At 44.0% G+C, this 288,358-nt stretch overlaps 7 protein-coding genes across 12 annotated transcripts; 3 read left to right on the plus strand and 4 right to left on the minus strand.

Moving 5' to 3' along the window:
- Positions 1-1,153: 1,153 nt before the first annotated feature.
- On the minus strand, positions 1,154-17,522 carry dctn5 (dynactin 5). The gene is made up of 7 exons (XM_078417797.1): positions 17,445-17,522; positions 15,286-15,354; positions 13,029-13,147; positions 10,859-10,970; positions 9,829-9,931; positions 8,158-8,289; positions 1,154-4,532 (listed from the first exon to the last, which is right to left on the minus strand). Exons 1-6 carry the CDS (start codon positions 17,490-17,492, stop codon positions 8,192-8,194), a joined length of 549 nt encoding a protein of 182 aa, XP_078273923.1. The 5' UTR covers positions 17,493-17,522; the 3' UTR covers positions 1,154-4,532; positions 8,158-8,191.
- Positions 17,523-17,866: 344 nt separating this feature from the next.
- On the plus strand, positions 17,867-39,538 carry palb2 (partner and localizer of BRCA2). Of its 3 annotated transcripts, XM_078418490.1 has the most exons (14): positions 17,867-18,015; positions 18,306-18,365; positions 20,740-20,839; positions 21,307-23,043; positions 24,658-25,014; positions 25,700-26,244; positions 27,101-27,193; positions 28,961-29,122; positions 29,805-29,890; positions 33,460-33,618; positions 34,231-34,347; positions 35,820-35,907; positions 36,899-37,056; positions 38,581-39,538. In XM_078418490.1, the coding sequence occupies exons 1-14, from the start codon at positions 17,968-17,970 to the stop codon at positions 38,804-38,806; spliced, it is 3,936 nt and encodes a 1,311-aa protein (XP_078274616.1). In that variant the 5' UTR covers positions 17,867-17,967; the 3' UTR covers positions 38,807-39,538. The 3 variants fall into 3 exon arrangements, 2 of the variants coding, with proteins under 2 accessions (XP_078274616.1, XP_078274618.1); XR_013548704.1 differs by lacking the exons at positions 34,231-34,347; positions 35,820-35,907; positions 36,899-37,056; positions 38,581-39,538 and adding an exon at positions 30,398-30,551 and having other exon boundaries at positions 33,460-33,527; XM_078418492.1 differs by lacking the exons at positions 33,460-33,618; positions 34,231-34,347; positions 35,820-35,907; positions 36,899-37,056; positions 38,581-39,538 and adding an exon at positions 30,398-30,620.
- Positions 39,539-41,262: 1,724 nt separating this feature from the next.
- On the plus strand, positions 41,263-49,242 carry LOC144604258 (acyl carrier protein, mitochondrial-like). Its single transcript, XM_078418493.1, has 5 exons — positions 41,263-41,506; positions 44,078-44,200; positions 46,481-46,568; positions 47,507-47,632; positions 48,573-49,242. The coding sequence occupies exons 1-4, from the start codon at positions 41,297-41,299 to the stop codon at positions 47,596-47,598; spliced, it is 513 nt and encodes a 170-aa protein (XP_078274619.1). The 5' UTR covers positions 41,263-41,296; the 3' UTR covers positions 47,599-47,632; positions 48,573-49,242.
- Positions 49,243-72,159: 22,917 nt separating this feature from the next.
- On the plus strand, positions 72,160-90,242 carry vap (vascular associated protein). The gene is made up of 6 exons (XM_078418385.1): positions 72,160-72,185; positions 73,765-73,917; positions 78,883-79,074; positions 84,477-84,704; positions 87,692-87,842; positions 89,962-90,242. Exons 1-6 carry the CDS (start codon positions 72,160-72,162, stop codon positions 90,034-90,036), a joined length of 825 nt encoding a protein of 274 aa, XP_078274511.1. The 3' UTR covers positions 90,037-90,242.
- Positions 90,243-90,454: 212 nt separating this feature from the next.
- On the minus strand, positions 90,455-185,077 carry LOC144603947 (trinucleotide repeat-containing gene 6A protein-like). Of its 4 annotated transcripts, XM_078417798.1 has the most exons (25): positions 184,950-185,077; positions 184,621-184,668; positions 155,953-156,043; positions 155,191-155,212; positions 138,477-138,800; positions 133,092-133,139; positions 123,383-126,220; positions 121,252-121,458; positions 118,927-119,093; positions 118,356-118,436; positions 117,522-117,570; positions 116,755-116,897; positions 116,025-116,192; positions 112,452-112,589; positions 110,453-110,599; positions 109,272-109,346; positions 107,085-107,523; positions 106,418-106,567; positions 106,045-106,221; positions 102,361-102,501; positions 101,154-101,264; positions 100,184-100,402; positions 96,160-96,230; positions 93,463-93,602; positions 90,455-92,461 (listed from the first exon to the last, which is right to left on the minus strand). In XM_078417798.1, exons 1-25 carry the CDS (start codon positions 184,952-184,954, stop codon positions 92,092-92,094), a joined length of 6,369 nt encoding a protein of 2,122 aa, XP_078273924.1. In that variant the 5' UTR covers positions 184,955-185,077; the 3' UTR covers positions 90,455-92,091. The 4 variants fall into 4 exon arrangements, with proteins under 4 accessions (XP_078273924.1, XP_078273925.1, XP_078273926.1 ...); XM_078417799.1 differs by lacking the exon at positions 133,092-133,139; XM_078417800.1 differs by lacking the exon at positions 116,025-116,192.
- Positions 185,078-218,710: 33,633 nt separating this feature from the next.
- pfas (phosphoribosylformylglycinamidine synthase) lies at positions 218,711-251,764 on the minus strand. The gene is made up of 28 exons (XM_078417802.1): positions 251,622-251,764; positions 250,964-251,099; positions 250,497-250,602; positions 249,991-250,183; positions 249,678-249,783; positions 247,961-248,101; positions 247,180-247,304; positions 246,932-247,060; positions 245,806-245,937; positions 245,018-245,146; positions 242,703-242,776; positions 240,705-240,861; positions 240,154-240,215; positions 237,492-237,653; positions 237,223-237,324; positions 236,297-236,428; positions 235,905-236,135; positions 235,461-235,641; positions 233,852-233,935; positions 232,684-232,839; positions 232,484-232,603; positions 231,383-231,528; positions 229,444-229,654; positions 228,370-228,461; positions 226,912-227,023; positions 225,847-225,999; positions 223,328-223,480; positions 218,711-222,516 (listed from the first exon to the last, which is right to left on the minus strand). Exons 1-28 carry the CDS (start codon positions 251,761-251,763, stop codon positions 222,206-222,208), a joined length of 3,978 nt encoding a protein of 1,325 aa, XP_078273928.1. The 5' UTR covers position 251,764; the 3' UTR covers positions 218,711-222,205.
- Positions 251,765-258,850: 7,086 nt separating this feature from the next.
- Positions 258,851-277,413, minus strand: piga (phosphatidylinositol glycan anchor biosynthesis, class A). Its single transcript, XM_078417803.1, has 5 exons — positions 276,592-277,413; positions 269,879-270,011; positions 267,637-267,769; positions 263,852-264,058; positions 258,851-259,169 (listed from the first exon to the last, which is right to left on the minus strand). The coding sequence occupies exons 1-5, from the start codon at positions 277,313-277,315 to the stop codon at positions 258,852-258,854; spliced, it is 1,515 nt and encodes a 504-aa protein (XP_078273929.1). The 5' UTR covers positions 277,316-277,413; the 3' UTR covers position 258,851.
- Positions 277,414-288,358: the final 10,945 nt, after the last annotated feature.

Below are 288,358 nucleotides of genomic sequence, written 5' to 3' on the forward strand. Positions count from 1 at the left end.
CGGACGTTACACCCCTTTGCGTACTACACTTCAGTATAGGCGATTTTGACGGAGTGGTTCATCTTGGTCCTCTAGCGTCTTTGCTTTTCACTGTACCTGGGTGCAAGTGTCAATAATAAACTAAACCAAAGACCTCTGTTTTCTAGTCCCCCCACCCAACTACAATCAGTCTGAAACATTGCATGTCCATTCCTTCCACGGATGAGGCCTGATCTGCTGAGCATTTTGAGGTTTTCTTCAAAGTTTCAACAGTTGGGAATGGAGGGGTATTGATCATGTGCATGATTGTATATGTTTAGGTTGGCAAGTGGTAAGGCAAGATCGATTCAATGGCATCTTTCAGATTGCAATTATGATATTCTAATGTTTGCCAACTCTTCAACCTCTTGCAGAATGGACCCTGCTGCACACATACTGCCCCCCTCCACAATATGCTCTCTTGAGGTTGACATTTTGCAATAAGCAAACAAAAACAATATAAAATACACATATTTAAGCATTATGTTTTATTGCACTTACACATAAAACTAATCCTGCTTTAACAGATATGACAAAACAAAAGGCCATCCCACCTCTCAACTGTTTTCCCTTGGAGCATTGCAAGCAGGAGTAACAAACTGAAACCTCCGTTTGGGGAATCTGGCAGGAGTAAATGCAAAGCTGAGTGTGCAGCAGTGAATGCAGACTGTGCACCAGAGCTGGGAGTTAGCATACTACCTACAGACTTACTGCAATATCAATGGCAAGTAAGTTAAGTTTCATGTATTGCTGCACCATTACAATAAATCACCTTATTCACAAAATGCTGGAGTAACTCAGCAGGTCAGGCAGCATCTCGGGAGAGAAGGAATGGGTGACGTTTCGGGTCGAGACCCTTCTTCAGACTGCTCGGTCCGCATTAACGCAACTGATCTCCCGGTGGCCCAGCACTTTAACTCCCCCTCCCATTCCCAGTCTGACCTCTCTGTCATGGGCCTCCTCCAGTGCCATAGTGAGGCCCGCCGGAAATTGGAGGAGCAGCACCTCATATTTCGCCTGGGCAGTTTGCAGCCCGGTGGTATGAACGTCGACTTCTCCAACTTCAGATAGCTCCTCTGTCCCTCCCTTCCCCTCCTCCTTCCCAGATCTCCCTCTATCTTCCTGTCTCCACCTATATCCTTCCTTTGTCCCACCCCCGACATCAGTCTGAAGAAGGGTCTCGACCCGAAACGTCACCCATTCCTTCTCTCCCGAGATGCTGCCTGACCTGCTGAGTTACTCCAGCATTTTGTGAATAAATCGATTTGTACCAGCATCTGCAGTTATTTTCTTATACAATAAATCACCTGTTGGCTTTCACTTGTTTTAACAAACCTATTTGACTCCAAATGACAAATGAGAAGTACAGTTGAAATAAGTGTTAGTTCTAAAGTAGGGACAGAGAGGTGGAAAAATTCAAGGTAAAGATATAATGTAGTGCCATCAAACGTCACATTCAATTCATTTATGTTATACAATATATTCAAATTATGGTACAGTTGAATATCGACCAAAGTATGTGATTAAGCTAAAAATGCCCTGGAAATTGCAGCCTCCCATTTTTTCTTAATGCCCATCAGTCACATCACAGGAGCCCTAAAACCACCAAATGCAAGAGATCCCAGGTTCATGAAATATGTCCCACACAACAGATCTACTCAAAAACAGTCTGAAGAAGGGTCTTGACTCGAAACATCACCCATTCCTTCTCTCCTGAGATGCTGCCTGACCCGCTGAGTTACTCCAACATTTTGTGTCTACCTTCGATTTAAACCAGCATCCGTAGTTTTTTTTCCTACTACTCTACTCAAAAACAGTTGGGTCCATGTGCAGGTGTCCATGTTAGTGGCGTTACTGAGCCTCAACTTTCTCAATGCCATTGCATATTACTACCCTCTTCTCAGGAATTAAAGTTTGATTGTTTTTGAGAGAGGCACTTTATTTTCTTTTTTCAGGCCTGACTGAATTTCCAGCCTTTCTGCAGAACATTATTTAAAGGAAGCATGTAGGATGATGATTCAAGACAACAGCAGAAATGAACAAGTTCATAATATTCTGATATTTTTATATTGACTGCAAGATAGATGCACAGTTGCAATAATTTGATATTTTTAATAATTAACTTACAAAAGAAAAGTATTAGTGTTGGCTTAAAAAGTTTAACAACTGGTTATCTGGATAAGAATACCTGGACATCATGGTGTTAGTTTGCTGTATACAAATCCAACAATAAAGCCACAACCCAATAGAAGAAATATGCCTATTTAATCTTCCACAGTTTTCAGTTGATTTTTGGCTTGCTTTTATTCATCCAAAATGCAACACATGGAGTCATAGTCATACAGCAAGGAAACTGGCCATTCAGCACCCGACCCAGATGCCCATCTAAGCTAGTCCCTTTCGCCAAGGTTTGACCCACATGCGTTTAAACTTTTCCCATCCATGTATTTTAGTTTAGTTTAGTTTAGAGATACAGCACGAAAACAGGCCCTTCGGCTCACACATTAACGCCACCCTACACACACTCAGGACCATTTACACTTATACCAAGCCAATTAACCCATGCACCTGTATATTTTTGGAGTGTGGGAGGAAACCGACTTGTTCAAGTGTCTTTCAAATGTTGTTAGTGTACCTTTCTCAACCACATCCTGCAGTGACTCCTCCCATACATGTACCATCCTCTGTGTGGAAAAGGTTTCCTATTCAATTTTGCCACTCTCAACTTAAATCTATGCCCTCTGATTCTTCATTTCCCAACCTTGGGGAAAATAATTATGTGCATTCAACCCATCTCTGACCCTCATGAATTTATACACCACTAATAAGATCACCCCTCAGTCTCCTGCACTCCAAAGAATAAAGTCCCAGCCTGCCCAACCTCTCCCTATCTCAGTCCCACGTCTTGGCACTATCCTTGCACATCTTTTCTGCACACTTTCCAGGCATATTTCCTACTGAACGGTGACCAAATTGAAGACAATCCTCCAAGTGCTGTCTCACTAATGTCTTGTACAACTGCAACATGCCAACTTCTGTATTCAATGCCCTGTCTGATGAAGGCTAGCATTCTGAAGTAAGCTCTAAGATCTGAGATTGTAATAATTGCCAAGACATTGCAGAACAGATGCCTCAACATTACAAAGAAAGTACTGTTTGAAGTAATTCTCTTAAGTGAAACTGAAGGGGAACACATGTTATTGTCATTCCTTTATGACAATTCCCACAATTGCTCTATGACTGATGGGAGGAAGTAGATCTTCTGCACCATATCCAAGCATTGAAAGAGCAGCATTTATCAAGAAGCACTCTTACAAGATCGGTCATAAACAGCAACAAAAATCAAAATCAGTGAAAGCCATCCTCAATGGCAAAACAAAATTCACCTGGCCCCATCTAGATTTCTTGAACAAAATGAAAAACATGTAAAATAGATAACATATAAACAGAAATGCAGCAACCAACCAGGATCTATGCAGTGAATCCAATACTAGGAATACTGAGAAATTACTTCATTAAGGGCCAGAGGTTTTTGTCTATGGACAAGTTCTTCTTGTTTTTTTGTTTTTTATTTTCAGAATTGTGGTGAAATTGCATTGTTTGTATTAGAACCTGCATAAACTACAAAGTCATGTCTATTGTTGTTACTTGATTCAATTAGACAGCCAGCATCATTTAAAAATTATTATTTAGAACACCCTCTATTTGATACAGACAAAATTACTACCCGAGAGCGGTGATTACACTGTTATACTTGGCAAAAGTGCATGTTGATAAATGTGTGATACATTATCTGGATGCTGACGTGAAGAATGATTGGCTGGAAAGGCCATATGGACAGTGAATACAACAACAAAAAAACGACAATGCTGAACAGTGTGTTATTTATAATCTTGTCTGAATGCATTTCAGTTATAGGATGTCAATTCCATGGTGGTTTTGGTAACCTGTTCTGCATTAGCTGCATGTATGTGCAGGGGCAACCTGCAACCCAAGTTACTCACCCGGGATCATCATGGTTCTCACAGGTGATATTTATGATCAGTCAGTCTAGAATTGTGCAAAGGTTGATAGCACTTTACACAAACACTAAAGAAAGGTCAGGGTCATTCTTATGAGAAATAGCACAACTGCTTACACTGAGCCACAATGGAATTTTTTTCCTAATGGGACAGGATTAATGAAACAAACCGAGTGAGAATACACAGGAAGCCTGGTGACTTGACAACTCAGTCCCAAAATAATTTCATAAATAATTACAGTATATATTAAGCTCAATTTGTTTTCTGGCACTGAGCAGAGCCAATAAACATATTAAATTATGAAATGAAGATCGCATACAATCGTCTCAAGTGTAGCGGTGGAGGAGCAGCCAGTCTTCTCTAGGCCTAAAACAGAACTATTTATGACACCAAGGTTTCCCTTTGTCAGAGCCACTTCATGACCTGGGAGTGCCCAGGCAGTGTTCAAACTTTGTCCAGTTATTCACTTTCAGGACCTCAGTAACGTGGATACTGCAACAAGAAAAAAAAGAATGATAGATGAGAGAGTAGGTGTTAAAGAGTTTAAACTCTGTAAGTATGGAGTGGCAGACACTCAGGGGCAGAATTAGAATTACCCAAAGCCCTCAGCCTATCATGAGAAGGTAACTGTTTTTACATTATCCGCTTTAAACAAGATTGTAGTAGTGTGGATTTAATGTAAAGTTAACAGCTGATGCTTAATAATGACATAGAAAAAATTTCGGTTATACCTTTGCACAAGATCCTATGGCAAACATAAAAATTGATTATGTGCTGGAATACAAGAGGAAGAAGCCATTATGAGATTTCACCTGATGTGTTCCTCAAATGCATTTACCCACCGTTGCCAGTCAGTCTCAGTGAAATATGTAATTGACCACTGACAAAGTTTTATAAAATCTTGGATGATTTCTCGGATGAATGACAATTCAAACCCCTAATATATTATTTTCTTCGCTACCACATTGAAAACAAGACTGCTTCAAATATCAGACGAGGCCAATATCCTTGGACTGTGTTACTTGGACCTATTCTGTGCTTTGAAATAAGGTGTAATGATAGCTGAAGAGGAGAGATGGGCTAGGCTTCTATGAAGCATCATCAGGAGCAAGAACCAGATGGCTCAAATTACTTGTTTGTACTGAAACCTCTTTTATATGTTCCACCAAAAATCAGGAAATCAGTGTGGGCAAGACGGCGAATTAAAAAAAATAATTGTGCACATCAGAGCAAGTACAGGAAATCTTTCCAGTGCAAAGACACACAATATAAAATTTTAGTCAATACTTCAATATTACCAGTTACACAATGAATTATCGTGCACTCAATCAATACAAGAACTAAACACAAAATGCTGGAGTAACTCAGCGGGACAGGCAGCATCTCTGGAGAAAAGGAATGGGTGACGTTTCGGGTCGAGACCCTTCTTCAGATTGACGTCAGGGGAGTTGGCGGGACAGAGCCCTTGTTTTCTCTCTCTCTCCATCCCCTGCCTCTTCCCAGTTTTCCTATCAGTCTTACTGTCTCCGACTACATTCTATCTCTGTCCCGCTCACTCCCCTGACATCAGTCTGAAGAAGGGTCTCGACCCAAAACGTCACCCATACCTTCTCTCCAGAGATGCTGCCTATCCCGCAGAGTTACTCCAGCATTTTGTGTCTATCTTCGATATAAACTAGCATCTGCAGTTCTTTCCTGCACATTACAAGAACTGAGTGCTATAACCATTTTGAATAATGCAAGGTCAAAAATCAGTTAATGGTGTGTTGCGCTTCCTAGTTATGGGAAGAACATTAGTCAGGACACAGCATCAAGGCAAGTGGAACATTCCTAATTTAATCTTCAACCACTATCTCAGGATTAAACCTGGTTTTCAGCACTGTTAATATGTGCAAATCCTGGGACCCTCCTGAGCAAATGGGGACAATGCTGCCAAACACCAACCTGATATGTGCTAATCTCTGGAATGGTATATTTGTTCCATCTTTAAATTAGACAATGACCCATCGTTATCTCAGCTGTTTGTCCACGTTGATTTTGCATTCTTCAAGACACATTTATTCATTCCAAAACAAAATCTTTGAGGTTGTTTTGCAGAAATCAGAATTAGCAGACTTGTTGGAAATGCCACAGCGTAGGCCAAATGTAAATATGGCTTCACTGCTCAGAAAATTGGTCATAGAGAAGCTGCAGGTTTGTTGATACTGATAGTGGGTTTGATAATAATAATAATAATAATACATTTTATTTATATAGCGCTTTTCATATACTCAAAGACGCTTTACAGAGATTTTGAGAACATAGGGAAATGAATAAATAGATAAATAAGTAAATAAATAAATGAACAGAGAAAGGAGACAGAAGGTGAGGTGACCTTCAGTGGTTGAAGGCAGTACTGAACAGGTAAGACTTCAGCGATGTTTTGAATGTGGTGAGTGTGGGGGAGTCTCTAACGGTTTGGAGTAGTGAGTTCCATAGGGTGGGAGCAGCGATGGAGAAAGCCCTATCCCCCCAGGATCTGAGTTTAGTCCGGATGTGGGGGGATAGGAGATTGGCAGCGGCAGAGCGGAGGGTGCAGGTGGGAGTGTGCCTGTGGAGGAGGTCGGTCAGGTAGGATGGGGCCAGGTTATGGAGGGCTTTGTAGGTTATGAGGAGGATTTTGTACTGGATTCTCTGGGGGATGGGGAGCCAGTGGAGTTTATAAAGGACGGGGGTGATATGGTCACGGATCGAGGTGTGTGTGAGTAGACGGGCAGCGGAGTTTTGAATGTATTGAAGTTTATTGATGATTTTTGAGGGTGCGCCATAGAGGATGGATTTTGCAAAGCACTGCTGGTAGTCACTTTCTAGTGCCTATGTAAATCTTCATATAGGCCTCATATTGGTGGGGCGGAGGTGGGGAGAGAGCAGGGATTACTGCTGTTGTTCTACAGATAATCAAAGGCTGTGCTGGCACAATAAATGTGATGGTAAATTTCATCACTGAAGAGTGTCTTCAATGAGAGAAGTCTCCTAAGACATTGGAAGTTGCCACATTTTTCTGGGTGTCAAAGTAGACTTCTATTGTTCGATGGTGGTGTTGTACACCAAGGTGGTAAAGGAATGTTTTGCAGATATTGAGCACAAGACTCATTCCCTTGTATGCTTCACTAGGAGTCAATGATAACTTGAACTTCAGCTCTGAGTGTACAAATAAAATTGTCTGCTTACTGTAGGAAAGAACTGCAGATGCTGGTTTAAATCGAAGGTAGACACAAAATGCTGGAGTAACTCAGCGGGGCAGGCAGCATCTCTGGAGAGAAGGAAGGGGTGATGATTCAGGTAGAGACCCATCTTCAGTCAGATGTTTCGGGTCGAGACCCTTCTTCAGACGTTTTGACCCAAAATGTCCCATTCCTTCTCTCCAGAGATGCTGCCTGTCCCGCTGAGTTACACCAGCATTTTGTGTCTGCTTACTGTAGTTTGATGCAGTTGGGAACAGTTCCACTATATTGTGAATTCTGTCACATGAAGAGATTTCCAGGTGAACGAAGGAAAAGATTTAAAGAACCTCCTTGGGAAAAAAAACATTCCCTGAGAATCTCTGGCCCATGGCAAACAATAAAGGAACAGCACTGGATGGCATTGAGAACCCAGAGTCCATGTGTTCAGTGCACATAGAAGCCTTGTGTAAATGATGGAACTGACTTACAAATTAACCAGATAGAGTTCTGCAGGAACGGGTGAAAGGTCACCATAGGTAAACAGAAGTGCAGTGTTGAGTTAACAGGCAGATTAGCCATAATCTTATTAAACGGCAAAGCAGGCCGTTTAAGCCCACTCTGAACTTGTCTATTTGTACGAAGTGGAATCAAGGCAAGTTAAGGCAAATGAAGGGAAATAGATTCACCAGAGACTAAATTTGGAATTTGAAAGCAAAAATCAGTTACATCTTAAATCTATTCCAGTCATAAAGGAAGCTGGAGAGAACCAAGAAAGGCTTTACTAAACTCTGGCAATATACATTAAAAATGTATGGGCTTGCTGACATCATCCAAGTTCTTGTTGTATGAATGCAGAGAGTTCCTCTGCCTCCTCCCCCTCCCACACACACCTAATTTACCCTGCCTTAACATACCTGTCCTCATGGTGCTGTGGAGAAAAGGCCCATCTCAAATCTGAGAAAGCGGCAGAAACTTCTGGTAGTAACTTTTTGTAACATCAATCATGAGCTCCTGCGTGCACTCTGGGAGTTCACCAGTAAAAAGACCTGTCAGAAAATCCAAAAACAAAAACTCAATGTCCCTTCGCCTCCCCCATAAGATGAAATAAAAAGTTAACCACCTCAGAAAATCCCAATACACTAGTACAGATAGTTATAACATTGGAAACAGTTGTCAATTCACAATAAGCAATATAATCAGGGCCAGATAATCAAACAGGGACGATGAATGATGCAGATCTGGTAAGTCTGAAGTTGGATAAGTGAAGGGCCTGGATAGAGTGGATGTGGAGAGGATGTTTCCACTAGCGGGAGAGTCTAGTACCATCGGCCATAGCCTCAAAATAAAAGGACGTACCTTTAGAAAAATGAGGAGGAATTTCTTTAGTCAGAGGGTGGTGAATCTGTGGAATTCATTGCCACACCAGACTGTGTAGACCAAGGCAAAGGTATGTAGGTTAATTGGCTGGGTAAATGTAAAAATTGTCCCTAGTGGGTGTAGGATAGTGTTAATGTACGGGGATCGCTGGGCGGCGCGGATTTGGTGGGCCGAAGGGCCTGTTTCCGCGCTGTATATATATGATATGATATGATATGATATGATATGAAAGGATATTTTTACGCGCAGATTGAGATTCTTGATTAGTATGGGTGTCAGCAGTTTTGGGGAGAAGGCAGGAGAATGGGCGGCGAGGGAAAGAGAGATCAGCCATGATTGAGTAGCGGAGTACACCTGATGGGCCAAACAACCCAATTCTGCTCCTATAACTTATGAACTTCTGAGCACTCCATATAATCTATAATGTTCACATGGCTGCAGTTTAGCACCATATCTAATTGATCATCAGTCCAGCGCGCCCTCCGAACCACATTGGCAACATCGACCTCAATCTTTTGCTCAAATGCCCAACACATCACCCCTGCCATGACTTTTAATGCAGAGCTGCAAATGCCCAGTATGAAACCTTGAAATGAAGAGACTTCAGTTAGCCAGGGGACTATATATTATTTATACTCTTCAGTAACAAGAGAAGAAAAACCCAAGACGAAATGGAACCAGCAAGGTTTAGGTGACTGGCAATATGGAATTCATCACTTTGATGCTCAGCATCAACACAAAGGGTCTCCTGGCTCAGGGTCAACGCAGCAGTTTAAAGCTTTCACTCTCTTTACCCATCCCTCTTCTTTGTTAACTTATTCGAGAATCAAGGATTGCATGTTGGACATCAGAAACAGAATGGACAGAGGCAATCCACCAATGGTATGCCCCAATATCAACAGATCTCTTACTCAGTCAAAGTAAAGCACAAACATTATGAATTTTTTGAAGATTCTGATAACAGCTGATTCAGCTGCAAAAATCAGAACTTGCACAATGCCATGACTATTGGGAGTTATGAACTTCCTGCAACAATACTTGCTTCTGTACCTGCATCTCTGTTCAATGGAACAGTGGGAGTGCAACATGACCAAAACGGTGTAATCATACAATTTAGCTACAGCTGTAGGAGCATAGTTGTCACCCATCTCCCCCTTAACAAATGATAACGTTGGCCTCTGGTGACCATGCTCAGCTCTCACAATTACCTGGGCAGCCAGAGAAGACAGTGAAAGGAGGGACCACAGTTTCTGGAGGGAGGACAGTATTATCCAGAATCTTGCAGCAATCTTTCAGAACACACCTCCGACCCTATAAAGAGATAAACGGCAGAAAAATACACACCCATTTTTCTACATGATGGCTAAAGTCACTTATGATTATTGCGAGCTTTGTTACGAACCCCGATTATTTCTGGATTTGTACTGCAATGTATAGCCAGATAAGGAACTAAATACAAAAAGATCACGTGCAACTGCACAAATGTAAGGACTCCAAAAAATCAACCTAGACCAAAAAAAAGAGCCAGATGGAATCTGATGAATCTTAGGACTTTGCATTGGGCCCACTACTTTTCAGTTTTGTCAGTACATGATAGCAAGACTTCATGGAGAAACAAACAGCCTGTGGTATGATTGGATATGTTGCAAATGAACTTTAATGCTGAGAAATGCAATGGGGATAAATGGGCATAGGTCATTGACAGGGCAAGTAAAAAATATTTCAGTTACTTTCACTCCTGGTAAGAGGTCCAATACAGTGGCAAGAGAGAGCTCCAGTCAAGATGAAATAGTAAACTGAAGTCCAATCTGCCCATGACACTACATAGAACATAAAAATTATCCGTGCTGTCTTGGTCAATATTTGTTCTTCTATTAACTGCCAACTGTGCACTGGTGAAGAAGGGAATAAACATTTAGAACGATAGAAGAGGTACCAATCAAACAGACCACAATGAGTCGGGATGAAACGGCCATTTATGGCACAGCTACTGGAACTGTACACAATACAACTTGCCAATCCCACATATACCCATACAACTCCTTCATTCCCTACAATTCTCTCAAAACAGATAACCCATGCCTCCAATTGTAACACTTTCAGCATGCCATCCTCAACAAACTTTGCGTTTCCAAATCTCAAAAGGTCACTGAACTCCCCATTGAAAGTTCCTGCCTCCTACTTTAAACTACATACAAAGAGGGTGCTGTGAAATTGATTAAGAGGCGCTGTACTTACAATCACACAGTTCATTCCTATGTGAACATAAGATCCAATCTGGGCAGCGTTTACCACGCAGTCTTCCTCAATGAACACGTGGTCACCAATGTGCAGTGGGAAAAAGGCAACTCTGCAATGCAAAGAAGTTACAATTCATTAACAGGTAAGTTAATAAGAAATAAAGAAACACTTTCTTATACCTAATACCCTACACCCCACAAACCATCAGACAACCATCAGACAATAGTCTGCCTCCTCCATCTTAATTAGCACCATCTTAATTAGCTGCAAACTATTTCAATCATCAGATCTTCTCTCAGCCCCGGATCCTTACAATGCTGAAAACAAGGCCCATTCCATCCACTGATGCTGTGAGGACGGTTATTCGAATTTGCACCGGGGTGGAATCTGAGGAGAGAGAAATGCTAAGTATAGAAGATGAGAGGTTCATGTGAAGGGGTATGTAGAAAACAAAGAGAAAAAGAGAGTTAAGAATACTTCAGGGTAATAATACCCACAATGCATTAAGTAGGGGCAGAGCAGCCACACAAAGGAGTGTACCAACAAATGGAGACGGAAAAGAAAAAGGTCTACATCTGATGTATGCAGCATTTTTTACCAAGATAGATCAATTGGCAGCATTAATATAAATAAATGGGCTTTTTCTGGAAGCCATTAAGAGATGTGGTTACAAGGTGACCAAAGCAGGAAGCTGAACTTTCAGGGCATTTGACAATTAGAAAGGACAGAGAAAAAAAGGATTTAGTAGCTATCACAAATGATGAGAAGCTCAAGATGTACAATCAATTTGGGTGGAGATAAGAAAGGCAAGTCACTGATGGAAACGGTATGCAAGCCTAATATAGCTTCACTCTAGTACAGAATAAAAATACAGAAATAATGAGGAATTGTAAGAAAGATACTATAATGTTCAGAGCTAATATTAGTCATCAGCTAGATTGAATAAATCAAATAAGGATAGCCTTGGGGGGAAAAAATCAGAATTATGTCTTGGAGCAATACTTTGCAGAACCTGAGGGCAGGCTATTTTAAATCTGACATTATGCAATGGGAAAGGATCAGTTAATAATGTTGTTGTAAGAAAATCCCCAAAGAAAGAATGGTCACAGCTTGGAAGAATTTCAAATTCAATAAGGCAGAGATATGTAGATCTGAAACTAGTGACCTAACCATAACTGTAGGAGGCGAGAGACGGCAATCTCATGGGTCGATGTGTCCATGGAGTGGGCCGCCGGGGGTCCTGCAGCAGCAGGGGAACCTCTTGGATCAGGTGCTGCTGGAGGTTCCACAGTGGTCAGACAAGCACACCAATTAGATGTGGCCTGCAGCAACACAGATGAAATGGTAGAAGACACCAACAGCATCGCCAGGCCAGGTAAACCTCTGCAATTCCGACCATGCCCGGTCTACTGCACTTTAAGAACTTTGGAACTTGAAGGATACAAGATGGCACTGGAAATGTGACTACTCTTGTATACTGCCTCAGTGTAATCTACTAATGTTTAATTCTTGTACTTGGGTATGATTATGCTTATGCATAGCAAGAGTTTACTGAAATCTATGCAAAGGAAGAATTTCACTGTACCTAGGGATATGTGAGAATAAAGTACTATTGAACCATAAAATTATTTACAATGATACAAGCTCAAAATTGACAAAAGTGGCCTGGGAAACGGCATGAATAGCACAAACAGTAGATCATCAGGGTCTAATATTATTTTGGTAATTGATATGTCTTACTCGTGCTCATTAATATAATTGCAAGGCAAATAATCCCAATATATTAAACTTTATAGCACCTGTCTTTCTACAAACTCAGATGCTACACGGTTCTAACCAAATTATTTTGAATTGTACCACAAACCCTTCTCTGTTATTTGAACTATTAATAGTAAAAATGAAATTACATTATAGCACACTACTCGAAATGTAAAGAGGAGAGAACATCCAATCATTGCTGCTGCTGGTTTGCCAATGACCATAATTATAAAAGCCTGGGTTCATACTCATAACTGATCATACTAGAATCTTTGCAAATATATAATATACAACAGAAACTATGAATTAAAAAAGGCCATCTTCTGCAAAATTCGATTCAGAAATTTATGGACGATGGGGGAAAAGGTGAATAAATTAAGCTCTGGATTGTACAATGCAACAGCCTTACCCTTTGCTGAATTTCTTAAAAGGTGGCCTTATGACACTTCGGCTCTTGATAACACAGTGTCGTCCAACTCTCACATTTGCCAGGTCTCCACGGATTATGCAATCATTCATCACAATGGTCTGTTTCAAAAATTAAAACAACCACATTAAATTCACGATGTGCAACAGCCACAGAATAATGTTTGTAATTTTACTTAATGTTAATTCACAAATGAAGCATATCCAGAACACAAGATATCCAGCGGTCAGCAGCAACTAATACAAGTGACCCTGGGTTTCTAGTTAAGTGTTCTGGTTGGTGTGGCTGTAGCCACAGACTAGAGGGTCACGCATCTGGTCATTAACGAGGGTACTGAATAAGTGAGAAAAGCAGCCCGAATCACTGACGCTCCACAAACCAATACCATCAAATGGAATGGGTGCATCAGTGGATGGGATGGTGTAGTGAGAAGCATAAACAAATGTGCTGAGATGCTCTCCATGTTAGAGAGCACAAAGATGAGACTATAAAAAAATACAAATAATGCTTAGAGGGATCATACTGCATGACCAAGAGAGGCCTTCGGGAAAAAAAGCTAACAAAGAACAGAGGTTTTACTTATAATCCTATGATCTCTGATTATCAAGACTTATTGCAGCTCTGTTAACACTCAGCGTAACACTGCTCACAAAAGAAAACATAAGCATGTCAATCTGCTTAGATTTGGCTGCTTTAGTATTGTAAGATGATGCAAACAAATACAACACTGAGCCACACAAACATAAATTAGAGACAAGGAACTGCAGATGCTGGAATCTTGCGTAGAGCACAAAGTGCTGGAGTAATCAGTAGGTCAGGCATCGTGTGCATAAGCAATATTTTTGGTTGGGTCCATTCTTCAGACTGATTGTAGTAGTGGGGAGAAAGCTAAAAGAGAGGTGGGAGCAGGATAAAGCCTGATAAGAGTTATGGAGATACAAGTGAGGAGGATTTTGATTTGTAGATGGATGGACAAAGGTTAGAGATGAAAAGGAGATGGGTGGCAAAAGAGGACAAAAGCAGACAAGCAGACAAAAGGGTGTCAGGTAACAGGAGGAATGGAAAAGGAATAGGACAGAAGCAGGAATTAGGATTGGTGACCAAAAGCCCAATCAAAGACATGCTTAAAGAACATTTATCAGCCTGAGAAGATACGGTACGGTAAGGCACGGTAGCGCAGCGGTAGAGTTGCTGCTTTACAGCGAATGCAGCGCCGGAGACTCAGGTTCGATCCTGACTACGGGTGCTGTACTGTAAGGAGTTTGTACGTTCTCCCCGTGACCTGCGTGGGTTTTCTCCGAGATCTTCGGTTTCCTCCCACACTCCAAAGACGTACAGGTATGTAGGTTAATTGGCTGGGTAAATGTAAAAATTGTCCCTAGTGGGTGTAGGATAGTGTTAATGTACGGGGATCGTTGGGCGGCACGGACTTGGTGGGCCGAAAAGGCCTGTTTCCGGCTGTATATATATGATATGATATGATATGATATGAAGATGAGTTTAGATCCCAGGCAGCTGATGGTACAACTAGCAGCGGTTTCAGAATGAAATTCTTAGATGTTCAAGATACCAGAATTGGGGAGGGTGCAGATTAAAATGGCAAGGAATCATAGGCAGTTAGAGGAGTAGAGCAAATCATGAAAGAATTTGATTTAAATATAAAGATTTGGATTAATAAAATTATAAAATAGTAACTTGGTTATTATTTGCTGGCGTTTATAAGAATGAGGGGGGATCTCATTGAAACGTATAGAATAGTGAACAACTTGGATTGAGTGGATGTGAAGAGGATGTTTCCACTAGTGGGAGAGTCTGGGACTAGAGGTCATAGCCAAAGAATTAAAGGGCAGTCTTTTAGAAAGGAGATGGGGAGGAATTTCTTTAGTCAGAGGGTGGTGAATCTGTGGAATTCTTTGCCACAGCAGGCTGTGGAGGCAAAGTCAGTGGATATTTTTAAGGCAGAGATAGATTCTTGATTAGTATGGGTGTCAGAGGTTATGGGGTGAAGGCAGGAGAATGGAGTTAGGAGGGAGAGATTAGATCAGCCATGATTAAATGGCAGAGTAGACTTGATGGGCCCAATGGCCTAATTTTACTCCTATCACTTGTGATCTTATGAATATAGGTCAGAAAAGTTATGGGAATTGGACAGAAATGTCAGAACACAGACTACAGAATTGTGAATGTGGCCCAAATACTGCATTCAATTATGCATCTCTGCTACATCGATTCCATTTACCTTTCCATTTAGTACTATGTTCTGGCTCCCACACAACACAGATTGCCTGCTCACCTTGTTACCAGAGGCCTGCAGATAAAACACATAATCTCAGATTAGATTACACAGATTGATATTCCACCACGCCATTAATGCATTCCCCATCTGTCCACCCCACAATAGTTGGGGACTTTACCAAGCATACATCTCCAACTACGGTCTGGAACTCAGAAATCTCCTCCCCTTATCAACACTCAAGTTCCCCATCCCCCTTTCCCATCTCACCCTTCTTACCCCACCCCTTGGCCCCCAGGTTTAGCCACATCCTACCTGGCACAGAGACAATCCTCCATCTTGACACGTTAGCACTTGGGTCACCAGAGTCTCTATCCCACCTCACTCCTCAGACACAAAGTTGTTAGCCTGTCCTACGGCAAATCCTACTGCCCACCCCAATACCGATTCCAATTTTCATACCCCATCCCCCCACCACACCTCAAAACAGCACCACTCCAAAACCACACTAGCCCTGCTCATCTCCAAGCAATCCTGGGACTCATATCCAACCAAGTTTCTGGTCTCAATCCTCTGTTGCTGCGTGCAGCTCAGGACCCTACCTCACCTCCTAATTTGAGGAAGGACATTATTGCTATTGAGGGTGGTGCAGGGTAGGTTCACCAGGTTAATTCCCGGGATGGCGGGACTGACATAAGATGAAAGAATGGGTCGACTGGGCTTGTCTTCACTGGAATTTAGAAGGATGAGAGGGGATCTTATAGAAATATATAAAATTCTTAAAGAATTGGACAGATTAGATGCAGGAAAAATGTTCCCAATGTTGGGGGAGTCCAGAACCAAGGTCACCGTTTAAGAATAAGGGGTAGGCCATTTAGGACTGAGATGAAGAAACATTTCTTCACCCAGAGAGTTGTGAATCTGTGGAATTCTCTGTCACAGAAGGCAGTGAAGGCCAATTCACTGGATGTTTTCAAGAGTTAGATTTAGTTCTTAGGGCTAAAGGAATCAAAGTATATGGGGAGAAAGCAGGAACGGGGTACTGATTTTAGATGATCAGCCATGATCATATTGAATGGCAGTGCTGGCGCGAAGGTCCAAATGGCCTACTCCTGCACCTATGTTTCCATGTTTCTATACTCAATTTGGGATGAGGGGAAAGCAGCAGTACAATCACAACCAATCATGCATCCTCATAATCATCAGGTGCTTCTGTCAAAGGAACACCCATCTATTTCAGGAAACAATCCCCAACCCACACAGGATGCAACCCTCACATACCCAACCACCTAAACACCCCCACCCAACTCTCACTGTATGGATGCAGAGCCCTGCACCGACAGCAAAACAATGCCCCCTCAAGTCACCCCGAACACAACTGTGCCCTATCCACAACCCACTATCCCACCGACGAGACCAGCCCCACCTCCACTCCATCCATATCCCAGTGATGACCCCCTCAACACTAACAGGCCTCACCCCATTCACCACTGACATGATTAATCTTTTCCCACTGATGGGATTTATCTCCCCATCCCACAATAATGGGATTCTTCCCCCGTCCCACAATAATGGGGTTCTTCCCCTCTCCCCCCCATCCCACAATAATGGGATTCGTCCCCCATCCCTCAATAATGGGATTCATCCCCCCATCCTACAATAATGGGATTCTTCCCACATCCTACAATAATTAGATTGCCCTTCTCCTCCATCCTACTCTGACATGCCCCACACAACTGACGTCCCTTCCCACCTCCCCTCTCTCCCCCACTAACGGGTCTCAGTCCCATCCTACAATAATGGGATTCTTCCCACATCCTACAATAATTAGATTGCCCTTCTCCTCCATCCTACTCTGACATCCCCCACACAACTGACATCCCTTCCCACCTCCTCTCTCTCCCCCACTAACGGGTCTCCTCAGTCCCATCCCGATTCTTCAATGACGGGACCCCTCCATCTCCATCCCCATCTCCATCCCCATGGTTATGACCATCCCCATGACCACCATCCATGACCATCCCAACCTCAACCCCATGACCATCCCAACCCCTCCGCCGACGGGTCCACCATCCGAGCCCGGAGCCCTGATTTCCGCTCTCGGTCACTCAGCGACCGAAGAAGAACAAACGCGGTGCCCACGGCGACCGCAATGGCTCGCTCACCGTCTCGATGTACTCCGCCTTGTTGTAGAGGATCTCGCACAGCTCCATGACAGCCTCCTGCCTCCGTCCGTCCGTCCCTCCCTCCCGCCGGAAACAGCCAGCACTTCCGGGGCAAGCAAATCCCACACCAAAATAATTAATCTTTTCAAATTTCTTTTGCAGCACGTTGATGTAAATCAATTAGAGTGACAACATTGGAATAATTAATTTAATTCCAAGGTGAGGGAAGGTCCATGATTGAAGCGCCAGGGCACCAATGACGAAGGCGATCTCCCTGTCCCACCCTCCGATTGGCTGAGAGAGGTGGGCGGGCTCTCCGCTGATTGGTGAGAAATGGCGCGGGACCTGTCGACTGTCATCTTCCTCCCCCCCTCCTCTCCCATCGCTGCTGCTGTTATTGATGATGATCACGCTCACAATCACAATATCAGCAGCACGTTAACTTTCTTTCATTCACCACTGACTAAACAACTTCCCCACACTTCATTGGCACAACTTGCAATCTGAAACCAGCTACCATTTCATGGAGAATAGCGTGAAAAATCCCCTCAGCTGGGAAACGAGGGAACAGGTGAAGTAGTCTCTCCAAACACTCAAAATCATACGCTGCAAAACAGAAAGGGTTCCTAGCTAATAATGGACCCTTTCCTTGATCACCGTTATTTTTTTTTCATATCTTTCATTCATTTGTTCAATGTCTCCATCGAGATCTCTCGTTTCCCTTTGAAGTAAGGTCTCTACCAGAAACCTTTTCACCAGAGATGCTCTGACCCGCTGAGTTACTCCAGCTTTTTGTGTATATCTTGGGCTTCAAATATCTGTCTAAGGGCTCCAAATAACTATTCCCTTTCACCCCCCCAGCTCAAAGAAAAATTGGCTTTGTTGAAGAAAGAATATGCAAAGACGGTGAATAAATTACAGGTAAATTACACTTCTTTTTTGGGAATCGAATTTTACTCCAGTTCTCAGGGTTTTGAGGAGTTGGTGGGATCCTAGGGAAGCAACAGGTTTTGCGCCCAGTGTAATTTTCTAGAACAGCGGGTTTTTGGTCCGACAAGAAAGGAAGCATTTTTGGATCTACTTCTAGGAGATGAAATGTCCAGTGTGCTAATTTCTAGTTGGAGAACATTTAGAAGAAAATGATCATAAGGTTTAGGTTGGTTATCATAATAAATTGGAATCCAAAGAGTTCTTTCGGCATGAGCAGAGTCCATTAAGAACAAAAATGGGAACAGAGAACAGTACAATACAGGAACAGGCCCTTCAGCCCACACTGTCTGTGCTGAATATGATGCCATGACCCTTATCTGAGAGATCAATAGGTTAAACACTAATTGAACCCTGCAATTCCTCATCTGGTCCTCTCCCTGTACCCCAAAACCGTGTGGGTGAGCTAAAGTGGCTTGCATCTACCATCCGGGCACCATAAAACTGGGCATCAATTTACACGTAATCCATATATTGACACATTTATATCCTTGGAGGGTTTGAGGTAACATCTCCCCTAGTTGACCTAAAATTCATATGCCCTTTTGCTTTATAGAACAGTACAGCACAGGAACAGGCCCTTCAGCCCACGATGTCTCTGCTAAACATGATGACATGTACAACACTCATCTGCCTACAAATAATCCAGATCCCCCAATTTTGTGCATAACCATGTTCTTATCTAAAGGTCTCTTAAATGCCACTATTGTATTGGCGTCAATCACCACTCCTGGCAGCACATTCCAGGCACCCATCATCCACAGTGTACAAAAACATGCCCTGCACCTCCTTTAACTTTGCCCCTCTCATCTTAAAGCAATGCCCTCCAATATTGATATTTCCATCCTGAGAAATAGGCTCTGACTGTCTACCTTATAATTTTATATAATTCTACACGGCCTCTCTTAATTTTATATACTTCTATCAGGTGTCCCGCAACCTTCAGCACTCCAGAGAAAGCAATCCAATTCTGCCCAACTACTCCCTGTAGCTAATGCCCTTTAATCCAGGTATCGTTCTGGTAAATCTCCTCTGCCCCATTTCCAATGCCTCCACATTCTTCCTGTATTGGGGCAACCAGAACTGCATGCAATGCTCCAAATGTGGCCTAACCAAAATCCTATTAAGCTGCCACCACCTTACCATCTCCTTTGTCACTTCCTCAAAAACTCGATCAAGATTAATGATCTAGACTGGGGGGTGGGGTGCATTTTGATAGGAAGATTGAACTGAGATGATATAGAATGAACCATACTGTTCTAAAACTAGTGTTGATGCTGCGAAACCCAGGGGTAGATATGCACAAATCATTAAATGTGTCGACAGTTTGAGAAAGCAGTTAATTATGCAAACCCAGGAGTCTGGTGAGAGTGGATATTGGGACGAGGTTTACAATGGCGGAGGGGACTATTGCTAGACCTCGCAGGTATTAAAACTAAAGGGAAAGAGAATTAAGAGTGACATGAAGAAAAACTAATGTGGTTGGAATCTGGAATGAACTGTGCAAATGTGGTGGAGGCAGATTATATTGAAGCCTTCGGGAGGGAACTGGATAAATGAATATTGGAGAAAACTTTGCAAGATGATGTGGAAAGAGTGGTGGCACTGGAGAGTTGTTCTTGTAAAGAGCCAGACATGATGCACTGAATACCCTCCATTGGCACTGTAACTATTCTATGATTCTGTGTGATGGGGATACTGGTGGCTGTTCATGAAGTGTTGAGCTCCTTCCACCACTCGTATTGAGTTTCTTAGTGCCTCTGAGGGATCAGCTTGAGGTTCTCAATATTATCTTAAATTCTAATACTCCACTTTAAGCAGTCACGGACCATGAATTCCCACATGTTTCTGGAGATGATGCACTTTTTCAGAGATTGTCAGAACATCCTTGAATCTCTGTCGGAAAATCCCCAGCCATAATTGAACTCAAGATGGAGGATCTGTTTAGGAGTCTGTTGTTAGGGATGGAAGCGATGTGGTCTGCCCATCATAGCCAAGAGAGTGTTCTTAAGGCCACAATGCTGGGAATGTTGGCCTGGGAAAGGATGCTAATGTTGCTTCACATATCGAGCCAATGGATTTGGAGGAATTTGCTAAGAAAAAAAAGCTTTGACTGCTCCACACATTGAGTGGTTATTTTTTATTAGTGCTTCTGAATCAGATAATTTCTTCATAACTAATTTGATACTTACTGAGTCTGATTGTTGTGGGTTCAAACCCATGACAGGTCTTAAACTCATAACCTCTGCCAAGCTTTCACTGAATTTATGTTGACTATCTGATATTTATCCCTTATTTTCTCCACTAGCGTGCACAAAAAGCTGAGCGAATACAGAACCATGTTAAAAAAAACATTGCACATCATAATCGACTACAGGAAGAGCAGAGCTCAGCCCAGCTGACAACAGGTAGGTTCACAGTAAATTGGTTTGAACTTTAGACTGGATTATGTCTTTAAGTTAACATTTCAATCATAATGGGCCGTGGTGAAGAATTCCTGGTGATTTTTTTGCGTTTCTTAGTTTCCACAAGGAGTGTAAGTCTTAAAGGGACATGTAGGTTGTACAACTGAAAATGGGGAATCCATCTGCTCTTCAGTTCTCCTATGTTTGGTTTTGTGTTCAGTGCCTGGAGGTGCTTGAGACTGAGTTAAGGGTGGGAAGTCTTAAGCAAAGGCTCTGAGGAAAACAGCTTAGCTTTCTGTTCCTTTAAATCTGCCATGATGCTGATTAGTTAACTTGCATTTCCCGTCCGATCCTTTTACAATTTTAAGACCTCCTCAGTATAGTTGTTGTGTCAATATGTTCAATATCCGTCTCTGTTTTTTTGAAGGTTTGGTAATGGGCCTAATGTGTCTTTCTTGAATCTTTTTAAGAAAATGAGGGCTCCCCTACTTTGAGGACAAATTGGTCCAACTCGTCACTTGAGAAGAGTCAAGTCCCAGCAGAAGAAAGCAAGGAAAATAATTCAACTGCGACATTCAACATTGTACCGGAAATCATCGAGTGTCCAAATCAATCTTTAACGAGTAGGTGCAAAAATGTTGATTCTTCGGGCCAACAACACACTCCTTCAGATAAAGAATTGAACCCCATCACAAAGACAGAAAGTGGAGTTCAAAGTCGTTTAAAACTAAGAAAAAGGAAGTCCTGCGAAGTATTGAAAAGAGTGTGTGAATTAACTGGTGAGCCAGGTAAGCCTTTGATTGCTAATGGAGTGCTTTGCAATAGAAAAATGGACGCCCTGGATTCCATCAATAATACAGGCACCAATATTTCCCAGACTCTTGATGGATGTGTTAAAGAGAACAGATGTCAGGAAGCACTCCCTCAAGCTGAAGACAACACAGCATTGGTAAAGAATGGAACACAGGAAGTAGAAGATAATTCTGTGATTTTGCCCATGAGCAGAATTGAAAGTAACTCTCTCTATTACTGTCACGGGGACAAGCCCATGGAAGAGGCAGTGTTCAAAAATGAAGCTCTTCCTTCAAATGAAATGCTGACTGCAGATGGTCAACTGCAGGAAGCAAAGCCAAGTTGCTCTAAGGACATTAATGAAGCTTTTGAGTCCAACGTAAAGAATGTTGCAGTAGAAGCAGGTGAACTGCAATCAGGTACTGCTGTGTGTGAATCTCTAGGAGCTGGCTCACTGAAGTCTTGTACACTTGTTGAAGGACTTATCTTTCCGGTTGAGTACTATGTTCGGACAACTCGGCGCATGACCAGCTCTCAGCGACAGATAGATCTGGATGCAGTTATTCATAGTCAGCTGGGAAAGTCCAGAAATGGTGGCAAAGGAAGACGCAAGAAGCTCACTTATAATCAAAGTAGTCCCATAGAAGGCTCCCCCAAGAATGAAGCAGAGATCTGTAATACTTTATTACTTTTTAATACTCAGGAGGGTGATGGTGGAGACCCTAATGCAACTTCCTTGCAACCTGACTTGCAAGACTCGTGGAACATTGGTGGTAATTCCCAGGGTACGCAATCAAACCGAAGGAAAGGGAGAAAAAGAGGCAGAGGAGAATGTACAAATGTACAGCTCACTGAAGCTCGTCTGAAGTCTGAGGAAAGAAATTTAAATGACCACAGATTTCCAAATGATGTCCCAATTGCTCTGTCTTCTGACGTTCAGAGTGAGAATGAGGGCAAGAAGAATGAAATTAATACTTGCCAACCAATACTTAACTCTAACAAACTATATGCAAAATCTATAAATACCACAAACAGTCATCATTTTTCAGGGAATGTTAACTTTAATATAAAGAGTTCCAGCCTGTCGCAGAACACACCCAAACAACAATTGGAACGAGTGCATGACAATATTCAGACTGACCATGTGTTAAAAAGCCCTTTGAAAGAGGACATGACTGATCTGTTGAGGGCGCAGGGTGAGTCTGCAGTTTGTGTGCCTGAGCCATCCAGTACAAATAGTGATGTGGATAGTCAGGAAATGATCCCAGAAACTCAGCAGGATTCCATTGATGGCATCTCATTGAAGAAGAATTTAAATTACACAAGGCAGTCGTTTCCATTGGGGATTGACTCGGACAAAGAGAAAACAGAGTCGCCAGTCTCTCAGCCCAAGAGGAGGGTGAAGCTCTCGAGAGGTGAGCACTGAATACACCTTTGTTTGTTAGTCCTGAATAGGTTTGATTGCAGTTCTCATGAATGATTTGTTCTGAGCACTGACTTTTTTGTTAATTGTGTGTGAAGCTCATTTCAGAGTTCAAGAGTGTTGATTGTCGTGTGTCCTAAACAGAACAATGAAATCTTTACTTGTTACGGCACAACAGAATATGTAAACATAGTCTGAAGAAGGGTCTCGACCCGAAACATCACCCATTCCTTCTCTCCCGAGATGCTGCCTGACCTGCTGAGTTACTCCAGCGTTTTGTGAATAAAAAGAATATGTAAACATAGCGCTCTGTAAACAATATAATAAACGAAAAGAAGTTCTGTGTGTCTGTGTATGCACACAAGCCAAAAAAAACAATAATAGTGCAAAAAGACAAAACTAATGCCCCCTGAGTCGATGTAGTTCAGAGCTTATTCGGAGAATGTAGTGTTTAATAGACTGGTTGTACGGAAGAAGCTGTTCCTGAACCTGGATGTTACAGTTTTCAGGCTCCTATATCTTCTTCCCGATGGCAGGAATGACCAGGGTCGCATGGCTTTACTGGGAACTGTGTTTACTGGGTTCATCGTTTATGATTAGAAGAAGTTAAGAAAGAACTTACATGTCTAATCTCTGAAAAGCACTTCACACCCATTGGAAACCTTGAAGTATGGTGACAGCTGTTTCTTCAAACTGTATGTTTAAGACCAGAGAGATTTCAATAAACCACAGTTGAGCAGGAATTAAACTGGTTTATGGTGTCATCCAAGGGGTTAACACAAGTCATTTGTGCAGTCTCCCGAATTACGATTGACTGTTTGCTAATTGATTTTAAATTAACGTAATGGTGCTTTTTTTCTGCAATAAATTAGCAAAATGACATTTTAAAGTAAAAACCAAAAATATTGATCTGTATATAACCATTTGTTACAGGCACTGAAACTAATTGGTTAGAAGCTGATGACCTGCACTATTCTTCAAAAGATCTCAGTGCAAGCATTAATACACTCATTCACGACTTTGGATGGATGCAACATGAACATTCCCAGTGATAGTTTAAATGACAGGAAAAGACAAAGTGCTGGAGGAACTCAGTGATCAGCATCTGTGGAGAGAAATGGACAGACAAAGTTTCAGGTCGGGACCCAGCTTAAGACAGACGTCTGAAGAAAGGTCTCGACCTGAAACATCGACTATCCGTTCCCTCTACAGATGCTCCCTGGCCTGCTAAGTTCCTCCAGCACTTTGTTTTTTTAAACCAGTATCTGCAGTCCTTGGGTTCCGTAATTAAATAATATCAGTCTGAAGAAGGGTCTCGACCTGAAACGTCACCCATTCCTTCTCTCCAGAGATGCTGCCTGTCCCGCTGAGTTACTCCAGCATTTTGTGTCTACCTTCGATTTAAACCAGGACCTGAAGCTCTTTCCTACCTATTTTCGGCATGTATATTTGCTTTCCCTATTTAATGGATGCAGGAATCACATTAAGGGTAAACTGTAGTACTGTAAAGGGGAGACTAAATGGCTCAAATGGTCTTTTCCTGCCTGCCAGTTTTTTAATAACTCTTTGGGTTACTGAAGTAATGGGAGTTATTTCTTCCCAATAGGTAACAACTGTCGTAGAACACGTGAAGGCTCCAGGAAGGTCGTTGAGAGATTCCAAGAAGGGGCACTAGTGTGCTCTGAACCATTACTTCGTGTTAAAAAAACTATTTTCACAAGGTTATTTCACAGCCAGGAAGTCCAGGATTTTGACCTTCCGGAGGAGGATTATGGTCAACTTAAGGAGAAACTAAGAGTGGAAGCATTAAAGAAATCGTGCCTTCTTTCCCAGCATCAAGAAGTTAGCTGTAATTTGGAAACCCGGGCAGAAAAGGATAAGTGGGACACAAAACATTCCAAAACTTCGCGTGCATTAGAAATCAAACAGACTACAGAAAATGTTGAGGAAACCCACGCACAAGGTAAGATGGCTGGCTAAGTCATGTCTGAGGCAGGTGGTATCACTATTCTAACAAAAGTATATAGCTGAAATGCCTTGTATTTGCCTTTCTCAGTTTGCCAAGTTAACTGTTTCAATAAATTAATGTACTTAGCAATAATTCAACCAATTCATCATTTTTATTTGAATGAGCTAATTGGGCTGAACATATTACACCCCACACAGCACACTTTGTTTGTATACATTAAATGTGGTCAATTAATCCATGTACTCCGTAATGATAGAAGGATACGTGCCAAAATACAGCTTCAAACTTGGTAATTACATTGGATTACTTAAAGTTGGATTCAATTGATCTCTCATCCTTTAAAGAGTAAAATTTGAGGTTTGCATTTGACCTTAGTTAAACTACATATGGACTTTTAATGATACCAAAATAACAAGCAAAGATATAATTTGAACTTATGTGTGCAATCTACCTTTTGTGGGATCATATGTTCAGTTGCAGTGATAAATGACCCAATCAGATTATTACCACAGTAGTGAAATAATTCGCCCTTTAAAGCTTGCCCAACATTTGTCTATTTGCAAAGGAAATCTGTGAATGTGTGCCCATTAAATATTTGTCAATTATTTTAAGGCTTAGTTAAAAAGGGAACTTAAAGCTTTATGGATGTTATTAATATGTAGCCATATTTTCCACCTAGAGTCTTTGTGCTGCAAGGGACTGAGCAGAACCACGGAAAAACCACCGGATGATATTTGTCCTGTTCAGCAAATTCCAAAAACGACATCTGGCCATAAACTATCTACCAGCATTTTGCTTTCGACCCCGTCCTGTACCCCACAGGCAATGAATGATCATCGGCATGACCAAACTGCTGGTAGCCCTACATTCCCTACGCTTGGCTTCACTCCTGCCCCTGGTTCAACTGAGTGTTCTCCGATATTTTCCCAAAGTAATTACAGAAACCAGAATTCACCTCAAACTGGCACACACATGTTGGAAGGTGTGGGGAATTGTGGACAGAGGTTCCAGGCAGCTGCTGAAGAAGTGTCGCAACCAGATTTATGTCAGCTCACTCCAATTATAAAGGAAGGCAGTCAATGTGTTTTCTCTGGAAAGGAACCTTTGAACAATAAGGATGAGGAGGACCTCAATTACAAATGTGAGAAAATATTCAGCCAGCAAGATATGCCAAATGATTATTATGTTGAGGAATTTTCAGAAATGGACACTACAATTGAAGAGGTAATGTTTTTACCATTATAGCTCATGTAATGCTGTAGCATGGTGGTAATTTTTTTTTACCACGGGGATCTATCCATCATTGCAAACCAGCGATTATTGCCCATTTTAATTGTCCTGGAACATAATGGCTTGTTAAGTCATCTTAGAGGGCATTTTAAGATTCAACTTTTTTTGTGGGTTTAGAGTCACATTTAGACCAGACAAGGTAAAATTGGTTGATTTCCTTCCCTGAAGAGCATTAATAGACAAGATAGCTTTTACAACAAAATAGTACTTTGTGATTATGATTACAATGACTGTGGTTTAACATTCATTTCCAGATTTCTTAATTGCATTGAAATTCCAAAGCTGCCATGGAGGAATATGATCAAGGATTTCTAGATTTTTGGTCCTGTAATTTAATCACTCGTCACCATCTTATTTCTCTGACCCCGAGAGCAAAGTCTTTTTTAGAACTGTTAATGCTTCTCCTAAAAAGAACGTACTTGCTCTTTCACTAATATGTGCCAAATTTGCCACTCTGTATTCTAGTGTTGCTCTTCCTGATTTTTAGTGTTACTCTGAATGTGTTAGGTTGGAGAAAGCATTTACCAGGACCATTGTTGGGTCAATGACCTTTTGAAATGCAAATTAGAGAAGAGTATCTTTGAGATTATATTATATGTATCAGCCTGGTAGATTTCATCTTCAGTTCATTTTGAAACTTGCTTGCTGGTCAGCAAATGCAGTTTTTTTGCTTGCATTAATATTCTGTTACTGTAACTGAAAAGAGGAGTTCTACCATTTGTTCTGAATAGAATAATATTTCATGGATTCTAAATCTTTTCACTAATTTTAGGGTTTCTTATTTTTGTAGCAGAAAGATGATGTCTTGACTCCATCTCTTGCTACTATGCAATTGGAACAAAAGGTGGAAAAGCAGTTATTACAATTAATCTCCAAGATACAGGTTAGTGAATGATCACCACTGAAGTAAAAATTAAAAGATCCAGATTTTGCTGAGTTTGGGGCATTGTTGGAGTACCCAGTCATAGCAGGCATAATTAGTTCAGACGTGCAAGTCTGGGCTTGCTGGTTTAAGACAGTGATGTCCAATGCAGTGTTCAGGTCTTGAATATTTGATTGATCTTGTTCCAAAAAAAAGTACGGATAAGCCTGGCAACTACAAGACAATCAGTTTAACCTTGGCAGTGGAAAACTTTGAAACATTGATCCAGAACAGGATTAATGGTTCCCTGGAAGTAAATTAATTAAGTAAGGCAAACCAGGATAGATTTAAATGCAAGAGAGAACACAAAGTGCTGGAGTAACTCAGTGGGCCAGGCAGCATCTCCGGAGAACATTTTTGGTCAGGACCCTTCTTCATTGTCTTATCCAACTTGATGGAATTTTTTGATGAGGTAACAGATAAGAGTTGATGAGGATAATGCAGATGATGTGAAGTGCATGGATAGCCAGAAGGCTTTTGATAAGATGCTACATTGTAGGGATATCAGCAAAGATGAAGCCCATGGCATAAAAGGAGCATTGATGGCATAGATATGAAGTTGGTTAAATACAAGATAAATGTTTTGATTGAAAGATACATCATGGAAAAAAGCCCTTCGGTCCACCGAGTTCACGCCGACCATTGATTATCCATTCATACTAATTCTATGTTATCCCACTCTCGCATCTGCTCCCTCCCTAGGAGCAATTCACAGAGGCCAATTACTCTTCAAACCCGAGCATCTTGGGGATGTGGGAAGAAAGCAGAGCATCTGGAGGAAACCCACACAGTCAGAGGAAGAAGGTGCAAAGTCATGCGAATTCTAGGGGAATTAGTGGTGGTGCCATTGCTATTTTGAATGTTAGTAATGATCAAGAGTTGAGTTGCGAACCATAATTTTCTAATTTGTAGATGACACTAACCGTGGCAGCAATGTGAACTGCAAAGAGGATAGTGACAGATTGCACTAACACATAAACAGGCATGTGGAATGAGCTGATGAGGTTAAATGCAAAGGCAAGGTTATGAATTTTAGTGGAAAATGAGGAAAGACAATTTTTTAAATAATTGAATATTGTTTTTAACTGTTCTAAAAGGAATGCCAGAAGGGACCCAGAAGTATGTGTCCACTTATCAGTAAAAGTGGTAGGTTGGGAATGTGGTAATAATAAGGCAAATACAATCTTCGTTTTGGTAATAGAGGCACTGAGTACAAAAGAAAGAATGTTGTACTGAAGCATGACAAAACATTGCTCAACCTCAACTAGAGTGCTGTGTTCTATTTTAGTCATTACATTATAGAAAGGATGTGAAGGGGGGTTGTAAAAAATGGCCTGGGATGAGTGACTGCAATCACAAAGATACATTAAAGTGCAAGAACTCTTTCCCTTGGAGAAAAGATGGTTGAGGAATCTTGGTGTGACCCAAGTCCAAGAAATGAACGCATCACAATGGCAGTGAAGCAGTTATTTTCTTTATTTTCAATAAATTATCTTTTAATCACATTAGAGAGGAGATTTGTGTTTGATCTGCTCAAATTTCTGGTTCAAGCACGACTGTTATCATATCTTTTGTTATGGCTAGTCTTGATTTTGCAGAAAGCGTGTTTTGTGGAAGAGACTCTTGTAACAAATACATTTTATAGACCAACGTTCATTGCTGGCATGGTAAATAAATGCAATGATTTGTCAGACAGGAGGATAAATGATTTTATCATTTTATTTATAGAATCCATCCACATCCTGCATTATTGACTTGTGCACAGTATTTTGGATGGTGAAAGAGATCAGAACATTGTGTGTTGCTTGTGCCTGTGAAACAGCAGTGTTGCTATGGGCTCCAGAGCAGGTTAACCAATGGACTAATATCCATACTTGGGCCTTTGATAAGGTAAAGATGTCTGTTCTTTCTTTGTTGCTATAAATTTGTTTAATTCTGATCATCCAACAGGTATTCGATGCTGAATGATGGAGTTAGATTAGTTTGAAATTAAATTAACCCCAAAGCTTTACATTCTCAGAATTCCAGACAATTTGTGAAATTATCTTCTTTAGAGTATTATCATCTTCTTGTGACATCTGTGGAAACCTGCATATGGGTATAACAAAACATTGGAGGATTGTGATTAATAAACACTAGTGTTCCCAACAAGTCTGAAATTTGTTTTAGTTTAGAGATATGGCATGCAAACAGGCCCTTCAGCCTACTGAGTCCATGCCAACCATCACCTAGTTCACACTAGTTCTAAGTTATCTTACTTTCACATCCACTTACATACTAGGGGCAATTTACAGAGGCCAATTAACTAACAAACCTGTATGTCTTTCCTTGTGCTTTCCAATCTAATAGATCATTCTGATTCTATCTTAATTTGATTTTACATTAAGTCAATCTGACCTGGTGCGTCAGTGTCTTAGCCATTTAGATCTGTTCAGAGACAACTTGGCAGGAGTTTAACTCCTTATGTGTACAGGTTTTTCGGTGTTCAAGAATGGGTTGATGAGGAGATGGACTAATTTTTGAAGGTTTTACCATTTCTAACATTGATTTGCTTCTTTCCTCTCTTATTCAGATTCCCATAATTGAACTCATACCCATTCCAGATGTTGTTAACATTCTGTGTGTGGCTTTTGGAAGCCTGGAGATAAGAGAAATAAAGTAAGGCTGGAAAAAATGTCAACAAAACCATAAATATACTGCACTACTGACAGAACTGCACCTACACAACACGACAATTTTTTTATAATCCACAACACATCATAACCAGACTGTTGAAATTGAATTGCTCTTACAGTTCTCTTACCATTCACACGTTGTGACATAGCATGATCATAATAGGTTACAAGCCACTGACCTAAGATTTGAGCAGAGAACAGAAATTAATTGCTTCTTGAGGATGCGATTGTAGAAAGTAGCTGGGAAAATGTCCTGTACCCACTTAAATTCCTCTTGGTAACTGTTTTATAGCATCTCAATATAAAATCTGTATGGCTGTCAATGGGAATTTTATTTTCTCGAAAAATCTCTCACAGTTCAAAATAGGGCAAACTGAAGTAAAATACGTCAGTAGAAGTAGTAGTGAGTTAGGAGCAATTTTGTTTCTAGTTCAAGAAGTTATGGAACATAAGTGCAGAAGATGTTTGGAACCATTATCTTTCATTTCAGACAATGCATTAAAAGGGCGGCACGGTGGCGCAGGAGACTCAGGTTCGATCCTGACTAAGGGTGCTGTCTGTATGGAGTTTGTACGTTCTCCCCGTGACCTGCGTGGATTTTCTCCGAGATCTTTGGTTTCCTCCCACACTCCAAAGACGTACAGGTTTGTAGGCTAATTGGCTGGGCAAATGTAAAAATTGTCCCTAGTGGGTAGTGTTAATGTGCGGGGATCGCTGGGCGGCGCGGACCCGGTGGGCCAAAGGGCCTGTTGCTGTCTGTATCTCTAAAAAAAATAAAAAAAAAAATCATCTTGGCTGGACATTAAAAATCATATTGCAAGTAAAACTTGGGGAACTCTTCCAGGTGATGTGGGCAATGTTTAAACCTCAATCAATATCATTTTTAAAAATACATTACTAATTATCATATTGCTGTTTTGTGCAGGCTTGCTGTATACAAATTGGCTTTTGCGTTTCTTTTGTTACAACAGTGACCACATTTCAAAAGTACTTAAATGGCAGTAGTCCTTTCATGCTTTCCAAAAGGTTGTAAAAATCACCAAGAAATATAATGACAATTTTTAATTGTTTCGTCTTTTGCTGTGTATAGTATTTAGCTCATTCCCAGTCTGTCTCTACTATGTTATTAAAAATTATACTAATATAAACTAATCAATGGCTGACTTTGGTTGGTCTCTCAGACCTCAACTGTTGTTACAAAGCAGAACTGCAGAAGCTTGTTAACTATTGTATGTGAAAGAGGCTGCATGGATTTTGGCTGCTGCTATTCAGATCTGCTCTGCCACTCAATAAAACTGGCTGATCTAATTTTTGGTTTCAACTACAGTTTCTATCTGATGTCCATAGCCTCTGTTTTTCCAGTAGTCCAACAATATATCTATCTCAGCCTTGAATCTACTTAGTAACTCAACATCCACACCCCTTGCACATAGAGAATTATAAGGATTTACAACGTTCTGACAAACAAATTTTATATTCACTCGAACAAGGAGTAGGAATAGCTATTCATGCGTCCTCCATTTGTTAAGATAATGCCTGTTATCTGATTGTAATCTCAGCTCAGCAGGTTGATTTGATTATAATCTCGGGCCATTCCCATCTACCTGTGAAAGTCAGCTCGACTTATCTCTAAAATAAGTACGCAAAACACAAGACTCAGTTAAATCTTTTACTGAAACACCAAGGTGGGAAAAGACATAGAGACCTGAGTGTACTGTTGTTCACTCAAGCACCTGCTTCTGTCCTCTCAAAGAATACCCCGAATACAGGCAATGTTTATACAGCTCAAAGCCGCACAAAAAGCACATCCAGTAATTTTCCACAGTTCAGTAATTTTCCAGTGTTACATGACATCATCTAGTCTTAACAATAACATAGTAGAGTTCCCATAGTATAGTTGCTTTAATTGTGTTAGGGAGTAAAAAAGGAGTACTTTTTACCTCCTTATAAAGAATCCATCTACTGCTGTCTAGAAAATATTAAATGTTCTGCTTCCACCTGTGTCTTAAACGGGCGTTCCTTGGTTCAAACCACCCATAATAGGAAATTAACTCCCTAGATCCACCTTGTCAGCACCCTTCAAAATTTCATGTTTCACTCAAATCTCCTCTCATTCCTCTAAACTCTAGTAGATACAAACGTAGTCTGTCCAATCTTTCATCTTCAGACAATCCGTCCAATCCAGGAATTAATTTAATCATGTGTAGGAAGGAACTGTAGATGCTGGTTTAAACCGAAGACACAAAAAGCTGGAGTAACTCAGTGGGTCAGACAGCATCTCTGGAGAAAAGGAATAGGTGACGTCCAATTAATTTAGTCAGTTCCAACAGCATCCAACATATTAACATTCTTACTTGAAATATTTTTCATCAGTTCCTTATATAACAGGAGCTTAATCTCCATACTTTTATATCTGATTATCCTAGTAATAAACAATAATATTCTGTCAGTTTTTCCAATTATTTGCTATCCTTTTGTGAAATGTGCACTCGGACAATCAGATACCTCTGCATCTCAGGGCTCTGCAAGCTCTTGATATTTTGATAAAATATTTTCTTATTTTTCCTGCAAAAGTAATAGATTTACATTTTCCCATATTTGCCAGATCTGTTCCCCAGGAATCCAATTTTGTCTAATAAAGTCCAGATACCTTTTTCAAGGACATTTGACTTGAAAGAACTAAAATGCTGGAATAACTCAATAGATCAGGCAGCAAATCTGGGGAAAAACATGGATAAGTGACGTGCTGAGTTACTTCAGCCCATACTGTATTTGTCAGTAGTGTTAGCTTAGAAGGAGCTCTACCTCATGCAGGGAGAAATCCATTACTTTTAAAGAATGACACTCTAATTCTAATTATTCACAAAATGCTGGAGTAACTCAGCAGGTCAGGCAGCATCTCGGGAGAGAAGGAATGGGTGACGTTTCGGGTCGAGACCCTTCTTCAGACATGTCGGGGGTGGGACAAAGGAAGGATATAGGTGGAGACAGGAAGATAGAGGGAGATCTGGGAAGGAGGAGGGGAAGGGAGGGACAGAGGAGCTATCTGAAGTTGGAGAAGTCGACGTTCATACCACCGGGCTGCAAACTGCCCAGGCGAAATATGAGGTGCTGCTCCTCCAATTTCCGGCGGGCCTCACTATGGCACTGGAGGAGGCCCATGACAGAGAGGTCAGACTGGGAATGGGAGGGGGAGTTAAAGTGCTGGGCCACCGGGAGATCAGTTGCGTTAATGCGGACCGAGCGCAGGTGTTCAGCGAAGCGATCGCCGAGCCTGCGCTTGGTTTCGCCGATATAAATAAGTTGTCATCTAGAGCAGCGGATGCAATAGATGAGGTTGGAGGAGGTGCAGGTGAACCTCTGTCTCACCTGGAAAGACTGTTTGGGTCCTTTGATGGAGTTGAGGGGGGAGGTAAAGGGACAGGTGTTGCATCTCGTGTGGTTGCAAGGGAAAGTGTCTAATTCTAATAATGGATACATGGGAATTATACAATAATCGCTCAGATGAAAACTTTGTGATAATGATGTTTTTTCCCCCCTGCTTCTTATCAGGGTATTACGTTCTACAGAGAGAGGCTGCTTGGAACATACTCTGCTGCAGGCAGGAGATATAAATGCCGTGCTGGGGCTGCCTGGATGGAGACTAGTCTGCTCTTGTGGCTCGCTCCAGAGTCAAAGCATAGAAATGAACACCCTCTCCAAAGAAGGACGGTCAGAATCTTATATGTATTATTTGCTTTCTCTTTATTTTTTTACATTGGTCAGCAGTTTCTCAGTTAGCAGACCATGCTAGATTCTATATGAACTGAGTATTAAAATGGTGTAGGAGTTTGGAGGGTTCAAGAGAGATAGATGAAACAACAGTGAAGAGAAACTATTATAAGCTTTCAGCTCAGATTTAGGCATGGAAGGCCAATCAAATAAAATGGTTACTAACATGATTTTGCTCTGTAATTCTAAGCAGTTTAGATATAACCAACTAAATATTGTGTTTCTTATCCTACTCTTTGTGTTAAAGATGTCACAAGATAATGCTGACTTCTTGATTATGATAATGTTGACATATAATGATGGACTTGCAAGTAGAGCCACAAATGCATAAAATAAGCTACAAAAAGCCATGGTCATGACTCGTGGCTTAAATGGGATTTTCAGTTCCCAAATCTGGCATGCCCACAAAAATCTCTCCTGTGCCTTAACACAAAAATATAGTGACTTCACAGAGAGCTGGATGAAGATTCAGAAGAAGAGAATAAGAGGAGTGAAAATATGTTCTGCTAATTTGGATGTTGGGTGGATTTACTGACTGAATTTTATGATTAGGACTGAACAATCCATGCAACTTGTCCCCCCCAATGAGATGGTTTTGGCTTTCAGCGAAATTGAAGGTCAAATAGAAGCTTTGATCGGATCGACTATAATGAGCAACATCGTCATTTGGTGAGAACTTTATTCCCATTTGTTTCTTTAATAACGATATCACAATTTCTCTGTAACTGTCACACTCTTTTCTGTAGGTCTGTTTCCTTCCTCTCTTTGCACAACCTGTTTTACGTGTGCATGGTTAGATTGTACTTGTGACTGGTATTATTTGCTTAGTTAGCACGCAAAACAAATTTTTCATTGCTTCTTGGTCCACAAGGCAATAATATGCCAATATCATAGTTCCGCTGGTAGCATGCTGGCCTATGAGTTAGACAGCTGAAATCCATTTCAGCCACCTGAGAAAGCAAACCTGAGTTAATATTGCAGTTCAATGCTGAGTGATGAGTCCTGCAATGTAAGTTTATCTTTCAAACCAAAGCTTTGTTTCACTTCCCAGTACTTATAAGATCCTATGGAGGAGGAGTGGGTGAGTTGTTATTTGTGTCAGAGACAAAAACTTATCCCTCAATCAACATCATTGAAACATCACTTTAAAAAACACTTTATCTCTTTATTAGATTGTTATTTGTAAGATCTTACTGTGTGATAATTGGCTGTCATATTTCCCACACTACATCAGGGATTGTGCTTCAAAGGCTTTTTCAATGGCTTCTGAGCTCCTTGAGGCATCAAGGATGAGGTATAGAGGTATGTAGGTTAATTGGCTGGGCATATGTAAAAATTGTCCCTAGGGTGTAGGATAGTGTTAATTTGCGGGGATCGCTGGGCGGCGCGGACCCGGTGGGCCGAAGGGCCTGTTTCTGCGCTGTATCTCTAAAAAAAATCATAAAAGTGCAGGTCTTCCATCTTTTGATTGTTTATCTGTACATGGTACTCACTTGACCATTTGATCTAATTTCATTTCTTGACTTCCTTTAAATAAATATAAATATTTTTCAAGTAATAAAACTCTCAAATATAGCCAAAAATAGTAAAATACCCGAGACAGTTTCAGCTGCTTCTATCTGCCCAGCAGATCTATTTCTTCTCTAGCTATTGTCCCTTGTTCTCTTTATTGCCATCATATTAACCTGGTTGTGAGTTTCCTTTTTGTTCTCTTTTTAAAAATTGTAAACCTTTGTCCTGGCTGTACCCTACTGTCTTAGAGGTGAGAAATGTGCTACTTGAACATGCCATCATTTCAACAGGTAGAAATTTGTTTCCGTTACTAAAACTTAAGTGAAACATTTTAATTAGGTTTTAATGCATTTTTTAAAAAAGTTGTCAATCGGGCAATGATATACTTATTTTAAAAATATCGAACACCTGCAGGACAGTTCTGGAAGATGCAATATATCATATAAAATTGTTATTAAACAACTGCGAGCATTTTGAAATAATTCTCCCTTCATTCTTCATATTTTCTGTCAGCACAGACTTGTTTATTTTTTGTAATGAATTGTGTCATTGGTTGTTCAGGTGCCACGGAGGGGTGAAGCACTGTTTAAATTTATTTAAAATTTGGATTATTCTTGTTTACCGCCTAGGAACTTGAAGACTGGGCATCTCCTCAAGAGGATCCATTTAAGTGAAAGCTACCCTGGTACTGTCTGCCAGAAGGCCTATTCCCAGTCGGTAAGACGCAGCGAGAAATTATTGTTTTATGGTGGTGGAGACTAAGAACTAGAGAATCCTGCATATAATCCAGAATGCTTTCTGAGAGCCTTTTGTCAGGGACGGACCCATTTCAAACTGAAAGAAGAAAATTAGTAAAAGTTGAAAGGATCTTAACTAAATTTAGTGATTCCTTGTTAATGTGGCACTTGGACTGTATTTATAGTGAATGGCGTATTAATATGAACTTCAGACTATATGCAGAATTGCTAAAGTTGATCACAATAAATAGAAGTGCTGTGTGGGAAGGAAATGGCTACGTATTAGAAGCCAACTTTCCTTTCATTTAATTAATTCAGGGGTGACTGAGAGCAGGAAGTAGAGATAATTTTCATTCAAGACCCTGATGATTTGAGAGTAAACGATTGCCACTAAAAAGATATTCCAAAAGAAAAATGAAATATTTGCTTCTGATAATTCATTTAAAAACCCAGTGGTACAATTCAAATGTGGACCAGCGACATTTAATTTGATTCGCCTTGTTTGATGCTGTACAATCTCTGGACCTACTGCCTGCTTGGCCTCTTGATTAAATAACTTGCAATTAAAACTACAAGTTCTGGTATTTTAGAGCAGGATTAGCATCATCAGCTAGGTTAGAAATAGTGGCAAATAATATTTTGACCAAGAATTGATAGGTAGAATATGCACGTCTTTCTTTCTCCAAACCATCACTCCCCAAAGTAAAGATCTAATACTTTTAACACTTGCAGTTTCATTTTATCCATGCCATTACATTAACTGTCATGATTATGTTCAATATCACCAGTTTATAAATTTCACAAGGTCTGTATATATTGTATACTGGAGAGTTGCTTCCTAGTAAATAAAAAAGCTGCTGAAAAAATCAATTAAATCTTAAATGCAGCTCCTAAATTATCAGTAAAATCTACAAAGTTAAAACAGACTGGAATAACTATTTAGTAATAATTGTTTTATTTCTGGCATTTAGGGAATATTGTTCATTCTCCTCCGTCGTCGATACATTGGCACCTGTGAAGGATTAGTTGGAGAGCAGGTCTGTGTTTTGAGAATGGTGGCTGTTAATCCCATGAATGGGAAAAGTAGACCCATCATGTCATATACAATCCCTGTGGAATGCAGTGGGAGGTAAGGTCCACTTGTATTACCTGATCAGTACCTTCCTGTATAAAAATGCCCTTTGATACTCAATATGTTACTGGACGAGGTGTAGATTGGCCACTTTCAGGCATAATATCAAATTGGGCTTTCCCTGCTAAATCTGTACATTCAAGCTTTTTCTGAGAAAGAGGTTAGCTTCCCTGGCAGGGAAAATGGAAAATAGAGTAGAGTCATAATTTTCTTCAGGGTTGGACGGCTCGTGAAGAGATTAATGTATCCTGTAACATGGTTCTAACATGAATGAAATGTTGCATTTACATTAATCAAAGATGCCTGGGAATCACTTTAACTGGATAAACCCAGAGGAAATTGATGGTATAAATGAATGAATGAATGAGTTTATTGGCCAAGTATGTATCTACAAGGAATGTGCCTTGGTGCTCCGCTCACAAATGACAACACAAACATACAGTTAACAATTAAGAATAAAGCATAACCACATCAAAACAATAAGGATACAACATAAGAAACAGAACTAAACCATTCAGCCTCTCACACCAGATATGTAATTCAGTCACATAATGGCTGATCTTTTACCTCAGTGACATTTGCCTGTACTAACCCCTTAGCCCATGAATTCACAAAAAATCTAGCCATATAACTATTCACAGACAGCCTTCATGACCCTCTTAAGTACTCTCTGCAGGAAGACATTTCTCTCTCTGTCTTGGATGGCCAATCCCTTTTGAGATGTGACATCTTGTTCTTGACATTCTAGCTAAAGGAAACTTCAACCAAATTTACTCAGTCAAGCCCTGTAAGAATCTTGTGTGTTCAACCCATTCTTCTGCACTCAAGAAAGTATCAGCCCAAATCTCACCTCCTACTGACAAACCTGCCATCCCAGGAGTCAGGTTGTGAATTTTGCAATGCTCCCTCAATTGCAAGTATACTCTACCTTTGGTAGGGAGACCTAGATCTGTAGGTGTTTTTGTACCAAAGTCTTATATAGGTAGAGCAATGTGTCTCCCATTTTGTCCTCCTGCAATAAAAGCCATTCGCTTTTCTAATTGTTGTAACAAAGATTTATTTATAAGAATGCCCAGCTTCATCTGGATTTCAATACTTTCAAAGCTCTTGCATTATATTCCATATACCATGTTCTTGTCAAGAGTTAGGCAAAAGAAGAACATAGAAAGAAGGTTATTGACAGAACCATTATTGACACGAGGAAAACTTATGCTACAAAGAGTTTGGGTGTGGAATATATTACGGTGTTAATAGTGGGGGCAGATTAAATTGTAATAGTCAAAAGGGGCCTGGTTACCATCTGAAATAAAAGAACTTTGTTTCTTCGCTGAAAGAAAGCAGGGAGTTGGATCACCTAGATTGTTTTTATACAGAGTTTTTTTGGCACAAAGGGCTCCTTTCACACTAATCATTCCGTGAATCAAGTTAGTCGGATGTGCTCTTTCTTTTAATTAGGTTAACAACACATTTGTATGAGTATTGTTTTTCTCATTTTAACAGTGATTGTATTTCTTTAATCAGATACATTGACGGAGGTGTGAAGGGACAGTCCATTGCAGCAATTGTGACTCCCGGAACCATGGTACTTTGGAATCTACTGTCTGGCCAAATCTCAACCATGCTCCAGCATGACTCTAGTGGGGACTGGTCACTATTTCACTGGACAGAGGAGGACTCGTGTCTTCTAGCCAGAAAGAACGATAGCACTGTGTATATATACAAATGCTTAGGAGCCAAAACAGCATGAATATACTGTTGCTGTGTCAAGATTATGCAGGATAAACTTGCAGCACCTTGGTTCGTGAAACCTGTTCACTTTTTTGGATGAAAATCACCAAAGTCTTCAATGTGAGCGAAGTGTACAATTCTTGTGTACAATGATTTACCGAGCCACTGCACAGTGCTTTTTTTTATTGCAGGGACGTACTATAACTTATTATGGACTATTTCTGTAAAATATTCAGTGCACTTTAATGCATCATTATTTAATATTTATATTGAAATTATTGCAGATTTATTTTGCTTTTAACTGTGGTGACAGGACATTACAGTTCCTTTCCTAATGTACTTGAAGGGCATTCCTGGGTCACTGTATATTGTGATAAACGAGCAGATTATATTTTCCTCTGTACACTGTCGGTTGAAACAACCACTAATGTAACGTTGGAAAATCTGAGTTGTATTCACATCCACTAACAGTAGAGCCAGCTTCAAATTTAGACACAAAATGCTGGATTAACTCAGCATCTCTGGAGAGACGGAATGGGAGACTGAAGAAGGGTCTCAAACCGAAACGTCACCCATTCCTTCTCTCCAGAGATGCTGCCTGACCCACTGAGTTACTCCAGCATTTTGTGTCTCTCTTCAATTTAAACCAATGTTCTTTCCTACACAGCTTCAAATTTACTTCCATTTGGTAGTTAGGTTGTTGCCATTCCCTATTAAGGGGTTGAACTTTGAAAAGTTTCCAAAAATAGAATGACAGTACATGTTTAAAAAGACAAATGAAAGAGGATTATAATGTCACAAATCTGTCTTCAATAAATAAAATCAATTAATCAATCTCTCCTATTCAATGTACATACATAAAATGCATAAAAAGCATTATGCCAAATTGAATTTATTATCATATGCACAAATACGATGAGGTTAAAATCACGTGTGCAGCAGTATCACAAGCCCATAGACTCAGACAACATAAAAACATTTTATACAACACATAAAATATTGTGAAGAAAAATATTGCAAAAACAAGACACATTGAGAAAAGCAATTCCATGGTTGCATCAGGGGTGCTCCATTATGTTATGTTGCTGAGGTAGGATTAGGGGTGTGCAGATCTGTTGAAGAACCTGATCAAAACCCTAATCAAGGGCAGCACAGTGGCAGAGTTGCTGCCATGCAGCGCCAGAGACCCGGGTTCGATCCTAGGGTTTCTCCGGGTCCTCCAACACTTCAAAAATGTACAGGTTTGTAGGTTAATTGGTTTTGGTAAAATTGTAAATTGTCCCGAGTGTGTAGGAGAGAGCTAGTGTGCAGGGATTGCTGATCGTCATGGACTTGGTGGGTCGAAGGGCCTGTTTCTGTGCTGTATCTCTAAAGTCTAAAGTAAAGAATCTGACCAATCGAATGCAGCAAAACCATGCAGCAGAGCTCTCACCATGGCACTTCCAGAACTGCTCTTCCAGCACTAATCAGAACATTTTGACCTAATCTTCTGGCTAACCTCTCTTAATCCTCTTGATTTTCTCTGGTACAGTTGTCAAAGTTACCCTTGCATTTTCAGATATATATTCAGCGATGGATGCCTTCAGTCAAATTAAGGGTGTGGCAGAACATCAGATTTTGGTCAGGCACTAAACTGATGCAGTAGAAATTATCAAAGAATCGGAAGATCAAGATGAAAAAAAGGTCTGTCTGGCTATTTGGATCATGTTTCTCAGTAGCAATTAGCTACTGACAAAAAAGCAATGTGTTGATTCATATCAAAGATAGACACAAAAAGCTGGAGTAACTCAGCAGGTCAGACAGCATCTCTGGAGAAAAGGAACAGGTGACGTTTCGGGTTGAGACTTCAGATTTATATCACCACTTACATGGTATCTTATGAGATCATAAGTGATAGCAGTAGAATTAGGCCATTTGGCCCATCAAGTCTACTTTGAGGATGCTTTTGAATAGGCACATGGATACACACGGATGGAGGATTATGTATCACATACAGACAGGAGATTCATTTAAATTGGCATCGGACATTGTGGGCTGGAGGGTCTGTTCCTGTGCCTATCCATGTTCATGGGCGAACTGTTCGATGGGCAGAAAGGGCCAGTAAATGATGCTGAGGTAGAGGGTTAGGCGTGAACGTTGAATGGTGGTGTAGGTGCGAGGGGTCTAATGTGTGCTCCTGCTTTAGTTTATTCCGCTCCATGGTGGACTCACTTGTAGGTCCATGGACAACCTGCGGCTGTGGGTAGGTTCGAGGGGTCCAATGTGTGCTCCTGCTCCAGTTTATTCTCCAGCATGGAGTCGCCTGCAGGTCGATGGACAACCTGTGGCTGCGGGTAGGTTCGAGGGATGTAATGTGTGTTCCTGCCGCATGGATTCAGATGTAATGTGTGCTCCTGCCGCATGGACTCGTCTGTAGGAGTCCATGGGCAGACAACCTGTGACTGCGGGGTCGCGCTGAGCTCAGCTGCGCCGCCAGTGGCGGGCCGCCGAAGCGCAGCCTGGTTTGCGCATGCACGCCGCGCTGCACGCTGGAATTCCCAGCAAGATGGCGGCCCGTGTGCTCTCTCGGTGCCTGCGCCGGTGGCCGCAACCTTGGAGTGGGTCAAGGACAGGCGTGGGGCTCCGGGCCCAGCTCCAGATCCAGCTCCCGGCCGTAGCCAGCGCAAGCTGCTTCCATGCTTTCAGCAGGCAGGCACCCGGTGCATCGCACCCGGCTCAGGTAAGAAGGCGGCTGGAGGCTGCTGGGTCTGACCTGGAGCTGGGCGGACTTCAGATGCTGCTGCCTGGCTGGAGGCCAGGAGCAGTCATCCCGGGTCCGTACTTCTGTTTAAAATACTTAAATCCAGCGAGAAAATCTCATTTACTTTCTACAATCCAGTCCTTAAAAACGGGCTTTGGACTTGTGGAATCTGCAGCCCCCACTGATATCTTCTGTCATATTGCCAAGCCCAGGACATCATGTGAGAAAAGCATATTCTTCAATGTAGGCAAGAAAATAAGCTTGCATTTATATAGTGCTCAGTCGTGAATTCTGAGCAGAGTATGACAGTAGCTTCCAGAATGGTTAGGTAGGGAAGTAAATTGTGAGTAGGATAATTGGGCAGGCAAAGATATGCCAAGTGGAATATAAGTTATCTACATTGGCAGGAAATGTAAATGGTAAGAGATTGCAGAGAAATCTTTTCTCCCAGTGATTTGCAGAAAGAAGGTATGTAGTAGGTACAGTGTGAGTGATGGGGCAAGCTAGCAATATTGTTGTCTACTGTCTGGTGAATTTCATGAAAAAGTGCTTCATTTCTTTGGAGAATTGGTAAGACAATGCCTGTAGTGTTGCATGTTCCTTATTTAGCAAATGATGTTGATGTGTTTGAAGTTCAATGTTAATGTTCATAGAAGATTTAGTTGGCATGCCTCGATTGGGAGGGTTGTCGCGTGCAGAAAGGTTGGATAGGGATACACATTTGGCCCTTCGAGCCCTACATTGCCATTCAGCAAGTTCAACGCCATTTTCTTGTCCTCTGAGTTTGGTAAGGTGAAAGGTGAAGAGTGACTGAATTAGGAGAGATTCTTTCTACTTGTGGAAAAATCTACAGTTTGGAGTTAATTTTCAATAGTTCAATAATGTTTTACTGTCACGTGCAAAACAGTGAAATTCTTTTAAAAGAATTGCCCATATAATTTAGTTGAATTGATTTTTTTTCGTGATGTGAGGCTTGGAAATGAGTTTCCTCAACGCTGAACGCAGCCTCTGAATATTTCCAAGGAGGTAGAAGGATACTTGATAAGTAAGGAAGTGAAAGATTATCATGATTAGGCAGAAATTAGATCAGCATGGTTATGTTGGAGACACTAGATTTGGGTAATCCCGTGACAAACACCTCAATATGCCCTTCACTGGTTGCAAGGGGAGCCACAAAGGAAGAATTGTAGGTTCTGTTAAGAAAGAATCAGCACTGAGATGGTAGCAGGAGAGTGGATAGGTGGAAGAGTAAATTTGGTTTGGCTCATGATTTGTAGGGAAGAGTGGTACCCTGTGGAGCATGCAAGATGTATGATAAATTTATTACAGCACATATTGAGAAAGTAGTCAAGCTTTCAGCAGTCAAGTTAGTGTGCAGATCTGTTTCCTAGTGTTTTTGATAGAGGGATAATTGCAGGTTCCTTTTGCAGAAAGGTTGGATGTTTACCTCCTGTTCTGGCTCATTTTTATACGGCAGTCAATGTTGGCAGCCCATTCCTTTCAATTTAAAGATCCTTTTTTTTTTTAGATAATCAGATTAGTGCCATGCTCCTTCCCTTGACTCTGGCCCTCCCGCCATCAGAGAAGAAGCTGGTGCAGCGGTAGAGTTGCTGCTTTACAGCGAATGCAGCGCCGGAGACTCAGGTTCGATCCTGACTATGGGTGCTGTACTGTAAGGAGTTTGTACGTTCTCCCCGTGACCTGCGTGGGTTTTCTCCGAGATCTTCGGTTTCCTCCCACACTCCAAAGACGTACAGGTATGTAGGTAAATTGGCTGGGTAAATGTAAAAATTGTCCCTAGTGTGTAGGATAGTGTTAATAGTGTTAGTGTGCGGGGATCGCTGGGCGGCGCGGACTTGGTGGGCCGAAAAGGCCTGTTTCCGCGCTGTATATATATGATATGATGATAAGTGTGCATATATTTTAAGAACCAAGGTCAGTGGTTCAGCTACCAAAAGGTTATAATATAAACCCTAAAGCTGGAACCTCATTTATCAGACAGTACCTTCAGAGAGAGCAAGTTCATATTTTAGATCAACGAACTTCTGTCAGAACTGAAGGGATATGCTCCAACTTTCGTTCGTTACTCCAGTTTGCATCTCTTCCAAATAACTATTAAGAGGTATAAGAAAATAACTGCAGATGCTGGTACAAATCGATTTATTCACAAAATGCTGGAGTAACTCAGCAGGTCAGGCAGCATCTCGGGAGAGAAGGAATGGGTGACGTTTCGGGTCGAGACCCTTCTTCAGACTGAAGAAGGGTCTCGACCCGAAACGTCACCCATTCCTTCTCTCCCGAGATGCTGCCTGACCTGCTGAGTTACTCCAGCATTTTGTGAATAAAACTATTAAGAGGATTGGCTGTATTTTTGTGTGTCCGTAAATTTATTGATTGTAATTGTGCATTTTATAACATTAAAGAGTTTCATCTGTGGAATACATCAGAGCAATGCTGCAATGTATTTTTGCACATATGTATATATTCCTTAGATTAGCTCAGAGGGTGTTATTTACATATTTAAAATCAGCTTGTTTTTCTTATTTGCAGACATGCAGTTTATTCCCACAGACATGTCGCCAGTATGGAGATCTGCCGCCCCTTTCACTGGGCAGTATCAATGATCGAGTACTGTATGTGCTAAAACTGTACGACAAAATTAACCCCAATAAGGTACGGAAATTTTTTTATATGTGGGATGGATACTTTATTTTCCTGTAGAATTATGATGGCAAACATTTTTGTTTTAAAATACAGCGGTTAACAGGAATATATTTAACTTCTATACTTACAAACTCTGATAAATAATACACCACATCAGGGAGAGGGGTGGGGGAGTAACAGCATGTACCTCAGTTAGCTAACTAATGGCTACAAAAGGTCGTATCTCCTTGAATCATTAACTCTCCATAGATGCTGCTTGTTCCATTAAACATTTCTGACATTATGCATTTATGCATTTTCAGCACCAGCCATTTTTGCTTTTGGTCACATGTTATGTCATGAAATGCTTCTGCAAAAGATCGTTTTGTGCTTTTTAACGTTGAGCCAGGGGCTGGCATTGTTTTGAGTTTAGAGGTAAAGCATGGAAACAGGCCTTTTGTCCACAAACCATCAATCACCCGTTCACACTAGTTTTTTGTTATTCCACTTTCTCATCCACTCCCTACACACTAGTGGCAAATTACAGAGGCCTATTAACTTACAAACCTGCACGTCTTTGGGATGTGGGAGGAAACCAGAGCAGCCAAAGGAAACCCACACGGCCACTGGGGAAATGTGCAAACTCCACACGGGCGTTACACAAAGTCAGGATCAAACCCGGGTCTATGGTGCTATGAGGAAGCAGATCTACCAGCTGTGCCACTGTGCTGCCCAAATGGGAAGTATATAAGTACTGGAAAAGATTCAGTTATAGATTGTAAACCTTCAGTGGATTCGATGTAATGTTATTTTTTAAACTAACTAGTTTTATTAGAATTAAAAATTTCGAGATAGACATGTATAAAACCTTAGTTAGACACAAAAAGCTGGAGTAACTCAGCGGGACAGGCAGCATCTCTTGAGAGAAGGAATGGGTGACATTTCGGGTCGAGACCCTAAAACCTTGCTGTCATTGCCTTCTTGGCCTTCGGGTGGTTCAGAGGAGTGTGGGTGACATTACACTGTTAATATCTGGAAGCCAAGAATAATTATCTGGAGACATCGGGTCACATTGCCAACCATGAAACTTGGATTCAACTCATTGATGCTGGAGTAAAGAACTTGTCTTAGCAGTGATAATGATGCAGATGGTTCATATCCTTCAAAGAAGGAAATCAATAAGATATGGTGAAGTATGCATTTCCAGTCCTAGGAGAAGTTTAATGGATGCTGTAGAGTTCAAGATTTTTTGAGAGAAACCAGAGTTCCAACAAACACCAACACCTCAGAGCTATGGAAGAGAAGTTGCATTAGAATTGGGAATGTACACAACAGTGTTCTTGTGATGCATTTACAAACAATGTACCAGTCGGATACTTGACGCAGAAGTCTTGATGGAGAAGGAATTGGTTGCAAATATTCCTTATTAGTTGACTGACTGCACAGTGGATGTTCTCATCCCAATTCTAACAGGAAGCTCAAATGTGAACGAGCTTTGGAAAATCTCCCTCCATTCCATTTCTCTGGGGGAAGGTATCTGTCATTTTCTGTTCTGCAGCACGTTGGAACAATGGGACTGCCGCTAGTAGGAGCTACAAGCTTTGAAGGCAGCTTGAATGTAACATAATACATACAGACACAACTCGGCTTCCCAAATTTTTTGTTCGACGCCTTCTTCAGATAAAAAAAAAATTCTGCATCCTCTCTCCACTCATAAGCATTAATGAAAGGTTTTGATCGAATCTCCACCCTCCCACCATTTAACTTTACTGTGCTCCTTTCTTTTTTGAAAATTGGTTTGTGATCAATGTGTGCCAGTGAGGGTGAACGAGTCCTAGCCCTCTGCCCAGAACCTAACCACGAGTAATGCAAATGATATTATGAGAAAAGAGCAAAGTGGTCTTGTGGGTAGTTCTGCTGTATCTCAGCTAACTGACGGGTTCATTCCTAACCTCTGGTGCTATCAGTGAGGAGCTTGATTGTTCTCCCTGGGAGTTTTTCCCCTGCATATTCTGGCTTCCTCCCACATCACAAACATATGCTGGTTGGTGGATTAATTGGTTACTGTAAATTACCCCGTGTAGGTGATAGACAAATTGGTGGGCATATGGGAGGGAATATTTTAGAAGAAAATAATTGTTCTGAGAGCTGGCACAGACTCAACAGGCTGGTGAAATACAGGAAACATGTTTTGTTTGATGATTCTTGGAGTGATCTTTGGTCAATTAGACTAGAGCTCTCCAGTGATTCCATGTGGGTGATTTTTTTGTGCACACCTTTATATTTACAATGTTTACTCTCTTTTCAAAGCTTATTGTAAGCTCCCATTTTATGAAAGATTTGGGATTGGACAGTTTGGATCAAGTGGAAATCATTATGGCCATGGAAGATGAGTTTGGTAAGATCCTCCTAAAGCATTCTCACTTCCTTTTCCTCTGATTGTAAGCAATCAGTGCTGTTTTTGTGTCCGATAAATTCTGTTCCCTTTCCCTGAATATGGTGATTCACATTATGGTGCACGTACTCTAATGAGGAGCCTTCCAGTGCCACGTTCAAATGGCTTGGTGTCATGTGTGATACTAGTCCCACTCATTGCCTCTAACCCCGGGGGGGGGGGGGACACAGACACTACAGTGCTTTTGGTAACCAGTGCTTTCTGCTTACCAGAGCTCCGTCCCATTACCACTTCAATAAATAACCGAGTAGTTAGTGTCCTCTTGCAGCAAGACTTAGAAGCGACTGTAGCATATAACGTTGTGTTATACCTCCCAGCAATCACTGCCTCTCCCTAACATTCATGTAATATCATTGCCAAGACTGAACCTCCTTCACTTACCTTCCCTCATCAGCACAAAACATAAACCTTCTGACAAGCAGCATCAATGTTTACAATGCCAATTAAAGATTATATTTTGTGGTCGGGTATTCTGAGGGGTTGTAGCTCACCTCTTGACTCCCCAAAGACTTTCCACCGTTTTCAAGGGGCATATTAGGAGTGGAATGGGTCGCCATCCATGTATCTGGTTGGCTGCAGCTGAGAAACTTGTGCAAAGGAGTCTGCTTGATAGCAGTCGATCTACTACTTGAATGTTCACTCCCTCCACCATGCATCGTACAGTATCTTTTTGTGCAGGTGCAGTGGTTTTCCAATGTTTTTTTGGCAGCAGCCCATTACCACATGTATTACCACTTAGATTGGCACAGTCAGCTGTTGACTCCAGGGTACTTGATGGATATCTGGCAGAGCGTGACTCTGTATAGTGTTCGTACAAGCTGGTGAAAAATAACGCTGATAAACCAGTCTCTAGAGCCACTGATCTGTTCTATCTATTGCAGGGTTTGAGATTCCAGATGCAGATGCAGAAAAATTAATGACGCCGGAAGAGATTGTAACTTACATCGCAGACAAAAAAGATGTGTATGAATAAATGTTTTTCTTTGTTCCTGGAGAATCATTGCAGGGTAAGAGCTTTCAGATGTCTAATTAAAGGGGAGGGGCAGTGTGCACAAAGTCACATGAATCTGTCTTCAGTCACATGAGCTGTGAAGGGCAAGGGAAAGATTAATTTGTTCTCTCCCAGAAGTCCGAAATAATGCCATGACATTTGTGGAGTTTTATTACTGAAGAATATCTATTTGAATTGTTATTGTGGGGTGGATGGGGTGCTGAGGGGTTTGGTCAGAAGGATTGCTATGTTTAGAGCCAGTCTTCAGATTGAGAGGAGGTTGGAATGTGACAGCTCCCAATGGTAGGAAAAGCCCTTTGTAGGAATTGTTCAATATGACTCAGCAATTAAGTCATGGCCATGATATGACAATGTACTAGGAAGCCAGTGGAACAATTGCATTGTGAGTTAATAATCTGGAATCACGTTCAAATCCAAATGGAGTAGTTAAGGAATGTAAATTCAGTTCAATAAATAAATCTGGAATACATAGTGAGCATCTGAAATAGAAAGCATAAAACATCAGAGCTATTATGAAAGCATGATTCACTGATTCCCCTTGGAGATGGAAATTGCCATCTTTGAAAAATATGACTGATACATCTCTGCAAAGTGGATGAATGTTAATTGCTTGTTACTACAAGCCACCAATTTCTAAAGTGTGATAAATACAAGTACTGATGATGGCCATGAATGATTTTGTTTTAAAAGAGGATCAAGTAAAATATCTCTTCTGGAGTCTATTGCATTGAGTTAGACACCAATATGTGCAGTGTGTAGGTCAGCTGCATTGTACACTAATAGCCCCTCCCCATCCATGATCAGCTAACTCAACACAGACAAGGGAACAGGCCTGTGTGAAGCAATACTCTATGTAAACTGATCAGTGACACCTTTGGGAAAAATTACAAACTTTTACATTAAATGATTCTGAAACCACTGTTTTGCTTTTGCAGGTACTTGCTGTCGGGAGTATGTGATACACCCAATATGTCGGTAATGCTTGAAGTACAACGTGCTACTGCGGCTTTTTGTTGTTTGTTGAGATACGTTCTTCAACCTTTATTTGATTCCAGAAAAGAATAAATTACTATTGAAGACTTGGGCATGTATTGCTGTTTATTCGTCTGATCAATCTGACACACTGAATCCTAGATCAGTGAGCAACAGTGGTTATTTATTAAAAATGGGAGGAATTAACTACCTTAAATTCTGCCATTCAGTGAGGGTTTAAATCTGCATCCAATCCTATATTTACTATACCTTGGGCTCCTCTTGTGTAAAACTGTGCCAAATTTATACCACTCAGGGTGTTTCCTATTTTCTCTCCTGAATGTGCTGGCTCTTGCTATCTCAGCAGAAAGAACCCCCCCTCTGTTTAGTTCCTCTGCTGTTCTTTTCAAAATCCTAAGTTTTAATGGTTCAATGCATCTTTATTTGTCACATGTACAGTGAAATTCATTTTAGTATACAGTTCAGGATAGCTATCACTATACATAAGCACTTTAATCTAACTTTAAGTTGCCTTCAGTCTATATTCCAAGGAGTGCAAGCCCATTATTGGGCAAAGTTACTTGGGTTTCCAGAGTTAAATTGGTATTAATTTATTATTGTCATACATGCGACATACAGTGAAAAGTTTTTGTTTCTGTGCTATCTTATTAAATCAGATAATAAATTGCTGAAAGAGCAGCTTCAAATTATATTCTTTGTATTCTTCACTTCCCACTGGTCATTAACCAGCTGATGGGAAGAGAAACAAATTAGATAATCATAAACATTTATGGCATGAGGTGAGTGTTTGGCTCATTTGTACACGTGCTGTTATTGGGATAAATCTGTTCCAGCAGTCACTGTAGCCTCAAACATTAAAAATACACAAAGTATTTGCTATGAGATCCAGGTTGTGTTCTGTCACTTTTTCAGGTCCTGCTACTCTGAGTGAAACAATTTTTTCTCCTATCCAATCGATCTCAATGTTTCCTCCCAACTCCTGCCAAAATCTGGGTAAATCCCTTCAAACTTCTCCAGTGTTAACAGTGTAACCAGAACTGTATGCAGAATTTTATCTGTGGCCTAACTAGTGCTAAATGTGGGTTTCGTATGCTCTTACATTCCCGAATAAAAGGGAAGTAGCCTAAAGCTGCCCTCATAATTTCTCTTACACATTTCTCATTGTCTCAAGTTCTGCCTGGATTGTCAATGCGAAAATGAACTTTGCATTGTAACACACCTAAATTTTGTACTGAATTCGCTCTTGGAATTATTATTTATTGGTAATATATGTCGTCCGGGTTGCGTTAGTGGAGTTTGTGATCTTCTTCAAGCGGGACTCTCCGAGAAGCAATTGATGACCCAAGTCATTGAGGTTCTTTCTGGTCCATTGGTGCCGGGAAGCGAGGAGAGGAGAACCTCCCAGTATTCTCCAGTATACATTTCCCCCACTAGGTGGCACGGTGGGACGGGGTGACTTTGCCTGACTTGCCGAGTTACTCCGTCGATTTGGTTTTTGATTTTGCATTATGCCTTCAAATATATCACACTTAAAAATCCTCTGTACGCAACACAAGCCTATTTGTAAATCTATGTCTTCCAATGCATGTTTTATATGTGGTTATCTACCTCGAGTGGAAATAGGATTGCAAGAAGCCAGCACATGCACAGCAGAGTCTGGAGAAGGGTTCTGACCCAAAGAGTCACCTATACCTTTTTCTCCTGAGTTACTCCAGCATTGAGTTACTCCAGCACTTTGAGTTACTCCAAAGTTACTCCAGCACTTTGAATTACTCCAGCATTGAATTACTCCAAAGTTACTCCAGCATTGAGTTACTCCAGCACTTTGAGTTACTCCAGCACTTTGAGTTACTCCAGCACTTTGAGTTACTCCAGCACTTTAAGTTACTCCAGCACTTTGAGTTACTCCAGCACATTGAGTTACTCCAGCATTGAGTTACTCCAGCACTTTGAGTTACTTCAGCATTGAGTTACTCCAGCATTTTGAGTTACTCCAGCATTGAGTTACTCCAGCACTTTGAGTTACTCCAGCATTGAGTTACTCCAGCATTTTGAGTTACTCCACCATTGAGTTACTCCAAAGTTACTCCAGCATTAAGTTACTCCAGCACATTGAGTTACTCCAGCATTTTGAGTACTCCAGCATTTTGAGTTACTCCAGCATTGAGTTACTCCAAAGTTACTCCAGCATTGAGTTACTCCAGACTTCGGTGCAAACCAGCATCTGCTGTTCCTGCCTGCACATGCCGCGGCCACCTGTTAAATCATCCTGTTCCCGTTCCCTGCACTCGCCCGGCAATGCTCCTGTTGGTCTGCTCTATCAGCGACCCTCCCCGGTATCCCCATTCATTCTCTCCTCTCCTCGGGTCTCCCTATCTCTCCCTCCTCGTTGTCCCAGACACGCTCCCATTTCCCTGACTGGGTTTGGGTCGGATATCCTCTCCGGCTGCCGGCCAACCACAAGCGCTATTATATCAGGATCAACGAGCCACCCTCCTCGCCTTTCGTTCCGATCAACGCAGCTCCCGGGTCGGCAGCCGCTCTCTTCCCGCTGGGCTCCTCTGCCACCTCTCGGATGGACCATGTGGACCAGAGCAAGTTGGCTTCTGCTTCTCGCCAACGCAGGTAACCCGAGATTAGATGAGTGAATGGGCTCCAGGAGATGGTGTTTAACTGCAATTCTCTCGCGTTTAATTGAAACCCTGTCGCACATTTTTCAAAATGCAATGTATATTTTTTGAACGAGCCAGTGACGCTCTGATAACTGTTACAAATACCTACTTTTTCGCGGGTGTAACCAGAACGCACAGCGTATGTGCAATAGCACATCAGTATCCTAGAATAGGAATCGGTTTATTATTGTCACGTGTACCGAGATACATTGAAAAAACTTTATTTTGCGTACTATTCGGGCAAACCGTAGCGTACATGAGTACATCAAGTAGTTAAAAAGGAGAAAAGGAACCGGTTGTACATCTACAGGGAAAGTGCAGGTTTAAAAAAGTGAAAGTCCACAATGAGGTAGATTGAGAGATTGGGATCCAACTTCAGCATAAAAGAGGTCCATTCAAGAATCTGAATATAGTGGTGAAGAAGCTATTCTTGAATTTGGTGGTATATGTTATCAGGCTTTTGTATCTTCTGCCCAATGGAGAGGGAAGAAGAGAGAATGACTGAATTGAATATGTTGGCTGCCTTCCCAGGATCCCAGGAATTAGTAGGTTCACATATGATGAACGTTTGATGACACTGGGTCTGTAATCGCCGGAGTTTAGAAGGATGAGGGGGGGCCTCATTGAAACTTCCCAAATAGTTGAAGGCTTGGATAGAGTGAATGTGGAGAGGATGTTTCCAATAGTGGGAGAGTCTAGGACTAGAGGTCATAGCCTCAGAATTAAAGGACGTTTGTTTAGGAAGGAGATGAGGAAGAATTTCTTTAGCCAAAGGGTGGTGAATCTGCCACAGAAGGCTGTAGAGGCCATGTCAATGGATATTTTAAAGCCAGAGATAGATAGATTCTTGATTAGTACAGGTGTCAGGGGTTATGGGAAGAAGGCAGGAGAATGGGGTTAGGAGGGAGAGATAGATCAGCCATGATTGAATGGTAGAGTAGACTTGATGGGCCAAATGGTCTAATTCTGCTCCTATTACTTATGACCTTCCCAAGGTAGCGTGAAATGTAGATGGAGTCAATGGGGCGAGAGAATGCTTTGCACGATTTACTGGATTGCACCCACAACTCTCACCAATTGCTTGCTGTCTTCGACCTAAGATAGACACAAAATGCTAGAGTAACTCAGCAGGTCAGGCAGGGTCTCTGTGGCACGGTGGTGCAGCGGTAGAGTTGTTGCCTTACAATGCCAGAGACCCTTCAGACTGTTGAAAGATCTCAACCCAAAACGTCATCTATTCCTTTTCTCCAGAGATGCTGCCTGACCCACTGAGTTACTCCAGCTTTTTGTGTCTATCGTCGGTTTAAACCAGCATCTGCAGTTCCTTCCTACACAGTTGCCAAACTTAGCTGTGATGCATTCAAATGGGATGCTTTTTATGCTGCATTTGTAGAAATTGGTAAAGGTCACTGCAGACATCAAATTTCCTTAGTCTTCTGAGGCAGGAAAGACATCGGTGTGGTTCCCTGGCCACAGAATTGATTTGGTTGGACAGGTCAAATTGTTGGTGAATTTTACACCGAGGAACTTGAAGCTCTAGACCATTTCCACCAGCACCATTGATGCAGACTGGGGTGTGTACTCGCCCTGATTACTGACGTCAATGACAAGCTCCTTTAGTTTTTTGTCTTGGCACAATGTCACCAAACTCTCTGTCTCCTTCCTATATTCCATCGCATCATCATTTGGAATCTTACCAATGCTGGGTAGATTGTGTCCCATAGAATCCCCTCCAGTAACTCAGCCACCACTCGGGCTCACTGGCCTATAGTTCCCTCGTTTGTCCTTCCAGCCATTCTTAAATATCGGTACAACACAGTGAGTGAATTGAATTGAATACTTTATTGTCACATGTGACAAGTTTGTTTGCATGCCCAAGGTACGTGTGGACAACAGAGTGCATGTCCCAGCACTGATCATGTTGTCGACAGCACCGAGTTTGTCAGAATAGCTGTGTGTACGACAGCACTGACTATCCCAGCACTGACTGTGTGATGGGGACTGTAATCCCAGCATTGCTTGTGTCTGACAAGGCTGTCATCTGAGGCACTGACTGTGTGATGGGGACTGTAATCCCAGCATTGCTTGTGTCTGACAAGGCTGTCATCTGAGGCACTGACTGCGTGTACAACAGCATTGTGTGTAACAACAGCAGTGCTCCGGCACTGACTGTGTGTACAGCAGCACTATGTCCCAACATTGTGTATGACAGGGACTGTAATCCCACCAGTGACTGTGTGAATAACAGCACTGTGTCCCAGCACTGACTGTGTGAGTGCAGTTGTTTCTTTAATCACAATGTGTCCTTCAGGGTTTCTCCTCGGCCCAACCCAGGAGGAGTGTGGCGGTGTTCTGCTTCCCAATGTCACCCAGGGAATCTCGCAGTATTCCCTGCCTGTGACCGACTCTGCCGATGGGATCAAGTGTTCCTGGATTCTGCCAGCACCCAGAGGGGCGGCCGTCGAGTTGGAGGTTGTGTCAAATCAGACGACGTCCCGGTCCGATGCCGGCTGTACTTCTGCCCACTTGACAATCAAACTGGAAGCAACAGAAAAGGAAAGAAAATTCTGTGGCCTCTTCTGGAGTATCCACGAGGCTGGAAAGAAACTTGTGATCCGAGGGCGAGGGCCGGTTGTTATCACTCTTAAAGCATTGGCTTCTGGCTTCAAGCATGGATTTACCTTGCTGTACTTGGGTAAGTTTGGTGGACTGAGCCAGAACGAGACCCCTGCCATTGTAAGAGAGTGGATGCCTGAGACAGAGAGGGTTTTCACCATTATTCTGTGTGTCAGTACTTTGTCTCCATGTGGGTGGGTGGGTGAGTGAGTGAGTGGGTGGGTGGGTGGGTGAGTGAGTGGGTGGGTGGGTGGGTGAGTATGTGGGTGGGTGAGTGGGTGAGTGAGTGGGTGAGTATGTGGGTGGGTGAGTGAGTATGTGGGTGAGTGAGTGGGTGGGTGGGTGGGTGGGTGAATGAGGGAGAATGTGGGTGGATGAGTGAGTGAGTGGGTGAGTGGATGAGTGAGTATGTGGGTGAGTGGGTGGGTGAGTGAGCGAATGAGAGAGATCTCTATAGAGATAGAGATAAATAAATAATAAAGAGGGCGAATGTTTCTTTGTTTCTGTGCATGAATACATAAGGAATCACAAATAATGGTATCGAGCAAAAAACAAAGTGCTTGAGTAACTCGGCGGGTCAGGCGGCATCTGTGGAGGGAATGAATAGGTAACATTTCAGGTCAGGTTCCAGTCTGAAGAAAGGTCCCGACCCGGAATGCCGCCTATCTATTCCCTCCACAGATGCTGCCTGGCCCGCTGAGTTACTCCAGCTTTTTATGTCTATCTTCTGTGTGTTTATATATTTCCTTCTCTGATTCTGTCGCGGATGTCGATACGTTTGACCCCAGTAAACGTGATGTAAACGGAGAGGGGGGACGATCGGGCCCCAGCATTACTAAAACTGCAAACTGAATGCTTGTATACACTGGATAAAGATATAAGATTATTAAGGGGTTGGACACGTTAGAGGCAGGAAACATGTTCCCAATGTTGGGGGAGTCCAGAACCAGGGGCCACAGTTTAAGAATAAGGGGTAGGCCATTTAGAACGGAGATGAGGAAAAACTTTTTCAGTCAGAGAGTTGTAAATCTGGAATTCTCTGCCTCAGAAGGCAGTGGAGGCCAATTCTCTGAATGCATTCAAGAGAGAGCTAGATAGGGCTCTTAAGGATAGCGGAGTCAGGGGGTATGGGGAGAAGACAGGAACGGGGTACTGATTGAGAATGATCAGCCATGATCACATTGAATGGCGGTGCTGGCTCGAGGGGCCGAATGGCTTACTCCATTCAATATTGTCTATTGTCTATAATGCCAGGGTTGTACCGGAGGAATCTCACTCATGCTTTGTTCTCATGTTTGGGACAGGATTCCCCAGCAGAGGAATGGACCCAAATGCCCCGGAGCCACTGATGGCGATTCCAACCCCTTCTCCATCCCGGGGAAAGGGAGCTGGTTTCAAACGCAAAGAGATCTCAATGTCCCCCGCGCCATCCGATCATGCCCCGACCACCAGCGGAGAGGGGCCGGCGAGGAGAGGACCTGCCGGGGTCCACCACCGCTCCCAGGTTGCTGGACGTCCCAATCTTCTAGTCCGCCCCAAGCGGGGAACCCGAGCCCGCCCGGAGTCAGGAAACATCCCGGCGGCAAGGGGTCTCCAGGCGGACCCCCGTGTCTCATCACAGCCCAACTCAGCAAGACCGGAGTCTCCAGGGGAATCTGCTGCTGACTCCCACACCAAACCCAACCTTGGTCCGCAACGCACCAGCGCCGCACAACTCAGTCAACCCAGCGGCGGGGGACCTCGCCCTGTCTCCAGCTCCAGCTCCAGCTCTCCAGGTCGCTTCTCCATCCCTGCACCGTTTGCCCGCACCTTCTCCAGCCCCACTGGAAGCCCCCAGTCCAGCTTCACCAGCGGTCGGAAGCCGTTGTCGTTCCCCGCGCCAACGCTCCCCTCCAGAGCGAATACAGACCCCAGCCCAGCGCTGACACCCAGCCCAGCCCCGAGACCCAGCCCAGCCCCGAGACCCAGCCCAGCCCCGAGACCCAGCCCAGCCCCGAGACCCAGCCCAGCCCTGAGACCCAGCCCAGCCCTGAGACCCAGCCCAGCCCCGAGACCCAGCCCAGCCCCGAGACCCAGCCCAGCCCCGAGACCCAGCCCAGCCCCGAGACCCAGCCCAGCCCTGAGACCCAGCCCAGCCCCGAGACCCAGCCCAGCCCCGAGACCCAGCCCAGCCCCGAGACCCAGCCCAGCCCCGAGACCCAGCCCAGCCCTGAGACCCAGCCCAGCCCCGAGACCCAGCCCAGCCCCGAGACCCAGCCCAGCCCCGAGACCCAGCCCTGCCCTGACACCCAGCCCAGCCCTGAGACCCAGCCCAGCCCTGACACCCAGCCCAGCCCTGACACCCAGCCCAGCCCTGAGACCCAGCCCAGCCCTGAGACCCAGCCCAGCCCCGAGACCCAGCCCTGCCCTGAGACCCAGCCCAGCCCCGAGACCCAGCCCTGCCCTGACACCCAGCCCAGCCCTGAGACCCAGCCCAGCCCCGAGACCCAGCCCTGCCCTGACACCCAGCCCTGGCTCCCTCCTATCCACCCCTGGGAACATCATGCTGGTGGATGGAGGACGGTCACTTCCCCTGACGCTGGATCCCCAGGCGCTGGATCCCCGGGCGCTGGGTCCCCAGCAGGCGGAGCCTCGGCTACAGGACTTGCATGGTGCGGTGAGCCACCAGGAAGGCAAGGCGGGCAGGCGCCGTGTGTGGGGGTCGGGGCAGGAGCCAAGGCTGACCAGGGGTGACCGTGAGACGGGCAGCAGCAGCGATGCTGAAGGCGGTCGGGGTGGGGGTCGGGGTGGGTTTGCAACCGAGCGCCGCCGGTCCCACCCCAACACCCCGCGGCCCCCAACAACAGGGTCCCAGGGGAGAGGAAAGGCCCGGGACCCGGCACCCACCCTGGAACTGGACCCCGGCTCCACTGAGAGACCCCCCGCCTCTCAGTCTTCAACAGACCACTGGGAGGTTGCACTGGGCTCCGAGCGACACAGTGCCCCCTCCCCTCACACCAGCCCCAGCTCACTCCCCAATACAAACGCAGGTGATCTCCGAAGCCACCATCTGCTGACCTCAGCAGAAGTGAGTCAGCTTGGCGACATGCAGAGGAAATTCCAGTTCAAAGCCCTTTCCACCGCCGCTCCAGCAGCCCACAGCCAAGCGGTGACCAAACCGGGGAATGTGTTAGAAAGTTCTGAACTGGCGACACATTCTTCCAAGTTCCCAGTGGGGGCAACTTCCAACGACCAGGAACCCAGTGCTGGAAGTTTGATCTGCGAGCCAGGAGCCAGCGGCAGTGCCCAACTCGCTGGAACCCGTTCAGCTGTTCCTTCTATGAATAATGTGGACACCACACATCACACTGCACCGCCACACTCACTGCGAGTGGGTGGAAGGTACATGACAACGGGACCCATCCACACCACCCCCAGTCCCGGACGTTTCACCGGCCTGGCGAGCCTTTCCACCACCGAAGGGAATGGAGGTGAAATGGGTTCAGATGAATGGATGTGGAACGATGATGGGTGGAAAGCCGGTGGAGACACCACACTGGAGATCCATGAGAATAGCCTCAGACCCGACCAAAGGTTGGTGGTTCCTCCAAGGAATGAGCCTGAGGTGGGATTCCTGGTCACTTCCAGTATACCGGAGACAGTAAAGGTCAGAAACAGATCAGAAACGCCCTCTGTCAGGGCTGTAGCATCAGTGGTGAGCACAGGGCCTTCTTGGGAAGTCCTGTGGTTAGACGGGAGAACCAACTCACTCTTCAACTCCAGACAGGAAAATAGGGCAGAGTCTCTGCCCCCGAGTACTGTTGCACCTGGGACCGGAGACCTACCAACCTTCAACTCTACACCTGAGCTCATCATACCACCGCCTCTAGCAAATAGAAGCCCAGCACCCACTGACGTTGACTTCAGCAATACTCCACCCAGTGAGATGGATCTCCAAACAGCCCAGCCATTCACATGGTTTCCCTGGAGATCGCCAACGCTGCCTAACACAAGACCATCACGTCAAATCACCTTGCCCAGTGCATGGTCTTCAGGAAGAGTGGTCGTGTCACCGGGCAAGTCCTCGGCACAAGACCAGAACCAGGAAGTGACCACCTTCGGAAGGTTGGAGGTCGTTCCAACCACCCCTTCCTTGACGTTTGATTTCTCAGACCCAACCCATTCTGGGGCACAACTCCCACCATCCTCGTCGCTGCCTGTTTCAGTGACCAACTTGGTCAAGTCCCAGCCACCTGAGCTTGGCCTTCTGACAACATCTCAGCCTAATGTTGACCAGTGGGATGGGGTGACTTGGCAAAGGCCTGGCAGCTCCTCTGCAGCCTCAAGTAGGACATCAGCCTTACCGACCAGGGTCAGCTTGAAGGTGAACTCTCCTCCACCACCTTCACCTTCTGCAGAGGGCTCTTTAGTCAGTGAGGAACCTTTCACGTCATGGATGCTGAGTTCAGTGCCCAGAGGTTCTTCAAAGCTTCCTATCGCACATGTTGGCACAGAAGATCAAGCTATGTTGTCAGCACGGCCTTGGTTAACTGAACAATGGCAATGGAAAATGTTGACGATGTTAGCCGATGTCACTGAGCTTGATTCCGTGGTGGTAACAAGCAGTCATGGGGAGATAACTACATCACGTTCGTCAGCTCCTCCCAAAATCACCCCACAACTCTCGTCAACTTTAGTACCAACTGAGTTATTTATAACACAGAGCACTCCAAGCACCTCAACACTCAGCAAGGATACCAGACAGACATGGAGCCCAGACATCAATGGGACACTAATCACAGACGTCAGTCAGACACTAACTACAGACGTCAATCAGACACTGAGCCCAGACATCAGTCAGACAGTGAACACAGACATCAGTCAGAAACTAAAAACGGACATCAGTCGGACAGTGAACACAGACGTCAGTCAGACACTAAACACAGACGTCAGCCAGACACTGAGCCCAGACGTCAGCCAGACACTGAGCCCAGACGTCAGCCAGACACTGAGCCCAGAAGTCAGTCAGACACTAAACACAGATGTCAGTCAGACACTGGGCCCAGAGGTCAGTCGGACACTGAGTGCAGGCAGCAGCTGGACACCGCTAACGGATATCACTCAGACACAGAAAACACACATCAGAAGTACACGGAGTACAGACATCACTTGGACACAGAGCAGAGATGTCAGTCTGATCGAGAGCACAGACATCATTGGGACAGACAGCAAGAACGTCAGTCAGACACTAAACACAGACATCAGTCAGACACAGAGCACAGACATCAGTCAGACACGGAGCACAGACATCAGTCAGACACTGAACCCAGACAGCAGTCAGACACTAAACACAGACATCAGTTGGACACTGGGCCCAGAGGTCAGTCGGACACTGAGTGCAGGCAGCAGCTGGACACTGCTAACGGATATCACTCAGACACAGAGCACACACATCAGCAGAACACGGAGCAGAGCTGTCAGTCTGATTGAGAGCACGGGCATCATTGGGACAGACAGCACGAACGTCAGTCAGACACAGAGCACAGACATGAGTCCGACACAGAGCACAGACATCAGTCAGACACTGAACCCAGACATCAGTCAGACACTGAACCCAGACATCAGTCAGACACCAAACACAGACATCAGTCAGACACAGAGCACAGACATCAGTCAGACACCAAACACAGACATCAGTCAGACACAGAGCACAGACATCAGTCAGACACCAAACACAGACATCAGTCAGACAAAGAGCACGAACGTCAGTCAGACACTGAACCCAGACATCAGTCAGACACTGAACCCAGACATCAGTCAGACACAGAGCACAGACATCAGTCAGACACAGAGCACAGACATCAGTCAGACACTGAACCCAGACATCAGTCAGACACAGAGCACAGACATCAGTCAGACACCAAACACAGACATCAGTCAGACACAGAGCACAGACATCAGTCAGACACAGGGCACAGACATCAGTCAGACACTGAACCCAGACATCAGTCAGACACCAAATACAGACATCAGTCAGACACAGAGCATAGACATCAGTCAGACACAGAGCAGGGACAGTCAGTCACTGAGCGCAGACATTACTCAGTCACTGGGCACAGATGCCAGTCAGACTCTGAGCACAGACGTCAACTGGACAGAAAGCATCGACATCAGCCAGACGGAGAGCATGGCTGTGAGTGAGACAGCGAGTACAAGCAACAGGTGGACATCCAGCACAGATGACAGTCAGACAGAGGGCTCGGATATCAGTCGGACAGAGAGCACAGACATCAGCTGGACATTGGGCACGAATATCAGTCAGACACTGACCATGGATGTTAACGAGACACAAAACCAGGACATCATTAATACACTGACTTCACACATCAGACCTACACTGAGTACAGGTGTCAGTCAGACACAGAACACCGACATTAGTCAGACATTGAGTATGGGCACCAGTCTGACACAGAACACGGGTGTCAGTCGGACACAGAGCACAGACATCAGTCAGACACTGGGCCCAGAGGTCAGTCAGACACAGAGCACAGGCATCAGTCAGACACTGGGCCCAGACATCAGTCAAACACTAAACACAGACATCAGTCAGACACAGAGCACAGGCATCAGTCAGACACTAAACCCAGACATCAGTCAAACACTAAACACAGACATCAGTCAGACACAGAGCACAGGCATCAGTCAGACATTAAAACCAGACATCAGTCAGACACTGGGCCCAGAGGTCAGTCGGACACTGAGTGCAGGCAGCAGCTGGACACGGCTAACGGATATCACTCAGACACAGAGCACACACATCAGAAGTACACGGAGCAGAGATGTCAGTCTGATCGAGAGCACGGGCATCATTGGGACAGACAGCATGAACGTCAGTCAGACACAGAGCACAGACATCAGTCAGACACCAAACACAGACATCAGTCAGACACAGAGCACAGACATCAGTCAGACACAGAGCACAGACATCAGTCAGACACAGGGCACAGACATCAGTAAGACACAGGGCACAGACATCAGTCAGACACCAAACACAGACATCAGTCAGACACCAAACACAGACATCAGTCAGACACAGAGCACAGACATCAGTCAGACACAGGGCACAGACATCAGTCAGACACTGAACCCAGACATCAGTCAGACACCAAATACAGACATCAGTCAGACACAGAGCATAGACATCAGTCAGACACAGAGCAGGGACAGTCAGTCACTGAGCGCAGACATTACTCAGTCACTGGGCACAGATGCCAGTCAGACTCTGAGCACAGACGTCAACTGGACAGAAAGCATCGACATCAGCCGGACGGAGAGCATGGCTGTGAGTGGGACAGCGAGTACAGGCAACAGGTGGACATCCAGCACAGATGACAGTCAGACAGAGGGCTCGGATATCAGTCGGACAGAGAGCACAGACATCAGCTGGACATTGGGCACGAATATCAGTCAGACACTGACCATGGATGTTAACGAGACACAAAACCAGGACATCATTAATACACTGACTTCACACATCAGACCTATACTGAGTACAGGTGTCAGTCAGACACAGAACACCGACATTAGTCAGACATTGAGTATGGGCACCAGTCTGACACAGAACACGGGTGTCAGTCGGACACAGAGCACAGACATCAGTCAGACACTGGGCCCAGAGGTCAGTCAGACACAGAGCACAGGCATCAGTCAGACACTGGGCCCAGAGGTCAATCAGACACAGAGCACAGGCATCAGTCAGACACTAAACCCAGACATCAGTCAGACACAGGGCACAGACATCAGTCAGACACTGGGAACAGACATGAGTCAGACACAGAGCACAGACATGAGTCAGACATTGACCGTGGATGTTCTCCAGACACAGAGCCAGGACATCATTAATACACTGACATCACACATCAGACCTACGCTGAGTACAGGTGTCAGTCAGACACAGAACACTGACATTAGTCAAGCACTGGGTATGGAAGTCAATCAGACACAGAACACGGTTGTCAGTCGGACAGAGAGCACAGGTGTAATTGGGACAAGGGGTGTGGACATCGATCAGACACGGGGCAGGGTTGGCTCTGCTGTAACTTTGCCCGCACCTAACACCGGATCATTTGCATTCCTGCACCCTACGTCCCAGCCAAGCATCAATGCATCAGTCAGGCCAACATGGCGATCTGAGGACACAGAGAGAGTGGGAGCTGTGGGGAGCACCGGGCAGCAGCAACACGCAGCTACCACCTACACCGTTGCAGAATACGTGGTCCCACTGTCCACTCCTCCAGAGAGACACAAGAGGTTTTTAATCGTGGAGGACCAGTTACCACAGGTCAGAGGTACGCCTGAACCGCCTAGTGTGGCTGGGCTGGTTAAGTTTCTGGCAAACGATGACGTCCAAAATGTTGACAAGGGGCGACTGAACCATAATGATGGATGGGAGGAGGGAGAAGAAGAAATGACCGCGGTGGGACAAGACTTTGATTATGTTCGCTGATTTTCCAAGGCAGCGTGAAGTGTAGATGGAGTCAATGGTGGGAAGTCTTGTCTTTTTTAATGCACTGGGCCACATCTACAACGAGTTTGGTGGGATTATGGTGTAGAAGGCAGAGCTGTAGTTGATAAATAGGAATCTGATGTTGGTGTCGAGGTGTTCCAGAGATGGGTTCAGGACCAGGGACATGGTGGCTGGTGTGGGCCCGTTGTGACGGTAAGCAAACTACAGTGGATCAAGGCTGGCTGGGAAGGTGGAGTTAATGTGCTCCGTCACCAGGCTCTCAAAGCACTTCATGGATGTCTTAGCCGTTGAATGGTAATCATTAAGGCATGACACCTTACTTTTCTTCAGCAGCGGAATGATAGTGGTCTTTTTGAGGCAGGTGGCGACCTCAGAATGGTGTAGTGAGAGGTTAAAGATAGAAAATAGGTGCAGGAGGAGGCCATTCGGCCCTTCGAGCCAGCACCACAAGATGTGTCTCGTCTGTGAATATTTCTGCCAGTTGATCTGTTGTGCACAGTTCTGGTGTGGACATTTTCGGTTTAGATTTAGGTTCAGATTTATTATTGTCGGACGTACCAAGAAAAGCTTTGCTTTGCATGGTATCCAAATAGGTCAGATACATAGCTACAATCAGTTCAAACTCGTACAATAGATGGGCAAAGGGGAAGATACAGAGTGCGGAATAACTATTGGCGAATAAATAAGGGCGGCACGGTGGCATAACGGTAGAGCTACTATCTTACAGCGCCAGAGACCCAGGTTCGATCCTGACTACTGGTAACAGAGTTTTTGTCCGTTCTCCCCATGACCTGCGTGGGTTTTCTCCGAGATCTTCGGTTTCCTCCCACACTCCCAAGACGTACAAGTTTGTAGGTTAATTGGCTCGGTTTGAATGTAAAATTGTCCCTAGTGTGTGCAAGATAGTGTTAGTGCGCAGTGATCGCTGGTCGGTACAGACTCGGTGGGACGAAGGGCCTGTTTCCGCGCTGTATCTCTAATCTAAACTAAACTAAACTATTGGATTTAAAGTACTTCAGGATTCTCAAGACTAGGGAAGGTGCCGTAAAAGTCAGTTTCCTTTTATTGCAACCAACAAGTCGAGCAATTCCAATCAGATTCCCTCAGATGCTGACTGCGTTGAACAATAAGAAATGATTCAGAGATCCAGTATTTTCAGACAGAAAATTCCAGCAGTCCTTAGCATTCCTGGAGAGAGGAACAGGATAAATATTTCAGCATGATAACCTTGTACTTTACTCAGGCCTGAGGAATGTTCGCTTCACAATATAATGTTAACTCTTCACTGCTTAGTACATCCAGGATTTTTCTGACTAATTTCCGAGGTCCAGCATCTGCAGTATTTTCCATTTCGGCATCTTCGTGCTTTTTCTAAAATGGTATAAATGCCCTTCTGATTGGAGAGGAGAGTAGATTTTTAGTTGTAAAGACCAGTCAGAAGTGTCTAGTGTCAGAACTAGAATTCTGTGAAGCTCCTGAGGCCGAGGTTAATTCAGGGGCAGAGTTTAAATGCAGAAAGATATATAAAAGCTGTGTGTTTGTTTTAAAACTGTTCACACTTTTAGCTTCATGGACAGACATTTTTCCATTCAGGAAGTGGCTCATTTCCTCCCGGAATACTTTGCATTGTCAACTTTATCTGCAACTCATTGAAGTTAACGTACCATAGTCGCTCCACTCCTTTATATCTCCACCCCAAGGGCAACATTTCTTCGCCCTGGCCACTCCTTATTCTCCCCTCTCCCATCAGGCAAGAGGTATAGAAGTGTGAAAAAGCACACCTCCAGATTTGGGGACAGTTTCTTCCCAGCTGTTATCGGGCAACTGAACCATCCTACCAACAACTATCCAGCTCATTATTCTTTAATCGGATGTTACTGGACTTTATCTTACACTAAACGTTATTCCCATATCATGTATCTGTACCCTGTGATGGCACAATTGTAATCATGTTTTGTCTTTCTGCTGACTGGTTAGCACGCAACAAAGGCTTTTCACTTTACCTCGTACACATGAGGTAGAGTGAAACTAAACTAAACTAAACCTAGTGCCTATCACAATTGCATGCTCAGTTACACTGTGATTCACCTGCATTTACCAGTACACTTTTCCAGTGTTACATATTTACTGAACTGTGCCCAGCAGCGCTATGCCCCAGTGTTATGCAGTGACAGACCTGTCCTCACCTGTACTGTATCCCAGTTATACAGCGATAGACCTCTCCCCACCAGTGCTGTACCCCAGTGTTATACAGTGACAGACCTGTCTCCACCAGTGTTGTACCCCAGTGTTATACAGTGACAGACCTGTCCCCACCAGTACTGTACCCCAGTGTTATACAGTGACAGACCTGTCCCCACCAGTGTTGTACGCCAATGTTACGCAGTGACAGACCTGTCCCCACCAGTGCTGTACCCCAGTGTTATACAGTGACAGACCTGTCCCCACCAGTGTTGTACGCCAGTGTTATACAGTGACAGACCTGTCCCCACCAGTACAGTACCCCAGTTATACATCGATAGATCTGATCAAAAACACTAGTGCATTTCTACAGCATTATGTCAAATGATCTTATTCCTGTGAAGCATTCTTATATGACACGTCAGAATGTAATTTATCTGGAGACAAATAGCTTGGTCAGTGTTGTTGGTTATAATGATGCAATGTTGTGGGAAGGATATTCCGGTGCTTGATTCATGGTCAGTAAAGGCACAGTTGCAATGGTGGAGTGGTTATATTCATGGCAGGAATTGGAGACAGGAATTGAAGGAATGACAATATCTCCGTGTAAGGTTATGGTGTTTGGGAGATGTGGGATAATGGAGGAACTTGGATCAGTAATGATAACCTCAGTGCTCTCTCTTGCAGAGGGCATCACTGTAAAGATTCCAACAAAGCTTATTCTGGACATGAGCTTTAATCACCACCTGGAAGACTCAAAGTCAGACGAATACCAGAACCTGGCCAAGGATTTCACACTCAAAGTAAGACTTTAAAGTCATGATCTGATCAGCAGCTCTCATTTGGGTTGGCTTGTTCTACCGCTGAGAATGGTTTAAGGGAGATTATAGGTTGTTGTTGCTCTGCATCCCTCAGAGAATTAGACAAGCAGTCAGTGCCTCCACATCAGGTACAGGATGTGTGTCATCCTTGTGTCCACGTTAAAACCAATTCAAATGCCATGACACAATTTTGTGCGATCAACCATAAAAACCTGGAGGACATTGTACAACATCTGAAATCCTCCTCCTGCCGCCTTGATATTCTGCCAACAGGCTTTTTCAAAAATGTCTCAAATTATTTGGCCTCAGACCTTCTACAAATTGTAAACACGTCTCTTCTCTCGGGTGTCTTCCCACAGGCCCTGAAAACTGCAGTCATCAAGCCGCTCTTGAAAAAGAACAATCTAGACACGTCACTAATGAGCAATTACAGGCCCATTTCAAACCTTCCATTTTTAAGTAAAATCATTGAAAATTTTGTTTTTCAACAGCTTAACAACTTCTTATCACTAAATGACTGTTTAGCTGTCTTCCAGACAGGGTTTCGACCACACCACAACACTGAGACTGCTCTTGTTAAGGTCTTCAGTGACATCCACTTAAATACAGACAGTGGCAAAATTTCAGTCTTGGTATTACTGGATCTCAGTGCTGCATTTGACACGGTCGACCACACCATATTACTAGACCGATTGGAAAACTGGGTTGGACTTTCTGGCACAGTACTAAACTGGTTTGAATCCTACTTAAAGAACAGGGACTACTTTGTGTCTATAGGTAATTACACATCAGAGCAGGCAAATATGACATGTGGAGTTCCCCAGGGATCCATTCTGGGGCCTCTTCTGTTTAACATCTACATGCTTCCACTGGCTCAGATTATAGAAAACAACAAAATAATTTACCATAATTATGCAGACGACACACATATTTACATAACCATCTCAACAGGGGCCGATGGTCCAATGCAAACACTGAGTAAGTGCATCGAACAAATCAACGATTGGATGTGCCAAAACTTTCTTCAATTAAATGAAGACAAAAGTGAGGTAGTTGTTTTTGGAGCCAAAGAGGAACGATTAAAAATCAGTGCTCAGCTTCAATCGGCATTGTTAAAAACCACAAACAAAGCCAGAAATCTTGGTGTAGTCATGGACTCCGACCTGAATTTCAACAGCCACATTAAGACTATTACAAAGCAAGCCTACTATCACCTTAAGAATATATCAAAGGTTAATGAACTTATGGCTCAGCAGGATTTGGAAAAACTTGCCCATGCATCAGTAGACTTGGCTACTGTAATGCTGTCTTTAGAGGTCTCCCTAAAAAATCAATTAGCGGCAGCTGATTCATAACGATGCTGGACTAGTCCTCACTAAGACCAAGAAAGTGGATCACATCACTCCAGCTCTGAGGTCTTTACACTGGCTTCCAGTTTGTTAATTCATTGATTTCAAAATACTACTGTTGGTTTATAAAGCATTGAATGGTTTAGGGTCAAAATACATTTCTGACCTTCTGCTACATTATGAACCATCCAGACCTCTCAGGCTGTCTGGGACAGGTCTGTTTTCTGTCCCCAGAGTCAGAACAAAATATGGAGAAGCAGCGTTTAGTTTTTATGCACCACACATATGGAACAAACTCCCAGAAAACTGCAACTCTCAGTTCTTTTAAATCGAGGCTGAAGACTTTTCTGTTTGACGCTGCCTTTTATTAAATCAAATAATTATCCATTTATTACACTGCACTGTAACTATTATTCTTGTATTTTATACCTGTTTATACAAGCTATTCTAGCTTGTTTTTATTTTCTATTCTCTTTAATGACTGTTTTTAATTGCTTTTAATTGCTATTTAATGTTTTATGTAAAGCACTTTGAATTGCCTTGTTGCTGAAATGTGAGATATAAATAAACTTGCCTTGCCTTGAGCAAGAATACTCTCCACAATGTGCCAAAGCTCCTGGGTGTCACCATCAGCCTGAGACACCGAGGTTTCTTTACACTATGCCACCCGGGTTTACCAGATACCCCTTGACATTTTCCTTGGACAGTCCCAATTCACCCAGTATTACTTTACTTTAGAGAAACCAGAGGACCCGGAGAAACCCCACGCAGTCACAGAGAGAACGTATAAGCTCTGTACAGACTGCACCCGTAGTCGGGATCGAACCCCGGTGCCAGTGCTGTTAGGCAGCAACTCTACCGCTGCGCCACCGTGCCACCCCAACATGTTCACCTGTTACAGTAATTGCAACTCATTTCACACTGCTGTTGTTGATGGATTCCAGCAAAGGCAGGTAGAGTCAGAGACATAGAAACATAGAAAATAGGTGCAGGAGAAGGCCAATCGGCCCTTCGAGCCTGCACCGCCATTCAATATGATCATGGCTGATCATCCAGCTCAGTAACCTGTACCTGCCTTCTCTCCATACCCCCTGATCCCTTTAGCCACAAGGGCCACATCTAACTCCCTCTTAAATATAGCCAATGAACTGGCCTCAACTACCTTCTGTGGCAGAGAATTCCACAGACTCACTACTCTCTGTGTGAAGAAATGTTTTCTCATCTCGGTCCTAAAAGACTTCCCCCTTATCCTTAAGCTGTGACCCCTGGTTCTGGACTCCCCCAACATCGGGAACAATCTTCCCGCATTTAGCCTCTCCAACCCCTTAAGAATTTTATATGTTTCTATAAGATCCCCCCTCAGTCTTCTAAATTCCAGCGAGTACAAGCCTAGTCTATCCAGTCTTTCTTCATATGAAAGTTCCGCCATCCCAGGGATCAATCTGGTGAACCTTCTCTGTACTACCTCTAAGGCAAGAACGTCTTTCCTCAGATTAGGAGACCAAAACTGCACACAATACTCCAGGTGCGGTCTCACCAATGCCCTGTACAACTGCAGTAGAACCTCCCTGCTCCTAAACTCAAATCCTCTTGCTATGAATGCCAACATACCATTCGCTTTCTTCACTGAGTCATTGGGTTTCCACTTACATTGTTGCCACACTGCTCACACTGACACTGGGAGTTCAATACACACAGTTGCTGTCACTGGGTGTAGCTTCCGGTTATCACAGAATGTGTTGACTCACTCACACTGTCTCCATGTGTGTCCACTCACACCGTCACCATCACATGCCTGGCTCTCGCCTTGCTGGGTTTTGATGCCTCTTTAGGAAGCAGGAACACTGTAACTCCTCTCCTCCTCCTTTCCTGCAGATCGTTCCATTTTATGACAAGGTTCCTGGGTTTCAGCAGCTGCAGATTAAACGCTTCAGGTGATGAAGATTTCACAAACTGTTTCAGTCAGCATGCTGAATATCATTTTTTTTTTGTCCAAAGTAATATTTGAATCTCCCATCCTAAAAAAATGCTCTGGAAATGGTTCTGTGATCCATACCATTGGTGGACGATGTATTGCGGGAATCTCTGGTTTAGGAATCGTGTGAATACTGTGATACTGCATGTGTCTCTCACCTCCCCCTATCTCTAGTTAATTCTGGTCAAGGCTCTACGAATGTCTGTGTCATTTCTGTGTCTGCTCTGTGTGTGAGTCTGGGTCCTCCCTGCACGTTTTCTGTGTGTCTGACCCATGTCCTCAGATGTCTTATGATAATCAGATGGGTGTCTGTGGAAGCTCTGTGTGTGTGTGCATGTATGTCCACGTCGCTTCCTTGTTTAGTCCTTTTTTGAAGATGTTGTGCACCTCACTGACAAGGCAAGTATTCGTTACCCATCTCCAATTGGCCTCAAGAAGGTGTTGGTGAGCTGCTGCAGTCCATCTGGTGGTTTTGTTGGGTAGATGTTCCAAGATTTGGACATAGTGACAATGATCGATCGTCCCAGGTCGGCGTGGTGTGGGGGAGTGTGGAGGTGGTGGTGTCCCACTTCACCGGCTGCCCTCTCCTTGGTAGTAGACATTGCAGATTTGGGAGGTGCTCTTGGAGTTGCCTAGTTTAGTACATCTGGTGCATTTTGTAGACGGTGCAGAGTATTCCAACACTTCTGTCTGGTGAAGAAGCTTTGGAGGGTCAGGAAGTAAGAGACTGGCAGAGGATGTCTTGCCTCCGACCAACTAGAGTAGCAATGATAGACACAAAGTGCTGGAGTAACTCAGCGGGTCAGGCAGCATCTTTAGAGAAAATGGATGGGTGATGTTACGGGTCGGGACCCTTCATCAGACTGATTGTAGGAGGGAGGGGGGTAATGGAAGCCAGCAAAGACCAGGAACTGTGGAACTGTGGACTGATTAATGTCTTTTAGTGGAGGAAAGGGAGCAAGGGAAAATAGCAAGTGGAGGAGGGAGGGGAGTGTTTGTAGAAGTTACTTAAAATGAGAGAATTCTACGTTCATGACGCTGGGTTTCAAGTGACCCAAGCGAAATATGAGGTGCTTTTCCTCCAATCGGCGTGTGGCCTCACTCTGGCAATGAGAGGCCCAGGACAGAATGGTCAGCATGGCAATGGGAAGAGGAGTTACAATGATTGGCAACCGGGAGACCCAGTAGGCCTTGGCGGTCCAGCATAAGTAGGTGTTCAGTGAAATGGTTGCCGAGTCTATGATTTGTCTCGCCAACATCGGAATCACCAGATGCAGTAGATGAGGTTAGAGGAGGTGCACGTGACCCTCTGTCTCACCTGGAAGAACTGTCGGGGTCCCTGGATGGAGTCGAGGGAGGAGGTATTAGGACAGGTGTTACATCTCCTGCGGTCACAGTTTAAGGATAAGGGGGAAGTCTTTTAGGACCGAGATGAGAAAGTTTTTTTTCACACAGAGAGTGGCGAATCTGTGGAATTCTCTGCCACAGAAGGTAGTTGAGGCCAGTTCATTGGCTATATTTAAGAGGGAGTTAGATGTGACCCTTGTGGCTAAAGGGATCAGGGGGTATGGAGAGAAGGCAGGTACGGGATACTGAGTTGGATGATCAGCCATATGAGACGGAGCTTCTTCCCACAGGCCATCAGGACTGTCAACTTTTATAACCCCAGATACTAAGTTTTGTCGACACCAATAGTAACTTATTAACTTTATTTATATGCTGTAACTGTAATTCTTTTTTGTGCACAACCTGCAGGCATTGCCACTTTCATTTCACTGCACAATATGTGTATGTGACAAATACATTTGACTTGACTTGACTTGACTTGACTTGACTTGACTTGACTTGAATGGTGGTGCATGCTCGAAGGGCCGAATGGCCTACTCCTGCACCTATTTTCTATGTTTCTATGGGGGGGTGGTTTGCGTGGGAGGGGATGAGTGAAGCAAGGAGTTGCAGTTGGAGTGGTCTCTGCAGTAGGCAGAAAGGGGTGGAGATGCGAAGATGTGATTCGTGGTGGGATTACGTTGCAGGATGATGTGTTGGATGTAGAGGATGGTGGAGTGAAACGTGAGGACCAGGGGAACTCTGTCCTTGTTGTGTCGGGGGAAGAGGAGGAGTGAGAGCAGAACTACAGGACACACAGACACGTGTGAGGGACCCATCCAAGATAGAAGGGGGGAAACCATACGTTTCCCCTAAAGATTGAGGACATCTCGGAAGCAGCATCTACAGTAGCAATGGTGTTGTAGCTTGTTCAGTCAAGTTTCTAGTGACCCCTATCATGTCAGGAAACTCAGTGATAACAATGATAACAGCTTTGAATGAAGGGTGGACTGTCAGCCATTCATGCCTTGTATGTTTTGTGTGTCTGGTTAATGTCCATGGGCACTGTCATAGTGACTTATGTGTCTGTGTTTGTGCTGATTGTCTATCTGGTTAATATCTTTGGATTATTTCTGTTTTATTGATCTCTGAGGATGCTCTGTAAATATGTCGGATAAACGTCCGTGGATGCTGCATGTCCATGGACACGGTGTGTGTCTGGTTAACGTCTGTGGACTCTCAGTGTGTGGTTAATGTCTGTGGACACAGTGTATGTGTCTGGTTAATGTCTGGACAGTCCGTGTGTGTGTGTCTGGTTAGTGTCAGTGGATGCGGTGTGTGGCTGGTTAATGTCTGTGGACAGTCCGTGTGTGTGTGTCTGGTTGATGTCTGGACACTTGGTGTGGGTCTAGGTAATGTCTGTGGACAGCCTGTGTGTGACTGGTTTATGTCTATGAACACCCAGTTAATGTTGTTCGATGCCGTCTGTGGTTAATTTGGACAATTTGTGTGTTTAGTTACCATCTCTGGATGCTCTCTGTATCTGATTATTATCCATGTCCATGGTTAATGCTTGTGTGTACTCACTGTGTCTGCTTCATGTCTGAGAGGACGCTCTATCTTAATGCATGTGGATGTTCTACATGCTTCAATAATGTGTTTGACTGCTCTCTGTTTCATTAATGTCGATGGACACACGCCATCTGGTGAATGCCTGCAGATGACCTCTGCCTGCCTGCTGTTCCCTGTGGTCTCTATATGTGTCTGGTAATGTCTGCTGGCACATTGTGTCTGCCTCGATAATGACTGTTTATGCGAATGTGGTTGGTATCTGAGCATTTAGCCTTTGAGGGTCTGGTTAATGTTGGTGAAACCGTTATATTTGGGGTTAATATCTGTGGAGATTCTTTCTGTCAGGTTGGCATCTGTGAACACCCCTGGTGCATCTGTTTAATGTCAGTGAATGTCAGTCAGTGTCTGGTTAATGGATTTACATGCTTGTTGTGTGACTTTCATGTTTGGTTCATTTCTGTGGGCACTCTGTGCCTGGTTAATATCTGTGAAAATTCTCCGTGACCAGATGATGTCTGTGGATGTTCATTCTGTCAGGTAATATCTTTGTTTGTGCTCTCTCTCCCTCTCTCTCTCTTTCCTGTATGTGCAAGCTCTGAGTTTGATTTGTTAATGACTGTATATGTGCCATATTTGTTGAAGGACGCAGATGCTCCATGTCTTGTCTGTGGGTGATGGATGCGTGTCTGGTTAATGCCTGGGTACGTCCGCTGTGTGTCTGGTTTGCATTACCTTGTTTAATACCTGTGTGTACTGATTGTGTCTACTTAATACCACCAGATATTCTGTTTATTTGGTGCTCTGGTTAACGTCTCAGTCTGTAGATTCTCTGCTTACTGCCTCCGAATGTAAATATTCTGTGTGCCTGGTTAAAGTCTACCCTGTCAATGATCCGGTATGATCTCTGTGTGTGGTTAATGTATCTTGCTGCTGTGTGTGACTGGATAATGCCTTGCTTATCCCTGGTTCATATCTCCAGGTGCCTTCTCTGTGTTTGCACCCAGTTAGATACAAAGTGCTGGAGTAACTCAGTGGATCAGGCAACATTTCTGGAGAAAAACGATAGGTGACATTTTGGGCTGGGACCATTCTTCAGCCTAGTTATTCCCAGCGGGTGCTTTCTTTGTACGTGTGTGTGAGTAATGTTTGTGGATGCTCGCTCTGCCTGCCTGTCTGTCTGCCTGTCTGTCTGCCTGCCTGCCTGCCTGCCTGCCTGTCTGTCTCTGTCTCTGTCTCTGTCTCTGTCTCTGTCTCTGTCTCTGTCTCTGTCTCTGTCTCTGTCTCTGTCTCTGTCTCTGTCTCTGTCTCTGTCTCTGTCTCTGTCTCTGTCTCTGTCTCTGTCTCTGTCTCTGTCTCTGTCTCTGTCTCTGTCTCTGTCTCTGTCTCTGTCTCTGTCTCTGTCCAAGAATGTTTCTGTGTTTGGTTAACATGTATCTTCATTCCCATGGACAATCCGTGTGTTAATTCCCATGGACAATCTTAATGTCCTGGTAATTGTGTAGACACTCACTGTGTAATTTATATTAGTATTGGTTATTAGTGTCATGTGCACTGAAATGCAGTGAAAATGTTTGTCTTGCATGTAAACCAGGCAGAACTATACCATACACTAGGACAAGAGGTAGTACAAAAAGAGGAAGGAAAGAAAATACAGATTATCGTGTCCAGCTACAGAGAAGGTGCAGATAAAGAAAAGTGTAAGGGCCGCAGTGAGTTAGATGGAAAGAATCCTGAGCATTTGAGAGATCAGTTGGAGAGTCTAATAACAGTGGGGAAGAAGCTATTTGTGAGTCTGGTGGTGCATGCTTTCAGGTTTTTCTATCTTCTGATCTACGGGAGAGAGGAGAAGAGAGAATGACCAGGGTGTGAGTGGTCCTTGATTATGTGGAGTGCTTTCTTGGGGCAGTATGGTGTAGATGGGGTCAATGGGGGGGGGGAGGTTGGTTTGCATCACAGATTAATGTTTGTTTTCAGTCGATACCCTCCAGATGTCTCATTGCTCTGTGTGTGTGTCTGGTCAGCAATTGTGTGCATTCTGTCTGGTTACCAGCTCTCTGGGAACAAGTTGAGGTATTGTTGCTGTCATGTTATTAATTTCACCGTTCTTCACCCACAGTGTGGGCAGTGTGCAGATTGAGTTTGACGCCATCTTCACCTTGAAGGAAATGCAATGGTTTTTGCTGGAACCCAACGTGATCTTCGACGTCAGCGGCCTGCGCCTTGTCATTGCCGCCGGCTTCGAGATCGGTGGCGCTCAAGTGGTGACGGTGTACGTGACAGGTAGCCCTCCACCAATCCACCGAACATTTCGTGTCCTACCTTCTCTGAATACTATCCTGATCATGGAGGAAAGAGGATGATTCCCCTCATCTCCTTGTTGCATAAGGCCCTTGTCATCTCCCAGTGATGGACACAGCATGTTGAAGGAACTCAGCGGGTCAGGCAGCGTCTCTGGAGAAAAGGAATAGGTGATGTTTTGGGTCGAGACCCTTCTTCAGCCCAGACCATTCTTCTGTCACCTCCCCCATTGTGTAATGAGGACTAGGGGGTGACCTCTTCTTCATGGGTCTGGTTTGGAACAAGTGGGTTGAGGTTATTTCCATTACACTATCTCAATAATGGTTCAAATTCAGAATAATTGTCGTCATATACAACAGGGTGCAATGAAATGCTTTGATCACGTTTAAGAAGCATTTAGGCAGGTGCATGGATAGCATAGGTTTAGAGGGACAAATGCAGGCAGGTGGGACTGGTGTAGACGGGACATGTTGGCCGGTGTGGGCAAGTTGGGCCGAAGGGCCTGTTTCCAAGCTATGACTATGATAGATGCAACAATAAATATATTGGCAGGTGCAAATTAACAGAATGGTGCAAGACTTCAATACAAAGTGTGCAAAAATAAATTAATTAAAGGACAATAATGGAATAACAGAATGAGGTAAAGTTAAGATAAGAGTACATGGCAGTTGTGTGGAGTTGTTATTTTCTTCATGGTTAGATTAAGTAATTTTCTCAGAAATTCTATACCCATTAGCATTACACAGCATCTGCCCCATTCAGATCTGACTACAAGCTTTCAGCGTTTCGTGTGGCAACTCAGTGTGGGGTTCCCAGTGGAGGGTTACTTTATATTAGGGGCAGGGCAACCCAGCAATGGATTATAGAATACATCCTAATAAAGAATTGGAGTCTATAGCCACAATTCTAAGAGTCAATTGAAACTATTAGAATTGTGATTGAGAGATTTTTTTTAACGCAAATATATTAAAAATTATGGAATTTAGAGTTTTTTTTACTCTTAATTTATTTGCATTAAAGAGGGCGATTGAAGTTAAATTCAATAATGGACCATCATCAAGGGGCAGGATAGCTTCCACATGACTGGATGTTCCATTGTTCTACTTTAAAGGAGACATTAGTCTGAATTAGCACGTTCAGGAGGAGAGGGGTGAAAACTCCCTTGGTAGTAGTGGATCAATCCCGGTTGCCAAAAATTTGAACTCCCCTTCCCATTTCCATACTGACTTTTCTGTCCTGGGCCTTCTTCACTGTCAGAGAGAGGCCACAAGCAAATTGGAGAAATAGCACTTCATACTTTGCTTGGGCAGCTTACAACCCAGCAGCACGAATATTGATTTCTCTAATTTCAAGCAAAACCCTCTCTCTCTCCATCCCTCCTCACCCTAGTCGTCCTGCTAGTTTCGCTGTTCGTATCCCCTCATTATCACCTCCTCCAAAGCCAACAATGGATCCTTGTGGGCTCTTTGGCCATCGGTGCCAGCCCTGATCTGTTCTGTACTTTGTCCTACCTCTCCTTTCCCCCTCAGTCTGAAGAAGGGTCTCGTCCCAAAACTTCACCTATTTCTTTTCTCCAGAGATACTGCCTGACCCGTTATGTTGCTCCAGCTTTTTGTGTCTATCTTCGGTGTAAACCAGCATCTGCAGTTCCTTCCTACACATGTGTATCAATCACGTTGTCCTACACATTTCTCTCTCTCTCTCTCTCTCTCTCGCTCTCTACAGAAAAGCTAAATGCTCTGTGTGGTGAGGTGCTTTTCTGCCAGAACGGCTTCCAGTGCGTACATAGAAAGTCAGGGAACGTGAGCTGTACCTCCCTCTGCCACACGGCCTACTGCAAGAACAGTGGCATCTGCACTCACAACCGGGGCCAGGGACCCATTTGCCAGTAAGTGACGTGGCGATCCCCATGCACGGGGCAGGTTGCTCAGTGTCTATCATCTTCAGTGTACATACAGTGTGTGGTTGCAGAGGCCAACGGCGTGGCACTAAAATTTGCTCGCTATTGGCAAACAGCTGCGTGATGACACGAATAAATAAATAAATCTTCAGTGTAGACGGGGAACCCTTTGAAGCCAGCTGCTGTTCAACTGACAAATGCCCAGAGCAAGAGTGGTGGTGTCGGAGATCTTCATCCAGCCAAGATGTTACTCTAAGACCCTGCCTCAAGTAACCCCCCTGTAAATAGCAAATCCCAGACCAACGATCCAAAGACTTGAGAGCAAATCCCACCACAGCAGTTTAGTTTAGTTTTGTTTAGAGATACAGCGCGGAAACAGGCCCCTCAGCCCATCAGTGCCTACCAGTGATCCCCGCACATTAACACTATCCTATGCACACTAGGCACACTAATTTATGCACATTAATCTCCGCACATTAACACTATCCTATACACACCCATTTACATTTTTTACTGTACAATTAACATACAAACCTGTACGTCTTTGGAGTGTGGGAGGAAATTGGAGAAAACCCATGCAGGTCATGGGGAGAACGTACAAACTCCGTACAGACAGCACTCATAGCGACACAGCAGTCGCAGATTTAAAGTCCGCCAACAGATCCCAGAGACTTCTGCCATAGTTTCCAGTTTTATTCATCTTCCTCAATATCCCGTACAACTGCACATACATCCCAACTTCTATATTCAATACCCTGACTGATGGTGGCCTTCTTGACTGCCCTGTCTAACTGAGGGTGCCACTTTCAAGGAACTATGTACCTGCCCTCTGAGTTCCCTGCTCAACAACACTCCCCAAAGCGCTGTGTTTAGAAACATGGGGTGCAGATTGCATGGTATGGAGGATGAAACTGACTTTAGGTCCCTAGATTTCACCAATCTTTTAGGAATGTTAATTACTCCTTTGCTATGATACTGTGTACAATCTGCAGGTAGAGCTGCTGCCTGACAGCTCCAGCAACCCAGGCCAAGTGCCATCTCTTCTCCCTGTGATCGTGTGGGTTTCCTCACTAATCCCAATAACATGATTAGTAGATTAATTGGCCACCATAAATTGTGCCTGTGTGCCTGAGTGGTAGAATCTGAGAAGAAACTGAGAGAAATACGCGAGAATAAAATAGATTAAAGTAGGATTCGTGGAAATGGGTGTTTATAGAATCATACAGTGTGGTCATTCAGCCCAACTTGCCCATACTGACCAACATGTCCCATACCGACCAACGTGGCCCATCTACACTAGTCCCACCTGCCTGCTTTTGGCCCATATCCCTCTAAACCTGTCCTGTCCAAGTTGGATTTTGGTGTGAACTCGATGGGCTGAAGGGCCCTTTTACGTGGACTATCTCCCTGCAACGCTTTGCTTCACTCCAAAGCACGAGGAAGGGGTGGCACGGTGGCGCAGCGGCAGAGTTGTTGCCTTACAGTGCCAGAGACCCGGGTTCGATTCTAACTATGGGTGCTGTCTGTACGGAGTTTGTACGTTCTTCCTGTGACCGTGTGGGTTTTTTCCGTTTGCTTCATTTTCCTCCCACATTCTAAAGACGTGCAGGTTAATTGGCTTTGGTAATAAAAAAATGTATTGCCCCTAGTGCGTCGGATGGTGCTAGTGTACGGAGTGATCGCTGGGCTGAAGGGTATAGTTCCATGCTATATCTCTAATGTCTAAAACGTTTAACGTCTGTCTAAAAGGGGTGTGAAGGGAGGGATGTAGAATCAGGAAACTGCAGGTGCTAGTTTACAAAAAGGAAACTCACAAAGTGCTGGAGCCACTCAGTGGGTCTGGCAGCATCCTTGGAGAATATGGGCAGGTGACGTTTCAGGTCTGGGAGTGTCCATGTTGTCCAGAGATGCTGCCTGACCCGTTGAGTTACTCCGGCACTTGGTGTGAAGGGAGGATTAGTGGTACCCGCAAAACTCGCACGGAGGTCAATATCATCCTGGTCAATGTAACCTGTGCTACTGGCCCCACATCCACCACCACCACCATCATTCACTACTGCCACATCATCTGCAGCAACTCAGCAAGGCTTCCTCACACAGTTCTGTCCATGCACCTAGTCCCCACCCCCCGGAAGGAAAAGAGCAGTAGGGCATTGGAGTTGCAGCTTGCCCAACTTCCCAAGACGCACCATCTTTACTTTGAAATCTCCATGCCTTTGTTATTGCTGGGGCCAAGTCCCTGCTCCTGTTCCTGCCACTGCAGCAGACAGGCAGATGTGACCTCATGGCCTTAACCTCAGCCCAAAAATTAATAGCAAGAGGCAATCAACTTAAAATAATTGACAGAGACCAGAACTGGGGTGTGAGCGGACTGCGGGTGCTGTTTGTGCGCGGAGGTCTGTCTTCTGAAAGTTTGTCTGAAAAGGCGAAGATAGATACACAATGCTGGAGTAACTCAGTGGGTCAGGCAGCATCTCTGGAGAAAAGGAATAGGTGACGTTTCGGGTCGAGACCCTTCTTCAGACTGAGAGTCAGGGGAGAGGGAAAACTAGAGGTATGAAAAGTACAGAACCAATCACCGATGGCCAAAGAGCCCACAATGGTCCATTGTTGGCTGTGGTGGAGATGATAACGAGGGGAGATGAACAGTAAAACTAGCAGGAAGACTGGGGTGGGGAGGGACGGAGAGTGAAGGAATGCAAGGGTTACTTGAAATTAGACATCAATATTCATACCACTGGGTTGTTTGTGAGCTGCCCAAGCGAAATATGAGGAGCTGTTGGAGAAAAGGAATAGGTGACGTTTCGGGTCGAGACCCTTGTTCAGATTGAGAGTCAGGGGAGAGGGTAACTAAGGGTAGTAGACTGATTGGGAACTTTAGCTGGGAATGGGGCAAGGGTTTGAAGAGCAGTAGATGAGTTGTTTAGTGGGGCAAAGTTGTCCTGTGTGGCCACAGTATCTCATTAGAACGCATGACGATGGTGCTTTGTGAAACGGACTGTCTCTGAGACCACGGCTCATCGCCTTTCACCGCAGGTGCCCCGTGGGCAGTGATTATTGGTACATGGGGCCCCGGTGCGACCACAGAATGACCCGGCAGAGCCTGATAGCGATCGTGCTCGGCGCGGTGTTTGCTCTGGCTGTGCTGCTCGCCGCCGTGGCCATCGGCGTCCTCCGGAGGTTCAAAGTAGTGCTGATCGAGACCAAAATGGACCAGACACAAAGCAGGTGAGAGAGGGTCCGTGGCAGCGACGCAGAGGGGTGAGAGGGGGGGGGGGGAGTGGAGGGAATTTGGGGAGTGGGGGGGGGGGGGGAGGAGGGAAGGTGGGGTTGGGGAGAAGGTGGGGTTGGGGAGGTGCGGGGAGGGGGCAGGGGGGGGGAGTGGAGGGAATTTGGGGAGTGGGGGGGGGGAGGAGGGAAGGTGGGGTTGGGGAGAAGGTGGAGGGAGAGAAGTTTGGGTTGGGGAGGTGTGGGGAGGGGATAGAGGGGGAAGGGGAGGGAGGGGGAGTTGGTAGAGGGGGAAGGTGGAGGGGATGGAAGGGGGGAGTGAGGGAAGGCGGAGGGGAGGGGGCAGAGGAGGGGGGAGGGGATGGAAGGGGGCAGTGAGGGAAGGCGGAGGGGAGGGGGGAGAGGGGGAAGGTGGAGGGGAGGGGGGAGAGGGGGAAGGTGGAGGGGAGAGGGGGAAGGTGGAGGGGAGGGGGGAGAGGGGGAAGGTGGAGGGGAGGGGGGAGAGGGGGAAGGTGGAGGGGAGGGGGAGAGGGGGAAGGTGGAGGGGAGGGGGAAGGTGGAGGGGAGGGGGAAGGCGGAGGGGAGGGGGGAGAGGGGGAAGGTGGAGGGGAGGGGGAAGGTGGAGGGGAGGGGGAAGGCGGAGGGGAGGGGGGAGAGGGGGAAGGTGGAGGGGAGGGGGAAGGTGGAGGGGAGGGGGAAGGCGGAGGGGAGGGGGAGAGGGGGAAGGTGGAGGGGAGGGGGAAGGTGGAGGGGAGGGGGAAGGCGGAGGGGAGGGGGGAGAGGGGGAAGGTGGAGGGGAGGGGGAAGGTGGAGGGGAGGGGGAAGGCGGAGGGGAGGGGGGAGAGGGGGAAGGTGGAGGGGAGGGGGAAGGTGGAGGGGAGGGGGAAGGTGGAGGGGAGGGGGAAGGTGGAGGGGAGGGGGGAGAGGGGGAAGGTGGAGGGGAGGGGGAAGGTGGAGGGGAGGGGGAAGGCGGAGGGGAGGGGGAGAGGGGGAAGGTGGAGGGGAGGGGGAAGGTGGAGGGGAGGGGGAAGGCGGAGGGGAGGGGGAGAGGGGGAAGGTGGAGGGGAGGGGGAAGGTGGAGGGGAGGGGGAAGGCGGAGGGGAGGGGGGAGAGGGGGAAGGTGGAGGGGAGGGGGAAGGTGGAGGGGAGGGGGAAGGTGGAGGGGAGGGGGCAGGTGGAGGGGAGGGGGCAGGTGGAGGGGAGGGGGAAGGCGGAGGGGAGGGGGGAGAGGGGGAAGGTGGAGGGGAGGGGGAAGGTGGAGGGGAGGGGGAAGGTGGAGGGGAGGGGGAAGGTGGAGGGGAGGGGGGAGAGGGGGAAGGTGGAGGGGAGGGGGGAGAGGGGGAAGGTGGAGGGGAGGGGGAAGGTGGAGGGGAGGGGGAAGGTGGAGGGGAGGGGGCAGGTGGAGGGGAGGGGGAAGGCGGAGGGGAGGGGGGAGAGGGGGAAGGTGGAGGGGAGGGGGAAGGTGGAGGGGAGGGGGAAGGTGGAGGGGAGGGGGAAGGTGGAGGGGAGGGGGCAGCACTGCACTGCACGTCAGACAGAAACAGGAATATCTGACTCCACCTGATAGCTGATCTCAACCGCGCAGCAGTTTAGGGGCGAGGGGAAGCATTGGCCACGAGTTGGGGGGGGGGGGGGGGGTGAAACAGCCAGGATTAACAGCCTGGTTGGAAAGTCATCAACAGAGAGTGACGATGAGGAAGCAGTTGATACGATGGGACACCTGCTCAGCGAAGGACCAGACGTCTTCCTGACTTCCCAGTTACAACCTGCTCCTCCCTCGCCTGTAGTTTCCCTCGGAGCCACCTTGGGCCGAATCCCCCAGAGCAGCAGAACACCATTCCCACCATGTACAGTGTGCTAGCCCGGCCCGCCCCCCACCTGCTTCCTCCCTGCCACTGCACCTTTGTAAACAGGACAGCACAGGAACAGGCCCTTCGGCCCACAATGTCCATGCTAAACATCATGTCAAATTTAGCTAATCCCATCTGCCGGCACATGGTCCATATCCCTCCGTTCCCTGCAATGTCCACTAACCTATGGAAAAGACACTTGGACACCACTATCGTGTCTGCTTCCACCACCACCCCTGGCTCCGTTCAGCAAATTTTCTAACGCGTTGCTACATTTGGGTGTCTCTTCCCCTGTTATTGCTTCCCTATATTGTAAATTTCACAATTGCAATAAATTCAGACCAGGGCTTATATCCTCTTTGAGTTTGAATTGATTTAATATTATTATTATTTGTTCCATTTAAATTACATTGATCTCGTCATTTATCTGATCTTCAACATGCAACATGGCAATAGCAAACTGAATTGATGATTTAATGTTCTTGATGCCTCCCCGTCATTGTCCTTTCACTAATAATGTATGAGGATAGACTGCATAGGTCAGGTTTGTGTAAGGAACTGCAGATGCCTGGTTTACACCGAATATAGCTGATAACTCCAGCATCCAAGTTTATCCAAACTCTCCCTACAGCTGAAACCTTCTAATCCAGGCAGCCTTCTAGTAAACCTCCTCTACACTCTCTCCAAAGCGTCCACATCCTTTCTGTAATGTGCCTACCAGAAATGTACTCGTACTCCAAATGCGGCCTAACCAAATATTTAAAGAGCTACAAACAAGATTTTGGTTAGACCGCATTTGGAGTAGGCCATTTGGAGTATCTGTAAGATATTTTTTACTATTTTATGTTCTTTGAAAATTGTATTTCATAGTTCCCTAAAAATAGTGAGGTTGCAAGATGGATTCAACAATGGCTGAATGGGAGATACCAGAGGGTAACGGTTGACAATTGTATGTCAGGTTGGAGGCCAGTGTCTAGTGGAGTACCCCAAGGATCTGTGTTGGGTCCACTGTTGTTTGTCATTTACATTAATGATCTGGATGATGGTGTGGCAAATTGGATTAGTAAATATGCAGATGATACTAAGATAGGTGGAGTAGTCGATAGTGAGGTAGATTTTCAAAGTCTACAGAGAGACTTGGGCCTTTTGGAAGGGTGGGCTGAAAGATGGCAGATGGAGTTTAATGCTGATAAGTATGAGGTGCTGCATTTTGGTAGGACAAATCAAAATAGGACGTACAGGGTAAATGGTAGGGAATTGAAGAATGCAGTGGAACAGAGGGATCTGGGAATAACTGTGCATTGTTCCCTGAAGGTGGAATCTCATGTGGATAGGGTGGTGAAGAAGGCGTTTGGTATGCTTGCCTTTATAAATCAGAGCATCGAGTATAGAAGTTGGGATGTAATGTTAAAATTGTACAGGGCATTGGTGAGGCCGAATCTGGAGTATGGTGTGCAGTTCTGGTCGCCAAATTATAGGAAGGATGTCGACAAAATGGAGAGGGTACAGAGGAGATTTACTAGAATGTTGCCTGGGTTTCAGCACTTAGGCTACAGAGCGAGGTTGAACAGGTTGGGTCTTTATTCTTTGGAGCGTAGAAGGTTGAGGGGGGACTTGATAGAGGTTTTTAAAATTTTGAGAGGGACGGACAGAGTTGACATGGGTAGGCTTTTCCCTTTGAGAGTGGGGAAGATTCCAACAAGGGGACATAGCTTCAGAATTGAGGGACAAAGGTTTAGGGGTAACATGAGGGGGAACTTCCTTACTCAGAGGGTGGTGGCTGTATGGAATGGGCTTCCGGTGGAAGTGGTGGAGGCTGGCTCGATTTTATTATTTAAGAGTAAATTGGATAGGTATATGGATAGGAGGGGATTAGAGGGTTATGGTCTGAGTGCAGGTAGATGAGACTAGGTTAGGGAGAATGGTCGGCGTGGACTGGTAGGGCCGGACAGGCCTGTTTCCATGCTGTAGTTGTTATATGTTATATATGTTATATTGTTATATATGTTACCTTCCTAATCTCTATCATGCTTTCTGTCATCTATTTACTTGCTGAATATTGCTATCTATTTTATCTTTAAAAATGTTTTTAGTCTCCCAAAATTAGTTTCCTGTATTCTTTATTATCTTAAAATAAAATATTTTATGGTAATTCGTGTACAATATTCCCCTACATGTGCCCATCTCCTCTGGTTTACCCCATAACTACATCCAATAACAGATCTTTGGACTTTTAAAAATAAGGTTGGTTAGAAAGGAGTGCTGTATTTTGTGTACACCACTCTCGTACACCTATTTTCATACTTTCTGCATACAATTAAAATCAGGGTAACTAAAAAATTGCCCATATTTTATGGCAATATTTCCTTAATTTGTCTGCATAATTCTTCTCTTGCTTTTTTTTTTCATTGATAGGTGGAGACCACACTTATATGTGAGACTTTTCCGGTACTGTACTTACTATTTGTGTACTTGTAATAGTTGCGTCACATCTTTCCATTGCAAATATTATTATTCCACCTTCCCTTTTCACCTCTCATTTCTGCAGCGTTTTATTCCTGGTCCTGATTTTTCCACTGTTGTGCCTCAGTAATCTTTCTTCTGCCTTAGTTCCTCCCAATGCATTATTGCATCCAACTTCTTGGCATTATTTATGAGTTTGAACACGGCTGAAAGATAGTTGAACTTACTTTTCAAATAGGATTTCCTTTCATTTAATATAAACCATCTTAATTCTATTTGCTGCCTTGCAGCCAAATTCTTCCCTTACTTTATTCTTTCCTGCTGCTGTTTGTTTATGTTTAACTGTCTCACATTTTTTTGTAGATTTTCAAAACAAAGCTTTTTGCCATCTCTTTACTTATCCTTTCCTGCAGGACATGGATCCCATTTTAGTTCAGGTCAACCCCATTCCACTTGTGAAACTCCTCCTGCCCCTGAAACGGTGTCAATAACTCATAACAAGGAACCCCTCGTCCCCACACTTGACTGTTACGTGTTAATTCTGCTGATGTGTCTGCATCTTTACCAATTTACACATGGTTTGAACAAGAATCCTGAGATTATTATCCTTGAGATCTTGCTTTATAATGTGCAGCCTAACTCCTGATACATCCACACAGCTTCCTAAGTGTAGCTCTATCCACTATGGACCACACCAACTGGATTTACTTCTTCCCCTTCCAAGAGTGTGTTGGCAGTGGCTGGCTCCCTGTCGCTGATCCATGCAGTAGCTGAAACTCCATACATCCTTGAAATCTGTCTTGAACTTGCCATTTTTATTGTTTTGAGTTTCAGTAACAAGGAGGAGGCAGAACAAAACAATGAGCAGCAGCCTGCTATCTGCCCAGGAAATCTTTGGTTCAACACTTCAAAACCTTTCAGGATACAGACCCCAATACAAGTGTGTTCATAAACAAATGCACACATGTACAGGAAAAAAAGATAAAATCTATGACATCTGTTTAAAATGCAATATTCCAGAGTCTCAAAAGTGTGTTCCTATTTGACTGGCCAAACACCCTTAATAATATTATGACTTTCCCTTTCCAGTTATAAGCGTTTCAGTCGCTTTGATGATTTCTCCAATCAATACCAGTCCCAGTCCTGGCTCAACTTCTCTGTGAATTCGTTGGACAATCCCGGCTTCAGTAACTCAGACGAACTGATCCATCTGCATATCTTGGACACCAGTTTCTACTCCTGCCACGAAGAGTCAGAGACTGGCACATACAACAGTCGCAGGGCTGGACGGCGCAGCCAGCCAGCTTTCAGGCACAGGTATAGATAATTCAGGAAAGTGTGGTTAAAACACAATGGTTGAAATGCAATACATGTCAGGGTAAAATATCCTTGCCCTTTCCTCCACACAACCCCTCCCCTCCTCCCCACATAGTCTGCATCTGCATCTCCGGCTATGGTCTAATCCTTAGCGTCCGGGGGATTCGGCCAAAATCGATCGGTCCTACAGGCAGAATCTCGGGTCAGTGTCCATCGTTCTGGCTTCCAGAATCTCCAGCCAACTTGGTAAGTTTCTGGTGCCCAGAAATTCAGGCCAAGATTTGTCTCTCCAGTATCTGAAGTCTCTGGACAATGTCTGTGTCTCCGTGCCCAGAATCTCTGGCCAAAGTCTATCTGTCCTAACACCAGAATATCTTGCAAATGCCTGGACTCTCTCCAAAGAATTACCAGATTTTAATTTCAATTACATGGCTGTGTCCGGGCTCACTGCATATCTTTGGGGTCAAAAACAATCATCTATAAATGGTGGTGGAGTATATGGGTAGAGTTTGTAATTTATATTTTATCAGTCACTTCAGAACTGTCTGACAAGGATTTTTTTGAGGTAACAAGGAGGATCAATGAGGGAGGTGTGGTGGATGTAGTCTACCGGGTGTTTAGCAGAAAGGCCAAACACGCACGAGCCTCTGAGAAGCAAGAGGCAGCTGCTAATTGGATTCAAAATGTGGCTCAGTGGCAGGATGTAGTTGAGGAGTGTTTTTCTGGATTGTGAGGCTGTTACCAGAAAGGTTCCAAGCTTGTCAGTACTCTGGGTTTATTGTACATAGTAGTGGCCTTTGATTAAAACATCTGGGGAATAAGAATTTTACACATGACACAAAAATTGCCCATGAAGACAAATCGGAAAATAGACCAAAGGAGACAGCGTGGTCTGAAACATGATGAATGGAATTTACAGACATGCATTTAGGGAGGTGTAATAAGTGATGCACAATAAAATGTATCGGACTTTGGTTAGGGCGCATTTGGAGCACTACAGGAAGGATTGGAGGCTTTGGGGAGGGTGCAGGTTAACCAGATTGGTGTCTGGATTAGTTGGCCACAGGGCCTGTCCTGTAATATACTTCTCCTGTGTTCTAAATAGGAACATGTAGAATGACCTTGGAATGTGCATCCACATCGTGCCTCAAAGCCAGCAGGGCAGATTAAGTAGGAGGACATAAAGGGTGTTTTTTAATTTATTAGTTGAGGTACACGTTATATAGAGCTGGGAGGTTACTCTGACAGTAATTAGTTAAGCCACACCATGTGTGCTGTATACAGTTCCAGCCGCTACATTGCAGGGAAGATGTCAGTGCGGAAAAACCATCCCAAGGATTCTGGCGAGAATGGGAGAATTGTAGCTTGGAATAGGTAAGCTAAGGTCTTTTTCCTTGAAACAAGAGGTTGAGGGCGATTTAACCATATAAATACAATGGTTAGAGGGCCTAGATAAATAGGAAGAGCCTATTTCTGTTAGCAAAGAGGTCAAAAATCACAGGGAGTGGGATTGGTCTAAGATTAAAGAGACGCGGATTTTCTTCACCCAGGGAATGAGGACAGTTTGGAACTGATGCAGAAGCTCCTCATCACATTTAACCAGTGCCTGGAAATGGAGCGGCCTGCAGGACTAGAGCTGGTGCTGGAGAGAGGGATGAGGCTGCATGCTTTTTCAACAGGCACATACAAGAAAGGTCGACTGGCCTGCATGTTGTAGGTTATCTATGATTATCTTCCTGAGAGCAATGGCTTAGATTTTAATATCGACTCAGTGAGTGGTTCAGTCTTCTGACACAATCTTGAGTGTTGAGTGAGCTGGCCATTTTCTCCATTGCCGTGAGTGTCTAAGTTCAGTACCTGACGACACACTGAATTCCTCCTCGTAGTCATAGCTCAGAAACAACCCCTCCAACCAAATCATACATGCCAATAATCATCTCCCCTCACCCTCCCAACCCGACCTGGCAGATGTGTTTTATGACTGTTGGCAGAACAATTCTCCTCATGGGATAAATAAAGTTCTATCGTATCGTAATAGACCTTCTCTAGAAGGAGCTTTGTTTAATTGTGTGACTATCACAGTTACAATGGTTGCTCTGGGCCATAAGCAGTTAAGTTTTGCTGGTGTTGTTTTGAGATTCTCAGTCAGAGGGTGGATGTTGGAAAGCTTTCCATGATCCCGAAATAACATCCGTTGTGACGCGATTCGGGTGGTGTCAAGGATCATTGACAAAGAGCCCTCCCACCACAGTTATCAAAGCATCCTCACACTTTTCCTTTGACCCCAATCTTTTTAATTAAGGTGGTGTTACTCCAGAAGTAGTCTCTGGAGAATTCAGCAAGGAACTGATTGTGTTGAAAAGTTACTAATATCAATATTCCACCCACAAATGATAGTGGGAAAGAGAGCTTATAATTTACACATATGTGTTTATTGCAGTACAACAACAAAATAAACTTGCAGATGCTGGAAATCTGAACTAAAAACAAAATGCAAATCAGCCAGATCTGAGGAGAGAAACAGAGTCAATATATGTTAATAATCTTTCAACAGAAAGGTCTTAGATCTAAATGCTGTTTCAGGCTTCACTGCCTGACCTGTTGAGTGTTTCCAATATTTGCTATTTTGCTTTAATGTTTATGGCAATCTATGAAAAGTGTTTTGTTTTAGCATTTCTTTTGAGCATTGAGTCCCAGCCCCCATGTGTTGATTCTGTTGTACTGAGGAAGGTGGAGGAGAGTGGGAAAAATCTAAACGGCCAAGGGCAGCAGGCATGGGAAGGTACAAGAAAAGCGGAATAGACACAGCACGCTGTTCCCTCAGTTGACCATTACTTTGTGCCCAGGTGTAAAGTGTAAAATATTCACTGATTAATTTTGGGCTTCACATTGTTAACTTGGGAACAGTAAGCAGCACTCTGACTTGACGTTCAAAGCAGTCAATGCCAAGCATGCTTTGAGGTTTTATTTATTTTTTCTCACTGCAGTCTACAAAACCTGGATGTTAGCATCAGCAGCATCAACGAGCACACAGGAGACTCGGGGAAAGCCAGTGATCTGTCAGTTTGCAGCTGGCCTTTTGAACCTTACCAGTGGGCACCCTTCCCAATCCTGTACCAAGGCGGCAGGGACAGGCCGGTGAGTATCACGCATGTGTATTTGTGAGCCTTTTCTTGGCTTCATTCCACCAAACATAACCTTGCTACAGGCACTGGTGAGCTCGTACATAATGGTTTTTAAGATCAGTACCTCTCTGCAAGCTGGTATTTGCTTCCAGTTACCATGGGAAGTAATTGGTTGTGTTTGTGATTTCTCCTTACATTGTGACACCTGGTGCAAACATTAGCCAGACATTCAGATCGTCATAGCATACTTTGCTCAGTTGATCTGACCATGACTGACCTGGAGACACAAGTAACTGCAAATCTTGAGCAAAACACATGGTGCTGCAGGAACTCAGCGGGTCAGGCAGCATCTGTGGAGGAACTAAGATAGGTGATGTTTCAGGTTGGGGACCCTTATTCTGAAGGATGGTTCTGATCCTAAATGTGACCTAATAGTTTCCTCATTAGATATGTCTGACCTGCTGTGTTACTCCAGCAATTAAAAATTATTTTATCAAAAAATTCTTGTGTAATTTTTTGAGGATGTGACAAGTAAAATGGATGAAGGAGAGCCAGTGGATGTAGTGTATCTGGACTTTTAGATATTAATGATTTGGATGATGGAATTAGCAGTAACACTAGCAAGTTTGCAGATAACACAAAACTGGGTGGCAGTGTGAACTGCGAAGAGGATGTTAGGAGGTTGCAGGGTGACTTGGACAGGTTTAGTGGGCAGATGCATGGCAGATGCAGTACAATGTAGATAAATGTGAGGTTATCCACTTTGGCGGCAAAAACAAGGAGGCAGATTATTATCTCAATGGTGTCAGATTAGGTAAAGGGAAAGTGCAACGAGACCTAGGTGTCCTTGTATACCAGTCACTGAAAGTAAGCATGCAGGTACAGCAGGCAGTGAAGAAAGCTAATGGCATGTTGGCCTTCATAACGAGAGGATTTGAGTAAGGGAGTAAAGAGGTCCTTCTGCAGTTGTATAGGGCCCTGGTGAGACCACATCTGGAGCATTGTGTGCAGTTTTGGTCTCCTAATTTGAGGAAGGATATGCTTGCTATTGAGGCAGTGAAGCATAGGTTCACAAGGTTAATCCCCAGGATGGCGGGACTGTCATATGAAGAAAGATTGGAAAGACTGGGCTTGTATTCACTGGAGTTTAGAAGGATGAGAGGGGATCTTCTAGAGATGTATATAATTATGAAAGGATTGGACAAGCTAGATGCAGGAAAAATGTTCCCAATGTTGGGGGAGTCCAGAACCAGGGGCCACAGTCTAAGAATAAAGGGGAGGCCATTTAAAACAGAGGTGAGAAAAATCTTTTTCACCCAAAGAGTTCTCTGCCACTGAAGGCAGTGGAGGCCAATTCACTGCTTGAATTTAAAAGAGTTAGATAGAGCTCAAGGTCCTAGTGGAATCATGGGATATGGGGAGAAGGCAGGCACAGGTTAATGATTGTGGATGATCAGCCACGATCACAATGAATGGCAGTGCTGGCTCAAAGGGCCAAATGGCCTCCTCCTGCACCTATTTTCTATGTTAATTAGTGTTTTGCAGAATGACTGACCTTATTCCCCACTAGGTTTAGGGTCTGCTCTGCAGGGACAGTCAGATTAACCACTAGTCCGTAGTTCTGGTTTGCAGTAATCTCAATCAGCCAGCCACCATCAATATTCTCAAGAGGGAAAGTGATGCAGGAATACATTTAAAATGGCCACTAACAAAGACTATAATGGGAACCGCTACATTATTGAATATATGGAATTCACTCAAAAGATGGAGATTAATGCATTTTTTTAAATGTCATTTTGAAGGATACCACCTCCAATTGAAATAGGTAATTAGAGTGGGACGAGGCTGAGCGCACAAAAACTAATATAGCCGTTGGACTAAATAACATAGGAAGGAACTGCAGATGCTGGTTTACACCAAAGATAAAACAAAGTGCTGGAGTAACTCAACGGGTCAGGCAGCATCTCGGGACTAAAAGAATAGGTGACATTTCGGGTCCGAAGAAGGGTCTCGACTCGGAACATCACCTATTCTTATTCTCCAGAGATGCTGCCTGACGCACTGAGTCTGCATCTTGTATCTATGTTAACTGTACTGTAGATTTTGTTAAAAATCATATTTCTTTCTTCCAGTTCAAAGGCAGGCGGCCACACTCGTACTGTGAAGGGATGGAACCTGTGAGCATGGAAAGAAACTGGACGGCCTAACTAGTAATAGAAAACATGCAGATAAAGCAGCACTCCTTTTCCTGACGGTCAGGCCTATTTTTTGGGGTTGGGTGCAGCATAGGCAAGACCAGAGTATATATTTCCATGTTTTTACACTGGTCATGCTGTGCAAAAACAATTAGCCAGACATTAGGGTCTGGAGTTTAATGTCACTTCCGCAAGTGCGAGTTTCCTGTGGAACAAGGCTGACCTCAGATTAAAAAAAACAACACGCCATCTGCTGCCTGCACTCTGACCCCCGGCCCATGTTAAGGGACAAGGCCGTTGCTTTGGTTAGCGGAGGTCTAGGCACACGCTCGGAGGGTTGCAAAGGGGGGGGGGGGGGGTCAACAATCATCCAGTGACAAATCACAACACCAAAAGAAACAACGGAAGGGTAGGGATAGAAATGCTGAGCAGCCAAAAACGTCATGATTTATTAATATTTGAAGTAACTTCATAATTCAACACAACCAAATTATACATTTTACAATCACATTCTATTTGTAAACAGTTAAAAAGCCACTGACTTGTTTGCATCTTCCAACAGACAGTTATAATGAAGGCAATGAAATGGTGGCAAGTCTGCAGTGTTAAAATTGTGTCCTGGTTTGTCTCCACTGAACAAATACATTTTGCGACAAAACCAAAGTGTAAAATAACTCATTTTCTGTTGAACTTTTCTCATAAGCAAATTCTAACATTAAAACGGCCTCTTACGGGGATGAGAGTGATTCTGTGAACCACCAAAATTGGTTTCAGTGTGCATAGTTACAGATCTCAGCCAATTTGTTTTTTAAGTACAACAGTCAATTGGACAGTCACAATAGCAAAATACATTTAGCCACTCGATAATGGGAATATAAAGGAAGAGGGTGTTGGAAATAAGGTATATATACTACAACCTGTCAGCAAAATTCACCTTCACTCACCATAAAATGACAGCAATTTCAAAGCAATAGCTGGAAAATCCGGCTTTAAGCAGTTAACTTGGCAAAAATAAAACAAAGGTAATTTTAGAGCAGTTTAATTCAGTGCTAAAAGTTTGGAGAGGGGGTCCTACACAAAACTACCAGAAGTCTCTAACATGGGAAAGAGGGAGAGGGGGAGGGAACTATTTCCTGAGAACCATGCTCTTTCTCGTTTCAGGATATAGAGGAATAGAAAAAAAAGAACATGGTCAAAACACTGTTCAATATTCCCAGAGATAGAACATCTTCATCTGCAATTTTTTTAATTAAAAAAAAATCATTTTTATTAATGATGGAAGAGTAAACATTTCCCCTCAAAAGTCTGTAAACAAGAGGGCACAACCAGGGCTCCTCCAAAAAAAATGAAAGCTCTATTGAAAGTGCTGTACCCTCCTGGCTTGCAGGGTGGGGTTGCAAGTCACAGCTACTGCCACAGTGTCACACTGTAGAGATTAAATTCTTCAGGTTTTCTTTAATCTTATTAAAATGTTTTTGAAAGAAACAGGTTGGTGCAATACTTCTTTTTGAAACTGCAAGATCAGTATGATAACTTTGCTCTACAATACCACGTTATGGTAAGTACATGTCAAGGCATATTAAAGAGCACACCTTTTTTGCCATTTCCTTGCTAAAAGAACATTTGAGTAAACATTTACACTTGAACTACCCTCTCCACCCTCCACCCCGTCCCCCACCCCCCGCCCTATTGCCAATTGGACAGGGAGACTAATCTCAGTGCAGATTTCACACTCCCAACATCACCAAACTCAAAATAGTTTGGGAATTTAAGGAATAAACATGATGAGTGCACACAACTAGCTCATTTGAAGCAGTTTTTTTTAATGGATAGCACTATCTGGAAGTATAAATATATACTTTTCACATTTTTTAAACTATTGACCTGCATGATTCAAGTATTAAAACTGATATGTTCTGGGCTAAAAGAAAGTGGAAATAAAGGTGCAGAACGGAACATTTCCACAGGTGACCCCTTTTCTCCGTCTCTCTCTCTCGTGTTGTAGGTGAAAAGTCCGATTAGTGCTGCTTTTCATGTCGAGGTCACAGTTTGAGTCATGAGTAAAGTTTAAATGGACTCTCCACCTCCAAGATGATCAACGGGAAGGAAAGCATTGATGGGGGAGTGGCTGCCGATTCCCCGCATATCGTTGCTGCTCGGGGTTCCCCATAGGCTAGTGGAATAATTGGGAGTGCCCCAGAGTGAAGTGCCATGGAGATCACCACCAGTTCCCGACAGCCCAGCCCCATTCCAGTGATTGAGATCATTGCGGTTTGAGAACGGGTGGGAACTGTCGATGGATGCAATACGGTTCTGGCTGGATCCCAGAGACTGCCAGCCTAGAGAGGACGTCAATGACTGGCCTTGTGCAAAGAAGCGATTAATCTCGTCTTCACTGGCAAACTCAGCAAGAATGGTAGTGTTCCCTAAAACACACCTGAAAGTCAAAAAGAAAAGCAATCAGGTAGACCAAAAAAACAGTTTCCTCTCATAATCCAAAGACATACGGGTTTGGTATAATTGTAAATTGTCCCTAGTGAGGGAAGAATAGTGTTAATATGCAGGGATCGCTGGGCGGCACAGGCTCAGTGGGCCAAAGGGCCTGTTTCCGCACTGTATCTCTAAAATAAACTAAAACTTGTAAATCCAGTACTGGAGTTATCTCTGGCCTTTCCACAGCTGGTCAGCCAGTAAGAGAGCAAGACAATACCACACAATGCACAACTCATCCAATTAAGCAGAGTTGTCTCAGAGCTTCACAACGACAGAAGCCAGGCTGAGATCGACACTCATGACGGGTTACATGTTCAAAGGCATGAGAATGGGGAAGTGTGAGGTAGTAGGTTGATGGCCAGATTGATCTATGTTTGGAGTTTAAAAGGGAAGATAACATAGCTAAAAATAAAGCACTGACAACATTGCAGTGACTCTTAAGAGAAAGTAAATCGTATGGCAATGAGCTTGGAGAAAATGAATACCTTAATGTAGTTTCAAACAAGACAACTCCTGAATACCTCAAATCTCCTCAGTAAAAACTCTCCATGCAAATCTTCTTACCCTCTCAAGTACTACCACATCCTTCCTGTAATTTGGCGACAAGCAGTATACATTTCTTTCATCTCCCATATATTTTACTGATTTTGAAGGAAGTAAGTATTGTTAAAAATAATTCTCTGGACAGGACAGAGCGAAACATTAGGCAGTGAATAAATAGTTTTGTGGATAGGCAGTAGCTCTGCAGCAAATGTGGGCTCCTGCACTATATAAATACATTTACAAAAATCTACCACATGATTACAAACCCACAGCCTGCTCAGATCAAGGTTCAAAATTCTTGCTTTGCAAGCAAATTTATGTGGTTTACAAATCCCTTTCCCTTTTTGGAGGGATAACAAAATCCCACCACAAGCCTGTTCATCCAGCTCAGGTCCAACTTACATGTGCAGAGATTTCTGTGCCTTGGCTGCCTCTTCTTTCGAGCTGTAACAGACCAAAGCATTTCCATGGGGCAGGTTAAGGTGGAATGTTATTAGTGGGCCGTGCTGCATGCACAGTGTACGCAAGGTGGAGCCATCAATCTGAAGATTAAAGATACAGCAAGAGACAAATCAGCAAGATTAATGCAGACCTGCAGACAGACAACAACTTGTATTTGTATGGTGCTTTAATACAGCAAAAACCTCCCTAGGTGATTCACAGGAATGATTAAAAATCCACATGGCACCACAAAAAGAGTAGGCCATAAAGTAAAAAACAAATAGGTTTAAGATAGGTCTTAAAATAAAGATATGGAGGGGTTTATGGAGGGAATTAGGCAGCTGAAAGCACGGCTGCCCTGATGGAGGGAAACCAGAACTGTAAACAAAGCTGGACTCAGTATCCTAGAAGACATGCCAACATGAGGGATGAGGTTTAAAACATAGAAAGTGTGAAGAGCAGCTTCCTAAGCAGAAGATAAAATCAATTACCTGGTTCACCGAGAAGTTTAATATGCTGTGAGGTCTGTATCGTGTTCAGATTACACCGCAAGGGCTCACACGTATTATACTGAGCTGCACGCAGTGATAATGAGCTGCACATAGTTTCCATTAACCTGTGCAAGTTGAGTCTAATGGGCTGGAGAAATAATCTAATCAGCCAGGCATCCGGCTACCTATTGACCTGGAAAACATTCCAGTTAGGCATGACTGGATAGTTGGCAATGTGTGTGTCGAATTACATAAGGCCATCTGGACAAAGTAATAATGTGTGTGAAACTGCTCTTAGTAATAATGCCATGCCTTTGGGGTAGTGGGAGGGAGATGGTAATAGATAATGGTATGGATAGATTGAAGACTTAAAAGCGGAATGTTTATAAATTGCTATGATGCTTGCAATGCCAGCTGCAATGTACATGGACTCCAGAGAAAGCAATTGGCTTTTTGTTGGTTATGTCGAACAGTCTCTGCTCCGGGCGTACACTAGCACCATCCCCCAACTCATTCTCTGTTACATCGACAACTGCATTGGGGCTACATCCTGCAGCTATGTAGAACTCGATGATTTTATTAACTTCACCTCTGACTTCCACTCCGTCTTCAAATTCACCGGATCTATGTCTGACACTTCCCTCCCCTTCCTTGATCTCCATCACAGGGGATAAACTATCGACCGACGTCTACTGCAAAGCTACCGACCCCCAGTTACCGAGACGAACCTCTTGCAAAGACGGTATTCCCTACTCCGTATTTGCCACATCTGCTTCCAAGCTAAGGCTTTCCATTCTAGGACATCCGAGATGTTCTTTTTCTTTAGTAAACTTGGTTTCTCCCCTGCTGTCACAGAGGGATCCCTCATCCAAGTCTTCACTTTGCCCCATGGTTCCTCTCTCGCTCTCCTCCCTCTAGACAGAACAAGGATAGAGTTCCCTGGTCCTCACTTTCCACATCCAACACATCATCTTCAGACATTTCCGTCACCTCCAACGTGATCCCACTACCAGTCACATCTTCACATCTCCACCCCATTCTGCCTTCTGCAGAGACTGCTCCCCCCACAACTCCTTGATTTACATTCCTTCCCACCCAAACCACCACCTCCCCAGGTACTTTCCCCTGCAACTGCAGGAGATGTAACACTGTCCATATACCTCCTCCCTTGCCTCCATTCAAGGACCTCAGTAGTCCTTCTAGGTAATACAGAGGTTTACACACATCCTCTCTAACCTCATCTACTGCATGTGATGTTTGTAATGTGGCCTCCAGTACATCAGTGAGACCAAGCACAGACTCGGTGACCATTTCGCTGAACACTTGGGTTTGTTCGCTAAGGCCTACTGGATATCCTGATTGCTAATCATTTTAAATCCCCTTCCCATTCCCACAGTGACCATTCTGTCCTTGGCCCCCTCCATTGCCAGAGTAAGGCCACTCGCAAACTGGAGGAACTGCACCTCATATTCTACGACTGGCTTACAAACCAATGGTATGAACATTGAATTCTCCAATTTTAGGTAACCCATACAATGCCCCCCCACCCCCTTCTCTCTGCCTCCGCACCCTCCTTTTCCCTTCTCCTGCCTTGTGCTCCACCTGAATAACACCTATTTCTCTCATCACCTCCCACCCCCTCCCGCTCCATCCACATTTCTTCCTCTGGCTTCACAATTTGCAACTCTTCAATCCTTTAGTCTCAACCCTTCAGTTTTAATCTCTGGACTTTGTTCCAACCATCTGCCTATCAAAAACCTCCTTGCCTGCCTACCTATAACCTGCCATATTTTGTCCTGCCTCTCCTCTCTCCCAGCTTTCTTCACCTCCTCCAACAATCAGTCTGAAGGATCACGACCCATAACATCACCTACGTTCTCCAGAGATGTTGCTTGACCCATTGAGTTACTCCAGGACTTTGCATTACTCCAGGTCCTTTTTTGTAAACCAGCATCTGGGGTTCTCTGGAGTACATCTAGAATGTGCAATCCTGTCATTTCACAAGTTGCAGACAGGTGTTTCATGTGCATTTTCTTAATGGTGAGCCAGGAATCCTGTGCAGCTGTAATCTGTTCAGCCTCTCCGTCAAAACAATGGTGGCACTGACGATTGTGTTAGTCTGTACAGGACAACTGGACCATTGCTTGATATTGATACACTTACTCACCTGAGGCGTGAGGTTCTTGAGAACAAGCCAATTTGTTATTCTCCCTGAGCTGATGTCGCCCCAGCTAGGACCTGGAGCAAAACCAACAAGAGGATGCAGTTAACAAGATGCATCACTCCTGATCTGCTGCCCAGCCATGACACATCACTCACACTCGTAACTAAAACCAGCATTGGTCAAAATAGACAATAGACGCAGGAGTAGGCCATTCGGCCCTTCGAGCCAGCACCACCATTCAATGTGATCATGGCTGATCATTCTCACTCAGTACCCCGTTCCGGCCCTATCCCCATACCCCCTGACTCTGCTATCCTTAAGAGCTCTATCTAGCTCTCTCTTGAATGCATTCAGAGAATTGGCCTCCATTACCTTCTGAGGCAAAGAATTCCACAGATTTACAACCCTCTGACTGAAAATGTTTTTCCTCATCTCCGTTCTAAATGGCCTACCCCTTATCCTTAAACTGTGGCCCCTGGTTCTGGACTCCCCCAACATTGGGAACATGTTTCCTGCCTCTAACGTGTCCAACCCCTTAATAATCTTATATGTTTCGATAAGATCCCCTCTCATCCTTCTAAATTCCAGTGTATACAAGCCTAGTTGCTCCAGTCTTTCAACATATGACAGTCCCACCATTCCGGGAATTAACCTAGTAAAACTACACTGCATGCCCTCAATAGCAAGAATATTCTTCCCCAAATCTGGAGATCAAAACTGCACACAGTATTCCAGGTGCGGTCTCACTAGGGCCCTGTACAACTGCAGAATGACCTCTTTGCTCCTATACTCAACTCCTCTTGTTATGAAGGCCAACATTCATTGGCTTTCTTCACTGCCTGCTGTACCTGCATGCTTCCATTCGGTGACTGATGCACTAGGACACCCAGATCTCGTTGTACGTCCCCTTTTCCTAACTTGACACCATTCAGATAATAATCTGCCTTCCTATTCTTACCACCAAAGTGGATAACCTCACACATCCACATTAAACTGCACCTGCCATGCATCCGCCCACTCACACAACCTGTCCAAGTCACCCTGCAACCTCATAGTATCTTCCTCACAGTTCACACTGCCACACAGCTTTGTGTTATCTGCAAATTTGCTAATGGTACTTTTAATCCCTTCATCCAAGTCATTAATGTATATTGTAAATAGCTGCGGTCCCAGCACCGAGCCTTGCGGTACCCCACTAGTCACTGCCTGCCATTCTGAAAGGGACCCATTTATCCCCACTCTTTGCTTTCTGTCTGCCAACCAATTTTCTATCCATGTCAGTACCCTACCCCCAATACCATGTGCTCTAATTTTGCCCACTAATCTCATGTGGGATGTTGTCGAAGGCTTTCTGAAAGTCGAGGTACACCACATCCACCGGCTCTCCCATGTCAATTTTCCGAGTTACATCCTCAAAAAATTCCAGAAGATTAGTCAAGCATGATTTCCCCTTCGTAAATCCATGCTGACTCGGAACGATCCTGTTACTGCTATCCAAATGCTCCGCAATTTCGTCTTTTATAATTGACTCCAGCATCTTCCCCACCACTGATGTCAGACTAACTGGTCTATAATTTCCCGTTTTCTCTCTCCCTCCTTTCTTAAAAAGTGGGATAACATTAGCTACTCTCCAGTCCACAGGAACTGATCCTGAATTTATAGAACATTGGAAAATGATCACCAATGTGTCCACAATTTCTAGAGCCACCTCCTTAAGTACCCTGGGATGCAGACCATCAGGCCCTGGGGATTTATCAGCCTTCAGTCCCATCAGTCTACCCAACACCATTTCCTGCCTAATGTGAATTTCCTTTAGTTCCTCCGTCACCCTAGGATCTCTGGCCACTCGAACATCTGGGAGATTGTTTGTATCTTCCTTGGTGAAGACAGATCCAAAGTACCGGTTCAACTCGTCTGCCATTTCCTTGTTCCCCATAATAAATTCCCCTGCTTCTGTCTTCACAGGATCCACATTTGCCTTGACTATTTTTCTCCTCTTCACATACCTAAAAATGCATTTGAAATCAACAGTTGGCAGTAAGATGGACTCAGTATACTGTGAAGCTCTGTTAATGCGACATGCTAGGGACTTCAGACAATGTTGGACTATAGATTTTCCAGACTGTTGAATGTCATCCATTTTGTTTAGCTGTTACACAGTGGAATCATTTTCCTGTGAACCCAGTAAGTTTAAATTGAGTCTGGAAATCAGACTTGTGTTTTTCAGAGAAGCACGAGAAACAAAACCTGGGCGTTATTAGGGGTGGAGGGTGGGGAGGGCAAGTAAACCTGTCGAGTTATTGGGGAGAGGGTGCGGGGGAACGGAATCAAGGTGGCCACCCATCAAGTTTCTCAACAGTTAGATATGGATTTGTACAATGTATAAACCCAACCAACAACTGCAGAGTGAAAGTTCGTCACAATGATTAATCTGAAATCCTCACCCTCTGCACACTACATCTCGCAAAAGAGAAATTAAAACAAACCTCCTCCACCCCCAACATTTGCGATACATCAGTGTATAGAAATTGGGAAAAACGCGGGATGAAAGACAGAAATCTTTACAAGGTTGAAGGATGTAAAGGAGTTTTCACAAGTGAAAAATCTTAGTACTGTAAAATTTAGATAATTTGATATCCGATTGTTCAGGAATCCTGATGGTCCAACATCTGGTTCCCTCATTAGTCTGGAATGTGATTTGGGGTCAGGAGTGTGAGCGAGGTCTACCGCCAGGTACAGGCTCCAGATTATGAGCTGGGTTTGCAGCTGGGGCTGGGGTCCAGAAGACTAGGTTTCAGGAATGTGGGCAGGTTAGTGGACAGAGCCAGGATCTGAAGTGCTTGTACATTTCACTCTCCTTTAAAACTCACTGGGTTGACTGGGAAATGTATCATAGTACAGTGTAATATGTTAACACATGGTAGTTCTGTTACAACAGCATGATTTTGTGACACAAATCTGTATTACGTGGGCTGAATTGGTTATTATGTGACTATTATTATTAATCTATATATATAATTATAGTGTGACTGAAGAACCACTTAAAAAGCTACTTCAGGAATTGACAAGCATAGAAAATAGCTGTCTTGGGAAAAGAGTCTCGAGAATATAAATAATTTCCATCTAACACCTCCCTCTGCACAGTAATCAGACAAAAACACCTCTTAAGAACAGTCTGTCAGATGCACCACAGGAGGCCAAAGAAATTGACAAGAATTGCTTCTATTTACACTTGTGCATCCAAACTCTATTAAACACTATCACACAGTCTTCAGTATTTTTACACTGCAGTAACAAGACTTACAGCTATTAACCTGACCGTTGTTTTTGAAAATCATGAGGAATAACATTGTTATTGCAAGTCTGAAACTCTCTCGCCCCAACCACCTTTTCCCGTCACAATAGTTTTATGATGCGATTTTCTACAACATGAGATTTCTTAGGAATGCAATTATCGTGTTATAGCAGAACTATCTGCACAGTGAAGTTAAATTTGGTTTGGGTATTAATACGTCTAATTTGATAATCTGGAAAATCAGCTAGTATTCATCACCATTACTGCTAGTCTTCATCACCATTACTCCCAGCGGCCCGATTACAGGAGTTTTACTGTACCAGGTTTGAAAAAACAAGCATTATTCTTCACGTGTATTGAAGCCTCAGTCGATGGGGATTTACTGACTTACAGATAGTCTGCTATGATGCCGAGCAACACATAACTACATGGACCCACGTTTTTAAAGATCGGTTTAAGCTTCCCAATTCTAGGCAAAGGTATTTCTGATCCTCCAGCTGCTACCCTGCTGGGAAATACACCTGCTGGTACAGTGGACACAGGCAGGATTAGGTTCAATTGCAATACTTGCACAAGCTACTGGCCGTTAAAATTGCAGGTCTGAGTTGGGAGTAAAGAGAAATAACAAGAAGCTGGGGAATTGAGATATTCTGCTGGAACATTAACGGATGACTCAATTAGTTGACTGGCCTTGTAGGCCCAGCAGATCGTTGCACTGATAGTGCTTCTTACCAGGGTTGTATCTGGAGTCTGAAGTCCCCCATCCTCCACCCATGCGCAGCGAGCTGTTGCCCCATGAGGACGAAGGCTTCTGATTGGTCAGCCCTGGAGGTGGGCGGGACGGAGCGGTAGTGTTTTTGGGTGGCAGGGGGACTTTCCACAGTTCGTGAGCAAGGGAAGCGTTGGTAATTGGCCCAGGAGACCAGGTGGATTTGGGGTCACCAATTCTGGCTGGGAAAGGGAAGCACAGGTAAACCATCAACATTTAATTGCTACATTTCTCACACACACACACGAGTGTCAAAAGTCAAGAGTTTTCTTGTCATATGTCCCAGCGAGAATAATGAAATTCTTACTTGCATTAGCACCACAGAATATGCAAAAACATAGTACTCTCAAAACAATATAATAAAGGAAAAAAATACACATACAAAACCAAACAATAATAGTGCAAAAAGACAAAACCAATGCCTCCAAGTCTATGTAGAGTCACTGCAAACAGGCTGCAATGAGAGTTACCAGGTCTACATATCCTGAATTTTAAAAACACAACGATTTAACTTCAGAATTTGCTAAGTGATCCCACCCCCGTATCAGCTGAAGGTAGGTTACAATAGGGCTGTGAGAGACATCAAGTTATTTTGGTAAGGGATCGATAGATCTCTTACAAGAGGAGGATCTGGTGCTGGGCAGTTCTCACCACTTCCCAGCAGATGGTTACTGGGTGCAATAATTTTCTCGGACTAATGGGCCAATCCTTATTTCTTATAAGGATGTAAGACAATCCTTGAGACAATCCTTATTTCTTATCATATTCCCCCTTCCCCCCCACCCCACCCCCAATCAAAGCAAGAGCTGTTTCATCTACAGTCACATGCTGCAGGAGTAATACAATGGGAAGAAGAAGCCTTCATGAAAGGCTTTGCAGACAGATGTAATTGGCGAATAATTTTTATTAGGTTTTGGATACTTGGATTCCTACCTGGAGTGCTTTGTGCTGTACTGCTGAGGGAACTACTGTAGCTGGAGGCACCACCAAGGGACCAGGCACTAGTTGAAGGCAGCGTGGTGTTCATAGATGAGGATGACCCTACTGAAGACACACAAAGGGACGCATCAATGATTTGCTGGGAGCTTCAGGCACAAATTATTTAAAAACACATTCTAAGATGGAAGGAATGCATGGGTTAAACCACACTTCTGGCTGGTAATACAACAAAATATAAAGAGAAATGTGACCAATTTTTCCAGAGGATACAAATGGAGTATTTTTTAGTTGTGTGGACAAATGCAGCTCCAACAACACAGGAGAAGCCTTGCACCATTGAAGGCAATGCAGCCTATTTCATTAGTACCCAAACTATCACCCCAAACAATCATTCCCTCTTTACGCTGCCACTATGTGCTAGTGATAATGTCCACAAAATATACTTCAGTTACTTATCTAGGCTACTCTGACGGTTGTTCCAAACTCATGACCACTACCACTAAGAACAAGAGTCATAGTTGTAAGAAAACATCACCACTCTTGAAAACATACATCATCTTGAATTGTAAATAATTCACCATTAGGTTCAATAAGGTAGATCATCCCCACCAGGGCAATTAGAAATAAGCAATAAATGCTGGTCTTTCAGTGATCCCACAGCCCATTAACTTATTATTTTAAGTGTCATGTCTGTACTGAATGGTCATATTTAGGGCAGATGCCTCCATATGTATTAGCATTAGACGTGGTTCAATTGGGAGGAAGTTTGGCTTGTTGGTAGTTGTTAGATTGAAGTCTCGGTTTTGAAACTCAACAGCGTAATCTTGATTGATAATTCACTGCAGTACCCAGGGACAGCCCATTGTGGTAAATGCTATCTTTAACACGTGATATCTTTCAGATGAGACAGCCACCGTGGCTGGGGGTGGAGCATATATACTAATGTGGATTAGTTGGCAGAGTGGTCTGGGTGCAGTATTTACAAACTGAAGCTCTATCTGCCATCCCAGGTTGGTAAGTTTGGTGTCCTGGCCAATATTAGTCTTCAACCAATATCACCTGAACGGATTTCCTGCTTGCTTTGGCTGTTATTTCAGAAGTAGGCTATCAAGTGTCCTACATTTTAACAATGACTACACTTCTAGACAAACAATTTACAAAATACCTTCAACTGAAAGAACAGAATGAGAATCATACTTACTATTATTCCTGTCCCTGAGGAGGTCAAGATCCCGGGCAGTAGCGATCGACAGATTGGTCATTACACTGCCAGGCGTGACGTAAGGGTCAGTTTCAGGGTCAATGTTTTGATAACCTTTCCACGGCTCACCAGGACGAAATTCTAAATGCAAGAACCAAACACAATGACTTTCAGTATTCAGAGAGTAGCATAGTTGGGAAACATACTCAAATGGCGTGGGTTCCTCAGAACGGAATGCTGACTACATGGTTCGTAAACTTGGAACAGCTATAAATTCAAGGACTTTTCAAGGACTTAAGGTCCAAAAATCCCATTTTCAAGGACCAAAATCCAGCAAACATTGGTGTTTTCCCCCCGTTTTTCTCTGTATAGGTAAGAAAATACTGTTTTCAAAATTGTTAATTTGGTGTATATATGGTTAATTAGTAAAAACGATGACGAGTTCCCCTCGACTCTCCCCGACTCTTTAACTTGTCCCGGAGCTGTGGAGCCGCGTCGGCAGCTGCAGGGACTGGAGGCAGAAGCTGCCGGCGAAGGTTCACCGGAGAGCAGAGGGGCAAGGCGAGAGATCGCAGCGCCCCCTCGTAAACAACAAACTCCTCCTCGCTGCCGCTGCTCACCGAGGCGGTGCTTCTGAACAACAACTACAACACTTGTGCTTGTTCTTATTTCGCTGGGCAAGAGGGAGACGGGGCCGGGGAAGAGAGTGGAGGAGCGGCGCAGATGTCACTGGTGCTGGGAGAGAGAGAGAGAGGGGGGGAGGAGAGAGAGAGGGGGAGTGGAGGAGCGGCGCAGATGTCACTGGTGCTGGGAGAGAGAGAGAGAGGGGGGGAGGAGAGAGAGAGGGGAGGAGAGAGGGGGGGAGGGGAGAGAGAGGGGAGGAGGAGAGAGAGAGGGGGGAGGAGAGAGAGAGGGGGGAGGAGAGAGAGGGGGGAGGAGAGAGGGGGAGGAGAGAGAGGGGGGGAGGAGAGAGAGGGGGGGGAGGAGAGAGAGGGGGGAGGAGAGAGAGGGGGGAGGAGAGAGAGGGGGAGGAGAGAGAGGGGGGAGGAGAGAGAGGGGGGAGGAGAGAGAGGGGGAGGAGAGAGAGAGGGGGAGGAGAGAGAGAGGGGGAGGAGAGAGAGAGGGGGAGGAGAGAGAGAGGGGAGGGGAGAGAGAGGGAGAGAGAGAGGGAGGGGAGAGAGAGAGGGAGGGGGAGAGAGAGAGGGAGGGGGAGAGAGAGAGGGAGGGGGAGAGAGAGGGAGAGGAGGGGGGAGGGAGAGAGAGAGAGGAGGGAGAGAGGAGAGAGGGAGGGGGAGAGAGAGGGGAGGGGAGAGAGAGGGAGGGGGAGAGAGGGAGAGAGAGGGAGGGGGAGAGAGGGAGAGAGAGGAGGGGGAGAGAGAGGGGAGGGGGAGAGAGAGGGGAGGGGGAGAGAGAGGGGAGGGGGAGAGAGAGGGGAGGGGGAGAGAGAGGGGAGGGGGAGAGAGAGGGGAGGGGGAGAGAGAGGGGAGGGGGAGAGAGAGGGGAGGGGGAGAGAGAGGGGAGGGGAGAGAGAGGGGAGCGGGAGAGAGAGGGGAGCGGGAGAGAGAGGGGAGCGGGAGAGAGAGGGGAGCGGGAGAGAGAGGGGAGCGGGAGAGAGAGGGGAGCGGGAGAGAGAGGGGAGCGGGAGAGAGAGGGGAGGGGGAGAGAGAGAGGAGGGGGAGAGAGAGAGGGGAGGGGGAGAGAGAGAGGGGAGGGGGAGAGAGAGGGGAGGGGAGAGAGAGGGGAGCGGGAGAGAGAGGGGAGCGGGAGAGAGAGGGGAGCGGGAGAGAGAGGGGAGCGGGAGAGAGAGGGGAGCGGGAGAGAGAGGGGAGCGGGAGAGAGAGGGGAGCGGGAGAGAGAGGGGAGCGGGAGAGAGAGGGGAGCGGGAGAGAGAGGGGAGCGGGAGAGAGAGGGGAGCGGGAGAGAGAGGGGAGCGGGAGAGAGAGGGGAGCGGGAGAGAGAGGGGAGGGGGAGAGAGAGAGGGGAGGGGGAGAGAGAGAGGGGAGGGGGAGAGAGAGGGGGAGGGGGAGAGAGAGGGGAGGGGGAGAGAGAGGGGAGGGGGAGAGAGAGGGGAGGGGAGAGAGAGGGGAGGGGGAGAGAGAGAGAGAGAGAGAGAGGGGAGGGGGAGAGAGAGGGGAGGGGGGAGAGAGAGAGAGAGGGGAAAGAGAGACCCTATGATAAATCCAAGGACTTAAGGCCTTGAAAAACAGAGTTTCAAATTCCAGGACTTTCAAGGACCGCAGGAGCCCTGCCTCTGGCAACGTTCCATATACGCACTACCCGTTGCCCCTCTGGTCCCTTTTACATCTTTTCCCTCTCACTTTAAACCTGTGCCCTGTAGTTTTAGACTCCCCTCTCCTACGGAAAAGACAAACTATTCACTGGTTTAAGCCCCTCAGGATTTTATATTCCTTTGTAGGATCATCCCTCGGCCTCTTGTGCTCCAGGGAAAAAAGGCTTAGCTTATCCAACTTCTCCTTTTAACTCAACCCCCCCCCCCCAGACCCAGTAACATCCTGGTAAATCTTTTTTGCACCCTTTCCAGATTAATTGCATCCTTCCCATTTCAGACTGAATGGAATTGTACACTGCTTCAAATGTGACCGTACTCAATACTGTGACGGGTGGAGGCACGCCTGCTAAATGCCTTCTTCACCACCCTGTCTACCCGTGTCACCACCTTCATTGAAAAATGTACCTGCACCCCAAGGTCTCTCATAGAAACATAGAAAATAGGTGCAGGAGTAGGCCATTCGGCCCTTCGAGCCTGCACCGCCATTCAATATGATCATGGCTGATCATTCAGCTCAGTAGCCTGTACCTGCCTTCTCTCCATACCCCCTGATCCCTTTAGCAAAAAGGGCCACATCTATCTCCCTCTTAAATATAGCCAATGAACTGGCCTCAACTACCTTCTGTGGCAGAGAATTCCACAGACTCACCACTCTCTGTGTGAAGAAATGTTTTCTCATCTCGGTCCTAAAAGACTTCCCCCTTCTCCTTAAGCTGTGACCCCTGATTCTGGACTCCCCCAACATCGGGAACAATCTTCCCGCATCTAGCCTCTCCAACCCCTTTGTCTCTCTGTCCTAAAACAGGACCCTATAATTTACTGTGTAAGCCCTGCCCTTGTTCATCCTACCAAATATACGAGAAGTGGTTGGAAATTTGCTCTACTGCTTGCAGTTTTATCAATGTGGCAAATATAATCTAGGTGCCAGAGAGAAAAGATATGCGCTAATGTGCCTATCTAATCTCCATCTTTCTCATGAGAAAAAGGGAAAATGCACGACAATTTTTTGAATCAATTCATCCCCAGTGTGAAGATGATCAAATACCCTATAAATAAGAGGCAAATCGACATCCAGTGGGAATTAAACATGATTGTTCACTTGAACGTGTATGAACAATTAAATATTAATGAGAAACTGTAGACCCAAGTATCTGGTAGTTGATTGATATTCCAGTTGGGTGCCACAGAAAGGAAGGATAGTGTCCCCACATATACAGGCACCATGCAGTCTTACCCCACGCCACAAGGTGTCCCTGCAGTTTAATGTATCCTGAGGGAAATAATTGCAATAACTTTTCGCTTCAGCTGCCTGAATCCCAAAACTGGGTCTAGTAATCGCACTTTAGCACCTGGCATCTAAAATTGGGCTTCCATTTAACAAATGCACATCTTACCTGGTGGCCAATTAACATTGCTAGAGAGCTTATCACTGGGTGATTTGGCACTTGGCCAGCCATCTCCAACAGATCCAGGAGGACTGGCCAGAGACTTCATGGAAATGTCAAAGTGACCAAAAGGAGATTCTTCAAGCAACTTTCCAGAACAAATACTAAGACCACTTGAAGTAGCACCTAAGGGAGGAAAAAAATGCTTACTTTTTTTTAAATTTACTGCGAGCAGTTCAGATAAGAATGAGAGATAAAGCTACTTTACACAGGTTACAGTCTAGACATAACATCCAACAACCATGAGACTCTTTCTACAAGGCTATTCCAATGAATGATGACCTATCGTTAATATTAGATCTAAACGTCACTCATGCCTTACCATGTTTGCTGGAGTTTTGATCTAGAGGGGAATTAATAGGAAGGCTTTCCGGGGCAGTCCATTGCTTTAAGCGAGACTGTTGGGATTGTGGCTCTTTCAGGTTAACAATACTGCCGAAATCCAGGGGTACATTCAAGTTTGGATTCAAGCCTAAGAAAACAAGTCAATTCTACATTAAAGCCACAAAGAGAAGATGCGGTTGCACAATGTTAAAATGGAACTTTCACAGTGCAACTCCCCAGACCTGGCAAGAAAACACACACAGAAAATATCTTCTCTATCTTCACCAATGATAATGACTTTTCCCCATTAGATCCACACCGGCTCATCAGTACTGAGTGATTGGCAACAAAGGGCCGTTAGCCACTCTGTCATGGAGAGCCACACAGCTGAGATGGCACTGTTGAATGCAGACTTCACAGATAGACAATTGTCAATGGGTTTTATTTTCATAACAATCCTGTATCATTTTATCCTTGGTACCAGCCCAGAATTAATCATATTTATCTCATTTCCAAAGCTCGCCCACAGTGAGGAAAGAACACCTAAACTGCAAGGTTGCCAGTTCAATCTACAAAGGAAACAATTGCCTAAACTTCATAAGACACCATCAGTTTCCCTCTGGGTACATTTACAGACTAAAGGTTACACAAAACAGATTATTCACCTCTTGACATTGATCTTTCTTGAGTGGTAAACTTCCTCCCTGCATGCTGGTGCATGGGTGAGCCTGGCATGTGGCTGTTTGCATTACAGAGTGGAGGGCTGAGCAGGCTGTGGTTTGGGTTATCAGGAAGAAGCATTTTGGGATTAGGACAGTTTGAGGATACACGGGCAAGGTGAGCAGTTTCGGACATCATGGACTCAGATTGCCCATGGCTGGGTTGGGAAAACCCACCTAGAGGGTAGCTGCTGTACGAGTTGAGCGAAGGCGGCTCTTTTGTCTGCAGCTCGTGAGGGGAAGTGGGCATGAGATTCTCCGGGAAGGGCTTCATGGAGGGCTGATGCATTGGTTGCTGCTGTGACGAAGACTGCTGCTTCAGAAGGCTTGAATCCAGTTGACGGGGATTTTGCAGCATCTGTTGCATATTGAGTACACGAGCAGCCTGAACATACAGGAAAGAAAAACATGCATTTAATGTAATTACATTTCAAAGTTAAGTTCACATTTAATGGGAATCACTGTTAGCCCCTTCTCACATTAAAGATCAGCAATACAAACACTAACACCCTCAAATCCACACAATTACATTTTCTTCTACGGTTACAGCGTAACCACATCTCTTTATAATTAAGCCGATGGTGAATTGATCGGTGGGCAATTCAAGCCTGGATCATTAGAGATCACTGAAGTATTTTCTCTAGAAGCTTTCAATCAAGATTCCGTGCCACCATGCACATCAATAGGATTCATTATATCATGTCTTAGCAGACACAGCAGTGTTTCGGACACTGAGTTTTTACGTGTTCCCCACACAGTGGTGCAGGACCAGGACAAACAATGACCTTCCAATGGGTTTAGGGCAGCTATTATTCCCCCAAAGCAAGACTAATCCAGCTACCCCATCAACTCAAGACCAATGCAAATGACTATCCCACTGCCACTCCAGAATTAATACATTAAATCATAAAATTTATATTGAGCAGGTTATCCTGATGAGTGACATAAAGTGCCTGAGCAACTCAACGGGTCAGGCAGCATTTCTGGAGAACATTGATAGGTGATGTTTCGGGTCATGATCCAACTCCTGACTGAGGAGATGTTTAGAGAGATACAGCGTGGAAACAGGTCCTATAGCCCATCGAGTTCACGTTGACCATCGATTACACGTTCTCTCTAGTTCTATGTTATTCCATTTTCTCATCTATTCCCTACACACCAGTGGCAATTTATAGAGGGCCAATTAACTTACATACCCCGAACACCTGGAGGAAACCCACACGGTTACAGAGAGAATGTGCAAACTCTCTTGCTTTACTGAAACTTCGTGAATTTTGTCATTTATATAGTGTCAGTCACACAGCATGGAAAAGGCCGCTTGGGCTATTATGTCCATGGCAACCATTTGGCACCCATCGGTATTAGTCTCACCTTCAATCACAAACCTTCTATGCCAAGACAATTCAAGTGCTTGTCTTGACATATCATAAATGTGGTCAGTGCATGTTTCTACCACTCTCTCAGGCAGTGCATTCTAAGTTCTCACCACTCTCTGGGCGATAAAGGTCCCCCTCAGGTTCCCTCTAAATTTTTTAACCACTACCCTAAATCTATATTTTTTAGTTATATTCACCTCTGATTTGGGGAATAGTTTCCCACAATATACCCTAACTGTACCCTTCCTAATTCTGTATACCTCAATCATGCCCCTTTTTAACCTCCTCTGCTCTAGGCAAACAAAGCCAGCCTCTCGAGTCCCTCCTCACAACTGAAATGTTCCTTTCCAGGCTTTATCCTGGTGAATATCCGTTCCAGCACTATCACATCCTTCCCCTAGTGTGGTGACTAGAAGTGCACGGTATCCCAGCTGAGGTCTGACCAATGGTTTGTAAACTTGGAGCATAATTTCTCTGCTCTTATATTCCAAACCATGAATAACAAAAGCCAACTTGACACATACCTTCTTAACTCCATTATTGATCAATGCCGTATTCTTCAGGACTTTGAATTTCTACACCAAGGTCCCTCAGATTTCCAATACTCCGTTGGATCATTCATTGTATATGTCCTAGCATCAGTGGTACTCCCAAATACATCACTTCACATTTATCTGGGTTAAACTGTCTGATTTGTCTCAGCCTATTTCAGCAACACATTGATATCTCTAAAGTTACTAACATTTATAGATGTTACCTGTTCTTGAGACTGACGCATGGGTCCAGACATGTTCCTCTGGTTCTGTGCCTTCTGTTGCTGCTGTAGCAGTCGCTAATATGAAGAATGGACATCAAAAATGTAAAATAGCTTCAACCAACAAACAAAAGTTGCCAAAATATTGTGAACCACTTGAAGACATTTTGGCAGCTTTACACTGAGACTCTGGGGCACCAGAAATGGACCAAGAGGGCTGATCTGTGATGAAAGTGAAGAAGCTGGTATAAACAGAGTACTTTGTGGTAATATTAAGGACTTCCTTGTTAAATGTGTTCCTGGAACTGTAATTATGATTATAGGTGCTCCCATCCACCCAGACCTTACTTTAGTATCTCTTCTGATGAGCATATCTGAAGGACAACTCTGCACAGACTGCCAGCTTAGGTTTCAGTACCGTGTTCTTTTCTCCAAGTGCTTTCCATGATGCTTGTCACACAGATTCTCAACTTGTCAAGGATCAGGCAATAGTTCAGTCCATACAATTGCTGTTTGATTTACACAATAATGAGGGGAGAGCAACTTTCACCCTTGGTGGAGGGGGAGAAAGATACACACAGAGAAATCACACCTGTCTGGCAAGTACTGGCTTCTGTGTGACAACCTTCCTAAGGCAGATTGAATAAAGGTATTCTATTGGACCATTTTCCACCTCTACATTTAAACACTGCTACTTTCTTCAGGGAATAGAAGCAGGAAGAGTTGGGAGGATGCAAGGTTATTTTCTGCAGTAATAAACAAAAAATTCTAGTTTGATGCAAATCTGCGCTGATCTGAAATCAGCTCATGTACCTCATTATCTGTTAACAATAAATGTGATGAAATAATTCAGGGTAATATTGGAAACATCAAAATGGTAGTCTTTGTCCTAAAATCCTGTATCACAAACAGCTGCCTTACAACTACCAGGAGGTAATTTAACTGCAGATAGTATTGAAAGGAACTAATCATTGTGAGGAACTAAGTGGTGCAGAGGCCAACTGCAGCATCCTTACTGATACCTCACATGAGATCAGCTAACATAGATAACAGTTTGAACCCAGGATCTTCAGGAAAAAAATAAATCATTCTACGATAAGCTCAATTAATTGTGGGTTGGGTGGTCACCCACTGACCCTGGCAGCTTCTATAAAAACATATTTAAACAATAAATTATTCCCTACCTGTAGTTGCGAGATCTGCGAAAGCTGATTCAGTTGGTTCAACTGGGAGAGCTGGTTCAGCATGGCCACTTGCTGGGGGCCAAAGTTCAATAGTGCAGTGTTTAGGCTCCCGTTGGCTGTTGCATACTTCAGTAATGATGCTGGAACCTTTTGGAAGGGAAGATAATTTTTTTAATTTTTTTTTAAGGATTGCAGGATTTAAATTGACTCGTTCTTAATTGGATTCAGACATACTTTCTCTGTTAGTGACTTTAAGAAATTTGAGAGCTCACAATGTTGAATAGAATTGGAACATGCCTGGTTCAGAGATCAATAGATGTTAAAAATGAATTGAACCCTACAATTCCCCATCTGCTCCTCTCTCTATACCCAAAACACTTGTGGCTCAGCTAAAGTGGCTTGCATCTACCATCCCAGGCATCATAAAATTATTGTGATGCTACCACATTACCAAACAGCGACACCTGGGCATCAACCTACATGTAGTCCACATACTGGCACACTTGTATCTTCGGAGAGGCTGAGGTAACGTATATCCCTTAAAGGTGACCTAAAATTAATCTGCCCTTTTGCTTATCGAACATAGAACAGTAGAGCACAGGAACAAGCCCTTCGGCCCACAATGTCTGTGCTGAACATGATGCCATGACCAACCCACCTGCCTGCACTTAATCTGTTTCCCTCCATTCCATGCCTATCCATGTGCTTCTCCAAAAGTCTCCTAAATGCCACTATTGCATTGGCTTCAAACTCCACCCACGGCAACGCATTCCAGGCACTCACCACCATCAGGTTAACAAAACTTTGCTCCTGTCATCTTAAAGCAATCCCTCCAATATTTGATATTTCCATCCTGAAAAATAGACTACCTTATATACTTCTATACTGCCTCTCAGAATTTTGTATACTTCTATCAGATCCCCGGCAACCTCCAGCGTTCCAGAGAAAGCAATCCAAGTCTGCCCAACTATTCCCTGTAGCTAATGCCCTCTAATCCAGGTGTCATTCTAGAAAACATCTGCACCTTTTTCAAAGCCTCCAGATTCTTCCTGTATTGGGCGATCAGAACAGCATGTAATACTCCAAATACGGTTTAACCAAAATCCTATGAAGCTGCATCATGGCTTTCCTGACTCTTATACGCAATGCGCAGTTGAATGAAAGCCAGCATACCATATGCCTTATTTATCTCTCTATCTACTTTTGTTGCTACTTTCAGGGAGTTATGGACATGGACCCCAAGTCACCTCTGTACATTAATGCTACTAAGGCTCATGCCATGTATATTTTGCCCTTACATTACAGTATATATAAATGTATTATTTTTTAAAAATCAGAAAACTGGTGATACCAGACAATTAATATACTACATTCCAAAATGGGTCCATTCATTACATCCTTAGTATCTCTATTGGAGTCAATTAGAGCAGTTGGCAGGATTAATGAAGTCTAGCACTACCATATCATTAACGTCCATGAATTGGCTGATATAAACAAAGTTAGACATTTTCTGTTTGTCTTCAGTTCCTCCCTCTACAAACCCACGTTTCTCTTCTATAAATTAGAACATCTTGCAATAGATAAAAAAAATACAGAGCATAACTAATTAAGGACATTCGCTTGCCAGACCAAGCAGCGATTAGAAAATTTGACCCAACCAAACATTTGGTGCTGATTTTCTCAGAACAAAAGAAGCAATAAACCCTGAAGTCAGAAAAGATTTTTTTTAGATTTAGAGATACAGCGCGGAAACAGGCCCTTCGGCCCACCGAGTCCGCGCCGCCCAGCGATCCCCGCACATTAACACTATCCTACACACACTAGGGACAATTTTTACATTTACTCAGTCAATTAACCTACATACCTGTACGTCTTTGGAGTAGATCACACTAGATAGACACAAAAACCTGGAGTAACTGCGGGCCAGGCAGCATCTCTGGAGGGAATGGGTGACGTTTCGGTTCGAGACCGTTCAAAAGACACTAATGTTTTAATGTACCTGAGGGGATAATAATGGAGGAGGCACTTGAGCGCGAAGATTAGGCTGAGATGAGTTAAGAGGTTGTGCTGGGGGCTGTTGCACGCCCCTGGCTTGTGCTGCTGCATTGCTGCCGCCATATATATTAGGATTGCCATTCTGTAACAAGAGCATAAGCGACATCAGGGCAAAGATCACAATTTTGAATGCATCCCACCTTTACGGAACAAAGACTCCCATATAACAAGTGATGAACATTCAATAGGTTTTTTTTCTATCACTTCCAATGCTAGCAATTTCCAGCTGGGTTACATGCCAAATTAAATAAATATATGCCACCCCTCAGTCTGCAGCCCCTCTAAGTTTCTACATGTATTGTTAGCACTATTTCTGCTAATCTACCAATTCCTTCTCTTTCGTGTCTGCTGTGATTTCAGATGTAAATTTAATTATGTATCTACCAAGCAAAATATGATTTTGGAAAGTGGTGGCGGTGGGGTGGAAATGAAGAGGGAGGGATAAAACATATGGGGTTAAAGATAAAAATCATTCCAAGACAAAATCCTACCACTGCAACAAGTGCTCAATGCCTTCCAAGAAAAAATAAAGCCTCTCATTCTGCTAGATAGGTCAGATCACTTTCCCTTTAATAGATAAGGATTGCTTTTTACTTTCAGTGCTGCCATTTCCTGAGAGAGGTGGGCTCAACACGCTGGTGATCAGTTTGTGATATATTCTATGGGACAACAAATCAAGATCTGCAGAGTTTAACAGTACATAACAAATGCTCCAAAACGCAGTTGTACAGGGCCCTAGTGAGACCACACCTGGAGTACTGTGTGCAGTTTTGGTCTCCAAATATGAGGAAGGATATTCTTGCTATTGAGGGCGTGCAGCGTAGGTTTACTAGGTTAATTCCCGGAATGGCGGGACTATCATATGTTGAAGGACTGGAGCGACTAGGCTTGTATACAATGGAATTTAGATGGATGAGAGGAGATCTTATCGAAACGTATAAGATTATTAAGGGGTTGGACACGTTAGAGGCAGGAAACATGTTCCCAATGTTGGGGGAGTCCAGAACCAGGGGCCACAGTTTAAGAATAAGGGGTAGGCCATTTAGAACTGAGATGAGGAAAAACTTTTTCAGTCAGAGAGTTGTGAATCTATGGAATTCTCTGCCTCAGAAGGCAGTGGAGGTCAATTCTCTGAATGTATTCAAGAGAGAGCTAGATAGAGCTCTTAAGGATAGCGGAGTCAGGGGGTATGGGGAGAAGGCAGGAACGGGGGTACTGATTGAGAATGATCAGCCATGATCACATTGAATGGCGGTGCTGGCTCGAAGAGCCGAATGGCCTCCTCCTGCACCTATTGTCTATTGCATCCCCAAAGTATCTATACCACAGTACAGTAGATCCGATTCACTTTTTTTTTTTTACTGGATGCCTTTCACACCTCCAGCACGCTTTAAATAGTAAATGTGGTGGGATCTATAATTGCTTCTAAAGATGGATAAACATTAAATAAAAAATTAAAAGGCGCACAGAAGGAGCAAAAAAAAAAAAAAAAAGGTGTTGAGAATGCAGTTCTGTCAGTAAGCTGCCACAGTAGAAACAAGTGAATGGGCTCTTTCATTGATATGGACTAGTTGTCCCTAAGGTAGCCCCCAGGGTCAGACATAGAACAGTATAACACAGGAGCAAGCCCTTCAGCCCACTATATCAGTGCTGAACATGGGTCAAGGCTGATTTCCTTCCACATGAGCTCTGATCATTTTTAGCTGGTTGAGGAGTCCTATACGAAATCTGCAGCCTTTGCCATGGTGGATGGGGATGTGGGGGTAGGGCATATTAGATGGGGTAGATCGTTGATTCAAATATTGTGTGCTCCTTCCATTGTTTGCACGTGGCCTCAATGTGCATCTACTGTAGAATCTTAAGGTGCTCAGTGTCTTCCCAGAAGCTGCTCTACTTTGAGCATTTTGAGGGATTGCCATGAGCTGGAGCAGTGACAATCATGTAAATCTTGTGAATGCTATTGAAGTGTTTTCCCCATCCCTCTAGGCTGTTACAAAGCTCAAAGTAGCAAGTTTGTTACTGGAGTCTGATGGTGAACAATGTGTCCTGCCCACTGGACCTCACTGAGCATGATCAGGATTGCGATGTTGAGGATGTGAGTCTGAGAGGATATGGTATTGATTCACTTCTGCCAATGTATTTGAAGAATGTTGCAGAGGCAGCATTACTTTGAGTGCCCTCCGTATTTGTTCATATACAGCAGTGCTTTAATTTTGACTTTGATCAGTCTTTCCTGAGAGGTAGCTCTCAAGATATGGAAAACGATTCACATTTTCAGAATGACCGGGGTGGGACAGGGACAAGTCTTTGATTCTGTTGGCTGCTTTTCCTGAGGCAGCGTGAAGTGTAGATGGAGTCGATGGTGGGGAGTCTGGTCTGTCTTTGGTGACGTTATATTAGGATGTACATTACGTTACATGATGTTACATCAGCAGAGGCCAAGTCAGTGGTATTTCAGTGGATATTTTTAAGGCAGAGATTGATAGATTCTTGATTAGTGTGGGTGTCAGGGGTTACGGGGAGAAAGCAGGAAAATGGGGTTAGGAGGGAGAGATAGATCAGCCATGATTAAATGGCAGAGTTGACTCGGTGGGCCGAATGGCCTAATTCTGCTCCTATCACATGACCTTATGACCGTATGACATTTTCCTGGTTCTCATTGTAGATCTTGATTGATGCAGAGTGATGTTATGCAATAGGGGTCAGTGGAGGATCACAGATTTCTAGATATTTAGTGCATGGCCTTTCCTCTGGTACATTTCAAAGAAGGAATTAACATGAAATTGGCAGATGTAAAATGCTGGAGTAACTCAATAAAAACAATAGGTGACGTGTCGGGTCGAGATCCTTCTTCAGACTCGACCCGAAAGGTCACCCATTCCTTCTATCCAGAGATGCTGCCTGTTCTGCTGAGTTACTCCAGCATTTTGTATCTACCTTCGGTGTAAACCAGCATCTGCAGTTCCTTCCTAAACATGAACTTGGCACTTAGCTTCTGAATAGGCACTCATGGATACACAGTTGATTGAGATTGGCTTGCTTTTGAAGTAGAACATGTTATTTGTCCTGCAAATTAGCTACACTACAAGGGAAGCTTGGTGGAAATACGATGCAGAGAGTTGGTGTGCATTGGGATTGAATCAGCGGTGAGCCCATTTGTTAAATCACAATTTAAATGTCATGATCCTAACTGGAAATGGCTCAAATAACCTTCTTCTGTGCTATAGTGTTCTATGATTCTATAGGCAGCCTGCTGATTTGTGCATTCATTCTTAGTCTTCTAATTTCATGTTGACCATGTGAAGATTCCTTTCACATGAGAACCTGCAAGCTTAAAGCAGCTTCACCAGGCTCAGCCTCCCTATTTTCTTTGAGTGGGGAAAATAACTGAGACACAGTAGGAAGGAACAAGAAAAACAATAAAGTAATTGAGTAGTTCATAAGTTCCTTTAAATATTTCATTGAAACACACTGTAGAGTTCACTTCCTGCACATGAAATGTTGTGAACTGACTCACCTGTCTAACAGAATTCAAGTTTTGCATGCCCAGACCCATTGAGCCAAGAGCCTGATTAGGTAGTGCACAGTTTGAAGGGGGAAGCTTCATGCTTGGTGCAGAGATGTGCGTTAAGTTTTGGGGCTCTTCAACCATAATGCCATCTTGATTGGACAAAGACAGAGACAACTGGGCAAGGACATTAGGGTTGGAAAAGGCAAACATGGAAAGCCAATCAGCAGCAGAAAGGCAGGACATGGCAGAAAGAAGAAAAAAGACAAAGGGTTAGTCTCTATTTTAGGTCTACAAACAGATTCAAAAGGCTGGCTAGCAACAAATGGGACTCCATAACATACAAACAAATTGCATTAAAAAGGCTGTTTACTACATAAAACAAAGACACAATGAAAAACACTTTGGTTTGCAGCTGGTGATAGTAATCCTCAAATAACATTTACAACACTGTCTATGTATATGATCTACTTTCAAAGCCCAATGATTCTTTTTTATATGAATAAGTGCACAATACATCATCAAAATTTCCCATTCATAATTCTGTGAAAGTTGCTAATTTACATTGGGGTCTTGTTTCCCCGACAGGAATCCGATACATAGTGATGACCAAGGATCATAAACAAGTAACATCTCAGCTCTCACTTGTACCACACAAATCATCAAAAGTTTCTGTTTTTTTTTAAATCGATCATCAATTCAACTATTTCTATTTTATGGACATGGAGAGGATACTAACCTTATCGTAATAAGGACTGCGTTCCATGGAAGACTCTTTGGAAATCTGAGGACGAGAAGTATGACCTTTCCCGATAATGCCATTATATTCTCCAATGTTCATGCCATGCTTGTCCATCTCCATTCTCTTATCTCGTAACATACCTGGAATGGGGCAAGAATCAGCAGATTGATGTGGAGTTGCCCACTGTTTTTTTAAAGATATTCTATAACAATTATTCTATGCTGATTCAAAGATTGCTTCTTGTGAGTCAAGGATAGATTAGCTGGTGAAGAAGGTTTCTGGAATTTATTATTCAGGGTTTAGAATATAAGAGCATGAAAATTATAGCACAACTATAAAACTTTGGTTAGGCTACAACAAGAGTACTGTGTGCAGTTCTGGTTGCCACAATATAGGAAGGCATAATTGTACTGAAGAAAGAGCACAAGGCATGTTGCCTGGTATGAAATGTTTCAGTTACGAAAGAGACTGGAGGGGCTAGGTGTGGAGTGGAGGAAGATCCGCTAGAGGTATTCAAATTTCCACTAGAGGGTGGTTGCGATCTGCCAAAGGTGGTGATTGAAGTAAGTACTCTCACATTTTAAAAAGTATATAGACAAGCACTTGAATCACCAAGGCTTGGAAGATTAACAACCAAGTGTTTGTAAATGGTATGAATATAGGTGGGTTATTGATGGTCACATGGATACAGTGGGCCAAGGGGCCTGCTTCGGTGCTACATGACTCCATTATACTAATTTATATTTAATGTAACAATAGCTTACCAACAGGTATGTCCATCTTATTGCTCTTTGTATCTTCAGCTGATTCCCTCTGTAACATGCAGAAATCACCTTAAATATTCAGAATTTACTGGAAATATTGGGATTGGTATCAATAGAAAGGTCAGAAGAAAATGTCACCATTGGATCAGTATTGTCCTTGGGATCTGGTACAGAGTTCTAAGAATAAATTACTTTCAACTCCAAGTCAAGAACTTGCATGCAGCTGATCAAATATTAATGAAAGCAGTCAGTATTGGAGGAATTTCTTAAGCTGGATAAATGAATATAATGCAAAAGAACCCCGAATCAACTAGTTCAAGGTATAAAGTAAAACACATATGGAGCAGAGTGTGCCATCCCCAAATCCCATGGAAAGAGCAGTGTTTCTCAAAGGAAAAGGTGGAGAAAATGGAGCACAAAAAGCAATAGTGATCGCGATATATTAACACGCAATTTTGCATTAGTTAGCAGTGCCAACGATGCCATTCAGTTCCACTGTGGATAAGACATGGTGGACTGCTCCTGTTGGGACTTCATGACCTTCAATTCTATCCCATTCACAAAAACTTTGAATGGAGTCTTGACTTAGAGCGAGTAAAATCCACCACAGCACAGCTTTTTGATCTACGGAGGGACAAGATTTGAACAAATACCTCAGAAAAGAATGGCCATTAGTCCAATACATATTCCTTATAATCATTATCTTCTTAAATGAAAAATAAATCTCCTATCTGGCCACTAATGATCCCAAAAAAAGGTTCAACTGATGTTGTCAGTCAGGTGTTGAAGGAGAGGGGAAGAGAAAATAATGCAGAATTATTACATTGTACTTACAGGAAATCCAATGTTAGAGAATTGCTTCATTAACTGATTCATCCATATATCATCTTGTTTATTTCCCCCTTTCATCATGCCCTAGAAAACATTTAAAATCTAATCACATGCAACGCTAGTCACAAATAAAGCAAAATCAGAACATTCAAATTCCGTCTTTCTGAGGTAACAAAAATATCTTCATGATATTGTCATACATGTTATCAAGAGTAACGGAGATGAGGTATGCACCTTCCTTGTCTTCCCAATTTGCTCACTTGTCACATGTGTGCAAGGGTGTGATTGAGATTAGACTGGGTGCTCAGAGGGAGGTAGGGATATTTGATATTGCAACGTTTAAAAATACAATCCTAGCTGAGATGAGCCAGAAGCAACTGTTTTCCAACTGATCGCCATCTATTTAACTTACTATTGCTGATATAATAAATATCCATTGTTTTTGTAAAAGCTAATGAATACAGAAGGATGAGAGTAAAGTTAGAAGGCGGGCGGGTTAAAAAAAATAACATGACCAAGCATGAAGATCTTTAATGTCCATAATTTGAAGTAACAAGATTGTCAAAAGTCTTACCTTTGGAGCCATCTTTTTGGATGTCCAGTTTGAAGAAGAGTTGCTATCTTGTGAGATGTTGCTGTTCCACATCACTGAGTCCCCTTCCTCCTCCTCCCAGCTAGAGTGACGAGGTCCTGGCACCATTGTTTCCTCATCACCCCAGCCATCTTGCATAGGTTTGGGACCTGTAAAGAACAGATTGCTGTATGGAACCATTGAGTGGCTTCAGCTTTTACAGTGCAGTTTGAATTTCTCTCCCACTATCTTTCAATGTAATCTACTGTGAAGAATCACTCCCACACTGTTAGAAACTAACCTGTGCATGATTGAGAGTGCTGGACAGCAAAATAATATTTACTCTAAATTATTTAAAGTATATAAATTTGTGTTAATGCCTAACAGGAGGATAAACAAGCTGCACTGATTTGTGAAGCAGCAGTGCAGATAAACACCCTTTAGTTTAGTATGATGCTGTTCTATGAAACTCCACTATAATTTCTAAATTTTCTGTATTTTTATAAACATTTATTTCCACGACTGTAAACAGCAGGAAGATACCATCTTCAGACCTTTTCTTGAGAGATGGGGGTGAGGGGCTCCAGGTGTGGCAGAAATGAAGGGGATCCTGACTTAGCCACTCTAGCTAACGTTCAATCATTTGAGAAAATGCTTGAAGAGCTCAGAGCAAAGCTGCCGTTTCAAATGGAGACGTGGGACTGTCGTAATCTTTGTTTAATTGAAACATGGCTCAGCCCTGACTCACCTATTCTTGCTATAGAATTGAAGGTTTCTCCATTTATTGTATGGACTGTATAGAATCCCCAGACAAGAGGAAATGCATGCTTTAAAGTGCAATGACGTGATGGTCTGAGCTCAATTCTTCGCCCCGATGTGAAATACCTGTTCATAAAACGCGGTCCTTTTAATCTACCGAGGGAATTCACCTCGACCATCGAGTCGACAGTCTATATACATTTCTCAAGACAATGCCAAGGTGGCAGTGAATGAATTATACTCTGTTGTAAACTCTCTTGTGGCAGCAAACTGTGATGCCTTGTTCATTATGGCAGTGACTATAGCAATGATGAGACACAGGAAAGAGATCGAGAACCATATGTCATGGTATCAGGACAACAATTTATCCCTTAACATCAACAAGACTCGAGTTGGCTATTGACCAAAGGATGCAAGGGGTGAACACACCCCCCATCTCATCAATGGAGCTGCTGCAGAGATATTCATTCGCGTCAAATTCCTGTGCATCCTTATCAGAAGCTACCTATTATTGTACTTTTAATACTTTGGATGGATTGCTAGCCTTTTTAATCCAGAGGACCAGTATTAAAGAGATATCAAGTTTACCCGGCAAAGCCCTAGCTGCTCTGTACCGTATCAAGCAATTCTAGACTTCACTTTTTTTTAAAAACCTCATGTTAACCTCTTTGGATGTTTTTGTCTTTATTTTGGCAACTATAGTTCTTGCTCCTCAAGAGTATAAGCTGGTTCTAATTAACAGCGTCATTTTATAAACAAATTCAAATGGTTTATTGTGATTTTACACATTAGCAAATTTGCCCTTTCAATTGTAGACAAAGTTATGAAAAGAGATAGATGCTGGAAACCGTCAGAAAATCCAGCAGAAAAGAAAAGCAAAGTTGACCCTTTGCAAGAACTAAACCAGTTCTGAAGATGGTTCAACTTGAAATGTAAACTCAGTTTCTCACACCAAAGATGTTGCCTTAACTGCTGAGTGTTTCGAGCATTTTGTGCTTTTAAATTTTAGTCAATCTCTGCCTCACTGCACAAAGGCCTCCTTCTCCAAGTCTGGAAACTTTTACTTTTTTCCCCTTTTCAGCTCTACGTAGAACTAACGGCTTTTAATGAATATGCATATTCTATTGGAATATTAACTAAATTTAGTTGATTAACAATGAAATGGACTGGTTCTTTGTTGGTTCTAGATCACAACGCAGAAAGATTAAACAAGAATTGTGGGGACACAATCCACAAAACCAAATGTCTCCAAGGATGCCGCCTGACCCGCTGAGTTACTACAGCACTTCAGCTTTTTTTTGTAAACCATGTTTATGCTCAATTATTGGTATTTTGTACATTAGCAAGCATATTGGTGACGTGTTCAACTCTGATCTACGCAAATGGCAGTAAAAATTATGTTAAAATAACCAAAAGGTGTACACTGAAACTTAACTAATATCAAACAACATTTGCAATAAAAAAAATTAACAATAGAGCCCGATTTCCCAAAGCCCAACTATGCACAAATGCATAGCATCCATTATTAAACTTTACAACCCTATAAAGATAGGAAGTGTCAAGCTTTACCAGGTCTGTTTGGGGGTGGTGGGGCAGCTGGGGTGTTGCCCCATCCAGAGGTGCCAGTACTGTCGTTAACCGGCTCTCTCCAGCCGGCTCCCGTGTCCATCGGATGCCCCCAGGCTGCCGTTCCATTGTCCACTGTCACGGTTAGAGCAGGTGGTTCTCCCCAAGAGGAATCTGGCTTTGTCTGAACAGTGCAAGATTCGCCCCAGCCTTTATTTAATAAAAGGAAAACAAAACTTCCCAATTAATATCTTTGTCCACACAAGCCAATTTAGTGCAAAAATGAAGGAGGATTTACCCCTTGATTTAGCATGAGATATTTATGTAATCTAAACACTCGTTACACGTAAAAATAATAATTCCTCATGTTAAGAGGTGCACGTGCCACTCATATCAAATGTACTGTGCCATTCATAAGCATATATTGTAGTGTTAGAAGCACAACAAATACTGTTCTGGTTTTCTCTCTTCCACACACCTCTAAAATTGGACTCTCCAAACATGACCCAAAAAACATGGCTTGGGTTCCAAAATGTAGCACCTTTCTACCTGTAAAATAGTGGGTTGCGAGTACTGATCAAGAGCAAGAAGCCAGGATAAATCACCTCAACCCAAGCAAATTGTGGTTTACCATCAGCTAGCTGAAGACAGGCCACAGATTTAGTTCTGGTCCTTCTGAGTCTGCTTTAACATTGAGACTTTAATGCTGCTGCAAAGATCTCAGATGTTCTATTCTTCAGTCCCCAAAAGCTACCTTTATACAAGAGGCTCCTCTAAATTAAGATAAGCAAAAATGAATCTTGTTTCAGTACTTCTCCCTTGGTAGATGATTCAATTATACTTTATTGTCACGTGTACCCAGGTACAGTGAAAAGCTTTGTTTTGCACACAACCTGGTAAAATCATCAAGCAGACCTCACTTAGGCAGCACACAAGTATACCATGTTGCTGATGTCGACAAAGTACAATGTGATGTTTTGGGAGAACACCTGCACTCCCACCTTTAGTGCAGCACATTCAAATTCCAACAAATCAAAGCCACACATCACGCAAGAGGATGCCGACTATGACGTGTGAAACATGAATTGTTGCAAGTGCTGCAGATAATGGCGTGATAAAAGCTAAAGCTTGACTAGGCCTGACTATAGAAACCATGCACATTAAACCAACTACTTCCTTCCTTGTTACAAACTTGATATTGTGTGTAACATTTTTTCATGGTATGTTGCTGAACTACTGAGTGGTTAGGGAGGAAAAGGAATCAAAGTGCATAACACTTGGCCTGGCAATAACAATGTTATTTTTACCCCCCCCCCCCCCCCAAAGGATTTTCAAAACTTAAGGTATTTTTAATAACTAAGTTCATGATTGTTACTACAGGCTAAAAATACTGCATGTTACATCGTTTATTGGAATAATACCGCACAAGTCTCAATTGAAGTGATCGCTTATCAATTTCAATGGGTCCCGCGATGAAAGTAGCAGCTGTGTTTTTAAGAGACAATGGTGTCTGATTACTGCAGGAGGGTACATTATTCCTGCTTGCCAATTTCCAAAGAAACTTTTAAGTGGTTCTCTCATTCCTCATCAAAATCACATAAGTTAAATTTCCACGTGTAATACTATTTGTGTTCCCTAATTCATTAAATGCGTTATATCCAATTAGCAATATGGAAATGCGTGTTATTGCAAAACTGCCTTTACTTTTGGCGTACAAATTATAGTAAATATGAAATGTAGTTTGCGATACAACTAGCATTATTAGAGTTATTAATATCAAATCTACTAAGTCTATCTTCACACTTCTAAGCTGCAGTTAAATTTATTGGAAAGCAAAACCAGTCAAAACATCAAACTCCCATTGCTGTCAATAGAGCTTAAAATACAAGGTCTCCACCAGAAATATAGAGGTGGAAAGAATGCATCCACATTGGAAGTAAATTTTAATCACTTCTGAACAGAAAAAGCATAAATGTATACAATGTGCATTGGCACGACATGCACCCAAATAGAATGCAGCATCTGACCAATTTAGATTTTAGAATATACAATAAAAAATAAAAGCCAGCAAAACATCCAAGTTTCACCTTATATCCTAGATTTATGAAGCGGCAAATCAGGATGAAAAACTTACCGGAGCCGTTACTCTCTTTGCTTTGAATGGCACTTGGTGGAGGCATTTGCTGCGGCAGCTGTTGTTGGTGCTGCGGCGGGGGTTGTGGTGTCGTTGGCGAGGGCAGGATTTGCGCTGGCTGCTCTGAGCCATTGCTGTTATTCTGCGTGTTTTTGTTCCACATGTTAACACTCTTGTAGTTGTACTTGCTTGGGTCCCCCCAGGCAGCGGTACCATCGTCGATTTCCATTTTGCGGCGAATAGACTCTGGGGAAGGTTCCTCCCAACCTGTAGGTTCCTCCTCTTTTGATGGTGCTGGCATCGGCCCATTATGCCACCCCTGGCCAGGTGGTTTATTGGCCCAAGGGCTGTTACCTTCCTGTGGCTTGTGCCAGTCTGCAGAATTACTTGACTTGGTGGGTTCCCTCCAGTCTTGGGGGGACTGAGCAGACTTGGAGGGGTCCCCCCAGCCCTGCGGAGCTGGTGCAGGCTTAGCAGGCTCGCACCAGCCCTGGGGGGATTGTGCAGGCTTGGAAGTCTCCCCCCATCCGTGGGAGGACTGAGGAGCTTTAGAAGGATCCCCCCAGCCCTGAGGGGACTGAGCAGCATTGGCTGGCTCCCCCCAGCCTTGGGACTGAGCAGCCTTGGCAGGCTCCCCCCAGCCTCGGCCCGCGCCCGGTCTCCCAGGTTCATTCCAACCAGGCGCAGACCTTTCACTGTCATTATCCCAAGTGCCTGCACCAGTCTTTTGTAATTCCCCCCACTGGCCACTCCTAGAATTCTCTCCCCACCCATCAGGTGCAGACGGTCCCCAACCCTGGCTTGATTTCTGTCCATCAGACCATCCCTGTTTGACCTTTTGTGCATCATTCCACGCAGCTAGCTTTTCTTCTTTGTTACCTCCCCATGTTTGATTGCTTTTTACTGTTCCTGTAGCAGCAGAATTATTCTCCCAACCCCCTTGGCTGCTTGAGCCTTTGGTGTCTCCCCACCCCGTGTTGCAAGAGACTGTAGCAGGCTTTGGATCCCCCCACCCGGATACTGATGAGGTATCATTACTGTTTGGGCTTGGCCCATCCCCCCATCCCCCTGAGTTTGAAGCTTGGGAAACACAACATCCCCAGGCATCTGTCCCATTGTCAGTTTTTCTTTCACTCTTTGCTGAAGGTTCAATATCCCAGGCAGTGTTCTGTTTAATTGGAGTCTGTCCCCAACCTGTATTGGACAGGACACGAGGGTCCAAGTCCGTTCTATTCAGAATACTTTGAACCGTTCCTGGTTGGTCAGGCTTTCTCTTTTCACCACGTCGGTTATTGCCATCACTGCTTCCTACACTCATTCTATCGTGACGGCTTCCCGTACTTTCTGTGCTCCCTTCACTGTCTGCAGTACATGATGTTGAAGTTTTAACCCATAAATTGTTCTGTTCACTTGGCTGAGATGCAGAATTTTGATCCTGACCACAAAGGGCATCATCTAGACTCTTCCACCCATTTGTTCCCTTCCTATTACTACTTCCATTTAGACCATTGCTGGAATGCTGATTGTTAGGCAGTTTGTTCCATTCTCCATTTGAGATCTTAGTGCCAGTGTTTGCATTTGGTGCTGGGTTTCCCCAGACTTTGCGAGTCCCTCCAGAGTCTAAACTGTTCCCTGCTCCCCAGGTCACATTATGGGAGTTGACCACACCAGACTCCCATGTGACTCCTCCTCTATTGCTTCCACAATTATTTTTGTAAGCAGTACTTCCAGAGCCATTAGTAGCTGATTGTGCTAGAGTTGCATTCACAGTGTCACCACTAGCTTGCCCCAAATTACAGCTAGGGCCTGGACATTTTTCTCCAGAGTAGTTAGTGCCAGGTGTACCCCAAGTCGTACCATAAGACCCACTGTTCATTCCCTCACTGATTCCTCCATTGCCAAGTTGAGAAACTGAAGTGCCATTTGTTACTGAGGAGGCCTGAAGCTGAGATGGATTAACTGTGCTCATTCCTAAGGGTACACCCCAGGCCCCAGGCCCTGTATGTTTAGGCAGTTCATTTGTCTGCATTGAACTAGTAGAGTTTGGTAAGCTAGAGGTCAATGGGTTAGTAGTGTTATTTGGTCCATTCATTTCAGTGTTAAGGTTTTGAGGTTGTCCACTGAATGAAACCTTCCTTGTACCATTCACTTCTGTATCAGAATTCTCCTGCAGACCTCCCCATGAACTAGGAGCTGATAGTCCAATGTTAACACTCTGATTATTCAGCATTTGACCTACAGTGCTACGTTGAACATTGCTGCCAGAATTGCTACCTGGCACAGGTCCTTGCACAGTATTTCCATCGTTTTCCAACAAAGGCCAGGCACCTAGGTTGGTATTTGGATTCAAACCATTCTGCTTCAATGAACCATTGGACGTGGAACCAATACTGCCCCATGCATTCAGTTTACCGTGGCTGCTTTCTGGCTTGCCATCCATGTTTTCTGCAGAGCCCTGACATGTGCTTGAAATAGAGCCTCGAGATCCACCCCAAGGCCCATTAATACTACCATTTCCTACATTATTGCTGACATTTCCAACCACAAACAGACTTGAAGAACCATTTCCACTGCCCGTTCTGTTGCCATCGCCATCACTAACTGTGTTCCCTGAAGCCATAGTACTGAGGTTCTTCTCTGACCCAGAGCTTGAAGCAGAGTCAATGTCCATGCATTCTGAAGCTAACTCTGGGTCACTGCCAGTGATTGAAGGCCAGGCTTCTTTGTCGGACCCGTCTACAATAACTTTATCCCAATTTGTAGTAGAATCGCTGTTGGTAGAGACAGGTCCCCAGTGAGAATTTTCATAATGCGATCCTAAACCACTGTGGTTTAAATCTGTAAAACACAAACAGTAGTCTAATTTATATATATAACTCAATCACAATAATAAACCAAGTTATCACTGAGCTTAGACTCTCAAATGTATTTATATTTTCACCCAACTGTTTGGAAATCCAAACAATTAATGGACGGCAATAACAATTGCTCGACAAAAGTGCAAACAGTTTCGGGTGAATGCAACCACCATAGCATGCAAATATGTCCTTTTACTGGTAGATTAGTATTATACAAAACGCCCTTATGTGAAAAAAGGCACCACCAGGACAACAACCTTTCATAGAAATACATTATTACACTGATTCTTCCACCACACATGAAAATCAGTGTTTGTAACCCAAACACATTAAAGGAGTATTCTGTCCTCTGAATAGCTCATCCTGTAGCAATATTTTATTAATTATGCAGTTATTACCAAATACCACTCCCTCTGTGTCAATTTAATTCACCAATGCAGAACCCCGTTAAATGGAAATGCAGCAAAACCAGAGAAGTCTGTACCTAAACATAATCAATATAACACCATAAATGAATGGCAGACGTGAATGCAAAAATATACCATTGGTAAAGCAAGTTAAATACTTATTTAGATTCTCAATAGATTTGTTCAGTATACACTTGCGGCCATGCTACTAATGTACAAGCGTCCTTGTCAAGCTGCAGCACACCTCAATCACGATTCAGTTTCAAACAGTAACATGCTTGGGAAAGCTTCAATTCATGCATTGCTCAGATAGAAGCCATGTTTATTTCTGGTATCAAATACACGAGTAATGAACAAAGTTTGGCATATCTTGAGCTCTTTAACCTTGAATGAGGAACATTTGAGGATAATTAATTGGGCAAACAAGTTAAATATGGCCTGGGAGCAGGGAGAGGACAATATTCAACAACAAGGCATCATGATTAAATTAAACATTTACAAAAGATAGAATTTCTGTAAACAAAGAATAGGGCAGCACAGTGGTGTGGCTGGTATAGCTGCTGCCTCAGTATCAGAGATCCAGGTTTAATCCTGACCTGGGCGCTGCCTATGTGCAGTTTGCGGTTTCTCCCAGTGACCACATGGGTTTCCTCCAGCTGCTCTGGTTTTCTCCCACATCTCAAAGACACACAGATTTGTAGGATAATTGGTTGCTGTAAATTGCTCCGAGTATATCACGAATGGATGCAAAAGTGAGATAACAGAACAAGCATGAACGGGTGATTGATGGTTGGCATTGACTCGGTGGGCCATGGGGTCTGTTTCCACACTGTATCTCTACAATAACAGGACGTGGTCTTTAGAGTAAAACTGGTGTAAACCTTTGTTCTACTTTTTATAATTAGGGGTATTTGGAATTGCAGAGCTACACCTGGTCTAGATATTGGACATTGTAAATTTCAGCCTGCAGATGGATTGCTGGCTTACTTCCCTTAAAATATTTTTTTATACTAATAAGGTGTTGTTGATAAATCTAGATTTGACAAGATATATTTTTGTATATCTGCATAGACAGGTGAACATTCCGCTAAATGTTCATCAGATTTAGACTAGAGACGCTGACCTTGGGTGCTGGCAGTTCGATCCTAACCTCGGGCGCTACCTACTTGGAGCTTACATGTTCTCCCAAGGACCGTGTGAGTTTCCTCCGGCTTCCTCCCACATCAAAACATATGCAGGTTTATGTAGGTTAGTGGCCTCTGCAAAACTGTCTTTAATGTGTAGTGCATGAGAAAGTGGAATACATAGAAATGCAATGATCAATGGTCGCGTGGACTTGGTAGGCCATGCGCTTGTTTCCATGTTGCACCTCCAAACTAAGCTACTGGTTATAAGGCTGGTTCGAAATGTAATTCCAATCTAATCCCGAGAAAAAATGACAACCTTTCCCAGTTTCATGTAAATTTCAGATTGATGACTTCAATCAGCCGCATTTAAATTATAATTCAGCCAGTTGATAATTTCAGGAAAGAAAGGAAGCTGGAAAACAAAACTGCACCCTAAGGGTGGAGCAAAAAATATGTAGAGCACAAAATGTTTGGATAAAACTACACACGTCTATTTTATGATAAACTATACATGAATAAAAACTGGGGGGGGGGGGGGGGGGGAGACTTTTATCAATACAAGAAAACTTTTACTCCATACAGGGTGGCATATTGATGTCATCTTTATGGTCCCTTCTTCTACAACATAAGTAATTGTCTGAGGCAGGGTTCTGACCTGAAACATTGTCTATCCATATTCTCTAGGGATGCTGCCTGACCCACTGAGTTACTCCAGCATTTTGTGTCTACCATATGTAATTGTTATCAAAGCAATATTTAACATACTTCAACAAAAATCTGCTGCAGGAACTCAGCCGATGAAGCTTCAGGTTAAAATGCTGCATCAGGAGTCCCCCATTTTACATTCCTGATTCTCAACTTGTTGCTTTTCCCTCTCCCTGGTGACAAAAGAACTACGGCCACCTAATACCCATTAATCTAAATCATCGGCTGGTTGTTGAACATGTTTTCAGATATAAATATGATGTGCATAGGTGTGGCAAATTTCTAAATGTCATGTTAGATCCTTAATGTATGAGATTAAGCATCTAATTGATGAATGTTGGCAACAGACATCTGGTGTTGGAAATATATATATTCTCGATATTAAAACCAAAGACAGCTGGCTCAAAATCAACTTAATTTAATTTTCTGAAGATTAACCAGCAAACCACCTTTCTTTCACATTTGTCTAAAAGACACACTGCTGATCATTTAACGCAACAAATCGCAGCCATGCATATCAAGAAGGTAAAGTTGGCAGATACATCATGGACCAGTCTGTTCTGACAGCAAGCGTGAAGAATATTCAATAAAACCTGCCTTCTTTAAGTTGCATTCGGCAGGACATATAATCCAGCTGTTGCCATTTTGCAGTTACGTAAAGGAGCGATGCATCAAAATATATTCCCATGAATTGTTAACACTGGACAATGACAGTAGATTTAAAAATATGTGATTCTGGCAGCAGCTGGTTCATTTAGATCTTGCTCCCTCTGGACAGCAACGCTGAATTAAAACTCATTTCTCTCAGCTGGACTGAAAAGCTTCAAACTGAGATACAACATGGCTGCCAAAACCTCCCCTGGTGCTGATTTTGTCTCTCTGCCAAAATTAGTCTGAGCAATCTCATGCCACATGCAACAATCATATTCTACCCAAGTAAGAACGTTTTAAAACTTCACTCTAGTGCAAGTTAATGATTAACATATGTAATGTCATGCAGAGTGTTGGCATCCCTGTGAAAATGACTGTGAAGTGCACTGCAGCCACTGCCATCAGTGCATACTAGTCAATCTTGAAATGCAGCCAACAGAGAGCAGCACTGCGCAAGTTTTGCTGTAAACATTCAAGCAATGGCTGCCGGAGAGAATGCAGACGGAAACTAAATCATGCTGTGGTCATACAGCCCAGCATCAAATTTACCAGAAGGACGAGGACAAATCTCCAATACATTGGTCTCTTAATTTGGGCCTTTTGCTTGAAAAGCCACAGGAAGGTGGCTATTAATATTTGCTGAATTATTTGGCTTAATCAGGGCAGTAACATCTAGCAATAGTGCCTCGCATTTTTATTGGTGTTCCTGTCACTGGGCTGAGTGAAGTGTGGAAATTGGCTACAAAGGAGATATCAAGGACAAATGAGGTTGTTTGTCTGCCTTGAGCTTAAGTGAAGCAAGCTGCGGGTTGCTGGGGTGGTGCTAAGTCTTAGGTCTCAGGCTATAGTTAAATTTAACAGGAAACCAAATGAGGGCCTCTCCCGCACACTAATTCATTCTGTAAAATAGATATTGAATATAAGCTGGACTACTGCTATGTGCTCAGCACAATGCATTAACAGTATGCAGCCCAGTAAAAATACACACTGGACTTCTTCAAAATCCTGTCAAGATGCTGTCAATAGCTCAAGATTGGCTATTTGAAATTACAAATAAACAAACCCAACAAGTTAACCCACCCTGAATAGTCTGTTTCTATTTGAAAACCTATTCAGTGGTTATCAATATAACATTGTCCCCTTGGTCATAGAAACTTTAAAACAAAATGCGTAGTATCCAAGTCTGCATTCCCCTTCTGATTTTTGAATGCATTTCTTTTACAAGTATTTACCCAATTCTTTCATATTGCTGACACAAATTCAGCATTGTAACAACTAACAGCGGTAGAGTTGCTGCCTTACAGTGCCAGACACCCGGGTTCGATCCTGACTACGGATGCTTGTCTGTACGGAGTTTGTACTTTCTCCCGTAACCTGCGTGGGTTTTCTCTGGGATTCCTCCCACACATCAGATTGGCAGGCTAATTGGCTTGGTATAATTGTAAATTGTCCCTAGTGTGTGTAGGATAGTGTTAGTGTGTGGGGATCACTGGTCGGCGCGGACTCGGTGGGCCGAAGGGCCTGTTTCCGCGCTGTATCTCTAAACTAAACTAAACTGCATAATGTTTAACAGCAAAAAAAAACCATGGCTTTGTAACAGGAGATTTTGACAAAAAAAAACATTTTTGTCTCAGGGCATTGATTATAAAGTGATAATGCCTAGTAGGGACAAATTTTAGAGAGTGTCGTGGAGCATGAGAAGAAACTAACATATTTAGGGAGGGAGATGCAGAATTACAACTGAAACACCGATACCAATAGGGCAATGGAAACTAGATAAGATCAAGAGAAAATAATGCAGAAATCAGAAACTTGCTGGACTAAAGGCGGTTATAAATGAAAGAGGCAGTGAGATCATAGAGCTATTTGAAAACAAAGACAAGGATTTAAAGTGAATTTAACTTTGGCTCCTTTCACTTTTTCCAGGTTAAAGGTGCAGCCATGGGCACTCGCATGGGCCCCAACTAAGTCTGCCTTTTTGTTGGTTACCTCAAATACATTTGTTTCAGGCGTACACTGGCCCTATCCCCCAACTCCTTTTCCACTATATCAACAACTACAACAATGCTCTATCTCGGCTTTCTCCAGAGGTTCCTGCATCACAGAAGCCAGCCTTCACCAATTCAATATGATGTCAAGAAATGGCTGAAAACTCTGAACATAGCAGTCATGGGACCAATAATTAATATTATTGGAAAATTTCAAAAGTATGTCCTGCGAATAAAAGTCAAATCAACCAAATATTTTGCTGGTCTGAATCAGAATAATGGAAGATGCTGACAACTGCGCTAACAAGAGATACTGACTCAATAACATGTTCACTGATCATCTGATTGGGCTTTTCAGCTGAAGCAGACCTCTTCACAGTCTTGGGCCAAATATGAACAAAGCTGAGCTCCAAGTTAGGAGACAATGAGTTCTCTTAACGTAAAGACAGCATTTCACAAAGTCCAGCATTATAGAACCCTGGCAAAACTAAAGTCATTGAGTTTCAACTTAAAATCTCTCCACTGGCCAAGTCATACCTTGCACAAAGATGACTGAAGACATTATGTCACTCTGACGGAGTGAAGGCAGCATTTGTAAATCAATACAAATGATCTCAAACCTCAAATCTCTGAAATTATCTGCAACACACTGACAACATGACAGTCAAATCATTATTTGCTGAAACCACAGAAGTGGAGGAAAACAATGGTCTTTGAAAACAGGAAGTCCACAGACCCACAACCACCACAAATCTGCAAAATAGAGATTTCAACTGTTAAGTGAATCACCATTTCATGTTTCCCATGCAGTTTTCTTGGAAACAACTGAGAATTATGATGACAGAGAAACTATGAATTATTCTATAGGATTACATGATTACATATCACAAGAAGTTTAAAATCCTTAATAAAAATAAATTCAATTAATTTTAAAGTCTTTCAGCTTGGAACTAAAATTTTTGAAAAAATTAACTTAAGTTTATTCATATAATTGCTTTTAACCTTTCCCAAAAGGAACACAAATTAACTCAGCACCTGGCACATATTGTACTGTGCTGTATGTCCACCTTACCAACGCACCCATGATGCACAACTAGCTTGCCCCAATATTATTATGTATTTCCCTCCACCTCGCCTACCTGCCCTTTTGAGGCTGGAGGTTTCTGTTGTACAAGGTGGTGCTGGTGCTTTTTGATAATTAAATCCTAATTTAGATCCCCAGGAATTGTCATTAACTTATTTTGTTTTCAAAGAAATATAAGCGCACGATATATATCCTCAAATACTGTCCGTCTCTATCCCAGCCCTGATAATCAGAATAAAAGAAAGATTTAACAAAAAGATTCAGGGTGATAGTCACTCTCTCGACCACTAATGACTGATTGATAACCTCACTGGCAAAGATATAGAAGTGGTACCTACCCACTCCATTGGCTGTGAATGTGCAGACAAGTGCCTTTCGATTTTGCTTAGCAATGACAAGTTTGATCACAATGACACCATTCAAATGAAGCCACACAGAAAGAAAATTAACTGCTACCACCAGACTAAACCAGACTTGTAATGCAGATAACCTTGAGTGTTAAAAATAAACTGCTGGGTTTAAGTAGCATCTTAGGATCACTGGCGATAAAGTCTGCAGGAGCTGCACATCATTCACTGAATCTAGGTACCAAAAAAAAACTTTAATTTGGGCCTGGGCCACAAAATATAAGGGATTTAAGTAAAGCTTGCAGGTCTATTACAAACATAAAACATTGTGACAGATTACACCAGGAAGCAAAGCAAGATGATTGATCCAACCAACATCTCTAGTTAATAATCCCAAGCAAGTTCTCACACAAGCAGCTTCAGCCATAACCCTTCATTGTTCAGGATGTGCAAAATAAAGCCACAGTGAGATTACACAGGGAAAGGAACAGAGAGGAAGACAGAAGAAAAGAAAGGAGGAAGAGAAAAAAAGCTTTTGTCACCTGACTGGTTAGGGGAGTGGCTGACCAAATCCCGAATGGGAGGCATGCCTAAGAAAAAGCAAGAGAACCACAAAGGCATCAAGGTTCAATATACTCTCAGCTTGCTTTCGATTAAAGAAAAATGCTTTCGATTAAAGAAAAATACTCTCTCACTCATCATAATTAAAACAATGAACGTCACCAGCACACTTGCAAAACTTTGCCGAGTAATTTCTGTTATCTTTAGCTGTAAGTGCACATAAAACAATTGGTGAAGCAGTCCAAGAGCACAAACTGCACTGCATTGCAGCTCTCACCAGCAATGTGTTGCAGCAAAACAAAGCAAGTGTAAATACGATATGTATCAGGAATAAGCTCATCAAAAGCAATTCAACCATAAAAATCAGACACTATTCCAAGATACAAAAATCACTTAAGAGCTACAAAATGCCTCTTGCATGAAAAGGAAATCAAAATGAAAAGGTGCAAGTGAGGTCAGATCATGGTTCAGCTTCACTCTGCATAAGGTTTGACCAAGTGAGAAAATTGGTGAACTATTGATTAAAAAAAAAAAAAGAAAATAGTCAGAGCAAATGTCTTTTTGATGAGATATTAAAGCAAGCCCCCCTCTACCCTTTCTGTGCAAAGCCACTAGTCAAAGAGCAAAGATAAACAGTCCCTAAACCCTGGCCTACATTTAACTATCAGTGTGTTAAAAACAGATGATCATGTAATTTTATTTCCAATCGTGTGGTCTCACTGTGCACAAACTGTCACAAATCACCTCTAATTACACTTCAAATACACTTACAGTGCCCTCCATAATGTTTGGGACAATTACTAATTGTCCCAAACAATTTATTTGCCTCTGTACTCCACAATTTGAGATTTGTAATAGAAAAATAAATCGCATGTGGTTAAAGTGCACATTGTCAGATTTTAATAAAGGCTATTTTTATACATTTTGGTTTCACCATGTAGAAATTACAGCTGTGATTATACATAAACCCCCATTTCAGGGCACCATAATGTTTGGGACACATGGCTTCACATGTATTTACAATTGCTCACGTGTGTTTAATTGCCTCCTTAATATAGGTATAAGAGAGCTTTCAGCACCTAGTCTTTCCTCCAGTCTTTCCATCACCTTTGGAAACTTTTATTGTTGTTTATCAACACGAGGACCAAAGTATTGCCAATGAAAGTCAAATAAGCCATTATGAGACTGAAACAAGAATAAAACTGTTGGAGACATCAGCCAAACCTTAGGCTTACCAAAATCAACTGTTTGGAACATCATTAAGAAGAAAGGGAGCACTGGTGAGCTTACGAATCGCAAAGGGACTGACAGGCCAAGGAAGACCTCTACAGCTGATGACAGAAGAATTCTCCCTATAATAAAGAAAAATCCCCAAACACCTGTCCGACAGATCAGAAACACTCTTCAAGAGTCAGGTGTGGATTTGTCAATGACCACCGTCTGCAGAAGACTTCATGAACAGAAATACAGAGGCTAGCTACACTGCAAGGTGCAAACCACTGGTTAGCTGCAAAAAAAGGATGGCCAGGTTACAGTTTGCCAAGAAGTACTTAAAGGAGCAACCACAGTTCTGGAAAAAGGTCTTGTGGACAAATGAGACTAAGATTAACAAATCAGAGTGTTGGCAAGAGCAAAGTACGGAGGAGAGAACGAACTGCACAAGAGCTAAACCATACCACCTCATCTGTGAAACACGGTGGTGGGGGTGTTATGGCCTGGGCATGTATGGCTGCTGAAGGTACTGGCTCACTTATCTTCATTGGTGATACAACTGCTGATGGTACAACGAGATTGAGAATGTCACTTCCCTATCGATGCTATCAAATATATAAATAAATCACGGCGAAAATGAAAACAACAAGGGGGGAGGAAAGAAAAAGAGGAAACAAGGTAAAGTGCAGAAAAAGGTTCATGCAGGGGTCAGTTGTGCCAGATGACCCTGGGGGCAGAGACAGATCATGGCGGGCTCTCAGCAGGACCAATTCAGAGCAGCTATAGCTCTAGGGATAAAGCTGTTTCTTAGTCTGGAGGGGCAGGCTTAGAAGGCTATAGTATAATTAATTCTGAAGTGTATAGACACATCCTATCTGCTCAAGTTCAAACAAATGCCTCAAAACTCATTGGCCGGCGGTTCATTCTACAGCAAGACTATGATCCCAAACATACTGCTAAAGTAACAAAAGAGTTTTTCAAAGCTAAAAAATGGTCAATTCTTGAGTGGCCAAGTCAATCACCAGATTTGAACCCAATTGAGCATGCCTTTTATATGCTGAAGAGAAAACTGAAGGGGACTAGCCCCCAAAAACAAGCACAAGCTAAAGATGGCTGCAATACAGGCCTAGCAGAGCATCACCAGAGAAGACACCCAGCAACTGGTGATGTCCATGAATCACAGACTTCAAGCAGTCATTGCATGCAAAGGATATGCAACAAAATATTAAATATGACTACTTTCATTTCCATTGACATTGCTGTATCCCAAACATTATGGTGCCCTGAAAATGGAGGGACTCTGCCAATGTGCACTTTAACTACGTGATTTTTTCTATTACAAATCTCAAACTGTGGAGTACAGAGGCATATAAATAAATGATGGGTCTTTGTCCCAAACATTATGGAGGGCACTGTAAATGCCTGTTTAGAGCATTGAAATTTACTGACATTATGATAGCCACCATGTACTTGAAGGTTAATCCTTTCTCTCATCATACATGGTGGGTTATAGTCACATTGAATATGCTATTAGAAAAGCATGTGAATAATGTAAGGACCCCAAATAGGATATTAAAAAATACAACAAAAAATAAATAAATTCCCACAGTCAACGTCTTGAGCAGTTGCAACATCAACACAATCATACAACATGTTCAAATTTAATACACCGTGCATTAATTTCAGTGATTCTTCAATTCATGGACCGTTCAATTCTACTTTTAACTATCCTTTGACTGTGGGATTAATACGTCAGCCAAGAGGGTAAGAAAAGTATCCAGCATTTGCTGAATGCATAAAACCACCTTTCTTTACTTAGCAAATAGTGGTCCTTGACCTAATCACCAAAGGGTTCTGGAAGATTTCTGCCTTCCTGGACCTATATGCATCGATAGAAGACCTCGATATCTATCAACCTTATTATACTTCATACTTGGAGACATACGACTCTGTTTCATTTTCCTATCCCACTGCAATGTTTTCTTTACAATTCCCCGTTTTCTCTGAAGCTTTATCTTTATTTTTACATTAAGATTTATCCCACCCATCCTAAAATAAAGGAAAGCAAAAAACATATTAAATGTGAAGCATTGCATTCAAGTTGCAAAAACTCTCATAGCAGGGGAAGGAAGGGTTTTTTTAAGATAGGGGATGAAGGCTGGAGAATGGGAAGGATGTTAAGAAAGTTATAATCAATAGGAATCATATATTGTAGGTCAACGGCACTTAATCAATATTAAGTCCAGTTTAATAAAGCATAAACATTTAGCTCCAAAGATTTTCTCTATTTGTTTATCTGGAATATTGCATTCTGTGGCTGCGGGGTGGGATGTGAGTATCAGGGAAGAAAGGCAGGACAACACATATCAGCAATGTTCTATTGCTAAAGTGTGATATGCCAGAGAAGAAATAAACTACTATCAGTAATTGTAAATGTTTTGGAGAAAGACTCATCCAGAACTAAGCATCCTAATTGTCTTGGAGGGAATCTCCAAACACAGAAAGATGATAGCACTCAGAGGTCGAGAGGTATGCACAGTGACACCTATCAATATACAAAAATTGCCTGAGAATGCCTATGCAAAATTCTACCATGCCATATAATCCCCGCGATAACAATCCACCCTATGGAGGATAGTGTTGGATAATGAGGCATTCATTTTCCTTCAAATAATCGGAAAATATTTAACTTTATATTCATGGTCTTACCATCATTGTCATCACAACCTCACGACAACTCCCACCTCACCTCCCCTTCACCCCATGCCGCTGGTGTCCACCCCTGTCCAAATTCCTGACACTCAGCTAGCCTCCACGCAACATCGCTTACTGTATGTCCCTATATCAGCCTTCGCCAAAGTAGTCGTCAGTCCTGATTCTCCCACCATCTTCCTCTTTGATGCTATCCTCCTTTCAATCCCTCACCCCCCCTAACCTATCCTATCTCCAACTCTTCTTCTACAATCTTTGTTCTTTGTAATGTTGGAAAACTGCAGAGGACACCTTGTGTGACACAGAATACCCACGTCTTCCTACCAAAATGCTCACTTTTAGAAGACTAGGCCAAACATTGCAGCAGCCAAATTTTGCCTATGACTGTTAGTTTGGGGGACTCCGATTTAGTTTACTAATGTTAAAATTTGAGCCACAGCTAAATATCACAACTACCTAACCCTGCAGATGCACTTTCCAGATATCAGAATAAAGGTTGCCAAGCTCTCGTCTTCAGAAATTTAATTGATTTGAAAAACACAATGACACCAAAAGACACTTAATAGAACTCCCATCCAAAATTTGCCTGAATGCTGTTTCAAAGTCTCTGGTAGACACAAAATGCTGGAGTAACTCAGCGGGACAGGCAGCTTCTCTGGAGAGAAAGAATGGGTGACGTTTCGGGTTGAGACCCTTCTTCTCTGGGTTCAATCCAGATTGCAAAGGAGAGCGTTCCTGCAAACATTATACTTTTCTGGCATTGGGGAAAGAAGCACTTAACTGAAACTAATATTTAGTTACTATCTTTAACCTCAATAAAGTTACCGTTTAAAGTGAAGATGTCCCACAAAGCAGTCATCAAATTTCTGTTTGGTCTCCTCAATGTAGTGCAATGGAAGCAAAACAATAGTGCATACTAGATTAAAATTCATTGCCATTTCACATTTAAAAGGTGTTTGGCGCCAGATTGTAGATATGGGAGGGGATATGAGAGGACCAGTGGTACATCTCCTCCAATTGTATTTTCAGGAGCAATGGTAAGGAATTAGAAGCATGGGTTTAATGGTACAATTAAGTGAACTTATGCCTTTATCATTCCTTTCGTAAATTAACCATTTCTGCCTTCCACTTTAACATACGTCTGCCTTTTTAATCTTCCCCATTTCTCGGCATCCTCAATATTGGGTGTTTTGTTTGGACAGTTTGACGTTGACTCTGAAATGGTAACTCTTTCTCCATTAATTTCACACAATTGAGGAGCAATTACATAATTTTACTTTTAATTCAGACTTAGAGCTTATGTATTGTTTTGCTTTTGTATTTCCAATAAGCAAGCAGTCGAGATGATCCAACTGACCAAATTTGGTGCAATTTGGTGCTGAATTTTAAACTCTGCCTTTATGTAGAAGGCCTTGTTATGTATGTATTTTATTGTAGATTACCTGTCAATGGTTTGCTGCTATATTGCAGCTGGCCGTTGGTCACTGCCTGCACAGTAACAGCACTGCTTCCCGTCTGGCTTGTGACTACTGATGTTGTAGTCCCAGCTGTTGATGGTAGCTGCTGGCCCCTCTTCAGCAGTTGCTTTTGCTCCTGGTGTCGAAAGCGTGGCGGTACTTCACGAGGAGGATATCGAGACAAGGCTTGCTGCTGAGTGTTGGCTGGGACCCGCTTGGCATTGTTATTGTTGCTGGTATTTATGGAAGTGCCGCTGTTAGAGTTGGCAGGCTGAGGCTGGCTTTGACTGGTCTTAGATGGTGCTGGCACTTGAGGGAAAGAAAAATATATATTAATGATTACTGCATGGATATCACACTAAATATTTACTTCATGACAAATGGTTAAAACATGTGAATATATGTACATGAATACACATGTTCACGCTTGTACGTGTATTCCTTCTGAATCTGAATAACAGTATTCACAAATTTCTGAAAAATACCAGCAATGGATGGTAAAAGTCAAGAGCGCTTTGCTATATTAAAAAAAAGATACTACAGAATGTCCAGGGTTCCCTTTTTATGGGTTTAGTTTTCAGGCAGGAAACAATGGGCTCCCTAAATGCAGTCAAACTTCAGCACCTTGCAAAAAGAAAAATCTATTTATATAAAATACTCACTACACACCAACTCAACTAAAATTTTGGAACCTGTCACAGGAACCCACACAGTTCATTTTAATCCATACATGGCGCAGATGAGGTTGTAAGATCACTAGAAGAATAACTTTCTGCATTTACTAAAACCATAGCAGAAACATCTCCACCTTTAGTCTACTAGTAAAACAGTAACAACATCTTTAAGTTGATTTAATATTACATCAAGAGTGCAAAACTATGAAATAACTGCTATTTCAAAATATTTTTACTAATTTGTAATCTGAAGATATCCACCAGAGTAAAACCAATAACCCAGATTGGAAATATATGTCATGATACATAAATGGAGACTATGTACATTCACGTTTAGTGGATCCCCCATGCAATAGGATTCGACATAAAAAATACTGAGACACAAGAGATGCAGATGCTGGAATGTGGACAAAAAAAAACCTGCTGGAGCTCAAGTGGTCAGTCAGCATCTGTGGAGGTAGAGGGATGATCAATGTTTCAGGATGAGATCTTACATCAGGACTAAGAATGTAAAGGGGGCATAGCTGGTATAAAGAGGCGAGAAAGAGGGCCTCACCCTGGCAATGGAGGCAGAGGATAGACAGGTCAGTGAGGAATATGGAGGGGAGTTAAAATGGCTTGCGACCAGGAACTCAAAATGGAACAGGAAAGCACAGGAAAACCACAATTCCTCACAAAGGACGACATTTCCGTTGTCCTGGAGGAAAGAATCTCATCTTGAGAATAGATGTGGCGGAGACAGAACAACTGAAAGAAAGGGTTGATGTCCTTTCAGAGACAGGTATCTGTGTGCTGTCATATTATCTGTATGTTACAAAAATATTATATTACTGTAGTCTAATGTTTTAAAATCCGGTTCATCGCTACTCTAGATGATAACCTGGAGAAGGGCAAGAAACATCTCAGATATTAGCAAATAAAGAAAGTTTAATAATACAAATTCATGAAAGCACTGAAAAGCTCATTTTATTCCATTTGTCCTTGGAAAATACAAAAAGCTGTATATAAAATCCTTCTATTTCATGCCATGTGAGGATACTGCAGATATAGACAAACTCGCTACCAGCTTCTTACAGAAACAGACTGGAGTGCTCGGGCCGTACTTACAATCTTTATTTCAGAGGCTTTTAGATAAGGCACTTGGATAGCAGGGAGCGCAAGGATATGGATCACCAGTAGGCAGAGGAAGTTAGTTTGACTTGGCTTCATGCTCGGCATGGACATTATGGCCCGAAGGTCCTATACCTGACCTGTTCTACGTTAGAGCTCAGTGCAAAACTGAAACACCTACAAGGCTCAGCATTACTCTTAAGGAGCGAGAAAATATTATTCACATCACAGTAAGCCGATCCCTGAAAAATGGCAGGTAAGGCTCTGGCTTAGTTTATTGCTATTTCACGGCTGAGTGAATAATGACAAGCATGCAGAACAGCTGCCTAGGCACAAGGCAGCTGAAAGCAGACAGTTCCGCGGATACTACACATTACTAATTACCTGGAAGCAAACTGCAAGTTTTTCCTTCCAACAATCCACCCTTTCTTGTTCACTACCCCATCCTCAAAATAAATTCTATGACACATCCTGTTGATTATATCCCAATTACTCTTATATGTATGCAGTGTCTGTATTAACAGTTTGAAACATAGAGCCAAGTAAGACCAGCAGACTCCCTTGGTTCATCTGTGATGCTGAACATTTCCAAATTCAAAGAACAGCAACACTTGTCCAGAAGGGTCCAAAGCATGCAGCCCCCCCCCCCCCCCCCCCCGATTTCAAGGCGTGCAAACACACCCTATTTCATTCCGCAAAATTATTAAACTGCATTAATACTAAAGGCAGAATTAGGAACAAAACAACTTTAATCACAATCAAGTCTATGGTTTGAGCTCAAGTGGTTATTGGAACGCATGAGACAACAAAGACAAAATTTCATAGCAACTAGAATTTTCAAAATAAACTATGGGAGGGAGAGGGAGAGGAGGCGGGGAGACAGGGCGATTGAGATAGGACTCACTAGCAAGGGGACAGACTGGAGATTCTGTGGTCACAAACTGGACTCCAGGATAATGTGTTGCATCCGTGGTGCTAGGGTCAAATATGTATTTGAGCGGCTCAAAATATTCTCAACGGGGAGGGTGAGCAGCCAGAAGTCATTGTGCTCACTGGCACAAATTACCCAAGTCAAAAACGGAATGCCCTCCTGTGGGAGCAAGGAGAAAGGTTAAAAAGCAGGACTCAGGATAGTAATTATTTTCTTCCAAGTGCCACATGCTAATGTGGAATGGAAGAAAGGGTAGGACAGATAAATGGGTGCTGTAGGGATTATGAATTTTGGAGCATTGGGATCTCTTCTGGGACAGAAAGGATCTATATAAGGTCAGGTTGTATCTGAACTGGAGGGGACCATTATTCTGGTGGGCAAATTTGCTAGTACTGTTAGGTAGGAATGAAACTTGATTGTCAGTGGGATGTAATCCAAAATAGCCATGAAACAGTTGAGAGCCAACGGAAATTAGAGGAACAACTTTGCAAAGAGTTTGTGGCGAATTGCAAGATTAAAAAAGTGGTCATCGTAGGGGATTTTAACTTTCCTTACATGACTGGGAATGCCATAGTGTTAAAGTTTTAGATGAGGAAAATTTGTTGAGTGTTTCAGGAAAGTTTCTTCAAGCAATATACAAGAAAGCCCCATGCGGGAGAGGGCAAAGCTTGACTTATTCTTGGGAAATAGGGCAAGGCAAGGGATTGAGGTGTGAACAGAGGAGCACTTTGGGACCAATGACTATAGTTCCGTTAGTTTTTAAATAGTTATGGCAATGGACAGAATTAATCCACGTTAAAATTTTAATTGGGGAATTGATGGTGGACCACTTCACGCGGTGGCCGTAGGCCATACCGCTAGCCGATACATCGACAGCTACATGCGCTTGAGCATTGTCCTCGGACTGGGTTGCTCGCTTTGGGATGCCGGTGGACATCTCCTCGGACCGGGGGCCACAGTTCACCTCTGAGCTGTGGTCAGCCACGGCTCACCTGTTGGGTGTGCGGCTGCATCACACCACAGCCTATTACCCGCAGGCAAACAGCCTGGTGGAGAGGTTCCACCGGCAGCTCAAGGTAGCACTGGCGGCGCGACTCTCTGGCCCGGACTGGATGGAATAACTGCCGTGGGTCTTGCCGGGCATCCGAACTGCGCCGAAGGAGGACTTTGCCACATCTTCGGTGGAGCTGCTCATGGTGCCCGGGGAGTTCGTGCTGTCGGCGCCAGGGCAGCAGGGACTGCCCTCATCCACCCTACAGCGCCTACGCGAGCGAGTTGACAGCCTCGCACCCGTGCCGACGTCCCACCATGGGACATTCCGCCCGCACGTGCCATCGGTCCTCCGGGACTGCCCCTAAGTTTTCTTGTGCCGTGACGTCCACCGGACGCCGCTCCAGAGGCCGTATGAGGGCCCGTTCCCGGGTGCTGGAGGGGGGCCGGCCGGAGGCCGTGTCGATTGACCACTTAAAGCCGGCATATCTGGACATTGACCAGCCTAGCCCAGCCTCGGCCGCGAGGTCGCCCCCCCCCTTCGTGGCTCCCTCCACCTGTCCCTCCGTCAGCCCCTCTGTTGGGTTGTGCGCCCGCCGGTGCGTTTTGTGCCTCCTGTTCTGAGGGGGGGGGGGGGGGTCGTCCTGTGGCGGCTCCCAAGGGTCGGGCCATACCACTATCAAACCCCTCGGCACGGGAATGGACTAGTCCGGGGGCGGCCCTTGGATACAGGGATAAAGGGCAGGGGTTTAGGCGCGATCGCTCTCTTGCAGACCCGACTATGCAAGAGAAGAACAACTCCTGGGAGGAGTTGGCTGCGCCTAACGGCTGCGGCTCTCTGGCAGTCTGTTTGTCTTTTTTGTTTGTTTGTGTCGGTGTTGGGATGGTTTTTGTTTCTGTTTTTGGCTGTGTATGTGTGGTGGGGGGGTGGGGTGTGGGGCGGGGGAAACCTTTCTTTTATTAGGTCTCTTCCCCGGGGCGCAGCTCGCCCGGGGGGCCTTCCATCGCCGGCGCGGCTCGGCTGCGGGACTTAACATCGCCAGCACGGCTCGGCCGCGGGATGTTTCAGTGCCTGGTGCAGCTCGGCCGCTGGACTTAACATCGACAGCGCGGCTCGGCCGCGGGACGTTTCAGTGCCCGGTGCGGCTCGGCCGCTGGACTTAACATCGCCCGGTGCGGCTCGGCCGCGGGACGTTTAGGTGCCCGGTGCGGCTCGGCCGCAGGACGTTTCAGTGCCCGGTGCGGCTCGGCTGCTGGACTTAACAACGCCCGGTGCGGCTCGGCCGCGGGACGCTTCAGTGCCCAGTGCGGCTCGGCCGCGGGACGTTTCGGTGCCCGGTGCGGCTCGGCCGCGGGACGTTTCGGTGCTCGGTGCGGCTCGGCCGCGGGGCCTTGCGGGGGCTGTGCGTGTCGTTTGCCTCGGTAGGGGTCGAGCTGCCTGTCCGTGGGTGCGGGGGGAAGAGAGGGGAAGTTTTGTTGCCTCCATCACAGTGAGGGGGTGTTTGGAGTCACTGTGATGGATGTTTGTGTTGGGGTCGGGTGTCGTGTTCTTTTCTTTTTTGCTGTGTTTTGTGTGACTGCTGAAATTTCGTTCGGTGTGAAAAGCCGATGGGCGGCACGGTAGCGCAGCAGTAGAGTTGCTGCTTTACAGCGAATGCAGCGCCGGAGACTCAGGTTCGATCCTGACTACGGGTGCTGCACTGTAAGGAGTTTGTACGTTCTCCCCGTGACCTGCGTGGGTTTTCTCCGAGATCTTCGGTTTCCTCCCACACTCCAAAGACGTACAGGTATGTAGGTTAATTGGCTGGGTAAATGTAAAAATTGTCCCTAGTGGGTGTAGGATAGTGTTAATGTGCGGGGATCGCTGGGCGGCGCGGACTTGGAGGGCCGAAAAGGCCTGTTTCCGGCTGTATATATATGATATGATATGATATGATATGACAATAAAGTGTTATTATGTTATGTTATGTTATGTTAATAAAGTTCCTCCCGAAATACCTGATTCCTCGCCTTCATTTCGGGCTTATCGACGCGCCACAAGACTGTACTATCCATCCCTCCACCCATCCCCTCTAATTCAAAACACTTTTTTTTCACTTTTCCAATTCCTATAAAGTCTTTTGACAGGGACATTGGTTTTGTTTCTCCTTAGATGTTATATAATCCATTAAGCTTCCAGCATTTTTTTTTGTTTCACAACAGCACCTGCAGATATTTTTAAATTTTCATTCCTGGTTCCCTGTTATCATAAGCGTGTATTTTAGAAGCCGCTCCCAACATTCACTAATTACTTCTTAATGCTACTCTTTAATTACATATAATTATGTTGTTCATTCATTCTTTCATAGCCCAAAGGGCAACTTGTTGAAAAGTATGCTGAGCCCAGAAAGTATAATTAAAAGCAGACCACAAGCAGGCACACAGGTTTAAATTTACTTTACATTTAAAGTTTTTCAGTTATGTATTATACTTTAGATACAATCATTTTAAGCAATCTACTTACAACACATTTAAGAAACCAATCAATGCATTTGTTCTGATGAAGCAAAAAGGCTGGTGTATACCAGTGCAGAATGTAACACCTGAAGCATGTTTCTGGGATAATGGACTAAATATTTCATTATAATTCCAATTATAATTGCAAGTGAACACTGGTTCTTTAATCAGTGCTGTTAACAACCAAACCCTTTAAAGTCAAAGGTTTTTGTCCGTTTTTACATTGCTGCAAAGCATAGTTCACATAAATAACTAAAATATTTCATTCAAAGTGTTCAGATATTTAAAGAAAGAGACTTTTGGTGGTATATAAAGCTTCATTGTTGTCACCCATTTTGATACATGCAACAAGTCAAATCAAATTTGTTAGCAAGAACACTTTAGGAGCCTCCACTTACAGCTACTACTTTGTCCTTTTAAAATACACTTCCTTCTGGTTCGCTAAAATAAACAGCTTAAACATCAACCACTCAATATTCAAGCTGCAAATCATTTTTAAAAATCTTACTGATCAAGTGGCTGTTATATTTATTTCTCCTCTCTTCCCCCACCGCACTATTTTAGGCACCTCAGAGATGAAATTCAATTACATTTTGGCTAGCCATTACACATTCTTCTGATAATTGGATACACACGCAGAAAATAAAATAATTTAGCTGGAGCTTGACCTGCAATTAACTTGGACAGTCACATTTTCAGATATTGGGGGTGGGGTGAGAGAAAGAAGGGTGAAATTAGGGCCTGACCATAACATGATAGCCCGAGACCCTGCCAACAAACAGGTGGCAATTCTCCCCCCCACCCCCAGTACAAATTCAAAATGGAGAAGCATGTTGTCACATTACTCTTATAAAATATACTATTATAAAAGAGGACTGCTTGCCAACTCCTCCAGGATAAAGGGCCCCAATGTTGAGCTGCGCTATCCCACATGTAACAACTTCCTTTTCAGTTAGAGTAAATCAAAGGCAGATGGGACAACTTTAGCCAACCAAAACTTAACAGCACAAGCCTGAAACTGAGACCAGTCACTTTGATATGCAACAGTTTCCAGCCTGCAGCTCTGCAGTCAGTCTTCGGATTTCTTACCCTCTCCCTCATGCCTTCACTGTGCATTTCTTACATTTATCATGACTCAAGATGGTGGCCCAGGAACGATGAGGGCTAAACAAAGATTGTCAAGCCTATAAGAAATTTTGTTACGGGCAATATAGGGGGAGAAAAACTATTGCATCGGCTTGCAAGCTAACTCATCAAATTCTCATATTCAACAAGATCATCCACTATAGACAAAATCTCTGGAGAAAGGAATAGGCGACTGTCAGATCCATAGAAACATTTCAATATGACGTCAGTTACCATGACAACAACGTTTTGGGTTGAGATCCCTTCTTCAGACAGTCAGGGGAGAGGGAAACTAAAGGTATGAAAAGGTACAGAACAAATATGAGCTCAAAGAACCCACAATGGTTCATTATTGGCTGTGGAGATGGGGGTCGAACAGTAAAACTAGTAGGATGACTAGGGTGGGGGAGGGACAGAGGGAATGCAAGAATTACTTGAAATTAGAGAAAGCAACCCCCGCATCGCTGGGTGTAAGCTGCCCAAGCAAAATATCAGATGCTATTCCTCTAATTTGGCCTCGTTCTGACCATGGAAGAGGCCCTGGGCAGAAAGGTCAGCATGGGAATGGGAAGGAGATTTAAAATATTTGGTAACTAGGAGATCACGTAGCCCAAGGCAGACTGAGTGTAGGTGTCCATCGAAACGATCATCCAGTCTGTGCTTGGTCTCACCGATATACAGTAGCCCATATGGAGATCAGAAACAGTAGATGAGGGCAGAGAAGATGAAAGTGAGCCTCTGTCTCACTTGAAAGGATTGTCGGGTGTGTAGTGTACTGGTAGTTGTTGGTCAGTGTGGACTCAGCGGTCCAAAGGGCATGTATCAGAATCTCCAAACGAAACTGAGACATGCTGTACAGGTCAAGCTGCTGAAGTAACTCAGCAGATCAGACAGGGTCCATGGAAGAAAATGAACCAGATGTTTCAGGTCACAGCAGTTCAATATTCCAGCATCTGCAGTCTCTACTTCTCACCAGCCTTTCATTGCTACTGGGTTAAAATCTTGGAAATTCCTGCTCAGCAGCACTACACGTACCGACCCTGAAGGACTGCAAAATTCCAATGACAGTTTGCCACCACCTTCTCAACAGCAATTAGAAATGGCTAATAAACACTGGCCTTGTCAGCAACATTTAGATTCTGAGATGAAGGCGGAAACCCAAAGGTCACGAAAACTCTTCCCGACAACAGTGTTGTCATGGAAAGATACAAGATGAAGACTAGATTTCCTCTGAAACGCCAATGTGACTGCTCAATATCTAAGTGGCAAACGAAGGAAAGCCAAAAAAAATAACCTTCACTAAACATTGCGTCATGAGCTGAACGCATGCACAACTCTGACTCATTTCAGCTATCTGCAGTTGCCTTGTTATCATAGGAACATAGAAAATAGGTGCAGGAGTAGGCCATTCTGCCCTTCTAGCCTGCACCACCATTCAATATGATCATGGCTGATCATCCAACTCAGTATCCTGTACCTGCCTTCTCTCCATACCCCCTGATCCCTTTAGCCACAAGGGCCACATCTAACTCCCTCTTAAATATAGCCAAAGAACTGGCCTCAACTACCTTCTGTGGCAGAGAATTCCACAGATTCACCACTCTGTGTGAAAAAAAACTTTCTGCCATCCCAGGAATCAATCTGGTGAACCTTCTTTGTACTCCCTCTATGGCAAGAATGTCTTTCCTCAGATTAGGAGACCAAAACTGTACGCAACACTCCAGGTGTGGTCTCACCAATGCCCTGTACAACTGCAGCAGAACCTCCCTAATCCTATACTCAAATCCCCTTGCTACGAATGTCAACATACCATTCGCTTTCTTCACTACCTGCTCCACCTGCATGCCTACTTTCAATGACTGGTGTACCACGACACCCAGGTCTCGTTGCATCTCCCCTTTTCCTAATCGGCCACCATTCAGATAATAGTCTGCTTTCCTGTTCTTGCCACCAAAGTGGATAACCTCGCATTTATCCACATTATACTGCATCTGCCATGCATTTGCCCACTCACCTAACCTATCCAAGTCACGTTGCAGCCTCCTAGCATCCTCCTCACAGCTAACACTGCCCCCCAGCTTCGTGTCATCCGCAAACTTGGAGATGTTGCATTCAATTCCCTCGTCCAAATCATTAATATATATTGTAAATAGCTGGGGTCCCAGCACTGAGCCTTGCGGTACCCCACTAGTCACTGCCTGCCATTCTGAAAAGGACCCGTTTATTCCTACTCTGAGTTAAAGTCAACAGTGAACAAAAACTAAAATGGACCCCATCTTGGCATTGATAGCCCATCCACTTGCTAGATACACTGTTGGCCGCTTGTGAAGTCACCCATTGCAAATTTAAATTACACCCAAGAATTGGGCCGACAGCAAATAACCAAAATTTAAACTGTACAATTTATTGCACTAACGAATATGATCACATTGGGTTAAATGCACGGAGAAATTCTGTTCCTTAAAAGCAACCCAAGGATGTTTTTGAATATTCAGCGATTTCATAAATGCTGAACAATTAATTTTAATTGAGTATTAGATAACAGAAGGGTAGAGGGGGCAAAATGAGCTTGGTCATTGAAACAAAGATTTACAGAAAACTCTGTTAATAGTATTTTTAAATACTATAACTAATTCATCTTCCTTTTGTCTTTTACACATCTGAATGGTCATATTTTTCTTTCATTATTCTGCAGAACTTCCTCTCACTATCCATGAGCATTAGTGAACAATGCACTCTTCTGTGCCTTCTATTGCAAATACAAGGATTCAAGACGACAAAATGTTTGCTTTCCCTTTTATAGGTCACAAACAACTACTATACAGAGCTGGAGTGAATGTCTCAGTCACATGACAGAACTGGATAAACGCTTAGTTCAAAAGAAAGTGCAGGCTGAAAATAATGATGAAAAGGTCATTGACCTGAAATATTAACATTGTTTTTCTCTCTCCAGAGATGTTAATCAACCAGGTGAGTACCTCCATCATCTGCAGATGTTTTGCTTTCTATCACTATTAGGTTAAACTCACTTTTGAACTCTTTATAAAATAAAATGACCAAAGACATTAATTTCAGAATTGCAATTACTTTGAGGAAATGCCTGCGCAGATTTCTAATGAAAACATACCTATTAACAATCAAACTCTGAAACAAATGATTTGATATTTGTCATATTAACAATTTAGATTTCATATTAGGGGCATGATAAAGTATGCAGATGATTTTTAAAAAAATTGTTAGTGTTGACACTAAGGAAGAAAGCTGGCAACCTGGCAACTTGCCAGTGGCAAGTTAAACAGAAATATGGACAATGCAACATAATAATTTTTATTAGCCATCATAACAATCATAATTGTAATTTCTTAGCCAAGTATGTTTTGCAACTTACGAGGAATTTGATTTGCCATACTGTCATACCAAAAAAGCAACAAGACACACAACTACATAAAAGTTGACATAAACATCCACCACAGCGGCTCCTCCACATTCCCCACTGTGATGGAAGGCAATAAATTCTTATCTTCTTTCCTCCTTTTTCTCCCATGGTCATGGGAGTAGGATCATCCGCAGTGGGGGCGATCGAAGCTCCTGTGGCTTGGAGATCCCGAAGTCGCTCCACGATGTTGGAGCTTCCGAGGTCGATCCCTGGCAAAAGGACCGCTAGCTCCACGATATTAAGTCCGCAGGCTCCAGCGGTTGGACCCCCCAAGGTCGATCCCCAGCAAGAGGCTGCCAGCTCCACGATGTTAAGCCGCAGTGCAGATGGATACGACACGGAAAAGGTTTCATCTCCGTCGAGGAGATTAAAAAAGTTCCCCCCACCCCCCACATAATACAAAACTAAAAGTACACTAAAACATACATTTTACAACAAACTAAAAACAAGAAAGAAAAAGACGAGACAGACCGTTAGCGAGGCAGCCATCGTCGGTGCCAGAAGCTAGATTTGAATTACATACAACACTAGTTAGGCCTATGTGAGAAATTCTGGTCATCACTTTACAGTGGAACTACTGGAAAAAATTGGCCAAGGAAGGATGAAATAGATTGGGATTATTTACCGAAATACGAGAGAAGAGAGAATAATCAGCAAAATCATGAGTGGTCAAGACAGAGCAAGTAGGAAGCTCCTACATCCTTCAAAAGAGAGCCTTCAGGAATGTGAAAGAGGGATGAAGAAAATATTAGGAAGTCACTGCCTGAAAGTGTGGTAGAGGCAACTTTCTATAAAATTGGATTTGGCATCAGCTTGTGACGGAAATGTTGGAGGATGATTTGTTTGATGTGCTGGCTGATGGGGTGGAAGGTGAGAACGAGTGGGATTCTGTCCTTGTTACGAATGGGGGGGGGGAGTGGAAGCAAGATCGGAACTGCGGGATGTAGAAGAGACCCTAGTGAGAGCCTCATCTATAATGGAAGAGGGGAAGCCCCGTTTCCTGAAGAAGCCTCAAGTCTTCTTGGGTATGACGCTACAAGCTTGGAACACCTGTATTTAGGTAATTTCTCATTCTTCTCTGCTGATACTCTCAAGCTCTGTCAGGTTGGATGGGGAGCATCGATGCACAGCTATTTTCAGGTCCCTTCAGAGACGTTCGATCGGGTTCAAGTCCGGGCTCTGGGTGGGCTACTCAAGGATATTCAGACTTGTCACGAAGCCACCCCTGCGTTGTCTTGGCTGTGTGTTGAGGTTCGTTGTCCTGTATTCCAAGAATTCCAACCCAAAATGTTGTCTGTCCATTTCCTTCCAAGGGTGTTGCTTGGCTTGCTGAGCTAATCCAGCTGTTTATTTCTTTTGTAAACAGGTCCACACCAGTGAACATAGACTTCAAGCAAAGGATTATCTGACATCTTGGCCCATGTGACTCCATAATGTTGCTGACTACAAAACAGTTTTTCATCTCATGGGCAATTAGGCTGGGCAATAAATGCCAAGAAATTCTGATATACAGCATTATTTATACCTCTAACATCCAGTCCTGTCAAGCCTACTTTTTTGTAAATAGTTACCTCTAAGGTAAACAATTTGAAAGTAAATATCTCTAATCATGTATACGGCTCTTCAGCTGGTTAAAATTTACTTTATTCAATAATTCTTGCTGATAGAATTCCAGCTTCAAAGTAAAACCACTCGAAAATAAATATAACTCAACAAAATACATTAAGGTACAACAAATAAATGTTAGCTAGTGTGATATGTTTGCAATGTCCTGTCCAGTAGGCTATTTAAGACAGACAAAAATTAGGCAAACAAAGTAAACCTCAACTACTGCATCTGGTCTCAACGTGGCCTCCTGTGCATCACTGAGCCCAAGCGTAAACTCGGTGACCGTCTCACCAAACATTTGCACTCGGTCAGCCAAGGCCTGAGGGAACTCCTGGCTGCTACTCATTCTGCCCTGGGCCTCTTCTATTGCCAGTGTCGCCACACACAAACTGGAGGATCAGCATTTTATATTCTGCTTGGGTAGCTTACAACCCAACAGTATGAACGTTTAATTCTCCAACTTTATGCAACCTCTAAAACACCCCCCTTCCCTGCTCTCCCTCAAAAACACCCTGCACCCCCCCCCACCCAGTTGAGCTTGCATGCATCTTTCCCCTCCCCCTATATTACTAAACAATTTGCACATCATTGTTCTAGCTTCACAATTCGCAACTCTCTAATCCTTTTATTTCACACCTTGTGTATCTATTAGATTGTGCACATCGGGGTGACCCTTGAAAGTCTACTTAACAGCAGTTTTGCTCAACAGCTTGGGCTAATAGCTGCCACACCAAACGAGTTGACACTGTCCTTAACTCTGCAATGCGGGTCATCACAGGGACGCTTTGCAGTGGCTCCCTGTCCTCTCTCACTTCACCCTTCCCAGCATACGCAGAAGAGAGAGGATATTGAAAGATTGGTGCACCATCGAGGCTAACCCTGACCTTCCCATCTATGCTGACTTGAACAATCTGCCCAACATGCGCCTGAACATGCAAACCCTTCTGATCTTCAGCCAAATCCCTGGAAGACTTTGACCCCAAGACTGAGAGGCGCAGAGACTGGAGAGATGCCAACACCAACAGTGGAGAGGTCATCACAGACCCCGCACTAAAACCACCGGGATTTGACCTCCATTGCAAGCAATGGCTAACCCTGAACATGATCCGCACCCTCCATGCAAGAACAGCCCATCTCATGCACAAGTGGGGGATGACAGACAGCCCTGCTTGCGACTGCGGATATCCAGACCAGACCATCCCACACATTGTGAATGACTGCTCACTGAGGCTTTTCCCTGGTGGCATCAAGGCCATTCACCCAGCAACTGATGCTACCCTGGCCTGGATGTCTACCCTTGACCTACAACTTTAGCTGTGCACGCTATACGCAAGAAGACACCTTGTGTATTAATCTCTGGCCTTTGTCCAGCCATTTGCCGATCAACCCCCCCCCCCCCACCCCCACCTGTGTTCCCCCCCCCCCCACCTGTGTTCATCTACGACTTGCCATGCTTTGTCCTGCCCGGCCCTGCCCTGAACTCTTCGTTTTCTTTTCACCTCACCCCTGCAATGTCTGAAGAAGGGTCCCAACCCAAAACAACACCCATCTATGTTATCCTTAAATGTGGCCTGATCTGCAGTTACAAAGGCATTTTTGCATCTTTCCAAACATGGAGTTCAGAATATTAGGATACGGTGGTTAGATTATAGTGATCAAGATCTAGAGCCGTGGATTATTGATCCAAACGCATGCAAAAATTCTACCTTGGAGAAGGTGAAACTATATGCACTTGTGCATAAATTCTTAATGATGACTGCAAAACATTCAGAAGTCGCAAAATCCTTTGATTCAAAGATGATCTTTACTACTGCCATGCTTATCTTGTCATGCCAAAACAATTCTAAACTCGCAATAACGTGGTTGCATTTTAATTGCTTTATTTAATGGTTATTAAGTCACTCGTCTCTGAAGGAAGAAGGGTCCCAACCCAAAATGTCACCTATCCTTTTCCTCCAGAGATGCTGCCTGACCCGCTGAGTTACTCCAACACTTTATTTCTATCAAGGGCCAAAAAAAGTTGGTCTTGCTACCAATGTTCATGACTCGTGGTTCAGTGGTTCATCGAAACATAGGAACAAAATAGGTGCAGTAGGCCATTCGGCCCTTCGAGCCAGAACTGCCATTCAATATGATCATGGCTTATCATTTAAAATCAGTACCCTGTTCCTGCTTTATCCCCATATTCCTTGATTCCTTTAGCCCCGAGCTCAATCTAACTCCCCTTGAAAACATCCAGTGAATTGGCATCCACTGCCTTATGTGGCAGAGAATTCCACAGATTCACAACTCTCTGGGTGAAGAAGTTTTTCCTGATCTCAGTCCTGAATGGCTACCCCTTATTCTTAAACTGTGACCCCTGGTTCTAGACTCTCCCAACATAAGGAAAAAAAAATCCTGCATCTAGCCAGACCAATCATTTAAGGATTTTTAATGTTTCTATAAGATCCCCTCTCATCCTAAATTCCAGTGAATACAAGCCCAGTCGACCCACTCATTCATCATATGTCAGTCCCGCCATCCCGGGAATTACGCTGCACTCCCTCAATAGCAATAATGTCCTTCCTCAAATTAGGAGTCCAAAATTGCACACAATACTCCAGGTGCGGTCTCACCGGGGCCCTGCAGAACTGCAGTAGGACCTCCTTGTTCCCAAACACAAATCCTCTTGCAAAGAAGGCCAACAAGCCATTAGCTTTCTTCTCTGCCTGCTGTACCTGCATGCTTACTTTCAGTGACTAATGTACAAGTACACCCAGGTCTCGTTGCACTCCCCTTTTCCTAATCTGACACCGTTCAGATAATAATCAGCTTTCCTGTTCTTGCCACCAAAGTGGATAACCTCACATTTATCCACATTATACTGCATCTGCCCACTCACCCAACCTATCCAAATCACCCAACAATCTCATAGCATCCTCATCGCAGCTCACACCGCCACCCAGCTTTGTATCATATGCAAACTTGGAGATTGTCACATTTAATTCCCTCCGTCTAAATCGTTAATATACGGCACCCCACTAATCACTGCCTGCCATTCTGAAAAGGACACGTTAATTCCTACTCTTTGCTTCCTGTCTGCCAACCAGTTCTCTATCCATAACACCTTAACACCTCCAGTTTAAATTCCATTTGGAATATTTTGGAGGACCAAGAACCAAGAACACATCCCAATTCAGAGAGAGATCCAGGTTTCCTTATACCTGATCCTCAGTAAATGCTGAAAGATTATCAGAAAATATTGTTGCCAGTCCAGAGGGGGGCATTTGTAAAAATAAAATCTTCCAACTGATAAACACAGAAACAAGCCTTGCTGCATTCAGCTATACTGACACAGGCTTTTTACATTACTGCCTCTTTCCTTGAATGAAGAATGATCAATCAGCAAGTACAGCAAATGGCATGCTTTCTATTAACTACTGGCTCAGGATTGGCTATTAGACTATTAAAATCATGACTCTCACTGTAATCAATGGATTTACTGCATCACATCTGGTTTATGTGAAAGGAATGTCTGCTGCACCCCGAGGGCAAACACATGCAACTTTGCTGGATATTCAGAAAGTTAGTAATTTTTTATAAATGAAGAGGGACAGTTTGAACAAAACTTAATTGTTTTAAACCAATAAACCTTTATTCAAATTATGCTATAATTCCTACACCAACATATTGCTATGTGACAAATACAAAATTATTCACTTCTTACTATACACTATACAAGCGACCCCTGCATTATGGAGGAGGGCTGCATTCTGAGAAAATGGCCTTTATCATGACTGTCATCTGCGTAGGTTGTGTTGGTGTACAATAAATGATATTTACTGTTTGTTCACATAAATTGAGTGTGAATTTTATTCTGCATCTGAAATTTTTGGGTAGTGATCTGCGAATTACACAAGGGTCCCTTTCCATTATCCAAATAGCCGCCAGGCTGAGGTACACTGTAGAGATATATAAATAACATATTCTGCAGTCTTTTCATTAGAGACCATGTACAGATTTAAAGTACCGGTCTTCAATTTTATTTAGGTTACATTGGGGAAAAGATTGAAATCAAGTATTCACATTTTAACTTGAAAACAACATTGTACCAGTTTAAAAGGTGAAATATTGTTTCCAACCCCCTCTTTACTGTGTCATCTGCCTGTTTCTTTCCTAATATGACCTGCAAACAGTTCACAATTTGCCATGAACCCTAAGTGCCAATAAAGTGAAAGCTTACCCAATCACAGATAATATTAACCCCATGTATCCAGGAGATCAAGCTGAATGGCAACATTAGCAGGTCATTGATGCAAAAGCCAACAGGAAACAATGAACAAGTCTCACCTTTGCTTTTTTGTTCAATTGCCTGAAACAAAAAAAGTCATGTCAATTGAAGAAAGCTTCCACTTTAATATTAAAGCACATAAATACATTTTATTTTAGAGTATGTTATTTTTTTAATATTAAAAAGTCAATACTATGCATAAAATCTATGTAGCACAACCAATTGATACACAGACAAAAGAACAGATATGGGTTTTAACAAATACCACATTCCCATTACTCAACACCCAGAATTGCCCTATACTAATTAGGATGTTGTTGGCACTACAAATTCAATAAATAGAGTTATAGGAAAAGGTGCAGTTTGACCCTGATGTAACCATCAGTACAGAAACTAGGTCTTCTTATTCCACCATCCATGGAGCTTCAAGTGATAAAATGACTGTAAAAAATCCCATTAAACTTTATTTCCTCCCAAAATAAACTGAATATATTCAAGTATTCTACCGAAAAACAGATCTTCTCATCCAAAAGAGTTAAGATTATTTTCTGTGGCAGTGTTTGTGCTCACTATTACTCCATAATCACTATTTGAGAAAGCATTGGAAGTAAAGTATAATTCAAAATCTCTCTTGAATGTGTTGAATACTCCACGTACAAATTTACTAGGTATCCAATAATGAAAGTATTCAAGTGTACGGAATTCCCACACTTCACTCACTTCTCCACATTTAAACATTTGTATTTTGTAAAGTCTTGAACATGTTCTGGATAATCTGGTTTTATTATGCAGCTATTCGAAAAGAGACACACGATAAATACCTTCTTCAGAGCGGCTTCCTTTTTCTTCTTGTCGTCTTTTCTCTTTTTCCTTTCTTCCATCAACTGTTCCTCCTTTTCTTGCACTCTATCCCTTCAAAACAAAAAAAGCTAATTTGGGCACTGCCTTGACCACAGTACATTTTCTGTTTATTACTGGAGACACCAGACATGATTTGACATAACTGGAAAACAGGAAAAGCTCTCTGTAATCTACTTACAGGATTACCCTTACTTTAACCTTTCAAATGCTAGCTTGTAAAAAGCTGTTCCGATATGCAACTGGATAAGTTCCATTCCATTTTTAAAAACAAGTTTTTTTGAAAAAGATTTTACAAGTACTCTCCCCAAGTTAATAAAATAGGAACATTTGAAGACTATACTAACATGGGCACATGCCTCATTACATATTTAATCTACTTTGTACACATACAAACCAAACTTAGGTTTGTGAACATTTTTAGAGTCACAAAAACAAAATAACTTGTGTTGTACTTTTCCAGCAGTGGGTACATTTACAATTAATAATCACAGGAGTGTGGTTAATCAAATACAATGACCAGTCATGATACTGGAGAAATATTGAAGGTGCAATTTTGTCAATCATTCTTAAACACATCATGTTCAAACTCAGCTTTTGGGATGCAGACAATATCCTTTTAGATAACTGTAGCAGTCTTGTTACTGGTTGCAACTAATATGAGCAGCCTGTACATACACTTAGTTCAAGCTGTATGGGAAAACTTTTTAATGGAATGTCAGAGCTTCACTTTCACGTCTTTATGGTGCCAGTGGAAAAGAATCAAGATAGTGCAAGGAGGAAAGCAGCATTTTCAAAGCTAATAACCAAAATAAGCGCTTGTGAAACTAGAATGCCATTATACATATGAAATTAGGGGGTTTTCAGACTATATTAAAAATACATTAAACCCTCTTGTAAACAGTGAGTATTAACACATGGAGGTTTATAAATTACTCCTTTAGAAAATACAATAAGTCAGCATGGATAGGTCAACGTTTGCCTGTATGCTTTGCTCCAGAACTGTTGACTGAAAAAGTGATTGTGGCATTTAGGAAAAGCCTTCCCATTACTGTCAATCAATATCAACTTCCAACTCATGTTTCAAGTTCTACTCAAATACAATCATTGTTGTAAATATAGGACTGGAACAATAATGTCATTCCCAGTCACTTCAAGATGATATTTGTGCCCCTTCTCAGTGAAAAAGGGCACAAATATCATCTTGAAGTGACTGAGAATGACAGACATCCCAATAAATATATAAAGCCATTTTCTTTCAGTGTCAGTTTGGACCCATGTCACCTCAGTACAAGTACAAGTAATTTTTAGAACCACAGCAGACCTCCCAACATTTGATTTTACAAATTCATAATTTTGATGTCCAAAATTCAGAATTTTACATCAAAATTCATAACATGGCACGTAATACAACTTTTCAGCAAAAAAAAAGGTATAAACGCCAAATGCGCATACTCGTTGTGCTACATTCATGTGTGAAAAACGACTATTATTTCCAACAGTCTGTAGTTCTTGAACTACATGTACAATGTCAGGCCTATCAGGAGTATATTTTGCTATTTATAGAAAGGTTATTGAACAGAAATACTTTTTAAAACAGAAAAAAATTGTTTTGTTTTCTCTATTTTGCTTTTTCCTTACACATCCCAATTCTCTTGGTATCGAATAAAAGAACAATGGTCATAAAATGTATGTCTAAGTTATGAAGAAAGAGTTTCATTTAAAACTGCACCTACCTAACATTGAAGACATACTTGCTCCAGTGGGCTTCAACAGCAAATCACAACGGTCCATGACGTCGTCGTCCCCCAACTCCTCTTCCCCACCCCCCCCCACCCCCACCCAATCCCCTCTCCCCATTCACCCACCGCATCCCCTCTCAACATCAACGGGCCTCACGCCACGCAGCGAGGCCAGGCATGTACAGGTATGTAGGTTAATTGGCTGGGTAAAATGTAAAAATTGTCCCTAGTGGGCGGCACGGTAGCGCAGCGATAGAGTTGCTGCTTTACAGCGAATGCAGCGCCGGAGACTCAGGTTCGATCCTGACTACGGGTGCTGCACTGTAAGGAGTTTGTACGTTCTCCCCGTGACCTGCGTGGGTTTTCTCCGAGATCTTCGGTTTCCTCCCACACTCCAAAGACGTACAGGTATGTAGGTTAATTGGCTGGGTAAATGTAAAAATTGTCCCTAGTGGGTGTAGGATAGTGTTAATGTACGGGGATCGCTGGGCGGCATGGACTTGGAGGGCCGAAAAGGCCTGTTTCCGGCTGTATATATATGATATGATATGATATATGTGTTTTGCAGAAAAATGTGAGGCGAAATCGGAATGGTGGAATTGAAATAAGAAAGCCGAAACTTTCCACCAAATTCGGTTGGGTTGGGAGGTCTGCCACAGCAAGTTATTACACAGCAGTATCAAGGGAATTCTGTAACTTTTCATTTATTAAACTGAGATCATATAGCATCAATGGCCTTAAAAGATAATTAGAAGAATGCAATCTAAGCCATCTTTTCAATTGATCAAAGATTTTTTAATTTCATTGTTCTACTAAAGTCTTTCTGATCACGCCAAGATAGAATTGGCAATAAGGTTATTAACCTGAACCATAACTGTTCTTTTCTCTTACCACAGGCATTGCCGAGTCAGGTATTTCTAGCATTTTATGTTTCCATTTCAGATTTACAGCATTGTGTTTTAATTCCAGATTTACAGCACTGTTTTAATTTCAGATTTACAACATCTGTGGTTTTTGCCATTTTGATGATCTTTGTAGTTACTCACTGTGCCATGGAAATTATAAGTGCTGTAACTATTCAACGTACAGTCTGACTACAGCACCAAATAGTTTGATCATAACTTGTTTTTTTTAGTATTTTGACTATGGTTCAACCAGCTAACACAAGTCTAACAAAGACTTTTAAGTCTCTGCTTAGTAATTCTTAACTGTTTCAAAACAAATTAGGGTGCTGCATTGCCTATTTGCTTTTCCTATTTGGAGATTACACTTGCCATTTGCATTATTCGTCCTAATTAATTCTGAAATGGAGAAAAAAAAGTTTGCCTTGTTCTCCGTAGCTTCATTACTTCTCTTTCATTCAGGTATAATAATGATTTATGTCAATGTCTAAAATTTGTAAGAGTTTATTAGAGAGATCAGATGGTTTGACTCCCATTTTTTCAGCTGGACATTAATGAAAAGTACCTTGGCTCTTGTCCGACTGGAAGGGAGACCCAACTAGAATCAATAATGAACCAGTTTGGAGCGAACCTTCGCAAAAAGTTTAACAGTAGATGATAACCACCCACCATCTGTATTCTGCTCCGCAAAAGGAGATGCAGATATCTGCTAAAGGCAGAATTGGACCAGTTTTGCAAACTCACGTGACAAAATGAGCATCCTAACATCCATTGCCTGGACCATATAAGACAAGTCCAGTTTGTCATATGCAGAAGTATGATGAGGTACAGGTGCAAGGAAAAATCTTGCTTGCAAAAGCAGTCACATGCACTCAGACAACACACGATTAAATTATACATAAATTGCACTTAAAATTTCCACAAGACTTTAAAAAAAAACATTAGTGTAGAACATAAATTAGAAAACAAAACAAATGCATTGTAGTGCAAGAAGTGAACCATGGCATTTCATCATAGAGATAGGACATGGACAATAAAACCAGATATGTCAGGCTGTTGCTCACTGATACAACTCTGTATTCAACTTCTAACCAAGCTCAGGGAACTAGGTTTCTGTGCGTCCCTTTGCAACTGGATCCTCAACTTCTTTATCAACAAAACACAATTGCACAAATTAGCAACAGTTCTTCCTGATAACCATCAGCACAGGGGTACCTCAAAGCTGTGTGCAACTTGAACGTTTAGGAATGGTGGATATACAAAATGTGGTGGACACTGTCCAGTCCATCACGGGTACTGACCTCCCCACTGTCAACGGGATCAATAGTAGGTGCTGCATCAAAATGTCAGCCAGCATCAAGGACCCACACCACCCTGGCCGCTCTCTCATTTCACTCCTGCCCATCGGGGGAAGAAGGTATAGGAGTCTGAAAACAGCAGCTTCCAGGTTCAGGAACAGCTTCTCAATAACTATCAGGCTATTAAGCACTACAAACACTAACTAAACTTCAAACTACAAACTGTCTTGGCTGCGCTAGGGATTTATGCTTTGATTTGCTGTTGGGCATCGATGGCTGCAGAGATAAATCTTCGCCAAACAAGCTGAGAGAGGTTCACGTCACTATATATTCTTGGGTTACAATGAGTACGAAAACACAATGAAGGGCTAACACAAACCATTAAGTTTGACACATGCACTCAGACAACACACGATTAAATTAAATTCACAGAAGACACCACCAAAGAGGGCCGGATATCAAATAATGACAAGACAGAGTGCGGGCAGGAGATAGGGAACCTCGTAACCTGGTGTCAAGACAACAACCTCTCCCTCAATGTTGGCAAGACAAAGGAGATCATGATGGACTTCAGGAAGTGAAGCAGTACACACACCCAGTACATACATTGACGGCAGTGAATTAGAGATGGGTGAAAGCTTCAAATTCGTAGGAATAAATATCACCAGCAATTTGCCCTGGACCAGCCACATCAAAGCTATGGCCAAGAAGGCAGACCATTGTCTCTACTTCCTCAGAAGGATGAGGAAGTTCGGCATGTTCCCACAACCCTCACCAACCTCTACAGACACACCACAGAAACCATTTTATCGGGATGCATCAAAGCATGGTTTGGGAACAGCTCCATCCAAGACCACAAGAAACTGCACAGTGATGCAGATGTAGCTCAGACAATCATGCAAACCAACCTCCCTTCCATTGACTTCATCAATACAACACTGGGGCAGTCGGCATAATCAAGCACCAGTCTCACCTTGGTCGTTCCTTCTTCTCTCCTATCAGGTAAGTGGTACAGAAGTTTGAAAACGCATACCTCCAGATTCAGGGACTTTCTTCCCAACTGTTACCAGGCAACAGAACTATCCTCTCACCAGCTAGAGCATGGTACCGACCTTCCATATTCTCCCCCAGATCCTATACCCTCCCCCAGATCCTATACCCTCCCCCTGATCCTATACCCCCCCAGATCCTATACCCTCCCCCAGATATGGGCCAAACGTGGGCAGGTGGGACTAGTGTAGCTGGGACACGTTAGTCGATGTGGGCAAGTTGGGCTGAAAGGCCGGCTTCCACACTGTATCACTCTATGATACCCCCTCCCCCACCATTCCTCCCTCCCCTCCCTCTCAACTATTCCCCTCTGTTCCGCCCTCCCCATCCCCTCCATTCCTCCCTGTCTAACCCCCCTCGACATCCACCTCTTCCCCAGCCCCCATCACCTCTTCCACTTGCTCCATCCCCACCCTCACTCCTACACCCTTGGCAATTTTGTGCCCCTCAGAATCATGAATGCTCAGGTTTTGATTACATTCAAAACAGATCAATAGATTTTGTGCCATTAAGGTTATGGGTATGGTGCTGGAAAATGGTTTTGAGGTTGAAAATCAACCAAGATCTCTTTTTTGACTAGAACACAGAATCGTACAGCACAGGAAATGGCCCTTCAGTCCACAATGTGTGTGGTGAACATGATGCCGAGTTAAACTAATCTCTGCATGATACATATGCCTCCATTCCTGCATATCCATGTCTGCCTCAAAGACTCTTAAATGCCATTATTGCATGGAGCAATTTTGTAGACTGAATGGTTTATCCTTCCCCAACGTTTCTTATTCCATATGTCACCACCTGCTTTATCCTCTTAATTTTCCCTCATTACTCTTCACTGGGCTGGAGATTACATGTGTAAGAAGGAACTGCAGATGCTGGCTTAAAACGAAGATAGACACAAAAAAAGCTGGAGTAACTCAGCGGCACAGGCAGCATCTCTGGAGAGAAGGAATGGGTGATGTTTGGGGTCGAGACCCTTCTGTAGATTATATATTGTGTAAAAAGCAAAACAACTGCACGTTCTCGGCAGGTCAGGCGGCATCTGTGGAGGGAGATAGACACAAAATGCTGGAGTAACTCACTGGGTTAGGCAGCGTCTCTGGAAAGAAGGAATAGATGACGTTTCAGGTTGAGACCCTTCTTCAGACTGAGAGTCAGGGGCGAGGGAAATTAAAGGCATGAAACGGTATGGATCAAAACTGGCACCGATGGCCAAAGTGCCCACAATGGTCCATTGTTGGCTGTGGAGGAAGTGATAACGACCGGATACGAACAGTAAACCTAGCAGGACAGACAATGTTTGAGTCATCAATTATATTAGACACTGTACATCTAGGGCAAGTTATAGAACTATACAGCACAAAACAGGTCCTTTGCCTCAACTCGTTTATGCTGCCCAAATTGTCTAGTCCCAGGGGTGGGGGGGGGGGGGGGGGGTGGTGAGGGTGGGTGGGTATGTGGGGGGGGGGTGTGGGTGGGGGAAATCTTTCTTTTTTTTTTAGGTCTCTTCCGCGGGGCCTTCCATCGCCCGGCGCGGCTCGGCCGCGGGACTGAACAGCGCCCGGTGCGGCTCGGCCGCGGGACACCATTCTGCTTTAGTCAAACATTTTGTTCAAGATGGCCGCGCCATTGTGTTTGGCTGCCTGCCACTGTATGTTTCTTTTTTTTTTCCTAATCAGATGTGCAGCACTTTGGTCAACGTGGGTTGTTTTTAAATGTGCTATACAAATAAAATTGACTTGACTTGACTTGACTTATTTAAGTCCTTTGACCTATCTTTAATCGGCCATTATCTTGCACGGTGGACAGCTTGATTGCAATCGTGTATAGTCTTTTCTTTGAGTGAAGAGCGTACAACAAAAAAACCTCTCACTGTACCTCAGTCATGTGACAATAAAACACAAAACTAAACAGGTCCTCCCCAGTGCATGCCACGGTAAATTATCTAACAAAAGACACCAAGCAGGGAGGAATCCCACAGTCGAAATCAGCTTTACAATGGAATTCGCTCAAATTTGTTATAACAGAGCCTGTGGTACTTGCCAAAATCATTATTCAGAGGATCAGAACTTTGACAGCATACATGCAATCTTACCTGGCGGTCTACTCACGACAAAATAAGGGTGAGGTTGCAACAAAAAATGTCAGAAATGGTCAATAAATTACGAGAATCAATTAAACAGGCTGCTTTTTCCAGATGTTGTTAATGGTACTGCACTCAGCCAAGCTAGTGGAACCTTTTCCACAATGTTCCTGACTTGTACTATGTCGATCGTATTACAGATGGTTTTGGCCAATATTACAACCTTGTTAAGAGTCAGATTTAGTGCTAATTATGACAATATTTGGGTAAAGTTGAATTTCTATTCAAAAGAAAAAACTAACCTTAATGTCTCAGGACTTACTATATTGCTAATTGCCAATGTAATGATCCAAACCTGTTTGATATAACTCATGCTGTGCCACCTGTGAAAGGCAATTTCTTTTGACAAATGTCGATGGAGTAATATTTTCCATCATTGTCTTTCACTTCAATACAAGGGCAAAACTCATTCAGGTACAGTTGGTTTGCCAAGCGAGTAGACTATGCCTGTATTCTCTACAATTTAAGAGAATGGAAGAACATTGGTAAGAATCCAAGATGAAGCAGAATAAGGTGCAAGCCATTTCAAGTACTTTTTTTCACTCAGTGTTGCAAAGCTTTGGAGTTCTATAACTGAGGCTCAGTAGATCCATTCATTCAAAGGCTGTCATAACAGGTCTACAGCAGACGCCAACTTCCTGGCCCTACAGTCATCTATGGAACACCAAAATAACAAGATAGATCAGCCATGATTAAATGGTGGAGTACACTTGATGGGCCAAATGGCCTAATCTGGCCCAGAAAATTTATGAACCTGCACACATATAATTAGTTAAATATTATGCTTTAGACTTGGATCTACATAGTTTCTTTACTGAAACAAAGACCAATGGCAGTCAGGAAAAATGCATGCATGTTGCCATGGTCAACTAATTCCAAGGTGCTGTTCTACGAATTGTCTGATCCATCATCTAGATGTCGGATCTTCTGAGTTGTGAAGATCCATAGAATTCAGTACTCAAATCTTCCAGTTTCAAATTGAAGACAGAGGAAAATCGATTAATTAGTTACACTAGAGTTAGCAGATAAAGCTAGAATGAATGAACTTTGCAAGGTAAATGGTGTGCGGAGATGTTGATTCAGCCTACATTGTCCTAGATTTTTTATCCTCATTCAAAACAAGCCAACTGAATAAAACAGCCAAAACTTATGAATAGCACACAAAGAGTTCGTGAGATGGTTTTATCCTAGAGTAATCTTGTTACAATAGTGCACACACCATATAGCTTGTATGCCTAGAATTGGAATCGGGGTCATGCACTTTGCTCAAGCTTGTTCAGTGTATATTAGGCTACATGTCTCAACCTTTTTACTAAATCCATGCATTAGAGTGCAAGGCAGTTACCAAATCTCAAAGAAATAAAATGGTTTAAAACATAAATTTATTGTAGTTTTGCGCAAAGGTTTTTAACGGAGCAAACAGATGAGCAAAGGTAGGCGACATCAAATGTCAGCATCTACATAGAAAAATTGTACAGAAACTTGCAGAGTATGCAGCATAGAAACATGCTATTCATCCTAAACAGTCTATGTTAGTGTCTATACTCTGTTCAAGCTTCTCCCTGCCGTCCACATCATTACAACCCTCTGATTACTGCATTGGAAATACTTCACTATTTCACATATGGACACAAGGAACTGCAGATGCTGATTTACAAAACAAGACAACGCACTAGCGTAACTCAGCAGGTCACATACTAGTTCACATACTGGTTACTGGAATTAAAGGTGCAAGTCATCAGCATTTTCTGTCCATAGTTCTGTCAATCATGACTCCAATAAATGGTCATTGTGACCCTAGATTTCAGTTGTAAAGGTACAGGCTGTACCCAATTTTATGAGCTCTAACTGCGAGCATGCTTCTGCCAATATAGATTTTTGTTTGGGTACCCTAGCAGGGATAGATGGCTTTTTAAGACTTTGGTTTATAAATGTCACCATAGGAGCACAATTGCTGCAGGATTTCCAACTTTGTCCCTTCCAAACAAATTTAGGGAAACTGTCTTTGAATGAATCACTGGAAACCGATCTTAATGGTGGAGAAATTTGATCAAAGATAGCTATGATTGTGTAAATGGGACTGACAAGCAGGCTTCTGGAAGTTCCACCTACATAACTACTGACTGGCGATGTAAACAATTTCAACCTAATGTTCTAATAAACGAATTGGGCTGCAGTAGCAATTGTCTTTTTTTTCTAACACATTCCTATTCAGAGCATTAAAAAGCCTTTTTTACTGCATTCATCATTTCATCAAAAGTTTAAATGGATAATCATTTGTGAACAGGAAAATCCTGTAAAAATCAGGTGAACATGTCATCCCTCAACTATTACTGGTCACACTGGTTGAAAATAAACAGCATGAGAACTACCTGTGCATTAAAGAGTTACATAGGGCTTTTTAAAAACATACAAATCCAAAAAAACAAGGAGATGGAACTTTGGCTGAGCAGTGATAATATTGCACTCTCTCTATGCTGTAGCATGGTTAACCAGCCCATTGGTAAACTGGTAACAATTTGTCAGTCAACTATACTTGCCTGAAATAGTATATAATCTTCATGTTCAATTACACAAACTATTCCAAAACACCCTGGTCATGCAATACATGAAAAGAAAACTGGAGCTGACAATGCCAGCTCTCAAACTTCACTAATGGAAATGGGAAGAAAATATTGGAGCAGACAATGCCAGCTCTTGGACTTCACTAATGGAATGGGAAGAAAATATTGGATTTAAATGAGTTCCCAAAGGAAATAAAAGAGCTAAAAAAACAAAAGTCAAAATATTTCCAGCAGAAAATTTAAAGTTTTAGGCCTAAAGAAAGAAATCCTTAAACTTCAGCTATCACAAAAGCGACTGTCCCACATTACTGACTTGCATTAAAAAAATTGCTGCAAGATTCATTGCCTCATTCTTATACAATGATCAAGACAGCCCTCCAGATTATGTTTTCTTTATACAAAGACAACATTGCTCATAATCATTTTCAGCCAGCACACTATAATGGCGTAATGGCCATTTAAATGAATTGATGACTATTTAAAGGTTAGAGCAATATAATTCCTAACAAACCATGGTCCTGATAATGAGTTGACTGTCGGAGGATTGCAATATTTCACCAAGCATCTCATCCAATAGTGTTCAGCAAAAAGTTTAAGAATTCAGAAATCTCCGCCAATCAAAACAGCGTGGAGGATAGAAATAGAAACAGAAAAGTCAAGCATGGCGGGGGAACGACATAAAACAACCCACAACGACCATGCCAAACATGATGCCAAATTAAACTCATCTCTTCGGCCTCTTAGAATCAATGTCCCTCCATTCCATAACCTAAAAGCTTCTAAAGTTGCCCCACTTATTCATTTTAAGCTTTCCCCCCTCACCGTAAAGGTATGCCTTGGAAAAAGGTTCTGACCTTCTAAGGATTTAAGCTTCTCATAATTTTATAAGCTTCTATTAAGTCTCCTCTCAGCCTCCAAAGCTCCAAGGAAAACAATCCAAGTTTGTCCAACATCCCCTTATAACTAATAGCCTCTAATCTAAGCAGCATCTGCCTTCACATCCTTCCTACAATGGGACAACCAGAACTGCACAAATATGGCCTAACCAAAGTTTTATTAAACGACAATATGATTTCCTGCGTCTTATACCCAATGCTATGACCAATGAAGGCAAGCATACCATACAAATTCTTTATCACTATTTGTGTTGCCACTTTCAGGGAATTATAGACTTCGATCACAAGATCCATCTGTACAAAGTTATTATGAGTCCTGTCATTAACTGTATACTTGCACTCGACCTCCCAAAGTGCAATACTTCACATTTGCTCGGATTAAACGCATTGTCATTTTTCCACCCATTTCTGTAACCCATCTACATCTTCCTCAATGTAGACTGTTTTTACAAGTGACACAAAGGGCTATAAAACCACATTTCTTTTACTGAATTTATTTAAAAGGCAGTAAAACTCACTTCCGCGTCATTGCTACACCAGAACCAAGTAGCATTAATGGACATTCCAATCTGTGGAGAAAAATCTTAGCATCTCATGCCTGAGTTGTAAATCAGTATTTGGCATATTTTTCCAGAGATCAGTTCCCAAAGTGCAATTCAAGAACAGTATACTGTAGTAACAAATATTGGTTCTCATATAAAGTATCTAAAAAAGGTTTAGCTTGTTATCTGTGAACCTTAATTGAACCTATTAGGGCACAGGTACAGCACCGACTTTCCAGCACCCTTGGTTCCAGAGCCTTGCCAGGCTATTTGTTTCGCCAGACCAACAGCGGTCACATAATGATAATTGAACAATACACCTCTGACCCATTAATTATACCCTTCCTGGGTGTCTCTAATGGACTATGGACGGCTAGAAACCTAAATAAAACAAATATTAAAACGCACGGAACACCACGGTTGAGTTGTTTCAACAGTTCTACCTTGTCTTGTAACACACAATGCCATCTGTCGCAGGAATTTCAAGAGAGCTCTTGTAATTTTGCTTGGATTAAACTTTGGTTAGAAACGATTGTAGAACAGAAAAAACCTGGAAACTGAAGCGATGAAAACACAAAACAAATTTTGATCATTGTAAAGCAGTCAGTTCATGGTGACGATTTACAATCTTGCTAAGATAACAGAAGCCACAGGGACACATCATTTGCTATTTTAACATATGCAAAGCTCTTCCTCCGAGAAAGCCCCTCAGGGTCCAGAATAATTTGCTTCCATTTCAGTTCTGTGGATTCTGATATTGTTGATCTGGAACCCACAGACTGACATAGCTAAGTCTTTTGGTGCAACCCCTCTGCCATTTTCATTGAACTTTTTCCATTCACCTGAAGACCGGAGGTTCCGAGTACATCGGAGATACTTCTTCACCATTTAGATTAGTTATGGGTCATTGATTCCCACAAGTTGGTGAGGAGTTTATATTCTTCCCCTCCCAAGGCAGCTTTGAGAGTGTTTCCTCTGTTCTCATGGTTACTAGCAATAATGGAGTTTGTAGAATTCCATTACACAAGTTTGTTCAAGGGCATGCAAATGTAGTGATCCGTCTATCAGAGCCAGCCAAATGCAATTTGACCTTCAGTGCTGGGGATCCTTGCCTGACGAGCGGATGTTGACATTGCTTAGCTTACTTTGTCAATGGATTTGGCCCATAGGATTACAGAAATCTCACCAACAGCAGCAACAATCTAATGAGCCTATGTGAAACACTGGCTGTATATGGTTCAAAATGCATGTCAGTCATTTAAGAAAAAGAATATTTTATCAGTGCTCCATTTTAAATAGCCAATAAAGTAGAAGGGTACAAATCACAGCTTTCCAATCAGCATGATCTGTTCATTTCAATATGCATTGAGATCTTTCAATCTAAGTTCAACTGACCGGTCAGCTGTGTTTATATTTTTATGAAGCAAGGCATCGAGAGCGTTGAATTAGTTTAGAACATTTAACAGGTATCATCTTTCAATTGTTCTCCTGCTGTGCACTCATATGTGATGAAGGAAAATGGCACAATCACAATGTTATCAGTGCCATCCTACATACAGTGCCTTCCATAATGTTTGGGACAAAGACCCATCATTTATTTATTTGCCTCTATACTCCATAATTTGTTTGTTTTTTTCTATTACAAATCTCATGTGGTTAAAGTGCACATTGTCAGATTTTAATAAAGGCCATTTTTATACATTTTAGTTTCGCCATGTAGAAATTACAGCAGTATTTATACATAGTCCCCCCCCCCCCCCCTTTTTCAGGCCAACATAATGTTTGGGATACAGCAATGTCACGTAAATGAAAGTAATCATGTTTAATATTTTGTTGCATATCCCTTGCATGCAATGACTGCTTGAAATCTGCGATTCATGAACATCACCAGTTGCTGGGTGTCTTCTCTGGTGATGCACTGCCTTCTTTTATTGATATATAGATGTACTGCAACCATCTTTAGCTTATGCTTGTTTTGGGGGCTAGTCCCCTTCAGTTTTCTCTTCAGCATATAAAAGGCATGCTCAATTGGGTTCAGATCGGGTGATTGACGACCACCCAAGAATTGACCAATTTTTTCGCTTTGAAAAACTCCTTTGTTGCTTTAGCAGTATGCTTGGAATCATTGTCTTGCTGTAGAATGAACCGCCTGCCAATGAGTTTTGAGGCATTTGTTTGAACTTGAGCAGATAGGATGTGTTTATATACTTCAGAATTCATTATGCTACTATCATCAGCAGTTGTATCATCAATGAAGATAAGTGAGCCTGTACCTTCAGCAGCCAGACATGCCCTGGCCATAACACCCCACCCACCACCGTGTGTCACAGATGAGGTGGTATGCTTTGGATCTTGGGCAGTTCCTTCTCTCCTCCATACTTTGCTCTTGCTATCACTCTGAGATGTTAATCTTCATCTCATCTGTCCAAAAGACCTTTTTCCAGAACTGTGGTTGCTTTTTTAAGTACTTGTTGGCAAACTGTAACCTAGCCATCCTATTTTTGCAGCTAACCAGTGGTTTGCATCTTGCAGTGTAACCTCTGTATTTCTGTGCATGGTCTTCTGTGGCCATTGGTCATTGACAAATCCACACCTGACTCCTGAAGAGTGTTTCTGATCTGTCGGACAGGTGTTTGGGGATTTTTCTTTATTCTTCTGTCATCAGCTGTGGAGGTCTTCCTTCCCTTTGCGATCAGTAAGATCACCAATGCTCCCTTTCTTCTTAATGATGTTCCAAACAGTTGATTTTGGTAAGCCCAACTGTTAGATGTCTCTAACAGTTTTATTCTCGTTTCTCAGTCTCACAATGGCTTCTTTGACTTTCATTGGCACAACTTTGATCCTCATGTTGATAAAAAGCAATAAAAGTTTCCAAAGGCGATGGAAAGACTGGAAGAAAGACTAGGTGCCAACAGCATTCTTTTGGATTAAGGAGGCAATTAAACACACCGGAACAATTACAAACACCTGTGAAGCCATGTGTCCCAAGCATTATGGTGCCCTGAAATGGGGGGACTATGTATAAACACAGCTGTAATTTTTACGTGGTGAAACCCCACAATGTATAAAAATACCCATTAATAAAATCTGACAATGTGCACTTTAACCACCTGATTTTTTCTATTACAAATCGCAAATTGTGGAATCCAGAGGCAAATAAATAAATGATGGGTCTTTGTCCCAAACATTATGGAGGGCACAGTAACTGTCAACTACTGTACAACTCCCCACACAATGTCATATCACAATTTAAGATTGTCACAAATGCAAATGGTTTACTCCGAAATCCCAGCTCACTCTCCGCCCTTGTATGGTTTACAATACACAACAAATTTAACACATTAAACAAATGAAATGCTGAAAGAACAGACCAGGCCTAATTTTCTATCCAGTATTTCTATTGCTTGAATCTCTCAGAGCATGACTACAGTTCGTACATTTGGGTTTAGTCCCCCTGGTGAAATGATTTAAAGTATGAATGAATGCACAAAATCATGGGCTCGCCTATCTAAGCCTAACCAATAGGAATGGAGGGCAGATTCAGGCTCTGATGTGGTGCCCCAAGCAAATGACTGGTCAAGTAATAGGCCATCAATGTGCAAACTAGATGCACAAATCAACAATCCCATGGAGCTATATCGTGGAATTAAGGACAACCAATGAGAAAACTGGTAAAGAATAACACAAAAATTATTAACTCTGCTATTATTAAAGAGCAAGATCAATTGAGCTTATGATTTACAAAATATACCCATATTTTTGAAAATGTAGCTTTCTCATGCTCATTATCTATAATTTCCTGTAATGAACACTGAACTGACATAATTGAAACATGGTGAAATCCTAGCATGGATCAAAACTGGTGTCAATATACCATTAAAATATTGCAGAACTACCTGACTGCATCATCTCATGCAAGCACTCAAAACCCCAACAATTGAATATTTTACTTTGGAATCCCAGCTGGATTAAAATTGATAGTGCTATAACACACATTAAAAGTGCAATGCTTCAGGATTAGCAAACCTGCACAAGAATGAAACACAAATGCAGGTGACACAATTTTACATTATTTTATAATAAATTTGCATTTGCACATTAACTCCAACTGATCAATAATGCATCAATCTTTGGAAGTCCACCAAGAGCTTAGAGACAATTTCAAGTCAGTGTCACAGGTGAATATTGAACAGCTATAGGTAAATGGCAGTGACGCATCACTTCCAAATGAGGTGAAACCTTCTCTGCATGCTTTTCTGCAGCCCCCTATGACCCAGCAATCTCAATCTCTGCAGTCTGAGGTTCCCACCTGCATCAAAAGGCATCAATCTACCCGGTGCGCAAAAAGAGACTGTGACCTGCCTCTAGAAGTCTAGTAGAACATGGATCGACCAGAATGAAGCTTCAAGAGATTAGTTAAGGCGTGAAATCAACCCCAGCCTCTGAAATTAGTTAGATTTTGCTCTTGGGGCTAACAGAATCATGCGTTATGGGGAAAAGCAGGAATGGGGTATTGATTTTAGATGATCAACCATGAACATATTGAATGGCGGTGCTGGCGCAAAGGGCTGAATGGCCTACTCCTGCACCTATTTTTCCATGAAATGATCTGGATCTGCTTCAATTTGCCTAACACAACAGATGCTATCCGAAGAAGGGTCTAAACTTGAAACATCTCTATCCATGTTCTCCAGAGATGTTGCCTGACATGCTGAGTTACTCCAGATGTCGGCGTACAAAAAAGAGACACAAAGTGCTGGAGTAACCATCGTCCTGGAAGGACTGCAAATGTACTGGACCATTGAATAGTTAACAGGAGGCAGCATGAAGATTATCCCCTTCCTCAGTGATGCCAGGGTCCAGCACAAGTGCTAAAGGCAAGGTTAAAGTATTTAAAGACAGGAGAACCAGTTGATCTATCTCAATCTCTTTCTGAGAGCCCCATTATCACAGCAATTAGTCTTCAGCCCAATTTGATGCACTCCATATCAAGAAATGGCTGTGCACTTGATACAGAAACAGCTTTGGGACCAGGCAGCAACAATTCTAAATGCCTAGGCTTTGGAACTTGCTGTGCATCATGCTAAATTGTTCCACTTTAGCTTCAACAATGGCATGCAACTGATATGGAAAATTGCCCAGGTATGTCATGTTCAAAAAATGCAAGTCAAATTCTGTGTAATTACCACCCAGTCTACTCTCAATAATCAGCAAAAAGATACAAGGCATCACTGAAAGTGCTATCAGGCAGCACCTACTCACTAATAATGTTTAGCAACATGCAGATTGGGTTTTACAAGGACTATTTTCCTAGACCTTATCATAACCTTAGGACGAGATGGACCAACAAGCCTAATTCTAAAAGCAAGGCGAGAATAACTGCCATTTGACAGGGTTCAGATAAAACTGAAATTAATGCCATCAAGCCATCAAAGTGAGTACACACTAAGCAAAACCAGTTAGTTTGCTGGACTTCCTCAGTTCACTATCACAGACTACTATTGTTAGTTGCTACATCAAAGATCTTCTTTCCACCATAAGATCAGACATGGAAATCTTAGCTGATGAATGTACAATGTTCAATTCCACTTGAAACTCTTCCTAAAATGAAGCAATTCATGCCTGCATTCAGCAACTAAACAACCTGATAAGTAACATAATATTTGCAGAACAAACATGATCATCTCCAAGACATTCAATTGTATTACCACATCATCAATATCCTGGGATCATTGATCAGCTACCAGCTGCATAAATACAATGGCTTCAAGAGTAGGTCAACCTGAAATGCCACCTGTCCATTCCCTCCCCAAATGCTGTCTGACCTGCTGAGTTCATTCAGCACGTTGTTTTGCAGAAAAAAAGCTGGTGACTGGCCGCTGAGCCTGCTATAAATAACAAAGCTCTTGGATATAGATTAGTTTGCTACTTCATGTGGTGGAGAACTAATATCTTCCCAAAACACCACTATGAGTCAAAATCACTCTTTATTTGGCAGTATTCCAGACATGGATATGAACTGGATAACTGCCATGCCTCACCAAACATCAAAAGCCAAATTTAACCCATTTCCTTTACATTTTACAGAACTTTCTTTGCTTTGTTTGTACACCATAGCAACAGTCACTGCATAAACCAGCCATCTGGAAATAGTAATTATACACCAGTGAACAAAACAAAGTGCACAATATTGGCCAACAGTTAATAATACGACAACTAGATTATTCTCCGTACATCCCACTAGAACAAAACTCCGTACTAATGTTGATGGCAGCTTGTATTGGTTGATTGAAACAAAAAGTACGTTACAAAATGGACCAAATACAGAAGTTAGCTACCCCCTACAGTTGGTAAGGCATTACCAAATATGCGGATGTAAAGTCTCAAACAAACAGATGGTAAAACTGTACACGCAGAATCACAATCAACCCACAACTAACTCCTGACCTCCAATCAGATGCAGCATAGTGTTGTGTAGTTTTCAAGATAGTTACTGGGAAGAAGCTATTCTTGAACTGCGTGGTCAGTTTTCAGGCTCCTGTAACATATCAAAGTACCCTTCTAAAGCCACCACAACTAAAGGTCTCCAACATGTATGGTCATCCTAAATAGCTCAAGGAGTCTGGCTCCAGTCTCCAACGTGAAAATTTCTGATCAGATCCTATCTTTTAACAATATTTCAGGGAATGACTTAAAAGGCTGGTGCTCATCATAACATGGCCAAACAGCTCTCGTTTCCTATTGGATAGCCTCAAGATAACTGTCATTTCCCAGTTATAGAATCAATTGTTAGCTACAACAGTAGCAAATTAGGGATGGACAAGAAACAGTGACCTCAAATATGATACCCAAATCAAATGAATGAGTTTCAAACCGCAGGTACAAAGATACAATGATAAAGACTGTCGCTAAATCTCTCAATTAAATCAAATCCCCAAAAATTTGCAGTGCTTCTACATCAGCTTATTTCAGGTATATTTATGAACAGTTACCAATGTGATTGGCTTCAATAACCCTCTCTCTCAAATCATAAACACAGGAAACTGGATACCCCCAAATTAAACAAGGGCATGAAATGCACAGGAATACCACCACCTTTTCAATCGCTTGAAATTCATGGTAACAGTATTGTGAGAGTACTTTTAATGAAACTGCAGCATAAGGAATGCAAGATAAATTCTGGACTTGCCAGTGACACCCAAATCTCTAAAGAACACAAGATTATTTTGTCCTCAAAGCTTAATAGAAGATGAACTTCAGCATTCAAAAATGTTTTTGGGAACAAGCACTATATACTCCATTAATGTTATACTACTAATCTGCATATATAAAAATACATTAGTAGAACATACGGTGTGAGGGGCAGTCTGGACTAGTCATTTCTAGGTTAAAAAAAAGCTGCCAGACAGATGTACCAAAGTTTCCTTCTAAAATTTCACAAACATGCAGTATTTATAAAAATTAAATTCATTCTTGATATTGAAATGTACTTCAATGCAGCTGGCCTGTCATTTAACCATTCAGGCTCTTACTCAGCAGATAGAACATTGCCCTGGGAGCAGGTGGACTTGACAATCAGTCAAATCACTTCAACCAGAACAGCGACAAGAACATTACAATACTGAGAATGGATTTCAGTGTAAATGCACAGTAAGTCTTTGCCTGACGTCAAAAAAGAGAGAAGCTAGGTGGCGGCTGCCAGGCATTAGCCAATGACTTCAGGTTTTTGGCTTTCACAATTTGTGAAAAATCCAGCACAATCCCAGCCATGAGGTCTTGTGCAGCTTTTCACTTGAGCATCAGACCAAAGAAAGGACAATTCCCAAAGGGTCTCTTCTGATCCAGAAGTTAATATTGACCATCAAATTCTATTGCAGTTTCATTATCTGATATTCATGACTTTAAGATTACCAAGCCAAGATCAATTGGACTAAATTTCTAGTACAAAAGACCGTAAGAAATTGTGAAGTGAAAGCCAATTAACTTTCCCTAACCTGTTATACCATAGCTATTCAACTGCTTGTCTAAACATTTCTTAAATGTTGTGGGAATACCTGCACCCCACACCTTTTTATAAGAAAATAACTGCAGATGCTGGTACAAATCGATTTATTCACAAAATGCTGGAGTAACTCAGCAGGTCAGGCAGCATCTCGGGAGAGAAGGAATGGGTGACGTTTCGGGTCGAGACCCTTCTTCAGACTGATGTCGGGGGTGGGACAAAGGAAGGATATAGGTGGAGACAGGAAGATAGAGGGAGATCTGGGAAGGAGGAGGGGAAGGGAGGGACAGAGGAGCTATCTGAAGTTGGAGAAGTCGACGTTCATACCACCGGGCCGCAAACTGCCCAGGCGAAATATGAGGTGCTGCTCCTCCAATTTCCGGCGGGCCTCACTATGGCACTGGAGGAGGCCCATGACAGAGAGGTCAGACTGGGAATGGGAGGGGGAGTTGAAGTGCTGGGCCACCGGGAGATCAGTGGCGTTAATGCGGACCGAGCGCAGGTTTTCAGCGAAGCGATCGCCGAGCCTGCGCTTGGTTTCGCCGATATAGATGAGTTGACATCTAGAGCAGCGGATGCAATAGATGAGGTTGGAGGAGGTGCAGGTGAACCTCTGTCTCACCTGGAAAGAATGTTTGGGTCCTTTGATGGAGTTGAGGGGGGAGGTAAAGGGACAGGTGTTGCATCTCGTGCGGTTGCAAGGGAAAGTGCCCGGGGTTAGGGTGGTTTGGGTAGGAAGGGACGAGTGGACCAGGGAGTTGCGGAGGGAACGGTCTCTGCGGAATGCAGAGAGGGGAGGGGATGGGAAGATATGGCCAGTGGTGGGGTCCTGTTGTAGGTGACGGAAATGTTGGTGGATGATATGTTGGATCCGCTGGCTGGTGGGGTGGAAGGTGAGAACGAGGGGGATCCTGTCCTTGTTGCGAGTGGGGGGATGGGGAGCAAGAGCGGAGCTGCGGGATGTAGAAGAGACCCTAGTGAGAGCCTCATCTATAATGGAGGAGGGGAAGCCCCGTTTTCTGAAAAACGAGGACATCTCGGAAGCCCTAGTCTGAAACACCTCATCCCGGGCACAGATGCGGCGTAGACGGAGGAATTGGGAGTAGGGGATAGACTTTTTGCAGGGGACCGGGTGGGAAGAAGTGTAGTCCAGATAGCTGTGCGAGTCGGTGGGCTTGTAATAAATGTCCGAGGCGCCCACACCTTTTTGTTTTGGTGTGTTGCAGATTGCAAACATGTCTCTGGGTGAAAAGAAATTCCACAGCAGCTCTCTAAATCTTATACTGCTTATCTTAAACTTATGCCCTCTGGTCTGAGACAAAAGGGAAAAGTTTATTTTAACTTCCCATATCGATATCCCTCATAATTTTATGCACATTGATTAGGTCCCCCATTGTCCTTTCTGCTCCAAGGAAAAAAATCCAGGCTTTCTGTTCTCTCCTCATAACTGAAACATTCCATTCAGACATCAACATGGAAAATGGTTTACACTCTTTCCAGTACAATCACATCTTTCCTATAGTGCAGTGGCCAAAACTGTACATCATACTCAAGCTATGGCTTCACAAATATTTTATAAAGTTACACCAAGACCATCCTACCCTTCTATTCTGTGCACCAGCTAACAAACAAGGTCTTTTTGCCTCTATGTACCTGTGCTGCCAGCTTCAGGAACCCTTGGACTTCGTAATTATTTATTCCATTGTTCCTCAATATTCCCTAGCGGCCTCCTGTTCATGATGTGCTACCCTAATTAGACCTCCCCTAAGTGTATCACCTCACACTTATCAGGATTGAATTTCTTCTGCCATTGCACTACCCAATCTACCAGCAGATTAACATCATATACCCATCTCACTAATCAAACTTCCACCACCCTTTTCCTCAAATGGCATATTGAAGACAATGCTGAAGATCATGATCGATGTTTGCATTCACAAAGAGACATTAAGATACGAGAAGTGGTCCTCGTTTCCATGGGTTTTGCCATACTATTGTCATGGGGGAATATTGTATCTTAGTGACCAGGTTGATAGAGGACCTTTTAGTCGTGCAGATGTTGAATGCAAGCCTCATTCTCTTATCTACTTTGTGAATGTGCACAGTGGCTTAAAGCTCAGCTCAAACTAAAACAGAGGCAGCTCTACAGTCATTTGGAGGTTGCAGATGGACTGACATTGACTTCCCTTATGCTGGACAGTCAAAATTATCTCCTTTAACTATGAGAGGGGTCATGATTGCAGGAAGCTCCCACCCTATTCTTCTCTTCCCTGAGATGGACTAAGACGGTGGATTTGTGAAGAATTATTTGAGGAATTTGAGCTCTAAATGTAGATTAGGATCTTAGATTCAATTTCTTGTTATATAGCTTTGACATTCAAGATGTTATTTCACGAATTAATATGAAAATATGCTCTTTCTTTCAATTCTTTGGACAATTTGGCAATTAGATTTATAATGCAACGTTATTGAACAGTATGCACCAACATTGTACAAAAGTATCAAAAGACTTGGATACATGGATACAGTTCAGGAGATATTTATATTCTAAAATCAAAATTTCCTCAGTTTACGATGCTTCCAGCATTGTGGAGAATTTCTCCAAATCCACTACACCCCCGTCACTTCCAGAAATCACAAATTACTTCCCAGCTACTTTGAGTAAACTGCAGTGCGGGCTGAAACTTCAAAACATGCCTTTCATTATTCAAGATTTAAATAGTTTGTTTTCTCTTTTACATTAGAATATAAACAAAATTGTCTATTTAGTCCAAGCCATTGATCGTGGAGAAATAAGGTCACAAGTTATTATATCATTCAGGACCTGCTGAACCCGAGTTGGAACAATTTAAATGCAGCTTGCTCAGGTCCCCCACAAGCAAAATGGTTGCCAGGGAAAATCTTCAGGAGTTGAATGTGCAGATTTACATTCCAAGTATTACATTTGGCACCAGAGTTACAATATGCACATCCCTCAAATCAGTGCTGACAAAATACCTTAACATTGTTAAGACATTTTAAAAAGAAAAAAGTTAAACCTGATTTGTAAAAATATTAGCTAAGACGATGGCACAATGTCATTGAATTCTTTTAGGTACTCCAATAAACTAGCTTTCGTTGTATAACAAATACAGCGAATAGCTATCATTAATTGGAAAATGAATGCATGAGAGAAACAAATACCAAACATGAAAACGTCTGGCGTGTGGTGAATGCATTTCTCACAAAGTATAGGCAACAAGAGCCTTCATTCGTGCTAAATTCATGCTAAACCACAAATCATAATAAAAAGCACCATTCAATGACTGATTTGTGTCTGATAACGATCAACTGCCCTTTTCTGGGATACCTTCACCATGACAGTTCTGGATTTATTGCAACTCTAGATGAGAGCCATTAATAAACTCATTTCAGTCAAACACAAATCTTACAGAATTTTCAAAACATATCACGTACAGCTGCCTCCTACATTTGATGTAATTTAGTCTTTAAACAATGCATGAAATGTAGGTTAAGAGTAAAATGACAACACAGTTGAATCCAACACTAGGCTTGTATACGCTGGAATTTAGAAGGATGAGAGGGGATCTTATTAAAACATAAAAGATTATCAGGGGATTGGACACATTACAGGCAGGAAACATGTTCCCAATGTTGGGGGAGTCTAGAACCAGGGGCCAGAGTTTAAGAATAAGGGGTAGGCCATTTCGAACGATGAGGAAAAAGATTTCAGTCAGAGAGTTGTAAATCTGTGGAATTCTCTGCCTCAGAAGGCAGTGAAGGCCAATTCTGGATGCTTTTGAGAGAGCTAGATAGAGCTCTTAAAGATAGCAGAGTCAGGGGGTATGGGGAGAAGGCAGGAACAGGGTACTGATTGTGAATGATCAGCCACGATCATATTGAATAGCGGTGCTGGCTCGAAGGGCCGAATGGCCTACTCCTGCACCTATTGTCTATTAACACAAACCTGAAAAAGAACACCACTCATAAAATTTCTATTATAAAAGCAGATTTTTCACATTTATTTCAAAATATCTCATCACTGTCCTTCAAGAAACTTGACTGTTGTACTTGGTAACTGTAATCATTTTCCAAACAAAGCAAAGGGAGATTCTAGATCTGAAGAGCATTTGATATAACTAATATCAGAATCAATTCAAATTCCAGTTCAAGGTATTAGGAAGGTTGCTTCTAAAATCCTGGAACGCAATGCCAGGGGTGGAGGTGGTGGGAAAATTAAACGATAATAACATGCCTAAGAAGCGTTTAGATAAGCACGTGGATAGCAGGGAATGGAAGATATGTATCACATGTAGGCAGAGGAAATTAACTTGGCATCATGTTTGACACAACACTGTGGGTCAAAGGACCTGTTCCTGAGCTGTACCAGATATAACCATATTTGTCATATTTATTTTTAATAGACTGGAAACTTCAGCATAAAGACAAGGATCAAAATGTTCCTTCCAATAAAGGGAACATCCTAATTTTCTATAAAATGACATGCAAAATTATACAAAACCCTAAATTGGCATATATGAAATGATTCTGTCCTGTGGCTGTGAACTGTGCTTAAGCAGTTCTTAGGGTGCAGGTGAGTGGAATAAAATGGTCAAGATCTTTGCTCCTGATTGCTAACTGTAGATTGTTGGACACGATAGGGTGTGGGGAAATCATAAAGGAATGGAATTAAAATTGAAGATGTGTAGATTTAAGGCAATCAACAGAGGAAACAGAAGGGGAGGGGAGAGAGTACATCAATTATTTTCTTGAATGCACTGTGAGAAAGTGGGGAATTACATTCAAAAGTAAACAATAAATATCCACGGTAACAAACATGCAGGCTGCAGGAAACAGTGGAGTGACATTCGAGAGCTCTTAAGGAGCAGGCACTGGTACAATTGCCAAACAGCCTTCTGTCCCATAACATTCTGAGTAGCTCATCAGGAAGACTGGCTCCGTCCTGGGGGTGGAGTTGGATTTATTGGAGATGGTCTTCGAGGAGAGGATGCTCCTCAAACTGTGGAGCATCTTGGACAATGCAGCTAACCCCCTCCATGACACACTGGTCAACCTGAGGAGCACCTTAAGCAACAGACTGGTTCCACCAAGATGCAGCACAGGACTCCCACAGAGATCCTATTTCCCTGTGGCTAACAAACTGTACAACTCCTCCCCTTCTGTCGTGAGGTAGACTGACTCCCCTTCCCAATCTTTGCACATCCCCAATCCTGGACTTTCCACTCATCACTCTAATTTTATGTTTCATTTATCTTGTTGTGTTTTATGACTGTTGGCAGACCAATTTCCCTCCTGGGATAAATAAAGTTCTATCGCATTGTATCGTAGAAGGGAAAGTGAAAGTCAAGTGAAAACAAAATCATTACATCAATATGATGCAAGGTGAAGAAGGGCCATTTTTGCCTACTTCCACTCTTATTTCCCATGTTAAGTTCTATCCAGTAACTTCATGATTTGACACCTGCAACCAGTGACTTTTTAATGGGCATCTATGCCAAACAGCCTTCTTGGAGGGGAGCCTCTCTCCCCTCCCCTTCTGTTTCTTCTGTTGATTGCCTTAAATCTACACATCTTCAAACATCACGTACTTAATTCCACAAGGCCAGCGGCAGGTCATGTTAGGACTACCATATTATTAAACAAGAATCACTCGCATGTTCACAAATGTCTGTTCTACTAAGACAAGCATGAAAACAGACAATAAGCCAAGAAAGAAAGTGGTTGGAGAATCTAGTAAAATTCAAAAATAATTTCCAATCCAGCATCAAAAGATTAGTCTAGAATTAGGAAATGAGCAAGTGACTCAATCTCCTATTTCCTATCACTTTTGTTGAATCCTTAGTTCAATATCTCCTATAATCAGCATTCTGTGACAGTGTACACAAACTCCCACACCTAACTGATTAAACATAGGAAGCACTCGTCTCCTTCAAACTTAACCCTCTGTAGGGCCTCACTAATTTAGGAAGCATAGCTTAAGAAATAAGCATACAATTGATCCAACCATAAATGTAACTTTCTATTTAAACAGACTTATTTGCAATCTTTGCATTTCTTTGTTATACAATGAGATTCAAATCCATGCCATTGTTTCAGGCTTAACATTGTCCACTTCTGGACATCATTCTGAAACCAACAACCATGGGTCACACCCACGCTTATTACCACAAAATCCTAACTGGCACTCCAAAACCCATCTGAACTTTGATTCAACTAAAGTTTTTGTTGCTCAGAGCTGCAACCACAAGTACCCTTCAATGGTATGTTGGCCTCAAGTTCCAAACTAAAATCTGAATTCTTATCTACAAGTAAACATTTATACAGAAGTCCTCACAACTGCAGGATACACAAAGCATATTTTAGCCGTCAAAAAGCAGTAACCCTAACCAGGCAAAACACCAAGATTCCAGGCGAGTGAGTTAGCAGAACAAAATCTGCAACAACCTGATATTAGGGTTGATGATGAAAATTTGGTCAAAGTTCTGAGGTGCCACACAAGATTAGAAATTGGCCTCAGCTTCAAAAAGACAAACCGCTCATGGTGTAGTAACAAATACTAGGCTATGCAAAAGACCATCATAATAAGTTACATCAATGAAGATGCGTGACATTATAATGTACTGAAAATGTTCAAAGTAACTGCAAATACTCATCAGGTCAGGCAGCATTTGAGGTTGGAGAAAATTAATATTGAGTTGATGACTTGTCCAGGTGTTCTGATATAGGTCAGCCTGAACCATTAATTATTTGTCTCTCCACAGTTACTGCCTCAAAGATATTTTAAAAGGAGTGCAGCCTTCAGAAGCTACCAAATTAAAAATGAAAACATCAAAAACAAAATTAGATAATTACTATACTTTAACAAACAGGTAATGGTCGAATAAGACAGTGTCTCAGCTGTCTCACTTTTCAATAAGCTATCACCCTGACAAGGCTAGATATTGAACTGTTTTTCTTGGTCAACACCTCTTCCATAAGCATGAGTGCACCCAAACCTGTCATTGTGGCAGTTTACTAACACAGCTTTAAATCATAAAATTCTCTTTCATTCATGGCCTTACCACTTCCACTTCAGACTTGGCTATATACAGGATGCTCTTTCTTCCAGCTTAGGCTTCACATGTTGTCTTAGTTCTCTTCTTACATTTCTCTACCTGATATGCCTCCATTAAGTCATATCCTAAAGCTCACAAGATCAAAAGATACAAAAACTTACCATGAGCCAAAGAACGAAATGACCAAAACTTAACCAAAGATATAGGCTGACTAATTTGATTAACTGCAGCATCAAAGGTTGCTTTCACCAAAGGCACAGCTTCTAGCATTTTCTGATTTTAATTTAGATTTCCACCAGCTTAGCTTTTTAGTCATTTTCCTTTGGCATAGTGTAAACTTGCCTGTCCTTTGGGCAATATACAGCATCGTTAAAGCCAGGTTAATACAATTGGGAAAAATGACAACTTTGTTAAAACAGCAGTTCATGAATTAAATGAGCAGAATCAGGCCATTCGGCCTGTCAAGTCTACCCTGTCATCTGCTATCTTTCCCACTCAACCCCATTCTCCGGCCTTTTCCCCTTAATCTTTCACACCATCACTAAACAAGAACTTGTAAATTTCCACTTTAAAAATACCCAAAGACTTGGCCTCTACAGTCATCTTTGGCAATGATTCCCACAGATTCACCACCCTCTGGTTAAAGGAATTCATCCTTGTCTTTCTACAGGCATGTCCTTTGATTCCGAGGTTGTGCTCTCTAGTCCTAGATGCTCCCACTAGTGGAAACCCCCTCTCCACATCCGCTCTATCCAGGCCTTTCACTATTTGGTAAGTTTCAATGAGGTTACCCCGCATCCTTCTAAACTCCAGCAAGTACAGGCCCAGAGCCGTCAGACACTCATCATACCTTCACCCAATCATCCCCAGGATCATTTTCATACACTTCCTGAGCATCCTCTCCAATACTGGCACATCCCTCCTCAAATATGGGACCCAAAACTGCTCAATACTGACTATGCCGTCTGACTAGTGCTTATAAAGCCTCAGTATTACATACGTACTTTTTATTCTAGTCCTCTCAAAATGAATGTTAATGTTGCATTTGCCTTCCTTACTACGGATTCAACTTGCAAATTAACTTTTTGCAAGTCCTGCACATCCTTTCGCACATCTGACTTCTGAATCCTCTCCCCATTTAGGAAATAGTCTGCGCTTTTATTTGTACTACCAAAGTACATGACAGCACTTTGCTACGCTGCATTCCATCTGCCACTTCTTTGCCCGCTCTCCCGACCTGTCCATCTGCAGACTCCCTGCTTCCTCTACACCACCTGCCCCTTCAGCTATCTTTGTATCATCTGCAAACTTGGCCACAAAGCCATAATTTCCATCATCCAAATCAATTAATATATAACATGAAAAGAAGCAGACCCAACATTGACTCCTGCGGAACACCTCTAGTCACCGGCAGCCAACCAGAAAAAGCCCTCTTTATTCCCGCTCTTTGCCTTTGGCCATGCAGCCAATCTTCTATCCATGCTAGTATCTTCCCTGTAATACCATGGGCTCTTGTCTTAATTAGCAGCCTCGTTTTTTGCAAATCCAAGTAAACAACATCCACAGACTGTCTTTTGTCAATCCTGCTATTTACTTCCCCAAAGATCTGTCAGACAAGAAATCCCCTTCACAAAGCCACACTGACCAGCCTATTTTAGCACGTGCTTCTAAGTACTCAAAAATCTCATCCTTAATCATGGACTCTAAAATCTTTCCAACCACTGAAGTTAGACTATCCTGGCCTATAGTCTACCCTCTTTTGCCTCGCTCCCTTCTTGAACAGTGGAGTCACATTTGCAATTTTCCAGTCCTCTGGGACCCCCCTGACGCTAGTGATTCTTGACAGATCACTACTAATGCCTCCACAATCTCCAAGTAGTATGCATGCTACCTTCAAGGAAGTGAGAAAGGCTAAAACAATTAAGACCACTGTAGAAATTTTTATCACAATCTATTTTCAGATATTTTTACAATGATTCATTTTTAATCGTTAATCACAAGCAACTAAAAGGCTGATCAAACTCAGAAAACTACTGAATGATTTTAAAATCAAAGATAACCTTTATATTTACACCTTCTCATTTGTATTCTGGTTAATCGATTCCTGCATCAAAGTGTTTTTTTTGTCAATAACCATTTGTAAAGAAACAGAATGGTACACCTCCATCGCATCCCAGAACTAAACGATCAACCTGACGTTGCATTTTAGATACAGGCAGAACACATTTCCATTACCATCGAATAGAATTATTTAAAAGATCTTTGTTTCTTTCCATATTAAACATTTCTTCGAAGCTAGATTCAACAGATCAGTGTGAGCCAAGAGCATCGTTTATACTCTGCAGACGGATGGTGAAGGTCACATTTTTCCTCCCAAAATTCAAGCCCCCCAAAAGGAATGAAAAACAAATGGTACCTGTTTTGTTTCTCTTGAGTTTCTTTGGTAGCGTTAGCCTCCAATCCTCTGCAAATAAACATACTAGGATCAGAAAGGCATTGTGCATTATTTTTTCCCGTGCAGGACCGCAGCGAAAAAGTCTTTGAGAGGAGAACGCTGCAGTGCGGATTTTGCACACAGGCCCAATGTTGGCGTCTGCAGCAGAGGAGCAACAGCAGTCGCCGCCGCCGCTGCCGAGGGGCCCGCTCACCCCGCCGGGCCCCCAGCTCGCCGCGGCGCAGCATCAAATGGGACTATAAACTCCCCGTCCCCGGGTGGGGAGGGGAGGGACGGCAAACTCCGCTCACCTCATTAATGTAAAGTGCAACAGTGAGAAATTCGAAAGCTAAACATGCGAGTAAGGCTTTAACAGTGAGTATGCGAGTGGCCGCGGCGCCAAGCGCAACGTTCCTCCTCCACAGCCGCCATCTTCTTCTAACTGACAGGAACTGGCTGCGGAGCGCGCGGCTGGGCACTTCCGGCCCGCCGGAATGGCTGATCACATGGTCCCGCCGGCGGGCGCTGCAAGAGGAGGTGAGGCCGTGCCCCGGGCCCAAAGATAATGGCCGCGCCTCTCCCTAAACACCGGGCTCACAGCGGAGGCGCTGCCCCAGGGCAGGCCTCTCCCCAAGCACCGGGCTCCCAGCGGAGGCGCTGCCCCAGGCCTTTCCCCAAACACCGGGCTCCCAGCGGAGGCGCTGCCCCAGGGCAGGCCCAAAGATAATGCCCAGGCCTCTCCCCAAGCACCGGGTTCACAGCGAAGGCGCTGCCCCACACCTCCCCCCAAACGCCCGGCTCCCAGCGGTGGCTGTCCCGAGCCTATCCCCAAATAGTGGAGATCTTTAGGTGTGGAAGAGAGCATTGCACACAACTGCTTCACTCTCTCCTCTGACCGCCTGCGGTTTCTTTGGCTGGGATGAGTCCTCTCATGTTTATATTGAGTACCAATATTGCAGCCGAAGATAGACTCAAAATGCTGGAGTAACTAGCGGGACAGGCAGCATCTCTGGAGAAAAGGAAAGGGTGACGTTTCCCCATTCCTTTTCTCCAGAGATGCTGCCTGCCCCGCTGCGTTACTCCAGTATTTTGAGTCTATCTTCAGCATCTGCAGTTCCTTTCCACACCAATGTTACAACCCTTTTTTTAGGAAGAGGTGCTCTAATTCTGTCTGCACATTCTCCAATGCAGAAAGGGGCGGGGCAGACTGATTGAAGGAACTAATGAGGGACGGCCCTGGGCGCTCAGTTCCAATTCATTCACAGGTGCAGGCAGCAGGTTATTGTGGGTTCCTTCACCCCGACCAGACTATCTCTCGCCCAAGTTCACCTATTACCGGCCATGCTTTGTCCTGAACCTCCTCTCTTCCAGCTTTCATTCCCGCACCCCTGCAATTGTTCTGAACAAGCGTCCCGAACCGAAATATACACGAAACAAATTAGAAACATAGAAAATAGGTGCAGGACGGGGCCATTTGGCCCTTCGAGCCAGCACCGCCATTCATTGTGATCATGGCTGATCATCTACAATCAGTAACCTGTTCCTGCCTTCTCCCCATATCCTTTGACTCCACTAGCCCCCAGTGCTCTATCTAACTCTTTTAAATTCATTCCGTGAATTGGCCTCCACTACCTTCTGTGGCAGAGAATTCCACAAATTCACAACTCTCTGGGTGAAAAACTTTCTTCTCACCTCAGTTTTAAATGGTCTCCCCTTTATTCTTAGACTATGTCCCCTGGTTCTGGACTCCCCCAACATTGGGAACATTTTTCCTGCATCTAGCTTGTCTAGTCCTTTTATAATTTTATACGTCTCTATAAGATCCCCTCTCATCCTTTTAAACTTCAGTGAATACAAGCCCAGTCTTTCCAATCTTTCCTCATATGATAGCCCCTCCATCACAGGGATTAACCTCGTGAACCTACACTGCACTGCCTCAATAGCAAGGACGCCCTTCCTCAAATTAGGAGACCAAAACTGTACACAATTGTCCAGGGATGTTGCCTGACCCTCTGAATTACTCAAGCATTTTGTATCTTCCTTTGGTAAATCAGCATCTGTAGTTCCTTGATACTACTTCTCCCTCTTCCAAGGTTATATAAGAAAATAACTGCAGATGCTGGTACAAATCAAAGGTATTTATTCACAAAATGCTGGAGTAACAGCAGGTCAGGTAGCATCTCAGGAGAGAAGGAAGGGGTGACGTTTCGGGTCGAGACCCTTCTTCAGGCTGAGGAACCTCTTCCAAGGTTACATTTGTGCCTGGATCTTCCTGGAGAGAGGGCACAGAAGCAGAGAACAATATTATAATTTTACCATTTTACAATGTTTAAGAAAACATTAAGCTGTGACAATTGGCAGTGTTGGGAGAGAATGAGGTGGAAACATGGTCAGACCAGGCAGAAACCAATAGAATGTTTTCATTCATAACACGAAGCTTTGCTGACATGACAGATACGTTGTGGGAAATAGAGGCAAACAGACTGAAGAAGCAAAACACAAATTGAGAGCTTGTAGAAGGAATGGCGTGTGGTTGTTGGGGAGGACTTGAGAAAGCAAAGGCACTTGGGTGCCTTGAAAAAGGAAATGTTCTGGCAGGGGCTGTGAGAATCAAAAGCAGATGATAGGGGTTGGAAGGCAAGGAAACAAAGGTACAGGAAGGAGGGTAGAGAAGTGGTTGACAATGCAAGGGACTTAGGGATGTTGTGCACTCTCAGAACCACATGTCGTAGGCAAAGTGGGGTCAATGGAGCAAGTATAGGAACCAATATCTAGGGTACAGTTTAGTTTTAGTTTATTGTCAGGTTTACCGAGGTACAGTGAAACGCTTTGGAAGAGAGGCAAGTGCAACAGGGTTAGTGTCAATGGGGTAAATTGTACGGTGGGAGAGTTGGGGCCAGGGAACATGGAGAAGAAACGGCATCAATTGGGGGGAATGGTGGTCTTTGTATATCCTTCTCTAAAGAGCTCCATGTATAATTGCATCTATTTATGGCACTAGATAACAACATTTTACAGTTGTTTTGATTTACTTTACTGTCTTCAACACTTTCATTTTGTATAGCAATTTAGTTTGTTCAGCTTTCATTTTGCAGACCCACACATTTTCACAGTTTATCTTTTTTCTTGTACATGTTTTGTTAGTTATGCACACTATACCACAAATGTTGTGATTTTTTTTTTAAACCCCGATATATGTGTTAAAAATGCAAGAACAAATGATACAAGGACAGATGGGAAAATAATTAGTGTGGGCTGCATAATCTACCAATAGGTATCGACCAGTTACACAAGTGTGAATAAAAGATAGCAGATGGAAAACAATGAGAAGAAATATGAGGTTATCTACTTTAGCATGAAGAATAGATAACCACTACTGACTGTTAAGTGGTGTGAGACGGTTAAATGTTCGTTTACGAAATGATGTGGGTACAAAAAACACACAATTGAGCATGTAAGTAATAACCAAAGAAATAGGACTAGAGGCAATCAATGCAGAGTAGGTCAGCCCCTTGTGTTCCTGCTTCACCATTCAACATTGAGGCAGCGCTGTGGCGCAGCTGGCAGAGCTGCTGCCTCAGCATAAGAGACTCGGTTTAGATCCTGACCTCGGGTGCTAACTGTGGAGTTTACATGTTCTCTTTGTGACCGAGTGAGTTTCTTGCGGGTACCCCGGTTTCCTCGCACATCACAAAGACATGGTTAATTGGCCGTTGTTAATATTGCCCCAAGCATGTGGGAGTGGATGTTAAAATGGGATAACAGAACTAGTGTGAACAGGTAATGATCAGATGGACTTGGTAGGTCAAATGGCCTATTTCCATGCCAAATCTGTTAATCAATCAATATGAACACGTATGATGTATTCATTGGTTTCAACTCCACTTTTCTGCTTGATTCTTAGAATGTTTGATTTCCCCTATAAACGAACAATCAATCTATCATAGGCTTGAATTCACTTATTGTCTCAGTATCCTCAGGTCAATGGTACAAACTATTCCAAAGATTCAACCTCTGTCTAAAAGAATGTATAGTCTTTCCACTGACTGGATAGCACGCAACTAAAGCTTTTCACTGTACCGCGGTACACGTGACAGTAGATTAAACAAAACGGTGTAACAGATCATGATGTAGAATTAGAATCAATTTGGGCTGAGCTAGGGAACATTAATCAATGTAAATTAAAGGCTACCAATTGGTAGTTGTAACATCGAGCATTGTATAAAGCATGAAATTAGAGTTGCATGTAACAGGATTAATGCAGTAATTATGGGAGATTTGAACCTACATATAGACAAGCCGACATTCAGTGGGTTTTGTGTTCCTCCAGGTGTGGTTGATTTCTCTGAAGATGGGGAAGTGCTTTTAAACTTGCTCAACGGCCACGGTGTCTCATTTAATTGTGTGTCGAAATGCAGGATCTCTTGATCATTCTCATCACAGTCCTGGCACATACATATTGAGTATGTGTAGGAAGGAACTGCAGATGCTGGTTTAAACTGAAGATAGACACAAAAAGCTGGAGTAACTCAGCGGGACAGGCAGCATCTCTGGAGAGACGAAATATTGAGAATGGATGAATGATTGAAGCAGGCTTTCTGTGTGTTGAATTGTGTCCAGCCTATCTCAGACCCTAGAGGGAAAGATAGTTAAAATGGGAGAATGCTACAGAAAGGCAAAAATCCTCTAACAATTCAAAAAAAAAACGCTGCATGATTATGAAGATATTGCAGAAAATGACACAGTTTGTGGATGTACGGTACTATGCAAACTAGACATGAAGTGAATAACTGTATCAATCATTCCTGATAAATGCAGAATAACTTTATCAAGAATGTTGTACTTAGATTAGGATTTCAATCAACTTTAAACGTAAAAATCTATTAAACAATTTATTTATTCAAAATTTTTAAAAGAAACAGATTTTGTGGGAGATAGAATTAACAAACATACAAAAAATGGCTGCAGAATGAAAAGGAATATAAACATTGCCCTAAAGGACAGGATCAGATGGGAAGGGATTTGATTACTTGGGATTCTTTCCAAAGGAAGAGAATTGGGGGGAAAAAATGTGTTCATACATTAAATGCTGGAGTAACTTAGCGGAACAGGCAGCATCTCTCAAGAGAAGGAATGGGTTACGTTTCAGGTCGAGACTCGAAACATCACCTATTCCCTCCCTCCAGAGATGCTGCAGCATTCTGTGTCTATTTTCGGTATAAACCAGCATCTGCACTTCCTTCCTACACAGTTGTTCATAATTTCTTTCCAATAATAGTGAATGAGAAGGTTTCTTTCTATTTGGATTGTATCAATGGAATTAAAAGGGAAGAGGATCAGCCCACTGAGATTCAATGCAATGACCGAAGAGTGAAAAGGAAGGGTGGTTGTCCATTTGGATCCTATGCAAGGTGATTGAATGGGAAAGGATTTTATCCATTGGGATTGTGTTTAAAGTCAGTGAATGAAACAAAAATGTTTTGGTTCATTGAAATTTTATCCATAGAGAATGGATGGGTTGGTTTTTTGCCAAGAGAAAATGTTTTTTTGCCCAAAGAAAATCATTTGAAGATATCAATTTTTAGGAGGCATTTAGAAAGGAAGGAATAGAGGGATAAAGACTGCGTGCAGGCAGATGGGATTACTTAGACTGGCATCATGGTCTGTGCATATACGAGGGGACAAAGGGCCTGGTCCTGTGCTGTATGTTCTATAAGAACCTACAATGAGCCTACAAGAACCTACAAGGCTGCAGGGTGACTTGGACAGGTTGTGTGAGTGGGCGGATACATGGCAGATGCAGTTTAATGTAGATAAGTGTGAGGTTATTCACTTTGGAAGTAAGAATAGAAAGGCAGATTATTATCTGAATGGTGTCAAGTTAGGAAGAGGGGATGTTCAACGAGATCTGGGTGTCCTAGTGCATCAGTCACTGAAAGGAAGCATGCAGGTACAGCAGGCAGTGAAGAAAGTCAATGGAATGTTGGCCTTCATAACAAGAGGAGTTGAGTATAGGAGCAAAGAGGTCCTTCTACAGTTGTACCGGGCCCCGGTGAGACCGCACCTGGAGTACTGTGCAGTTTTGGTCTCCAAATTTGAGGAAGGATATTCTTGCTATTGAGGGCGTGCAGCGTAGGTTCACTAGGTTAATTCCCGGAATGGCGGGACTATCGTATGTTGAAAGGCTGGAGCAATTAGGCTTGTATACACTGGAATTTAGAAGGATGAGGGGGGATCTTATTGAAACATATAAGATAATTAGGGGATTGGACACATTAGAGGCAGGAAACATGTTCCCAATGTTGGGGGAGTCCAGAAGAAGGGGCCACAGTTTAAGAATAAGGGGTAGGCCATTTAGAACGGAGATGAGGAAGAACCTTTTCAGTCAGAGAGTGGTGAAGGTGTGGAATTCTCTGCCTCAGAAGGCAGTGGAGGCCAGTTCGTTGGATGCTTTCAAGAGAGAGCTGGATAGAGCTCTTAAGGATAGCGGAGTGAGGGGGTATGGGGAGAAGGCAGGAACGGGGTACTGATTGAGAGTGATCAGCCATGATCGCATTGAATGGCGGTGCTGGCTCGAAGGGCTGAATGGCCTACTCCTGCACCTATTGTCTATAATGAGGGCGGCACGGTGGTGCAGCTGGTAGAGTGTCTGCCTTGCAGTGTCAGCGGTATGGATTCGATCTTCGCCTCAGTTGCTATCAGTGTGGAGTTTGCACATTCCATCTGTGACCATGATGTTTTCTTCCACTTGCTCCAGTTTCCTCCCAAAATCCCAAAGATGTGCGGGTTTCTGAGTTAATTTGCCTCTATAAATCACCCCCAGTGTGTTTGTCGGGAGTGAATGAGAAAGTGGGATAACATGGAACTCGTGTAAACAGGTGATCGACGGTTGCTGATGGTTGGTCTGTCTCCATGCTGTATCTTTCAAAATTACAAATTAATTGATTAAATTGTTAATCTGATTTTGATGCACGGGTTAAAAGCATTTCTGAAAGGACTGCAAAAATACCTTGCTCTTCTTTAATGCCTTTAGATTGAGTCGGACGAGTACAGATTTGAAGCCTTGTTTAAGTAACTACTGTACAAGCATGGATTCATAGGATGAGTAATGGCAGAGCATTCAGCAGGGACCTATCTTGGCTTAAACCTGTGCTCAAGTATTCTAAGAGATTCACTCGGATTGGAATCATTCTCCTCCTTCTTGTTGAGCAGTTGCTCGGGTTTGAACAAAAAAGGAACTGCTAGAGGAACTCAGCAGGTCAAGCAAAATCTGTGGAGGGGAGTGGAAAGACATGTTTCAGTCGGGACCCTTCTGACTGATTTCCCTCCATAGATGCCGGCTGGCCTGCTGAGTTCCTCCAGCAGTTTGTTTTTTTGCCTCTAATTACAGTACCTGCTATCTCTTCTGTTCCTTGGGATTGAGACTGGCTTCCTTCCCGGTAGTTCTGAGGGATGGGGATATCTATGCATGGATTATTTTAATGTGCATGGCCAATGTACTCCCAGCAACAATGGGAATGAGTATGCTATAACTACCTTCCATTTTACATTGATTATTTGTAAGATTGGTGTAAGATAGTTGCAATGGCAACTTCCAGACTTTTCCAGTAAACTCTTTTCTAATTGCCATTACTACACAGGGAGTCGGAGTGATCGTACGTAAACCCCCAACAGAACAGATCTTCCCGTCGATTTTTCTGTTTCATTTAGTTGTTTATTGAAGTAGTTGTACAAACAAGGAGATGAACATACCAGGCTGTACTTAATTTTGCATACAAGTCATAGCTGGCTGCTCTGACCTGGTCTGGTCCCAGGTCTTTTCCAGATCTGTTCCCCCGTCTGCTCACAGGTCTGGTCGCAGGTCTGGTAAGAACTGTATACTCTCCCTCCCTGTATCTGGCCACTCCCAGTCCGTATGCCCATATATATACACCACCCTGTACGTCTAACGATCACCCCCAAGTGTCCAAAATAATACGGCAAGATATATCTAGACAAAATTATATAATATGCCAACAGTAGCTAGCCTAACATAAATGGCTCCTACACACCGGCCCCTAATTGTTCCACGTATATAACTAAACATTTACCAATAAATATTAATACGAGCTATAAAAACTTTACACATAATCAAAAAAAAGTATGTGCTATGTGTTGGCACTCAATCTACTTCAGTGATTCTTCAATCTTTAGGGCCACTAGTCTTTGCTGTACTCAGGCCTCAGCTTCTTGGAGCAGACATATCTGCATTGTGATACATCAGTAGTATCCCTTACAAAAGAGATCCTGCTTGCTACAAATGTTTGAAAGCATTTGGTTTCGTTGTTAATGTACTTAAGCACTGTTGTGCTATTGGTCCAAAAGATGGATTTGTCCAGTTGAAGCTGTAATTCTTTTCGCAGCATTGTGTCAATTGACAGCTAGGACTGCAGCTGTAAGCTCCATTCTGGGAATCGTCACTTGTTTTAATGGTGCCACTCTGGATTTTCCCATTATGAATGCAACATGCACTTCTTTGCTATCATTTTCCAGTCTTAGATATGAAACAGTACCGTAGCCACTTTTGCTGGCGTCTGAAAAGTGGTGCAGCTGTGCATATCTGATTTGACCAAAGCTTGTGGGCTTCATGCACCGGTCCACTTTAAACTCTGCCATCTTGTTGAGATCTGCTGACCATCCTGTCCTTCGCTGAGAGAAGGATTGGGGTATATTTTCATCCCATCCAAGCTTTTCCTTGCAGAGCTCCTGCATAATCAGCTTGGCTGGCAGAATAAATGGTGCTAGAAATCCTAAAGGATCGTATATCGAGCCGATCACGGATAAGATGCCATGTCTACTGTATGGTCGCTCCTGTACACCAATTCTGAACTTGAACACATCTGTTTCAACGCACCAGCGCAATCCCAGTGCTCTTTCCATTGGCAGATTGTCTTTGTCCATGTCCAACTCCTTGATCTCTTTGGTTCTGTTTTCCTGTGGAATGGATGCCAATACAGCACAGCTGTTGCTGATGAATCTTGACAGCATGAATCCTCCCACTTGGCAGATGGCAGTCAGGTCTCTTACCATTTGAACTGCTTCTTGTTCCGAAAGCATGGATTTTAAACAATCATCTACATAGAAGTTGTTCTTTACTGTGTTTGTCACCTCTGCTGGAAAGTGAGCTTTGTTATCTTCAGCAGTTTTCCTTAATGCAAAGTTTGCACATCTTGTTGACGACATGGCTCCAAAAAGATGTACCTTCATCCGGTATTCAACAAGATCTTGCTGCATATCACCATTGGGCCACCACAGAAATCGCAGATAGTCAACATGCTTTTCTGATACCTTGACCTTATCAAACATTGCTTTGATGTCAGCCATCAAAGCAACCGGTTCTTGACTGAATCTGATGAGAACTCCAATGAATGAGTTGGTTCAGTCTGGACCCTGCAGCAGTTGGCAGTTAAGTGATGTTCCTTTGAAGACTGCACCACAGTCAAAGACCACCCTAAAGTTCCTTTCTTTGAGTGATACACCCCGTGGTGAGGGATGTACCAGAGTTCCCCATCACTTCGATTCATCTGGTCCACTGGTATCCTTTCAGCATAACCATTGTCAATCATTTCTGTGAGGAAAGATGTAGATTCATCGTGAAACTTCTCATTCTTGCCAAACTTGCGTTTCAAGCTCAGGTTGCGGTGCTCAGCATGCTGTTATTTGGCATGCTGGCGTTTTCTTGCTTGAAAGGTAAGTCTAGACAATGGTGTCCATCCGTCATCCTTGCTGAACGATTCATAATATCCAAGAACTTTACATCTTCTCTGGACATTTCCTCTATTTCCTTATTGGTTCTTTCACTGAAGTCGTGATTGTATTGTTTGACCAGTAGCTCCTCAAGGTTTGCAATGGATATTCGATTGATAGCAGCAGCAGGGCAGCCATTTACATCCCTGCTGTCGTTGTCTCTTTTCAGGGGACCATAGATGACCCACCCCAGTAGGGTTTTTACAGTATAAGAAAATAACTGCAGATGCTGGTACAAATCAAAGGTATTTATTCATAAAATGCTGGAGTAACTCAGCAGGTCAGGCAGCATCTCGGGAGAGAAGAAATGGGTGACGTTTCGGGTCGAGACCCTTCTTCAGACTGATGTCAGGGGGGCGGGACAAAGGAAGGATATAGGTGGAGTCAGGAAGATAGAGGGAGATCTGGGAAGGAGGAGGGGAAGAGAGGGACATGCTCTCTCGTTGCTCCCCCTCTGTGATTTCTCCTGCCCTCCTACTCTATAACCTCCAACTTTAGATAGTTCCTCTGTCCCTCTCTTCCCCTCCTCCTTCCCAGATCTCCCTCTATCTTCCTGTCTCCACCTATATCCTTCCTTTGTCCCGCCCCCCTGACATCAGTCTGAAGAAGGGTCTCGACCCGAAACGTCACCTGTTCCTTCTCTCCCGAGATGCTGCCTGACCTGCTGAGTTACCCCAGCATTTTGTGAATAAATACCTAGGGTTTTTACAGTGTATGGTCCATCCCCTTGGCTGTTGACCAGCTCCCAAGGTTCCAATACCTTTAAAGCATTTGTTCCGATGAGTAGGTCAATGTCAGAGTCTATTTCAGGAATCTTGATTTCCTTCAAGCAAGGCCATTGTGTCAGATCTTCTTGTCTGGGAATGTTCAGCTGAGAAACAGGCATGGTCTTATGTGTGAACACATTAGATAGTTGAATAAAATCGTCTTTGTCCAGACTAGATATTTCCAAAACTGAGATATGACAACTGATCACAGGCTTCACTTGGTTCATGGTACTCAAGAAAATTTTGGTCCTTCTTGTAATGTTCAGCCTTCTCATCAAGCTTTCTGTGCAAAAGGTAGATGAACTTCCACGATCCAAAAATGCCTATGTTTGCAACACTGTGCTCCCCTTGTGGCTCTTTACTTGTACTGGTACAATGGAGGTTTCACCGCCGGCCCCAATATGCCCACACATTTGAGATGAGAGAACAGCATCACTCTGCAATTGACCTACTCGTCAGTACAAATGCTTCAAAGGTATTGGAACCTTGGGAGCTGGTCAACAGCCAAGGGGATGGACCATATGCTGTGAAAACCTTACTGAACATAAATGGCTCCTACAATAGTCATATATTCTGCAGGTTTGAACAAGTGAAACCGTCGCTTTTTGAGGTGAAGAAGTTGATCCATGGGAGCTTGGAAAGTAAAAAGGGTGCAATGGAATCCACGGATAGGACCCTGAATGGTGGCTTATTCTGCTTCTGGGTTTGTTGTTAGCTGAAGAATGCAGGTCTGCATCCCACCCGATCTGATATTCGAGGCAGCTCGTATCTGCCTGAACGTAGATGTTTCCACCACTTCCATAATCATAAGTTCATGAGACATAGGAGCAGAATCAGACCATTGGCCAACCAAATCTGCTCCACCATAGAATCATGGCTGATCTATTTTCCCTCTCAACCACATTCTCCTGCCTTCTCCCCATAAATCTTTCACGCCCTCACTAATCAAGTACTATCAATCTCCACTTTTAAAATACCAAATTACTTGGCCTCCACAGCCGTCTGGCAATTAATTCCACAGATTCACTGCCCTCTGGTTAAAGAAATTCCTCCTCATCTCCTTTCTAAAGATATGTCCTTTTATTATGAGGCTGTGCCCTCTGGTTCTTGACTGTCCCATTGTTGGAAACATCCTCTCCACATCCACTCTATCGAGGCCTATGGACTGTTGACCAAAGCCATGTCCCCATACTGTATATGGTATTGCTAACTGTATTACCCCATGACTCTGCCCTTCTGTACTGCTCTTGAAGGCCCTTGCACTGTATTATCTGTGCCCTCTGATTACCCCCATGGAAGGTTATGAGTCACTTCCTCAGATATCTGACCCAGGCTCCAATGCCTGCAACCTCTGCTGTTTCTCCACAACAATATCTATTGTTGATATGTCTGCTCCTAGAAGACGGTGAGCTCTGAACTATTTGGATATTTCCACGGCTAACATGCTCCAGCGAGCTGGGTTCAATCCTGACCTCTGGGTTTGCACATTTTTCCTGCGACAGATTTGTCCTTCATGCCACATGACCCACAGGTTGGTAGGTTGATTGGCCAAAATTAGAGCACATGGTATTGGGGGTAGGGTATTGACATGGATAGAAAATTGGTTGGCAGACAGGAAACAAAGTGTAGAGATTAACGGGTCCCTTTCAGAATGGCAGTCAATGACTAGTGGGGTACCACAAGGCTCGGTGCTGGGACTGCAGCTATTTACAATATACATTAATGATTTAGATGAAGGGATTAAAAGTAACATTAGCAAATTTGCAGGTGGCACAAAGCTGGGTGGCAGTGTGAACTGTGAGTAGGATGCTATGAGGATGCAGGGTGACTTGGACAGGTTGGGTGAGTGGGCAGATGCATGGCAGATACAGTTTAATGTGGATAAATGTGAGGTTATCCACTTTGGTGGCAAGAACAGGAAGGCAGATTATTATCTGAATGGTGTCAAGTTAGGAAATGGGAACGTACAACGAGATCTGAGTGTCCTTGTGCATCAGTCACTGAAAATAAGCATGCGGGCACAGCAGGCAGTGAAGAAAACTAATGCCATGCTGGCCTTCATAACAAGAGGAGTCGAGGAGAGGAGCAAAGAGGTCCTTCTGCAGTTGTACAGGGCCCCGGTGAGACCACACCTGAAGTATTGTGTGCAGTTTTGGTCTCCAAACCTTTGGGGAGTCCAGAACCAGGGGCCACAGTTTAAGAATAAGGGGTAGGCCATTTAGAACGGAGATGAGGAAAAACTTTATCACCCAGAGAGTTGTGGATCTGTGGAATTCTCTGCCTCAGAAGGCAGTGGAGGCCGATTCTCTGGATGCTTTCAAGAGAGAGTTAGATAGAGCTCTTAAAGATAGCAGAGTCAAGGGATATAGGGAGAAGGCAGGAACGGGGTACTGATTGTGGATGAAAGATCAGCCATGATCAAAGTGAACGGCGGTGCTGGCTCGAAGGGCCGAATGGCCTACTCCTGCATCTATTGTTTATAGTCAAGAGTCAAGAATGTTTTATTACCATATCTCCCAGACAGAACAATGAAATTCTCACTTAAAGCAGCACAACAGAATATGTAATATATGTAATCATATTACTCTGTAAACAATAATAAACGAGAAAAAAAGTTCAGTATATATACACACACACATTAAAAACAACCCCCTGAAAGAATTATGGAAAGCCAACACCGTGATTATCCCATATTAGTTATTTTTTCTCCCTCACTCTCTTGTGATGCCTCGTTAGCCTGGATAATTCTGTTAAACAGGTTGAAGGACACCGCTGGACGGTAAATAAACTCTCGGTCCCACACACCAGAGTGCCCGCACAGGGATAACGGGGACAGTGGCTGTGTTTCAGTCTCAGTGTAATGGATTCTCTGTGTAAACATTCTTGGTGTTTGGGGGGTGGGGGGAGGAGAGAAGAATGTTGATACGTGTTTCAGGAAATTCCTCCCTCTTCTCGCAGTGTCACATTCGATCCGCATTTGTGTATGGCAGCCAGACATTTTGCCATCCGGAGTTTGAACAGGTCTCGCTGTCGGAAATCTTTCCTGAAGTGACACTCAACAACACAACTCCTTTAATCAGAAGCATATATAGATTATCAGACTGAAGACCTGTTTCATACATTGCAATACTACTCATACTCAAAAAGTGTAGGGAGGAACTGCAGATGCTGGTTCAAACTTCATGCTCAAAAAGTAATGGACAACTCTAGATGTTGAGAGGTGGTGAGGGTGGATGTGGCAAGGATGTTTCCCTTGTGAGAGAAGCTAGAATCTTGTTTTAAAAAGAGGTTGTCCATTTAAGAGATCAAGGTAGATTTTTTTCTCTGTCTGAGTTCTTAGACTCCCCCCAAGAGAGGTGGAGGCAGTGTCTGAATATTTTAAAAGTATTTAAAGATTCTTAATAAGCAAGGGAGTAAAAGTTCAGCATGAGTAGAGTTGAAGTTACAATGAAACCAACCATGACCTAATGACCTTACTGAAAGCTGGAATAGACTTGAATGTAGCTTTTGTTCATAAGACCATTGGAAACCACTGTTTACCTTTTTCAGTCAGGGTTTAAATAAAGCAACCTGATTAAGAATGAGAGAAAATAAGCTGGTTCCAGTTACTGGAGTGGTCTGTTAAAAGGCTGACATCTTGCACGGAGCTGGTGATGCAGGTAGATGTGACATTGCTTTGTTACACGGTCATACATGATTAAACAGCTGCTGTCTCTCACATCCCCTGCTAGTAAGCAGCCATTTGTTCTGCCCTCACAGATTTACTGCTGTGCATCCAGGCTGCAGTTCCATTTGGAGAAAGGCAAGCTCTTGCAGCCTGGGGGATGGCACCAAAATTCAACCCCAACCTGAAAATGACACGATTACTGAATAGTTTTGCCACTGCTTTAAAGTACAAAGTATCTAGCTGACACAAAAGGTCCTTGGATTTGAAACAAAATAGAGAAATGCACCAGAACGGTGGGCCATCTGGGAGCACAGGTGCGAGGTTCCCTTAAAGGGGCGAGTAAGGTGGACAGTATGGTGAAGAAACCATCTAGCAGGCTTGCCTTCATTGGTATGGGTATTGAGTACAAAAGTTGGGACATCATGACACAACTGTACCAGTTGTTGGTGAGACCTAGTCACCTATCTACAGTAAGGAGGTCATTAAGTAGGAAAGGATGCAGAAAAGACTCACCAGGATGTTACCTGGGCTTGTGGGATTGTTGTAGGGTGAGGTTGGATAAGCTGAAACTTATTTTGAAGTGTGTAGGAGGGTGAGGGGTGATCTTATTGAGCTGCACAAGATCATGAGGGACATGGATAAAGTGAACACTCACAGCTTTTTTTTACAAGGGTAGAGGATTCTAAGACTCAATGCCATGGTCTTGAAAAAGGTGAAAGAAATCTATATGACAGACCACACGTTTCACTCAGAGGGCAGTCTGTATCTGGAATGAACTGCCAGAAGAAGCTGTAGAAGTGGATATAATTATGACTTAAAAAAGACATTTGGACATACATGTGGATAGGAAGAGTTTCGAGGGTAATGGTGAAATGCAGGCAAATGGCAATAGCCCAAGGCGTCAACTTGGTCGGCATGGGAAAGGTGCGCTGATGGCCTGTTTCCGTGCTGTACAGCCCTGCAACTTTAGCATTGAGCCTCGTTTTGTCAGGGCTGCTGCAAGACTATCGGTGATTGAACAAGAGAAGGGTTGGTACAGGCACCGACCAAAGTGGGGGAGTTAAGACTATCACAAGGACAGAGTGCAGCTGGAACCTTCAGTTTCCTTGATGATATTGTGGTGATTATTTAATCACAGACAGGAATGGCAGCTCAACATTCCTGGATATGGATTTTTCAGACAAAATATTAAGGGAGATAAGGACTGAGTGTAGTATCATTGGCTGCAGAGACAATTTTCAATTCTGAGAGATTATATGTGAGACAGATCAACAAATGAGTCAATTTGCAATGAAAAGGGGGGAATTTCACTGCCAGGGTGCACTATAGACCCGACTGCAATTAGAGTAAATCGTAGAGAAGGTTCATAGGCAGGTTTCAGAGAAGTGAAAACCTATTTCTACTCCCTAGCGTTTGAGGCCCTCTGAGGGGGCGCTGTTAATTGTTTATGTATGTGGTGTTATGTTTGTGTGCCATTGTATGTTCGTTCTTAGTACCTGAACTGATGTACAGCACTTTGGTCAACGTGGGTTGTTTTTAAATGTGCTATACAAATAAAATTGACTTGACTTGGCTTGAAAAGGCTGTGAAAGTGGGGTGGGGTAGGCAGTGATTGGGATTTCAATTACTCTGGGACAGGATCAGCATAAAGGGAATAAAAGTACATTCAAGGGAATTTTTGTAATCAGTAGAAAAAATCCAACAAAAGAGAGGCTGATAATTTATTTATTTTTCAGTGATTGAATGTGTGAAAATGGGAAAGATGTATTGTGATGGCACATATCACAACATAATTCTGGAAAAGGACAAATACAGATTTGCTGTAAAAGCTTTAAAATGGGCGAAGGTCAATTTTATCATGCTGAGATATGTTTACCAAAAATAAACTGGGAACTTTTATTTGAAGGCAATCCAGTGGGAGGCATTCAAGAAAGGAGATAGTGAGGACAGAGATCAAAAATGTCCCTCATAGAAGAAAACGAGGAACTCTAAAGTTTAGGCTTGTATGGATATGCAGGTTAGGATAAAATAAAAAGCTCAGCATGTCAAGTACTGAATGCTCACTACTGCAGAAAGCCTAAGACGGTTGGGGCTAAAATCTGAAAGAAAATATAGCTGGCAAAGAAGGTGCATTGGACATATTGTTGGTTAAACCGAGAAAAAAAATCCTATAATGTTTTATAATACTTGAAGGAAAAGCGATAACTGAGGAAAGAATTGTTCCTTTTTGAGAGCAAACTGGTGGTTTATTTTTAAATTAATTGTAAATGAATACTTTGCGCTTGATTTCATGGGAGAGGCAGAAACAGCCCACATTCAGTTTTCCAGGGTCTCTCAAAGTTGTTAAATTAAAAGGGGGATTGCCAAGTATTCCATTCCATTCCATTGCAGGATGTGACTATCGTTTTCCAGTACTCTTTGGTACAAGATGTGGTGTTGTATGACTAGAAAAGTACAACTAGTGGTACCTTTGCTTAAATGGGAATTAGATTGAATAATTATAAGCCAGCCAGTTCAACATCAGTGGTCAGAAAATTATTGGAGAAAATTTCTGAAGGAGCATGAAGATCATTTTAGTTAAGGATAGAAGCGTGGAATAGTTATGGCAAGGTGTCTGACTAAAGATTGAACTCAAGGGAGGTGTAGTGGCACAGCAGTTAGTGATGATATTTCACAATTTCAGGGACCTAGGTTTCAACCATACCCTGGGGGCTATCTGTGCAGAATTTGCACATTTGGGTGCTCTGCTTACCTCCCATATCCCAAGGATATGTTGATGGGTTAATTTGCTATTGCAAATTACTCCTTAATATTGGTTAATGGCAACAAAAAAAATCAAAGGGAACTTGGTAGACAGAGGTAGGGGGAAATGAGGGGTGAGAGTGAAAGGGATTAATGAGATTGCTCCTAGGGTGGGATGAATGGCCCACACTTATATCTACATTTACACAGGACTCTAGGTCGAGTGCTAGGAGTTGGTTGTATCCTAAACTGCTCTTTGGCATGATGGGAGGAATGCCGTAATTTTCTATGATTGTCCTTGATTCACCCTTACGTTCCCGCAGTCAAATTTTATTCTGGTACATGGATGACTGTATTGATGCTGCTTCCTGCTCTCTGTTCAATAACTGCAGACCATTTGACTTGAGACACAAAATGCTGGAGTAACTCAGCGAGACAGGCAGCATCTCTGGAGAGAAGGAGTGGGCGACGTTTCGGGTCAAGACCCTTCTTCAGACCATTTGATTTTCCTGTTTGTATCAAAATCGACGTGTTTTGTTGCATGTTTGTCAAGGCGGAGCAGTAGAGTTGCTGCCTTTCATAATAATAATAATAATAATAATATTCATTTATTGTCATTGCAACGAGTACAACGAAATTAAAAAATAGCCAATCCTGACGGTGCGTACAAACATATATGCAATAAATGCAAAAACAAATAAATACATAAATACAATTAAATACAATTATATTAAGTACAAAGATTTTTTAGTGTTGCCTAGTGCAAAGGTAGTGTTCAGTTCTCGTATGGCCCTGGGGTAAAAACTGTTCTTAAGTCTGTTTGTTCGGGATTTTATCGACCTGCTCTTTCCGGTTCGATCCTGACTATGGGTGCTGTCTGTATGGAGTTTGTATGTTCTCCCTGTGACTGCATGGGTTTTCTTCGGGTGCTCCAGTTTCCTCCCACATTCCAAAGATGTGCAGATTTGTAGATTAATTGGCTTTTGTAAATCGTAAATTGTCCCTAGTGTCAAGGATAGTGTTAGTGTATGGAGCGGTTGGTGGTCGGCACAGACTCGGTGGGTTGAAGGGCCTATTTCCACACTGTATCTCTAAAGTCTAAAGTTATCCATCTATAAGATTAACTTAGCTTTTCTCTCTCCACAGACTCTGCCTGACCTGTTGAGCATTTCCAGCATTGCCTTTTGGTTTCAAGTATCAGCAACAGCTCCGACCTATAATGTACAGGTTCACATGTCTCTTTGTTTTCTAACTGCCCTCATTAAACTATTTACTGACGGCTTTGAATGTATTGGAATCACCGGGGCAACGGGCCTCACCTATCAAAGACGTGGGTAACACTGCGGCACTGCCACGAGTGCTTCTGTCACACAGCTTCGGCAACCTGGGTTCAATCTTAATCTTGTGTGGGAAGGACTGCAGTCTCCGGTCCTTCATCCACTGGACATTGAGAAACGTATAAGATTATTAAGGGGTTGGACACGTTAGAGGAAGGAAACATGTTCCCAATGTTGGGGGAGTCCAGAACCAGGGGCCACAGTTTTAAGAATAAGAGGTAGACCATTTAGAACTGAGATGAGGAAAAACTTTTTCAGTCAGAGAGTTGTGAATCTGTGGAATTCTCTGCCTCAGAAGGCAGTGGAGGCCAATTCTCTGAATGCATTCAAGAGAGAGCTAGATAGAGCTCTTAAGGATAGCAGAGTCAGGGGGTATGGGGAGAAGGCAGGAACGGGGTACTGATTAAGAATGATCAGCCATGATCACATTGAATGGCGGTGCTGGCTCGAAGGGCTGAATGGCCTCCTCCTGCACCTATTGTCTATTGTCTATTGAGCTGTGTCCAGTGTTGAAGCCCCTCAAGGAGAGGTTAGTTTAGTTTAGAGATATAGAGTAAAATCCGGCCCTTCGGCCCACCATCAGCTCCGACCAGTGATCGCCGCACACTTGCACTATCCTACATACACTAGGAACAATTTCTAATTATACCAAGCCAATTAACCTACAAACCTTTACGTCTTTGGAGTGTGGGAGGAAACCGGACACCCTGGCGAAAACCCACGCAGGTCACGGGGAGAACGTACGAACTCAGTACAGACAACACTCGTCGTCAGGATCGAACCCGGATCCATGGCGCTATAAGACAGAAACGTTACCACTGCGCCACCGTGCCACACAGTTGTTTCACCTGAGACGGCCATATGAGTGGCAGTGGTGCTATGTACACAAAAATTGTGCTGACTACTAATGTATAAAATCAATATTAGAGTCTGTACAACATATATTGCACAGTGATTGTGGTGACAGAACCCAAGACTATGTAAAAAGATTACTGTATGAAAGTTCTTACTAATGTCCTCGGTTTGCAGTGATGGACATAAAGGTACAAGACGGGAGTGGAAAGGAGAATGGCACCTGACAGCAGTTGTAAATAAATCAATATCTTAAGACTGTCACCTCAGACCCAACACAGCTCTGCTCTTTCCCTGCCAGAGCATTGCCTTCCACCATGTCAACTCTAGCTCCATTTTACAGCCTACACTATATCATTGTGTTCCTGTGGCACCCTACCCCATGTCCATCCTTACTGTGCAAGCTACGTTATATCACCTGATGTAGTGCCCCCAACTTTCACCTCCACTAAGATTCGATACCAACTAAGGGTGCTGTCTGTACGGAGTCTGTACGTTCTCCGTGACTGCATGGGTTTTGCTCCGAGATCTTCGGTTTCCTCCCACACTCCAAAGACGTATAGGTTTGGAGGTTAATTGGCTTGCTATAAATGTAAAATTGTCCCCAGTGTGTGTTGGGGTGGTGTTAAGGAAAATAACTGCAGATGCTGGTTCAAATTGAAGGTAGACACAAAATGCTGGAGTAACTCAGCGGCTCAGGCAGCATCTCAGGGGAGAAGGAATGGGTGACGTTTCGGGTCGAGACCCTTCTTCAGACTGATCGGGAGAGGTTAGTCAGGGGAGTGGAAAATTTGAGGCGGTTGATGTCACGCCAGCAGTTAGAAATGAAAAGGTCTAGTGAAGGTAGATGGCCAGCCGGGGGAGTCCAAGAGGAGGGATTCCGCTGGAGATGGGAGAAGCGGTCATCACTGGGTGGTGTGGACTCCTTTCCATGGTTAATATGCGGGGATCGCGGGTCAGTGCGGACTCGGTGGGTCGAAGGGCCTGTTTCCGCGCAATATCTCTAAACTAAACTAAACGAAATCTTGCACATACATCTGCTGCTTTCAGTAAAAGTGACTGTGGAACTGTTAAATCATTAAAACCCATTTGATTCACTAACATTAGCTAAGGAAGGAAATCTGCCACCCTTTCCTGAGCTGATACTATGGTTTATTCTTGTTAGTCACCAAGTGGCCCAGCAAAACACTCACTTGCTTCAAACTGGGGTGACCTGTTGGAAATATATAAAATTAGTGGAGGCACAATAGATGGTCAGAATGCCTTTCCCATGGTACAGCTATCAAAAGCAAGAGGGCAGAGGTTTGGGGTGAGAGGGAGGGGTTTTATAGAGGATTAGACGGGATAGTTTTATTTTACACAGAGTGGTTGATGTGTGGAACCCTCTGCCAGATTAGGTGATGGTGGAATTAGACATAATTAGTATGTTTATGAGACATTTTTGGCAGGAACTTAAATAGACAAGACATAGAAGGATGTGAACCACATGCATCAAATGGAATCCGTGTCAATGGGCAATACAGTTGTTATGGACATGGTGGCCTGAAGGGCCTATTGCTGTGCTGTACACCTCCACAACTCCACAAACCACAATAAGTATATAAACTATTTTAAGAAGGAGGCTTAGCAATACTATTTTCACATCAGATAAATATAAGTAATAACTGCTAGAATACACACATCTTGAAAGAATTAAAATAATGAATGCATATACATATCTGCGGACATACAGTTATCCACAGTTTTGCCACTTGCCTTGGGCAGCCTGCAATAGCCACAGAATAAATGGAATACTTACATAACAAGCAGCTATTTTAAATGACATGTGGCTAGAATGACAGGCTCTGAACCCTGGGGGTAACTTTTCCCCCCTCACTTTAACCAACCGCTGGTTGAGTGACGTGGTAATCCTGGGTTCCAATGTGATGGGCACTTAGGAGTTTTTACATTGAATTATTGGGCATCTAACATTACTGCATAGGAAAGCACCAGGAGAGGGAGTGGGCTGTCACATTAAATACAAACTTGGCTTCAGATGCAGGCTAGAATTTTAGAACCTGAATATACATGTAATGCGACCCTGCTTGTAAGATTCAAGCCTGCGGTTGAAGGTTTTCAGTTATCTCAAATGTGCTTCTTAATATGCTGGCAATTTTATTCGACTGAGTGAAAGGTCTTCGAGGAACTCTATGGGGAATTACAGGAATGTGGATTGAATTACATTTCTACCTACAGGGAATGCAAAGGAAATAAGTGGCTGTCTGAATGTGTGCATAAATATATGTCTAGGTCAGAGTAGGCCTGTATGTGCCTGCACCTAAATGTCTGTGTACCTCTGTTTGCCTGTATGTGCTTGCACCTAAGTGTCTGTGTATCTCTGCGTCTATTCGTGTTTGTATGATAGCATTTTTATCTGCAGAGATACTGTAATGTGTAGGAAGGAACCGAAGATGTTGGTTTAAACCAAAGATAGACACAAAAGCTGGAATAACTCAACGAGTCAGGCAGCATCTTTGGAGAAAAGGAATAGGTGACGAATCGGGTCAAGACCCTTCTTCAGACTAGAGACCCATCTTCAGACTGAGAGTCAGGGGAAAAGGAAACAAGAGATATAGATGATGATATGATAGAAATGCAAAAAGCAACGATATTATAATATTTATATGCATGTGCAGTCTTTTTTTTAAGTCCATAAGTCAAAGCTGTTTGTTTATATCTGTCTGCAGGCATACTACCAACCAGATACAAAGTGCTGGAGTAACGCAGCGGGTCAGACAGAATTTCTGGAGAAAAAGATGTTTTGGGTTGGGACCTTTCCTCAGAGATGAAGGGTCCCGACCCGAAATGTCACCCATCCTTTGTCTCCAGAGATGCTGCCTGACCCGCTGAGTTGCTCCAGCATTTTGTGTCTACCACCAATATTGTCATCACACAATCCTCCAAATTCACTGGAATCATGAGTTAACCCACTCATTCCTGGGATCATTCTTGTAAACCTCCTCTATGCCCTCTCCAGAGCCAGCACATCCTTCCTCAAATATGGTGTCCAAAATTGCTCACAATGCTCCAAATGCGGCCTGACCAGCGCCTTATAGAGCCTAAGATAGACACAAAATGCTGGAGTAACATAGCGGGACAGGCAGCATCTCTGGAGGGAAGGAATGAGTGACGTTTCAGGTCGAGACCCTTCTTCAGACTGACCCTTGTAGAGCATGTGCCTGTAAAGCTGCAGCAGATAAGAGTTTTGTTATACTGGTCCTGGTGTACGACAATTAAACACTCTTGACTCATGTTAGACTCGGTTGACCACATTGGGCAGGTCACATTGTGTACATGCCTGACACCAGAGTCCCAGAAGCAGACACACTGTATATTGAGCTGCCAGAAGAAAATAATTCTGGATGGAAAGGGGAAAACATTTAATGATGTTCTCAATGTTCTCAATGTTCCCCCATTGACCATCAAATTCAGATCTCTCAAAGCTGTAATGGAGGCAAGTTATTTTCGATCCCAAGGCAGTGCCTGAGAAGGAGAGGAAAAGTGTGTGTGTGTGAGAGAGCGGATGGATTTACATCTGTACATCTATGAATCTATATTTTCATCAGTCTAGAAGGCAGACACAAAATGCTGGAGTAACTCAGTGGGTCTGGCAGCATCTCTGGAGAAAAGGAATAGGTGATGTTTCACGTCGAGACCCTTCTTCAGCCAAGACCCTTCATATTCTTTTTCTGCAGAGATGCTGCCTGACCCGCTGAGTTGCTCCAGTATTTTGTGTTTATCTTCGGTGGAAACTGGCATCTGCAGTTCCTTCCCACACACTTTTCATCAGTCTCTGTATGTATTCTCTGTACTTCCAGCATTTGCCGTTTTTACTTTATATTTTATATTTTCATGTTATGCATTTTTTATTGAGATTTAGATAATCTGCTTCTGATAATCAATCCCTAATTGATTGAGGGATAAGTGTTGGCCCAAGACACTGGGTGGGAAATCCCGTTGCTTCTCTTCATAATGTATCCATTCCTCGATTTCCGATGTGTTTCTGGAAAACATTGTGTTTAAAGGGATTCCATAATTCGATAAGGCTGTGTGAAGTGCAGTGCGGGTTTCCAGCATGAATTCCTATAAGCATTTCTTCTTGCAGAAAACAACTTTGTAAATCAAAGGCATTTGCCCCAAAGATTCAATGTTGTGAAAAGTTGCAAAGTTTGTAAATCGAGGAATCACTGCAGGCCTCCTGAATCTCAGTCTGAAGAAGGGTCTCGACCCGAAACATCACCTATTCCTTTTCTCTAGAGATGCTGCCTGTCCACTGAGTCACACCAGCATTTTGTGTCTGTCTTCGGTTTAAACCAGCATCTGCAGTCCCTCCTGAAACACTGCAGCTCACTGACAGGGTGGGGGTGGGGGGGGGGGGGGGGGGTGGGGGGTGGGGGATCTCAGTTCAGCAGCTCCTTCAGCATTACACTGGATTGACAAATTCTGAAGTTCAAGGTTCAGCAGAGCAATGTAAACTGAAAACGTTCATGATTCAACGACAAGAATGTGGCTTGTTGGCATGCAACACCCAGTACTGATGCATTCAAAATGCCCTAATTTAGGACAAGCTGGTGCATGAGCTGCAGATGGATTGTGCGCCAGAGATTCCCCCCTCGTGTGACAGGATCCCTCAATCAACCAGCTGTACCACCAGCTAAGTGTCTTGGGCAGCCTGTTGACACGGTGAGCTGCGCCGTTGGTTAATCAATGTTGGGATCCGCTGCAGACTTGCTGATGCGTTACTGGCTGCTCTGCTCGCAGGGAGACCAGATGGCAACAATCAGTCTGTCGCACAGCCAGGTCCGTGAGGCACAGTGCGGGGAAATTCATTTTCTCTCTGCCGGTGCCTCTACAAGAAAGGGAGGGAGGGAGGGAGGGAGGGGAGAGAAGGGGGCAGGTTTGTGAAGTGAATAAGCACTCAGTTGTCCTGTGATTTTTAAGTTGATCTGGCGAAACTGGATTAAAACCACTCCCAAACTCCCTGCCCACAGTATTGCTCCAGGAGGTGACAATTTCCCCATCAACAAGATGAAAATGTCTAACCCCTGTGCTTGATGGGATAATGTAAAAGGGGCTTCAGTCTGTATTTACCACGTCAGGCCCTGTCCTGCACGTGTTTGATGGATCTGCATCTGGCAAAGCTGTTTCTGCCCCAACACTTAGGTATCTCATTACTCTCAACCCAGTAACTTTGTGGGTCAGAAGAGGTGAGGGAGGAAAATATTATATAAAAATGATGGAGAAAGGGATTTACAGTCTCGTCTGCTGCTCGAACCCATTTGGCTGATTGACATTTCCTGTACAACTGCTTATTTTCTGGTACTTAAATTCACTGATCAATAATGGATGACATATGTCCTCTCCAACATACGGCTGCATAAGTCCCCGATTTTTAACTTGACTTGGTTGCAGCCCAGCATGGCTTAGATGAACAGGATGTAGACCTTAAGTAGTATAAGAAAATAACTGCAGATGCTGGTACAAATCGATTTATTCACAAAATGCTGGAGTAACTCAGCAGGTCAGACAGCATCTCTGGAGAAAAGGAATAGGTGACTTTTCAATTCAAGACCCTTCTTCAGAAGCTACTCCAGCTTTTTGTGTCTATCTTCACTTTAAACCAGCATCAGTTCCTTCATAAACAGCATGTTGAACATACATATACCAGGTTATCAATGGCAGTGACAATTGCAGGATATAGGGGGTGTTTGCTGAGATGGGAAGAAGTATAGAGAATTCCCATAGATAGAATCAAATTATACTGCAGCACCAAACATACATTAGTGACTGGTCAAATGTATTTGACCCCTTTTTTTGATTTTTGACAATGTCTCTGAGCCCACCGTTCAGTAGCTGACATGATAAGGGCCAACTTCAATTGGTTGCAGCAGAGATGGTTATTCTCCTTCATGAGGAGGAGGTGTGATATTGCAGCACAGTCTTTTACAGTTATAATTAATGCTTGTTATCAGCAAGTTTACATTGAGTAAATTCCACATAAATCTTGGCATAGTGGCGCAGCGGTAGAGTTGCTGCCTTACAGCGCCAGAGACCCGGGTTCAATCCTGACTACGGGTGCTGTCTGTACGGAGTTTGTATGTTCTCCCTGCGACCGGGTGCTCCCAAACTCCAAAGACGTACAGGTTGGTAGGTTAATTGACTTTGGTAAAATTGTAAATTATTCCTAGTGTGCAGGATAGTGTTAATGTACGGAGTGATCGCTGGTTGGTGCGGACTCGGTGGACCAAAGGGCCTGTTTCGCTAAAGTCTAAAGCTGTATCGCTAAAGTCTAAAGTAAAGTCTAAAGTCTAAATCAATAGTACTGTCTAACAAAACTACTGAACTCTTATGAGAGTTTTAGCAATGGTCTAGCAAGAATAAGGAACTGAAGGATTTCAATATTAGTAAAAAAAAGTAGTGACTGGAGACAGTGAACTGGTTTTCATCTTTTGAAATTCTATAGATTCTGGAACTGGTCTGTGAGTTGGAAGTAGCAAATGTGATCCCACTATTTAAGAAAGGAGGGAGAAAGAAACCAGGAAACTGGGGACTTGTTAGATGGATGTCAGAAGTTGGGAAAGTGCTGTAACCAACAGTGTAATAACCCAACAGCTTGAAAAGTGTACTTTTAGGAAGGGAAAGTCACGTTTGGCTAATTCATTGGAGTTCTTTAAGGATGCGACAAGTAGAATCGATCACATGGAACCAGTGGATGTGGTGTACTTTAATTGTGGGAAGGCTTTTACTAAAGGTAGTGAAGAAGGGCTATGTAATGCTAGCGATCATTAAACAGGTCATAGTATTTTAAGGGTAGGGAGGTTATGGTAAAAGTTTAAAACATTAGATAGACACAAAATGCTGGAGTTACTCTTATAGAAATGTATAAAATTATAAAAGAACTGGACAAGCTAGATGCAGGAAAAATGTTCCCAATATTGGGGGAGTCCAGAACCAGGGGCCACAGTCTAAGAATAAAGGGGAGACCATTTAACACTGAGATGAGAAAGAACTTTTTCACCCAGAGAGTTGTGAATTTGTGGAATTCTCTGCCACAGAAAGCAGTAGAGGCCAATTCACTGGATGAATTTAAAAGAGAGTTAGATAGAGCTCTAGGGGCTAGCGGAATCAAGGGATATGGGGAGAAGGCAGGCACGGGTTACTGATTGTGGATGATCAGCCATGATCATAATGAATGGCAGTGCAGGCTCGAAGGGCCAAAAGGCCTCCACCTGCATCTATTTTCTATGTTAACTCAGTGGAACAGGCAGATCTCTGGAGGGAAGGAATGTCTGATGTTTCGGATCGAGACCCTTCTTCTGACTGAAAGTCACGAGAAAGGGAAACAAGAGATATAGACGATGATGTAGAGAGATTATAGAACAAATGAATGAAAGAGATGCAAAAAAAAAGTAACAATGATAAAGGAAACAGGCCATGGTTAGCTGTTTGCTGGGTGAGAATGAAAAGCTGGTGGAGGAGCCTGAAACGGGAACTGATAGAGGTGTACAAAGGTATGAGAGCCATAGATAGGGTTGACTGAAGGAAACCTTTCTCCAGACCAGAGGCATCTAAAACTAGAGGGTGTAGGTTTAGGGCATGGCATGAGGGGTTTCAGGAGGATCTGAGGAAGAACATTTTCATCAGAGGGTGGATGGAATCTGGAACGCACTGCTGGAGAAGGTGATGGAGGCAGAAATTCTCACTTAAGAAATTCTCATTTAAGAAATAGCTAGACAAACACTTGAATGATCAACACATAGTTGCTTTTGACCAATTGCTGGGATTAGTATAGATAAGCACTTGTTGGTCAACATGGACATGGTGGGCCAAAGAGCCTGTTTCTGCACTGTACGATTCACTGTCTCCATGTACTGCGGGAAAGTGAAGGTGGGCAGGCTGAGTGATAAAATCTTGTTACTTTTATATTATATTTTACACCGGCCATTACACCAGACTAAATACTTATGATGGTTAAATACAGTATTATTAAATGAGGAATTATGAGAATAGATTGATGCCTGTTTGAAAATTGAATTTTAATATTAAAAATTATCACTCCTTTGCTCTGTAGGGAAAAATGACTAAGTGTTTCCAAGCTTAATCATAACTGGCTCTAATTTAATCAGTCCTACTTAATGACTTGCCTTGGTAATTAAGAAGGGCTTTGCATACAACCGTCATGACTTCTGTTCAAACAGATTTTCACAGGAGCTGGGAATCAGAGCATCTAATCAATTACAGACGCACAGAGAGAGGGGGGCAGAAACACAGTTTGCAAAGAGACAACATAATTCATTCAATAATTAATTCATCACACAACCCGCTGCATGAGCTGCCCTTATAATTTGCACTTCCGCAGTATGTGGCTGATCGTACACAGGTCAACACTGGCCCCTGACTGTTTGCTCAACTCTACCTTGTTGCTGATTTTAGATTTTTAGATTTAGAGATACAGCGCGGAAACAGGCCCTTCGGCCCACCGGGTCCGCGCCGCCCAGCGATCCCCGCACACTAACACTATCCTACACACACTAGGGACAATTTTTACATTTACCCAGTCAATTAACCTACAAACCTGCACGTCTTTGGAGTGTCGGAGGAAACCGAAGATCTCGGAGAAAACCCACGCAGGTCACGGGGGGAACGTACAAACTCCGTACAGACGGCGCCCGTGGTCAGGATCGAACCTGAGTCTCCGGCGCTGCATTCGCTGTAAGGCAGCAACTCTACCGCTGCGACACCATGCCGCTGATATCTTTCTTTCTCTAGCTGAGATGGTTAATTCATGTGAGACCCCCAATCCTCCCTGCCTTCTCATCCCCCCACTGCTGAACAAACGTATCACCATCTTATTATGTAAGAATGTCGGTTTAAACCGAAGATAGACACAAAAAGATGGAGTAACTCAGCGGGTCAGACAGCATCCCTGGAGAAAAGGAATAGGTGACATTTTAGAAACATAGAAAATAGGTGCAGGAATAGGCCATTCGGCCCTTCGAGCCAGCACCGCCATTCAATATGATCATGGCTGATCGTCCAAAATCAGTACCCTGTTCCTACTTTCTCCCCATATCCCTCGATTCTGTCAGCCCCAAGAGCTATATCTAATTCTCTCATGAAAACATCCAGTGAATTCCACAGATTCACGACTTTGGGTCTGAAGAAGGGTCACGACCCAAAACGTCACCTATTCCTTTTCTCCAGGGATGCTGTCTGACCCGCTGAGGAGTCACCATCTTATTCATCTCTTTTTTACAGAAGAGGTGATGTTTTGTATTCCCATGGTCCTTGCCTTTCACACCCTCTAATCATTCCCCAAATACTTTACAGCCACTGAAGTACATTTTGAAGTGTCGCCACTGTGGAGTTCACTTTGCCGAGCATCTCCGATCAATCCACTGGGCCGACCCTGAGCTTCCAATTGCCCGTCACTTTCATTCTCCATCCCGCTCCCACTCAACCTCTTTCTGTCAACAAAGCCCAACATCAGCTCATGGAAGAGCAACCCATTTTCCTTCCAGGCATGTCACAGCCCTCAGAATTCAATAATAAATCTAAAAGTTTCAGATCAGCAAATTTCCCTGTTTCTGTCAGAATCCATCAGTGCTTATGTAAACATATTCACCTGTAAACAATAACTGATAACTTCCCTCTCTTGCGAATGTTCCACGATCTGAGCTCTGCCAGCATTCTCTTCTGTTTCAGAATAGTTTATTTCTCCCCACTGCCCTTACTCATCTCCCTCTATTTACACCTTTCCCAGGCAGATGAGCTGGGATTGACAAGAATTCATCACCCTCTCTTAAACAGCGTTTATGTTGCTGGGACAGTCTTGGTTGCCACCCTATTACTGACATTCCCTCAATTCTATCCCTATTCTCTGACCCTTTTCCCAGGCTCTGGGACTGAGTCAGAATCTGATCTCCGAATTTCCCTGGTTAACCATTATTTGGTGTCTTCTGGTTCCTCTCCCTTGGCACCTTCCCCTGATCCACTCATCGCTCGGCCAACTCACCCAACATCCTCTCCTACCTCCCTGTTCCCCTCTCACTGATTTCTGGTCCCTCGCTCCTCTCCCTACCGTGTCTGTTGGCCCGTCATTCATCGCACCTCTAGGGCCCCATGTCTCTAACCTGGCCCTGCATCCCTCCAACTCTTTCCCAATATTGATCCATGTCCACTCTTTACCTGCCCTTCTTGTCAGAATCCCCTCCTTTCCCTTTACCCTGACGTTATGGCCTCATATACCATGGTATATTGCAAGTGGTCAACTACTATAACTCACTACATGGACCCAACTAGTATAACTCACTACATGGACCCAACTAGTATAACTTACTACATGGACCCAACTAGTATAACTTACTACATGGACCCAACTTGTATAACTTACTACATGGACCCAACTAGTATAACTTACTACATGGACCAGGGAGATATCTGTGCTCTTCCTTCCAACTGTACCCAACTGCTGTGATCTACACAATCCCACCAGTTTCCCCATTGGTTTTATCACTGCTTATTTCATCTTGCTAGCCTTTTCCCAACAAGTTGAAGCATCCCCATGTATATGTTCAATAGCCTTAAAATCTCCCTGAGTCCGTGCTACTTTCATATGGCTCTCGCACATTGGTGATGGGGATAGTGTGAGACAGTCTCGCCTCTCTCTCTCCCTTGGTGTTTCAAGCAGATTTCCAGATTGTTTGCTTTCATTCTCCACACGCTCCACATTTCCCCTTCCTTATCCTGACGTCTCTTCATTCCCTGCTGTGTGCTTGAGGGGAAAGAGAGACCATAGGGAATGTCAATACCAGTAGATACTGCAGTCATTCTGCAGGGGATCTTAGGGCTATTGAACATATACATGGGGATGTTTCCACTTGTTGGGAAAAGGCTAGCAATATGAAATAGTAGATATTACAGAGCGTGGCATTACCAAAGCTGACCTTGTCCATACTTTGAACTGTTCAACATCCTGTTGTAACGATAGGAGCCAAGGGGGAAATTGCCATTGGGGGAGGGGAGAAGGGGGGGTGGGTTCAGGCTTGACCCTGGCTTCCTCCTCAACGAGGGTCGAGCCTGGCTTGAGTTGTGTTGAAAGGCACTGTCCTAAAGCTACTGATATAGTTAACCAGAAGTTTGGAGCCTCAAATGATGTGACATGAACTGTTGATTTTAAATCAGAAATGGAGACATTTTTGTTTGGGGCAATGGGAAAATACTGGTACATGGGATGTCACAGGTCAGCTGTGAAGTACTTGGATGCTGGGACAGGTTCCATATCAATAATTCCTTGTTCCCAGATCGAGGAAGACTTGCATCCACTATGGTTTTCCATGATGAGGTTGCTGGGGGATCTGCAGACCTCACCACAGATGGAGAAGGGCAGTCTGGTGGGTGGATTGTGCGGTGCCGGCTCCCCTCTGTCATTTACGCACGGCCTCGAGGTCCAGACTATCTGAGGGACTGCTCGAGGATGAGAAAATATGCCCAGCAGGCAGGTAGAGAGGCAGCATGAAATTACTGCATGAAGGCTTCTAGAGTCATACAGTGTGGAAACAGGCCCTTAGACAATAGACAATATGTGCAGGAGTAGGCCATTCGGCCCTTCGAGCCAGCACCACCATTCAATGTGATCATGGCAATAGACAATAGGTGCAGGAGGAGGCCATTCGGCCCTTCGAGCCAGCACCACCATTCAATGTGATCATGGCAATAGACAATAGGTGCAGGAGGAGGCCATTCGGCCCTTCGAGCCAGCACCACCATTCAATGTGATCAGGGCTGATCATTCTCAATCAGTACCCCGTTCCTGCCTTCTCCCCATACCCCCTGACTCCGCTATCCTTAAGAGCTCTATCTAGCTCTTCAGCCCAACTTACCTACACCAACCAACATGTCCCATCTACACTAGTCCCATCTGCCTGCGTTTCACCCATACCCCTCTAAATCTGTCCTATCCATGTACCCATCTAATGTTTCTTAAATGTGGCAATAGTACCTGCCTCAACTACTCCTCCTCCGGCAGCTCGGTCCATACATTCACCACCCTTTGTTTTAAGAAGTTACCTCTCTGGCTCCTATTAAATTGTCCCCCCCCCCCCCCCCCCCCCCCTCAACTTAAACCTGTGTCCTCTGGTTCTCGAAGCCTATGGCACAAAGCCACATTGCAGAAATGCGAATCTTTCATTTCAATTTATTTTATTTTATTGCCACGCGAGAAGCTTTTGTTGCTTGCTAACCAGTCTGTGGGAAAGAAAATACATGATTACAAACGTGCCCTCTACAGTATACAGAATTTATTACAATGTAATAGAGAGTATAACCAGTGTAAAAAGGAGTAGGACCTGTGTAATTTGCGTAGGAAGGAACTGCAGATGCTGGTTTACACCGAAGAATTGGTTTATACAGAAGAATTGGTTTACACAAATTGCTGGAGTAATCCCTGGGGAGAAAGGATGGGTGACGTTTCTGGGTCGAGACCCTTCTTCAGACTGTCATGTGTGCTGTGTTTTGGCAGCAGGTCCCCAGTCTGGATGCCGAGAACCTGGTGGAATTCAGCAGAGATAAAGGTGCAGCCAGCCCCTCCTTGGAAACCAAGGAGCCAGAGGCATTGGAGTAGCCGTGATGGTGCGTGCTCCCAGCCTGCCGCATCATGTCCACCGACATCCCCAATGTATCAAGTAGGAAGATAGATACAAAAATGCTGGAGTAACTCAGCGGGACCTCACAGCGGCACTCAATGGGTGGAGACCCTTCTCTCCAGAGATGCTGCCTGTCCCGCTGAGTTACCCCAGCATTTTGTGTCTATCTTCGGTTTAAACCAGCATCTGCAGCTCCTTCCTAAACATATCAAGTCTGAAGCCGGTGCGATTGGGAGGGGAGTGGGGAATGGGGAGTGGAGACAGCGGCGTGGATGCAGCAAATGCTAATTTCCCCTGCAGTGAAAGAGGAGGATCAGCGGTGGGGACAAGTAGGTGCAGCAATCCAGATTTATGCACACAAGGCACTGCCAGCAATTATTGTGTCTATCTTCGGTGTAAAGCAGCATCCTTCCTACGCAGAGCAACAGAGGTCTTTCTTGTTTGTGGTTCTCCGGAGATGGTGTCTTGTCTGTGCAGTCGAAGGTGGAACCAGAGGCTGGGGCAAGTGTAGCTGAATTTTGGCCACTGGCACAACTAGCCAGTCAGTGATTTACTAGCCCGCAGAAACCATCGACGCGTGCGAAGGCGTTGTTGCATCGATCCCTGTGTGCTCTGCTCTAGATTCAAGGCTGCATCCCTTGCTCGTTTGCTTGCCTTGCCCTTTGGGGACCAGGTTACTGTGCATCTGGGCTCAGGCAGCTCGGGTTCCACCTTCCTCTCGGTCTCCGACTGCACAGACAAGACACCTTCTCAGGAGAACCACAAACAAGAAAGACCCTGCTGCTCAGCGTGGGAAGGAACTGGGGAGATGCTGCTTTACACCGAGGATAGACACAATAATTGCTGGAGTAACTCAGGCAGCATCTCTGGAGGGAAGTATCTATTCACAAAATGCTGGAGTAACTCAGCAGGCCAGGCAGCATCTCTGGAGGGAAGGAATGGGTGACGTTTCGGGTACTGACTGACTAAGGGTCTCCATCCGAAATGTCACCTATTCCTTTTCTCCAGAGATGCTGTCCGACCCACTGAGTTACTCCAGCATTTTGTGTCCATCTTCGGTGTAAACCAACATCTGCAGTTCCTTCCTACACAAACCAACTGTTTAAAACTGCGATGCATAGAATCTGTAGCTTCTTTTTTTGCTCTGGTTTATTTTCACCCACATGTTTAGAACGTATCTTTATTGTTTTGATGTGTTTATGCTTCATTCTTAATTGTTAACTGTATGTTTGTGTTGTCATTTGTGAGTGGAGCACCAAGGCACATTCCTTGTATGTGAACATACTTGGCCAATAAACTTATTCATTCATTCATTCAACTCGTCCTCTCAGAGGGCTGTGAATCAATCTCTGGCATTCTCTGCTCCAGAGTTGTGGCCAAATCATTGGACTTATTTAAGGTGGAGATTTGAACGTTCAGTGAATGAAGAGGGAAGTAGCACATTTGATGCCGGGACTGATCAGCCAATGATGATAGTGGGAGAGTCAAGAACTGGAGTTCAGAGGCTCAGAATTAAAGGCCGTTCTTTGAGGAAGGAGCTGAGGAGAAATTCTTTAGTCAGAGGGTGGCGAATCTGTGCAATTCTTTGTCACAGAAGGCAGTAGAGGCCAATTCAGTGGATATTTTAAGGTAGATACAATAGATTCTTGATTAGTACAGGTGTCAGAGGTGATGGGGAGAAGGCAGGAGAATAGGATTAGGGATAGATCAGCCATGATTGAATTGCAGAGTTGACTTGATGGGCCAAATGGCCCAATTCTACTCCTATTCCTTATGACAATGATATTGAATGACATGGGGGGGGGGGGGGGGGGGCTTACTCCTGCTCCTTGTTTTTTTGTAAGACATTTGAACAGGTACATGACAAGATGAGGCATCTTGGTCGGCATGGGTGAGTTCAGTCAGAGAGTGGTGTGGAATTCTCTGCCTCAGAAGGCAGTGGAGGCCAATACTCTGAATGCATTCAAGAGAGAGCTAGATAGAGCTCTTAAGGATAGCGGAGTTAGGGGGTATGGGGAGAAGGCAGGAACGGGGTACTGATTGAGAATGATCAGCCATGATCACATTGAATGGCGGTGCTGGCTCGAAGGGCTGAATGGCCTACTCCTGCACCTATTGTCTAGTTGGGCTGAAGGGCCAGATTCCTTGCTGTATGACTATTCCCAGACTGAACTGACACCACTGAGGTCAGTGCCCACTGGCTTTAATAATAATAATAATGCATTACATTTACATAGCACTTTTCAAACACTCAAAGACGCTTTACAGGGATTACTAGAACATAGAGAAGTGAATAAATAGATAAATAAGTAAACGAACAGAAAAAGGAGACAGAAGGTGAGGTGACGGTCAGTGGTTGAAGGCAGTGCTGAACAGGTGAGACTTCAGTGATGTTTGGTGAGTGAGTGAGTGAGGAGGAGTCTTTGAAGTCAGGTCAGTGGCACCAGCACACTGGCTCTGAGCCCAAGCTCTCTGGCCACTGCTTATGGATCAGACTACATTGGCTCACAGAATATAATAGCACAGGAAGCGAGAGCCAAGGAATGCCTCTCGTGGTTGCTCCACCACTCAATAAGATCATGGCTAATTCTTGGCCTCAGTTCCCATTTCCAACCTGTTCCCCACAACTCTCCTGCAGAACAAAAATTACCCTCATCCCCAAATATGTACAAATGACTGCTTCCACAGCTTTCTAAAGTTGAGAATTCTAAACATACATGACCATCCGAGAGAAGATAGGTGGCACAGCGGAAGAGTTGCTGCCTCACAGCACCAGAGACCCAGGTTCGATCCTGACTACAGGTGCTATCTGTACGTTTTCCCGGGTGGGTTTGTTCCGGGTGCTCCAGTTTCCTCCCACATTCCAAAGACATGCAGGTTTGTAGGTTAATTGGCTTCGGTAATTGTCCCTAGTGTTTAGGATAGAACTGGTCACTGATCGCTGGTCGGTGTGGACTTGGTGGGCCAAAGGGCCTATTTTGATGCTGTATCTCTAAACTAAACGACAGAATTCTAAATTTTCTCCAATTAAAATATATACCCCTCCTTATTCCGAAAGTAGTTTGAGATCACCCCACAAGAGGAATCTTTCTCATTCTCGATCTTGCCTCTCCTCCTTGGAATCTGTGGGCACACGTTACACTGGCTCCATCACCATGTCATAGAAAGTATATGGTACAGGAGGTGGTCATCTGTCTATTATAATCTGTGCTAGTCTAATCGTTCCCTCTGGCACTGGGCCCACAGCCCTGCAGACCTCAGCTTTAAGTCCCCATCCAGGCACTACTTAAATGCAATGAGATCTTCTGCCTTCAATAATTTGCCCACTACTGCAAAGAAAGGAGCTGCTCTCTAGTCAATTCATCTCTTACCCTCTTAACCAGCATTTTTCCAATCTTATGGCACTGCTCCTGTAACCAGAGATATTTGGTTTAAGGCTAAAACCCCAAGCTGACACCACACCTGTCTTTGGGACCTTTCCCGATCTCTCTCTTTTCCTGATCCCATCTCCCCCCCCCCTCCCCAATCACAACTTGGCACCTCCCCCCATTCATGCTTACTTTCTGGTACTTAAATTCACTGATCAATTATGGATGATATATGTCCGCTCCAACATACAGTCACCGAATGGGAAGCCAGACTCTTAACATAGTTGCAGCCCAGTATGGCTTAGATAAAGAGGATATAGACCTTGAGGCAGGAGGAAAAGAGGATAGTTAATGGAAACTGAGAATATAGAGGCTAGGCACTGGGTAGACACTGGAAGCAACAGCATGTTGAACATAGACACAAAAGGCTGGAGTAACTCAGTGGGTCAGACAGCATCTCTGGTGAAAAGGAATAGGTGACTTTTCGGGTCGAGACCCTTGATATTGGTAGGGGGCGCCATCAAGTGGTAGCCATTGGTATTGATGGTGGTGTCTTCAAGTGGTTGCTCCTATTAGTTCTTTGGACAAATACATGCTGGTGCCCTCTCTCTATATATATATCTGGCTACCACTAAAAGTGCTACCTGCCACTACATAGGGCAATTGTGGGATAGTGCTACCTTTTAGTTCCACATCTCTATCTTCCCATACCTCTAGTGCTCCCCTTCCTGACTCTCAGTCTGATGAAGGGTCTTGACCTGAAACGTCAAGAGATGCTGCCCGACCCGCTGAGTTACTCCAGCATTATGTGCCCATCTTCGGTGTTAACCAGTATCTGCAGTGTCTTCCTACACATGGGGTTCCATCTCGTCTGCTTTGATGTTCCTCAGGGTTGCCACATATCAGAACCTGATATGAACAAGAGTTAGATATAGCTCTTAGGGCTAACGGAATCAAGGGACATGGGGAGAAAGTAGGAACGGGATACTGATTTTGGATGATCAGCCATGATCATATTGAATGGCGGTGCTAGCTCGAAGGGCCGAATGGCCTACTCATGCACATATTTTCTATGTTTCTAACCTCAGGGTTCATTGCTCATTTCCATCTTTACAAGATGACCTGGTCTCCAGTGTGGGCAGTAAAAATAACATTTCCAGATATTAAGCTTGTTGGGAAAGAAGACCGCAACGGGGAAAATTATAAGCATCAGGATGGCAAAGACAGGAGGGTGAAGCAGGCAAAAGCAGTGTTTAAATTCACTGATTGAGATGGCAGTGAGCTACCTTCAACAATCACAGTGTCCAGGTTACTGGATGCACTAATGATGCACTATGGAAGTTCTACTCTCGATAAGTAGAAAGAGAATTTCCATGATATTCTCTTCTCTCCATCCATCCATCCATCCATCCAAATTTCTGCTATTTTAATTATTTCGGATTTTTTAAAACTTTTCTGCATTCTGAAGATTCTCAGCCTGAAACATTGACTCAATTTCTCTCTCCACGGAAGCTGCCTGACCTGCTGAGTGGTTCCAGCATGTTGCATTTTTGTAGCAGAGGAATCGGATTCATACTTCAAAATGAGAGATATAGAATCTACATAGAACAAATGAATGAAAGATATGCTGACTGATTAGCACGCAACAAAAAACTTTTCACTGTACTCCAGTAGTTAACAATAAATTACACTAAACCACAGCCAGGATTTCACACAATTCCAAAGTTCTATTCATAACTGTGTCCAAATTTGAAACATTTGGAAAGGAGAAAAAATACATGTCTGTTCTTCAGCGAGTCTGAAGAGGGGTCCCAATGAGAAATATTGCCTGAATATTCCCTTAACAGATGCTGCCCGAATCACTGCATTCCCCTGATACGCTGTTTTGCACTTCCTTGCGCCTGCATTCAGAGGTGTTTAATGAGAAAATGAAGAGAAAGCTTTGAATATCCAGTCAGCCTGTATTTGCTGCAAAAGTGTGTGAGATGGGGGAGTGCAGAGGAGACTTGACTCTGCATCCAACCTGTACTGTACCTGTGCTGGAATGTCGGGGGTGGACTCTTCACCTTGTTGAGACTGAATGCACGAGAGAGGAGATAATGTTGGTTACCAGCAGCACTCAGTCTTTATTTTCTCAGACATGTTTTACAGAAACCATCGATGTATAGCAAATTACTTGTTCAGTACCAGAATTTACACCCCTCCCAGGTGTTGGATGGGGGAGGGGGATGGTGGATGGAGAAGAGTACTGGAGCTCATTTCTCGAGAGTTGCTTGAACTGGGGGGGGGGGCAAGGATGGGATGGGTGAATGGCAAGTACTGATGACCAGAACGACCAGACTCACAGCGCGAGGCTCGCCAGCCATCAGGGACTCTGCAAACACCAGTCGGAAGCATTCTGGAACATGCGTAACCATGGTGACGCGGCGAGGGTGTGCCGCCACTCGGGGGGCACCCATGGCCACTGCCATAGCAAGGTGCAGCGCTCTGGGTGAGGCATCATGGCAAGGTGCCGGCCGTCAGCAGAGCACAGCGCCGCAATCCCAAGCGGTGAGCCGTTGGGATTCTGGGGATACCGCTCCGTCGCGGCGCCAGAGTCATCGCAGTATCGGATCGGAGCCAGGTCCTTCTCCGTGACCATCCTCAGCACCTGTTCCGACTCAAACTGCATGAAACCTGAAAGTAAACGGGACAAGACGTGATCACTCCATTCTGGCCAGCACAGCCCCACCCCTCAGCAAGGTTCTGCTCCCTGCTCCCTGCCCGGACGGACCATGAGTGGAAGCCCTGGTCCGAGACACAGAATCATTACGACTCAAAGCCCATTCACCACATTGAGTCTATGCTGGCTGCAAGTGCAGCAATCTTATCAGTCCCATTCCCCTACCCTGGGCGCGGGATGTTTCCACAAAGTTGCTTTCAATTCCCTATGCTTGCACCATCCACCCAGGCAGGGTATGGCAAATCACAACCACTCTCTGCAATAAAAAGATGTATAAATGTCATGAGAGAGAAGCAAAGACACTTTGTCGGAAGGGATCAAAGAGAGAGATACACAAGCAGATTTCTGCACTGTTGGATATATCCCCCGACTCAGGACAGGGGTTAGAGACACACACATGGGCACTTTCTGTACTGTAAACATGGCGCCCACAGAAGGGGCAGGAGTCTGAAAGAGACACAGGAAGATATCTGCACAGTTGAACAAAACAATCACATAAAGGATAGGGGTCAGAAAGATACACTGACAATGTGCTGCTCTGTCAGACGAACTGGGCAAAGTCCATGAGGTGTATGGATACCTACAGTTATAAAACCTGTGCTCAGAGTACAGAATCAGAATCACCGTTATTGTCATCCAAAAAAAACAAGTCTTTTGGACAAGATTTCGTCACCCACAGTCCAACAATAAGAGCAATAAAATAAGCAATTACACATACCACCTTCCTGTTTCTCCAGCTCAGGCTGCAAGTAAAGGCCAACTCACCCTCTCCGTGGGCTACCCAGATCCCGAGGGTTGAACCTGCCATGCCCTTCAGCAGGAGTGAACTGCTCTCCAAGATGGTGACTGTAACGAAGCGCGACTCAAAACGGCGGGAGCGATTGTGTGTCAGCACGACACCCGGCTGTACTCCACCATCTGAAACAGAGACACGTTCATAAGTTATAGGAGCAGAATCAGCCCATCAAATCTACTCCGCAAGTAGCAGAACACCTCCAACAAAGCCATGGGTTCAAACACACTCACTACTGATGCCACCCCTCCCGACTTATAGCTCGAGTCAAATCACTGCCAGTAGGGAAGTGGCCGAAAGGTCTACAGGGAGTCAGAGTTTTACAGCGTGGACATAGGCCCTGCAGCCTAACTTGCCCACACTGGCCAACATGTCCCATCTACACTAGACCTACCTGCCTGTGTTTGGGCCATATCCCTCTAAACCTGCCCTATCCATGTACCTGTCTAAATGCTCTTAAACTCTCTGGTTCTTGATTCCCCTGCTATGGGTAAAAACTGTGTGTCTACCCGATCTATTCCTCTCATCCCTTAGTGACCTTATAAGAAGAAAACCTAACATTAATATCAATATTTAAACAAACATCAGGGTCTATATTTGATACCAAAAGTGAAAAGGTCAACAGTAATACTTAAGTTGACCTTCACCAAACAGGATCACCTCACATGATCTTTGGATAATGTAGTTTTCCACCAGCCCTGACCCAATAGACAATAGACAATAGGTGCAGGAGTAGGCCATTCAGCCCTTCGAGCCAGCACCGCCATTCAATGCGATCATGGCTGATCACTCTCAATCAGTACCCCGTTCCTGCCTTCTCCCCATACCCCCTCACTCCGCTATCCTTAAGAGCTCTATCCAGCTCTCTCTTGAAAGCATCCAACGAACTGGCCTCCACTGCCTTCTGAGGCAGAGAATTCCACACCTTCACCACTCTCTGACTGAAAAAGTTCTTCCTCATCTCCGTTCTAAATGGTCTACCCCTTATTCTTAAACTGTGGCCCCTTGTTCTGGACTCCCCCAACATTGGGAACATGTTTCCTGCCTCTAATGTGTCCAATCCCCTAATTATCTTATATGTCTCAATAAGATCCCCCCTCATCCTTCTAAATTCCAGTGTATACAAGCCCAATCGCTCCAGCTTTTCAACATACGACAGTCCCGCCATTCCAGGAATTAACCTAGTGAACCTACGCTGCACGCCCTCCATAGCAAGAATATCCTTCCTCAAATTTGGAGACCAAAACTGCACACAGTACTCCAGGTGCGGTCTCACCAGGGCCCGGTACAACTGTAGACCCAGGTCCGATCGCTCGGCGCGGGGGAGCCGAGATCTCCCCCCCCTAATGCAGGAGCTTGATCGCCCCGATGCGGATGGTCCAAACGTCGCCGGCTATGGGGGTCAAGATTGACCCGTCAACAGAAGGCTCGAGGCCCCCGACCGCGGGAGAACATAGAAGGGAAGAGATTGAACTTTCTTTTCGCCTTCCATCACAGTGAGGAATGTGGAGGAGTCACTGTGGTGGATGTTCATGTTAAAATGTGTTTTGTGTGTTCTGTTGCTTTTAATTGGTATGACTGTATGGCAAAACAAATTCCTCGTATGTTGCAAAACATACTTGGCTAATAAAGTATGATTATGATTAACCAAATCAAGTCCAGCTCCTCAAATCGCCGTTGACAGTCAGCACAATATCATCTAGCTTTACCAGCTGTCAAGGATACTATTTAAATGCTTCCGTATGTCAAAGACTAAGCAACATGCACAAATTACTGAGAATGATAAAAACAAAATAAGAAGAAAATACAAAACATTTGCCACAGCAAAATAATGTAGATACTGACAATTGCCCTTCTCTACTTTCCCAGAGCCCTACAATCTCCATTAGAAGTCTCGTGGTCATGTTCCTGGCACGGGTTCTGAGAGCAGGTTCCCCAGCTGGGGAAGCAAAGGTTCCAGGTTTCTGTGGAGACTTCAGCAAGAAAACAGGCAGCAGTCTGGGGCTTCTGTTTTTCTGCAGGTGCTCTGAAACTTGGTGCAATTCCGATAGCTTGGTGCAAAACTGCCGGCGTTTACCAGCAAAGCATTTGCGCTGTGTCTTAGTAAGGTACGGGCTCCACTCTCAATTTAAAGGCTAATGTGGGTAACCTAACAGGGGTCAATAAAATCACGGCAAATTTTGAAATGGTCGACACAGCAACAGCAAATCCACTTAAGACCAAGACAGAGGTCAGCAAGTCACAGTGACCCACAAATCATTTTGAGCTCTTTGTCCACTGAGAACGCAAATCTACAACTCACCAAAACAGGAAAGAAAACAGGCTGAATGCATTGAAGGGAAGGCAAAATGAGAAAGAGGACAATGCTGAAAATACGATGGGGAAAAGGCTGTGATGCATTGAAGTAAATGGGCTGAATGTCTACAGGCTGAGGGGGACTATGTATAACTTACAATGCAAGTAAGAGAACCACAGTGCAAGGTGCTCTCACCTTCCGATAGCTCGGTCTCAGAAGCCACCCAACCGAGCAGTGCCATCAGCTGGCATCCGTTGCACACGCCCAAGCTGAAGGTGTCAGGTCGTGAACGGAATCTGGAAAACTCAGCACGTGCCCTGGGATTAAATCGCACGGTTGCTGCCCAACCTGCAGGACGAGAAAGAGAGGATCAAGGAATGCATCAAATGCTGCAGCATCACCAGAACACAGCAGACCTGGGGAATGCAGAGAACAGGCCGGATATGCAAACACCACAAGCAGCACTCGACATTACATGTTCCTGTTATCTAGTTTAGTTTATTGTCACGTGTACTGAGGTACAGAGAAAAGCTTTTGTTGCGTGCTAACCAGACAGCGGAAAGACAATATGTACATGTTTACAATCGAGCCATCCCCAGTGTGCAGATACATGATAAAGTGAATATTGTTTAGTGCAAGATAAAAGTCCAGTGAGGTAGATGGTAGCCCAGGATTGCTCTGTTCCCAATTAGTATTCAATAAATATTTCCAATCTTTTGATTTTAATATTCACTCTAGAGCTGGCTTCATATCCCTGCCCTTCCATTACCATTGTTCAAATATGCAATTTGTGTCCATTAAATATTAATCCTGCTGAGCCAGTTTTCATTAAATATTCCAGTTCTTGCATTTTCACTTTTCTTCCAATCTGTGTTCATTAAATATTCTTTAGTATTCCCCTTCAATGTGTGAGAAACATTCCTGTCCCTCTACAAATTCATAAAATTCTGTTCTTCCATTCCTAATGTTCATTAAACATTCCTCCATTTATTAGTTGTGTCCACAAAGCATGTCTCGTCCTCCATTCCTAGTTAATGTTCACACAATAGTCCTGCATCCCCACTCCCACGGCAACCCCTGGTCCCTGTCAGTTTTCATTTAATATTCCTGTTCCTCTGGTCCGTCATTAGTCATTTCAGAAACTCATGTTGGTCTGTTCCCAGTATGGAACTCAAGACCATCCAGGGTGGGGTTATTTTCTTTGTAACAAAAAGAAAACAGTAGGCAATTTCACAGAGATAATTAAAACCCCCTTTGTACCTTTTGCTGAGCCCAGAACATCGGCGTAACTGAAGCCTCCGACAAACACCACCCCTCGGAATGAATCCAGAGGCAGCCCCGCAGAGATATCCGTCATAGTCACATCCCAAACCTACAGAAGTAAAGAGCATCGAATTACGTGGGCAGTTCATTACGGGCAAGTAAGTTCCAGGCTTCTGAAAAATATTAATGGACTTGCCAGATGGGAACAAAGCTGGAAAATAGAATTGAATCCAGAGGAGTCTGAGGTAATTTAGAGGTTTTGAGGCACAGAGGAATCTGGGAGTGCCTATCAACAAATGTTTGAGGGTAGCAGAATATCTGGATAAGAAGTCATTCACAGAATACATGAGCAGACAGATAACAATGGAACAAGATAAGGCTGTTATTGAGCAGTGAACTGTTCCGTTAGAAGTTCATAAGTTATAGGAGCAGAATTAGGCCATTCGGCCCATCAAGACTACACCGCCATTTACTTATGAATGATCTATCGTTCCCCCTCAACCCCACTCTCCTGCCGTCTCTCCATAGCCCCTGACACCTTCACTAATCAAAAATCTGCCAATCTCCAACTTTAAAAAAAATCCATTGTCTTGGCCTCCACAGCCGTCTGTGGCAATGAATTCCACAAATTCACCACTTTACAGGATAAATTGTGCTGCAGGCACAAGGATGCAGAGGAGATGTGCAGGTTTCCAGCCTAGGCTGAAGAATTGGGAGTTATGATGAGAGGCTGCATCATATCCCAGAGTTTGGGGAATGTGAGATCACTGAAGCTCACAAACTTCTGACAGGATGGGTGTGATGAGGAAGTCATCCTGGCTGTGGATCCGAGAACTTTGTCTCAGGATAAGAGGTGGGCTGTTGAGAAGATAGAGAAATTTCTTCTTGCTGAACGTGAGGGAACTTAGTGGAGGCTCAGTCATCGAGTTCATTCAGAACTGATTCATAGGTTTCTGGCTATGAAGGGAATCATTGAATATGGGAATAATGCAGGAAAATGACCTTGAAGCAGTGGAGCTTTAACTGAATCAAATCATGAGAACTCTAGGCCTGAACAAAATGACAATACTTTCTTTGGCAAATAACCGAGGGGCATTTATTCAAGTAAATTGGTAAAAGTATCAATTGGGAGATGATAAAAAAAAAAAAAAAAAAATTACTCAACCAATGTGGGGGGGGGGGGTCTTCAACATTGCAGACCCTCCTCAAGTTGGAGATGCCTGACTTATGTACAGCTCTTACATACGAGCCTGGGTTACAAATAGTTCATGGGAACAGAACCTGTACCTGAAATGAGAGACAGAAACCTGAAGCGGCAACTTCAGAACGGCAACCTGCGAGAGGTTGGAGCTCGGATTAACCTGATCTCTCTGGCATGGACACAACGGTCTCTCTCAGTGCTGCAAATGTACATGATTCAATTATTTTTGGAACCATAATAATTGGAACCACCACCTGGAATCCAGCCATGACAAGCGAGGCCATCATCTCCCGGTCACCGTTGCTGCCCTCCTCCCGGATCACCGCCACCTGTGGCCCAGACGCACCTGTCAAAATAACCAGGAGATTGGAGCGCAGGAATTAGACACCCCACTGCAATGATAGACACACATGGCAAAACTGCTCTTGGACTACTCTACACTCAGGGGCGGCACAGTGGCGCAGCGGTAGAGTTGCTGTCTTATGGCGCCGGGTTCGATCCCGACTACGGGTGCTGTCTGTACGGAGTTCCTGCGTTTTCTCTGGGTGCTCCAGTTTCCTCCCACACTGCAAAGACATACAGGTTTGTCGGCTAATTGGCTTGGTAAAATTGTAAATTGTCCCAATTGTGTGTAGGATAGTATTAATGTGCAGGGAATCACTGGTTGGCAAGGACCTGGTGGGTCGAAGGGCCTGTTTCCGCGCTGTATCTCTAAACTAAAACTAAACTACTTATAAAAGAGGGAATGCAATGGAGATTTACTAGACTGGCTCCAAGGATGGCAGGATTGTCATATGAGAGAATGAGTAGACTAGGACGGTAGTTATTTGACTTTGAGAGAACATCTTGTTGAGATTCTCAAAGTCTGATAGGGGCAGATGCAGGGAGAATGTTAACCCCAGCCTAGGTGCAACCAGGAGTTACTGTCACAGAATATGTGGTGGGCCATTGAGAAAACGTCTCTTTACGCAGAGGGTGGTGAAATTGTTGTCAAGAGAGAGAATCAAAAGTGTTTTAATGTCATACGTCACGAGATGGAACAATGACATTTTTACTTGTAGCAGCACACGTTCATAAACATAGCAAGATCTTTGTTAAGGCTCAGTCATTAAGTTCATTCAGAACAGAGAGTCAGTCATAGGTTTCTGGTTTTTAGGTGAAGCACGGAATATCGATGTAATGCAGGAAAACAGTAGATCAGACATGACATTGATGAACAGAGAGGCAAATGGCCTACAGCTAATAATTCTTTCACGCTCTATGCTAAAGTCAGTGGCATAGTAAGTGTGCATTGGCAGGACTTTCAGAGGGTGACATTGCATGTTTACCTAACCCGGCTGACGGTTTGGGGCTGGGGACTGGTTGGAAGCTCAGGGTGTATCGGGGAGCGACGCGCTGCTCCATGCCAAGCTCCTCTTCCTCCACACAGGCCCGATTGGCTTGGAGTCTCTCCAGCTGGAAACTGGTCTCTTCCCACCAGGAGCGGAGAGTTGTCAACTGCTCCGACAGGACCTCCTCTCCGTTCACTCGCACTGTCACCTGGGAAAGAACATTCAGATAAGTCACAGAAACAAACGGAGTGCTTATTCACGCATGAAGATAGATACATCCACGGGACCTGATCAAGTGTTTCCTAGGACATTGTGGCAAACCAGGATAGAATTTTGCTGGGCCTTGCCAGAGATATTTGTATCTTTGATAGCCGTGGGCAAGCTGCTGGAAAACTGGAGGGTGGCTAATATTGTCTCACTATTTAAGAAAGGATACAAGGAAAAACGTGGTACTACAGACCCATGAGCCTAACATCGGTGGCGGGCAAGTTATTAGAGTGGGTTCTAAGAGACCGGATTAACATGCATTTGGAGAGAGGCAAGGACTGGTTGGAGATGGTTAGTATGGATTTGTGTGTCTGAGAAATCGTATCTCACCAATTTGATTGAGTTTATTTTGAAGAGGCAAGTTCGAAGATCGGTGAGGAGGACAGTGCCATGGACTTTGCCTGCATGGACTTTAGCAAGGCCTTTGACAAAGTACCACATGTAGGCTGGTCTGGAAGGCAAGATCACATTTAGCATGCTTGCCTTTATTGCCACATTTGGAGTACTGCATTTACCTCTGGTTGTGCTGTTATGGGAAGGATGTCCTTAAACTGGAAAGGCTGCAGAGGAGATTTATGAAAATGCCTTTGGGTCTTGAAGGTTTGAATTACAAGGAGAGGTTGGGTAGATTGGGTCTTTTTTCCCTGGTGAGCGGTGAACATGTAGAACTATGTAACATCGTGACTGGATAGATAAGGTGAATATCCACAGCTTTTCTCTAGGGTGGGATAGTCTAAAGTTGGAGGGCTGAGATTGAAGGTGAAAGAGGAAAGATTTTAAAGAGACGTGGGGACAACTTTTTCATGCCAATGGTAGTGGGTTTATGAAATGAGCCGTGAGGAAATGGTAGCGGAGGGTACAATTTAAATAGCTTGGACAGATACATGGATAGGAAAGGTTTGAGGAATATGGCACAGGCACAGACAAGTGCGACTACCTTTGTCGGGCAAATTGGTCAGCATGACCAAGGTGGGCTGAATGAGTTATGGGAATGACCTGTGGAGGGGATGACCTGCGAGAAGCTGAGTGTCTCCTCAATGTGAGCAGAGACAAACGATAATTACTCGCATCGGTTACAGACTTGAGCTGAATGAGTGGTAGAGTTGCTGCCATAATGCCGTCAGAGACTCAATCCTGACTGCGGGTGTTGTCTGTACGGAGTTTGTACGTTCTCCCCGTGACCGCATGGGTTTCCTCTGGGTGCTCAGATTTCCTCCCACATTCCAACGACGTACAGGTTTGTAGGTTAATTAGCTTTGGTAAGAATTGTAAATTGTGCCCAGTGTGTAGGATAGTGTTAGTGTGCAGGGATCGCTGGTCGGTGCAGACTCGAAAGGGCTTGTTTCCGCGCTGCATCTCGAAACTAAACTAAATCAGCACTAGATTTATTACTGTGGCAAGCAAGGAGAGCGATACCCCACTCGCCATACCCTGGGGCCCTAGATCCCCTTGGTCCTCGATAAATACAGCATCTCATAACTCAAGAGTTAGATAGAGCTCTAGGGGCTAGTGGAATCAAGGGATATGGGGAGAAGCCAGGCACGGGTTACTGATTGTAGATGATCAGCCATGATCACAATGAACGGCGGTGTGGTGGCTCGAAGGGCCAAATGCACCTATTTTCTATGTTTCTATGTTTCAGCTGGGCACCATGCACTGCATCACTCACCATGCTCTGGGAACCCTGACCAGTGGTTGAACCAATCCTCCAGCACTGAAGGCCCGCTTCTCTGTACCGAGAGCTCACTTCATTAGCAGCCTCGTCCGAGACCTCCAACACCAAACCCAGCTCCTCAGAAAACAACAGCTCCAGTACTGGGGGAAGCAAGAATAATACGCATCAGCTGGGAGTGGTTGGCCAGACAGGGTGTGGGAGGTGTGGAGCACAGCATGGTTGGGTTGGCCAGACAGGGTGTGGGAGGTGTGGAGCACAGCATGGTTGGGTTGGCCAGACAGGGTGTGGGAGGTGTGGAGCACAGCATGGTTGGGTTGGGTTGGGTTGGGTTAGGCGTGAAAGATTACCACTGATGTGTGGAGTATTTAATTGTCATAACAATTAAATTCTTATTTGCTGCAGCGTTACAGGGACATTCACATAAAGAAATTTGCAATAAATAATATTACAATAAATTATCAGCTATACGAGGCGACCAAATCACAATAGTGCAAACCAAAATAAGCAGTGAATCTCATACAAGATCCATAGTAGTTTGGTGTTGAGGTAGGGATGTAGTTAGGGTTGGTTCAAGACTTGATGATCGATGGGAAGAAGTTGTCCTTGAAACTGGAGTCAACGGTTCTTAGAATCCTTTATCTTCTTCCCAATGGTAGCAGTGAGATAAGAGCATAGCTAGGGTGGTGTGGGACTTTGATGATATGAACTACCTTCTTGAGGTGTTTGTGCCACCAAACATGACTTTGAAGCAATCACTCAGTATGTTCTTCACCGCACTCCTGTAGAAGTTTGAGAGACTATTTGGCGACATGCCAAATCTCCTCAAACATCTGAGGAAGAAGTGCTGATGAGCTTTCTTTGTGTTTGCATCAATGTGTTGGATCTTACAGTCAGATTCAGTGGGCAATCGGAATCGGGGTGTGGGGCAGACAGAGGTTGCATGAAGTGTGGTCTCTACATAAGCCGGGTGTGGGATGTCATGTCAAAGTGAGTGAGAGGACGACCATAATGGGGCAGGGAGATCGGACTTGGGCAAGGGGATTGTTGGGTGGAAATCGTGTGAAGAGAGGATATTGAGATGTTGCCGTCAGTCACCAGTGGCCTCGTTGTTTTCAATGCTGATCTGGATCCCACAGTTGCCCCCGATGGCCATCTCCAGCACACAGGTGAGCAGTCCCCCGTCACTGACATCATGGCCAGCGCTCAGCATTCGCTCTGGGACGAAGAAAGAGAAAGGGGGTGAAACAATGGGACCATAGAGGAAGCGGACAGTAGTTCTGGACTCGCTGACTCACCATGCAGCAGTTGCTGAGTGACGGCGAAGCATGACTTGAGGTGGAGCGGACTGTCCAGGTCTGGGCAGCAGTCGCCGATCTGAGAGTAGCATTGAGCCAAAGCACTTCCTCCCATTCTGTACTGACCGGGTGTGACTGGCACATAGAGCAGCACCCCTGAACATGGACAGAGCAACATTAGGGCAGAGCAACCCCACACAACAGCTCCCCTTCCACAATCATGACCCCCTCCTCCCTCATTCCCCCCATCTCACTTAAGCATGGATACAGTGACACACAGTGGTAGAGTTACTGCCTTACAGTGCTAGAGACTCGGATTCAATCCCGTTAATGTACGGAGTTTGTACATTCTCCCTGTGACTGTGTGGGTTTTCTGCAGGTGCTCCAGTTTCTTCCCACATTCCAAAGACGTGCAGGTTTGTAGGTTAATTGGCTTCTGTATATTGTCCTTAGTGTGCGGAATGGAACCAGTGATCATTGATCGGCGCAGACTCGGTGGGCAGAAAGGCCCGTTTCTACACTATCTCTAAAACTATAAAAGTTACACTTTGCTCCCTCCTGCTCTAGGTACTCATTATAACAACCCACCTGCTGATTAAATTTACGAGGATGTTGCCAGGACTAGAGGGTCTGAGCTACAGGGGGAGGTTGAGTAGGCTGGGACTCTATTCCTTGGAGCGCAAGAGGATGAGGATGAGGGGTGATCTTATAGAGGTGCATAAAATCATGAGAGGAATAGATCGGGTAGATACACAGAATCTCTTGTCCTGAATAGGGGAATCAAGGACCTGAGGACATAGGTTCAAGGTGAAGGGGAAAAGATTTAATAGGAATCTGAAGCGTAACTTTTTCACACAAAGAGTGGCGGGTGTATGGAACAAGCTGCCATAGGAGGTAGTTGAGGCTGGGACTATCCCAACGTTTAAGAAACAGTTAGACAGGGTACATGGATCGGACAGGTTTGAAGGGATATGGACCAAACGCAGGAAGTTGGAACTAGTGTAGCTAGTGGGACATGTTGGCCGCTGTGGGCAAGTTGGGCCGAAGGGCCCGTTTCCACACTGTATCACTCTATGACTCCAAATCAAACATAGGCGTACTCCCTTCTGGCCTGTACTCGTGCCTGATCCTTGCAAGTTCAGTTCTCAATCAGCGACTGATTCCCTACCTTGCCCGTGGGGCATTTTCAAGTCGGGCGTCACGGTGCTGGTGATGTCAGGACACACGGCATAAACAGAGATGACCAGGGAGCCTGAGAATAAGAGAAAGTCCGTATCATTCAGGGGAACCAGCACGTCTGCTGGAGTCCTGTTGCCGTAGGAACCGTCACAACATTAACGTCTGCAAATTGTCCACCTCCCACACTGGGAAATTCATTCCCCGAACCCTGCCCAAGGTTAAGCTGGCGCAGGTACACCAGACCACGATTCAAATGGAGGCAAGAATCGGATGGGGACAAAATTTGAAGCTTTTCATCGCTTGAATTGTGTAGATTTTAAATGTACTTTTGGGAGCTGGACAAGGCCAACATTTATTGGCCATGCCTAATTGCCCTTGAAAAGCAGATGGTGAGCTGCCTTCTTGAACCACAGACGTTCTGAATTATTTAGACAAATAAAAATGGCTCTGAATCCAGACGAATGATCTAGAGCATGTTCAAATTCACACAATAACTGGGGAATTTAAAATTGTTCATTGAAGAAATCTGCACCAAAAATGCTAGTATCAGTCATGGTGACTATTCACCCGACAGGTTACTGTACAGACACATCTGGGTCCTAACCTACTTCAGAGAAGGAAATCAAACATACCAACCCAATCTCGATCAGAAACAGCTCCAAGACAAAAATTGAAACCAAGACCTCGAATACATTAGGTCAAGGGTAGCCTTGTCAAGAACAATTACATCTCGAATGAATAAAGGGAAAATTGGCTCACACATGGACTTGGGTCGAAGCTTGGAAGAAATGTGAGCTATGGCACTTGGAGAGGTATATATAACAAGGCAAAAGAATATGCAATACAGGAGCAGGAAGGTTATGCTAGGATTGTACACAAAGCATGTTAGACCACTGCTTGTGTCTAGTTCTGGTCGTCACATTACAAGGATATGTTGGCACTGGAGGAGGCAAAAGGAATTTATAACTACCAGAACTAGTAAATTTTAGCGATAGGAAAGACCGGATCGGCTGGTATTGTTTACTTTGCAACAGAGGTGGCTGCAGGAAGATTTACTGGAGGAGTGAACATTAAAAGTAACTGATGGAAGCGCAAGATAATTTTTTTATCCATCCAATGGTATGGAGGAGGTCTGGAACTCACTGACCTGAAGGGTGGTGGAGGCAAAAAAATGTGGACAATAATTTGTAGGAAGGAACTGCAGATGCTGGTTAATACCGAAGATAGACACAAAGTGCAGGAGTAACTCGGCGGTCAAGGCAGCATCTCTGAAGAAAAAGGGCGAGTGACATTTTGGATTGCAACCCTTCTTCAGGCAATAGATGTGGACTTTAAGAGCCTTGACCTGCAGGGCAATAGACTGTGTGATGGAAAGTGGGATTAGGCTGGGAAGCTCTAAATTTGAGCAGGAACATTGCAAGCTTAATAAGCTCAAGTGATAACATTTTCTGTAATTCTGGTAATAGATTCCATAGGGTAATGGAATTGTTCCTTGCAGGGCTGATGGACCAAATAGATGGCTTTGCCAAGCACCTGGCTTAGGGATGATGGGCTGAATGGCCCCATTGTACATCGCACAACGCACTTTCACTCCTTACCTGGAGACTTCACGGTCTCCTGACCCACACGAGCTGCCATGCTCAGAGAATCCTTCCCGCCATCCAAGGCAATTCCAATTTCAGCCATTGTGCGGCACATGGCCTCGCAGGCATCGTACAGAGCCGCCCCTTCCCCAGGCAACTTCGCCGGCCACATCCAGTTACCGCTACACTTGACGTCCTAGCACGGAGAACACCACGTTAAAGGTCTTTGGATTAAACATGCTCTCAGAGAATAGGCAGTGAGCTGGCACAGGGTAGAGAGAAGGATCGCCAACTGGTGAGTGGGCAGATGGGGAGGGGAAGGGGGTGTTCTGTTCTGCGGATGGTAGAGTTGGGCTGATTGCAGTGGGTGAGGAAGGTCAAGGAACAACGGGTGGTCTGCAAGCAGTGGGATGGGGGGAGATCCACGAGCCATGGACAAAATCCAGAGTCATCACTTGCCTTGAGTTCTGTCACGTGGGCGAACACCAGGTTAGTCAGAGCCTCCCCGATGGACATCCTGGCTCCGGCCCCTGGGTCGATCAGACCTTTGATGGGCTGCTCTCCGACCGCCGTCGCGGCTCCCGTGGTGTCAAAGTAAGAGAGGGCCACCACGGCCACGTCAGCGAGGGGAGTGTGGAGAGGTCCCACGCACTGCTGCTGGGCGACCAGCCCGGTCACCGAGCGGTCTACCTGCAGAAGGGCAGATCGCACTTCACTCAACACTCTCCCAGCTGGTGACACAACTGGCTCACGTGCTCTCGTGCCCGACACGTCAGGCGTCTGACACAGACTCCTGGTTATTGTTTAGCTTTCTCTCCCACCGTCGCCCCCACCCCCCACCCCCCCCTCACCTTGTTGGTCAAGTATCTCTTGCTGGCCACAGAGGGCAGCCTCAGAACACGGGTCAAGGATTCCCTCACGCTCAGGTCTGCCGGCAGAATCAGAGATCGCAGTTCAGGCTTCCTACGGTTCAGTGTGAACTCCTGCAAAACAGATATCCAGAAATAAAATGTAGGTCATTATAAAATTTAAAGTGGAACAAATTGCCAGCATGGACGTGGAATCCATCAATTTTTCCAGGGGGGGGGGCGCGAAAGAATGAAGTTCCATTCAGCCGTTCCCACAAGACGTGCATATATTGGGGGTGGGGTTGACAGGCACGTAAGAGAGTATGATATAGTGGAAGAGTAGGATATAGCAGGAAAATAGGACCATGGGAATGCTCAGGTCTGATGCAGAGTCACTGTGCTAAGCAACTATCTCCTATATTGAAAGGAAGAATGAAGCATAACAGTTGGAGCATTGTGCACAATGCCACAGTGTCTTAGATCGACCGGAAGGCAAGACATTAAAAGCTAGAGTAACATTCGCAGTGTATATCAGTATCATTTATGTTAAAAGATATATTAACTATATCAGTTGGCGTGGAAGGAAATAAAGTTTACTCTGGTCAAGAGACAGTGTGCAGAATACAGCAGTGCAATACAACAAGGCTTAAGCAGGTCATTAAGTTGCAGAGAGGGTTGCAGTGTATACAACGATAGTAATTATATAGACACAAGAAAGGAGATGATCCTGGTGATGTTATGGATATTACCACAAGGCTGGCTAAGGAAAAATACCGGGGTGAAATCACTAACATCAGTTTATACAAAATGGTTGACTTTTGTATGTGGAGGTGGATGGTGAGAGTTGCTGTGCCACTGCTTCAAGAAGCCTTGGTTGGATGTGAACACTTGCGTTCAGTTTCACTCAAAGCACAATTTATATTCCTCACCTTCTGAGGCATTTTCCCCAGGACCCACTCCACCTTCAGGTCCACAGGATGACTGGGGAACTCTGATTTCTTCAAAGTATCCCGATCATCAACCAAAACTATCTGAAAAAACAAAATTATTCCCTGTATGAGATTCGTTTGCTCACGAGACAATGCCTGGAGTCATAATGTGCATGGATGTCGCCACAGACCCTTGCCACCAGTGCACCAAGCAAGATAATTCTGGCACAGACTACATGAAATAAAGGACTACAAACTAATTTACTCACCTTTCCATCTCCAGTTATTTTACCAACAAAATCAACAGGGCATTTCTCTCTATTGCAGACGGCACGCAGAAACTCTGAGTCCTTTGAACGCAGGAGAAGAGCATTGGATTCCTGATACTCTGCTCCCCACAGCTCCAGTACACTCAGTGTTGGATCACCCACCTGAAATAACAATAGAATCCCCACAACGCACATCACTCACTCAACACCAAAGAAAGAATAGCAAACAAGGTATAAAACTCAGCCTGACACATATTAACCTCAAACCCAAATTAAGGCCAACACAATGGGAATGACTCCACAGACACACACCAAGAGGTTGCCGACCCTCTGCCAATGCGACTGTGGGAATAAATACCACTTATGGCCAAGGCACATCACACCCAAATTACAGATGTCAGAGGAATTTTTCCAAGTGCACCCCAAGACGTAGGGACCCCAAGTTGTGCAGATCAGATCCAGATGAAATGTATCCCAGGATGATAAAAGCAGCAAGGAAGGCAACAATAGATGTCCCACCATTTTACTCTCCAGGAGTGGTGCCAGAAGATTAAAAGAAGAGACGCAGGCTAGACATGCCATCGGAGTTAGTTTTAATGTAGTCCATAAACCTTCATTTAGAAAGGCATGTTAACCAGTGCCAGTCATTGTGGATTTGAACGTCCTCAGTGATTGACTAGATTGATTTTGCTTTGTTCGAGATGAAAATAAGCAGGGTCGATAAAAGCAAGTGTGTTTGGCGTAGCAAGACATTTAATGATGTCCCACATGGCAGACTAAACAAAAAAAAAAGACAAAGTCCATGGGAGCCAAGGGACAGCCAAATTGGACAAAAATTGGCTCAATGGCAGGACATGAAGGACAATTGTTGACAAAGCATTTTTGTTACAGAATGATCTTGAAAAGATTCCATGCTTAGTTCCCTTGCAATTTTGACCCAAACAAAGGGGGTACAATAAAGACATTTTCAGGCAATACAAAATTACCCCTGTGGTCAATAGCAAAAAGAGTTTGGGCTGCGAGAAAACATCAGCAAGCCAACCAGATAGGCAGAGAATCAGTAAATGGAATTTAATCCAGAGAACGTGTAGTGTAAGGTAATGCATTGGAGAGGATCTACAAAACAATGCTTAATAAAATAAAGTGATATAGAAAAACATATGCATGGGCTCCAGCTATGCCTGTCTTTTTTATTAGTTATGTAGAACCTTATTCCAAACGTATACCAGCGTCAGCCAACGCTTTCTCTGCTATATTGATAACTGCATTGGGGCTGCCTCCTGCACCCGTGCAGAACTCATTGATTTCATTAACTTTATCACTAACTTCTGGCCTGCTTTCAAATTCTTCTCCATCACAGGGGACAGACTATCAAATGACATCTACTACAATCGCATTGACTCCCTCAATTAGCTGCACTACACCTCCCCCTACCCTGCCTCTCCAACTCAATTTCCCTGTCTCCGCTGCACCTGCTCCCAAGATGAGGCTTTCCATTCAAGGACTCTTTCTTTAATAAAGATGGATTTCTCCCCTGTTGTTATAGATGGATCCCTCACCTGCGTCTCATAGTACTGCTCTTGCTCTCCCTACCTGCAGACAGAAAAAGGATAGATTACATAGAAAATAGGTGCAGGAGTAGGCCATTCGGCCCTTTGAGCCAGCACCACCATTCAATAAGATCATGTCTGATCATCCTAAATCAGTACCCCGTTCCTGCTTTCTCCCCATATCCCTTGAATTCGTTAACCCTAAGAGCTATATCGAATTCTCTCTTGAAAACATCCAGTGAATTGGCCTCCACTGCCTTCTACGGCAGAGTATTCCTCAGATTCACAATTCTCCGGGTGAAAAGTTTTTCCTCATCTCAGTCCTAAATGGCCTACCCTTTATTCTTAAACAGTCACCCCTGGTTCTGGACTCCCCCAACATCGGGAACATTTTTCCTGCATCTAGTCTGTCCAATCCCTTAAGAATTTTATATGTTTCTATAGGATCCCCTCTCATCGTTCTAAATTCCAGTGAATGAAAGCCCAGTCGATCCATTCTTTCATCATACGTCAGTCCCGCCATCCTGGGAAATAACCTGGTGAACCTACGCTGCACTCCCTCAATAGCAAGAAGTTCCTCTGGTACTTACCTTTCACCCCACTTGAGTCCGCATTCAACACATCATTCTCTGGCATTTCAGCCACCTTCAACATGACCCCAACACCCATCACATCTTCCCATCCCCACCCCTTTTCGCAGACTACTCCCACGGCAACTCCTTGCTTCACTTATCCTCTCCCACCCAAACCACCACCAGGTACCTACCTCTGCAACTGCAGGAGATGCACCACCTATCCCCATACCTCCTCCCTTACATCCATCCACGGACCCCAGCAGTCCTTCCAGGTGAGACAGGTTCATGTGCATCTCCTCTAATCTCATCTACTGCATACGCTGCTCCCAATGTGGCCTCCTTTACATCAGCAGTGAACCTCAAAAATCCCACAAAACACATTTCCCTTAACTTCCAGTGAAAGCAGTGAGGGGGTGCATCCCAACAGATGCTCTTGCCCAGCAGGAATATCCACAGTTTAAAAAATATATTTTAGTGCAGCCTCTGGTGAACTTACTGCATTCTAATGACGACCTGCAGATAAAGATTTCCCCCTACCTTGAATTTGCTGGTGAATATCCTGGCCCCTGCCGGCTCACTCAGCTCTTTCAACACGTTACCTGAAGGGGGAACAGTGATATTCAGGTGAGTATATTGCATTCTGCAAATCAACTTGTTAATGGCACACATTGATGTACTGGTGACTGGAATCACAATAACTAAAATTGTTTCCATTCCAAGCCGATCAAACCAAAATTCCCAGCCGATTAAACCTTTTGCTATTTACTCCAACTGGCCATATTTCTAATGAATCCAAACAGTTGGGTGTCACTCACTCCAACTAACTATATTCCCCAATCGATCAAAATCCTTCATATTTGGGTCTGGTGGCAATAAGTCTTTACTTATGCTCTTACGTTCCATATTTCTTAATGGTTCCAGCCATCACCTTCCCAAAGCTCAAGTTTCCAGCCTGACATCACCCACTGCCATTCCCATTCATCTCTCCTGCTGTTCATTGCCAACCAGATCCTCCCATTGCTGACAGTCGTCCAAAACACGCTGTCAGTCGTCCAAACCACAGCAGGACCTCCAGTTTCCATACCCACCATTGCCTCCGGCCCCCTGGTCGTGAATACTACAGATTGGGTTGCTGCGTTGCCTCTCAATGCAGGCACGGAGAGCTCGGTTCATCTTCTGCTCCATCTCAGCGTCGCCTCGCTGTACTGCTGCAAAGTCCAGCTCTGCTGTGTTGTCTCCCTGCACCTGGGGTGTCGATCAAAGAGTGGAGGATCCAAAAATCACATTTACCATTATGATGCCAACAGAACCTTCACAAGTGGACCCAGTTTATCACAGTGTGCACACTAGCCGATCCGTACCAGCGCTTCTGACATTTTGCCCCAGGAACATGCCCATTGCAGATAATGTTCCATCAGTGACGACAATATGCTTGCACTCCGCTCTCCGACTACAACACATCAGTAATCTCTCTGGGCTGCACCGCAAACCGTCCTGCACCCTGTCCCAGGCCATGTCCCAACCCCAAACCATACCCTGGTCCCAGCCACAGTCATCAACCATTCCTTTCCATGCAACCGCACAGCCCTCACCATCACCCAGACCGCGGGTGCCCATAGCTATTGTTTGTGCTCCAACGTAGACACTTCCCGCTCCCATTTCCATCCATGCTTGCCATTGCTGACAGTCATATCATTCCAGTCACAATGACGACGCCCTATTCCTGGCCACGACCTTGGTCATTACTGAAAGGAGCCGAGTAATGGCAGATCATTGTTATAAAAGCTGCCAGATGAGATAGAGATATAAAATGTAAAATAACCACATGCTAGAAAAGATTGACCAATGAGGCCATATGGATTGAACCAAATAAACCAATTTAATGTAGGCTCAGTGAAAAGGAGGCAGACAAGGACAAATGCGAGCATTTCTGTGATAAGGGTAGCTATCAATGTAATCATCTAGCGGATTTCAGTCACACAAATCTTAAAATAGATTCAAGAGATATTCCTGATTCAAGAGAGAATGCAGTTCTGGGCAGTTTTGGGGGAATGAAACCGAGCAACTCGAAGATGTGGCAGTGAAACAGTACCCCAGCGTCAGTGAGTATAACTCAGAGCTAGACCAGCTATGGACAGGGGAAGGGATAAATCAGAATCTAACGCTTGGAGAGAGGAAAGACTGCACTTGCAAAGCCAGGTTGATGGCTCACAAAAAGCAATGTCAAGCACTGGGGAATATTTGGAGAGGTAGTGTACAGCCGCAGTGTGGCAGTGTCGTAGCTGGTAGAGTTGCTGCCTCAGCACCGGAGACCAGTGTTCGATCCTAACCTTGGGTGCTCTCCGTGTGGAGTTTGCAAATTCTCCCTGTGACCATGTGGGTTCCCTCTCACATCCCAAAGACATGCAGGTCTGTAGGTTATTTGGTCTCTGCAAATTGCCCCTAGTGTGTATGATATGATATGAGCTTTATTGTCATTCGGTACCGAGATACCGAACAAAATTACATTTCCAACAGTCACAGAACACAACAAAAAAGAAAAAAACACAAGATACACGACCCCAACACAAACACTTTCTTATAATGAAAGGATAAGAAAGTGGGACAACATAGAATTAGTATGAAGGGTGATTGATGGTCGACATGGACTCAGTGGGCCGAAGAGCCTGTTTCCATGCTGTATCTCCAAGGTAATCGCCGACGAAAGCATCGAGTTGGATCAACCATAAGCAGGGGAATCTTAAGCCACAGGCTGAGCAGTCCACACTGCAGAAAATCTAGCGTGTCTGCGCTCACTGGGTGAGGAAGGTTCTCTAAACCAAAATGCAGGAGCAGAGGGACCTCTGATACTTGTTTCCCCTCAGTACCATGGCAGTCAGAACAGATTTTCAGCTGACAAGAACATAGTCGACCAAATGACAGCTTCCTTACTTGTGAAGATACTTTTACTTTATAAATGAACACTGTGCATGCACATTTGGCAGATTCTGTCCACTCTATCCTCTCAGCCCATATCTTTCCTCTGGTGCCCAGTGCCTTGCCCATATGTTTTCAGTACCAGAACACAAATGCACTCGATGACTTGCCTGAATGGAGGATGCCGCCCCTCCACCCACGCCGATTCGATACACAGGGCCTCCAATCTTCACCACCTCCATCTCTGAAAACAGACACATGAGTTAGGAATCGGAATAAGGCTGCAAAGTTTCTAAGATCACTGCAGCCTGATGGAAAGCACCAGGCACACAGGGTCAATAACTACAGCACAACAATTGTGCGCACTTGAAACACATTTGACCATCTCACCCTACCTCAGCCCACACGCAAAAACATTCCCAACAACATCATTAGACCAAAGTTTCAAAGGTCTTTTATTGTTGCATGTACCGATTAAGGTACAATGATATGCAAATTAATGATTTGGACGAGAGAATTGAATGCAACATCTCCAAGTTTGCGGATGACACGAAGCTGGGGGGCAGTGTTAGCTGTGAGGAGGATGCTAGGAGGCTGCAACGCGACTTGGATAGGTTAGGTGAGTGGGCAAATGCATGGCAGATGCAGTATAATGTGGATAAATGTGAGGTTATCCACTTTGGTGGCAAGAACAGGAAAGCAGACTATTATCTAAATGGTGGCCGATTAGGAGAAGGGGAGATGCAGCGAGACCTGGGTGTCGTGGTGCACCAGTCATTGAAAGTAGGCATGCAGGTGCAGCAGGCAGTGAAGAAAGCGAATGGTATGTTGGCATTCATAGCGAGGGGATTTGAGTATAGGAGCAGGGAGGTTCTGCTGCAGTTGTACAGGGCATTGGTGAGACCACACCTGGAGTATTGCGTACAGTTTTGGTCTCCTAATCTGAGGAAATACATTCTTGCCATAGAGGGAGTACAGAGAAGGTTCACCAGATTGATTCCTGGGATGGCAGGACTTTCATATGAAGAAAGACTGGATAGACTCGGCTTGTACTCGGTGGAATTTAGAAGATTGAGGGGGGATCTTATAGAAACTTACAAAATTCTTAAGGGGTTCGACAGGCTACATGTAGGAAGATTGTTCCCGATGTTGGGGAAGTCCAGAACAAGGGGTCACAGTTTAAGGATAAGGGGTAGTCTTTTAGGACCGAGATGAGAAAGTTTTTTTTCACACAGAGTGGTGAATCTGTAGAATTCTCTGCCACAGAAGGTAGTTGAGGCCAGTTCATTGGCTATATTTAAGAGGGAGTTAGATGTGGCCCTTGTGGCTAAAGGGATCAGGGGGTATGGAGAGAAGGCAGGTAGGGGATACTGAGTTGGATGATCAGCCATGATCATATTGAATGGCGGTGCAGGCTCGAAGGGCCGAATGGCCTACTCCTGCACCTATTTTCTATGTTTCTATTACTGTACAATGATACGAAAATAAAGCACCAACTACCTGAACCAGTAAGGGCAACACTGCCATACCTATCATAGAAAGACACAAAAAGCTGGAGTAACTCAGCGGGTCAGAGAGCATCTCTGGAGAAAAGGAATAGGTGACATTTCGGGTAGACACCCTTCTTCAGACTGAGAGTCGGGGAAAGGGAAACGAGAGATTTAGATGGTGATATAGCGAAAGAGAACCAATGAATGAAAGATGTGCAAAAAAAGGATGATAAAGGATGATTGTTAGCTGTGAGCTAGGTGAAAATGAGTTACAGACAATAAGACTCAACAAAACGACTTTGAAGCTAGCACGACACGGGCGGGGGAGGGGCCGGAGTTCCCATATGCACCCTCAGCTGATGCCTTGCTTAACCACATCCACAAGACCACTCCAACTCTTCATGCACAACCCTATCCTGAAAACAGAGGTGGTCACATAGCTACCCAGTAGATGCCTTATCCACCCACCATTGACTAAAGGGCATTAACCTGGATCATGGTTCAACCAGGACTCAACAGCCCACCCAGCCTGGGCGGCACGGTGGCACAGCGGTAGAGTTACTGCCTTACAGCGAATGCAGCGCTGGAGACTCAGGTTCGATCCTGACTACGGGCGCCGTCTGTACGGAGTTTTACGTTCTCCCCGTGACCTGCGTGGGTTTTCTCCGAGATCCAGTTTCCTCCCACACTACAAAGACGTACAGGTATGTAGGTTAATTGACTGGGTAAATGTAAAAATTGTCCCTAGTGTGTGTAGGATAGTGTTAATGTGCGGGGATCGCTGGGCGGCGCGAACTCGGTGGGCCGAAGGGCCTGTTTCCGGGCTGTATCTCTAAAAAAAAAATCTAACCTAACAGCCCACGATCCCGTCTACACGATAGCTCAATCCATCCCCAACCAAACTCATACATCTGGCAATACACACAGGGACACTGACATTACAATCCACTCATCTAGCATCTGCACCTAACCAATACCGACCAACCAACACTTACCTGGTTCGGGCTGTTCCTTTCGGACATGCTCAGCCTCAATGGTTCCAATGCCAGCACTGAACATAATTGGTTTAATCCACTCCCTTCTTTCCCCGTTGGGAAGCATCATTCCAAATGACCGGGCAAATCCTAGAACAAAAACAGAACCAAACCTACCAGATGTGAGGCACAATGCATCAACTAATCAGGGGGAAGGGGCAGAGTTTGAGACCTTTATTGAGCATAAAGCTTCATCTATTGATCAGAGGGGCACCATTTAAACAGTATCTATCAAATCAAGCAGCTCAGCTGTCAGGACCTGATCAAATCCAATGGAGCTTGTATACACTGGAATTTAGAAGGATGAGAGGGGATCTTATCGAAACGCATAAGATTATTAAGGGGTTGGACACGTTAGAGGCAGGAAACATGTTCCCAATGTTGGGGGAGTCCAGAACCAGGGGCCACAGTTTAAGAATAAGGGGTAGGCCATTTAGAACAGAGATGAGGAAAAACTTTTTCAGTCAAAGAGTTGTGAATCTGTGGAATTCTCTGCCTCAGAAGGCAGTGGAAGCCAATTCTCTGAATACATTCAAGAGAGAGCTAGATAGAGCTCTTAAGGATAGCGGAGTCAGGGGGTATGGGGAGAAAGCAGGAACAGGGTACTGATTGAGAATGATCAGCCATGATCACATTGAATGGCGGTGCTGGCTCGAAGGGCCGAATGGCCTACTCCTGCACCTATTGTCTATTGAGCTCAGTTGATTGGACCTTATTAGTTTCAGAAATGCACATTAACCAGCACTTACCTGCCAAGACAGGCTCTCCGAATTTATTGCCATAATCCGAAGCTCCGTTACTTGCCTCGATCACCACTTCCAGTGGATGTGCAAAGTTCCCAGGATAAGTAAAGGTTCGGTCTTCCCAGGGCAGCTCATAACCTGCAGCCACAGCCAATTCATCGAGATTACACAATGCACACGAGATGTGGCAGAAAGTCAAATATCAAACGCACCAAGACTGCAAATGCAACATGGGACAGCCTGACAACACAGAGAAAGCAACAGAGGGGACTGTGAAGTATGTGATGCTTTATGAATAACCAGAGAGAATCAGGCTGAATATAGTCACTGGTGGGGACGGGGGGGGGGGGGGGGGGGGATGGTTGGAGAAGTGAAAAGGAAACCAAGACCAACAAACAGAGTGTGAGCAAAATGTGGAAGGGTACCCAATGCCTTCAATAAGTATATAAATAGTGAAGAGGGGATTTGACAATGTTTATGAATAAAGGCATTCTATGCAAGGAGACTGAAGTAACTGAAATTTGTACTTTGGCAAGTGGACACTGCTAACATCACATTAAAAGGGGAGGTGAACGGAAATTGATGAAGAGGTGGCACTAGAAAGAACTGATCCTCTCAAAGCAACCAGGTCTAAATAGGAATCATTCTCGATTGCCGAGGGTGGAGGTAGCAAACGTTTTCCCAAAACTTTGCACTGCTCCCTGGATAACAGGGAGGTGTCAGAAGCTGGCAAATGTAACACTTGTTAAAAAAAAAAGGAGGCAGAAACCACGAGGCAACGTCACTTTTAAAAACCAGAGAAAAGATTTACTAAAATTATTCCAGGGATGAAGGACATTAATTATGTGCCGAGACAGACCGGTGAACCCGGGGCTGTTTTTCTTGAAACAGAGAATTTTTATTAAAGTTATAGACATAAAGATATAGGACAGATAGAGAGAAACTGTTCCTGTTGGAAGGTTCAAGAGCCCAGGGACACAGAATGAAAGGAATCACCAAAACTCTCAGGGAAACACATTTATTTTTAAAAGCGATGTGATTAGGGCCTGGAACACACTGCCAGGGGATGGTGGAAGTTTCAATTGTAACATGCAAAACGGAGAGTAACTTTAACTAAGTTCGCAAAGCACACCTGGACAGAGCAGATTCCCAAAGCAGTAACCGGCTGTCCCTGCGATCACGTGGGCCCCTTGGCCTGTGCACTGGACGTCCCGTATACGACCTCCGGTCCCTGTAGTTGAACCGCTGAACGGAGCCACGCCTGAAACAATGAAGGACATCGACCCAATGAGATAAATCATTCAGAGAATCCCACTTTTCTAACCACAGGCGGCGAGAAACCTTCTGGAGTGTGGTCACTCACATTTAACACTGACTGACCTGTGGGGAAGTTGTGTGTTTCTGCAGTGAAGATTACATGCCGCATGGCTTTGTGAACCTCCATGTTGCTGGCTTTGGACCCGTGGCTTGGATAGAGACACTCAACACATCGGCCTTCAATGGCACTGTGGTGAAAGGCAAACCGTGCACACCAATCAGATGTTTGAACCCACAGCTCCCTCTATCCAACATTTTTCTTCCCAATTCCATCCATAAAACCCTGCCTCATACTTCCCGCTTATTCTCCCCCAAGCCGTCTCCACCCCTCCATTTCCTCTTCTTTGCACCCCAGTCCCTTAAGTGATGTCCTCTCCTCCTACCATCTCCCCATTCCCTTTCCCCATCAACAACCATTTCCAAATTGTCTGCTGTCCCCTCTGCATGTACCCTTCCCTCATTTATTTCATTCCTCTCCCATTATCTCACTCATCCCTCTGCCTTCTCCCCCTCCCCAATCAACTCATCATCTCTCGTCTCAACTATCTCAAACCTCCATTTCCCAAAGTACCCCATTCCCTTTTCCAGAAGACTCTCCCTTCTTCCTCATCCCTCCTCCTCTCAAATCTACCCCCCATTTCCCCTCAGCCACTCATTGGGATATTCCCTACAATTTCCTCATACCTCAACTGACTCACTCTTCTGACTCTCAACTGCTCCTCCTTCATATCAACTCTGCACTCCTTCATAGACTCCTTCATGTAACCCAGTTTTTATCTCCGACTCCTTTCATTGTTTCTCACATCCCTTCGTTCTGTTCTAATTCTCCCTTCGCTTGGCTCACCTGCTGTTGTCACAGAATTTGATAATGTTGTTCTTGTTGCTATAATCCTGTGTCTTCATGATCATATCAAAAAGACTTTTCTCCTTGACTTCTCCATCTACCACTAAACGCCCTTTGAAGAACCAGTGGCGACTATGTTCACTGCAAAAACAAACCGACTTTATGGAGAACTACTTGTGAAACTCCAGCTTTACAAATCATCAAGGGGCTGGGAAATATCAAGACAGAGTGGGGATAGGGAGTGGGTGGGCGAGAGGAAGAATAAATAGAAAAAGGTAAGGAGGCACCTTTGAGAAAGCATCTAAATATAACAGTTCTAAATTCTCGCACAAGAGGAAACATCCTCTCCACATCCTCTGTCAAGAACCTGCAGGATCTTGTGTTTCATGCAAGTCCCTTCTCACTTTTCCAAACTACACTTTGGATGCAAGTCTAACCTCTCTAATTATTCCTCATGAATGATCTGCACATTCTCAGTTTTGTAAATCTTCTCTCAAACCTAAAGGATGCAAATTCATAACTTCCAATGTATTTACATTCTTCCTTAAAGTGAAGAGACTAAAGTACTCCAGATGCCATCTTATCAACGTCCTATATGACTGAAGCATAACTTGGCTCGCACTTGCACACAGCTACACTCTTTTAAACTGACCAACTCCGCAGTACTTAATCTAAGGGTGCAGCTGCCTCTTGGAACAAAGCACCCAAATGCATTGATGATGTACAAGAAGATAACTGCAGATGCTGGTACAAATCGAAGGTATTTATTCACAAAATGCTGGAGTAACTCAGCAGGTCAGGCAGCATCTCGGGAGAGAAGGAATGGGTGAGGTTTCGGGTCGAGACCCTTCTTCATTGATGATGTGGTCTTCACGGATTTCAGTGATTTCAAACTGCTCCTCTGTCAAAGTACAAGACATTTAGTGTCGCAGTTCTGCAACAGTCTTGAAACAGTCTCCTTCTCTGATACTGCCTGGTTCGCCAAATGCTTCTGGCACTTTCCATTATTACTTCAGATTTCCAGTGTCTGCAATTCTTTTGATTTTCATATTATCTTCCTTGCCAGACCCATCGCAATTTCATTTCTTCGTAATTATAAAATGGTCTATTTATATTTGTTCATGCTGATTTTTAATCTCGTTTCAACCTGCCGGTTTTAATTAATTGCATGCAGTACATCATAATTTAGATCACACCTCTCTAAAATAGAGAGAAAAATCTGCAATCTTACTTGTCAGATTATCCCAGACTGTCAAATTAACTCACTGAACCAAAAATAAATTGATTATTTTCAACCCAGCGGCATTTTCTTTAAATAGAAAGGTGCAGCTTTGCTCTTGTTCCACTAAAATCCCAGTCCATACTTCATAAACACTGCACACACAAATCTACAGGGACAGAAGGGCAGTGGAGTTAATTTGTGATTATCAATCACATAATTTGTGATCATCAATCACAGAGCCATAAGAATAAGGGTAGGGCAGTGGAATTAGTTTAGGATTGACACAGGGCAAAGGGTCTGTTGGATTAGTTTGGGATTCAACAAAGATAGACACAAAACGCTGGAGTAACTCTGCAGGACAGACAGCATCTCTGGAGAGAAGGAATGGGTGACGTTTCGGGTCGAGACCCTTCTTCATACTCATTCATTGGGAGTCATACAAGGCTCTGTGATCAGAGGAGGACACTGATTAGTCAACATTGACGAGGGTTTCACCTGTTGGATTGGGCCAAGTCGAAGCACTCCACACTAGTTGGATTCCGGCCCACCTTTTGAAATAACCTTGTATAAAAATCCAGGTCCCAAGAGTCAAAAGCCAAGCCTGTGGGAACAGACAGCAACCATCAGCTCAATACTGGGGCCTACACAATGCAGACACTTCCCCACCCTGTACATAAATCTCCGGACATTCACTTGCAATGTTACTCTACAACAGTACTGTGTTCCAGTAAGCTTTTTACAGAATGCTTACAGCTTGGAAGGAGGCCATTTGATTTGAGTCGCTCCATGCATCAGCTCCCGCACTTACCCAGTTCCCGGTTTGCTTTCTCCAGCGCACCCTCCCCCCCTTTCATCACGTCCACTTCGTACACCTGCGACGGGCTGGTCAACACTTGGAAAGTTTCAATGGGTCGCTGATACACGCACTCTGTCATCCGATCATAGAAGGCAGCAACCAGCTCACCCGAGGCAGCTGGTGCCAACCTCTCCGAATTATGGATCTGCAAACATGCACCAACACCAGCAACATCAACAATCAACACAAAGGAATGGGGACACGTTAGTTCACACAGGACCTACACGGATGATATGGTGCGAGGGGAAAATGCCAATGAACCAGGGAATGGAGGAAATTGACTCAAATTGAGACTCACGAAAACTCAGTGAGAGTGACTGTGCCAGGAGTCCACTGTGGGTCTTCAGGTGTCTGTTTGCACATCTGGAGAAGATGTGCCCAGGAACTGGTATCGGGTTCCTGGCAATATAGGTTTATGTACCTTGCGCTGACCTTGTACAGGTACCAACACCTCTTACCTTCAGCAGATATCGGCGAGAGCACTCAACACGATCCACCTCAGTTAATCCTATGGAGTGGCAGATGGACACTGCATTTGTCGACCAGGCTGTGGAGAAGTTCAATCTGAGATACGAAAAATTCAACAAGAGTTCTGTCAGCAAGCAGTCAATAACCAAGTCGCGAAGCAGAGGAACTACCACCACAACAAGCACAGGCTCCCAATCCACTTGCAGGTGTCAACACGTATATATGTACTCAGTATCATTCCTGTGCACAGATGTACTTACTCACATGAGCCTCTTCTGTACGTGGGTAAACAACATGGAACCACCCATTTACAAGCACATGTTTACGGGGTCACTTTTACATCCATATGAGCAGCGAAACAAACATCCAGTCACTCTTGTTCACTCAGTGACCAAACCTGGACCTGCGCACACCACACACAAAACTATCAGACCACCAAATCCATCCCCTGACTTACCTTGGTCCAATCTCCACCAGCAAGTCCCCATCAAGCTCACTGAGGAAGGGTTCTGTAGAAATTTTCTCAGGTTCAAACGGATATTGGAAAATCCATGCGAGTTTCTGCCTGTCCTGTGGAGTTGGGGAGACTGGAGCTGAGGGAACATATGGATTAAGGGAGATCAATGCATTGTGTGGGGTGAGGTGTAGAGAGAGAGAGAACTGTGTGTGAAGTATTGAAGTGGGATGCAGTGCATAGGCGCAAGATGTCCGGGAAAGGGCATGTCCTCAATCATACCTCCCAGATACGATGCAATCTTCACCCTGACACAGTGCTACCCTCCCCAACATCTTATCTGCTACATATCATCCCCATCAGTCTTTCACACACTGGGTAGCATGGAACAAAAAGCTTTTCAATCAGTACACATGTCAATAAAATAAACTAAGTCGTTCACCCATCTCTCACAACAAGATCAGGGACAAAGTCCTTGTTCCCTGAACAACACCCAGTCCCTAATTAGCATGACTCTTCATCCAACCTCCTCCTAACCCACATTCAACAGACATATTATACCTTCCTCCCCAACTCATCCGCTGATGCACAGCAGATCCCGGTCTCGTTTCTCCCTTCACGTTCCCAGACAGCCAGCATCACTCTCCAACCTCAAACGCACCTGTCCAGTTCACATTGAAGCAAAGTTCTTGAGTTACACGCTCGATCTTCTCCACATTATGGATTCCAGAGCGGAATAGGCTCTTCCCCACATCCGATAGCAGGACCTCCTTGGGGCTTGTGTAGAAATGTAAAACAACCATTGGGGACTGAAAAAGAAAAAGGCAATTGGATTGCAATGTCAAGACATCTACACGGTACCAAATGTAGGGGGCTAGGAGGCAGAATGAATGGCAGGAGATGGGGAAGAGAGGAAGAGACTGGGTATTAGAGGGAAGGGGGATAAGAAGGTGGGTGATAGGCAGCAATTTGTCGCATGCAAATATAGTGAGGTTGAGGAACAATGAAAATCTTGATGAAACAAATAACTGCACATTCTGGTTTACAGAAAAAGACGAGGTATTGGAGTAACTCAGTAGGTCAGGCAGCATATCATGAGAAAATGGATAGATGATGTTTCAGGTCAGGACCCTTCTTGGAGTCTGAAAAAAGGGTCCCAAACCAAATCGCCTACCCATGTTCTCCAGAGATGCTGCTTCACCTTCTGAGTTACTCCAGACTTTGGCTTCTTCAATTAAAAATCGTACTTGCAGCAGCATCATAGGTACACAGTTTCAGAGGGTAGAAATAAAGTACAGGAAGAGAGGGACAAGGGTACAATAAAGATTGGGAACAAGAAAAAAACAAACTGCTGGAGGAACTCAGCGAGACAGGCAAAATTGCAGAGGGAAATAAACAGGTGACAATTCAGGTCAAGACCCTTGTCTGGATTGCTGGAGCTCTCCTGCAGTCCAGAGGTAGAGTCTCAATATGAAACATCAACTGTCCATTTCTCTCCACAGATGATGCCTGATCCACAGAGTAACATTTCCAGGTGAGATAGAGGTTCACCTGCACCTCCACCAACCTCATCTATTGCATCCACTGCTCTAGATGTCAATTTCTTTACATCGGCGAAACCAAACGCAGGCTCGGCGATCGTTTCGCTCAACACCTTCACTCAGTCCGCCAAAACGAACCCGATCTCTCGGTGGCTGAGCACCAACTCCCCCTCCCACTCCCAGTCTGACCTTTCTGTCATGGGCCTCCTCCAGTGCCATAGTGAGACCCACCGGAAATTGGAGGACAGCACCTCATATTTCGCTTGGGCAGCTTGCAGCCCAGCAGTATGAACATTGACTTCTCCAACTTTAGATAGTTCCTCTGTCCCTCTCTTCCCCTCCCCCTTCCCAGTTCTCCCTCTATCTTACTGTCTCCACCGATATCCTTCCTTTGCCCCAACGTCACCCATTCCTCTCCAGAGATGCTGCCTGACCTGCTAAGTTACTCCAGCATTTTGTGAATAAATACCGGAGTTACTTCAGTCACTTGTTTTTTTTTTGCTCCAGTTTCTGTAGTCCTATCCGGTAAGAAGGGTTAGGAGAAAGGGTTAGGGGAAAGGGTTAGAGGAGAAAGGGTTAGAGGAGAAAGGGTTAGAGGAGAAAGGGTTAGAGGAGAAAGGGTTAGAGGAGAAAGGGTTAGAGGAGAAAGGGTTAGAGGAGAAAGGGTTAGAGGAGAAAGGGTTAGAGGAGAAAGGGTTAGAGGAGAAAGGGTTAGAGGAGAAAGGGTTAGAGGAGAAAGGGTTAGAGGAGAAAGGGTTAGAGGAGAAAGGGTTAGAGGAGAAAGGGTTAGAGGAGAAAGGGTTAGAGGAGAAAGGGTTAGAGGAGAAAGGGTTAGAGGAGAAAGGGTTAGAGGAGAAAGGGTTAGAGGAGAAAGGGTTAGAGGAGAAAGGGTTAGAGGAGAAAGGGTTAGAGGAGAAAGGGTTAGAGGAGAAAGGGTTAGAGGAGAAAGGGTTAGAGGAGAAAGGGTTAGAGGAGAAAGGGTTAGAGGAGAAAGGGTTAGAGGAGAAAGGGTTAGAGGAGAAAGGGTTAGAGGAGAAAGGGTTAGAGGAGAAAGGGTTAGGGGAAAGGGTTAGGAGAAAGGGTTTGAATGGAAGGTAAAAAACGAAATCACAAACCTATAGAGACACAATGTTGTACCAGGCAATGCAGAAGCAAATACTGAACACAGTGCTTGAATTGGTGACACGAGTTCCGTGTGACCAGATCAGACCATGAGTTACTTATTAGAGGCCTGAGCTAATATCTTCAATCAGCTAAGCTACATTAACCCTATTTTTAACCACCACCCAGCTAAGAGCAAGATTCAGGATGTTTTCTGACTAACGCACAACAAATTCCAAATAAACGTAGGATATTCGTTCTAAATCCAACAAAGCATTCCACACAGTGTTGACCATTTAACCGCCTGTTGTTAACCCTGGTTGTAAAGCTAGTCTCCCCACTTCGCATACTCAGTATTTGCTGACCTTAGGTCGCGTCCTATCTTCTGGTGAGCCTGCGGTTTAAGAGGAATCGACCCTGGCAAGTCCGAGATACTCCAGCCAGGCTGGGGAGGAGAAGAGGCCGAGAGGTGGATCGCTCGCTGCAGGAGACCGTGGCGGGCTGTATGAGTGGAAATTAAAGAAGGCAGAAATAAACCCCCCCATCTTTAAATCTGTCTGCATTATTCACCCTCTCTCCCCTACACACATCCCACACAGGACCCTCTGACTAGCTACAAATAATTTATTCTCAAACGGAACCCACTCTTTTCCTCCCCCCATCTCTGTCCCGTAAAAAAAGCACTCCGCCATCTGCAACCCCTCTTGTTTCCCGGTGCATTCGGCTCTCCCTCTTCATGTTTCCACTCTCTATAATCTTTCCCACGCGTGTCCTCACTCACACTGGATCGTCCTGCTCCCACCCCACCCCCCACTGACTCAATCATCTTCTGCAGAAACCCTCCCCTCGGCTTCTCTTCCCTCTTTCCCACCCCAAAACGAAACTGCTCACTGTGCACATTTTCGTAAAGTTGTGTTTTACCTTTGGGCCCCACACTTTACTTTCCACGTGGGAATAAAGAGAACGTCTTATTCGCGATGGTGGCGGACGCGTCTGGCAGTGACGGGCGGCGTGACTGGTACGTCTCTGCTTCTTCCGCTCCCTTACCCCATATTGGTGCACCTTTCTATCTTCTGGGGAAATTCGGTGATGACTGTCCCATCTAGGACTCGGCTGTGGTACAGTATCTGATGTGCAAAATATATATTTAGCAAATGCTACGAAAATGGAAAGTAAAAGAAATGCTGAAGTTCGCGACCCAGAAACGTCTCCCATTCCTTCTCCCCCAGAGATGCTGAGTTACTCAAGCATTTTGCGTCTATCTTTTTTTTGCAGTAAATACTTGACAAGTCAGGTAACAACTATAGATAGAGCAGGTAATACAGTACACGTTACAGGTTGCCTGCGCGAGATAGTGTTTGCCCGCAGTAATCAACCAGAACCAGAAATGTGTTCTCCCCTGAGATGCAGCCCGTTTGTTATGCGGTATGGCAATTCACGTTTTGTTTTGGGCTTTAGCGTCTTCGATCTTGTAAAACTTTCTAGGGCACTTCTTAATATGACAAAAGCAGTTAATACTGAAGCCCCTTTAAAAGCAGATTGGCCGTAAGACGCGATACTAAAATGTGAAGATAGACACAAAATGCTGGAGTAACTCAGCGGGACAGGCATCATTTCTGGAGTGTGTGTTTGTGGATGGGGTAGAGAGAAAGGGATGAGTGAAGACATTGGGAGAAAAGGGGACAAGGAAAATAAAGAATGAAAATAAGACGGATAGACGGAAGACAGCAGGCAAAGGGATGGGCAAAAGATAATGTATAGAGATGGGATGGACGATGACAAGGTTAGGGAGAAAGAGGATGAGTGGAAGGAAGAATGGAGAAAAGGGAAGGAGGGAAAGTATGAATGAATAGCAAATTGGCTCCATGGAAGGAAGCAGAGGGTGATGGTGGAAGGTTGCTTCTTGGACTGGAGGCTTGTGACAAGTGGTATGCCTCAGGGATTGGTGCTGGGCCTGTTACTGTTTGTCATCTACATCAATGACTTGGATGAGAACATACAGGGCAAGATTAGCAAGTTTGCTGATGATACAAAAGTGAGCGGTTTTGCAGATAGTGAAGATGGTTGTGAAAGATTGCAGCAGGATATGGATCGATTGGCCAGGTGGGCTGAGGAATGGTTGATGGAATTTAACAGTGTTGCATTTTGGGACGTCTAACAAGGGGAGGACCTACACATTGAATGGTAGGCTTCTGGGTAGTGTTATAGGGCAGAGGGATCTATGAGTGCAGGTGCATTGTTCCATGAAGGTCGAGTTGCAGATAGAAAAGGTGGTCAAAAGGGTTTTGGCCTTCATCAGAGTATTCAATATAGAAGTTGGGAGGTCATGTTGCAGTTGTATAAGATGTTGGTGAGACTGCATTTAGAATATTGTGTTCAGTTCTGGGCACCATGTTATAGGAGAGATATTGTCAAGTTTGAAAGGGTTCAGAAAAGATTTACGAGGATGTTGCCAGGACTAAAGGGTGTGTGTGGTTGAGCAGGCTAAGTCTCTATTCCTTGGAGGATCAGGGGTGATCTTATAGAAGTGTACAAAATCATGAGAGGAATAGATCAGGTAGATGCAGAGCCTCTTGCCCAGAGTAGTGGAATCGAGGACCAGAGGACACTAAGTTTCAAGATGAAGGGGAAAAGATTTAATAAGGAATCTGAGGGGTAATGTTTTCACACAAAGGGTGGTGGGTGTATGGAATAAGCTGCCAGAGGAGATTGAGGCTGGGACTATCCCATTGTTTAAGAAACAGTTAATAATAATAATAATACATTTAATTTATATAGCGCTTTTCAAGAAACTCAAAGACGCTTTACAGAGCAAAGACATAAAAACAAGCAAACAAAAGATATGGTACATGGATAGGACAGGATGGATAGTACAAAAGGTACATGGATCGGACAGGTTTGGAGGGATATGAACCAAGCACAGGCAGGTGGGACTAGTGTAGCTGGGACATTGTTGGCTGGTGTGGGCAAGTTGGGCCGAAGGGCCTGTTTCCACACTGTCTCACTCTATGACTATGAAGTTGGGGGGGGGGGGGGGTGCAGATGATTCTGGGATTAACAATATGAAGTTGGCAATGGAGGAAAGGACAGTGGAGAGGGAAAATAGTGGTGAGATAAATAAGGGGAAGGGTTTTTGGAACAGAGGAATAGAGTTGGTGGTATAGGAGGAGAAAGATGGGTTCTGCAATAAAAGGGAGGATGGAGAAAGAGGAAAGAGGCGAGGTAAGTAAAGCAAGGGAAGGAACGAGAGTTTGGTAGTAGGAATAGTGAGTGGGATGTTGAAGGGACCGAGGGATCATGGGAAGAGCAGAGTGAGGCAAAGGAAAGGGTTGCGTTGGACCAGAGTGAGATAGAGCAATCTGGTAGTGACCAAGATTAAATTCAGAAGCAAAGCAGTATAGCTACAGCAGTACATATCTCGGGATTTTAAGCTGCAGGAGGCAAATGGGAAGTGAATAGTAAGAATTTGTCAAAGCTTTGCTTCACTGTTTTGAATGCTCTGGAGTTTATGGAGACTGCAGAGTAACTGGGCATATGTGGAGGAAGCAAAGGCTAAGATGAGCAGAGATATGTAGTGAGGTCTGGGGAATTATAGTTGTGTTTTGAATGTTTCCATAACTTTGGCACCATTCCTGATTTTCCCAAGACTGGGATTACACAGAATGTCCAAACGTCCCACAAAGAAACACTACCCTATCCCCCAAACAAACACCATGCAACAGTAAGTTGTGGAATCATTGGTTGGAGTTGAATAAAAGTCCCCAAACTGTAATAGTAGTAGTAATAATGCACTGCACTGTAGAAATCAGGAAATTAGAGGTACATGTGATGATAATTATACAATAATTATGAGGGAGCTCAATTATATATATGGACAGTACAGACCAAATTAGTAACAGAATGGGAAATGATTTCACTGAATTTTTAAGAAACATCTGTTCTCACATACATCTGGATATATGGGAGATATTGATGAATGTTCCAGATTCTTAGACTTTATAGGAAGACCAATGCAAACAAAAATTCCAGTTAAAGTAACTTAATGTGAAGGCTTAATGTGTTGATATATTGCTTAAAATTAAAAAGATTTGAATAATGAAAATGCATACTGATCCTGATTATGAAAAAACCCTTTTTCTGCTACAAATCCAAATTAGCCATTAACTTCAATGTGAATGGCACAATGCTGTATTTTACAGGTATCCAATTTAGCTTAAATTAAAACTAGTTATATATTAAAGTTGGTGTGCAGAAATAGAAGGGAGAAATGGAGACAAGAGACTACAGATGCTGGAATCTTGAGGAAAAAAAACTGCTGGAGGAATTCAGCAGGTTAGGCAGGATATGTGGATAAAAAGGTATGCTGGAACTCCTGATATCTAATCATTTTAAATTCCCTTTGCATTCTTTCCATGGCCTCCTCCACTGCCAGTGAGGTCACATGCAAAATGGATGCCCAGCACCTTCTATTTTGCTTGGGTAGCCCACAATCCTACAGAATTAATGTTGAATTCTCCAAGTCAAGTAAAATGCCTGAAACTTCTTCTTTCCCCACCCGATGTGCACACATTTCTCCCACCATGCCATCACCCTGTTCCTTTCCCCTGGTCTTTGTGCTCATCTCTCTCACCCCTCCCTATTCTGAAACCTCTATTTTCTTCTTTCCCCTCTTTCTTGACCTTTTCCACCCAGATCCCTCCCACTGGCTTTCCATTTCACTCCTCCTCCTCTTTTCTTATTTAACTCTCTCTCTCTCCCATTCATACCTTTCTTTTACAACTTTCTGCCCCTGACCATCAACCCGAAGAACGGTCCTGACCCAAAATGCCATTTATTTCCCTCCACAGATGCCTGAGCTCCTCCAGCACTTTTTAGTTGCTCAAGATTCCAGCATCTCAAGAATCGTGTTTAATTGTCATATGCACCAAGGATGGAACAATGAAATCCCTACTTTCTGCATCGACAGTCTTTTGTTTTTCCAGCAATTTGAAATTTTGCATGATATTTTCCCTATTTTACAGCATGTTTGACCAAATAGTACAAAGTAAATAATCAAAGTTTGAAAGCTTTTTGGGCAGCTATAATTATTATACCAATATAGAAATATTGTCAATTACATTGTTTTTTTAATCCGTAGCATATAACAAATCTGATCGATTTCTGTGTAGCTGAAGTTTATAATGGCGACTTCTGCAACAGGAAACTAAACCGATACTTTGTCAAACAAAACAAAAGCTGCTAAAAACAATTTATGATTCAGTCGAGTCCAAATCCCGAGCAGCATCAACTTGTACTTTGCGATTGTTTCTTTCAGTATGAGGTAGAGCTTTATGTTTTTCAATTGTTGCAAGTTCTTGTTGTTTCCAAGCTCCATTCACACCTGTGGCATCGACAGCAATGTCAATCATGTCATCTGGAACTAACCATCTCAAGACCAACAAGAAAAAGAAGTCCAAAACAGCAACTAAAGCAAAAATACAGCCAGCCACAGGACCACAGTGGGTTATTAATCTGTACAGTCGTTGGTTCATTGGCAACACCGCTTCTTTAGCCACTCGGTCATAAACCTAAAACAAAATCATGAGGAACAAGATTAGAAGCAACCAGTTATGTATTAGTGCCGGATCTGGGATCATTACTCTGCCTTCAAAGCAAGAGAGGGACAAAGTACAGCAAATGGTAAACTAGTGTTTATTTTGAGAATGTGAGAATATATAGGTAAGAAAATCATCTTGAAATTAGAGAGTTTGGTGAGATCTTATGGGTAATTTTGTTGCCCTCACCCCAGGAAGAATATACTTAGTTTGGAGAGCATCCAACCAAGGTTCACCAGATTATTACCAAAATCCTATCCTAAAAGGAACAATCCATGTAGAAAGCGCCTGAATTTTCCGAGAGAGGGAGAGGTGATGTCATTAAAACATACACAACACTTAGATGGACTGACAAGGTAGATGCCACGTGGATCTTTCACCAAGCTGGAGAATCTAAACTAAGAATCAATCTTGCAGAAGACATTACGGGAGCCCAGCACAAGACAATGATGCTGACGTAAAAGGTAAGCTCTGATCGTACCGAATGGTGGAGCATGCTTGAAGGGCTGAACTGCCCACATCTGCTTCTACTTATTAGGATACTGTAGTGGGTGCGGTCACCGCGGTAATCAGGCCAGACGCCAGGTGAGTAATTAATAACTTTATTACCTGTGGTACCAAACACCGCACTCAAGAAGAACGTGAGTCGACACACCCAAACCTTTATAGTCCCAGACCACCTGACCCAAGGGGACTGACCCAGGAACTGACCTAATCCCTCCCGTCCACTGAGTGCCGAGTGGAATGACCAAGGGAGTGGCCTAGCCCTCGGGTGCCGCCACAGGACCCCCCCCCAAGAACCGAAGGCACGAAACGGACAGGGGGACGGACGAAACGGCCAGCCCGTGTGCGCGCCACGGCGGGCGCAGGAAGCAGAACCACCCCGCCAGGGGAAGGCACCCGCGGGAACTTCGGGGGTAAGGGCCGGGACGCGGGACGACCCCGAGGGCGAGGCTGCCCCAGTAGAACCGGCTGGCTAATGTCCAGATGCGCCGGCTTCAGCCGTGAAAGAGAGACCGTCTCAGGACGACCCCCCATGTCCAACACGAAGGTGGCAGAGCCCCGCTCAAGCACTTTGAACGGTCCCTCATAAGGCCGCTGAAGGGTTGGCCGGTCGGCATCCCGACGCAGGAACACAAAAGGACAGTCCTGCAGGGCGGAAGGGACATGTGACCGCACCGAACCGTGGCGAGACGTCGGCACTGGCGCCAGCGAGCCCACCGTCTCCCGAAGGAGTTGCAGGGCGGCTGAGGGCTGTTCTGCCTGACCCTGGGCGGAGGGAACGAACTCTCCGGGCACCGTCAACGGAGCCCCGTAAACCAATTCCGCCGAGGAGGTGGCCAAGTCCTCCTTGGGGGCGGTGCGGACACCCAGTAAAACACAAGGCAACGCGTCAACCCAGTCCGGGCCAACGAGCCGGGCCTTCAGAGCGGCCTTGAGCTGGCGGTGGAAACGCTCCACCAGGCCGTTCGCCTGCGGATGGTACGCTGTGGTGCGGTGCAGGTTAACCCCCAGCAGTTGGGCCATGGATGACCACAGCTCGGAGGTGAATTGTGGACCCCTGTCGGACGTAATATGGAGCGGAACCCCAAATCTGGCAATCCAATTTGCCGCCAAGGCACGGGCACAAGTAGAGGCACACGTGTCCGGCAGTGGAACTGCCTCCGGCCACCGCGTGAAACGGTCCACCATTGTCAGGAGGTACGTGAAACCCCGAGAAGGCGGCAGCGGCCCCACGATGTCCACATGGATGTGGTCAAAACGGTGGCGAGGGACGGGGAACTCCTGGAGCGGCGCACGCACATGCCGCTGTACCTTTGAGGTTTGGCACGGGATGCAGGTGCGCACCCAATGCCCAACCTGCTTGCGTAACCCGTGCCAAACGAAACGGGAAGCCACGAGGGTCGTCGTCGCCCGAATGGAAGGGTGGGACCAGGCGCGCGGTGGCCGGGTCGAGGGCGCTGACCACGTGAAAGTATTTAGTGGCGTCGGCGGTTATGCCCCGCAGGGCGAACTGTGCCTCGGCCTGGTCAAACCAGAAGTCGGGGTCCTCGGTCCACAATGGAGGCAGCCACACCGACACGGCGTGGATAGCGGCGCGGGCGGCAGGGTCCGCGGGAAGGTCCAAAAGCGGTTGTGGTTGTGGTTGATTGGAAGAGTCGGGTAGTAGCAGGTTCTGGTCCATCGCGACTTGCGAGGGAAAGTCGGGGTCACCAGTGTAGTGGGTGCGGTCACCGCGGTAATCAGGCCAGACGCCAGGTGAGTAATTAATAACTTTATTACCTGTGGTACCAAACACCGCACTCAAGAAGAACGTGAGTCGACACACCCAAACCTTTTATAGTCCCAGACCACCTGACCCAAGGGGACTGACCCAGGAAGTGACCTAATCCCTCCCGTCCACTGAGTGCCGAGTGGAATGACCAAGGGAGTGGCCTAGCCCCCGGGTGCCGCCACAATACTGTGATTTAAGCTTCTTAATTTGGTTTATTTCTTATTTTATAAGAATTTAGTGGATAATGGATAATTAACAGATATTATTGCTCTGTTGCATCGTTGCAACAAAGATAGGTTTCCTGGTTTTAATTCTGCAAACTTTACAAAATAATTTAACAACTCAATGGCACATCATAATAAATAGTTTCATTATGACACTGTGGCGGCGCCCAGGGGCTAGGCCACTCCCTTGGTCATTCCACTCGGCACTCAGTGGACGGGGGGGGGATTAGGTCACTTCCTGGGTCATTTCCCTTGGGTCAGGTGGTCTGGGGCTATAAAGGGTTTTGGGTGTTTCGACTCACGAGTTTTAGTGCGGTGTGAGTGTTCGTTGCAGAATAAAGTATTGTTACTACTTACCTGGCGTCTGGCCTGATTTCTGTGGCAACCGCACCCACTACACTGGTGACCCCGACTTTCCTTCGCAAGTCGCGATGGACCTGAACGCTCCGCTACCCGACTCTGCCAGTCAGCCGCCTCTGGACCCTGCCGACCGCGCCGCTCTCCACGCCATGGCGGTGAGGCTGCCTCCCTTGTGGACCGACGACCCCGACTTCTGGTTTGACCAGGCCGAGGCGCAGTTCGCCCTGCGGGGCGTAACTGCCGACGACACGAAGTATTTTCATGTAGTCGGCGCCCTCGACCCGGCCACCGCGCGCCTGGTCCGACCCTCCCTCCGCGCCCCCCCGACGACCGATAAGTACGGGGCCCTCAAGACCTTCCTCCTTCAGAGCGGGCGGCCCGGATCCTCCGGATGGCGGGCCTGGGTGACCGCCGCCCGTCGGTACTACTGGCCGACATGTTGGTGCTGCTGGGCGAGCACAAGCCCGACTTTCTATTCAAACATGCTTACCTGATGCAGCTGCCGTCCAATCTCCGCCAGCAGCTCCTCCACGACCCGTTCACCAACATGCAGGCGGTGGGGAGGCGCGCCGATGAACTCTTGATGGCCCGTCAGCTGGCCCTCGACCCGGGGTCGCTGGAAGTCCCTCCGACGGCCGACGACGATCCGCAGGTAGGGGCCTCGATCGCCCGCATCTCTACCGCTCCCCGACAGCCTTCCCGACGATATCCGGCTTCAGCAGCTCACCCAGCCGGCGGGGCGTCATTTTCGCACGGCCCGCCTGCAGTTCCCCCACCCGCCACCGGAGGTCGCTGGTGGTCGGACCCGGGTGCTGCATGCAGCCTGCCGGCAGTTCCTCCATAGGCCACCGGAGGTCGCTGGTGGTCGGATCGGCCCGCACAGCCGCCCGTTTTCACGGACGCCAGCAGAGGGGGCTGGTGCTACTTTCATCGGCGGTGGGGCCCTTCTGCCCGTCAAAGCCGGCAGCCCTGTTCGTTCCCGGGAAACGCAGGGGCCAGCCGTCAGTGATTGCTTCGGCGGCCGGCCAGATTCATCGTGTGTTTGCGTGGGACCGCCGCTCCGGGGCTCGTTTCCTTGTGGACACCGGGGCGGAGGTGAGCGTTGTTCCCCCTTCGCGTGCTGACCTCCGTAATGGTAACCGCAGCCCCCTCCTCGCCGCAGCCAACGGGACTTCGATCCGCTCGTATGGGGTGCGCACGATCTCCCTCAACTTCGGAGCGGGCAGCTTCTCGTGGCCATTCGTTATTGCGGATGTGTCCCAGCCGTTGCTGGGTGCGGACTTCCTACGGGCACATTCCCTGCTCGTGGACGTTAAGCGGCAGCGTTTGGTGCACTCCGTCACTTTGCAGCCCGTTTTCCTCCGCTTGGGCGACCCGGTCGTGCGCCCTGATGGGCCCCTGTCGTCCGTGGTCACTACGTTCTCGCGAGTTCTGGCCGAGTTCCCCGATATCCAAGACCCCCTTTCCGTTTCTTGCCTTCGGTTCTTGGGGGGGGGGGGGTCCTGTGGCAGCGCCCGGGGGCTAGGCCACTCCCTTGGTCATTCCACTCGGCACTCAGTGGGTGGGGGGGGGGATTAGGTCACTTCCTGGGTCATTTCCCTTGGGTCAGGTGGTCTGGGGCTATAAAGGGTTTTGGGTGTTTCGACTCACGAGTTTTAATGCGGTGTGAGTGTTCGTTGCAGAATAAAGTATTGTTACTACTTACCTGGCGTCTGGCCTGATTTCTGTGGCGACCGCACGCACTACAACACACCGTATGTTAAGGTTAAACGAATTACTTTACAGGAAGTATGCACCTTTTCAGTACGCTCTGCCACATTCCTCCATGTGTACAAGTTCTTCACTCTGTTGTGGATTGTTTCCGTTGGTGGCAGTGATCCCAGCCGTTGGCGAGTAATGGCGATTTCCAATCCTTCACACAAGGACTTCACAGTGGGCTCACATAATATGATCAGATCCTCAGGTAGAACCTCTGGCACTCCACCAACCTTCGTACTGACAACCTGTTATAAAAGCAATTGAAGTTAAGGCAAGAAGAAAAATACAACTACAGATTCATTGTAAATGTATAAATAAAACAAATAACAACATTCACTGGAGATACCAGTTCAATATGGGATAGGTGGCCAGTGCATGAAAGAGGGGGAATCATTCAGTAACCATCACCATCCAAAGACTAATCCAGTCCAACTGACTCTGCGGTGCTCTTTAATAACACCAGCAGACTGGTGCCAAAGGCCGCAGTAGTCCAGGAGATTAATCAAGCAACAGCCTCTTATTGTTATATTGTGAATCAAAGTCTACCAGTCAACCTCCAGACTTCGCCGCATTCCCAGAGCATATCTTGTCCAACAGCAATTCAGATAGCAAAAATAGGGGTATGATAAAGAACAGTGAAGGGACAGGGTAGAGAGAAGGGGGAACTGTGTGGAGCGTAGGAGGCTGAAGGGTGACGTTATAAAGGTGAATAAAATCATGAGGGGCAGAGATAGTTAATGATCACAGTCTTTTTCCCCACAGAAAGAAAGTCTAAAATTAGAGGGCATAGATTTAAGGAGAGATGGAATAGATTTAAAGGACACCTGAGGGGCAACGTTTTCAAGAGGATTGAGGACAAATGGAACAAGCTGCCAGAGGAAATAGTAGAGACAGGTACAATTATAACAATTAGATAAGCACATGGATAGGAAAGGTTCAGAGGGATATGTGCCAAATGCAGACAAATGGAACTAGCTCAGGTTAGGTAACTTGGTCAGCATGGACAAGTTGTTTGCATGCTGTATATTCTAAAATTGTAGACTAGATAATGCCACATCATTTCCTGTCAACAATGCGCAAGAAATCTCCCTGCTGAATACCCCATGCTACTCTCCCCATTTGCAGAATCAGAATTTCTGCTGAGGGTCTTCAATGCCCACCACAACTGTGGCTCTCAAGCACCTAGAAACATGGAAAATAGGTGCTGGAGGCAGCCATTTGACCCTTTGAGCCAGCACCACCATTCATTGTGATGATGTATTAATCACATGCGGATGATGTATTAATATATATTACAAAACCAGAAATTAGCATTCCGAATTTATTAAATCTCATAACTCAATTTGGTTCATTTTCAGGTTATAGAATTAACTGGTACAAAAGTGAAATTATGCCAATAATGGAGCATAATCCGGCCATACTTCAACAATTTCCTTTTAAAATTGCCTATGAAAAGTTAAAATATCTTGGAATTTACGTGACTAGGAAATATACTTCTTTATTTAAATTAAATTTTCCTCCTTTACTCACTAAATTACACAGAAATATTCAATTTTGGAAAACACTTCCTATATCATTAGTTGGTCGTAGTAATGCTATAAAGATGATCTTTCTTCCACAGCTACTATACTTATTTCAAGCAATTCCGATCTATCTTCCAAAAAAGTTTTTTTTAAAAATTGATTCAATTGTTACTAATTTTATTTGGGACTACAAGACTCATATTATAAATAAAAGACATCTATGCAAGTCTAAAACTAACTTCTTATTTTATTATTGGGCAGTTAATATTAAAAATATAACCTGCTGGTTGGATGATTCTGATCAACAACCGGATTGGTTAAAGATGGAGAAAGAGGATTGTTTACCATTTGATATTGGTGCGATCCTCTTAGCTCCAATAAATTTAAATAAAAAAACATATGGAGGTAATCCCATTATACACAGTGTTATCCGTACCTGGAAACAATTAAATCTTACGTTAAAATTGAGTAAATTATCTGTTTTCCTTCCTATTGCGAATAACCCTTCTTTTAAACCGTCTGTCTTAGATAGAGGATTTGCTCAATGGAAAAGTTATGGAATTAAAAGGGTGGGAGATCTTTATCATAAGGGAACTTTTCTTTCTTTTCAGGATTTACAGCAGAAGTACGGATTACATGTTAATAATTATTTTAGATATTTACAACTTAGAGATTATGTAAAATCACACATGCAAGAATATAAGTTTAGAGGTCCAGAAACACTTGATGTATGCCTGAATCGACATTATAATTCAAATAAATTAATATCCTTTATTTATAATACTCTCCTTGACACTGACATTCCGTCATCAGAATCTTATAGACGAGCATGGGAGGACGAATTGAATCAACTCATAATGCAAGATATATGGGATGAAAGTTTACAACATATACACCAATGTTCATTAAATACTAGACATTCCTTAATACAATTTAAAATAATACATAGATTACATTATTCGAAGACGAAATTAAATAGGATTTTTCCTAATATCTCTCCTATTTGTGATAAATGTCAATTTCAAGAAGCTAATTTAACTCATATTTTCGTAACTTGTATAAAAATGCAAAACTTCTGGTTGGAGATTTTTAAAATAGTTTCTAAAGTTATTAACAAAAAATTGGATATGGATCCAAAATTAATTATATTAGGATTATCAGAACATACTACAAATTTTACAACAAGTCAGGTACACTTTCTTGATTACAGTCTAATAACTGCGAAAAAATTAATACTTAAATTTTGGAAAAAAACAATAACCCCCACAATTAAAATGTGGACTACGGAAATGACAGACCCTGCATTTGGAAAAAATAAGATTTGCCTTAATTGACAAACCCGAGTTATTTTTTAAAATATGGTCTCCATTTATTGAATTTTTAGAAAAGTAAATGGGTTTGGCACAGGACTAAAATAAAAAATTTAAATTAAAAATTGAAACTTGAGTTAGGGGTTGGATGTACAACTGTGGTTATTGTCTCCAGGATCTACTCCCTTTAATTTTTATAGTTAGATCTTTTTTTTTTTAATCCTCTTATTCTTATTCTCTCTTCCCAATAGTTTATAGTTTTTTTTATTTTTACTTTCTCTCTTTAAAAATTTAAAAATTGAAGCTATGTAAGAACTCTGTAACAAATGTGTTTTTTTATTTCTATTTGTACATATGCTTTTCAAAAATAAAAAAAATAAAATAAAAAAAGAAACATGGAAAATAGGTGCTGGAGGCAGCCATTTGACCCTTTGGGCCAGCACCACCATTCATTGTGATCATGGCTGATCATCCACAATCAGTAACCTGTGCCTGCCTTCTCCCCATATCCCTTGATTCCACTAGCCCCTAGAGCTCTATCTTTTAAATTCATCCAGTGAATTAGCCTCTACTGCCTTCTGTGGCAGAGAATTCCACAAATTCACAACTCTCTGGGTGAAAAAGTTTCTTCTCACCTCAGTTTTAAATGGCCTCCCCTTTATTCTTAGACTTCTACCAAATGAATGGGCAAAACTACTCCTTCGGAGGGTTTGCTGATTTTAGCCCACACTGTTGACTGCGGGGCTGATAAGGAAATAATTTAATAATTTCATTTGTATAGACGCAAATGTAAATGTTAATTCTGATCTTCCTGGTAGCATTAATTCTTCCAGCTGTAGTCACCTTTAAATTTATTCAATTATTAATAAAGCACAGGAAACTTTGACTGAGAACATTATTTTCAAATTCATGATGTGAATTCTATTGTTTACAAATACACCATATATGACCTAAAATTTCTTTAGAGTGGAAAATTTAGAATAGCTTTACCTGAAGACCACAACTTGCTCCTTCAACTATTGCCATACAAAAAGCTTCAGTCAGAGAAGTGTTGAGAAAAATGTGACCCTGCACCAAAACATCTCTCACATCTTTATGCTCAAGGGCACCGAGAAGTCGAACTCTAAAAAGACCAAAACATTATAAAGTTAAAGCAAAGATAAATACATACTTAACAAGTAACATAAACTATTGCAGATGAATTGCATTAAATTGAACAACATGTTTAACTTTAAATTAGGATTCAAGAAAGAATTTTAGTATCAGACTTACACAGCATTGAAAAAGGCTCTTGTCCACACTGACCCAGTTGCCTCTCTGAGCTGGTCCCATATGGTGCTAAACTTTACCTATCCACATACCTGTCCAAATGTCTTTTAAATGTTGTAATTGCACTCGCCTCTACTACAGCTCATTCCACTTATCTCCCACCCTCTGAGTGAAAAGTTTTATTCTCTGTCTGCTGCATGGTAAAGCATCAGTTTATGTGCGAGATACCATTTAGTACTCGTTTCTAGATGTAAATCATCCCAATACTATAATCAGCTGTCTTTTTGATCAATTTCATTTTTTGTTCTCGAAGGAGGCCTGATTGGGTGCTGGTCTCAATTTCTCAGTAAGAATGCAACAGCAAACCAGCAAGAATTATTTTTTAAATTCTAAAAGGACTATTAATATATAAAAAGTCAACAGAAATAGTAAACATGCATCCCTTAGAGTCAGGGGCAGGTGAAACTACTACTACGAGAATATGGAAATGGCTGATAATATACATTTTCTTTTGGTCTTCTGTTCTGAAGACATAACAAACATAACAAATGGTGACTAACCCCAAGTCTAGTAAGAGCCTGAAACAAATCAATTAATATTCATAGAGAAATTAGTAGCTCTAAAATCTGACAAATTCCTAGATATATGTCTACATTAGAGGATTGCACAAAAATGTAGCTGTAAATATGATGGTGTTCTTAAGGAATTCAGTGATTGCATGAAATTGAAGGAGGATGAGGTGGGAGGCTAGGGTTGTTTGACTGATTGAATGATACAGCATGCAAACAGGCCTATTTGTCCATCGAGTCCACGCCGACTATCGATCACCTGTTCACAAAGAAATTCTGTTATCGCACTCAAGCAGCCTCTCCTTAAGCACTAGGGGCAACTTACAGGACACAATTAACCTATAAACCCGCACGTCTTTGAGTTATGGGAGAAAAACTGAACATTTGGAAGAAACAGGGAGCGTGCACCCGAGGTTAGGCTCGAATCCGGGTTTTTGGCGCTTTGAGACAGTAGCTCTACCAGGTACGCCACTGTTGTAATGAAGTTGCCGAAAGTAAACAATGCTAGAGATAACTTTTTAATTTTAACTCTGGTATGTAATTTTTTTCTCCTGCATTATTGTTAAGCTAAGTTCTTGCCATTAATTGTATAAAATTATGAAAAGGATGATCATTATGTTCATTGTGTCTGCACTAGTCATTCTAGCCGTATCACACCTTTCAGCACTGTCAGTAGCCTTGCAGGTCACAGTACATCGAGTTCTGTTTAAATACGACGAGATTATCATTCTTTCAGAGTTTCAAATCCTTACCACTCACACAGTGGGACTAAATATTCCCTCATCTCTTCTGCAACTTGTTGTCACCAGGATCTCTTTCATGCTATCCAATGCATGATCTAGACTTTCGAACAGCACTATAGAGCTGGGGCTCAATGTACAGACATTGCAGCCATTTCTTTGTTTGCAAGTATTTTTTGCCGCCTATACTTACAATACATCTTACCTTCGAGAGATACTGCTGCATGTAAACGGCGTAGATTTTTTAATTCCTCGTGGCAGATTTGCTGTCTTACAGTGCCACAGACTCGGATATGATCCTGACTATGGGCGTTGTCTGTACAGAGTTTGCATTCTCCGTGTTGACGTGGATTTTCTCTGCGTGTTCTGGTTTCCTCCCACATACTAAAGACTTGCATGTTTGTTGGTTAATTACCTTTTGTAAATTGTCCCTAGTATGTAGGATAGAACTAGTGTACGGGTGATCATTGGTCGGCATGGTCTCGGTAGGCCGAGGGGCCTATTTCCACATTGTATCTCTAAACTAATACTAAACCTACAGTATATGAACAGCATGTAATGCCTGGTAATTCAAAACTGCTTATAAATTAAACCAACATTTTGAAGGAGACCATCAAATACTTGTTTCCTATCTCACAAGAGAAGTCTCATTACCTGTCATGAAGCTGGTACTTTTCCCGAACTTCCTCTAATACTATTCGTTTAGGTCCTTCACCACCAATGAGAAAGTGTAAATCTGGATGCTTAAGGCACAATTCAGGAATTATCCCAGCAAGTAAATCAATTCCTAAATGTATATTAACAAATATTAACATGAGCAATTAAAAAAATCTAAAGCTCAAACCTAAAACAATGAATTTAATTTGCTCTCATACATTTGTCAGTATAGCACATAGAAGATTCTCCAAATCAGAACATTCATAATTGCTTTTCTTTTGGAATTAAAGCATGATTTTAAATAAAATAAAATGCATTACATAATAACAGCAAGTCTTAAACAATTTTATGCAGCAATGGACATTGGGACTCTTTTAAAGAGCAACAGAAGATAACTAAAAAGGCAATACGGGGAGAAAGGATGAGGGTAAGCTAGCCAATAATATAAAGGAGGATAGTAAAAGCTTTTTTAGGTATGTGAAGAGGAAAAAAATAGTTAAGGCAAATGTGGGTCCCTTGAAGACAGAAGCAAGGGAATATATTATGGGGAACAAGGAAATGGCAGATGAGTTGAACCGGTACTTTGGATCTGTCTTCACTAAGGAAGATACAAACAATCTCCCAGATGTTCTAGTGGCCAGAGATCCTCGGGAGACGGAGGAACTGAAGAAAATCCACAATAGGCAGGAAATGGTGTTGGGTAGACTGATGGGACTGAAGGCTGATAAATCTCCAGGGCCTGATGGTCTGCATCCCAGGGTACTTAAGGAGGTGGCTCTAGAAATTGTGGACGCATTGGTAATCATTTTCCAATGTTCTATAGATTCGGGATCAGTTCCTGTGGATTGGAGGGTAGCTAATGTTATCCCACTTTTTAAGAAAGGAGGGAGAGAGAAAACAGGAAATTATAGACCAGTTAGTCTGACATCAGTGGTGGGGAAGATGCTGGAGTCAATTATAAAAGACGAAATTGCAGAACATTTGGATAGCAGTAACAGGATCGTTCTGAGCACGGATTTACAAAGGGGAAATCATGCTTAACTAATCTTCTGGAATTTTTTGAGGATGTAACTAGGAAAATTGACAGGGGAGAGCCGGTGGATGTGGTGTACCTCGACTTTCAGAAAGCCTTCGACAAGGTCCCACATAGGAGATTAGTGGGCAAAATTAGAGCACATGGTATTGGGGGTAGGGTACTGACATGGATAGAAAATTGGTTGACAGACAGAAAGCAAAGAGTGGGGATAAATGGGTCCCTTTCAGAATGGCAGGCAGTGACTAGTGGGTTACCGCAAGGCTCGGTGCTGGGACCGCAGCTATTTACATTAATGACTTGGATGAAGGGATTAAAAGTACCATTAGCAAATTTGCAGATGATACAAAGCTGGGTGGTAGTGTGAACTGTGAGGAAGATGCTATGAGGTTGCAGGGTGACTTGGACAGGTTGTGTGAGTGGGCAGATGCAGTTTAATGTGGATAAGTGTGAGGTTATCCACTTTGGTGGTAAAAATAGGAAGGCAGATTATTATCTGAATGGTGCCAAGTTAGTACAACGAGATCTGGGTGTCCTAGTGCATCAGTCACTGAAAGGAAGCATGCAGGTACAGCAGGCAGTGAAGAAAGCCAATGGAATGTTGGCCTTCATAACAAGAGGAGTTGAGTATAGGCGAAAAGAGGTCCTGCAGTTGTACAGGGCCCAAGTGAGACCGCACCTGGAGTACTGTGTGCAGTTTTGGTCTCCAAATTTGAGGAAGGATATTCTTGCTATTGAGGGTGTACAGCGTAGGTTTACTAGGATAATTCCCAGAATGGTGGGACTGTCATATGTTGAAAGACTGGAGCGACTAGGCTTGTATACACTGGAATTTAGAAGGATGAGAGGGGATCTTATCGAAACATAAGATTATTAAGGGGTTGGACACGTTAGAGGCAGGAAACATGTTCCCAATGTTGGGGGAGTCCAGAACCAGGGGCCACAGTTTAAGAATAAGGGGTAGGCCATTTAGAACGGAGATGAGGAAAAACCTTTTCAGTCAGAGAGTTGTAAATCTTTGGAATTCTCTGCCTCAGAAGGCAGTGGAGGCCAATTCTCTGAATGCATTCAAGAGAGAGCTAGATAGAACTCTTAAGGATAGCAGAGTCAGGGGGTATGGGGAGAAGGCAGGAACGGGGTACTGATTGAGAATGATCAGCCATGATCACATTGAATGGTGGTGCTGGCTCGAAGGGCCGAATGGCCTACTCCTGCACCTATTGTCTATTAAGTTACACAAAACAACGTACTTCACATGAGTGTAATCAGGGTTAAAGCAAGATGAAATGGAAGGACTTGGATATTACTAGAGAGCATTTCTTTTAACATTATCCGTTAAAATTGGTTGCAGAATATCTTCGAAAGGGAGAGGGTGAAATAAAAACAAAAAGTAGTGTAGATGTTCAGGTCAGGTAACATCATTGGACAGAGTTAACATCACAGATGGACAACCTTTAAAAAAATGCACTGATGCAATTATAAAAAAAGCCCACCAAGGTTCAGCATGTCAGAGAGTCTTGAACTTCTACAGGTGGGGAGAAAGAATGCATGACGTTTCAGGCCGAGACCCTTTTTCAGATCCAAAACATCACCCATTCCTTCTCTCCAGAGATGCTGCCTGTCCCACTGAGTTACTCCAGCATTTTGTGTCTATCTTCGGTGCAAATCAGCATCTGCAGTTTCTTCCTACACAAATAAATTCTTACTTGCAGCAGCCTAACAGAAAATGTAAGCACAGTACACTGTAAACAATATAATAAACGAGAAAATCTGAAAAAATATATACACACACACAAAATCAAACAATGTAAACGTAATGTGTTGGAAGGATGTTGCAGATGTTGGTTTAAACCGAAGATAGACACAAATAACTGGTGTAACTCAGCGGGTCACATAACATCTCTGGATAAAAGTAGGTGACGTTTTGGGTCTGAAGAAGGTTCTCGACCTGAAACGTCACCTATCCCTTTTCTCCAGAGATGTTAGAAAATAGGTGCAGGAGGCCATTTGGCCCTTCGAGCCAGAACCGCCATTCATTGTGATCATGGGTGATCATCCACAATCAGTAATGTGCCTGCCTTCTCCCCTTATCCCTTGATTCCACTAGCCCCCAGAGCTCTATCTAACTCTCTTGTTAATATTTCCCTGTTAATATTTCATAATTAACCACCTCACCAATTTTGGTCTGATTTTGGTTCTCTGCGGGAACTGTGCGTTTTAAACTGGTATGTTTATTTTAAAATTATCCCCAAGTGCTCTAGCGTGTGCTAGCAGTTAGCATTAACCAATGTACGACCGGGAAACGCTCGTAAAATTAAACTCGAGCGCTACAGGAGCACTATTAAGCAGAAATCTACTCACCGATATACCGATAGAGATCATCAAAGGAGCGCACCGCGGCAGCAGCAGTGGGAGCGCAGGTCAGTGGGAAAGTCGGAAAAAACACAGAGGGAAGCGAGGGGGGATTCGGAACAGGCTGAGAACCCAAGCCTTACGTCCACCTCTGCCCAGCATACTTCTGGCCAACGTCCAGTCCCTGGAGAACCTGAGGGCAAGGATCAGATTCCAGAGGGACATAAGGAACTGCAACATCCTTTGTCTGACCGAAACATGGCTGACCCCGCTGGTGCCTGACCAGGTGATCTGCCCATCCGAGTCCTTCACTGTTTTCCGGGCGGACAGAACGGAAGAATCCGGGAAATCCAAGGGCGGAGGAGTCTGCTTCTTGACCAATAATAACTGGTGTAATCCTGGGAATATTAAGACGCTTTCTCATTCCTGCTCGCCGGACCTGGAACATCTAACTATCTTATGCCGACCATTCTACCTTCCCCGGGAGTTCAGCTCGGTGATCATCACAGCCGACTATATCCCACCGCATTCGGACACCGACGTGGCACTGTCCACCCTACACGATGTGTTGTGTCAACACCAAAACAAGAACCCTGATGCGGCTGTGCTGGTGGCTGGAGACTTCAATAGGGGAAATCTCAAAAAGGTCATGCCCAACTTCTACCAACACATCACATGTGTCACCAGGGGGGAAAGAACTTTGGACCACTGCTACAAGCCGTTCAGGAAAGGCTACAAGGCCGTTTCTCTCCCTCCTTTTGGGAAATCTGACCACGCTGCCATTTTCCTGCTGCCGGAGTACAAACAACGGATAGTACGGGAAGCGACAGTGACGAGGGACGTAAAGCGGTGGGCTGACCATTCAGAGGCCATGCTGCAGGATGCACTGAGCGAAGTCGACTGGAACATGTTCCAAGCAAGTTCCAGAGACGTAAATGAGTTTGCGGAAGCGGTTACGGACTTCATTGCCACAATAGCCGATACCATCATCCCCACGGTAAGGGTCAGTATCTTCCCTAACCAAAAACCCTGGGTGGACAGGTCTATTCGCGTGGCCTTGAATGCTCGCACCGCTGCTTACAACTCCGGCCTGGCATCCGGCAACATGGACGACTACAAGGGAGAGTCCTACCGACTGCGAAGGGCAGTGAAGGATGCAAAAAAGAGGTACCGGGACAAGATGGAGTCACAGATGGAGCAGCAGGACACCAGGCGCCTTTGGCAGGGGCTACAGACTATAACTAGCTACCGGTCCAGCACCCCCTCAACCGGAAGTGCCGGCTCCTCCTTAGCTGATGACCTGAACTCTTTTTACGCACGGTTTGAGACGGGTAACACCACCAGCTCGCCGTCTAAAAACAGCACCGAAGGGGCGCTGGCTTGCGAGGCTGGAGGGGGATCCACCGCCGGGGATGTGCACACATTCTCGGTGTCCGAGCATGAGGTGAGGTGGGCTCTGACGCGTGTGAACACGAAGAAAGCTGGAGGCCCAGATGGTATATCTGGGCGAGTACTAAAGTCTTGTGCTACTCAGCTTGCTCCAGTGCTCACCACAATATTCAACCTCTCCTTGGCAAAGTCCGTGGTCCCTGCATGCTTCAAAAGATCCATCATTGTACCGGTGCCAAAGAATGCCTCTCCAGCGTGTTTAAATGACTACCGACCGGTGGCCCTCACCTCGGTTGTCATGAAATGCTTTGAGAGGCTAGTCAAGAAGCACATCTGCGCCCTCCTTCCTCGCAACATGGACCCATTACAGTTCGCATACCGTCCGAACAGGTGCACGGATGATGCGGTCTCCCAGGTTCTACACACCGCTCTCTCTCATCTGGACAGCCAGGGGGGCTATGTGAGGATGCTGTTCATTGACTTTAGTTCAGCATTCAACACAATAGTCCCCAGCAGACTGGTTGAGAAGCTGCTGGAACTGGGGCTTAGCACCCCTCTGTGTGCCTGGGTCCTGGACTTTCTCACTGCCAGGCCCCAAGTGGTCAGGATGGGGGAACACACATCTAGCTCCCTCGCCCTGAACATAGGATCCCCCCAGGGCTGCGTCCTTAGCCCCCTACTGTACTCCCTGTACACACATGACTGTGGGGCCAGGTTCAGCTCAAACTCCATCATCAAGTTTGCTGATGACACTGTGGTGGTGGGCCGGATCTCCAACAACGATGAGAAGGCCTACCGGGAGGAGGTGGCTGATCTGGCACTCTGGTGTCAGGACAATAGCCTCCTCTTGAATGTCACTAAAACAAAGGAGCTGATTGTGGACTTCAGAAGGGCTAAACATCCAAGGACGTACACGCCACTCGAGATAAATGGGTCTATTGTGGATAGGGTGAGCAGTTTCAAATACTTGGGAGTCCGCATCGCAGAGGATCTGACGTGGGCAACGCACATTGCCGCACTGGTGGGTAAGGCTAAGCAGCGCCTTTACCACCTTAGACAACTGAGGAAATTCAGAGTGTCGCTGAGGATCCTTCATTGCTTCTACTCTGGGGCTGTAGAGAGCATCCTGTCCGGCAACATTACAGTCTGGTTTGGGAACAGCTCTGCCCAGGACAGGATGGCCCTGCAGAGAGTAGTGCGTTCGGCAGAACGCACCATGGGAACTACACTCGTCCCCCTGCAGGACCTATACATCAGGAGGTGCAGATCCAGAGCAAGCAAGATCATGAGGGACCCCTGCCACCCCAGTAATGGAATGTTCCAGATGCTACGATCAGGCAAACGCCTCCGCTGTCACGCTGTGAAAACGGAGAGGATGAGACGGAGCTTCTTCCCACAGGCCATCAGGACTGTCAACTTTTATAACCCCAGAGACTAAATTTTTGTCGACACTTTTTGTGCTATGTTTAGTAACTTATTAACTTTATTTATATGCTGTAACTGTAATTCTTTTTGTGCACAACCCGCAGGCATTGCCACTTTCATTTCACTGCACATCGAGTATGTGTATGTGACAAATAAATTTGACTTGACTTGACTTGATGTATAACTAAGAGGTAAGTTAAGTTTGCGCAGCTGAGATAAAGGTGACAAAATTGTAACCGGCAATTTTTCTGCAGAGTTGCACTTTTAAAATATTTTAAGCATAAGTGTTAAATAACTTGAAATAAATGTCAATGATCCAAACGGGGAATATGTTAATTGTGTAGGTGGCGGGTTGTGTGACTCGCTGAGTTACTCCAACTTTTTGTGTCTATCTTCAACGTGAATGTAATGTGATGATATTTTTCGTTTTGGTGCTGGTGTATAAGCGGTGTGAGGAAGGACGGAGGAGCCCGGGGGGGGGGGGGGGGGGGGGGGCAGAGAGTGGCCGTACCTTTCCTGTACACCAGTCTGCTGACCACCACCACGGTGACGGCGCCCGGCTCGGCCCGGCCAGGTTCGGGGATGAAGTCCGTCGGGTCGACGGCATTGGGGATGACGGAGACGCAGTCGGGGCAGAGCGACGCCCGCAGCACGGTGTTCTCCTTGCTGGTGTAGGAGACGCAGACGACGTGGTTGGCGTCGCACAGCGACACGGTGAGCAGCTTGTTGGTCAGCACCGAGCTGAGGTCGGCGAAGCCGAAGAGCGAGTGGTCGGTGAAGACGGTGCGCACCCCCAGCGCGCGCGCGTGCCAGAGCGCGTCGTGGGCCATGGCCGAGAACGAGCTGTGCGCGTGCACGACGCTGACGCGCTCGCGCACCAGCACGCAGCGCACGAGCGGCAGGCTGTGGAAGAGGGTGGTGGCCGTCGACTGGTTGTACATGACCCGCAGCGGCAGGTAGTAGACCTTGAGGCCGTGGGACAGGTAGCGCACGCCGCGCCGCTCGCCGTACGCGTGGCTTAGCACGATCACCTTGTGGCCGCGCTCGATCAGGCACTGCGACAGCTGATAGATGTGGCTCTCCACCCCGCCCATGTTGGGGTAGAAGAAGTCTGACACCATGCACACACGGTGCTTGCGGCCGGGCGCCAGGAGGGCCGAGCGAGCAGCTGGTGGTGATGGCGGAAGATCGCCGCCCTGTGCCGAGTCGCCATCGCCCGCCGGGCGCGCGGCCATCCGGAAGCGGCGCGTGGGCTGCGGAAGCGGGACGGAGCACGTGACCGCCTCGGCGATGCGCGGCCCCGGCTCCGCTCGCCAGGCAACCGCAAGCCCCGCCAAGCAACCCGTCGCCAGGCGACCGCAGGCCCGGTCGCCGCCCTTCCCAGAGGCGAGAGGGTTTAATGGTCACGTGGAGGGAGTGGAGCAGTGAAAGGGCTCGACCCGAAACGTCACCCATTCCTTTTCTCCAGAGATGCTGTCTGACCGGCTGAGTTACTCCAGCTTTTTGTGTCTGTCTACAGGGAATTTACTGATTGCTGCAGCTTCAGACACCGGCCCATTAACTGGTGCGTGGCTACGTTCTGCAGCTGCGGCTCACCGGCAGTCTCTCTGTCTTTTTTTTGTTTTTTGTCTATTGTCATCGTTTAATGTACGTTTTGTTCTATTTTTAACTCTGTTTATGTGGGGGGTGGGGGAAACCTTTTTTCTAATCTCCTCCTCAACGGAGATGCGACCTTTACCGTGTCGTGTCTCCGTTCGCGCTACGGCCTAACATCGTGGAGTCAATAGACAATAGACAATAGGTGCAGGAGTAGGCCATTCAGCCCTTCGAGCCAGCACCGCCATTCAATGCGATCATGGCTGATCACTCTCAATCAGTACCCCGTTCCTGCCTTCTCCCCATACCCCCTCACTCCGCTATCCTTAAGAGCTCTATCCAGCTCTCTCTTGAAAGCATCCAACGAACTGGCCTCCACTGCCTTCTGAGGCAGAGAATTCCACACCTTCACCACTCTCTGACTGAAAAAGTTCTTCCTCATCTCCGTTCTAAATTGTAAATTGTAATTGTAATTGTAAATTGTAAATTGTAAAAACCTTTATTGTCACCACACAAAGTGCAGCGAAATTAAAGCAGTCCAGATGATGCAATCACACACAGCAGACAGTACAAAGGATAAACCTTTATCCATAACAAGCTAAACCTAATCTACTGAATTAAACAAACTGACCTCTAATACAATATAGACAAAACAATTACAATACGGTCGAGGCAGTGTACAGTGCAATCAAGCCAGCAAGTTATTGCACAGCAATGAGAGCTAACATATTGCAAGTGCCGTTTAAAAAAAAAAAAAAAAGAAATAATGTAATTAAATATAAGGTGCGGTCGGTTGTAACATGTAATAAGTTTAGCAAATGTTAAGCAATATAAGTGCAGTAGAATGTAAACTTGTATTGAATTGAGGCTTATGTTTTCTGACAAGTAACTGACAGTGTTCCGATCAGTTCCGTTCCTTCCATTCAGTTTTATGTGAGTGTCTGGCAGTGTTCAGCTCACGTATGACACTGGGGTAGAAACTGTTCTTGAGTCTATTAGTCCGTGATGTAATGGACCTGAACCGTCTACCAGAGGGCAGCAGTTGGAGCAGCTGATGACCAGGGTGGGAAGGATCCCTCAGGATGTTGGCTGCTCTGCTGAGGCAGCGGAGGGAGTAAAGTTCCTCTAGAGAGGGCAGTGGGCAACCAATGATTTTCTTTGCAGAGTTGATGACCCTCTGAAGGGCTTTCTTGTCTGCCTCTGAGCTGCTGGTGTACCACATAGAAATACAGTACGTCAGCACACTCTCGATGGTGCAACGGTAGAAAGTCACTAGCAGCTGCTCTTGCAGGTTGTTCTTCCTGAGGATCCTCAGAAAGTAGAGCCGCTGCTGTGCCTTTTTGACTGCCGCTATGGTGTTTGTGGTCCAGGAGAGATCCTCAGCAATATGCGTGCCCAGGAACTTGAAGGCAGGGACCCTTTCCACACAAACCCCGCTGATATGCAGTGGTGTGTAGCCCGTATTGTGTCTTCGGAAGTCTATTATGAGTTCTTTTGTCTTGGAAGGATTCAGAGCCAGATTGTTTTCCGCACACCATCCTATCAGTTTTTGGACTCTCTGTAGGCTGTCTCGTCATCTCCTGAGACGAGTCCAACCACAGTCGTGTCATCCGCAAACTTGATGATGGTGTTGGTAGGATGAGTGGGGATGCAGTCATGGGTGTAAAGGGCGTAGAGAAGAGGGCTCAACACGCATCCTTGTGGGCAGCCGGTGCTGATTGTGAGAGTGGAGGATGTGTGAGGGCCTAATCTGACCATCTGGGGCCGATTGGTCAGGAAGTCCTTAATCCAGTTACAGATAGATTGGGAGAGTCCTAAATCAGTTAGTTTAGAAACCAGTCTGTCCGTGATGACCGTGTTAAATGCTGAACTATAATCTATGAAGAGCATCCTCACGTAACTGCCCTGCCGCTCAAGATGGGTCAGTGCGGTGTGTAGGGCAGTAGTAATGGCGTCCTCTGTAGACCTGTTTGATCTGTAAGCGAATTGGTGTGGGTCGATAGTGGCTGAGAGGCTGGCTTTGATGTGCTGCTGGACCAGCTTCTCAAAGCACTTCATAATGACTGGGGTTAGTGCAACAGGACGGTAGTCGTTGAGATCACGGATGACTGGTTTCTTTGGCAGTGGGATTATTGTTGCGGATTTCAGGCAGGATGGGATGATGGCTTTGGACAGGGACAGGTTGAAGATCTTCGTGAAGACCACTGAGAACTGGCCTACCCCTTATTCTTAAACTGTGGCCCCTTGTTCTGGACTCCCCCAACATTGGGAACATGTTTCCTGCCTCTAATGTGTCCAATCCCCTAATTATCTTATATGTTTCAATAAGATCCCCCCTCATCCTTCTAAATTCCAGTGTATACAAGCCCAATTGCTCCAGCCTTTCAACATACGACAGTCCCGCCATTCCGGGAATTAACCTAGTGAACCTACGCTGCACGCCCTCCATAGCAATAATATCCTTCCTCAAATTTGGAGACCAAAACTGCACACAGTACTCCAGGTGCGGTCTCACCAGGGCCCGGTACAACTGTAGAAGGACCTCTTTGCTCCTATACTCAACTCCTCTTGTTACGAAGGCCAACATTCCATTGGCTTTCTTCACTACCTGCTGTACCTGCATGCTTCCTTTCATTGACTGATGCACTAGGACACCCAGATCTCGTTGAACTCCCCCTCCTCCTAAATTGGGTTAGGAGGGCCTGGACTTACCATCTCGGAGGCTTCGGCCGTGGGCCCTGCAGATCGCAACATCTGGAGTTCGCAGGTCTCTGGCTGGCGACCAGCTTTCAGGAGCTCCAGCCGTAGCAGCTTCGACCGCCCCGGAGTGCGAGGTACGATCGACCCGCCCGCAGGCCCTTCAACGCCCTGCGCGGCACTTTCCATCGCCCGGTGGGGGCTCAGGACCTTCATCGGCCTTCTCGGCTCGGCCCTGGGACTTTCCATCGCCCGGTGGGGGCTTCAAAAGTCGGGAGCCTCGATCGCCTCGTGGCGCCACGGGAGAAAAATGAGGAGGAGATAATGACTTTTCTTTGCCTTCCATCACAGTGAGGGTGTGCCTGGAGCAATCACTGTGATGGCTGTTTGTGTTAAAATTGTATCTGTGTGTCCTGTGCTTTTTGTTGTCTACTGCCGGACCCTGACGTGAGAGGACGCTGGCGCTGTTTGTTCGCCGCTTCTCCGTCAGGATAGTTTGTCTGTTTTTATGTTATGACTGTTTTTGTAAAGCGCTTTGAGCACCTGGTAAAGCGCTATATAAAATAAATGCTTATTATTATTATTATTATTATTATTATTATTATTCTTGGTTCTGGTGAAAATTTACAGCAACTTTTGGACAGTATCACCTCAGAATTTTGCAAAATTAAAAAATGGTTTGACATTAACAAATTATCACTAAACTTGAGCAAAACAAAAATTATGATATTTGGGAACAGTAAAATAAACAATCAAGCACAGGTACAGATAGAGGGTGTTAACATAGAAAGAGTAAATGAAACTAAATTTCTTGGGGTGATAATAGATGAAAAAAATTGCTGGAAATCTCACATTAAACATATCCACAGTAAAGTATCTAGAAGCATTTCAGTTCCGGCCAAAGCAAAACATTTCCTAGATAACAAATCACTTCGCATTCTGTTCTGTTCACTAGTTTCACCTTATTTAAGTTACTGTATAGAGGTGTGGGGAAGTACATATATAAGTTCACTACAACCACTATTCATACTGCCAGAAAGAGCCATTAGAATAATTCATAATGTCGGTTTTTGTGAACACACCAACTCATTATTTATAAAGTCTAAAATAATCAAATTTTATGACATTGTGGAATATCAAACAGCTCAATTCATGTACAAAGTGAGAAACAATTTGCTACCAAGTAACTTACAGGAAATGTTTTATGAAAGAGAGGGGGAATATAATTTAAGGGGAACATTAAATTTCAAGATTCGCAATACTCGAACAACAATGAAAAGATTTTCTATATCAATCAGTGGAGTAAAGCTATGGAACAGAATGAATGCGGAATTAAAACAATGTTCAAACATCATCCAGTTTAAAAACAAATATAAACACATGATTTTTTCTAGGTACAGTGAGGAGGGGGATTAACAGTCACCAGGGGTCTACATATAATAACACATCATTATTTAAATAAGTATATCTATATGAACATATAAGGGTGTATGAGTATTTTTGTATTAATATCTGATACTTGATAAATATTGATTAGGGAATGGGGGTAGGATTAAATAAGTTCACACTTCTTCCTACTCCTTTTCGCACATGTTAAGTAATGGATGAAATTCCTTGTATTTCTTCTGTTTTTTTTGTTTATTTTGTTTTTTAATTGATGTCTTTTAACATGTTCGAAATAAAATAAAATGAAATTATTATTATTAATAACCAATAATACAATAAATTATCAAAATAATCAAAACTAACGGGGACCCGACATGCTATGTTCTATGTTATCCCACTGTCGTCTCCTACATACCAGAGACAATTTGCAGATGCCAATTAACCTACAAACCTGCACCATCTTTGAAATATGGGAGGAAACCGGAGCACCCAGCGAAAACCCACGTGGTCACAGGGAAAACATTTCAAACTCCGCTCAGACAGCCCCTATAGTCAGGATTGAACCCGGGTCTCTGGCGCTGTGAGGCCTTGGTTGCCTTACAGGTGACAGGATGTGATGAAGTGCAGTAGGGGTAGCTGTGGGAAGATGTGGAGTTATTACAGTGGATATGTGTGGATAGTTTGTTTCCTGAGTCAGTGAAAAGGGAAAAGGAAAAGGGAGAGAAATACCAGAAATGGCTCAAGTGAATCTGAGAGCGGGAGGAGGTTTGTTGGCAAGGTGATGAAATTGATACGTTTTCCAATGTACTTTTCAATGTATCAGGCAAAGAGTTGGGGAGGGCTTCTAGAATAAGTTTGAAATAAGGACTGTTCCATGTAACAACCAAAAAGACAGGTATAGCTGGGGCCCAACAAGTGTCCATGTCTACACCTTTGCAGAAAATGGGAGGAATCGATAGAGTATTTGTGGGGGATAAGACAAGTTCTGCCAGGCGGATGAGAGTATTAAGGAAAGGAACCAGTTGGATCTTTGTTTCAGAAGGAAATGGAGGACCCTAAGCTCTTTCTGATCGGGAATGAAGATCCATAAAGACTGGATGTGAGGTTTCTGATTTATCCTTAGGCTTATAGTTCTTAATTAACACTCCCATTTCATCACACATATTTATATCAAAATATAAATATATCAAAATTTATATCAAAATTTATATCATATTTATATCATTCTGTGGGCCATTTCGTAACCAATTTTTTCGTCCTTTTTTTTTCTCCATTTCTCAGAGTGTTTTTTAATATCCTCTTTGGATACGGGGAACTTCCTACTTAGTTGTTCAACTGCAGTTATTTGATTCATTGTATTCGTCTTATGTTAGTGCACTTGGTCAGTCAGTTTAAATGCAGTCCTTGTTCTCACTCCGTTCCGTCTCTATAGTCACTATTCTACCTATTACGCTATTTCTATCTTCTATAGTTCTACTATATTCCTTTAATATTTATTCCGAGGCATCGGCAAGCCTGTGATTCCTGCGATTCTTTCAGGATTTATTCTTCGCTTTCCCCTTACAAGCATAACAACTTTCCTCCAGATTAGGGGAAGCTTTTGAATTAACAAACACATTTAATGCCTGCCGTACTCAATCCTCGTCGGAGCCCAGTCGTGGCCACCAGACTGAACTCCCTTTGATCGGGTATTTCTGCCACTCAAAATAACAGAGTTCAATCATTTTTGTCTTCTCCAATCCCTGGGTTTTTCCCTGCCCCCAATGGCTCAGCATTCGCCCCAACGGACTATCAGGCCGAATGCGGGGGTTGGGCTTACCGCCCTTCCCCTCCCTTTTGGGCTTTCCGTTTTCACTGCCCATCCTCCCGATCGGAATTCCCCTCCGATCTTTTATCCTCCCGATCGGAATTCCCCTCCGATCTTTTATGTAATCGCCCGAGCAATACTTAATAGTCAGTTTTTCTTACCCGGGTCCTGTGCACAAGAATTACTCGATTTGGTTCCTCGCGATTTCCTGCTACTCCCACTTGTTTCTCGAGTCTCTGGTCCAGGTATCACTCGCTCAAACCGCTGACGGCAAGCAAGGAGTATGAGACCGCTGAACTCAGCGGGGTGCACCATCCCTTCTTCCGTATACTCCCGTCAGCCGGCCGGAGTGGCGATCCCGGATGAGCCCCAAGCTGTGAGATGCAAATGTGAGTGCTCACAATCACGATGCTCGAGACAAATCTAGAGAAACAAGTATATTTTATTTGCAAGTCTGCAGAGTTGGGTGCCTCCCCTCTCGAGACACACCGAGGTCGGGAAAATCCCTTCTTTTTATTCACATCAATTTACAATTGTCACACCTTTAATTCCTCCCCTTTGGGCTCCTTCCAATCGGAGCACTGAGGTGCACAATCTACCGGCACCGCCCCTGTTGCCTCCCACATCATACATCGCATGTGCATTTAAGACATCTTGTCATGCTGGGCGTTTTTGTAATATTCATTTATCTTATTAGGCAAGCGCAGTACAGAGTAGTTCATGCCCTTTCCCCTAGCTCTATGGTTATCTTCTAACACTTATCCTTGCAATGTTACCATTTGTTCTTGTGGTTCTTATCTAGCCGAGCACGGTCGGGTCAGCTATTTCTCAGGGTCCTTAGTCTAAATCAATTATCCCTTTTTACCCCTCTCTCACACTGGATGTCAGAGATTGGGATCCGGGAGTGGAAACTGTCAAAATGGTGATTTGCATAAGAGGTGTCCCGATGCAGTTGGAAGGAACTGAACAATGGAGACGGTACAGTGTGGAAATGTGGTGTGGGACAAGGAAGGAATTTTGAGCATTGAAAAAATCCGGGGATGTGCGGTTGGAGCAGAAGAATGATGTTGATGCAATAGATCAGTCATAATCTTATTGTCAGACAATGGCCAGTTCCAGCAAGCAGAAGTATAACTACCTCTCCTTGATACTGAATGGCATTCCGTAAACCAATTATGCAAACCAGATAAATACTGAGGCCATAGAAGCAAAGCTGAAATATCCTTTCAGCATCCATCGGCTATAAGTGAATCATCTGACACTACCTTTCCACCATTTGCAAACCATATCAGGAGCCTGATGGTATATTGTCTGCTTGCCATTCAGGACAAAGCCTCCCATGAATGGTAAACCCAGGCAGTGGCTGCACTGTGTGTGTTCAAGGTGCTGCAGTAACTTAAGCTGCTCCCACATGAGCTCTGAATGATGCCCGCTGTCGAGCAGAACAAAGCTAGTGGACACATCGAAGCAGCACCACCCTGACTTGGAAATATATTACCATAACTTTATTATTGAGCAGACCAAATAATGGAATTGCCAACATCGTTGTGGCTGCATCTTCAGAAAACCTGGAGTAACCGAAGAAGGTGGCTCACCATTTCTAGGGATAATTAGAGATAAGCAACAAATGCTGGTCTTGCTGGCTTCATGATGTCCTCATCCTGAATTATGAAGGGTCTAAAGGTCTAACTGTGAATGGGGTTTCCTTCAAACTTCAGATTGTGCTGTTGTTCACAGATGGAATTATCCTGCTTAGCTCCCAAAATTAATTACTTGTCTTGATGGCTTAGAAATCTTGAATGGGCATGGCATATATTTTAGTATACTCTTTGCTGACTTAAAGGATCGCTATAATGTCTGGACCTTTTGTATTACTTCCTGCAGATATTTCAGTCAAATGCTTTTTCCGCAAAAATGCTTCATGAATTTCCATGTTCCTGAAAATGGAATTGTACACTTTCCCTCTGAACTGTCTGTCAAGTACACAGATTGCCAGTTTATTAATGGGAGAGAGCTCTGATCGTAAAATAAATAAAACTGAGAAAGTGACTCATGCTCACCTTGCAATTGCAAATCATGAAACTGGTTTGAAGTTGCAGAATTTGTTTGGTTTAAAGAAGTGGCACAGCGACATACCTGCTTATGCCACACCAGTCTCCCCGAAGAATTAATCTATTTTTTTAAATACCAAAAATAATTGATTCAATTACAATACAAAATAATATTTACAAACGAAAACCGTGATAACACACCCACCACCATAATACAAAATCACCAAATTATCTAAGACACTACATTTTCAAATAACTATAATACAATCCTTATTTTGGATACATTCCACCATGCTCAGCAGTCCCTGAAATCCCTCAAGGTGCCCATGGACAACTCGTTGTCCCTCTCTAATACTACCCGGGCGCGGACATAACCCCGGAAAAGGGGCGGGGCAGCCAGCTCGGGCAGAGCCCTCTTCCGCCTGGGGCCATGACTCACGGATTGGCCAGCTTGGCCAGGCAGCAATCTCATTTATTTATTTATTTATCTATCTATTTATTTATTTGTTTATTCATTTAACTATTTAACTATCTATGTTTTTTTTAACTAAAAATAGTTTATTCAATTATTTACAATAATATGTACAGTACGAAATAAATCAAAAAAAAACCCCCCACCATAATTCAAGTCAAACAAATATTCTTCAATACTAAATATACTATTACACAACTATATCACCATCCTTATTAAGGTTGCATTCCATCCCCCGCGTTGCCTAGCGGTCCCGGAAATTTCCCAGAGCGCTCGTGGACAGCACGTAGTCCCTTTCTAATACTACCTGGGCACGGGGACAAAACCCCGGAAAAGGGGCAGGCAGCCAGCTCGGGCAGAGCTTTCTTTCGCCTGGCACTGTGACTCGCGGATGGCCAGCTTGGCCAGGCCTCATCAATCTCATTGGAGGAACGGCCGGAAGACACAGCACCCTGCCTGTGCTCACTTCTTGCCACTGTGTTTACACTGATGTCCTTACTGTCACACAACCCTTAAATTATCCAAGTTCAGCACATTAGTCTGAAGAAGGGTCTCGACCCGAAACGTCACCCGTTCCTTCTCTCCCGAGATGCTGCCTGACCTGCTGAGTTACTCCAGCATTTTGTGAATAAATCGATTTGTACCAGCATCTGCAGTTATTTTCTTATACAGCACATTATTATGTTACTTGACAAGTAAAGGTGCAACTTTTACATAATATAACAATATAAAATACTGAAGTGATTCGTTAAAATGCAATTCATGTATTCTAGACAAATTAGGATTTTTACGAGTATTCAAAAATTACCACCTTTAATTTGAGGTTTTTATTTTAATTTGTAATCTTGCTATATACGGCATTGAAATAAGATAAACTTGCATATCTTAGAATCTTAACAGAGCACATTCAAATTGTTATATTGTCTTTTCACACTTAATGAATTAGGTAATGGAACCTGTTGTTTTACATCCAAAAATCTGAGTTAACTTTTGCATAGCAGTTCCAAAAGCACAACTGAGGTTAATAAATAATATATCCACATTACTAGAGTGTTGTTCATGATGAATATTGTCCAGCACACCTGAGGAACCACACCCAGAGTTTTTTAGATTCATTTGCACAAATAGAAAGGGGAAGAATATACCTTCCCCTGCAACCGCAGGAGATGCAATACCTGTCCCTATACCTCGTCCCTCGACTCTGTTCACCACTTACACCTCTTCCAACCTCATCTACTGTACACAGTATTCAAGATGTGGACTCATACAGCGGGGAGACCAAATGTAAACTGGGTGAACGTTTCGCTGAACTCCTTCGTTCAGTCCACCTGGACCTACCTGATCTCCCGGTTGGCAAACACTTTAATTCCCCTTCCCATTCCCACACGGACCTTTCTGTCCTAGGCCTCCTCCATTGTCAGAGTGAGGCTAATCGCAAATTGGAGGAACAGCATCTCATATTTTGCTTGGGCAGCTTACCACCCAGTGGTATGAATATTGATTTCTCTAACTTCAAGTAACCCCTGCACTCCCTCTCCCTCGATCCCCCCACCTAAACAGCTAACAATGGCCTGTTTCCTTTATCATTGTTACTTTTTTGCATGTCTTTCATTCATTTGTTCTATATCTCTCTATACCTCTCGTTTCCCTTTCCCCTGACTAGTCTGAAGAAGGGCCTTGATCCGAAACGTCATCTATTCCTTCTCTCCAGAGATGCTGCCTGTCCCGCTGAGTTACTCTAGGATTTTGTGTCTAAGGCAGAATTTAACGTCTCTTCAAAAAGAATACTTGTGACATTGCATTAATCTCAACTGGGCTGAAGTATCTGCAGATTCTAGTCCTGGAGTGGAATATGTCCATTCGATCAAAGCTTTGGGTTTTTAGATGCAACGACAGCTATGTTCAGTGGTGACCAAGTGTTAAGAGTCATAAAGTCATACACATGGAAACGGGCCCTACAGCCCAACTTGTCCATGCTGACCAAGATGTGCCATCTGCCCAAGTTGGCCCATATCCCTCTAACTGTTCCTATCCATGTATCTGTTGACAATTATGTAAACTGTTAAAGTCGTTCAGCAATCTTTGCTAACAATAATGCATGTTTGGTAAATGTACTGCTTAAATAGGAGATAGATGTCACGGCAAAAATATAATCAGCAAAAATCAGCAAAAGTATAAGTTAAGGTGCAATTAATTGTGGGTGCTTGGTCATTATGTCAGATCAGTGCAATTTTAGTGCTATTTTAGCTTGAAAATTCCATGCAAAATA

This window comes from Rhinoraja longicauda, chromosome 21 (genome assembly GCF_053455715.1).
Source record: "Rhinoraja longicauda isolate Sanriku21f chromosome 21, sRhiLon1.1, whole genome shotgun sequence".
In the NCBI taxonomy this organism is placed as follows: domain Eukaryota; kingdom Metazoa; phylum Chordata; class Chondrichthyes; order Rajiformes; family Arhynchobatidae; genus Rhinoraja; species Rhinoraja longicauda.

What these genes read in the sequence shown, in the direction of transcription:
- dctn5 (XM_078417797.1), bottom strand. Translation starts at nt 17,492, where the DNA reads ATGGAGCTGTGCGAGATCCTCTACAACAAGGCGGAGTACATCGAGACG. An exon ending in ACATAGTACTAAATGGAAAG is followed by an intron (nt 13,148 to 15,285) that starts GTAAATGGAATC and finishes TTTTTGAAACAG; the next exon opens with ACCATTGTGATGAATGATTG. An exon ending in TGTCTTCTCTGGCTGCCCAG is followed by an intron (nt 8,290 to 9,828) that starts GTAATTGTGAGA and finishes ATTTTCTGACAG; the next exon opens with GTCTTTTTACTGGTGAACTC.
- palb2 (XM_078418490.1), top strand. Translation starts at nt 17,968, where the DNA reads ATGGAGAATAGCGTGAAAAATCCCCTCAGCTGGGAAACGAGGGAACAG. An exon ending in CTCAGCCCAGCTGACAACAG is followed by an intron (nt 20,840 to 21,306) that starts GTAGGTTCACAG and finishes AATCTTTTTAAG; the next exon opens with AAAATGAGGGCTCCCCTACT. An exon ending in ACCCTCTCCAAAGAAGGACG is followed by an intron (nt 33,619 to 34,230) that starts GTCAGAATCTTA and finishes TTTTATGATTAG; the next exon opens with GACTGAACAATCCATGCAAC.
- LOC144604258 (XM_078418493.1), top strand. Translation starts at nt 41,297, where the DNA reads ATGCACGCCGCGCTGCACGCTGGAATTCCCAGCAAGATGGCGGCCCGT. An exon ending in GTGCATCGCACCCGGCTCAG is followed by an intron (nt 41,507 to 44,077) that starts GTAAGAAGGCGG and finishes TCTTATTTGCAG; the next exon opens with ACATGCAGTTTATTCCCACA. An exon ending in GGCCATGGAAGATGAGTTTG is followed by an intron (nt 46,569 to 47,506) that starts GTAAGATCCTCC and finishes TATCTATTGCAG; the next exon opens with GGTTTGAGATTCCAGATGCA.
- vap (XM_078418385.1), top strand. Translation starts at nt 72,160, where the DNA reads ATGTCTGTGGATGTTCATTCTGTCAG. An exon ending in ATGGACCAGACACAAAGCAG is followed by an intron (nt 79,075 to 84,476) that starts GTGAGAGAGGGT and finishes TTCCCTTTCCAG; the next exon opens with TTATAAGCGTTTCAGTCGCT. An exon ending in AAGGCGGCAGGGACAGGCCG is followed by an intron (nt 87,843 to 89,961) that starts GTGAGTATCACG and finishes TCTTTCTTCCAG; the next exon opens with TTCAAAGGCAGGCGGCCACA.
- LOC144603947 (XM_078417798.1), bottom strand. An exon ending in AGGAAGCCGCTCTGAAGAAG is followed by an intron (nt 155,213 to 155,952) that starts GTATTTATCGTG and finishes TTTTTGTTTCAG; the next exon opens with GCAATTGAACAAAAAAGCAA. An exon ending in CCAAAAAGATGGCTCCAAAG is followed by an intron (nt 118,437 to 118,926) that starts GTAAGACTTTTG and finishes AATGTTTTCTAG; the next exon opens with GGCATGATGAAAGGGGGAAA.
- pfas (XM_078417802.1), bottom strand. Translation starts at nt 251,763, where the DNA reads ATGGTTGTTTTACATTTCTACACAAGCCCCAAGGAGGTCCTGCTATCG. An exon ending in TATTCACCAGCAAATTCAAG is followed by an intron (nt 237,654 to 240,153) that starts GTAGGGGGAAAT and finishes TTGTTATTTCAG; the next exon opens with GTGGGTGATCCAACACTGAG. An exon ending in CAAACCGTCAGCCGGGTTAG is followed by an intron (nt 228,462 to 229,443) that starts GTAAACATGCAA and finishes TTATTTTGACAG; the next exon opens with GTGCGTCTGGGCCACAGGTG.
- piga (XM_078417803.1), bottom strand. Translation starts at nt 277,315, where the DNA reads ATGGCCGCGCGCCCGGCGGGCGATGGCGACTCGGCACAGGGCGGCGAT. An exon ending in AAGTACCAGCTTCATGACAG is followed by an intron (nt 267,770 to 269,878) that starts GTAATGAGACTT and finishes TGGTCTTTTTAG; the next exon opens with AGTTCGACTTCTCGGTGCCC. An exon ending in GAGCAAGTTGTGGTCTTCAG is followed by an intron (nt 264,059 to 267,636) that starts GTAAAGCTATTC and finishes CTTTTATAACAG; the next exon opens with GTTGTCAGTACGAAGGTTGG.